The sequence below is a fragment of the Anabas testudineus genome, chromosome 9, assembly GCF_900324465.2.
Source record: "Anabas testudineus chromosome 9, fAnaTes1.2, whole genome shotgun sequence".
Classification (NCBI taxonomy): domain Eukaryota; kingdom Metazoa; phylum Chordata; class Actinopteri; order Anabantiformes; family Anabantidae; genus Anabas; species Anabas testudineus.
The window spans coordinates 9,238,649-9,440,676 of record NC_046618.1 but is presented as its reverse complement, the minus strand read 5'-3'; the positions used below and the strand labels follow the sequence as shown (position 1 = coordinate 9,440,676).

Genomic DNA, 202,028 nt, shown 5'->3' with positions numbered 1-202,028 from the left:
GTATGACATAATGCAGACTGTAGGCAATGCAGTTCACTCTAATTGATACATAATGGAAATATGTCAGAGTTGTAATCTCGCCGCGATGGCAGCAATAACACATGAAAATTAATCGCTTGTGTCTTAACTGCTTTTCTTAGGAGGAGGCAAACAATGAAATGGGCCCCGTTGGAAATGTTAGATGACAATCAAAAGTTCTTACTGCAATATTCCAACCTCATTTGTTGCTGATGAACACAAAGCCAGAAGCCGCTGCTATTAAACAGTGCGGTGTTATCTCGTTAACGGAGTAATGACTTCTTTGCTCATTACAGCGATGTTTTCCCTCAAATCCCCGAGGAAAGGAGGGATGGACCTCCAAGTGAAGTAACCGCTTCACAGGAAACTGAGAAGGCACACACACCGAGAACTGTTGTCTTCTGGGATAAGAGTTTTATTTTCAATGTGAGAAATTTCTCAACTCTGGATAAAGTTTGTTTGTTTGTTTTCTCCTAAAGGTGGAAAAGTGCCACAGAGGAGAAAAATGAAAACACCTGAAAGTTTTACACTCAGATTGTCTTTCTCACTAGTGGAAACTGGGAGTGCAGGATCACTATCCATCCATCTATTATCCATTCAAGTGGGGTTGTTGTGTTTTCTATATACTGTATTTCTTTATACAGTTATATTTGTAAGGTCTCAAACCTTAAACTTTGTAAAGTGCCTTGAAATGACTTCTGTTGTGATTTGGTGCTATACTAATATAATTGAATTGAATGGATAAGAACAGAGCTAGAACAAATTCCAGCTGTGACTCGATGAGAGGCGGGGTACCCCCTGAACAGGTTGCCAGTCTATCACAGGGCTGACGTGTATAGACAGACAACCATTCACAACTATGAGCCATTCAGAGTCACCAATTACCAGCTACCTGTGTTTGGACTGTGGGAGGAAGCTGGAGTACCCATAGGAAAAACCCACGCAGACACAGGGCGAAGATGCAAACTACAAAAACTAACAATGCATAAAACGAATTCAAACATAACTCAAGAGTTAATATGTTAATAAGCATTTTCAACACTAACTAGTTTGTGAAATTCCTGAACAAACAGCACTCGCAAGGGTGTGACCCCTGATCCCACATTGACTCACTTACATAACCACCCGGGAGGCACCCGTCCACTTTACTTTTGAGCAGTAAAAATAAAATCAGCACATCCAAATGTAAATTATTTATTAACACTGTTACACAAACTCCATTCTCAGCAGCAGAGCTTGTGCTAAAGGGGAACATCTGGTTATCTCTTACGCTAGAACTCTACAAAAAAAAAAAAATCTAAATATACATTCAACAACAACTTCATCGAAACCTTTAAAAAAAATTAATTTAGTAAGACATTTATGTAAAGAATCATATATATGTATATATAAATGTATATATAGATGTATATATATACATCTATATATAGATGTAACAGATGTACAGTAAAAAGCATATACAGTATCAAACAGCTATATGAAAATGTTCTATTCAAAAAACTGTGTTTAGTGCAAAAGCATTTTATAATATAAAAATACTGTCTGATGTGAAGAATACAGGGCGTGGGATCTGTACGAGGTGGAGAGGTTAGAGGTGTGTGTCTGCGATGGGGATTCGTCTCAGCTCGACTATCTGAGAGCTGCTTATGCTGCCTCCATCGTGGCTTCCAGGGATGGATTCATTATCACTGACATTAAGGCCGGTCCCTAAAACAGACACAAAAACATGATCACAATTATTTGAGTAACATGCAAATATGTTGTGTATTTTTGTTTGTTCAGTTCTTCATCTTTTACACCATTTTACATAACATACACCTCCAGCTGCTGGACCAATATTCACAGCTTTAGAAGTTCAGTGCAGCAAACCAACACTGTTCTGTTCTTAATATCTGTGGAAAGTTGGGCAATGAACGAAAAGGCAAAAGAAGCTTTTTGTGTTGATCCAGCAGTCGTTAAAAGAATCTCTGTTTTCATGTTCAAGTGTCTTGAGATGAATCCTTTGCTTTATTTTATCTTTAAGCTGTAACCTGTAGAATCATGTGATCTTTTTTACGCCTGCGGTGATATAACCAGAGGACCTTACAGACTTACAGACCTATGATGCTTCATCCTTCTGATGCTCTGTCGTAGAGGCAGACATAACAAAAGTTACTTTTAACTGCAGCACTAAAGATTATAATACCTTTTCAGCAGATTGTTTTGACAAAAATCTAAGTTTAGCCTTTACAATCTATTAACACAGCGAAGATCAAATATTCACTAGATAGTTTTCTTGAGGCCAGGCCAAACAGCTTCGATCAGCCAAGTGCTTTGACTTCATTAAATCTTGTAAATGTGCCTCTGTGCTACACATTCATTAATATAGTTACTTTGACTGCTGAGCTTGCTGTCAAGGGGACAAATAAATTCTTTGGCTTGTTTGCTGCGGCCCCGAGGATATTTAAGGTAGGGTTGATCACCACATCGACTCTGGACAGCAGAGAGAAGTCAGGAGAGTAGCAGCACTCAAACAACCTCTGGGCTTCATTCACCTTGTCAACACACAGTCAGTAAGAGGGCATCTCTGTCCAAGCTTGTTGCCCAGTGTAACACTATCCACTCATCCTAATCCATATTTATTAACACAAAGTCTCCTGAAGCTACACCTGTTAAGCAGGACTTCAGCTATCTCCATGGTTACAAGTTTTATTTTATGTATTGTCTTCCTTGATACCGTGTTGCTCTTAGGTGTCTGAACTCTGTCTGAAGGGTTTCAAGGTGCGAAGCCTGCAACTATGTCCAAAACACAACAACCTTGTTTGCAGAGACAAATCAAACGTCATTACTGTAGCTTTAATGTGCTCAAAGCCATCAGAGGCCTGACGTTGCTCAATAACTGTTAACGATTAATTTATTTTCCTTGAAAGCTATTTCTCTTCTCCAGAAGCCCAAGTGATAAACTCAATGTGACCTAAATCAGTCCGATTAAGTTTAGAGCGGTATCAAATTGGTCGGCCTACCTACAGTGCAAACATCTCTCCCAGAACTCTCTCTGGGCCTGCGAACAGCAAACACTGTTCGGAGGCCAGGACTAAATATATCCAGAGAATAACAATCAGACCCAGGGATGAGCTGTGAACAGCACACCATTCATGAGAACACATTATCTTAAAAATGACACAAGAATAAAAGAATATTTTTGGCATCTTCACCTGAAAAGTCTCCTGTGAAGTTGTGAGAATATCTTTAAAATTTGCTTTAAGGCACTTTCTTTATTTTTAATTGCATTTCTCAATCCCAGATCTGTTATCTTTCAGGTGTTACTCCAGTGGAGTCCTCGTATGGCTGCTGGTAATGTCTCACGTTAACAGCAGAGGAGTGTCCCGGTGTACTCCTGCTGGCTGCTGATATTGTTAGTGATTTGAAAGAGTGAGGAGAGGACTATTTGTGTGCATGCTGATATCTGTGTGTTTGTGCATCAGTGAGCGGCTCATTAAACACTGCTGCTGATAGACGAAGAATGGTTTCTATGGTAGCAGAGAGATTTAAGGTCAGCAGAGGAATGAGTAAGCAGAGTCAGTACGAATAGATGCTAGTTACTCTATGTACAGGATATACACTATGAAATACACACACCCACACACACGCCAATCGATAAGGGTTTTATTGTTTCTTCTTCTGTATTTGTTATTCTTCAGTGTAGCATTCATTAACTAATAACAATGTTGAAGGAGGAGGAGGGTGGTTGGTGAAGTTTTTATACTTCATGAACTGCAGTGGACGGAAGCGCTCACAGGATGTTTTTATGCTTTCAGTCAGAATTTCACTCGAGTTAAGTTTCAAATTAACTCAATGTGTAACAAATTCATCTTGTTCGTATAAAAAAAAATTTAAGCATTGGATGGGAGAGTGTGTTTGATTAATCATTTACTCAAAAGAGAGTATTCAAAACTGAAACTGACGGGAACGTTTTATATTGTGTTGCTGCCATGTCCTTCACTGCTTTGTAATTTCAAGGAAACCGGTCGATTAGTGTTTCTCCTTATTGTTGTCAGGTCTCAACATGACCCTCCTGGTTAAATAATTTTATACATTTTAAAGAAACACCTTTTGGATTCCATCTGAGAAGTTCTTGATGTATCCAGACGAATTACACACATACATAAAGAAGGACTGGTAGAGTCTTAATTCTGTTCAACGTCTTTGTTGAGAGTGACTGTGTAAGACAAACTGTGCTACACAACATAAAGAGCACGGATATGTGTGAGTGCACAGCACATCTTATGTGTTCTGGGGGTGGGTTCCTCACCAGTTTTTAAGGCAAATATGAGGTCATCAAACTCCTGCGACTCCTCGTCTGCTGTGACCAAGTTGGTGTTGATGAAGCCTCCATCAGTGGTGTATGTCCCCATCACAGGACTGGGTTTAAACACACTGCTGGGCTGACTGCTGTGCCGCAGCGACGCTCTCTCCCAGTCTGCTGACACCTGACACAAACAAACACGAGTCATATGAGAACATGCACACATGACAAACGCTACATGAATGTGGTAAACACAGAGTACATTGACGGAGGACATTTTTAATTTTAGTTTTATTTGGGGATTTCATCTTATCCAGTTTGATGATCTAAAACTATGTGTTACTGTTGTACAAATTGTAAAGCTGCAATTTAGTGTCTTGTGAAACTAGGCTAGGTTAAAAGGTTTTAATTCTGCTGAATATCTTAAAAATGTATGATGGTGATGTGAGTCCTTTGCAACCACTTAAACATTCATTTGTTAGGCTTCTTTAACGCCCTAAAAATATTAATTTTATTTGAACGCAGGGCAAAATCGGGTCAACCGTTCTCATCATCAATACGTTCAAGCACATATCTTTCTATCAGGTTTGTAATTGTAATGAACCCTTTTCATGGTTTTCTGTATTAATTTTTCATAAAATGTGATCTAATCTTCATCTAAGTCAAGAGTAACACAAGTCTTAATAACACTGATCGTTCATGTCTTTATTGTCTAAGCATTTCCTGTACCTGTGGATCAGATCTGAAAATTGTTCATGAGGAATTTTATCCCAATTGTCCAGGCAGAACTGCTTTAGCTCTGTAATATTCTTCTTTCATGACGATATGCTGTGCCCTTTTTATGCCAGATGTATTGTTATGTGCTCTTTCCAAATAGTTCAATCTTAGTTTCATCAGTCCACAAAACATTTTGCCAACACTGCAGTAGAGTGTCAGTGTGCTCTTTGGCAAACTTCAGGCATCCAGCAATGTTCTGTCCTTCGTGGTGTTCTGCTATAGACACCCTGCTAGTTCAATGTTTTACCCACTGTAGACTGATGAACACAGATGTTAGCCAGTTCCAATGAGGACTTCAAATCTTTGGCTGTCACTTGGGGTTGTTTCTTTACCTCATTGATGAGTGTTTGTTGTGCTCTTGGAGTTATTTTAACTGGTCGCCCACTTCTTTGTAGAGTAGCCACAGTCCCAAAGTGTCTCATTTGTAGATTGTTTGTCTAACTGTAGACTGGTGAATTTCTAAAGTCTTTGACATCACTATGTAGCCCTTTTTCAGCTTTATGTAAATCAACAATTCTTGATCATAGATTGTCTAAAAGCTCTTTTTGGCGAGGCATGGCTCACATAAGTGTATTCTTCTTGTCTGGAGCAAATTCAAAAAACTAATTTTCTTAACTTATGCTAACACCTGACTCTATGAGGTTTTATGGTTGTTCTCAATAAAGACATGAAAGATCAGAATTGCTTTTGTGTTATTATGTTATGCACATCATATTTGTTAACACTCTTGACTAAGATGAAGCACTATCTCATTTTATGACAAATTAATGCAGAAAACCATAAAATTCCAAAAGGTTCACATATTTTTCTTGCCAATGTACGTCTGTGATAAGTTAGGTTTAGACAGAGTGCATGTTGTCAAACCTTGAAGGGTTAAGGGCAACCCACAGACAGGGTCACAGCGGCTGGTCAGTGATAAATTATGCTGCAAGCGCAGCTAGACATGGTCAGACAGAAGATAGCAGAGAGGGAAATACAAACAGGATCCAGATGAATCTATTACTGAATCTGTTATCTCCTTGTTTCCCACTACATCCATTTTCTGTGGATACCTAATGTGTCCCTGTATATAGATGAATGTGAGTGTCCATGTGTTACACAATCTTCTGAGCCTTGCAGGGCTGTAACCGGTACAGAGCGTCCTGGTTAGTTGAATTAAGCACTACCAGGCACCTTAGATCTGCCACATCTACTTTGAGAAGAGGCAGTGAGTGGATGACTCAAACTTTTCAACAAGCTACCTGAACTTTGAAATGATGTTTTCCTGTCTCTATTTTAATTTCACTTTAATTTCCTTATAACCAACCCACTTTACAAACACTCATGTTGCCACTCTGGACGGACTCTATCTGCACTGGGATTTTTCTCATTGGGCTGTAGCCAAATCGCACAGAGACAGGAGTGTGCTCTCATGAATAAAACAAGATTACTGGATTCTTACGTGTGGAGAGAGATCGACATGGAAAGAGGGAGATGGGAGTTCCCAGGAGTAATGAAGTTAAACCGGCCTTATTTTTTTCTCCCTCTCACCAGCTCAGTCCTTGTAGGGTATTCTCCAAGGATAAAGGTGTCGAGGAGACTGAGATACTACAGAAGTTCTGCATCTGTGTATGTTAATACAATATGTTTTTACTGTGTGCTTGCATACAATGTTCTGGTCTGACAGAATGATAACGACAAGTGGCTGTTGCTGTCAGTAGAAGTTATGAAGACGGACCATTTACATGTGGACAATTTAATACAGATGGTAAAATAACCAACCTGAAGCAGACAGGCTAAAAGAGACTGAGTGAGCATGTGAGTGACTATCAATGTTCTCTATAGAGCCACACGCAGCTGATGTGAGAAATGTGTGAAGAAGGATCAGGAATGGGCAAACAGGGTTGAGGGCATGGGAAAATGTTGATAGGGAAGAAAACCGAAAAGCAGCAGAAAATGAGATTAGACAGTGAGAGCAGAAAAAAGAAATGTAGTATTGAAAGAAGATTTCCATCATAACTTTTCATAGTTATGATTATTTCTTGCAAGATTAATATAAATTATATTACATTTACAAGAAAATCATTACAACAAAGATTAACCGCTGAACCCTTGGGACACAGGGACATCTCGAGAACAGAGGGGCAAAGAGCATGAGTGGTTGTAAGGTTGCAGTCAAACTTCTAGGTTCGCCATGTTATCAAAACCGTTCGCAGTACTTGAAACTCAGCACACTGAAAAGTCCAAAGTAGAGCAGGTATGGTAGATTAAAGCTGAAGCTTGGATGAATGAGCACGTACAAACACATGTAAATGAAAAACTTTCAACTTGTAAATGAAAAACCTTCAACCGGCTCTCTCTCTGATGACCCACTATGTGTGTGTGTGTGTCTACCTCCTCCATGGCGCTGATAAGATTCTGAGTTGACTTGCTGATTTCGCCCCCTACAGTGGTGGGTCCCCCTCCCTGGTAAGTAGAGTCTGGACTGTCATGGCCACTCATCTCCACTGTGTAACTGGCTTTAGTTGGCCAACACAGCTGGTTGTGCATGACAAAGTACACAGCAAACACATATAAACCCTGCAGAGAAAAAGAGGGAAATCAGCACAAAAGAACACATTTATTAACAGCTACATTATGCACAGCTCTTTTCTTTGATCTTTTTGCAGAGCATCATACAAGGCCAATATAACAGCACGTAGACACAATGAATTATTATTAAGTAATGTATAGCTATTTTACCAAAACCTAATGTTCTTTCACATCATTATTAGCAGCAGCGGAGAAGTACTTCATCACTGGGTAATGACATCATTGGCACCCTGATAATTTTGCTTCCACCACTTCCTTGTCATTACCAAATCCTCTTGGTCAACAGCATCGTGCTGTGAATTACTCAAAAAACACCAGTATGTTAAATACCACAGGGCCATCCCATATTTCACAACACTCATCAGCAGGAGATGACGGCAGCTGTAGACAGAAGTAGAACGCACAAGAGTGCAGGGCACAAATGAGTGAAAGTGTGTGCGTACAGGTGCATGCAAACAAACAGCCCATAATGCACATAGAAAATCACAATTAGTGGTGTGAAAACAATGTGGTTAGGTCTGAATTATAATTACAGTATTTCTAAACTGGGTTTGGAGAGTAATTCATGAGGAGACAGGCATGGTTTGTAAAAAAGTGGCAGTGGGTAATTCCCAAATTGTCAAAAAACAAACCACGTCCTTCTGTTTGAGGTCTGATGGGCACAAGATACAGCAGATTAAAAAGTGAATAACAAAGAACACTAAGCTTGCTCAGCATGGTCCTATGGTGTATGTCGTAAAGTTATCATCATTACCCATGTTCCCTAGGGATACTGACAGTGACAACAGAATATAAACAGTGGTGATGGTTACATAATGAGGACAACAACAGGAACTGTAACTGGAAAATGTGTTTATGGTGCACTGTAAAACTGGAACACGCAGCTTGTAAAGAAGTAAGCAAGGCTGCGAGTAGATAAAACACATGGAACACCTCATCATTAGCTGTGCTTTATAGTCTGATGTTTCCGAAAGTTACACAAACTGTCCGTGACTGCTGGCTATATTAATGTTCGCTGGGAAGCAGAACAGAGCTAACTTTTGTGTTGTGTAATGTGATTGTGCTGTCGTGACGTTTTGTTTGCCTTTTTCTGTATGTGTGAGCGCGAAGGAAATTAAATCCTCTTTGTGTGATCACATAAAACACGCGACAAAAGCAGCCAGGTCTGTATTCATGTAAAGGGTGTGTTCACTGCTATGCATGCACACGCTCCATCACCAGTGTGGGTGATTAGCACAGATCATGAACAGGCTGTGCGGCTTGAGGAACTGGCTTTGCTACTACAGGACTGTTGTGTAAGCATTTCTTGATCACTGAAGAGGTCACGCAAGCAGAGGCAGAAAGCACAGACCTGTGGGGAGAAGAAAGGCCAAGGAATGTGGGAGGTTAAGGCATGTATGAAGAGAAGCAAAAAGGGATTGGTGAAGGACCACCTGCCTGCTGGTGAGCTCATCTCACATTTGGGATGAAGAATGAGAATTGTATATATGAAGAAAGGAATAGCTGGATAACTGATGTAAAATTTATTTTCTGAACCCATAAATATAACACACTTCAGGATTTACACAACTGATTGAACGTGGTAGGCCCACATCTTCTTTTCCACAACAAACACCAATACTATTTATAGGCATGTACAAAGGTTGAATGAGAAGGCACAGGAGAAATGAACTGTAACAGAGCATGATGCTACTTCACCGCTACAGATATTTCTGACTGTGATAGTACAGTGAGGTAAGGTTTCCTGGCAGAGGGCACGCTGGATGAGGATATAATGAGGGGTGTTGCTGTGGGGATTTGATTATTGTCTTCTAATTCAGCCTGATGCAACACAGATGTGGCTTCAGATTAACAGTTTGATAAAATGGAGAACAAAGAATGGAAGAGAAAAGAAAAAAATAATTTTCTTCATTATTTGTGTGAGCATGCTTAGTTTCGTGCCAGAGTTGCTTTTCACAAACACAGTGCTGTATAATCTGTGTTCTGCAACACAGCTGTAACATCTGCAGCTGGTTAATGGTGTTCGGAAATCACCTGTTGGGAGGTGGGCCACACAACCACAACAACAAGTTAACATGGAAAATTCTCCTAATGGAAAATCTGTGGCACGAAGGAAACAACAACCACTCTAACAGACCTACAGCATAACGGCTTCTACCCACAGGGCAACGGAACAAACTGAAAAATGATAGCAGTAAAGAACTGAATAAAGAATAAGATAGCATGCACTATGTGGAGACGGTGACCAGAGATGGTCAAGTACAAAACATTTTAACCTTGACTGTGAGAGTTCTGACTCAAATTATAAAGTTTCCAGTTCAGCCTAGTTAAGAAGTGAGCACATAGCAGATGACATGAAATCTCTTCTGAGGAGATCTTAAAAGGGTTTAGCTCTTAATGGATGTGACAGTCATCATAACCTTTGGCTGAAGTCTGAAAAGGATTCTGTCGATACACTTTTAATCTGAGCTTCTTGCATTGGCTTTAGGACGCATTAACACAGAAGTGAACTGCATCTGCTATGAATCAGAACAATCTAACTGCTTTCAAGGTGCGTTGACTGTTTGGCAAGAAGTACATTTCCAGTGTTGTTTATCATGGTGCCATTTGCTTTCATCCAACTTTCTTTCAGTCCCTAATGGAAGTCTCACAATAACCAACAGCCCTCTTACAACAACAGCTTTCCAGCTAGACAGATTACATTTGCTACTTGACGCATATTCAAATCTAATTTCAACTACGCTTGGCATGTGCCAACAGGATCTACATTGACAAAGTGTCTAGCAGAGCTTTGTGGAAACTGGGTCAAATGAGTTTGTTTACTGCTAACCAATGTCCTTGGGAAAGACTTTGGCTTTGAGGCGCTTTACCAGTCTGTTCCACTCTGTGAATCTTTATACCTACTGCAGGCCCAGACCAAACCCCACAGGGTAGTGCTTCAGTCTGAACTATGAGGATACAATATAGAAGCTCCAATTCAAAATCAATTGCAATAGTTCTTTTCCAAACTAATGTTTTTTTCCCTTTTGAAGAACACTGAGTTCAAAAAGTGAGGGTCAATTTGTAGCCACAACGTGCCCCACTTTAGCCAAGAGGGAGCTGGATGTAATAGGAGATCATTTATTAGGCTGGCATGAAGTCCTTTCATCTTGTATTTCTCAGTAGAAATGTAGTTGATTGCTGTAGAGCCAGCAGGGGAAGGCGGGTGTTTTGTGTGCAATAATGTAAGTGTGTGTATGGATTTGTTTGCGCTCTGTGCTTGTGTTAATTGTGTAAAGGTGAAAAATTGATGAGGTTTGGGAGTGTAACACACTATTCAATTCAATCTCAAATCAACACTTAATCTCAGGACAGAAATCCACCAAGTATAAACTAAATTAAAATCTTCTAATTAACAAACCCACTCCTGTGGCCAATGAAAAGTGACCATAAAGTGCATCACCATACTATTGGTCAGCTAAAGAAACTGACCATATGATGTCACAGAACGGGACAGACTGGACTGGAACTCATAAACAAGTGCTAAGTGCGACATCAGTTGTTGATGTTGACATCACTTCTCTTCATTAGTCACTGTATCGAGAGGAGAAGTTTACTTTAGTGCAACATGATGCCACATATCACCACAGATTACCACAGACCTCATATGGCACACTTTACAGGCAGATGGTGTCTCTCAGAGGATGACAGAAGAGAGCACAGACATTTAAAGGCTAGACAAAAAAATATATTTTAATGAAGAAACTAGAGACAGAAGAGGATTGTGGATATCTCTGTAAAGATATTATTGACTTTGTGGACATTTCCACAAAAATGGGAATGAATGTTTGAAGTCTAGTGCTGCGTAAATGTTACAGTAAACTTAGTAAAAGCCACTAACTTATTTAGCAGCATTACACATTTGAGCAAAAACATTATTTACAATCAGACAAGGAAATCAGAAGTGTAAGCTGAATTCAACCTATGATCACTGATAATTGTATGAAACCGAAACTGAAGTTTTACAGCTGTGAGGAGACCTTTGATAGAGCTAATTTGTGCCTCATTAACATCTGCTTTTATCTCCACAGAGTGGTGAGGAGGAGAGGGAGCCAAGACCTGAGACAAAGGGAGACAAACAGAGAAAAAAACAAACAGACAAAAACAGAAATGGAAAGTGCAGTGGGAGACAGAGAGGCTACAGTGAGGTGTGACACAGTGATGACCCTGTCTCTCGCTTGCCACTCCTGAAGGCTCTTGTTGCTCTGCCTCACAAACACATCAAAGCACGGCTACCAAGTGAGATGAAGCACTCCTTCACTAAGTCAACAACACATCAATACAAACACACACACATACTAAACTACATCGTAGTACGTTGAGAAAGCCTTCTAATATTGTAATGTATGACATGGAATGACCACGCCAAAGAATAAATCTATGATAATCCAGGAGTACACACACAAAAATCCATGTGTTTTCACCTGGTTTACTGTGCACAGCTCACAGTAATATTTTTAAAAACAACATTTTGCTGGAAGCCAATTTGGAGATTTGCCACGCCCTGCTTGAGGATACATATAAAAAACACAAACAAACACTAAACTAACTAACTAGCTAGTAGCACAACTCATGCAAGTGAAAATGATGTGTGCTAATGGTGTGTGATTAAAGAATGTAATTAACAGCACACAGGTACATCAAAATTACTCTGTAAGACAAGATTCTGTTGATAGGTCTATTTGAAACATAACTGTATGAATGAACATTTAAATATACTGTTTAAGTAGTATATTTTATATTTAATATATTAACCCTGTCTAAATATATAATTCCACATGTAAACAAAAAGGTATATGTAAACATATAAGTAAGTGAGCTCACCAGCAGGCAGTTAAAGATGACGTAGAGGATGAGTATCCACACGTGCCTGTAGGCCATATGGAGTCCTGCCCACATTGAGACCACAGTGATGAGTAGGAAGAGATAGAGAACCAGCGGCACCTCTGGAGCACAAGATAACAAGAGGAGAGGGTGAACAAACAATACGAGCACAGAAATAATATTAGTTTTATTCATGTTATAAATTTCACTTAATTTGTTTTTTATCTAATTTCTCAGCAAACTAGATGAGTAACAGCTATAGTACCTGCTGTACTTCACAGTATATTGTTATGCACACACACACACACACAACAGTTTAGTGTTTAACACAAGAAATTTAGTATTTAACTTAAACCAGTGTAGACTATGTCATGCTCACATTCTGAATACAGATGCTGATGCATCATCATCTGGATTTATGTTACGTACTTCCTGTGCGATATACAGTGTAATGTAATCCTTATTTGTTTCTAAAGCTAGTCTGATAAACCCCAACACCAGTGCAGTAAGAAGAGAGGGAGCAAGCGAGCCTCAAGAGCTGTTTAATGAACCAGTTCTCATAGTCCCAGTTCAGCACTGTTGTAGAGCAACTTTTAGGCCTTATGAGTCCACGTGGTGAGCATGTGGATACATGTGGACCCTGATTAAAGCCCTGACTTGCTGTACACTGCTGTAGAGCAGATATGTAAGGCTGGCTTAGAAAACCTCAGCCACACAAACTGGTACTCATGAATGGTAGGGAGCAAACACTAATGCAACTGTGCACTCGGGGCACTACTCCCATTTTCCCCATTCAGGGCTTCACTGTAGAGCATTTCTTCATTTCCTTCAGCACGTCTCTAAACAGAGCTGTGCCTCAGATTTTATGAAAGGTCGGACATTTTATATTCCATTTTACCATCATCCGTGTGCAATTTATGATGTCAGAGTTCAAGAGAACAAGCTCAGTCTCCCATTGAAGACTTAATGATGTATCTTTACATCTAATCTATATTAATTCACTGTGTTCCTCTCGGCTTGAAAAAAAAAATCATTTCCTGTCCTATTATTGGAACAGTTAATTAAATGACAAACAAAATGAGCACTGCCAATCAGGAGCAGATTGACTCAACTGTCTGAGTGAATCTTCACAACAGAGAGCGAGAGGTCTGAGAAATAAAACAGCTCATTGCTGTCCAGCTTATTTTCTCTCAGGAGGAAATAATGAAGGAAGACATGATGGTACCAGCTGTTGAAACAATACAAAAAACAGTATATTTAAAAAAATATTTCATCTGATACTTATTAGGAAAAGAGTTTCACAGGAAATTAAAAGGGTAGCTCCACTTCATAAATCAACCTTTAAGCCTACTTGATCTTTTTTTTATTAGCAACACTGTTGCTACACAGAAATGATAAAAGATTTGATATTCACAGGTGAGTAATGCACAAGCCGAATTTGGGGATCTCTGGGTTGGTTATGTGTCTGTAATTAGGCTTTTTTTGTGGCATTTCTATTAGTGATAATCTTATGTTGCTGAGAACACATGTATTTCATGTTCCATGCACTGTGTGCTCATATTTATTATGATCATATAGAACACACTTTATCAAACTGACCAAACAAATCATTGGACGAAAACATGAATCTGATACATTACATAAAACATGAATTTATAACCAACAGTATGCCAAGCAGACGTTAGCTGATCTTTGAAGTGAAATAAACAAATTCAAAATAAAGTGCTGAGTCACTCTTGCTTTTGTCTACTGGTTGTTATGTAGAGCAGACTTTACAGTTCACTTCACAAGTAGGGTGGAGACACAGAAGCCAGAGCCCGCATTTGCACAAAAAGCCCTCACAGAGGTGTCACTTCCAGTACCTGTCAGTTCCTCAATACCAAGTTCTGTTCCTTATCTTACTGCAGCTTTCCCCATGGTTCAAGAGTATTATTCATTCTCCCTGTAGTGATCCCTGTTTGCCAGCGCTTCGGTCTCATTATTAGATCACATTTAGTCTCATTGTGCTTTACATCCTCACGTTTCACTCTTTATTTCCTTCTTAAAGTTTCTGCTCATTCTAGTTAACTTTCTTTGACTATCTCACCCTCTCCATATCTTGCACATCTGTCTCCATCTCCTCCCTCCCTTGTTTGAATTTTCCAACCATGTAAGCACATTCCAGTCTGTGGCCAGAGCAGAGCTCTCACAGTAAGACCAGGTCCTGAGAGCCAAGTGGAAACTGACTGCAAAATGCTGACTGACTGTTTGGCATGATATCACGACATGAAGCAGAAAGACATTTTAGTGGTTACTGTGTGCGTGCTTGTATGTGTGGGATCATGTATGAATACGTGTAAGTCTTTACATAAACACATGAGAGGGTCTCAGCTGTCTAGAAAATAGAAAAAAAATGTGTTGGGTAAATGATGTCATTCTGTCTTGAGGAGAAGTTAAAAAACAGCTTAACTCCCGACAGTGTATTTTCTAATGATTTTTGCTGGACGTCTGGGAGCGACTTTTCTCCACAGGAACACAGTCTCCAGTTTACGTTTGATCAGAGCTGGCTCCTGGTGTGAGAAGATAAACTGAGAGGAGAACAGTGGGTAAAACAAAAACAGCCAGGCAGAAACTCAAGACGGTGCTGACATTACTGTCACAGAGAGGTCAGCAGCTGTAATAACAACAAGCTGTAAAAAGTGTGGTGAGAGCACGCATAAACACCACGCACACAAGTAATGTGTGTGAACTAGGTGTGGACATATGGGTACAGGTAAAGATATTAAAGATATTCTTATGAGGTTTGTTTTTGTAACCATGACAGAAGAGACACTGAAGAAGTAAGAAATTCATCAGTAAATTAAGAAATTCATAAAGGAATTTCTGTCGATGTAAACTGCACCTGCATCATAAAAACTTTATAGCACTGGTTTGTTTGCAGTTTTGAGTCAGTTCAGTTCAGTCTTTCAGAAAACCAGGGAGCAGTGGCCTTTAATTCTGAATTAGTTACCCTCAGTAGAATGCAGACTTTGCTTTTTCAGGATTTAATACATCATGCGCAATACCTACAAAAAAAGGTTGCACGTCAAGTGTACTGATAACAAAACTGTGGGAACAAAACATAAACATAATGCCTGATATCCAAATAAAGCAATTGCACGGTCTCAAACACAGAAAGTACATAATAAAACACTCTGCAATCAAATCTCATCCATCACATTTATTTGTTTATTTCCACATTCCTGACTAAAGTGCAGAGGGGAACACTCATAGCTATAAAAATGATATCTTTTCCTTCAGCTCTGCTCCGTTGAAAATAGAAGGTGTGCTCACTTACAGTGTGTATCAGAATAACATGATGTCTTGCGAACACACCTTGTCGGTTCAGTGGGGGCTGTGATAACAACATCCTCTGAACGTTATGTTTTCTTTTTTTTTTTTTGCTGGTAGGCCTTACATTGGGCACATTGGCAGAGTTTCAATATTTGCTGAGATTCTGCAGGTTTGGCAGAATGTGCAAGCACACGGTGGCTCACTGATGTCAGAGGTCCTGCTATATCTCACGTCTCACAAACGTGCTCACACACACACACACACACACACACAGATCAGCCCTCACTCCCCTTATCTCATGGGATGTTAGTTGCAATGCTGGTGACCTAAATATTCATTGTCCCAATGCCAATATTTAACACAGGTTAAAAAATATATAGTTGTCATTTAGCCTATTTAAATATAACGGATATGCGATGAGCATGTAAAAAATAATATAAAGACTTTTAGTATTGTTAGAAATAAGGCTCAAGCCTGTCACTGGAAAACTGATAAATCTGACTGGATTTATGAAAAACTCTGGGAGAATATGAGATTTATGTATTGTGTGTTGGACTGCCCAGGAGCCCACACATCCTGGACAGAAAAGTTGTTTACAAGAATAAAATATAACTGACTGTCCTTTCACATTTGTTTTATTGACCTTTGGACTTGGGACATGTTGGGACAAAGCCAACAATGATATCCCCCAGAGAGTTGTACACCATCCACTCTAAAAGAGTCCCTGCATATATACTGTTTTTGTAGTGTACATCTGGTTGTACTGAACCCAGATAAAACGTAAAGTGGTACAGTATGTTACCGCATGAGTCTAAAAGACAGACTCTGACCAATTGTGTGCTTTTGAATTCATCTGAATTCATTCATGAGCAGCCTTTTCACAGTGCAGCTGTTCTACACAAAACTCACTCCACATACATATTCACACCTCAGGAGCCATCCTCTGTGTCACACACACACACACACACACACACACACACACACACACACACACACACACACACACACACACACACACACACACACACACACACACACACACACACACACTACTCTGGACTTTAGATTCCTGCTTTGAATGGTGTAAATAGTAGAATAGTAAAATGGGCCTTAGATTAATCATCGTAAGCCAGAGCCTGGTTTGTGTAACAAGGAAAACAAAGTATAGCTCTCTTATTATTAATGTAACCTCAACTGTAAAGCACAGTTTTGGTGGCCTACACTACTTCAGACTTCAGAGCAAGCCACTTGCCAGCTCAAGGACTGGCACTAACAGCCTTAACTTTATCATTGTAGGTCCTTGACTGAACAAAATGAAGCCTACTGTTTCTTATCAATAGCCACTGATTACAGGTATGATTCTGAGGGAGTAAAGTGTTTTGGATACAATTTTCATATGTGGGCTAAGTGGTTGATTGTATTAAATAAATGCTACTGATTCTTATTCTGGCATTACAAATAAATAACTGTTACGTAATGTATAAGGTTTACACAATAAACATTACTACTATTGGAACAATTACTACCAGATTTTTCCAATCTATACTTATGTGTATGGGTGTAAACTGTAAGAGTATTATTCACATATCTGTTGGGTACCTGTGCTGTTGGTGCGTCCACGATAAAGATCGTCGTAGGCCTTCCACTGATGAGTAACCTGGTAGGTATGGATGAATACGACCAGCACTGCTACCAAGCAGATGAGAGGCACCAGCACTGCTGTGGACAGAGCTGCATAGACGTTTGGGATAAAGCACCTAGAAAAGCGATGGACAGAAGCATAAGTGACTGGTTTTGTCTCGGTGCATTTTACAAAAAAGTAGAGAAAGGAAAGTCAGATTTAAAAGCTTTATTTTAAGTAGAGTGTGCCACTGTCAAAATAAAGCTCTGGAAAATGGAAATTTATTATTTGCTCTTTTTGCACTGTGTTTACTCAAGTCAAGCCTTTGTTTCTTGAAGTCTCACAAACAGGATTTGTCCTCTGAGACCCCAGAAAATGCCTCAGATTCAGCACTCTAGCTCAACAGCAGCTTTTGCCTTTAGCAGCATATTAGGTATGATCTTGTCTTGATGTCTTTTGAACCATCAGGTCACCCTATAACTACAGTGGGATAATACCTAAGGACAGATAAGCCTAGAAGCATTATTTTTATTTAAATCGTGAACAAAACTTTTTTAAAGAAACAAAAAAAGGTGAAAAAGGTGGTTACACCTGGGAAAAGGGGAATTCCTCATTAAAGCTACCTGTTTCTTGTTATGATAATGATTTCTATTTTTAATCTGTTTGTGTGAGAGAGCTCTCAGGAGCCCTTTCTCAGCTTGTGACAGACTTGTTTTGGCTTTATCAGAAAAACAAAAAAAGGAAAAACGGGTGAAATATTTTTCTCTGGGAAAATCAACATCCTCAAATACCAAACAAAAATATAAAAATGCTCATGTGACTTTGTCCATTTCACAAAACAAGCACATACCCTTGTTTGGTGGAACTGCAAAATACACACTGTATCTCCCACAGGCTTGAGTAATGGCAAAGAAGTCATGTTCTCTGCTGTAACAGAGCCATGTTAGCCATAACATAAGAGGGGGGTATGCCAAATAAAGCAGTGCATCACTGTGTCCCAGCCGGAGTATGAGAGTGTGAACACACAGGAATATGGATATTTGGTATGCTGTGGCCTTGTGAGGGGATGAGATCCTACTGTACGGAAAGTCTAAAAAGAAAGTGAAATTCCCTGGATTCTTGTAGTGAATGTAGAAAACATTACCCAGGGGTTTGCTTCACTAACTTCACCGTTAGTGAAATGAGCTGGGGAGGAGGAAATAAGGGAGCATTAGCTTTTATGGGAGAGTTTCAAAGAAATGGCACTGGGATTTTCTTTTTTATACATTAAACAGTGTGGGATAATCTCAGATGAAGGAACGCCTGATAAGACAAGGACTGCTACAAAAAATATGAAAAATTGTGGATCTAATAACAAGTACTAGACAGCTGTGAGAATATATCTGACACAAATATACTGTTTACAGTTACAATACAAATACAAGATATAAAATACAAAACCCTATACCAACACAAGATAGGAGCATGACACCTGTTCGTAGCAAGCAGGGTGAAACCTGAGTACTCAGAGAACAAGAGGCCACCTGTTGGATGAAGAGTGTGTGGGAGAGAGACAGCAAGAGAGAGGACTAGATTCAAAGGATGCCTCTCACTCTCACAGAGGAAGTTATGCTTCCTGAGAAACGGAACATTAATTTCCAATGTGTACTCCATCTGTCAGACACAAGCCCACCTACAGGAACCACACATACACACTGGATCCAGAGAATAACAGCTACACCGCTGACCACTGGCTAATTTTAGATGTTCATACATGAAACACACACACACACACACACACACACTGGGCCATATAGTATGTGGACTAATTCAAGTTTCTGACTTCCTCTCCGTACCCTGCTGAGTAAAAGCCACCACTTCTAAGGTAAAGACTGAAGTTTCTGTGTGGGTGCACGTAAACACTGACACTCATTCATTTATGCATTCGCTTGATTGGGCAAGCAATCTCCTCACATGATGTCACTGGCTCAGGTGTTTTCTATTTGCTCTACTCTAGTCAGAAGTGGAATTTACCTAGGCCTTAAAAAGAAACTGAAGTCACCATGACTGAGTCAGAGGGGTTAAAACACACTTATGAGTCCTCTTATGAAAACAGATTGCATTAGTGCTGGGTCTATTTCTAAAGACCACTTGTGTATGTGTTAATGTTTTGCACTGTCCACTCACACATCTCCGTGCACCAGGCCGTAAACAGTGTCTATGGTCCATTCAAAAGCACCAAGCAGTACGACGACCAGGACAATGATGACCACAGCAGGAAGTCCCCAACCCAGCAGGGAGTAGAGCAGGTAGCGACGTTCAGTGTGCTCATCATTCATCACCAGCACTTGCCAGAAGTTCACCGCCTGAGGACAGAGTTGAGGAAAACAAATTGTGTACAGGACTGTGACCAGAAAACATGTAGTAGCATAGTTGTGCAGAATGGGAGAGATTTGGACCTTTCTTTGCTTGAGAGTACATGTACTAACACACACAAACGTACAACACACTTTTATGACACTTACAATACTGTATCTATGTGTGCTTTGTAATCTAGCAGGCTTTGAGCCATCTGATAGACTAAGCCCTGTATTGTTACATAACCGGATTTTCTGAACACCTGTTGGTTGCAACACAGACACAATGTCTTATCCCTGTGTGAACACCTTAGTAGATAATAACATGTCTTTCATAGAGCTAAACTGCTGCATAAGCGAAGAGCAAAGTGTAATTTCAAGTTGTTATATTAAGCTCAAGGGCAACATGAACTAGCTCTCTATTTTCCAATTCCAATTTAAAAGAACAAAAGAAGTAAGGCCTAGAATCATATACATTTATGCATCAGCTAAAAATAACAAATAACAGTTATTGTTGTTTGTGACTGTCCACCAGTCTGTGAACACTCACGCATGACATTTTCACACAGAGGTTGCTGTGATGACAGGATGTTTGCAGATGCTGACATCACCCTCAAAATAACTTCTGTCTCCCACTATAACTATAACCATCCAGTGTAACCACAGGCATAACAAACCTTAACACACTGAGACAGTAACACACAAAGCTACAATCCAGTTGTGTAACAGCACAACTGCACTGCTTCAAGGGAATAGTGCCATGTCAGTCACATTCAATAACGGCCTTTCCTCGTCTATGAGCAGCCTGGCGCCACCAACCTACAGTAAGTGGATTATGGGTAACATCTCTGCAGTGGCAGCATCTCTCTCTCTCTGTTGACACTGCAGTCTAAGAATGAAGCAATGTCATACCAGACGAAATGGCTGGGATAGTAGTGATCAATATGCTCGGTGATTAGCTGGCTTGATGATTGATGGCTTTGTCTTTTAATTGTTTAACTCTAAAAAGATTGGTTCAAGTAACTCACAAAAAAACAAAACACTGAAGGTAAGTGCTTTTTTGATAAGGCTGTTGGAAAAGTCACCATGTCTGATCACATGGCTGATTGGTTTACTAGCCACTGTGATAGCTACTGGGGGCCACTTATCCCTCCACAATCACAAGGAAATATGTTTGTGTACTAGTAAAACACTATCAGATATTGTCTAATACACAAAATGCTGTGAATCTGAGCCGCTGCCTGGTATTCACCTGGCCAATTAGTAGGTCACTCCTGGCTGAAAGAGAGGCACAGTATTGTTATGCAATATTAAAGTACACAGCTTCTTAGTAAGCTGAGGTCACCTCTGCAGTCACGAAAAAGCTGCTCTGGATAGTGATTAATTTATTGGCTGTTTCCTGGCATTATGTCAGCACATATTTCTCTGAAGTATTGGATGTGCACAACCTCAAATACACACTCACCCACACACACTACACTTATTGATTTAAGTCTTCTTCATGGTCTGAGATGTGTTGCTGGCGCCCACTCATATCAGACACTTAGGTGAAAGCAGCTACTTGATATGGGAAAAATAAACAGTGAGCCATCACTAGGATTGATACTGAAACATCAATGAAGACAGGAGGGTTACAGGTACTAGTTCCACACATCAATGAAAGCCAGATTGGTAGCAATAGTTTATTTCTAACAAGGACAGTTTAGGAAAATCTAGTGTAAAGAGTGCAAGAATAAAAAACTTAATTTTTTGAATAAACTTCTTTCTCCAAGTTACATGGGATTAATCCTAATTTATATTTCTTCCACAAGGTCCTATCAGTTCTATAACCATATCTAATTATTGTCTGTACCTTATTTTTACTCTCATTACCTCATAGTACAGTTCATCTCATTGCCAAATCTCATCATTCATATTCTAACACTTCTTAAGCCAGATGAAAGCCTGAGGCCTGAGCCTTTATCCCTTAAGATATCACAGAGGTCATCTGGTAAACAATGTGATATGCACAAAAACATTGTAGCTTGCATACATTCAGCACGTACAACACTGACTGGTCTCAGTCCAACCCTATTGTGGTCAATCTCTATTAGCTTATTCAAAGGGATAATCTTATAATACTCCACCAATTATAAAATATGTGCCAGGAGAGATCATATCCACTACATAAATAGTGATTATATTCACTTACAAATGTCTCACAATGTAAAAGATTGAAAAGTGATGGAAAGAAAACAACAGTCACAGGAGGACAACGTGAGGACAAAAGGGAGGAGATTAGAGAGTTCATGTGGACAGGTCTCCTCGGGATACTGGTCTAGAACATTATATACTGATTGAACATGTGGCCCATGAGTATGTGGTGTAACTTATTTTGACCTCAACTTGAATGACTTGTACATTATTGTCATGTGATTCATTTTGACATATGATGAAAATGGAGCACTTTTAGAGAAATAGAATATCCCTGGAGAACAATTCACCTTTAGAGGGCTGATGAAATACTCCAGCACATGTTCACCACATTCTTGTGCTCTCTCAGCAGGTCACACGTCATCTACAAACTCTCTAAAGGATTAAATTTGGCTTAGAACTGGAAGCTAAAAAAAGTGGTGTGTGTTTAAAACCATATTGACAAAGAACTGAATGACTGAATAAATAAGTTAGTAAGTTAGGACTGTATAAAATGTTGGTGTTTAAAAAGTAACAGAAATTCAGTTTTTCATGTCAGTCGGTCTCGAGGCCGAGAGGGTAACTCTAATCTTCATATCTTCATCTCAGGACTCAGTAGCTTTGTTCTTAGCAGTTGCAGCACAAAGGAGAGAGGAACATGAATAGAGGTGGTCAAGAAGGAGCGTTAGAGCCTGAGGGGTGTTAGTAGGTAGTACCAGTCTAAGGTCAAAGGTCATGTCAAGCAACATTGCGGTACCTTCATATTATCCCATAAATGAAAACTTACCTAAGCCCAAATGGTATGAAGCTAGTTTCGTAAACAAGCTATGCTTCATGTAAGGAACAAAAAGAGAAACCCTATTTTGCCAAGCCAAGTAAGTAAAAGTAGCAGGAGCAGTGACAAAGATTTTTACAGGTGCCTTCCAGAACTGTTCCTGATGCATAGCATATTTTATATTAATATAAAAAGCCATCCCTGTTGAATAAACATCCTTGTTATTAACAACATCAAACTGTATTGAATAATTTACAGATAGGATAAATGTCAAATATGTATCAAGCAGGTTTAATGCTATAAAGAGCTAAGGTTCTTTACCTACAATTTATGTACAAAAGTGTGTCGAGTGTTGGTTGTTCATTTGGTATTACCTGTATTAGCATCCAAAAGAACTGACTGAGGTGGAAATAGTGACCGAGGAGCGCCAGAGCAGCACAACTGTCCACTGAAAACATTCGGCCACGGAAAACCGACACCAGGAAGCAGATCTGTGGAGAAGGAGACAAATTTAGAACCAGGAATCATCTTGTGAAGAGCTTTTCCTCTTTTAGCATCAGAAGAAGCAGCAGCAACAAGTTGTCATGTTTAATTACTGCAAGTACACAATTTGCACCTGTTTTATACTATATATTTTAAATAAGATAGTGGGGTTCAGGCATCCTATACTGCAGGCCTGTTACATCACAATGCAGCACGCTATGCAGGCAGAAGAAAAGCTTAACACATCGATAACATAAAAACACTGACAAACATGTTCTTCGGTACTGTATCTTCCTACACACACAAAGATTTGTACAAATGTGTGGGAGTTGAGCTTCTCCAAATAACAGCATAAAGAGAATTGCAGAATCACTGAAGAAACAGCTTGTGCAGAGAGGGTAGTATGTGTGTTAAAGAGAGGGAGAGATAGCAACAGAGACAGGGAGCAAGAGCTTTGTAGGAAGGAATGTATCAGGGCCAAAATTTAATTTTTAACATTGAAGGTAGGACTTTGTGAAAAACTAAGAGGGCAGTAAATATTGCTGCTCTGCTGTCCATCAGAGAGCTGCATTAACCTCTGGCACTGACAGAGTAAGATACCAATGCAGCTGGCTCATTGTAACATAACCTGTAGCCTTTGGGCTCACTGCCAGTGCCATCGACTGGCAAAAGTGTGAATGAAATGTGCAGGAGCCAAATGATGCGGAGAGGCAGGTAACTTCGTGTCAAATGTAAACATTTTTTTCATTAAGATTTGCAGTCAGGGGACACAATAGAGAGCAAATAAAGATTCAGACTTAGCATCATATTGTCCTAGACAGTAATTATTTCTGTTACCACAAAAGCCAGTCAAACAGGTCAGATCAGATGAGCTCATTATAGAAAGATAAGATATACTGTAAGTAACATCCTTTGGTCTTGGCTAATTTGCTTAGTAAGAGTCTCTATAGTAACCAGGTAAATGATAAGCTGTGACCTGCAAGCTGTGTTTTAGAAGGTAGCTGTGTTAAAAAAAATTTCGGGCCAACATTATAAGCCCCCTGACAACTACTAGTCAGTATTGTGACAGTTCTGTCACTAATGATATTGATTGAGATATTGTTCCATCTTATACAAATTGTGTGATTTTCGAGCATGGACAATAATCTTGAGCTCTCACCACAGATTCTCAATATGATTGAGATCTGGGCTCTGAGAGAGTCACTCTAAGACCTTGATTGTGGTGTCCTTCAAAAATGTTTGCTCAAAGCTGACTTATTGCTCAGGAGTAATTTAAAGGTTAACAGGTCACCTCAATTTTCTACAAATCAATGCTGAAGATTTATTTTTACAACTAGGGGCCTTAACACTGTTAATGTATTACTCATGAATGTTGGAAACATTGGGCTGAATTTTAAGTAAATTTTCCACCGTTCCTTCAGGGATAATCATTTTGTCTTTAACGGTATTTTCCAGGTCTTACTAAACCTGTTGAGTAAGGGGAAAAGCCTTTTAATCCTGAGTCACTTTCCCATCCATGCTCCAAGCACTGCAGGGAGTGAGTGGGATGGCATGGCACAGGAAGGAAGTTTGTTTCTGCCTGGAATTGTGCCTGAGTGGAGAAGCGGGTTAGGTAGCTTATGGGAACAAAGATTATACGACAGGGTTGTGTGTTTTTGGCAGAGTGCTAGGTTCACTGGGCCAAAGACACGGCATGACACACCATCTATCCTCTCAGAGGTATAAGAACAGGGACAGTGAGAAATTCGAAATGATCATGCAGTATATATACATGTGCGTTTGCTTAACATAAAAGGGTCCAATTTTGTTTTTGTTTTCAAGCACAGGACACAGTCAACAGCTGCATGCATAAATACATGTTTTTGTGGTCCTATACACCCAGGGTTAGGGTTAGGGTTACATGGGTTGCATGGTATTGTAGGGGGAAAAATCCTATGTGCGTGTGTTGATTGCTAGTAAAATCTGCTCCCATTTACTTTGGCTTGGCTCATACTTTAATAATTAATTAGAATGTGCTATGTTTTCAACCAGATTTGGTTTTATGCAACAATATTGTCAATATTGACAAGTCTAAGTCTTAACAAACCACAGGTTTGACCCACAGACAAACCCTAGAAACCTATATTGACTATTATAAGTAGTATATGACTATAAAAGTATTGGAAAATGTGACTGACAGGTGTGTTTCGTTGCTCAGGTGTGTCCTAAGACAATAAATAGCACTGAATGTCTAGGCTCGAGTTTCAGGTTTGGGGTTTACCTGTTCAGTGTGCATTTATGGTTAAGAGGTGTAACCAACATGAAAAGTTTGAAGAAAGACAAGATCTGCCCATGACCCCAAACATACAAGCTCATCTGTGAAACACAGTGGAGGTGATATCATGGCTTGGGCTGCATGGCCTTTTTTTTTGGACAGGCTCAATATTCTTCACTAATGATGTAACACATGATGGCAGCCAGGGACGGTTCTAGACCCATTTCAGTCCCCCTAAAATGATCAACTATCTAAACTATTAAAATGTATTGAAAGTATAATTTTTTCCAAAAATTAAATTAAAATAACTAAGAAATGCATTAGCATGCCAATTCCCCATTAACTCTCTAACTGAGATTAACATCAGTTGTGATGTTATACAGTAGTGAGGGCTAAGCCCCCCTTAAGGATGATGGCAACAACAAAATTATTTAGCAGTCTACAGAAATATTTTGTCTGCCAATTTAATGGAAGATGCAAACCAAACTGTTTGGGAGATCGTTCATCATGCAGCAAGATAAACCCTTTAGAGCATACACTGGACTAAAGGGAGTAACCACGAAAAACAAACAACTGAAAGATCTGCAGTGAAACACTGGAAAAAGCATCACAAAAGAAGAACGCAAAAGTTTGGTGATGTCAGTGGGTCACAGGCTTGATGCAGTTGTTGCAAGATTTGCAACTAAATATTAAGTCTTACTCACTTTAATCTGTTTTAAGTCTGTTCCAGTACTTTTGCTCACATGAAAAATGGATGGGTTCAAACAAAAGGTGCTATCTTCTAAGTTATGTATTAAATCATCACGTAAACATCAGTAAATGCTGAAATGTTGATCTTTTGTCTCATATATATCTTTTGATGTTTAACCCAATATGTCTAACCCTAAATATTTTCTGTTTTGGACATATGCACCACCCAGTCCCTGACACACATTTCAGCAGGGGAAATCAGACTAAACTTCCTGTAAACTGAGCCCAGCATAAACTGAAACCTGATGATGAAACTACACCAGTGACTATCTCTACATTGAAATGGAATAGGGTGTGACAGAGATAAGGAATTAGTCACCCTTGGAGCTAATTACAAACAAACAGGGTGCCTCACACTAGGGCTGCTACATGTCTTGGACAAATCAAACCCATGCTACTGGGCCAAAATCTTTAAAGTCAAACTATGTTACATGGTTCCGATTGCTATTGACATGGTCTTTATTGAGACCTATTATCCTAGTTTTTAGTAGGTACGGAGGTCACAGTTAGGGCTGTGGCTATTGTTTGATCCATTGTAACACAGGTACATGTTAGCACTGTAGTAATGATCCCGTTACAGAGGGGGGTTAATAAGGTATGAAGGTAATATATAGGAACGAGGAGCAATATCTACTGCTCTATCCTTTGTCTCCTGGCCTTGTTCTCTTTTGTGTAAGACACTAGGAGTCAACCTGTCTAGACTGGGAGGCTACAGACTTATCAAAGCAGAAAGTGGGAGGTTCTGCAAAACTCATACATGTCAGTGTAGTGCGTGTTATGTGCGTGCTTGCTTTCTGGTAAAACAGGAACCATCAAATCTCTCACACATAATGCTTAGATGTTACTAATATATATCACCATTTAAAAAGGATTACGTATCAAGATGCTGTTTCACTGTGCTTTTGTCCACGACAAAAAGTTGCCAGCCAACGAACAGAGCACAACATACACAGAAAAATGAGGGATTAGAGAAGAGGGATAGGGGAAGCCATGAAAAGGCCTTGGAACACAAGAACAAAAATAAAAAACAGGAAACAAAGCAGCTCTTCTTTTACAATGTTTTGGCGCCTTGTCATCACGTCCACGACCTTAAGCCTAAACTACTGCCCCATCGCATTGACTAAATGTCCAATCAGAGAGCTGCCCTTTGTTTTTCTGGCTGTGAAGCACTCACAAGATTGTCAATTCACTGCTGTCGTTGTTCCAGGTCTACTGCTGCCTTGGGAATGATTGAATTTATCTTTAGACAAGATTTATTCTCATTTTGACACGATAAACAAAATGCTTGTTTACCATTCTTATCTAAGCAGTGGTAAATCACACAGAAGCAGACAGCAAATTGGCATAATGCCAAATAATGTTGTCAAGACGAAAACGAAAGAAACCACGAAAAGTTAGAAAACATATTAGCAGAACCAATAAAGAAAATAAACTAAAAAAAATAAGTTCACACCTGACAAATGCAGCGCAATGCTGCAATGCCAAACTGCACTGAGGAAACATAATATCTTGATGCAGCTACCAGTGGCTGCAGCTCTCATCCTCCCCACAAGTTCTGCTGCTGATCAATAGCCTTGTGTGCCGACACTAAGGGAGCTAAGAGTACCAGTGTACCACAGTGGGGCTAAAAATAGCATCTTCCTGATCATTACATCACTGAGGGAATGGGATCTTAGCTGTCTGCCTGCCACACTATCCATCTATACTTACCCACTTACCCTCCACCTCTCCCCTCCTCCAGCCTACCTCACCCCATCTTTGTCTTCTACCCTTTAACTCCCTCTCTCATCCTCTGCGCCACCCATCATCCCGTCTCCCCCTCCTCCTCCTATTCCCTTCTCCTTCTCCTTCACCTCCCCCTTCTCTTTAACAGCTACCGGTCTGATCTAGCTGGTTCCAGCCTCAGCCTGCACCCAGGGTGTTTCCTCTTATGCCTTTGTTCATAAAGATATAAAGTAAAAGAAAGAGAGATATGAGATTACTGTTCTATTCTCACTCACATCATGTTCTTACTGAAATAACAATTTCCTATCCAGCAACTTCAGTTGCTATCAATCACGTCACCTCTGCTTGTCCACAGCTGAGAAATGTGAACAATTTTAGCAAGAAACAGAGAAAGCTCAATTATTATTACAAACTGTATGCATAAAGTATGATTTTAAATGCATTACAATATTCAGCACATACAAATATACTCAGTCTCCTCTCATACTGCAGCATCTTAGTGCATACTGTGTGTGTGTTGTTTATGTGCTAAAGCACATGTGGGCCACATGGGGATGACTATAGCTAGGTTAGTGGGCCAATATTTGTGGAGAAGGAAGAGAGATAAGTATAATGAATTAACATTTGCCGAGAGACGTGAAGCTGGAAAAATTAAAATAAGTGAAGACAAAAAAATCACAGCTGAGATGCAAACTGATTAAATCTCACTGCTGTTGCATTATGACCGAGAACAATTCTATAAGTGACTCTTATTAACACTTGAAGCCTCATTGGATGCATCACCAACTTACTGTACGTGTCTGATGTGTGTATGTGTATATCAACTAATTTTTGAATAGCATGTCCAGCTGTTCAAGTCAGACCATAGAAGTAAAGTTCAATGGTGTTTTGGGTTGAACCTTGAGCTGAGGCTTTGTTGCTGAGACAGCTGTTGGCAAATAACCCCCCCTCTTCAGCCTGTTTCATACCCAAACAACCACGTCAGTGCATCTACTGTACATTTGCTTATGTGAGCACCCACTTCAATAGAGAAAATGTATGCCTACATGTTTGTGTGAAATGGGAAGGGCCAATATCAAGAGCTTTTGCCACGTATTTTGGGAATAACTGATATACTTCCAGTCTAAATGAGAAGCTGAGAGCCCGCAGGTTTTAATTTGACCCTATGTGATAAAACAATAGGGGACTCTCAGCACTTTGAGGAGCTTGAAGCAGATGAAACAATTCACATGTTCACTTAGTCATTATTTTAAGTCTGTGGAATTGTGTGAAAACCTTTACTTTATGTATTCCTGCTGTATTTCAGTCAACTAGAAGCCAAAACCAAAGCATATGATTAAATGATTAACTAATTGAAATATGGTTCATCACCATTTCTCCTTAGGGAGAGTACAAGTGTGACAGAGCTAATTCCTCAATACAGACGATATCAGCACTAACACCCACATAAAGCACTCTCAGCTGCATTCCAGCAGGCCTCTGCCCTTTCCACCCATTCACACAGTGAAAAGTTGTCTGCTGCATGAAACCTGCAGCTGCTTTTAATCACAACAGAAAACCTGTTGAATATCCTTCTTTGACTTCTTGTGTGAAATAGTCTGGAGACCAGACAAAAAACCCTTTGGGCTGCAAGGCCAGAGACACATGAACTTGGATCATAACGTATGCATCCACACAGCTGTAAAAACATTACAACCAGCTGCTTAAGGTCAGCTCCCTAAACACACATACTCAATGGGTTTACTTTGCTCTACCACAAACCTCTGTGTGGGTGTAGGCTCATTACAGTATCCTGCACATGATTTGGGTGTGCACCTACCCACGACAAAATGTCCTGCTGTCAGCTCACATGGTTTGACCATTAAGCATGACTGCTTTGTGCTCTTCTGGATCATTGGATGAAACATCATATAGTAGAACATCATGAAAACATAAACAGCCGCATTACATTAGATCAGTAGTATTTAATGTTTCAACTAATCATCTCCTGTGCAAGTCTAATGCTATTGATCAAAAAGCCCACAGAAAGATACACTGAGCCACTAAAACAGCCTAATCCGCTGCTGTCCAACAGGCCATCAATCCAGGAAAGATGTCTTCCATACACACTGTTTGTGAGCAGCTCTCAGTGTCTGTCAATGGGTAGGGTTAACGCTGAACCCACCATGCATTGTGCTTCTGTACCTTATGGCACCATAATTTCAATTTGAACTGTAAATTAGTTCAGAGCTTGCTTTGACTTGGTAAACTATTTTGTTGTTTTATATCAATCTACTGCCTAATTTGCTTTATCAAACTTCTCGATTGGCTATTCAGAATCTGATTATGTAAGCGCTTTATAGCTTAAACATTTCTGCAGGTGAATTAATTCAAATATTAACAGATACAACCTTTGATTCAAAGCATTTCCTCTTGTAAAGCTGTGCAATACTTCTTTGTGTTCTCCACAAAGGTCTAGTCATAAGAAGTGAAGGAGTCATTGATGGGCCACTTCATTCACATCTGTTGAACTTGACTGTGGATATGGAGTTACAGTGACCCCTACAGGTCAGAGAGACCAAGAGGAGCAGGCTGTTGGTGTGTGAGATGTTCTTGTATGTGTATTTGTGTGTAGGTAGATTGGAGTGGGTTACACGAGTGGCAATGTTCATGTATGTATATTTGTATATGCATAAGCATTAATCAAGCATATGTATGTGTTTTATAACTACGACACCGAGGAGATAAATCTGTTGTTTGTGCTGCCTGGAGGTCCTTACCATGATGTCCATGAAACTCCAATTATTAAATCATGTGCTCAGGAAAAGACTGAGAGAGACTAACAAAGTAGTCTGATTACAATTTTCTGATAAGCCAAGAACAAAAGACCCTATTATAGATACAGATTTGATTACAGCATCCACCATTTCCTTCCTCCACTCAGCCTTTCCTGAATCTTTGAGGAAGTAAGGTGACTGTACTTTTCTAATTCAGGTCATTATGCTGGCTCTAAAGAGGTATGTCATTAAATGTCACCCTCATCCTCTTCTCTGAAAAAAACTGTGTTTCTGTTTGTCAATTTTGAGGAACAGTAAACTGTTTAAAAATTAATAACCACATACTGTTACCTAAACATTTTAAATGTAGCTCAAACCTCATCACATTATAACACTAATATACTGTGCCTCATATGTTAACAACAAAGAAACAGCCTGCTTAACCTAACTGAGCAAACCAGTGCAAACGTCAAACTAAGTTGACCTCAGACGTTTCAGAGTAAACTAGTTTTCACCTCTTTAAACCTTGCAAGGTTCACTCTACTTTACAAGCAAAGGTTTTCCAATGCAAACTGTCAAACTCCAAAAATAGAGCAGCATACCAGGGACTTTGACAACTGTTGGCTCCCCCACTTTGTTTGTCATTCACAGTGTCCACAATCTGTTTGATAAAGTCCCTCATAATAAACTGAATGACTCCACAGAAGCAGGTAAAAGGTGGATGCTGCTGCATGGAGAGTTTGGAAAGTACAGAACTGAGAACACAACTTCTCAAATAGATTCCTTTACCGTATATTGGTGCATTTACTACACCTCTGTACTAAATTATTCATAATAAAGTTGAGTAATTCCAGCAGTTGATAAATGATATAAGAATCTAATTTAATTTACCACAAGTCAACATGTACTGTAACAACTACATATTGCAGCTGAGTCAATGTTTATCTGAATCTGTATTTATGAACGTAACACTGTGCTGTGTAAAGATGTGTATAATATGCACTGGACACTGACAGCCTGAAGGGTCTGTTCTTGGTGCGCTGTCTCACAGCTACCAGACAAGACAGGAGCTAACTGTGGAGCCCTGATGAAGAAGACTCTGGCCTCCTGTTGCTGTTTACTGTGCTTTTTCTGGAAATAGAGGAAAGTTCATGGAAGTGTTTCTACGGTCACCAGCTGTTAAGACAACACGCATTTGGCAAAAACGAGAGTGTAACTTCCAGAGTCCACAAAGGGCAGAGTCTGCTGTAGCACAGCAGATGGTTAGAAAAGCATTAACCTTAATCCAACTTATACTGCAGATATTAACAAGTCAGCTGCAACAGGTGTAGACAGGTTAGTATGGATAGTGAAAAGGAAAGGCACGCTAAATGCATGTTATGTATACCTTATATGTTACATATACAGCTACATTTCATTATGTCCTTTTCCCAATTTGAATATTGAAGTCAGTTAATGATTCAACATAACCACTTTTGTATTATTGGTCAATAGTTTACCAATGGCTGGCAATAGGGATTGCACATGTTTTTCATCTTGTTGGCTACATCATGAAGTGATCCCTATATGACTAATGTCTAACCACCCTGGTAGATAAATAGTTAGAGTGACTCATAAACAACTGTATTCTAGGTATTTGGGAAACAGTGAGTGGGTATAAGGTTTAGAGGATGGTTAAATTTCTATTACAGCATAGATTAAAAGCGTCCTTTATATTCTTTATTATATGTGAAGAAATAAAGAATATACAGTCTCATCTAAACTAAAAGCTGTTTGTTACAAACAGGTCAATATAGAAAGAATATGACATTTGCTGAGTTTATGATTCAATATACCAGACGTTATGGTTTCATAATGTATAACCACTGTGCATAAGCTGTCGAATACAAACTACAGATTACATGCTACATTAAATCTTTTTATTTCTGAGTGTCTTTTTATTTCTCAGATATAAATCTTTTGAATCTTGTGTAGGTTGCTGACTATGTCTGCAAGAAACCAACAGCTTTCTGGTAAATCTAATGATCAATTTACAATAAACTGTCCACAAAACACCACAAGCACTACACATAGAATACAACTAATCAACAGTTAATTGGAGTGACTGCCAAGAAACAGCAGAAATGATTGTTACAATAGAAAATGCAGGTTCCAAAATCTTAGTTTGAAAATATTTTTCAGGAAATAAATGACATCAACATATGTTATAGGCCTTAAGGATTGACGCAGTGTGTTCATGGGAGAATCACTGAAAGTAAACACAACTGTGTTTACAAGACAACTCCATAGAGCACCATTAAGATCTAGCAGTTATTTTATTGTTGATGATAATTTTAAACATTGCCTATTAGGCATCCAACGTCAAGTGTCTTAACCAGTTTAGGGAAAAGCAACATGTGAAAATACTGTCAATGGTCAAAATCATGAGTCACAAGGACGTGCCCAGACACTTCTGTGGAGAGACAGGGTGAGAAAGGTTCTTGCTAGTAAGGCCACACCCCCTGACTGAGCTCAGCGGCAACTAGAATAATAAAGAGGGCAGAGAACAGAAACAGGAACACAACTCATCCTTCTTAGAAATAAAGACTAGATGAGAGCAATAAGAAAAAGCTAAATGGAAGAAAAAGAGAAAAATTAAGACACAAAAAGAGTAAAAATATTTTAGTACCAGACAAAAGAAACAATGTCACACACTGTCAACAGTGGGGTGCTTTAAAGAACAGAGGTGTGACCCGAGTCTCCCATGAAGCTATCTTCACCTCTCCTCTGCTCTATACACACACACACACACACACACACACACACACACACACACACACACACACACACACACACACACACACACACACACCTTATACCCACTTGAATTGGATTAAAATGTTATCAATGACTTTCTTAATAGTTTATCTTGGTGTTTATTTTTTAATGACTGCAAGCATTTTCATATCCAGGACATGAGAATAAAGAAAAATCACTTCAAAGAACATTTTGTTAAAGCATCACAGGACCATTTCTTTGAATTATCTAAAAAATTAAAAACACAAAAATTTAAGATAAATTAAGTAAGCACTATGCTTTCTTCTCATTCTTTCTCTTATTTGCTGTTCTCATTTCGTTTCCAAACATTTGTAAGGATAAGCATAGACTAGGATAAGATAGGCATATTCTCTGACGTCAACCAGAGAAGCAGACACACACAAAATCTCCCTGTTGTTTATTTATTTAATGATTGATTGGTTGTGATGGAAACCGATAAACTTCCTCTGGAGAAGCAGAGCCACTCACTTCATTTACAAAGACTTGATCTTATGTTATGCCGCAGACAAGGACAGAGTAAAATTACGCAATTCATACACCCCCTTCCTGAAAAGCTGACGAGCTGCATGCACGCTCGTCCAAAATCTAGTCCTATCCCACGTACACATGCATGCTGACGACAAACAGGAACCTTTAGGAACCCTAACAGCATAATTCCTTATTCTTCTCAGAGACAGGAAGTGATGGTGGTGTATGTGGGGGATACAAGCATGGACTGAGAAACAGACTTCTGAATGCTGGATCCAGTCCCAGAGCTAACAGGAAATCCTTTATAACTGGAACTAAATGTCACCTAACCACCTCCCAAACACTGGAATAAAGCACTGGGACCAAGGGTGTAAACACTTCACTGAGTGTGTGGGAATGGCTGCCTGGCATGTGGAGGGCTGTTTAATCACAACGGAAGAGAAATGAAATTGTGTTTTGTTTGCAATAGAGATGGAGATTAGTTTTTCCTTTCCCACATCTGCTGCGCACACACACACACACACACACACACACACACACACACACACACACACACACACACACACACACACACACACACATCCTTAAAATCCCATTCTGTATTTGAGAAGGCCAGAGTATGTTATGGTATATGGAGTTATGTCACTTTCATGTTAATAGTAAACAAGAAGCTCAGCTCTTTTTCTATTATCTTGTTGTCCCTGACCAGGGAACTATTTAAATATTAATTTGGCTCATTTTTACTAGACTAAACTGAACGGTGTGCCTGTGGTTAAGTCAAACTTTTAATGTTGTAAATTTTACAATGTAGTGAGTGAATATAATTAATGAATAAATATTTAGTGAGTGAAAAAGGAGGTGTGTCTAAAATCAATTTTTCACCTTGCTGATTCCATGGTCATTGATCTATGTTTTGGTAAAATGGATGCAGACTTATGGCAGCTATCTGTCACAGAGACACAGCAACACTGATCTAAGGGGGTACAATGTGGTCTGGTGTTAGGCATGTTAAGTTGGAGAAATCTTCTTAGAAACAATCTACATTTCCCAGTGTAAAGCGTGTTTGTTGGGGCTGTGAATGTGGATGATCTCTCAAGTAAAATGGATTTTATTGCTGCTCTTGTGATGCACCTTAATGTAAATACACACTCAGTTACATATGCACAGGGAAAATTTCCACTGTTCACAGACAATCTTTAGTTGTCTTGCTTAGAGGAGGACAAACTGCTGACCAGAGCCAGACACTGTCACTGCACAAACTCTGATGTGACAAAACCACACACAAAAACACACACAACCACAATCATTCTGGGACAAATCATTATTTTCTCTCAGTGGGAGGTCTGACGTCTGTATCATTGTCAGTGACCACTCTCTGTTGCTTTGTGGGTGTACTGAGACACACAGATCAGTTCAAACCTGTTTTATTGCCCAACAGCTTCTACAATATTCTAGGACTAAGCTTTAGACATACAGTATCAAAGCTCTCTTATTGAACACTCTCATTTGTTAGGGAAAAGGTAGCTACAGGGACTGACATGTGTCTGGTGGCTGCAGGATAAACTAAATGCCTTTTATTTAGAACTGGTATCTCTTCTCAAGTTTTCCAAATATTCATAGTCCTGTTACAGACAGCAAATGCACTACCCTTGCTACCCCCAGGTCTGTCACATTTCTGGAAACTAGAGATGGATGTCAGCATGGCTACCAGATAAAATGAGATGGTAAGATTGTTAAAAACTTCATAAACTGAACCACGAGTCTCCACTTTCTCCATCTTCTCCACCTGCTATAGATATTACTTCTTTCTAAGTGACTGTAACTATTGTTGAGAAAAATAAATCAACCAGGCAGCTTTAATTTTCTCTCCAGTGAGGCCAGCATCAGTGACTAATTACAGCTCAGTCACCGCAGATGGAGAGCCCTTTTTGTCAGAGGTGGTTAGCGCCGGACCTTAAAATTATTGGTGAAACATGAGCATGGTTAAGATCTACACGTCTGTGTCACTAATTGCGTCTCTTACATGAAAGATGTGGGCTACTTCTTGACACAGAAATTTAGTGCTAGTCACTTTTTAATCCTAACCTTTGTAAACAAAATGCTGTGGAGTGTTCAGCATTAAAACAGTGAAAGATGCATATATTCAAGAACAGGAAAAAGTTTTAAGACTAATTAAGGATGACACGTCTTTGATAAAAGATCATGTCGTTCTAAAGCAACAGTGATAGCATCTGTTTTAAGAAGATGTGGGTTCAGATAAAGCAGATTAGATAAAGCACTATAAATACCCTTCAACACATCACAGTTTTGGTTTTGCTGATGGAGAAAATGTGCTTGCAAGCCAATCCGATTTAAAAAGTCTCAATAACTTTATATAAACGGTTTACATGAGAAAGAAAGTTATGTATTTTTCTGGTTCTAGCTAGCTATCTCAAATAAGACAACTAGATAAAGCTACTTACCGACTGTCTTACAAAGAGAGCTAGAAACTAGCTATCTAGAACTTCTAAGGACAACAGAAGACCGCTTAGAGGTTAAGGTTTTAAAAACCAGCGTTCACATTTAGGCTTTATCAAGTGGCCTTTACAAGACAGCTACAGAAACACACACATATTTTATAGATTATGGCAGGAGCTCAAACAAGTGTGAATCCAACGAAGAAGGATTTAACATGCAATACAGTATCAACAAGGAAACAAAATAGGATGGAATTTTCCAGCCAAAACCTTTTAAGGTTCAGGGGCTCTGCCTAGGCCATAAACAGCATGAGCCTGAGGTGGTTTGCCCCAACGACAGTCTGCTTTAGTAGGGGCTCATGTTTGTCAACCAAAGAGAGGGGTGAATGGTGGAAAATTACCAGTCCCGCACTCAGTCACGCAAACACGTGCACACATACACACACAATTTGTGAGCGACCAACATTTTTATCTCACTCGCTGCTTGGGTGACAGCTTGCGTTTTTAATGGGTGAGGGCACGGGGAACATGGCTGCGTTGTCAGGACGCATCGGCCCCCAAACTACGCAACCAATGAAATTCAATGATGTGTGTGATCTGTGCACATTTCCAAGAAAATACCTGTCACATGTCTTTTGGCCTGTAAGATGGTTTGGCAGCATATACCCAGATCAGCCATAATAACTTTGATATTGTGGTGGATGGGGGCCAGCATGGGAATTTGATGCTAAAATGTTATGCTAGCTTTGAATGACAGGTTCAGCATGCCATGAATGGGTGTGTGTAACTGCAGACCAGTCTATGCCCACCAGGTGATTTTAATGTTGTGACTGATCAGTATGCATGTGTGTGCTTTTGCAGGTAAACTCTACCAATATTACACCCGTGTTAATGTGTAGGAGCAACTGATCTAAAGAGCACAGACAGAAGGAAGGCTCTATAACTATTTGGAAAGGTTTCCTACCCATCTACATTTGTGGCCATATAGAGTTCCAGCAAATGTGATAGATGTGAATGCCAGTGAAACTAATGCACACGGTGTGGGAGCACAAAGGTCTCAGCTTGAGGAGCATTCATGTGTGAGCCTATATAATACATTACTGTAGTGCTACACAAAAACATTTTTGCAGAAATGAATTACCTGGGTTCCAAGGCAGCTCACCATCATATGAGTGAGCAGTTTGGCAGCAAACATGGGGAAACGGGAGCAAAGCATGTGGGATAAAATGGCCAATGCAAAGCCTGAAGAGGAGTGGGAGAGTGGAAAACATGGAACCAATATTAATACATTGAGCAATGATTTATATAACTAATTTTAATAAAGAAGATTAGAGTCTGAGGGTGGAATGCAAAAAAGAGAAAGGTGATGCGATAAGAACAGTAGACAGACAAAAATAAAACAGTCAAATCAGAAAAACAAGTGAAGACAACTGTGTTTTGTACCTGAAATGCAGATAAATCCAGAGGCATAGAAGGCCTCATTGTAGGATGCAAGAGTGGCAAACTCTGTGTAGGCTGTGTAGATAGACAAGTGGGAGCAGGCACATTCAACATAGTTCCCACTCTCTTTCACAACCCTGCAGTATTGACTATCTGATGACCAGCTAGAGCAAAAACAGAGAAGAAGAGGACAATTTGTAGATGCAGTTTTTCACTGTTTGGTAAACCTCTGCCCATCTTTATTTCTAAGAGATTCTGATTCTCTAAGATGATCTTTTTATACCCAATCGTGTTACTGAGCTACTGCCAAATAACTTAATTAATTTTCAAAATACTTTTCTAGCTCTACCTTGTTAGTACCACTTCCTTTTCAGCCTTTTGTTGCCTCTATCCCAACTTTTCTGAGACGTGTTGCTCATTACTGTTACTGTATTTTTTCTTTCTATGTTCTATTGTAAAAAAAAAAAAAAAAGATATAAGGAAAAAATGTAATCAGCCTGATGTGCTGTTATTATTTTTATGAGCATGGGCAATCAGCTCTGTGGTGCTTTGGCTACTTTGATGCTTGTCTACAGCCACACTTACCCTTCAAAGATCCTGTGTAGAACATTAAAATAATGTTTGTGCTGGATTCAACGGCAACTAACAGGCATTGACTGACCCATTTTAGGAAAAAAAAACAGCTCCAGTATTTTGATTTCTGTCCTTCCAGTCAGAACAGGAAAGTTGTACTGCAACAATGACCTTTCCTTGTCTCTAACTTCACCTTTTTTTCTCACCATATCAGTGTTGTTTTCTGGGACACGTCGTCCAAGTAGCTGTTCCGGCAAAACGTGCCAATTCTTAACTTGCAACAGCATGTCCAGCCAAGTCCCATTCCCCCAGGAATGTCCTCAACAAACCAACTCAGAGTAGGAGGATTCAGACTGAAGTGCAGTTATTAAACAGAAAGATGTGACTTCCCACATAGACAAAAAGGTCCTACTGAAAGGTTAAACTTTTGCGCTTCACTTAACAAACTGGTTTTACTCAACCACAAGTGTAAGGATGACAGACAGGGGAACAATTTGATAAAATGTTCCCAGTAACAAGTTCTGAACACATGCATACCTTGGAATAAATAACCTTTTAAAGCAACACTTTTTCAGCAGTGCAAGTTGCAGCATCAGCAGAACAAAAATGTTTTGAGTGTCAACAAGCTATCTTTGGTTTATTTAGAGGGACTAAACCTAAAACTAAATAAGTGTGTCTCTGGTGATTACCTTGCAGTGGTCTGGTTCCAGAGGAGGCACATAGACCGACTTGGCTTAACTTGCTGACCAGGGGTGTGGATTCGATACACCACCTCATTACCATGTTCTAGGGGTCGTGACCCTCTGCCCTGGAGGCTGGCTGAGAATACCTACATTTAAACAGGCACAACAATATATACATGTATGATGGCTAAATTATGCTGAAGCAATACTGCCACCTACAGGTTTAGATTTAAATATTTTTTCTGCCGTAGAAATGTAATTCAGTGCACTTTCTTTGCTGTTTATAGTAAATTAATGAAAATATGTGAATGTCTTTACCTTCCCATTTAAAGCACTGGCTGTATTATTGGTGAGAAACCAGTGTTCAGTTCTAAACTCGGTCAGCTGAATCTGACTGAGGTTGCCACAGTCAGCAGTTGAGACAGCTGGTACTGGCAGCAGGGTGTCAGGGAGCTGGAAGAAGTCCGCATTACGACCCCTGAATTTGTGTCCATTGATTTGTGTGGGGTACCACTGGAAGGCAGAGATGGTCATATGTGGACATGTTTCCAGGATAGTCCCCATTCTGAGAAAATAAAACAGAAAAACAAGCATTGAGACATTGCTGATAATCATGTTTATTAGTTATATCATATATTCTAAGGTAGTGTTTATCTATAAAAAACACAGCATGTTCATCCCATTAAGATTTTAAAAGGAGATTTCTTTACTCTCACTTACATCTCACATTGGCTATGGGTGAGGAGGGAAAAGGCAAATCGCTCAGCCACCTCAGCAAGGTGATTGAGGCCTCTGGTGTCGACTCTGCTGGGATTGGCCAGTGCACACAGCAGATCATAGGTCAAATTCCGACTGCTTTGCTCTAAAGAAGCCCTCTCTGCCTCTGTAAGCACCTGGTCCAGGAGAGAAACATGGTGAGAAACACTGAAAGAAGCAACAAAGAATTGAGAACCTCTGGTCTTGTTTGCATGCATTTGAATATTCTATTCTGCATTTTGTTTTCAAAGCTTGACTGTCACTTTCTTTAGTTTAGGACTTATAAAGCTTCTGTTTGTTTCATAATGTCTTCTTCACTTTATCTTCTCTTCATCCTTTATGCGCTCACATATTGTCTCTGTTCTCACGCTTCTGTCCCCCGCGCACTCCCTCATATTAAATTATAGTGGTGTCTCCGCTTGTCTGTAGGCTGAGGAAGCGCAAAATGTAGACTCTAACATCAGAGCAGCATAGTGATAGCAGCGCTCATGTAGGATGACAACTCAGACCTTTTCATATGACAAACTGGTTCTCAGATCTGTGAGAGTAGTGCAGTGAAAGTGATGTATGCCCTATAGCATTGTGTAGTCTGACATAAACTACTACTGTTTTAAGTGGTGAAAATAACAGTATATTGCTATTACCGACACATTATGAAATGTTTTTTATGATACAAATTACTAATCAGTTATGTATTTTGTAAAAAATATAAATAAAAAAGACAAACAGAATTAAACAGTATTAATGAGATTTCTTTAACCCTCTTACCTTTCCCAGAACCTCAAACACAGCTGTCATCTGCTCACGAGAAAGGGGTCTAGTGACTTCACTGCTCAGTCCTTGCAGTACCTGGTTCAATATGGCTGGCTGAAGAGGCTGATGTAATTGGTCCAGTAAGACCCACACAGCTTCACTTTCTGCATTTGACACCAGAGTCACATTAGCCAGCCCAAACTGAGAGTGTACTCTGGTGCCCCCTGTAGCATTGTAAAGCTCCACCTGAAAGCGTTTAGGTGTGGGCAAGGACGAGGCGAGGTCAGGTGTCAAGTAAATGTCTAGTGATGTGTTTTGGTGCCCAACATCGAAGGTTAGTTGACCCTCCTGTTTACGAAAGTCTTCCCCTTCTTTAGCAGGCCGGATTACTGATGGACCCACCATCTCCTCCTTTGGAAGCTCCTAGAGGAAAATGCAAGGTTATTTTGTAGCATATTGTATAATGTATATGATGTTGCTTTCTATCAAAGCAACTAGTTGAGCAGAGAAAAGTATAAAAAAAGTCTCAAAAGAAAATTAGCTTATTGCACAAAATCAACTCTTAAAATTTTAGACCTCTTTAAAAGTACATTCCCTTTTGATAAGATTAAAGGCAACTCTGGCCCATAGAACAAACAGTACAAGCTTTTATAATGCAACAAATCTTTTGTCGTGCAACATGGTTCAGTTCTGAGAGATGAAAGCAGATGACTTAGCCATGTGTCTCTGTGAGAGTTTTGCTGAGTGCACTAGTCACTGTCTTACTTTGATCTACAATATCAAAAAGTGTGAGTGCCAGTGGACACTTGATGCCCCTGAGATGTGTGTAGATATTGTTCTTCATGATCCCACAGAGCAAATGGAGGTGACAGTGATATTACGGAGATCAGGAGAAGTGGAAACGTTGTTTTTGAACTTCATCAGCATTATTAAACCATACATTTTTAATTTCCAACAACTGCATGTAATTTAAAGACATTTGCACCATGTATGTTGTGTATTCTTACTTCTTTATATCTGTGCTCAGTTGAACTCGTGTGTGCCTGCATGTTCCAATTGTGCTGTATATTTAATTATTACATATAGTGTCTGTTTGTTACTTACAAGTGTGCGGTATTGTACAGACATGGCTGAAGATGTGCTTGCTTTTCTGTAAACCTGGAGACTGAGCCTTTCGGTCATCAAAGTGGCAATGGGGAGTCTGTGGCCCACAGCAAAGTACACAACACCTTGTGGATCGTCGCTGTCTGCCATGGTAATGTTGGCAAATCGGGTGGTCTCATTAATAGTAGCTCCAGCACCCACCTGATATATCTCCACCAAGAACCAAACCTGGTACTCTGGTTCCTGGAAAACATATGAGCAGTTCACCAAATGATTTCTTGTGATTGCACTAACTAAGAAATGTATTATTCAATCAAATTTGTAATATATTTTATACTGTAGGATTGGGCACATGTCAGAGTCTGCAAGATGCCACCATGCTGTAACTAAGTTTATCCCAGATGCCCCTGCCTGTGTCTCACCTCATCATCAAGCACCTCTAGAGTGAGGGCACAGATTATATCCCCTCTTCTACATAGCACAGCTCCTGAAGTTTGCACAAGCTGTGTGGCTAGGTTGACTCCATTACTGACAAGTGTTGGAATTGCCTTGTTGAAGGTAGCTCTCCAAAAGACCTGCACATCCTCGAAGGCTCTGGACAAAAGAGAAAAGAGAATATCCTAAATAAACAAACATAAAATATATATGTGGCAAATAAATTTAGAAACATTTCAGGAGAATAATTGTTATTAACTTTATTTTATACCCAAAATGTAAAAAAGGTGTTTTGTTCACCTGTTTTCTTGTCTTTGCAGGTAAAGGAGAGCAGTCCTGTTCTTTGAATCCTCATCCAGTACTTTACCCCACAGGGAATTAAGACTAAACCCTAAAATACCATTATGGAAATCACTCCCTTAAGTGGAAAATGGGAAGGATAAAGAAATAAAAAGACAAATTAAGTTCTTAAAATCACATAATCATATATTGTAAGTAAGTAGAATAACCAAATATTTCACCCACTGAAGCGGCAATATAAATAGTACTTCCATTAGGTAAGAAAATAGAAACTAAAGAAAAATATTGTGGTTGACCTGAATGCAAACCAAACAGCATTAGTGAAACTTTAGAACAAGTAATTGCTCATTGACACTTGTTTGTGGGTTAATTTGATAAAAACGTATTATTTTACCAAGTATAGTGATCTTGGCAAAAGCTCCGAAGCCCTGGTATGGACTGTCTATAATTTGTGCCCCTCCTTCTGGATCACTGAGGTAGATGAAGAATACTTCCTGTCCCTCAGGCTCTGAGTCATCCAGGATGAAAAGTATAACCTCTGTCTCATTGTGGCCTGCCTGTAGTGACACTATAGTCGACTCCAATCGGAAGTCCTGTTGCTCCTTTGCGAGGGTCCCACCAGGTTCCAGAGTGAAAGGAAGGTTGGCTATACTTCCATCTGGATATAAAAAAATAATTAAACAAACGCAACTTAAAGCAAGGTTGTAAAAAGTAAATTATATTATAACAGTCTGTAATGGTGAAATAAAACAGTGCAAGCAACACATACCACCATATGCTTGAACTCGAACTCTCACATTTCCCGCCACACTGTCAGACCTGCGCACCCTCAGAACCACTCTCTGCTCCTGGTGGATCTCCTCATCTCTGTCCTCAGACACCTGGACCAGACCAGGACCAATACTCAAAACTCCTCCAGTCACATCACTAGCCAGGATGGTGACATTGGCTACACTGTGCTGAGGGTTGAGGCGAGGAGAGGTATCTCTCCAAACTAAGGCTGGAGTTAGTTCTCGAACTTCTGTTAGGTTGACATGAAAGAACTCATCAGGTTCTGAAAGAGAGTCGTCACGTATTGAAAGCTGGAATGAAGTGTTAATTTGGCGAGGTGAGTCAAAGACCAGTTGGCCATCTGACACTGAAAGAAAGTCCTCTCCTGCCAGTGCACTGCCTGCTATTGTTCTATACGACAGGCGGGTGGTATTACTATAAGACCCATAGAGTCTCTGAACATAAAGTGTTATTGTCTGGATGTCCTCTGCGATGACGAGCTGGCGGGATTCAGGGGCAAACTGGTAGACCCCCAGTGGCTCTACTTCTGCCAAGGTAAAGCCTGACCTGTGAAGGGACACAGACATCAGAGTAAGGCTACACTGATACAGAGATATCAGGGTAGAAGTATTTTGCCTTCACATTCCTTTGAATTACGTTCTGTATCATTAATTAATTAAATGAGAAATAATAAACTCCATGTATTGCATCTATCACAATCTTGATAACTGAGGAATCATTACCTGAGCTTGACAGCAACAGGTAAACTGTTGGTGGAGGTAGCAGCAGTGAGGTGTATAGCATAGGAAGTTGGTTCTAATGTATCAGCAACAGCTGTCAGAGTTATGGCTTTAGTCCTCTCTCCGTGAGCTAGGGTCAGTGAACCTACAGGTAACAGAGGAATACAGGTACAACAGTTAACAGTGTAGGCTGATCTGATGCTGGTCTGTTTGGTATCAGAAAGAGTAAGTAACTTCATTGCCTAAATTTTATTAGATGGACAAGTGTACAAGTATTCATGTCTGATCAAAAGAGATTTGTCAACACCTTCATAGATATCACAAATATAATTTAGTTGACAATTTCATTCAAATCTATCATTTAAAAAGGAAAGACAAGAAAACAAAGAAGCGCAAGTGGGCCACACTGCTATAATTTCACTTTACCATTCAGAAATTATTAATTGTTTCTACCTGAGCTGGGGGTGATAGTGCCAGTTCTAAAGCCAGGCAGAGCCTGTCCTGAAGGATAACCGGCTTTCCACTGCACCCTTATGTCCCCAAACAGTCCTGTTCGTGTCACCTTTGCTTCACATGTCCCTGTTTCTAGATTTGAAACCTGCAGAGCCAGAGAGGCAAAGCCAACCTGTGCACCGTAAGAGAGGGAAGACTGTTAATAATAATGCTAAGGGGTGCCATTGAAATTTCAGTGAGGTAAATGCTTTTCGCCCTAGCATGTTTCTAGCTGAGTGTGCACACAGCAGTTGAATACAGCGCTAATGTCAGAGAAATTTCATGCAATTCATCCATGTTTGTCACCTGGTGGCTGGGGAATAATTGAAGACATTTTATTCTTTTTTCTGACAGCACCATTTTAAAGGACTGTAAGTTCTACATCCTCACTCACAGACACATCATACACAAACCAACAAACAAATAAAAAAGCGCACTCATAACTGACCTCTGAGCTGGCAGCTTTTTCAGGCACAGTCACTGTAGCAGCGCTGGCCCCAGGAAGGAGGCGAGGTAGAGAGCCAAGGACAGGACTCACTAATCTAACATCAGTGAGCTCTGCTGTGAAGCTGTCAGCCACTGACAAAAACATCTACAGAGAAAACAGCAGGAAAAACAAACACTAAATTTAAATAGAAAATAAACATATTCAAAACCATACAAACTATGATATTTTGAAAATCCTCTGTAATTGTTCACAGAGTTTTTAAGTGTGGATTTGCTAATACTAGTGTCGATAATAGTCCTCTTTCTTACCTGGCTGCTGATGGGCACAGTGACAGCACTGAATGGCTGTCCCTCTCTCATGAACAGCCTTCCATTAGCTTGTTCCCCCAATATCTCATTGATGTCTATAACTTCATCTATCCTTCCACTGATCCTATAGCCCACACTAGCATTGCCAAACAGTCCAGCAAGCCGTGTCACATTCAAAACCAGAGCTCTGGTGACCTCAGACCCCGATCCCATTACAACTATAGTCTGTTGTTCAGGGTTCAAAGAAAAGACACCATGTGGCTCATCGTTAGCACGCACCCTAAAGGAGAGAGAGGAAGATTACTTTCATGTTAGTTTATTTTATTTTGTTTATTTGGTAAAAAACAAACAAACAAAAAAAGAAACTGTGGATAATATAGGCGTATGATACATACTCAGGGCTCTGACTGTTAATAGCACTTTGTGTGGAGACAATTTACGCACAGCTTTGACAAACTGTTAGTTAGTTATTGCCTGTTATGCCACTGGCATGTAGAGCAGCAACAAAAGTCTCTTTAAAAATAGGAATCGATGCTAATTTCCCACGAATTGTTAATGGTTCATAATCGCTCCATAAAGGCAATTTCTATTTAATAAAACACTTTCTCAAAATGCAAAACAAATTGATAAGAGGCAGCAAAACAACAAGATTTGGGGTTTTGTGAATTATTTGAAAGCACCAAAATAAGTGCTGAATAAATCATTTTATGTTTATTTGATCTTTCATTTTTTTAATATAGAAGGCAATATAAGTTTCTTACTTCATCAGTACCACAACAACACACCTGATGCGAGTTCTGATGAGGTTTGGGTTACCATCCAAAGTAGCTCCACCCTCCACAGCTATGAGTTGGACGGTGTACAGCTCTTCCAGTTCTGGCACTGTATCAGGCAACAGGCTAAGGACAATGTCCGCCTCCCTGTGACCTTCCAGAATCATCACTGAGCCACTTATGGCCAGGAAGTCACCCGTCATATCTGAATCACTCTGTATCTGCCAGTGCACCTGAGATGAAAGCATTGTTGTGTTTCCACTTTACTGATAGTGACAATTGAATAAATTCAGCTAGTTTGAGTACTGACACTGGAATAATTAATAATATATATATATATATATACACTGTATACTCATGTAATCTTACCGTGATGTTACCCATGACACCCTCCCGGCGTGTAATCAGCAGGGAGATGTTGAATGGACCCTCTGTTTCTGTGGATTCATTGTAGACACGCTCTCGAAGAGCATCCTCTGTAAACTGGACGATGCCATTTGGATCACCAAACTTCTCTATCTGAGAAGTAAACACATTACGAGTTAGTAGGGGTGAGCAGGGAGCTGAGTTGAGGCTTGTATGCTAACATTGTAGTCTTAATACAATCAAACAGTGGTTTACCTTCAGTGTTATGGAACCAGCTTGAGGATCAACGTCCATCTCTCCAGAAATAATGCTGAGCTCTATAATAAATGTCTCCTCAACCTCCACCTCCCCATGGGGGAAAATCAGCAGCTCTATGGTGTGATTACTTTCCTCTCCATCCCTAAACAAGAAGGATCCGTTCACGGGTTCTCTAATGTCAGTATTGAATGAAGAAAGAAGCTCTCTGCTGTTGGGCCCACGGATGACCCAGGCAACCTGTCAAAATGCAACAATCGAAATTATTTTATGACATCCAGAAAATCTGAAATCTGCAAACAATTCTCCTCCTTCAGAGAAATGATTCTGACTAGTTTGTTTGTCTTACCGTAGCATTGCCCACAAGGCCTCCTGCTCTCTTCAAGACAAGGCTGAGTTGGAGAGTGGAGTTAGGATTGACCACAGAGATCACGCTTTGGTTGAGAAAACGGACCACCCCACTTGGAGAATCACTCTTAGCGATGGTTACCCTGGCAGTGGGATGGGCACCTAGAACTCCTCCACCTGTAGCGCCAACCAGCAGGACCTCAAATACCTCTGCATTTTCACTGCAGAGATAATTTCAGTATTAAGTTGGAAACAAAATAATGTCTTTGCTCACTACACTTTTGAATTCCTTTTAAATCTGAGCTATTCAATTGTATGACCTGCTGAATTGCTGCTGGTTTACCTGCTCCAATGTTTTTGTTGTTACAGTTTAATATCTTTCCAAGTTAAAATAAACTGATAGAGCTAATGATACAGGACATTATTTATACTACAGAATTATTATTGTGAATTTCTCCTCTCACCTGATAAGGTCATCTATGATTGTGACATTTATATAGGTGGTATTTTGGCCATCGACAAATGTCACTGAGCCATTATTTAAGATGTAGTCGAGGTTAGGGGTGGCACTCAAGCCTCTAGAAATGAACTGAGCTGAGACTGATCCAAGCAGACCCACTCTCCTCACCACAGGTATCAACAAATTTCCTACTTCTTCTTTGACTGAATGAACGAAAGGTAGAAGAAAACAGGATTAGTAAATATTTCTTTCTAAATCAAATAGTGTGACATTTAAGTGTTTCAAAGGTAAATAGCATCAAACTTTCTATGTTATGATTCTTACCTGTAATGTTGACATAGTCGTCCCTGAACTCCAGGATACCTTCAGCATTATCATTCTTTAGTATGATCACTGCAAGAGAAGAGATGTTGCCTGTAGCTGGAGGCTGATCCAGCTGGAGGCCTGACTCTCTCACTGTGTAGTCCACATCACTTGCCACCAGAGGGAGACACAGAACGAAGAGTTACCAACAACAAATCATTATCCATCACATCAACATTACATTTTCAATTAATTAAGACTCTGCAATGAATGCATTATAAATTACTATTACCCAAAGCTTAGTTTGCATGTTTTTTGAACAGTAACACACTCTTCCCTCTGCTGAAGCTTATGACCATCCCCCCAGCAATGGTACTAACACACTCCATCTTATCAAGTTTTTGTTTTTACCTGACATTGACTAATGACACCTCAGTTATATTGAGGAAGAACATCTCAGGCGCCTCTGGAAGACTGTCATCCAAGACATGTAGTGTGAGTTGCTGTGAGGTCTGTCCTGGAGTAAAGAGTAGTTTTCCTGAAGCTGGAGTGAAGTCCACTCCACTGACTGCTGTGTTGCCTGAGCTCTGATAGGTCACCCACACACTGCCCAGGCTGCCTACGTAGCGATTAACTGTCACATTCACCTGAGGAAAACAAGGGCAATGATACAACCATGGGTTAAATTTGTAAAGTCTGTACACATAATCTAATTTGTTATTAATTAATTAGCTTACTTGATTATACTGGAAAACATATATACTGTATGTATCAACCTCATTTCCATGCCCTCACCGTTCCCTCCTCCTCTGTTGCCCTGAGCTCACGTTGAGTGAATGAGAAAATGCCATAGGGGTTGTCACTGGCTGCCATTATAACCTTGGCATACCTGGCAGTTGGACTTATTTCTAGGCCTGATGTAGCAGAGATCAGCATAAGCTGGTACTCACGGCGCTCTTCAGGAAGTTCATCATCTAGCGCCTGACATCAGAATAAATGTCAGAGATCGTTGTTTTCATAGAAAACACACAGAAATTCGTTACGATTTTGGTCGTTCTATAATAATTCTGTAGTACACAGATACATAAAATAGCATCATTTTAGGTACCTTAAGAATAATGGTCGCAGCTGATTGTCTGTCTCTCAAGGTCACAATGCCAGAGATCGCTTCAAACTCTGAAACAACAGCTGGAGTGATATTCCAATATACCTGTACCTCTCCAAACACACCTGGTCCTCGCACAAGGCTAGAGGGGATACACATAAATAGATAATAAACCATGTTTATATACAATTAATAAATGTGGTTTCGAGTGAAATTTAAAGCTCTGATGCTTCCTGATGTATCTCACCTGACTACAGCACTACCATTGTAATTTCCCAGAGGTTCTCCAATGAGGATGTTCCTGGAGGACTCTGCTATTCCAATAATACCTAGTGCAGCCTTGTTTGCTTTTACAGTGATTGTGGCAATGCCTGGATAGCACATGACAGACCACAGAAGAAAGGACAGATAGGAAAGATGTTTATTGTACATTTTTTCAATCGATGATACACTAGACATTTTAATTTGTAATGACTAACCACTTAAGGGGCTGATGACAGCGTCACTCTCAGCAGCAAACAGCCAGACAGTGAACTGCTCATCTCCTTCCAGCACAGTGTCTACGAGGGCTCTAATTACAAATGTCTTCACAGACTCACTCTGTAAAGCATGAAAGGTATAGCAGACTTCATTAAGACACTGCAATATACTCTCTGTAAGTTGTCTGTAAGTTTAAAATATGTGAGTATTGGTCAATATATGATGGGACAGCAACTCCTGTTTGTGTTATGTACCTCAGTGAAGACAAGAGTTCCATTTAGAGGTGACAGGTCATCTTTGGCCTGATCTTCCAGCTGCCACCTGAGTGTCACTGCCCCCCTGCCTCCTGCGCTACGCAACACTTCTAGCGTTGCCACAGCAGCAGGGTCATTCACAAACTCTGGCTCACTGACAGTAACCTTAGAGGAGAGTAGAGTTGTAATATGATTATCTCTGACAGTTGAACTAAGTGTGGTCTAATGCACTCCTGGTGGACATGTGCATAAAACTTGAAATACATACACTGTGTGCATAATTATTACCTATTAGGTCTGTATTCTGATTAAAAATTCAAAAACATCGTTGCAATCACTGAAACTAAAAGGCAACATCTAGCTAAGGTAAAAGCTAAGTTTAAAATTGTTATGATAATTCACCTCCAATTGCTGAAATCCAAATTGTCCGAGAGGTGAGTCGTTGGGTGGAATACTTATAGCTATAGAGGTAATTTCTCCCAGTCGAGCACCACCAATCACACTTAGCAATTTCACGGTGAAATTCTCAAAGGTCTCCACTTCTTCATCATTCAAGATAGTGATGGCAATTCTTCCTTCTCTCTAAAATTGAGGATGGGGAAACACAAAATAGCAGTGTGCAAACTGGACCAAATGGGTGACATTTAAGGGATCAGGGCTTTTAAGAAAGTTACCTGTCCATCCTGAAAAGTGATGTTTCCAGCTGTCGGGCTGAAATCATCAACATCAGCTGTAGCTGGCCGACTCTCCCAATAGAGGACGAGCCTACCAATCGTACCAGCAAGTCGTACCACAGACAGATGGATGATGTTGTCTTGTGATGGTAACTCATATGCCAGCACACTGCCATGGATATTCTGTGGAAATAAATATCTTAAATAGCAAATATTATATCACAAATAAGACATTTCTAGAATGTTCATGTCCAAACTCATAGTCATTGAGATGATTCCTGTGTTCACCTCAGAAACGTTGAACTGCAGAATCCCTCGAGGGTCATCATTCTCCTGGATGGTCACTTCTGCTACTTCCATACCAGGCCTCTTCACACTTGGCTGTCCTGCCCCAGTTGAGCCGCTAACCAACTCAACACTGGTGATATTTACCATGAATTTCTCTGCCAGTTCTGGCACGTCATCCTTAAAAAAGACATATATACATATACACTAAATAACATAACGACATTCATGCTTTTTAACGAACATGCCCTATATCTTACAAACACATTCATCATTTTAATAAGCTTTGTCACCAGGCTCGTCTTACGCTTACAGCTGTAGTTAAATTTGCAAAAAACATTTACATTTACACAATCACAAATCATTATTGCAGGTCTCATTAATGGAAAATTAAAATGGGCATGAGTATGGGAAGACGACATTTACATTTAGTCATTTGGCACACACTTATCAAAAGCACTTTACAAGTGGTACAAGGTACAAGGCTGGCAAAATATCTGTGCCGAGGAGAAAAATATGAAAGTAAAGGAAGAGATTTTCCATTTCATGAGGTGCAAGTACAAAAGGAATCTTTTTTTTAAGATTTGAGTACAGTGAAAGTTGTGGAAGTGTTCTGTTTTCAGTAGATTAAAGATGAAGCTGATGAAAGACAGGAAATTAAAATATTTATTATTATCTAATATTTTATTTCATTAAATATTTGTGACCTGGTATTTTACTTTCTTGGTTTTGTAGAAGACAAGTTAATTCTTACTATGTTGACAAATGTCAAAAACTGGATCTTTTTTATTATACGTCCTTCAGTAAAAATAGTACATGTAATAAATTTCTCTGTTACCCAACAGTCAGTCCTTACCGGTAGGATTGTGATGGTGACTAGGGTCACAGTAGCACCATTTATCATGATGATAGTATCTTCTTTGGCAGCATAGTCCATTCCTGCTGCAGCTTGGTTGGATGGAGGGTAGGATAGAGCTGGCCTAGTCTGGTAATGGACTGCCACTTCACCTGAAGAGCCCTGCTCCCTGACTATTGACAGAGTCACGTTGACTGGAGTCCCTGTAAAACAGGAGAAATACATGTAAATCAGAGAATATTTAAAGGACAGTTTGTATTTATGCATGTTGTTCTACTACTCAGACTTCTCTGACATTTTGGCCCAAGTCGCCAATACACAGATTAAGACAAAAACAAAATGACATTACATTTTGGAAATTGCAGCATATCTGATTTAGTCATAAATAAAAAGCTGCTTAAGACACCTTATCTAAAAAAGTGAGAACACTTATTTGGTAATAAAATAAATAAATAAATAAAATAAAAAAACATAAACTTGCAGTGGCTTTTTCTGTGGCAACGAGACAGCATGACTGAGTAATGTGTTTGAGGTTAGCTAGAATGTAATGTCTTTGTACTGTGATCCAGTATAAACCCACATTACTGATTAATCATTCATTAAGTTCTTTCCACAGAAATTCTTACTCTGTGGTTCTTGTGTTAGTGTAAACAGGGAGTCCAGATGCCATCCAATCACTCCATAGGGAGAACCATTTGGTAGTATGGAGAGCAGGGCCTGTGCCTGCTGCTTGTCAATGACTGCGGCCTGCTGTAAGTCCTGTAGTCCCACTGTGGTCACATCCATGAGGGTGATTGTGACATTCTCTCTCAGCTCTGGGATATCATCTGCGATCACAGTCAGCGAGATGATTGTAACTGACTGACCCTCTGCGAACGTTACCTATAAAATAAAACTCATTTATAATTTGACCATTGTTTATTTTGGTATGAATCTGACTCTTAATCATGTTATGAATATATTTATTTATGTCTAATGTGATCTGTCATACACTGGTATCATAGAAGGGCAATGTTCACTTACTACTCCAGAAGTGGGGTAAATATCTGCCAGACTGCCACTGGCAGCCCAGTGAACAGTCAGTTTGCCAAAAGTCCCTCTTCTCCTCTCCACACTTAAAGAAATGTGATTATTTTGTTCCAACTCTTCTACCTCCACAAACAGAGAATTCTGTTGAGAGGCAATTGCAAAATATCTTTTTAACACAATAGCTGGTGGTAATGCTTAAAAACACTAATGAAATTATTCAAGAGATGGTTAAAGTATCTTAAGATTTAACACAAGGCATCTGTATTATATCAAAAGGTTTCTCTGCTTACCTGAGCAAAGCGGATGACACCATGGGCGTCATCGTTGGTTGGGACAATTATAGTCACCTGACCACCAAATCCAATCTCAGCCCCGCCCTTCGGATTCTTCAGGCTGACCCTGAAGTACTCCTGCACCTCTGGTGTATCATCATCTATGATATTTACAGCTATTTCAAGTTCTCTGTCACCTGGTGCAAAGTGCAACTCGCCAAAACTGGATTTAAGTAAATAAAGACAAACACAAAATACATTTTAAAATTTCTTTGTGTCTTGTGTCTCCTAAAATAGGGTTTGCTTGGAACAAAATCTAGCCAGCCTGGCTTTTAAATACAATGAGTTTACCTGGGTATGAAATCAGACTGATTGGAAACGGAAGTGAATTCATAAATAGTGGAGCTATTCTCTTCGGCAGAAGCCAAGAGCATCTTAGTGCTGTTGAGGGATGGGGCCATTAGAGACAGGTAGTTAATGGCTGGTGGGGCCCGTAGCACCATGGCAAACAGGTTAACATCAGACCTCCAGGAGTAGAGTGATGAGCCATTTCTTCCAGCTAGCAGAGAATATGCTATGAGGAAGAAAATGTAATTGATTTAATCATACTGTGTGGTCAAATGATTTTAATAGTACAAATGATGAAAGATGACAAAAAGGACAAATTATATTTGTACAAACAAAACAGTGTATATATGCTTACTAATCCCAGAAGGACTAGTGAAGAGGTGAACAGAGGTGAGGCCTGGGTGAGAAATGGACTGAGATAAATATGGTGAGGCCTGCCCAGACCTCCACTGCAACACTTCACAGGATGGAGAGAGACCTGGAGAAAGATCCAGACACACAAAAACACATAAAGACTTGAGTGCTATCATGGTAGAAGAGCATATTTATGTAAAGTAAGGACTGGTCTGACTGACACACCCAAGACTGACAAATTACAACCTCTGTGTGCCTCTGCGGCTCTGCTCTGCTCTACACTGAGGCATTTCCCATAAACCCACAACAGATCTGAACTAAGAAAACTCACCACTTTTGCAGACTCAGAGGGATTATGTCTCATCAAAATATACAGAGCGTAGTATAAATATATTATCTGGCCCACACTGTGAATTTTGTCATCTTAGTTGAGACAACAGAACAAGGCTGTTTTGTCTGCAAAAAGCACATAGTTTCTGTGGGCCTTCTAAAGTATCACTGATTTGTTTGTACTATCCAAACCAACATATAACCACTGTGCAATCCACTAGAATGTACACGGAGAGTACAACCACAGAAAAAAGCATGTCATTATTGCAAAAACACAACCATCCTCTTAGCATACCGCAGACTAAGTGCACTTGACTCCCATTCTATGTATGTACTGTATGTAATCCTCGCACCACAGTCTTCTGAAAGAAAGAGCCTCATACCTTTTACAGTGATTAATTCTACTTTACAAATCAATTTACTTGTGATCAACTCTGACTGGAGTTATTTAAATGTGCAAAATAAACAGTATTCATTGATGTCAATGATGAGATGTCAAGAAAAGACAGATCACCTTCAATAACAACCAACAAGATGGTGTCCTCTGATCTTGTGTTGATTATCTCCACCTGGCTGATTCTGCCAGTCAGTGGTAAAGCCTGAGGATTCTGAAATCTTCCATTGGTCCACTGAAGCAGAAGACAGCTCACAGTCTGTCTGTCCACGCATACCACAAGGTGGGGAATGGATGCACGAGTGAAAGGAGTCAGACTGAGGATGTCCTGTTCGAAATCTAATGTCTGGAGGAGGGTCAGAGCACCTCCAGTCCAAACAAAAATCTAAAAAAAAAAAGAGATATATATATATATATATATATAAAAAGGTGAGTTAATGACAAAAATTATAGATCATCTTAACACTGAAACAGGAAGCCTCACCTGGCTTGATACTATCAGATATTCTCTGCCTTCAGTGGAGAAGTGTTTTACATCCAGAGCTTCAACACCTACTGTTTGTTCCTACAGAAATCAATATTGCCTCAAATCATAAGACTATAATACAAGACAATGCATTGATGATACAGTAATGTACACAAAATGTGCTAGTGATCGTGTACCATGTTTGCATTTGTATTTACCAATGTGACATTGAGGTCCTTCTGCAATTTGAAGATGCTGAGATTGTGAGCAGGGAAGAAGGGAGGGCCATTATGTGTAATGCCTATGTAGGTAGAACCATTCACTGTAAACCCAACACAAGAGCTTGGATCCTGAATCCTAAAAGACTGCAATGACCAATGGACAGACAGATTTTAATGCTAACATTGCTGGGACTCAGTAGCAGTTGGGACATGACTGTGTGTGCTGGGTGAGCCATGATGCTGTTGTTAGCTTACCTCTACTGGCACGAAAACACCCTGCCAACGATATAGTGTGGCCAAGGTGTGGGAGGATCCAATAACAGGCCTCCTATCCAGCCTCACCGCCAAGAAGGGATTCTCTTCAGGAAGGGAGCACCAAGCAGAGGTGGAGCTGTCCTCAAAGCTTTGGTAAACACCCATCACTGAGAGGTAACCCTCTAGTTGAGGAACAAGGAACAACAGAAGAAAAGAATGGGATTTATTTGAGAGAGTTCAGGAGGTTGGAGTGACTTTTAATTAAAATGTCAACTCAATTATTTGAACACTGGTCTCACTAGAGGCAATAGCAGTGTCAGACTGTGTCTCCCATTCCACACTGACAGCTGACTCCAGGCCATTACTGCGAGACACAGTAAGGAAGACTGTTTCTCCACCTTCAGCAGCAACCACTTCTGTGTAAGTTCTGTACAGAAAAATACAAAATGAGTAAGACTACATCATCATATCTTTGCATGAGTGTTAATACAAGTGTTATTACACTGTATACTGGGAGAGTTCATCATAGTCTAAATGTTGAATCCAATTGGTACAATTACATTGATACCTGTTGAGAGTGGGTCTGATGCGGAACAAGCCAGAGGGAGCCAGGTTCTCCAAAACGGTAATGAGAATTTGCAGTTGGTCACCCAAACGCGCGCCTCCTGTTGGGCTGGACAGGGTGACTGTGAAGGTTTCATTCCCCTCAGGTTCAGCATCCAATACTGCCCAGATCTCCACCATCTGAAAGAGCACAGATGAGAAGAAAGAACTTTTAATAAATCAATATATGTATGTATGCTCTTTCAAATACTTGCAATTAACATTTACAGTGGCAAGAAAAACTATGTGAACCTTTTGGAATTTCATGGTTTTCTGCATTAATTTGTCATAAAATGTGATCTGAGCTTCATCTACAGTAACTCACAACAATAGAAAAACACAGTCTGCTGAAAATAATAGTACCCAAACATTATATGTTTTCATGTTTTTATTGAACATAACATGTCAGCATTCACAGTGCAGGGTGGAAAAAGTATGTGAACCTTTGGACTTAATAACTGGTGGACCCTTCTTTGGTAGCAATAACCTCAACCATTTCCTGTAGTTGCAGATCAGACCTGCACAACAATCTGGAGTAATTTTGGACCACTCCTCTTCACAAAACTGTTTCAGTGTAGCAATATTCTTGGGATGTCTGGTGTGAATCGCTCTCTTAAGGTCATGCCACAGCATTTCAATCGGGTTGAGGTCAGGACTCTTACTGGGCCCGTCCAGAAGGTGTATTTTGTTCTGTTGAAGCTATTCTTTTGTTGAATTACTTGTATGCGTTGGATCATTGTCCTGTTGCATCACCCATCCTCTGTGGTGCTTCAGTTAGCGGACAGATGGTTTTATGTTTTCCTGCAAAATGTCCTGATAAACTCTGGAATTCATTTTTCCATCAATGACAACAATCCGTCCAGACCCTGAGGCAGCAAAGCAGCCCCAAACCATGATGCTCCCTCTGCCATGTTTTACAGTGGGGATGAGGTTTTGATGTTGGTGTGCTGTGCCTTTTTTTCTCCACACATAGTGTTGTGTGTTTTTTCCAAACAACTCACTTTTGGTTTCATCTGTCCACAGAATATTTTGCCAGTAGCACTGTGGAACATCCAGGTGCTCTTTTGCAAACTTCAAACATGCTGCAATATTTTTTTTGGACAGCAATGGCTTTCTCCGTGGTGTCCTCCCATGTACTCCATTCTTGTTTGATGTTTTCCTTATTGTAGATGTGTTAGCATGTGCCAGAGATCTCTAGTCTTTAAGTCTTTAAGTCTTTAGCTGACACTCTAGGATTCTTCTTTACCTCATTCAGCATTCTGCGCTGTGCTCTTGTAGTCATCTTTACAGGACGACCACGCCTAGGGAGAGTGGCAACAGTGCTGAACCTTCTCCATTTGCAGACAGTCTGTCTTACCATGGACACATGAACATCAAGGCTTTTAGAGATCAACAATTCTTGATCACAGGTCTTCTGAGAGCTCTTTTCTGCGAGGCATGGTTCACATCAGGCAGTGCTTCTTGAAACCAGTAAACCCAAAACTGGTTTGTGTTTTTAAAGGGCAGGACAGCTTTCAGCAACACATCCAATATCATCACACTGATTGGACTCAAGGTTGGCTCACTCCTGGCTCCAATTAGCTCTTGGGGAAGTCATTAGGCTAGGGGTTCACATACATTTTCCACCCTGCACTGTGAATGTTTACATGTTATGTTCAATAAAAACGATAAAGATCAGAGCACATTTTATGACAAATTAATGCAGAAAACCATGAATTGTTTTCCAAAAGGTTCACAAAGTTTTTCTTGCTACTATATAAAAAGTAAATATTAAAAAGCTAATTTCCCGCACCTTAAACCTGACTCCATCCTCCAGCACCACAAACCCTTTTGCTGGTGTCAAATCGTCTTCTGCCAGGCTCCCATTGGCATCAGCTATGGTAAACTGAACAGTTACCATGCCAAATGTACCTTCCTCAGGGCTTCGAACCACGTACAGCGTGGCCACACTCTCACTCAGCCCCAGCACAGACGTGGGTTCTTTCAATAAGAAATGCTTGCTAGTGTTAAAAGAAATTACACCATGTCCATCGTCACTGGCCAGGATATTGACGGTTGCTACAAAAAATAAGAATATATCATAGTTACATACGTGTGACAATAAATCAGCTTTCAATTGGCTGTGTTAAAAATCATTAGTTTTAAATTTGTGTGTGCTTAGTTTGAGTGTTTGGCTGTATCACCACCCACATCCTCAGCAAAGGCCAGCTGTCACCAAGTGCTTCAACCCCTAACGTGATACATTCTCTGGATGGGGTATTCACAGTGATGATTCATCAATGTGTGTAAATGGTGGGGTACCAGCTTTCGCTCTTGCTCTTTATTCAACTCAACAGATTGCTCACTCTGCTTCTCTTTGGATTGCATTTGCTCATGCCCATCCACTTACTCAGTGCTACACAAGACAGCTTCTGCATTAACCTAACAAGGAAAGTGCAGGTTTGCTAGTGTTGTTATTGACAATCAGCTGTGAAATGTCCATATTTTCATGTATGTTATCACATCTTTCCCCCTTCAGCTTGATGATAATGAATTCTTGGTATCAGATCATCAGATGTTGATGTGAGGTTGGTCTCTATGCAGATGGTAACAGAACCTGAGATTGGGAGTCACCATGCTGTAATCTGCTTCCAAGTCAAGGTTGCCACCATGTCAGTTATGTTCCTGTTTAGTGTTTTTTTGAGTTGTCTTGATCTTGTGCTTTTAAATGTCTCATGTCTGTCTTGATCATTTATTACACATTTTGTATTGCTTAGTATTTGACTAAACAGCGGAAGCCGTATGTGATCTCATGCGTATTGACTCTGAAATTCAGAAACTCTATTAATTTTATTGTAGTTTGCCCTCCTATCTACCTGCAGTATTTGTGCCCAGCATCAGACCAGGGGAAGGCTTGGACAGGATGAGCTGGAACCTTTCAGCTCCCTCAGGAACGGTGTCATCGATGATTTGCACTTCTACAAATTTATGCTGTTCACCGTGAACAAAATGAAGCATCTGGATGGATAGAGGGGTTATTGGTTTTAAACTTTATGCCACCACATGTCAATGAAGACTTAAGACTCTAAGTCATTCAGAGCATTACCCATAATACCCAGAAGGGCTAAGTCAGTGTCAACTTTCAGATGTGTCCTTTCTTCTTTGCTTTGCTATCCATTTCACTACCCATCCTTTTGGATAAGGAGTAAATTATCCAGTTGCACTTGACTTAGCCCTTTAGGATATTCATGCTAGTACAAGTATTTATTGATCTTCTGTGTAATTATGTACATGTTATACTGTGAGTGTAACTCTCTTACTGTTTCATTAGTATTGTAGTCCAGTCCCTGTTGAGCTTCCAGGTTCTGAGCATAGAAGACAAGAGAGACATTTCCATATGTCCCTTTGTTCCTGTATGCCACTAGAGTCATTACCCCTATTGTTTCATTCACTTCATACCTGAAAATGAGAACATATGATAATATTTTAATGCAAGTAAGTGCATATCAGCATAAGATGTGTTATTAATTTATGCTTTCCTTACATGGTGTTTGTCCATTCTATGACTCCTCTAATTCCATCATTAGCAGAAATGCTGACCTCTGCCACCAAACCCTGAGTGTCTGGAAAAAGGACAACATTCAAAGAGGACACTTACTATGAGTATTATTACTATAACTGTAGAAAGTAATATTAGCACCATTGCCAACATCAGTGCACATACTAATAGCCTGCTATGCTAGAGGAAACTGTGGAGGATCTAACTTTCGTCATGGCACATTTGAGCGACGGATTACAGTTAAGAAGCATCTCTTGTAAGTGGCTTTTAGAGGCTGAGCAGCCAAGTTGTTTGGGTGGACTGATTTATGACCCAATGAATAGTCTCCCATTGACTGGGCAGCCAAGACACTGGGAGGCTAGCTATGGGTTTAGTTTGGCTTTCTCTCTCCTCACCACACAGTGCTACTTGGCTCCCACCGAATCCCCAGACTTCCTCAATCATGGAAAGCATCAATCTCACCATCCAAGCCACATAATGACTGCTGCCAAAAGGGTGGCCGTGTGTTTACTGTGTCTCCAGGCAAAAGGCCGATAGTATTCTGGGAGCCTCCAAACTCTGCTCTGCCTGTAGTATTCTGTCTACTCATCATTTTCTAAAGTTACTCATTCATAAATAAGACCGTGGTTTCTATTATGTAAAAGCAGTGGCAGCAACTACAAAACTCTTTCATGGTTAATTTTGACAACTACAATGCTGCAGTTTGATGTAATACACAGGGATATTGTACATCAAACTACACTTTAGGCAAAGCTTGCGAGCACATGAATGCGTATTTTACCTGTCAATGTGCAATATACAACCTCTACTCACAAAACAGAGCAAGTTATGAGAAACAACAGAAAGAAAACAAATTTATAGAATTACACACTGCAAAAAACTTAAAAAAAAACAATATTATAATGAAGTAGAGAAACGACAATGATTAGAGAGAAATAATGTTGGAACTCAAAGACTGAAGTATAGATCTGCTCATCGCTGATAAAACGGGTCCATACCTATTTGTGGGACAGTGGCAAGAGTTGTTATGAGAACTGCTGATGTTACGTTAACCAGGAAAAACTCCTGCAACTCTGGAATGTCGTCCTAATAAAAAAAAGGAAACGAAAAACTTAACATTTCACATTCAAACAAATGTTCTTCAAAGAAGAACTTGTTTTAGTTAGCGAGTAGAAGTTTATATTGGGGTTATCTTGTTGAAACATGAAAGAGGAGAGAGAAAAGAACAGCAGGCAACAAAAACAACAACAACAAGCAGTCATGGTCTTTACCTCCAGTATGGTGACAGGGATGGCAACAGAAGTCTGTCCATCCTGAAGGATCACAGAACCTGTACCAGAGATGAAGTCCTGTCCTGGGTCAGCAAGTGCACCCTCTACCTGAGAGAGGTCTTGTAGGGAACCTCTAATAACCTCATAGGTGATATTCACTGCTCCTATATATAATTATTTACATGTAGTCAGGTACAAGGTAAAGGATTACAATGTATATAATGCATATGTTGACAAATCGAATGACCATATTTATACATGGCCCACTGACCTGAGGAGGCTCCAAACTCTCTATTGATATAGATGTTTATAGTTCGTTCCGATTCCTCTGTGGTCACCCTAAGGGATGATGGGGCAATGGTCAGCAGACCATAAGGCTTATCACTGGTGTCCACAGTAAGCACTGTCTCACTGCCCTTAACATCCAGGGCAGCATAGCCTGTCACCACAACACCTGTGTGGACGTAAGTGGCTTATTAATCTGTTTAAAAATTCTGACTAGAGTTATTTTGAGGTTTTTATTGTTTCTTCAAAAATGTTTCATGCAAAATTATCAGCCACAACAATACTAAGAGCAGATACAATACCATAAGTTCGTATGTTGGACAAGGAAACTTTGTATTCAGCTTTGTTTTCTGGAGTGGCATCATCAAGTAGCTGCAGTACTATGGTGTCATTTAGTTTTCCCTGGAGGAGATACATGCCGCATATTTAATTAGCCGAGATATCATTCAAGCTGTACCATTAAATATAAGACTTTATATCTGATTCCACCTTAAAGAACTACAATAACTATAATAACTGCTCAGTGTTATGCAGCTGGTGTTTACCTCAGTAAAGAAAAGTGTCCCTGAGGTTTGGGTGAACGTACGGTGTACAAGGGGCCCTTGTATAGTCCAGTCCACAGTGACATTCCCCAGACCTGGAGCTGTCCTCACCACTAACAAAGAAACCCTTTCTCCTATGATATGACATATAATAAAGTCAGTCCAAGAACTTCATGTAAAAACAACAATAATGACATATACTGTGTCATTATAAGTTTATATGCAACAAATTTGAGTTTATAGAGAAATGTTATGTTGTGTGAGTTAAAATAATATATATTGTAGGTTTGTAAAGATGGTTACATTTATGGTATGTGAAGTTGACTTAGATATGAAGTGTCTTACTTACACTGTAGACCGCAGTCTAGGTAACGTAAGGTCTCTAATTCTATGGAATCTACTTAGGGAGACTTCAACAACTCATGAATAAATAATTTTTAGATCATGATACATGACCATAAAGTCCATCTGTTGCTGCGTCCTATTACTCACATACAATACATTCCCTTACATTTGTCCTCATACATAATTAGTACACATCTCTACCCAAAGGGAGAGGACACAGGGTGTACATGTAGAATGGCAGAGGTAATCAGGTATAGACTGAATTTCCAAACATTTTTTTTTTGTTCTTAGATTACAACATAACATAAGACAGAAAAGAAAAAACAGGAGAGATGACAACATCCAAACATGATGTTCTCCAGTCAGGATTCCAAATGTGAATATTGCATTTATATTGTAAAATAAAAACAATGACTTACCTTCTCTGACAATAACAGAACGTGACGTTGGATGGAATCCTATTATTCCAGCCACATAATCGTTAGCCAGTATCACTATGGTTACAGTGTCAGAGCTGGGCAGGATTCGACTTCCTCCCTCCGTATTAACGAGACCAATCATGAAGGTTTCGCTGTCCTCTGGCTCAATATCATCTCTGATTACTATCTCTATTGTCTTCTTCAGATCACCTGGAGTCAAAGTGGATAAATGTATATTCAATACTAGCAAACATACTAATGTGCTTTTAGCGATCTTCAATGTTACAGAAATTAAAGTGAGGACCTGTAAACATCAAGAACCACTGGACTATTATTAATTTTGATAAAATCTGGGTTGTTAATAAAATGTTAATCAATACTCAGTGAGTAAATCACGTACCGTCAAAGACTAAAGTCCCTCCAGTCCCAGTGAAGTCCACATTTGGTGTGGCCTTTCCTCCAACAAACCTCCACTCAATGGAGACTTTCCCCAGATTCCCTCCTCTCCTCTCTATAACAAGTGGAACAACAACCATAGGTTCTTCACGAACCTCTAGGTAGAGTCCCTTGTTAGTGGCACTCGGGTTCAGACTGTATATCAGGAATACACCAAATGCGTCTCCATTCATGCCTATGGTTACCACAGCCTTTTCTGGTCGGCCAATTGAAGGCAGGTTCTTTTGTGCCACAGTCAGATTTATCAGCTCTACCTTCAAACAATACATACAAAAACTTATTTTTGTTACAAAGTTTGCCATAAAATTGACATATAATGCAGAACACATTTAAAATAAATTATACCAAATAACGTGTGTGTTTACCTTTAAGATTTGTATGGAGAAGCTCTCGTCCATTTCAGGATATGTATCAGTTAAGATTGAAACTGTGAGGTTGGCGATCCCTGACCCATCTTCCATGAAAGCACTTTGAGTTGACACAGGAGTGTAGTCGGTCCCTGCCTCAGCCTGGGCACTGAACAGAACAGCAGCTGCAGTCACATTTTTCACGTAAGTCATAACCTGAGATTTAGAAGTCAGCTGGTCAGCCCCTGAAGCTACCCATGTGCAGGATGCAGGGGTCACCCCTGATGACAGTGAGAAGGCTTGGCAGGACCGCTCTCTCAAACAAGAGGCGGCACACACAGCCAGAGGATCTGTCTGACCAGTGATGTTAACTGTTATAAGAGAGGCAGTGGATGGGATGCCTGCTTTCGGGAGGTTGAAGTACATCAGCAGTTTCTGGCCATTTGCCTGAGCCATGCCAACAACGTCAATCTCTGCAGTGCTGTACACAATTTCCAACTGACCGAAGTAGCCACCACTTGAATAAAGGCCATGGGAATGACAGAGAAGAGACAGTAGATAGACTGATTAATGTGAGTTGCAGGACACAAAAAATGTAATAAAAGTATCATTGTAGAAGAAAACACTAATCAAAGTACCTCCTGCGGACAGTAATATTGGCTTTATAAACTCCCTCCAATGGCTCCTGAACACGGTAAACTGACTGTTCAAAGTACACCGTCCCATATGGGTTGTCATTAGCAGGCACTGTTATGTTAACCACTGTTTCAGCTCCAAGGTTTCCTTTATTACTGGCACCAGTAAGCTCAATCTTAATTGTCTACAAATGACAAGAAAAATTTAATCAAATGTAATATAAAATTAAGGATGTATAATTTCACATAATCTGCATTTTCACTGTCAACTCCTTACCTCATTGATTTCAGGTACATCATCAGCCAATATCTCTAATCTGAGTGTCTTATTGGTTTCTCCAGGAGCAAATGTCACTTCTCCCGAAGTGGGTCTGATGTCCCCCACTGCTATTCTGCCATTAACAGTGGCCTGCCATTGGACTACGACTGTGCCAAATTTACCAGCCATACGCACAATATGAAATGTGACCTCAGTGGAGTTAAATGCTGGTTCCTCTATAGTAACTGAAACAGCCTGAAAGACTAGATGGAAATAATAATTAGTTAATAATAGAACCTAAATTTAGATCAACAAACTGAATAATCCAAAATCAAGGATAATGCTTACTAACCAAAAGCACCAAAAGGGTCATCGGAAGGCAGTATGGTGATGGTGGCTTTTGTGGGCTCCCCAAGGAGAGCTCCACCAGTGGTCTGGTTGATCAGTTCAATGAGAAATGTCTCCTCCAGCTCAGGGACCATATCATTGATGACATAGATGGGTACAGATTTACTGGACTCTCCTTCTAGAAGAACCACGTCAGTGGAGGCCACACTGTAGTCCTCACCTATAGGATTACACACATGCACTTAGTCATGGGCATGGCCTATCTGCTCACATACAACTCCATACTCCCAGTCCAATACTTACTGACTCTAGCGGTGCCAGGTACAGCTCTGAACTTGACAGATACGTCAGCAAAACTCCCCCCTGTGCGTGTTACATTTATTATAGGCCCTACGTAGTGCTCAGCTACACTGACAGCAGAGGCAGACAGCTGGAGAACTCCAAAGGCACCGTCGCTGGCCTCCACTATCACCTGGGCTACAATGTCAGTCCCGGGGCCCAGAGAAGGGGAGTTGGTAACTAGAAGGAAGATGATTTATCAGTTCAGTGTAGTATAGTTGAAGCATAATTATACTTTTTTTTTTCAGGTGAAATCTCTCACTGAGTGTGTCATCTTACTGAGCCTCTCCTGCTCTCCTTTGATGAGTTGAACATTGATCAATTTTACAAACACTGCCTCATCTCTTTCTGGATCTTCATCATCCAGTACTCGCAGGGTGATGTTTGCTTCACTCTGATTAGCCAAGAACACAACAGAATCCTGGAGTGGGACAAAATCCCGTCCCTCAGTTGTTCGGCCCACCCCAGGGGTCCTGTAAGGATCGGGATCTGCTTCATTTAGTGTCCCATACGTAACTCGCACCTAGACGAATTCAAATAGAAATAGCTCATATAAGTTTATATATATATATATATATATATATATATATATATATATATATATATATATATATATATATATATATATATATATAAATGTAATATATTTATGTATTCTAACAATAAGACACAGACTTCTAATTGGCTTTAATTTCTATAGTGCTTATAAAGGTTGTGGAACATTTCACAGTAGGACACACCTGACCCATTAGGCCTCCCTGTCGCACGATGGTGAGGGAGACAGTTGTGTCAGCTTCAGGAAGTCGGACAGACCTTGTTATATTTGCAAATATGAAAACCCCATAAGGATTGTCGCTGGCAAGCACAGTCAGAGAAGCGTGTGTTTGGACACCCAGTCGACCGTGGGAGACATTAACCAAAGACACGTTAAAACTCTTGTCTAACTCTGGGATCTCGTCCTCGGCCACAATGATGACAATGTTCTCTGATTTCTGACCTATACCAAAGGTGATGTTCCCAAACCGACTGAGGAGTTCCCCCTCAGACCTTGGATCAGTCTCCCAGTACAAAGTTACATTGGAGAGGTCCCCGAAGGACCGCTTCACCTGGGTAAGAACAAAAAGGAAAAGCACAATACTCAAAACACACAATTAGGATAAGAGCAGTATTAACAGATTGACTAACACCTAACTCCTTGAGCCTCACTTATACAAAACTGTGCATTACACTAACCTGCAAGACCACAAAACTGTGTCCATCCTCAGGTTCTGTCCCATTAACATATAGGGATTCAGGACTAAACTGAAACACTCCATGAGCATCATCAGAAGCAGCAATGGTCACCGTGATGAAAGATGCCTCTCCCAAGATGGCTACACACAAAATACCAGAAAATTATTATTATTTTTTACTGATATATTTTTTTCCATTTTTAAGAGTATTAATTTGAATTAAATAAAAAGGCTTAATGGTCACAAAAGAGCACATGGAAATATGATCATAATCCACAAATAATGCATAACTTTTTCCCACTAAATAAAGTGACATTATGGTCAAGACCATCAGAGTGAAATATCACCTTCACATGGTGTCTATAGGTTATTTTAGAAAAGGTGACAGCAGCCCTAACTTTGTGTGAAACATGCATTCGAAAATCTGTTTGCTTTTCCCACATTACTCTCCTTGGGTACCTCTCTCTGACATGGTGCAATGTAAACACAATTAAGCACACATTCACTTGAATACACACACAGTGTATGTGTGTGTGTGTGTGTGTGCATGCAACACACATGACCCAACACACATCTAAGTAATATCAACAGTTCAGTTGCAAAATGTCAAGAATTTCAGATTAAATTAGGCCTCACAGATCTCGTGAGAAATTACGTGAGTGTAACTATGAAGGAAAGGAGGCAAAAGCAGTTTAAGAAGCAAAGGAGGGAGATACTTACCACGGTGGTAATAGGATGGAAGGAGAAAGTCAGAGTCACTCTCGCCACTACCACTTCCTTCACTACGCAGAAACTGATCCACTGATGGATCACACACAAGGATCAAACAAGTATCACACCAGAAGAATTACACCAAAAGAGTAGACATTGAAGGGTAAATGGGAAGTAGGGATGTGGGTATAAGGTATGTAGAGGAGACACACACAGGAGCACAGCAAACAAAACGCACAAAGGGGCAGAATGAAAGGGTCAGTTCAGCTCTAACTAAGACAGGTAAAACGTGCTCTACTAAAAATGTACTCAAATGAAACTGGGAAAATTCTCAGTATGACTTTTTGTGTCTTAATTTTTACAGTCATTATTTGGCGCACAAATGTCTCACCTCCTCCAAAAGGATTGTAAAGCTCCACTTTGAAAATTTTGTCCAGCTCAGGAACCAGGTTGTCTACGATGGTCACATTGATGAACTTTAACCTCTCTTCTTGAAGAAAGTACAGCATGCCCTTTGAGTCCTGACAGGGGATACAAAAGAAAAACCAGGAACCAGGTAAAATGTACTTCTGCCTTTTGATTTATTGTTACATGCATCAGTGATTAAAAAACGCTTCAGTGGAAACCAACCTCATAGTCCTTAGGGCTAGATGCTGTGAAGGGGGTTGTCCTGTATTCTACTGAGATCTCTCCCGAAAGGCCTTGGGCTCTGGCCACCGGCAGCTGGATTTGTCCTGCTTCCTCTAAAACAGTGATGTGGGCAGGTTCTAACGCTGGAAGTATCAACCCCTCTCCTGGAGGGGTTGGCTGAAACTGCAACAGGCCTATACCATTGAAGGTTGTGTGTGTTTGCATGTGGCATAGTGATGGTTAGAATAAAGAAAATGCAGAGAGAAATGAGAATATAATGAGAAGGAAGGGATGTGTGTAATGGATGTAAGAGGACAGGGTGTAGGCATGATGCACAGAAGATGGAGAGAAGGAGAGAAAGCTGCATTTAAATTTGGTCAAGCCACTTATGACAACATAATCTTATACTGTACATAAAGTTTGCCTAATAGTAAAAATAGCTAAATTAAAAGTACAGCACTGTTTTTTTGAGTATGTGAATGAATACCATAGGGGTGGTCATTAGCTGTAACCATGATAGTGTTGACAGAGTTATTCGGATCGATGCTTGCACCACTGGTGGGGGTGGAGCCCAGCTTCCCATCACCAGACTCTGCTGACACCAATGTGACCTGAAAGGACTCTGCCAGTTCTGGGAGGTTATCATTCAACACCAACAAGTTCAGTACCTGAGAGAAACATGTGCATTCATTAGTTTCATTTTCTAATTAAGACTATCTCATTGAAAACATTATCTGTATGTCATTCCCTATTAAGTGACAAAATAAAATAGCTTTATTATAGTTTTTGTGGTATGAGTCTCTTGTATGTGCCAAAGTATAAGTTATTATACTTGGTATATTAAGTCAGTTGACACTTGTTGACTTCTCAGTAAATTCACAAATATCCAATAACCACTAGATGGGGCTGGTTATCAAGAAACACAAAAAGTAGGTGACTAAATTACTGCATTAAATGGGACAAATGTATATAGTGTATACACAGTGCACATCATATTTCTCTTTACCCACTAAGTGACTGTGCTCTGTGTGACTTTGGATAAGCTCAGAGGTGCTTCTCCTCATGTAAGATCACATTAACATATAGGCCCATCTGTTGAGTCACTATCACACACCTCAGAGCGCTGACCAGGCATGAAAAGCACAGCTCCAGTGGCATTCACAAAATCCGACTGGGCTGGCATCACACTGTCCATGCTATCCAGTTGGGTAACAGTATAGTTGACATAAACATAGTCCAGAGATCCCCGCAAACGCTCAATCACACAAGAGACGATGGAGCCCTCCTCAGTGGTCTATAAGACGAAAAGAAAGATAAAAAAATACAATTAATTCAGAAACACTGTAGGAAGTGATTAGTACCTAGTTCATCGAACAGTATTCGCTTCTGAGTAACTTTCAGTGTAATTCCAGCAGAGTACCAATGTGATTTATTTTTTATCCACAGCGAGTGTAGGATATAAAGAAGATCCAGTGGTTCTAATGGAATGCCATCCCCAGCCCTGCCACCTGTTGTACTGTGAGAAACAAGAAACAAGATCTCCCATCGCAGGCTGGTGCTCCTGATCCATGTCTACAGGAATGCCCTGACTGTCAAACCTGCTACAGCCTCGCCAGCTGTCGCTCTACCTGAGAGGAACCAACATGTGAGCCCATGCAGCCAATCAAACTAAAAAGGGAGAGCGTGTTCTCCATGCAGCCATGCATGAAGACTGTTTAAATATGCAGCAGAGCAGGGCCTGACAAACTAATGTATTTACATTACATTTACATTTACATTATGCACTTGTATGCATATGTTTTCTCTGCAGACACAACTGAGAGATGACAATGACAAATACCATGCAGTGGCCATGCTGATTAAAGCTTGTTCAGGAGATTTATGAGCTGGACAATCAGGTTTAAATAAAAAAAGGCACTGTGACGAATGCAGTGTTTATTAAGGTACTTACTGAAATACTTTGCAGCAAATATGGTCCACTAAGTGCCACTAATTAAACTTACATCAGGTATGCAGGAGCCGGTGAATCCAAAAAGCCCATTGGCATTGTCACTCTTCATCACTCGCAAAATAGCAGTGGGCCTGGGGAGAGGGAGGCGGGCTCCACCTTCCACTGCCACCAGCTGTAGATAGAACACTTCCTCTCCCTCCTCCTCATTATCATCCCTGACCTCCACCACAAATGACTTCTCCTTCTCATCCTGCCAGTACCGTAGGTAACCTGATATGTTGCGCAGGTCTGTCTTAGCAGGCTGGGTGTGAAGCTCATGGATGTGGCTGCGGTTCAGCTTAATATGGTACAAGCGAACGTCCTGGAGAAGGCCTGTGTAGCGCTGTTTTCCTTCAGGATCTGACCCAATATACAGCGATGCAAAGCCTGAAATAGAATGATCAAATATACCATTGAGCTTAATAACTTTCATTAAGTTTAAGCTGTACAAACAGAAAATACTCAAATAAAGAAAGTAGAAACAATTATTGTCCGATGAATAATGTGCAGCATGTGATATGACTTTGATATGTCTTTATTACTGTCAAAACAAATAAAACGCTCAAACCACACACACACACACGCACACGCACACGCACACGCACACACACACACACACACACACACACTTTACATAAGGTTCTAACTTTATATTTTTAAGCCTTTAAGACAGGATCATTGTCTTTGACATCTTTGATAAGATCATTGTGTGTTTTCACTACATGGTTAAACACACAGATTCTTATTTTTGCTCTTTCTGTTCTGAATTCCTAAATCTTTCACCTTTTTAAAGTATTTGTTTTGTGATTATTAATACATTGTCTTAATGCTACAAAAAGTCACAGTATGGCAAATATCTTAATTTAATTTAATATTGATTAATTCATTGTACATTGGTCAAGGAGTGTGCAAATGTGTTTCAGCTCATTTTCCTTTTAATTCAGGTCATCTGTACTACTATAAATATGAGTGTAAGTATTAGTGTAACTTGTTTTGTTGCTATGGTTGTACAGTGTACATGGAATACAAACAGAATCTTAAAATAAAGCCACCAAGTATGGGTCTCTTTCTTAGGTTTCTATTCCTGTCAACAGTCACATCTATTGCTTTGTCTTTTAAAAAACGAGATACATGCAGGAAATCTTCTAAAATAATGAAGTAGAAAGGCCTGACACAAAAAAACCCATCTTTGGGTTGAGTTACCAGTAACAGACAATAACATATGACATAACTGATGTAGGGAGATGTGTCTTGTGTGATTGAAGTTAGTGAAAGAGCCATTAGTATACTTCCCTCTGGGAGCGTTTGTTCCAACACAAGCTGCCACTATTGTCTCCATTAATCAGAGAAAAATGAAGAAAAGAAGATGCCGACTGATTCCCTTTAGCAGTAACAATATCCAGCGGTGCCGAGGCTAAGTGGTCACTCAAGCATTACAGGGTCCCACTAGTACTGAACAATAAGGAGTCTACTGAGAGGTAGGTGTGTGTGTGTGTGTAAGTATATGAATCTGCATTAGTGCGTGCGGATGTGCAGACATCTCTGTGTAAGACGTTTAAACTTCTAAACATTGGTATTACATTTGTGAACAATAAAAAAAGCGTAGTACAATGGTCTAAGACAGTCAATCACACGCACACACGCACACACACAAAGCAGATTTACACATACTTTGAAATCTTCATTACAAAGACATCAGCATAGTATTTGTGACTGTTTCACAGTCCCATACACAGCCACACTTTGGCCTGTATATGGTTTGGCCTTTGGCTTTTTGTCAGTTAAAAGTAAACATAAAATAATTTTACAAAGTTGATTTACCACTGCCAAAATTGACTTGCATTTTACAAAACAAATTGATAATATTAGTAATACCGTTCAATATCTATTAACAACATCTTTATCTATAAATGTGTCAATATATGAACGGCAGAATTGGTGGTGCTTATGTCAAACTAAAGTTGCACCGGCCTCCCCTATCACTAGACTATGTTTAAGAAAACTCCAACTGAGCAACTCACCATCAGCAATAGCCTCTCCTTTAATGCTCTTCAGTCCACCAGGAATAGGGATCCCATTCAGGAAGAACTCAATAATCCCATCATCCACAGTAATGATGACATGTAACCATGTATAATCTTCTACAAACTTCTCAGCACTGGCCCAGGCCACCTGAGTATTGTTTGATCCTATTACTGTATAGTACAGCATCACTTTAACATGAGACGCATTAGTATGGACCTTCACTCCATAATACAATGTCTCATTACTGATTCCTTTGGAGACAATAAAGCCATCAGTATTAGAGTCGGGTACTAGCCAAGCAGAAAATGTGAAATTGCCAACAGCAGCAGGCCCATCTTCAGGGGAGATGGTACCATAAGCTCCGGGGTCACCAGAGAAAAGCCACGTGTCTGTGGCTGAGTGTTGTCGCTTGGCATGAGGCTTGAGTTTAACCTCCTCCGGGAAGGAGGCTAGAAGGAGCAGGTCATCCATCGGAGGAAGGCCCTCTGGGAAAAGACCAGAAACAATCTCCCAGGCAACCCGCACATCACCAAAAGTACCCTGCTGTCGGAGGATGGTGAAAGAAGTGACATCAGTCATATCATCCACTGAGAGTACATCTTCGGCTACTTCTTGGTTCAGGTTGCCGTCAGCAATAGCAAAGACACCAAATGGGTCGTCGTTGAAAGGGATGAAAAGCGAGGTATTCAAAGAAGTGTTAGCCAGTCGAGCATCTTGCCCCGGGTATCCACCTTAAAGAAATTGTGAACACTTTATGAAACTAAATATATATACATGAAACTCAGCCTTCTCTATATAGGATGGAAATGCTGAGAGTATAAGCTAAGACAGCAGTAAAATTACTCTCTGTCGTCATTTTAATTTCCAAGTCAACTTAAAATCTGGTTTATCTGTAAATCTGACAAATCACTTTACAGTATCTTGATCTCACCTGAGATATTAACCAGCCTGAGGATGAAGAACTCATTGAACTCTGGGAGCTTATCTGAGATGGCCTTCACCACAATAGGTTTGATCATGTCTCCAGTAGTGAAGATGATGAAGCCAGATGTGTTTGTAAACTCCTGGTTTTCCGTTAGAGGAGTCACTGAGTCATTGGCAAACAGCTGCCAAAAGACTGTAACGTTACCAAAATGGCCCCTTTCACGCAGGACACTAGGACAGAGGAGAGTATAAAGGTATACAGTATAAAGGTGAAACCTTGTATCTCCAAAATTACAACTTTAGAGTTTTGTCAATGCATAGAGGTTTGAAAAAACAAACAAACAATGAAAGAAGCCTTACTTAAAATAATTGGTTTTGCCCTCCTCAACAGGTTTCTCTATTGCTTCCAGGGAGAAAATCCCACTGGCATCATCATTGGCCTTAATCAGCACAATAGCTGTGTGTGGATCATACACAACAGCGTCTCCTATATAAAGAGGCATTGTGTTATGTCATGATGTTTGATAGATAGATAGATAGATAGATAGATAGATAGATAGATAGATAGATAGATAGATAGATAGATAGATAGATAGATAGGGGGTTCTTATTCATTAAGAGTCCAAGCTTCTCTTAGCAAAGAAGGAATATTTAGCTGAAATAGCAACCTCTCACAAGCGCATACTTTAAGTTGCCAGACTACGAGTATACTGTAATAACTATGCAAATCCTCTCTTAATTAAACAAGCAACGTAGAACGTGTCAAGGTCCCAGGATCTAATTGACTTCTAACATGAGGGGCATTGACTTTTAACACAAACACTATATAAAGGACAATCCCCTACTAGATTCTACTCAGAGTCAATCAGTAAATGGAGAGAGGCCAGCAGAGTCTGTCTGTCTTTGTGGCTTTGTGTGAAAGTCTGGAGTCTGGTAATTGAAGTCCTATTGGGACCCACAGGTCTTTCATTCCCATTCATAACACACAATATATAGATTAGGAATGTCGGTACATGTATATCTGGCATCACGACAAGATAAGAAAACACTTTATTGATAGACAGGGGAAAAGGGGATGATGTTAGTGAGGTATTATGATTGCCTGCTTCTTCTACTATGAACTGTGCTGAAAAGTACAGACTTTCAATATTTTTAATACTCATGGGGGAGATAAAGATATGACAGATCCACTACATTGCCTAAAATAAACACTGGTTCACAGAATATAAGATTCAGTACACACTTGTGCTAACCATGTTTGCCAAAGGAAGCTGATACTCACCAGAAGCATTGTAGAGAACAACGTAGAAGGTTTCATCAGCCTCTGGTATGTTGTCATCTGGCACAGCCACAAAGATATGCTTCATCCATTCACCCACATTAAACACAAGCAACGTGTCATTTCTCATGGAGATGTCTCCTGGTGAGGCATCACCATACTCCACTCGGTACATCACCGTGGCAACAGAGTCTGCCTGACCTGCCCTACAAACGGTGAAGTTGGCCACCTCCCCTTCACGAATCAACACTTTGGGTTCTGAGGTAAAAGTGAAATGGCCAGAGGGACCCATGATGAGTGAACAGCTGGAACTATAACTTACAAATTTATAATAACTGTCAATCAGTGGATCCTTCACATATAGTTAAACTATTACCAGAAAAGTAAATGGCGTCATCATTCTTATTAATCCATAAACTGGCACTGAGTATTTTTCCCAGTCTTGCTCCACCTGTAGCATTCAACAAGGTGATGGTGAAATTCTCCATTTCTTCAGGGATCTTAAAAAAAAACAAACAATTTAAAGTGTAAATTAAATGTAATTATATGGATTGAAAAAAAGCAGTTCAAGGACAGGTTCTAGTTTATATCTTTACCTCATCGGGTACAGAGAAGAGAGTGAGGTTTTTCATGTGTTCCCCTTCCTTGAAAGTTATGTTTCCCTGGAGTGGGGTGACGTCGCTGGACAGAAGTGGCTCCAAGACCCATGAAACAGACACCTCTCCAAAGTTACCCCTGTTCCTCACTACAGAGTACAGGGCTAAAAGAAAATCAAAACGAAAAGAGATGGTTGGACTGGAATATTGCAGTAAAGCTCCCTTAAAGCCAAGTGCTGAATGAACTTGTCTCTTTACATTTGAGCACGCAACATAAAATAATTTATTTAAGTTTTTTTTTTTCTTTCAGGTTAACTTCAGAAGTTTTTAGTTTTACATATCACACTAGTGATTTACTACAGCCTGAAATAATCTTTTTGCACGGTACAAACATGACAGAAGCAATTAATTGTGCATAGTTTAATTAATTAGCACATAAAAGTAATTTAAAATACAAACTTTACTCCAACTTATCCCACATATACACAAATGCTACATGATTCACTCCAATTAGATCCATTTAAATGTCAATGTGATGCCACCCGACATTAAAAGTATCATTATTATCTGAAGTACCCTGGTGCATTGTGGTCCCTTTGCTCTCATTGACAGTCACTGTCAGTCCTGATTGGATGAACTCAATGACCCCAAAGGGGTCGTCGTTCCTCCTTACTGTAATGTTGACCTCTCTGTGGTTGCCTAGGCGACTGGGTGGAGTGCCGTGGCTACTAAGTACCACAGAGTAAGTCTCGTCCAACTGTATGTACACACAAAAACACACACACACACACACACACACACACACACACACACACACACACACAGTTTTTACATAGCAAAAAACAGGTTTAAATATATTGTTTATGCTATTTTTGCAGCTGCAGCTATATATTTAATATTTCTTGTTTCAAGAGGCACACTTTAAACATTTCTAATTGAAATTACAACTTGGTAAACGCAAACCTAGAATGCTATCAAAATATTATTACCTTATTTGATAGTGAAAGAAAATATTAATATATAACCAAAAAAGGTCAACATTGTGTTGACCTTGCTCTTACTTCAGGCACCCCATCAGGCACGGCAACCAGTGCCACTACCACTTCTCTCTCCCCTGGTTTAAACTCCAGGACGGCTGTGGCACCATAGAATTCAGGGTTGCCGGAAGGCATGACAGCGTATCGTACCAGCTGTGTCAGAAGTTGTCCCTGGGTTCTGACAACATGCAGCTCCACAGCTTCACCCTCCTAGGATTAAAATGTAAAAACAAGATTTGGGGTTCAGTGTATATATAAGTATATATGCACATATGTACATAATAAACTATCACTTCATTTTGTTTGTAGCTAGTTAAATAGTTAACTATATAAACAAACAAATTTTCATTTTCAAACTTTGACTTACATTGATGACCCAGGGACCTCTGGAAAATGACGAGAACTCAAAGACTCCCCCGGGGTCATCGTTCTCCATGATGACAATCTCTCTGCTGGTAAATCCAGCTTTCAGGATCTGATTCTCAATATTACTCCTGATTCAAACACACATCATACAGTATAAAGATACAGATGAGATCATAATAATAATGACTATGACTAAAACAAATAAAAAAATTATATAAAGATTTTATTTTTACAAACATATGCCATGACACTCTCAATCTTGGATTGGAGCTGCTTTTGGTATTGGTACGGGTATACAAGGCAGGTGAATGTTACCTTGTGGAACTGCAGATGACAAGAAACATCTGATATTGATGCTTCTTGAACTTTAAAATCAACCTGACTAAATGCATTCCTTGTATTGTGTGGTGATCTTTAATTATTGGCTCCATATACGGAATTCCTGCTGTTTAGACCACTTAATCACCATGTCAATCAACAGTTTGCCTGCATATTTATTGCTCCAGGAAGGGTGTGTGTATGTTAAGAAAAGTGGAGCCAAGCAAGCATAGCATAATGGGCAAATTAGAGACAAAGACAAGACAGAATGAAGCACTCCAAACAAACAGTCACAGCCAGGGCACTGCATGCATACAAACACTGACATCTTTAAAAGGGTATACAATCAAGCCTGGTTAAATTAGAGCAAAACACGTAAAGAAGATTCTCTATTTACTCCCAACAAGCACTCTCTTTTGGATTCCCTTTTTTCACACCATTGCAGAATCCCCCACCTCATCCCAGTCCCCATCATCCCCACATCAACCAAAGACCTCAGAAATCCTGAAGTAGGCCCTTCTCTAAAAAACAAAGTCCCGATTCACGCCACATAAAAGGCCCAGGTTCACTCCACTCCCCACTTACCCAAAGTACACTATAAAGCGTGCAGTCTCCACCCTGCAGGGGAGGAGTGGGAGGGAGAGAGAGTCGCTGTTCTCATCAGAACATAGACAACAGATGAACCCACCCCCAACCACTACTACCACAAACACACACATATAGCTCCAGAAACACATATGGGACAGATGGACTGAATAACGACAAAAGGGATAAGATAGACTCACTCAGTCATTCAAATCCCTCTGGACTCAAGTGTTGTATAAGTCGCCTCTAAAACATTACATAATATCAGTTTTATACTCTACTTTTACACTTTATTTCCACAATATTGCTGCTACAGTTTGTTAGGGCTAAAAATAACTTAAGAGCTTTGCATATTAGTAAACTATAACTTTTAATTGTGTTTAATATCCCTACCTATCCAGAGTAAGCAGTAAAGTCTCATTGACCTCCGGGATACTGTCAGCCATGATAGTGAAATTGATGGAGGCATCACTCTGCCCAGAGAGGAAAACAACTGAACCATTTAGAGGCTTGAGGTCATTAGCAGTTACATCTTTCCGATTGGCTCCAATTGGATGAAGACTCCAGAACACTTCAGCCTGGCCGTCTGTCCCATCACGCTGCAGAGGGAGGCTCACCTGCACCAAATGGCATCAAGATTTACTGCTTCTATATACAGTGTGCACATACATAGCTCTTGATTTCTTACCAGATATGTTTGATTAGAGTTAGCAACAAGAGCAGATTTCTGACAACAAATATGGTGTCTTTACAGCCAGGCAACTCAGGGTCTTAACTCAAAAATGATAATGCTGTTTTAAGTACTACTAAATTCTGCAAAGTATACTATTTGTACAGTATGAACTAATATTAAAAACAAGGTTCATATCTTACCGGACTAGTATTGCTGTCCTCTGGTTCATAAACCACCACTGTGGTGTTACTCGTAAAACCTATTTCTCCATTAGCAATGTCAGAGGTGACAGTTAAGGTCAGGTTCTGAGACCCCTCAAACCTGGGGCTGTTTGAAGGAATTGGGGGGTTGATATCAATCAGCTCCAGTGTATTTAACTAGAGGAAATATAAGGAATAACTTTATTAATAGAAGGCTTAAATAGGGAGAGATTTGCATAACAGGAAGGACTGACACATAACACACGCTATCCTCTTTACCATGTAATGATTTCTGTCACTTTTTTGTTAAATGAAAGTCAGAACTTGGTTCACTATATGAGACAAAAAATCAACATTTCAGCTTTCACTTGCAGGTGTGTACTCTGGCTCTGATACACAACTTAGAACACAGCACCTTTTGCTTAATTTTTCATGTGAGCAAAAGTGTAAATGTGACGGACAGGTGTGTCCTATTACACTGATTATTCAAACAATAAATAGCACTACCCTCAGTATCAGATTTGGCTTTTGCCTGTTTAGATTGCATTTACAGTCAGAGGTGTAAGCATAACAAAAACCAGAGACTGTCTACTGACGAAAAAGAAGCAATTGTAAAACAGAGAGAAGATGGAAATCAATCAGAGCCATTGCAGAAACATTGGCCATAGCCACTACATCGAACATGTAAACTAGGAAAGACAACAGCAGTTGATCACAGAAACATTGTGAGAGCTGTAAAGTGACAACACAATGCAAAGGTTTGGTGATGCCAATTGTGAGCAAAAAGTTTGCAACTAAATATTAAGTCTCATGTACTTTAATCTATTTTAAGTCTGTTCCAGTACTTTTGCTCACGTGAAAAAAGGGTGGGTTCAAACTAAAGGTGCTATCGGATCCAGATGTAAACACCTGGAAATAAAAGCTCTTTTGATGTCTAACCCAAATGTTTTCAGTCTACAGCAAAAATAAAAGAAACTGGCCTCACTGTTCCATTACCTTTAGTGGGAAGTGTATGTATAAAAGAGTTAAGTGTGTGGCGTGACTATGGCTCTACACAAAGTGAAGAAGGCCTTTCTTGCACTTTTTTGTATACTTTAAGTGATGTTGTTAGCTTGGACAGTTGAGCAAATGCCATAGCAACATGCCAGATTTAAGCACCATTCACCAATGCAAATGAGGCACTTAAAGTTTGGATGGCACTGATTGGGTCAGAAGTAGTAACACAAACTGAAAGAGTACATTTTTGGACTAAACAAAATGTTGCCTAGATTACTGAACTTGAAAAATCATAATGCAACAAAGTGAAGAAAATGTTTACACATACTATATGTGTCTTATGCGTTGCTCTATGTCTTCTTTTTATTCTTTTTACCTGTATTAAGAAATGAGCTCCATTCTGCAGAAAAGCATCACTCCTGATTGGCAGTCTGACATTGACCATCCGCTCACGGGCAAACACCACATTAACAGACCTACTAACATTCAGAACCTGGTCACGGGCCAGTGCTGGGTCTATTGGACCTGCAGGAATGTAGAGGGCAGTGAGGGTCATAGACACATCACCCAGTGTACCACCATCTCGCAGAAAATAGAGTGACAGGAAACGGCCGTCGGGCTGGCTATGGATGCGTTGCTTTTTTGCTAGGTCAAACCGAAAAAGTCCATAGACATTGTCACTGTCTTGGATGTAGAACACCATCTGAGGAAAGAGTGGAGAAAGACCAAATGAAGAATGGGAGTTAAAATAAAAAATCAGCAAAAGTACTAGTCATAGGTCATATTTTGATTGATGAAGGAATGATAAAAAAAAAAACTGGTTGTGTACGAGTTTAGCTGTGCCTATGAACTACAATTTTTTACTGTTTCCTTTTAGTCTAAACTGACCAACCAAAAGCCCCAACACAGTCACATTAATGGCTTAGTTGAAGTAATATTTAATTTGAGTACAACTAGTTATATAAATATTATATATATATGTATATTACAATTTGTTTTCACAGGTTTGACACATGGGGCTTAGCTGCACTGTCTACTGTTCCTGTGCCTTGGGAGTAGAGCTGACTGATCTTTATGCTTTGAGGAAGTAATTGCAAAGATGCCCACATTTACCATTAATTACTTTGTTGTGTATCCTGTTTTTGTGTTTCTTAGAGTGTATCGTGGGTAAGAAGAATAAAGGAGAGGTGAGGAATAGAGAAAAGGAAGGCTAACAAGTGAGACTGAAAGTAGTAAAACAGAGCCCTGAGCTAACTTTAGAAAGACATCCCCTTTAATTAACTCTGCTAAGACTGCTAGAGCTGTTTTTACAAGGTTCGCTCTTTTTGCTGAAGCTTTCAGATGCAATGCCTGGTGTATCTACAGTAGCTAATTTACAGTCTGAAGTGTGTGCTATATCATTTGCAACATTATTGACAATTAACACTGATCAAAATGTTCTGTTAAATCTATATACCTATTAATTTGAGCTGAGCCAACCCACTCTGCACAGTCTCACAACTTGAGGTGGTGTTCTAGTGTGTTTTGTATATGACCTAAGCAGAGTTCACACTTCATCTAATGCCTTGAACATGAAACAAGATTTAGACTGGTCAACTGCTTTTAGACATAGCCAAGATGCTTATGCAAAGATGGAACCTATAAAAAACCTGTCACCACTTCACCCACGTTTTCTAAAAAAAAAAAAAAAAAAAAAAAACACACACACAGACACCACACACAGAGCGTGCCTGCTGTTTCCGCTTTGTTTTGATTCAGCCACATTAAAGGAACACCCACGGAGCAAAGTGACACAAAGGGGCCAAATTTTAAAAACTGTGCCAAGTTTGCCACTGTACCTCACAGTAGGTCACACACATGCATAACATCTGGAGGATATATCACCTAACAAGTGCAGACTCTCTGATATATATATATATATATATATATATATATATATATATATATATATATATATATATATATATATATATATATATATATATATATATAAGATCTCTTCCAATCTCACCTCCATGGGTTCATCGACTTCTGCCTTTCCAGTAACAGTGTTGGGCAGCAGTTTGAAAACAAAGGGTTCTGCCTCTTCTGGTTGATCATCTGCCACTATATTTATTGGAATTATGGCAGTAGACTCGCCAGCAGGAAATGTCACTCTCCCTGCTGAAGGCCTCAAATCATCTGACACTGGGGCAGGATCACTGGAGTTTCTAATAATGGTCCAGTTGGCAGACACAGCACCATAGCTGCCTCCAATTCGTACAATGATGATGCCATCAAATCTGTAGGTGTAATAATCTTCTATTATTATCTTCTGTTATTTTTCTCTTTTTTATATATATAAATGATATATTTGCACTTAAATTTTAAAGAGCATAAACAGAACATAATATGTGCTGTATTTGTTATCAACCTCTGAGTCAGATCTTCATTGATGGTGATTTGTTGGATGACTGCACTGCTGCTGATTGACAGGACTCCGTAAGGCTTATCATTGGGCTCAATCGTCACTAGCATAGTATTGGGAGATACTAGCACAGCATCTCCTCTGATGGTCTCTTCCAGCAGGACAAGCTGAAAGGATTCTGCAATTTCTGGCTCAATGTCATCAGTGATGTTGAACAGCAGGCTGATATTGTAGACATATGGAGGGAATGTAACACTTCTGACTGGCTGTAGGTCGCGGAAATCAATAAGTAGTGTGGCACTGCCCAGTCCTTGACCGCTCACCACCATGTAATCTACAGAGACCTGACGACAGAAAATTCCAGATTAGATTTACATTTTTGTAATAGAGGTACAAGGTAAAGGCAGGGAAAGCAGATCTTGCCTAAGGACCCCTGCTAGAGGTAGGCCACAGCCAGGAATTGAACCCTGGTCTCCCACACAGAGGCTAGCCATATTAGATGTCTAATATACCTCTGTTTGTTTTTTCTGCAACAATTTATACCATTAAATATACTGCATATAGCAAAATGTATAATTAAAATGGTTGCTCCCTATTTCTAAATCAAAATTCTATAAATTACTAACTGGTTTGATATAAAGTTACCGTGCTGTCAAGAGAACCGATGATTGGCCCATCCTCAGTCAATAGACCACGGGTCACATTAAGGGCAATGACTCCAGCAGATTCTTGTACCACCATGCTAGACTGTGAGAACCGCAGTGGACTGTCATTACGCCGGATTCTCAGCTGGACACTGCTGGCATTGGACCTGAGCTCGGCTCCACCTGCCACACCCATTAGCCTGACTAAAAACACCTCATCATCCTCTGGGATCTGGTCCACAGAAAAAGACAAGTATATTCACATGCAGTGGTTCTTTGTACTCAAAACTCTGAAATGGCTTAAATTGTACAATGAGAAGCCTGTTCAATACCTGATCATCCAGGATGACGACAGTGAACTGCACCACAGCCTGTCCTTCAGGGATGGTGATGTTCCCTCTGTCTGGACTGAGATCCTGAATGACTTGGTTGACAAAAATCCCCTGTTCAAAAATCTGAACAGGAGGAAACAGTGATGTTTAGAATTTGGCGTGCCTATATACTAGAGATGGATTTCCAACATGATGCATATAAAAACTGAATTATCCACAATGAAACTAGATGTAATCAAATATTCACGTTATTATCTGGACACCTGTGTTCACTGTTAGTTTTATTTGTAGCCAGTTGTAAAAAAAGAAAGCTTACACAAATCTATAGTAAATTAGAAACAAGCCCATCTGTCACAAACTTATCTTTAACACAGTTCTTGCTCATTCAGTTTTTGCTCAGTACTATGAATACAGTGTTAGGTATATTGGTTTTATGTACCCTGCCCTCTTACCTCAAAGTTCACAGTCACAGTTCCATACGTTCCCTCTTCTCTAATTAGGGTGAAAGGCACATAAAGGTTCGTTCCTCTGGGTTCATCAACTACACGTTCTTCAGTCTGAGATGACAAAAGTGAGACAGTGAGACAAACAGAATCAGTTCAGTTTAATCAGTTTCAAACATGTTTCTGCTATAACAATAAACAAAACCATGAAACAAAGGAAAATTACCTAATTGCATCATTGGAATAAAAATAACAAATCAATTATATCGAAATGACTGCCAAGATTGTTTTTGTTTTATTTTATATTTAGTGATCTTGGAAAATTTCATCAATCCTTCATTAAATAAAATTGAAACAATAAAAAAAAAAAAAAAAAGAATTCTAGGGTAACACAGAGCAAGACAACAGTTCCCCTTAGTCCAACTACATTGTCAAGTCATTAACCTAAAATTAAACTGAATGAAGTTCCATTTGCCATAATCAAAGAAATTCAGAACACATTAAAAGCAAAGAAATTGACAGATAAACTCGTTAGAAGAATAAAAACATAAGTGACATACTAAGAACATAATTCAACTAAAAATTTGTGTAGACTAAATTAATCATAGTTTGAAACTAGAATTCTTAGTCTGCAATAGATAGATAAAGACAGTATGAGAGTTGCTTCTTACTGAGTTGAAGGCAATTATTCCGAAGGCATTGTCATTGGACAGGATTTTGACTTTGACCTTGTTTTGCGGTCCCAAACTGACTCCATTAGAGGAACTCTGGCGAATGGGGAGAATTGACATAGTTAGATAAAACCCGACCAAGTATACAGTATTTACCCATGTTAACCTCCAACCAAAAGAAATTCCAGAGCGACCGCCTTATCCACTATCTTCACTTCATTCTTGTGCTCCCACTGAGAAGCCCTAATGAGAAGGCACAAAGACAGGAAGTACTGGTCTCAGCCCAGTTGATTTGTCAGGTTAGTTCACAGTGGGATAACTCTTCAGGCCTAATGCTGTGCTCTGTGATTCAGCACTAAGACCTGTCAAATTTAAATCCTAGTGTGTTTAAAATCACACAGGGACTTCACAGGGCTTACAATGAGAGGTTTATCCGAAGAAAAGAATCATTACCTATGAATGTTGTACGGATGGTTTCTTTTTTTCTGAACCCCTTTAAATAGTAAAGACCACAGTCTTGTTATTGGGTCTAACCTTTCAAAGTTTCTATTAGTGATCTCACCAATTTTTTCATTAGGATCTTATGGACCAGATACACTTACAAACACTATTCCACAGTACAGCAGTGGTACTGTAGGTTGCACCTGCTCTGCTCCACAACAATTCTACATTATTTGTACAGTACAGTACTGAAGTTAGTGTAATTCTTTCAATGAAAGAACAGTGTTGCTTTCTAGAGTTTCCAAATGTAGAATGGGAGGCAGGGCCTTCTGCTATCAAGTTCATCTCCTGTGGAACCAGCTCCCAGTTCACGTTCAAGGGGCAGACATCCTCTCTACTTTTAAGATTAGTCTTAAAACTTTCCTTTTTGACAAAGCTTCTAATTAGAGATGGCTGAGGTGACTCTGAACCATCTCTTATTTATTCTACTATAGCTTAGTTTGCTAGGGGACCTCTACTGATACACTGAGCTCCTCTTGTTCCACTGAGCTGTATATCTCCAGAGTGCAGTTACTGGCCCTTCCGGCCTTACCAGTGTTTTTCCTGCTTGTTGTTGTTTTTTTGTTGCCTCCTGTTCTGTCCTCTCTCCTCTTTCCACTAACCCCAACGGGTCGAGGTGATGGTCGCCCACACTGAGCCCAGTTCTGCTGGAAGTTTCTTCCGTTAAAGGGGGCTTTTCCCTTTCGACTATCACCTATTACTGCTGAAGTTGGGTTTTCTATATAATTTTGTATTCTGTTTTATTTTGTAAGGTCTTAAACCTTTAACACTGTAAAATACCTAGACATGACTTTTGTTGTAATTTAGCACCATATAAATAAAATTTAAGTAAATTACATTTTTTTATATATTTAAAAGTCAGAAATGCTAAATGTACCCTGAACCTCCCCTTATTTCTTATGTATGCTTGATCTGTGACACCCTTTGTAGTGCACATTAAGTCAGACCTTCAGTAAGCTGATATGGGTAGAATTTGGCCCAAGCTTTGTCTCAGCTGTAGTGTAAACAACAGGGCTAAGTGGGCCTCATCTGGTCTTTCACTCTAGCAGCAGCTAAATAAGGGCTGGCACTACTGGATGTTAACCAGATGTCACAAAAATGCTGTGTCAAATTTAAAATGTGTGGAAAGTCACTTTTGCTGACAGCTCTCCAAAGTTGTCTCTGCTTGTATATGTAGACAGTTGATGATCTGTCTTGATTCACAATGACTTTTGTCTTAGGTTTAGGCAGACAGCAACACCAGGCCACCCTAGCTCATCAATCAAACCTGACAGCTAAAGGCTATATGAAACCATGGAGATAGTCTCTAGGCGTAAGACATCCCTGGCTGTGATGGCAATTCCTTTGACGAGGATTTACAATGCTTACATAAAAATCATAAATACAGCTATCCTACACAAAACTATGCACAATCAGAGAAAACACAATAGCATTCTAAAAAGAAGCAACAAAGTACTAGAATAAATCAGTATGCTGCCCCTTGTTAATGTACTTATGAATACAGTCATTCATTGTAATAGGCTGACCTTTCATCTACAACAGTGTGTCAACTGCAATGGTGAACACACAACATGTGTAAAAATTAAATCCACAGAACGTACATGCCCAACAAAGTCAAAGGGGAATCACTTTGATCTAATGTGTGGTGAGGCTGTGGCTGTCAAAGTTATTTTCTTTTTGCAAAAGTGTCTTTTAGTGGGGAGCCTTAAAGACGCACACAACATCTGGCCCCATGCAGACCTGCTGTAGTGCACACACATCAAAGACCCTGTAACTCAGAGCCTCCCAGTGCTTACTATGTGACGCCCCCAGTACCTACTCCTTAGTAGCTGGGGTTAGAGATTGTGTTTAAGGCAGGATAAGGGTAAGGGTAGAATTAGAACAGTGGGACTTTGTGGAAAGAAATCTTGGAGCTTCAGAGAGAGTATAAAAGGGTGTCAGAGAGGAAACGGGGTCATCATCAATCCATAAACAGACATTTGGCTGCACACACAACCTGTCACACCCACATAAACTTGCAGGCAAACAGTGGGGCTTTACCTGTAGTATGAGGTTGAAAGTAAAAGTCTCATCAGCTTCAGGCAAGTTGTCATCTTTCACAGCAAAGAAGATGGTCCTGTTGTACTCAGTGGACAGCAGAAAGACTGCAGCATTAACAGCTTCAAAGTCTCCTGTGTCTGCTCCCTCTAGCTAGATGAAACAAGCACATAATGCAACTGTACCACTTTTCATTTTATTCTATTTCACTTGCTGTGATTCATTTCCTGTAAAGAGTTGTTTATTTGAAAATGGGAAATTGAGAGGAATATGACAGACACAAAACAGATGGTGACAATGAGGCACAACAGACCAAATATGAAGCTGTACACAGAATGCTGTGGACACATAATTTGTGCATTCAACAATTGAGTCAACAGTTGGCCTGGTTGCGCTAGGCTTGATGTTTTCTAATCTTTCCACTAGCAGAGAATGGATAATGTCTTCATGTGCCTTTCCTTACTTCTTACTGGAAGGTACTTAATATTACAGCTTGTTGTTGCCCAGGTCTAATAGTTGAAAAAAGAAATATGGTAAAGTTATCAAAAAGCACAGGAAACCCCCCAACCACACTCTGCAGCATGCATGACCAGCTCGCCTTTCCAAACACCAACTGTGAGCAGCTGACACAAGGCCCCATGTGGAGGACATAAAACCAACCACTTATTCTGCAATTTCTGGAACAATTTCTGCAAACACTCTGGGTCTTTGATGCCACCAGCACTGTTTGCTAGATGTCGCTGCACAAGTGATAGACTTTCAACAGAGTTGAGGTTCTTCTTCACATTACACGTTGTATCAGAGCTATTACAATAGCTGTGGTGGGTATCTCTTTTTGCATATAGATAAATTAGAATAGGTGATGTGACAGGTTAATGAGTCATTGATAAGAACCTACCATAATTACACCTGTCACATTGACTGGGTCTCCCTCTCTCCCCACGACCAGACGGACCACAGTTGTGCTGGTCTCATTGACGGTAAAATTAGTCTCCCCCTGGAATTGCAGTGTGGCTGACAAAGATGTGGTGCCAGGGATGGACAGAGCCAGAATCAACCCAGCTAGTAGAAGGACAGAGACCATTCCTGAAGGGACAGAGAGGGACACATATAGAGACAATATTAAAAAAATGTAGCTAGGGAAGCTAGATATAATGCATAATGAAATTTACATACATTTGTGTATTCAGCGCAAACATAAGTAGCTTCCATTTTGTGTTCCAGAGATCTATCTGTTAGAGCAACATTATGTGATGCTGCTCATAAATGCAAATATATATATATGTATTTATTTATGATTACAACAACTGTTGTGAAGTAAAGCAGTACTCTAATTATCTATTCTGCTTTCCTGGATCCTGCAATCTTTCTCTCTTCTGCTCCTCTCTGCCCTCTTTTTTGGCTCCTCAAGTCTTGTCTACCAATCTCTGATTTCCTTCTCTTTCTTCTTCTCTCCTCCTCAGTTCTCTCACCCAGAATAATCCTAAAACTGTATAAAGCCACTCAGACAGTTGTCATGGTTAACACAACAAAACAACACAGCATGACAAGTGGGGTGGGGCAAGCTAAAAGCTGTGACCACTCTGTCCTGTCTTTTCCCTCCCTGATGCCTTTTACCCATCCCATTCATAATCTGAACCACACAGTTTTGCCAACAGTATGAACACGTAAAGCCTTTGCTCTTAATTACAAGGTTTAAAAAAGAACATCAGTAGCTAGGACGAATGAAGTCATGTTTGATTTCTTTTTTTCATACACAGACATCATTTAGGAAAGTTGGACATTGAAAATATTCCATTTTTCATTTGTTCCATTACTGTTAAATCAATCTGAGTTATTCTCAGTATTGGCAAGTGTTTAAATAGCAACCATCGATCAATCTGTTTGTCAGCTTAGAGAGGAGAATCAGACACTGTATCACCATTAGGCATGGTTGTTGATAGATACAGTCGGAATCAACTGATGCAGATGTTAAAGTTTTATGTGACAGAAAGAGGGCATCGTGTTTGAAAGATTGTTTAATGAGGTTCGTGTCAAGGGGCATGTGTGTGTGTGTGTGTGTGTCACACAAATGCCAGCAGTGGAGATATTGCTGGGAAATCCATCAAAAAGGATTTAGAGCTAGTGGGTAGCACGGCTGGACCGTGGGGAACTCTGGGGGAACAGCGGGTGAAACCAAAGGGGGAGAGAGGTGAGTTTGTAGCTGGACAAAGAGGGGCCAGGGTTGAATAAATCCTGTTATTAGCCCTGCTCTCTCCTGGGTTTGGGAACTTCCTGAATCACTCACTGAGGGCTTGAGAGAAAATCTATGAGCCTGCTTTCTTGCACCATCTCACTGTAACTCACTTACACAGTATTAGTTTACCAAAAGACATAACCCATAGAACTAGTTAACATTTGCAGTATTAATGGTGCACCGGAGTGTGTGTGCAATTTAAAAGCATCTGGGCACCTGTTAATAAATATTCACTTGCCCTTCTTACTGAGTTACCTAGGGCACCCAATGTCTGTTATGGTCAATGCACTGCATCATTGATATCTTGCACACTATGATAAAATCAAATTTATATCAAATAGAACAGTATATTTTTTTAAGTCTGTCCAAGGCCTAACCTCTCACACACAAATGTTTCTGTAAATCTTTGTGTCTCAAAACCTCACTGCCAAATTTACAAATCACTGCTTAACACCACTTAAACCACAAACTTTTAAAAGGATGGCAGCAAGCAAGCAACCCTTTGACTTCCTAACACCCATATTCAAAACAGAGGGGTGGTCGCTTTCACATCCACTGACTCAGATACTGCATTTCGTTCAAAGGGTCAAATACAAAGCAGATGCTGTGTGGATGGCACAGGTCTGTTTTACAAGTGGCAGGGAAGTTTTTGTATTTGCTTCTTATGATGTGCCAACCCTGACCCCAGGGGTCATAGGGTGACCAATGATCTGTGACAGCAGAAGGCAGCATGGCGTGCTTGGCACAGACCACTGACATTGATAAGGCTGGGAGTCAGAGTCCATGTAGAGAGATGCACAGAGACACAGTAGCATACGTGTAGACACACACACATGTTTGCATAGATGGATGTTTTTGGCAGATCTGCTTCTATGAGAACATGCATCCAAAATGCAATGGCTCAGATAGACAGCTCGGTGACAGGCCAGGGCACTGGAGAGCTCTGAAATACATGAAAACACACTGTCCATCACAAATATCCTCGGCCAAAACAACATAAAATGAAAGCTTCTGGGACCTGGCACTCCCACAAGCCACAGACATCACCACAACTAAAAACACTTCACATTCTGAACATCCAAAATTGCTTTTATTGACTTATTCTGCGTCTCTGACCTCAGTCAACTGACTTTCTTCAATATTGCATTACTTTCTTTCCTGGAACACACACAGTGTCCAAAAAATTACTTACTACCCACTGTATAGTGTTGGCTAAATAATGTAAATACTGTGTGATGCACATCATTATAGTTCACAACAGAACAACAATAGACTGTGAGGTTCTCTTTGACATGGAACAATCCTGAATCATCTTTCACAAAGAATTAGGAATAAGATCCTACAGTAAAAGTAATTATTGCATTATGTCTTGACCTTCTGTTATCACCATCACTATTTTTGTCCAGAACATAAAACGTCCAGCTAATGTTGTCTGCTTTTCAATATACAGTCGTTGACATTTATGGTCCTCTTGCACAAGCAGGCAAGCTTGCTTGCCAGGAAAGTTTCCTAGTGGAGTGCACTGGGCTACAACCGGAGGAAATTTAAGTCTACTTGTTTCTCAAACTAAGCGCATATCAAAGCAAGAGGGAAAAATTAGAGAACAATGCTACATGCTCATGCAAATTTACAGACATGCAAACACATACTATATGTAGATTTTCTCGTTGTATCCACTTAAAATCACTCACTCCTTTCTATCTTTCCGTCCATATGTGTCCCATCTTAACACTTCTTTCTTCTTTGAGACAAACTCCTTTTATCTTATTGGGGCGACGTGTAGCTCAGTTGGTAGAGCAGTCGTCTATAAACCCCAGTAGTCCGACTCTCGGTTCCTCCTGGCTACATGTCGAGGTGTCTTTGGACAAGACACTGACATCCTACAGTAGTGGCATTTTCTCTGCAGTGAATCCTGCAATGTCACGCTTACTACAATCCTCTGACCTGAGCTACTGCAGCTGTCCAAACAACAATTTCAAATAAAATATGTCATCATTATTTGTATCTCTGTTACAGACAACTCACCACGAGACCAGTCTTTTTAGCAGGCTCAAAAGTGATGAGCATGAAGGTCCAACAGTCATGGCCAGTGATGCCTTGACCCTGTAACCTGTCAGCCCTCCTTAAAGCAGCCTACCAGTGTTAAGATACTGGTTCACAAAAGATGTTACATCCCATCCTTTCCAGAGACATCACATACACGCGCGTACACACACTCACTGATCTATTGGATATCCCTGTCAGAGGTGCTGAGGTGTCTGGTTGCAGGGCTGCTCCTGAGGTCAGTGACATTGATGCCTCTAGGGTTTCTCTTGACAGTGGACTCTGTGTCGTAATTTTTAGCATCAATTATTCACTGCAGGCTCAAGACTTTGCAGGCACAGGATTGTAGTAAGCGTGACACTGCAGGATTCAGTGTAGAGAAAATGCCATGTGCCAGCTGCAGTGTGTTGGGTGACTGGGTTGTTGACATAAGTCTTACAGACTGTCAAGTATCAGACTCTATAATCATAACCAAGGACCTCTGCCTTTCCTCTTATTATTTCACTAGGAATACTCAGTATTGGAAGCTGTAAAAGAGGAAATATAGTTTTACTTCCTTTTTGGTAAAGGGTGTGTGGGATAATAATCCGTAGAGTTTTAATCATGGGCTTTCCCTTGCGGCATCCCTGCCCTGAGGCTTCCCTGCTTCTGAGACGCCCTTGGTGAAGTGCATGTGGTTAAATCTGGCAGTTAGTCGCATGCGTATGTGCATATCCACACAGAAAGTGATCTCCAGTAGTCTGACACTGGGAGGCCTGCAGTGGGATCTCATTCATCAATGTTACAGCTCTGGTTGGTGATCTGGAGACAGTCTGGCCACAAAAAGAAACTGCTCTGTCATTAACATCAACTAATATAACAGAGGTCCTAGAATGTTTGTGTCTCCTCGGTAGAAATTAAACCGAAAAACCTACAGAGCAAACAGACATATGACTGATACAGACAGAGATAAACACATAAGTCAACAGCAAAACACAGAGAGCTACATGGTACAGTAGGCATATATAAAAACAGTAATAGTAAGTGTCCTGGAAGTGGAATAGAAGTGCCCTGAGGTTGGATGACTGGGTGTTTAGTCAGAGGTGAGATTGAATATGAAAAATGTGAGAATAGTTTAATATGGGTTTGATCAAACAATCTTGCAAGGAAAATAACAATTTCAATCAAATTCTGTTAATAATATGTCTCTTTTCACAGAAAGGCTGCTATATTACTTCAGTTTGTATTTATAAGACTCAAGCTATGTGCTTGGCTCCAAATCATGTTGCCTCCTCTGCTCTGTTTATTGGACTGTTTTCTGTTTGAGCTGCACTCCATGCTAAGCGATGCCACCAGTTCAATGTGTGTCGGGCCCTGCCTCAGAAACCACCCACCGTCCATTCTCAGCCCGGCGTGGCCGCGGCTGCCATGCCCGGTCAACTCACAAGCCCATAATTGCACTTCACATGTAGTTTCTGCCTCTGGTATTTTTAGATCAGTGAATGTTCTCGCCATACAGAGACATTGGGGAGAAGAAATTAAGAAACTTAATAAGCAAGTAGAGCTAAAACATACATCATTAAATCTGTCAGAAGCTCTGTGTTGCTAACTGGGCTTGTTTTGCAGAGCTCTACCCAAAAAACAGAACTCTATTTATTTTGAGGAAAAACACAGAAAACCTACCATTAGTCCAACAAGAAGGACATAGAAAGATTTTGGTCAAATTAGGATAACAGTGTTTTGAACTGCGGCCAAATTATACCATTCCACATAAAGGGGATTAGAAAACACTTGAATGAATAACTCTCCAAAGAACAAAAATGCATGAGGTCAGCCTTCCAGCTATTGTCAGACAATACTTTCCAAACCAGGCACTTCTCCTTCAGGGGCAAGAGGCTGCCAATCAAGTGTGCATTTTACTGTGGAAAAGGAATCAGCGAAAGGGAGCGTTTTTCTGAGGTATTGTCCACATGGCCTGGGTCGGCTGCTCTTAAGCTGAGCCAATGGCATCTCGCATCCCTAACTAAAAACAAGAGTTTTTTTTTTCTTCTTCTTAGGAAACAGTGGTAAGAAAGCGATACAGAAAAAGGAAACAGTTTGAACTGAGTAGGAAATAGTGTTAGTAATTTAGACCGTTTTCTAGTTTGGACATTGGCTGACCGATTAGCCTGTATGACACAGCGATGAAGGCAGACAGAAAAGTACTTTCAAGGGATTAAACGAGATTGTGCTCTCCACAGCCTTGAAGACCAAAGGGCTAAATTAGAAAGGGTATTACTTCATTGCATGTAACTAGTTGGGCCTGGATGAAATGCTAATTGCATATCAAAAGAGTTCCCAAAACAGCAAGGCAACCCAGAACGGGGGTGTATTTTCACTGGAGACGAAGCGGGACTTTACGATTCACTGACCAGCACACAATTTTAAAGAGTAGGCTTTTGTTCACTCATGCTCCTTTTTGTGTTTTGTGTGCATTTCTAACATTGCCACAGTTCTCTATTCTTTTGTTTCTCCCACTTTTTGGCATGCCAACCTCCTCTCCAACAGAATCAAAACCATCCTATTCAGACTCCCTCCCTTTTTCTCAGCTCTACTCTATCACTCCTAAAGAAGAACGCTCACAGTGCACACATCCTCAGTACAGTAGGTGTGGGAGAGCCCCTTTTTCATGCTTTTACAAAGCTGGAAGACTAAGGGCCAGATGGCTGGGTTGAGAAGGAAGTAAATGTGGTCAAGAGATCCTGAAAATCACAGAGGAAAATTAGGAAAACTCTTTTTTATTAATCAAATGTGTTTAACTGGGTAAAGACCTCACATGTGGGCGCACATTTTCCGTGTGGCAGACACAGATATATGTCAGCACTGTCAAACATGAACGCACAATTCAAATCAAATTCTTCAAAACATTTCTTGTTTCACACAAAAATACTATGTGAGGTTTTTATTTATTACCAGTCATCCCAATGTTTTACTCACAAAGCTACAGCCTCTAATGACAGGCATCTAGAGAAAGTGAATGAATACATCTCTTTACAAGAGTAAACATGCCCCACCACATCTCAGCCACGCTTGGATTAACCCACCACCCCCACTCAAGGAATTCCTCTCCCATGACCAACTACAGTACAATGAGGAAAGTGAGAGATAAACTGAGAAAGACAAGAAAAGAAAAAGAGAGGGGCTAGTGCAAGGGAGTGAGCAGGGGAGGTGAAGATGAGTATGTGTGAATGAAATACACACTAATATTTCATTGGATCTCCTTTAGCTTTGAACATGGCACACATTCGCAGTGACTTCTGCAATGTCACAGCATTCATTCCCGTCCACACTTGCATTATTTTTCTCCAAGATCTTGTATTGATGATGGGAGAGTCAGACTGCTACGCAAAGTCTTCTCCACCACATCCCAAAGATTCTCAATGGGGTTAAGGTCTGGACTCTGTGATGGCCAATCCATGTGTGAAAATGATGTGTCATGCTTCCTAAACCACGCTTTCAAAATTTGATCCCAATGAATCCTAACATTGTCATCTTGGAATATATCCGTGCCATCAGGGAAGAAAAAAGTCCACAGCAACCGCAACTGCGGCTTGTACCATTCAGAAACACGGTATGATGGGTCCATCATTCATTCACCTCTCTTCTTACACTGATGCGCCTATCACTCTGGACAGGGGAAATCTGGACTCATTAGACCACATGACCTTATTCCATTGCTCCATCTTTATGCTCCCCAGCAAATTAGTAAATTGAAGCCTTTTTTCCAATTAAATTTATTTGGGACAGGAAGTGTACAATTTCACATGAACAATACCAAAGACATTATACACAAACACACACTGAGGGGTGGCACATAAATAAGGTTGAAGGGTAATGGAGATAACTATGGACTACTTGCTAAGGTATATTAACAGGTTTCATTCTCTCTCTCTCAAACACACACACACACACACACAAAGAGGAGGCAGTGAAAGGCAAATGCAGTACCAAAAGAAAGAAAAGAAAACATGCTCTTGAAACATAATTCAATTTGTACAGTCTACCCAAGCTAATGTGAAGCAGAGGAAGCAGCCTTCCCAAATGTTACTTTACTTTTCTCTATGTTTTGACATCTGAGAAATGGATCTTGTTCTGTGTGCTTCCTGCACTGACTTTCCATGCAGTTTGCAAGCTGATATGACACAAAGCAACATTACTTTTAACTGACAATAGTTACTGCAGTTAGATCTAGCAGAGGAACTGGTCATGCATTATACGCAGCGCAGTGGTCAGAAAAAGGCTCTGAGGTTGACCCACTAGTGGCCACCACCTTTTCAAACATCACAAGAGGTCAGAGTTCACGTTTAAAACTCAAATGGAGATGCTGGGGAGATGTAGGAGGTCCTCTCGCTGTCTCTAGGGAGCACTAGTATAACAATATGCACATATGTATGTGTTCATTTGTGTGTGTATGTTATAGGAGTTGACAGAAAAGTCATGGGTGAGGGTTCAATGCTACTATGTAGTTAATGCACCAAACCCCAAGGATCCTCTCACAATAAACACAGCATTTTAGAATTTTATGGTTTTCTACATTAGTTTCTCATAAAATATGATCTGATCTTCATCTAAGTCAAGAGTATTACCAAATATAATGTGCCTAAAATAATAATACACAAAAAATTTAGATATTTTATGTCTTTATTGAGAAAAAACATAAAAACGTCATAGTGCTAATGGAAAAAGTATGTGAAACTTTTTCAGTTTGCTCCACACAAGAAGAATACACGTGAGGCATGCCCCTCCAAAAGGAACTTTAAGAGGATCTGTGATCAGGAATTGTTGATTTACACAAAGCTGGAAAGGGTTACACAGTGATTTCAAAGACTTTAGAAACTCACCGGTCTACAGTTAGACAAACAATCTACAAATGGAGACACTTTGGGACTGTGGCTACTCTACCAAGAAGAAGGTGACCACTCAAAATGACTCCAAGAGCACAACAAACACTGATCAATGAGGTAAATAAGCAACCTCGAGTGACAGCCAAAGATTTGAAGGTATCATAACTGGCTCTGTGTTTATGACTCTACAGTAGGTAAAACATTGAACAAGCTGGGTGTCTATGGTAGGACAACACGAAGGAAGCTGCTGCTTACTAAAAAGAACATTGCTGCAAGGCTGACTTTTGCCAAAGAGCACAATGACACCCCACATTGGCAAAATGTTTTGTGGACTGATGAACCAGTTACTAATTTCAAGGGTTCACATACTTTATCAACTATCACTATGAGGTTTTTAAGGTTGTTCTTGTTCATGAAAGATCTGAATTTTTTTTTTGTGTTATTATTTTAGGAACATACATTTGTTAATACTCTCGACTTACATGAAGATCAGATCACATTTTATGACAAATTAATGCAGAAAACCGGTTACGGTTGGTCAAGTCCACTAAAAAGACCTCAGGATTGTTGGCTATTCCTGACAACCCACCACTTTCCTCTCCCCCTGCTCCAAACGCAACAACTACTAAAATATGATACTGTCTCCTGCTACCGTCAAATTAAGTATAAACCTCCTAGAGAGCATTGTAAGAGATGTATTTATGACTTAAATTTGTCCATTCACTAAATCTAAAACCAACTTCATTAGGGTTTCCAGACAGGGTGGCATCAGTCGTAATATCTCCTGTCTAGGTAAGTAAATAAACTAGCATTTCTCTCTTAGTTTCTCTTGTTTGTCAGTGGTCATCAGAGTGAATGTTCATGCTCAAAGAAATTAGCTATTATATATCCGATTTGAACGTCTGATCTAAAATCTGATTATTTCCAAAGACAGTGGTTTAGATCATATATTTTATTTTCTTTTTTGACCTTATAGCATGCTCCTGGTCTTGTCAATGTCTCCTTGAGGAGTTGAGCACCTTAGTTATACTGTCTGCCTAAAACAGTGCCTTTATTCCTCACACTGGCAAAATACCACATAATAACGAGGCAATACACTGAAATAACACCAAACACTGAATAAGTTGGCTTCAAGCCAAGTTCTGTTTTATGATTATATCTTAGAAAATTAATAGAAACCAGTTACTGTGTATTGCTTTATGAAACCCAATCCAAAACAAATCAAACTCTATGTGCTTGTATAAAGATAGTTCCATGTCCCAGTTTACCTCATTTTACCAAATGTTTAAATTATTATTCTTTATTATATTTATATGTAAAGCATTTTGTGTATTTAAAAGGTTTCCACATCTCAGCTGTGCATTAACAAATGAACAGCTAAGAATGTACCGCTTCAAATAAGTAAACGTCTTAAATATTTGGTTTGAAGTTTATAAAATGTTAACATATATAATTCAAAACTTAAATAAGGATTCAGGGATTCCAGACTGCTCCCAACGTTGTGCCAGAGTGTCAATTAGGATACACCTGGATTGTTTTGCAGCAAAGGATTGTGTTACGAACAGGGACTGACGGGACGAACGAGTAAGAACAAAAAAGATATATTTATTAACAAAAAGGTCAGTGGACACAGGGAACTAACAAACATGAACAAAGTATCAAATGAAAGAGACCCGAACACACGGTGCTACAAAGTACAAACAAAACCTTGACAAACCTACAAAAGAACCAACTAATAAATCACCAGACAAAACTACCAACGACAACTCACTAATAGAAATACAAAGTAACAAACGAAAAGAAGAACAAAACAGACAAAGCTAACAGGACAAAGTACCAACTAAAAAACGTTGCTTAAATACAGACCAAACATTTCAAACATACTAACAGAAATAGACTGGTGCCTCACGGACAAACAAACAAACTCTTCCAACTAACAAACTAAACAGAGGTTCCGGACAGACAAACGAACTGAGCGGAGGATGATATGGAGCGAACAAACAAAACGAACTAACCAGAGAACTGCGATGAACAGCAACAAATGTCAACAAACCAGCACCCAACTGAGGACTGAGGGGTGCTTTTAAAATGGAGGGATGACCAGGTGAACCGAGTCTGTAATTAGTCCAGGGAGTACAGTGAAAAGTGGAGGAAGTCCATATATGGGTGTGTGGCAGGAGGGTGAGACAGAACAAAAACAAAACAGAACAACCCGACAGGGGCAGAGGGGGGAATCGTAACAGATTGTGAATTCCTCTGATTTATGGTCCTTTTAAAGGAATCGTAATACAAGAGATAAGTGCGAAAGGGACAACATTTTATCTTCTCAAGGTTTGGAAATGAAAACCGGATCATAACTAAGGCATCTTATAGTTTGCTTATAATAAATCAGATATACTGTAAAAAACAACAACAACAAGAAAAATGTTTACCTTGGACTTTGTCTTCAAGTGATTATTAAAGAGCATATGGTAAGATGCAGAAAACAACCTAATAACTTGTGTTTCAATCTAACACATTTGTCTAGGAAGTAATATAGAACGACCTTGGATCACAAAAAGCACAGAGTAGATTTCCAGCCTACACATCCTTCATTCATCCTTCACCACTCTTGCTCCCAACTTTGATTCATGATGGACAACGGGGCAAATGGGCACCTTTACAGAGAAGTGATGTGTATGTAGACCTGTGCCCTCATCTGTTTTGCTCTATCCCCACACACTGAGAATGTAGTCCAGAAAACATCAATTTCATCCTGTCTTTAATGTGTAGCACATCAGCACCTCTCATCAATGAACAGCCTCTGTTTATGGCACTGTCCCCTTTTGTACTGTTCAGCCATTAGGGGATTGAGACAGAAGGGGAGAGAGGCAGGCAGTAAAACTGTTTCCGCCCAGTGAATCACATTCAGACCCTCACACAGGCGACTGGGGGCTGACCCCTGCCAGGCGATGACATAAACACTGACAAACAAAGAACCTGAGCTCTGAGCAAGTGAGGATCTTGATGATACAAATTTACAATGATTAGCTTGACTGTGATATGTAGGTTTGATAAAATAGAGGATTGGGGAAATAAAACTGTAAACATTTCATGGCAAGTTTTGCTGCTTCTTTTCAAACAAAGAAGGACGATTGTTATTCGTAGATTTCTTAGAAAGCTGATTCAACAATTTTACAATTTGATAAAATTATACATTTGAAAACAGTAGACTAGGGCTGCTGAAGAGCAGGTGTAAGTGCTGAATGGATGCAGAACAGGCTCCCTCCCTTCCTCCCCAATGAGAAAAGGGATTTAACTCTGCTGAGGAACCACAGAGGAAGCAACAAAAGAGGTTTGCAAAGGACGCACCAAGATGGCATCATGTCTAATCAATTACAGATAAGGTGGACATATTTAATTATTTAAGGAGTAAAATCCCCGCCAGATCAACTGGTGTAAATTATGGAGCCTAAACAACTGCGTAAAATGCGCAAGGAAGCATCAACACAATGAAGCTACAGGCACCGCTCTTGTATTTAACAGTAGCAGCACATGTGCGTAACTCAAAGTGTGCCAAGATTACTTATGGCCAGAGCAAGCCTATAGATTGGTCAACGGAGCCTTTATGAGAGGGTCTCTAGCACACCATGTGTGGCAGTTCCCCTTGAATTGTTGTTTTATTTCAGTGGGAGAGAGAAACCCCACACAAAGCGCAGTAATCACACTGGAGATCCTGCATGTAACCATGGAAGCGTTTGTCTCCGTCTTCAATAGGCTACCCAGCCATTCATTTACTGATCGCGCTGAATCAATATTTAGGCTTTTCAATTTTATTAGCTGCTCCAAGGGGGATTTCTGGCACAGGGCAAAAAGAAATTAGCAGCGGCCAACCACCTATAATCGTTTTCTTATAGTGTTATACAATATGTCTGCTTGAGCTGTCTGGCATAATTGATGAGGAGTATCGCTACTCATTTGTTTCTTTGATGCTCTGCACTATTAATCTACCACTGGCTAAAACGGCTGGAGTCACCAGACTCCATTACTGACTCGCTCACTGAAAAAGATGTTTTGCATTGTCTAAGAGTCGGCACAGCCATGTGTCACAAAGCAACACCGCAGCATCTCCAAGTCTTTCCAGCAAAGTTTTGCTGGATCAACACATATTCACTATTAGCCTCCCCACAATGACAGAAACACATCTGAAAAGAGACACAGGATAGACCATTACAACTTACCTGACAACTTGCTTAGCCTCTGTCCAAAAGAAATAAATATCATCTTGCTGGGGGTATCATCGAAAAGCGCTGTAGGGCTGTTTAGCTTCTGCTTGTCTCAAAGAGTAGCCAATGACTGCATCACCTCCTCAATCTGTTATTCCTCCGGCACTTCTGTCGGATCCTGACGAAAAACGCTGAAACCTGGCAGGATTGATAGAAAGCGGCTGTTTAGGTCTCCTCTCTCTACGCACAGCTCCGGGCTCCTGCAGCCATGTGAGAGCTACAGCTACTGTACACACGACAAAGTGCCCCAACAGAGAGATTAGTTTGCAGCCACTCAGGGAACTCCAGCTCGTCTCCCGGTCGCTGCCTAATGAGACAAGATGTTTTAATCCCATTTGTCTCTGAATGGTGCACAGTGTGGAAGCGGGCAGCTCCACCCCGTGCGGAGGATACACACACACACACACACACACACACACACACACACACACACAGACTCCCGAGCAGGTGCTGATCCCGCTCGGAAACCCCAACAACTAACTGTTGGTGTATAAAATGTGGAGCTTACCTGAGTAAACTCCAGTATGACAACAATTCAACTTTATAACTAACCATAAACCCAACAATTGCAGAATTTCACAAAATGACCAGGTAGGACCACTTTATTCCATTTTGAATGACATTAAGCTTAAGTATATATGTTAATATCTAAAATGAGCGTTGGGACGGACATTGTTTACCTACATATAAGTAATTAATTCAGAATATACGTAAATTATTTCAGCTAGCTTAGCTTTGTCCTACCTGCATGCACCCGGCAACGCCTCCATTACTACACACTAGCTATACTGCGTTTTTAACAAAGCAGTTAGGTTAGGTAAACTTTAAGAAAGAAGTTGATACGTAGCTGTTCTGTTAATACCGAAGGGTGAATTTAGAAAATAATAAGGTATAAATAAATAAGGTAACTTCTTAACGAGCTCTCTGGGCTCAGCAACGTTTAACTTGACCTTTGGCGCCATCTCGCGATGAAAGGAAGGTTTTATACGGAGGCGTCTGTGGCAACGTCATTACGTAAGTATGCTGTGTTGACGTGGCGTGAGCGGTAGCTGTTCAACAGTAGCTCGCAGGTAGCAAGGTAGCAAACCAAAGGCAACGAGAGAAAGAAGATCATCTTCACAAAGAATGGACAATACTCAGGACAGCTGATTGATCCCCATTGACGTTTTCAGGTAAAACCAATTGTTGACGACTTCCACCAAACGCATAATACATCAGTTGTGATCTCTGATCGATAGAAGAGCTAACTAGTTAGCACAAGCCTAGCTAGGGCAGTGGGTTCTGTGTTTTTAACGTTAGCGTTACCTAACTTAGTTAGCTAAAGTGTGGATGTATTAAATAAACGCTCACTCGATATTTCTTCTCTGTTCGTACAAGAACATCTGCAAAGTATGTTCATTTGTTCTCTACAATTACGACGTTAATCTCATTGGACAATGACACCGACTGCACTTCTTCTGTATCTGTTTAATAAACAGTAGCTAATTTAAATTGTAATTTTAGCCACAGTGACTCAAACAAGCTTACTGTGTTAACTTAAGTTAATCACATCCCTCCCCCCGAGTAATATAAAGAAACTAATCATGGTGTGTTTAAGCTTAACATCTTAGTTTGCTAGCGGCTAACGTATTTAACATGACCTCATGTTGTGAAGGAATTTGGTTTAAAGTTGTAATCTACAGTAACATCTAGCATGGAAGAGTAAGAGCTATGTAGGTAACGATAGCTGACGGGATGTCACATTAGCTGGTGATCGTCTGATGTGTAACGAAGCATAAGTGTTTAACAAACAGGGGACCTTGATATCTGCAGGGCTGAAGAACCCCTGGTTATGCTGGCCCAAGCATATTTAGCTTAACTGTGACTTGCCCTGGAGTATCAGAGGACTTTGGATTGTTTTTGCTGTGTGCTGTAATAGTACACCCTCACTTTGGATGCCGGAAGCATGTAATTAGTGTGAGTTAGTTTTAGATGCTGTCTACACCTGCACATTGTAGGGCTGATTTTCTTTGGTGTCATAAAGTTCATATACGGCAGCTTTCAATTACTGTCTACAGGGAAATGTGTAACATTACTCAAGCCAGTGGTCACATTTGGGATGACATTGGCAGCTGCAGTGGTAAAGGGTGATCATTTTTATAAACATGTCCACGTTAACATTTCCCTCATACTAGTTGAGATACTGACTGTATGGATGGCCATATTCGTATGGCCAGTTTTCTGATTCCTATTCTGTCAAGTTGCAGTAGTTCAACTTTGCTTGCGTTCCTTGCGTGAACAAACCATATGTTTTTTACCTCTTTTGTTTTAAGCCACATATCCTGCTAAATCAATATTGTTCTGACTCAAAAGAAGCTTGTAGTTGAAACCAGTTTTCCTTGATATCTTCTTTCAAGGTAAAGCAAACGCTGCTAGACAAGACAATGCTGTATAACCTCAGGGTTTCTTAATCAAGTATATTTCTGCTCTTCCCAATACAGTGAAAAAATGTCCAGTAGAAACCAGCACTATGGGTTCCAGTCAGCCACCATGGTGCAACCTGCCAATGGCGGTCATGCCTATCTGTTTGCCAACAATAGCTCTGAGAATGACCTGTCAGAGGAGGACGGGGAGAGCTATGAGCTTCGGTCACGTGGCAGAGAAAGGCTGCGTAGGAGTACCTCCAGAGAGAGGATGGACGACATTATATATCTGACCAGAGATATCCAGGAGGGTGACACACTAAACAGTATTTCCCTGCAGTACCATTGCTCAGTAAGTCTGTGCTCACACCAGTGTGTGTCGATCTTTATTTCCTTCTCTGTCTCTCGTTTTCCATTGTTTATCTTAGTGTTCAGTACTTCAGAACGCTTTTTAATCCACATCCCTCCATTACCTCCCACATCCTTAGAATGCTGACCTACTCTATGCTATCAACAACATACAGGTGTATCTCAATGAATTAGAATACCATCAAAAAGTCTATTTATTTCGATTTGAAACTTATATATTATATAAATTGATTACATACAGAGATACAGTTCGTTTCTTTCAATGTTGATGATTATGGATTACAGCTAATTAAAATCCAAAATACACTATCTCAGAATATTTGAATATTAAAAAAAAAGTTAAATGTTGTAGACTCAAGGTGTCACACTCTACTCATCTTATTAACTCAAAACCTTCTTGAGCCTTTAAATGGTCTCTGTCTGGTTCAGGAGGCTGTACAATCATGGGGAAGACAGTTGTTCAAAAGGCAGTCACTGACTTTCTCCACAAGGAGGGTAAGCCACAATAGGTCATTACTAAAGAAGCTGGCTGTTCAGAGTGCTGTATGCGAGCATATTAATGGAAAGTAGACTGGAAGGAAAGCAACAGGGACCAAGACAAGATCAAGACCACAGTGCTTCAAGAGCCACCACACACAGACTTATCCAGGCTACAACTGTCGCATTTCTTGTGTCAAGCCACTCCTGAACCAGAGACAACATCAGAGGCAAACTCGCCTCATCACAGGTTGATCGCTTCCATTCCACACTGCATAGGTGCAGTAATTTAAGCAAAAGAAACCCAGACCAAGTATTGAGTTCCTATACTGTACATGGGCATGCTTTTCAGCCAACATTTTCTATTGATCTAATTTTGGGTCTTCATAAGCTGTAGGCCATAATCATCCAAATTAAAAGAATTTGGATGATTAAGATTAAAGATCGATTACACTGATACGTGTTATTTCTAGTGGTTTTTACGTATATTTAACTAGATGTTTATTTAATATGTTGGCTTACGATTTCAAGACATCTGTACAAGATTGACTATAATTACTGGTTAATTATAGTCAACATGTTATAATAAATTAATAATAATAAATTTATTTATAGAGCACTTTTCTAAACATATGTTTCAAAGTGCTTCACAAGAGAGACAAAAAACACATGTAGCCCAACAAGATCAACTTGAGCAAGCACTAGGCAAACGGTGGAGAGGAAAAATTCCCCCAGGGGAAGAAACCTCCAGCAGAACCAGGCTCAGGTTAAACGGCCATCTGCCTCGACCGGTTGGGGTGCAGGAAACAGTAATACAAACCAAACAATAATACAAACACAATTCCCAACAACTACCGCATCAGTCCTTGGGAAGAACAGTTCCAATGTAAAGACTTTGTAATCTAATGGAGAGTCTTCCCAAGGACAGATTTGTTTTAGTTTACAGAAGATTGCAAAAGGCTCGCCGGTAGAGGTATGTTTTAAGTATGTATGTTTTAAAAGATGTTACTGAGTCAGTAACATCTTTTAAATCTCAGTAACATCCCCGAGGGAATCCGCTATTCCAGAGTAAACGGGCTCTAACTGAAAAGGCTCCGTCACCTCTAGTTGTCATTCTGACATCAGGGACATACAGAAGATTTCTACCAGAGGTCATGAGGCTTTAAAAGCTGGGATAAATAGCTGGGGGAAAGGCCATGCAGAGCTTTAAAAGTTATTAATAAAATCTTACAATCAATCCTAAAACATACTGGCAGTCAGTGTAAGGAAGCTAATACAGGAGTGATGTGATTGTATTTTCTTTTTCTAGTTAAGAGTCTTGCAGCTGAGTTCTGAACAATCTGGAGCCGATTAATAGATTTCTGGCTGAAACAGGTGAACAGACTGTTGCAATAGTCAAGGCGTGAGGAAATAAATGCATGTAAGATCACTTCAGTGTCATGAAATGAGAGAATTGAACATATTTTGGAGATATTTCTAAGATGATAAAAAAAAAAAATATGAACGAGCTTTGTGACATTATGCTCAAAGTTAAGTTTACTATCAAACCAAACACCAAGACTTTTTGAAGTGGGTTTAGAATTATTTAAGAGAGAATCTGTGCAGGGCAGAATGTGTTTGGCTATACGTTATGGACTGATAACAAATATTTCTGTTTTGTCAGAATTCAGCTGCAGGAAATTTCGAGCCATCCAGCTTTTTATCTAATTTCTATATTCATGCAAGAAACTCAGTCCCCCGTGGTCTGATATCTTAAAGGGACAGTACAGCTGAGTGTCATCAGCATAGCAATGAAAAGAAACACAGTGTTTGTCAATAATATGTCCCAAAGGAAGCATATACAAAGAGAACATGATTGGCCCCAGCACTGAACCTTGTGGGACTCCGTACTTTACAGGAGAAAAAGACGACTTGTAGTTATTAACGGTAACACAAAACGATCTGTTGGACAGGTATGAAGAGAACCAGCCCAGTGCTTTAAAGTATGTTAAACTCAAGGAAAGTAAATTGAGTTCAGTCAATTCATATTTTTTTGTTTCTCATAGGTGGCGGACATTAAGCGTGCCAACAGCCTCTTGACGGAGCAGGACTTCTTTGCCCTGCGCTCAGTTAAGATACCTGTGAGGCGTTTCAGTGTCCTCACTGAGACTCACAACACTGGACCTATCAAATCTGCCTCACCTTCAGGTGCCAGACACCCGCCTCAGATCTCACCTGTTACCTCCCTCCCTTCTGAATCCTCCACAGACTCTTCTTCTTCTACCGACAGCGTTGAAGGATTTCTCTTGGAGAAGGACAAGGACATCGAGCAACTGGTGAAATCCACAGGCCCTTCACGGAGCAGCCTGAATGAAGTTGTGTCCTCCCTAACACTACAGCAACAGCAGCCATTGCTACGAGAAGTGGAGTATAAATCAACACAGAGAAAGGACCCTTATTATGGAGCGGACTGGGGCATGAGATGGTCGACGGCTGTGGCCATCATGCTGGTTGTTGGTATTGTCACACCAGTTTTTTATCTGCTGTACTACGAGGTTCTTATGAAAACAGAGGTTAGCCATCATGGCGTTTCTACACAAGATAGCAACAAACCTCATCCACAGATCAACGACAATAATTTCCATCACAATGTTGGAAAAGACAACCAAGGGGCTGGACTAGGACGTGGTGCTGAAGATGTGGTTACTGGAAATCCCCAAAGGCCTGATGTGAACAAAGCAGGAGATGGTCAACACAAAGCGCAAGACAAAACATAGCAAGGGAGTTTCAGTGACTTAATAAAAATGGGTAGACGTTCCAATTTTTGAGTCGTTTTTATGGACTTAATATATGAATGCCATCTGCCTGACTGGGACTGTCACTTTATAGTAAACGATAATTTATATACTGTAGGTTTAAGAATAGGAATATGGGTTTGGGCACAATCATTCGCTCCATCTAGATTTCTGTGCTTTTTAACAAGTTGAAGGAAAGAAAGTGGGTCCAACTGTCTCTGCCAGATATGTGCAGGTTTCGACAGACAAATATAAGCTGAACTTCTACAAACTGATACTAAGACATTTCAGAATTGTTATAACCCGCACAGCCAGATGAATTGGTAATTTGTTTTCTTGCCTTTAGTGCTGCTGCATTTATAAAAAAGTGTCAGGAGTTCAGCAACCAAGGAACCTTTATGTGCAAAGAACCATTGGCCTCTGACTGACATCTGTGTTTTGGTTTCTAAGCAGTTTATCATCATGTATTTCCTAAGGCTGTTTGTTGGATGACAAGTATGATTGCTGCCACTATGTTTAATATAGAATTAATTTATTTCAAGACAAGTGAGCATTAGTCTTCACTTACATTATCAGTATTTGATTTTACTAGTTAAATTATGTTTCTGAAAGTTGCTTGAATTTTTCTTTCCTTTAGCTTGCCTGGAGATAACTGCATTTTCCTATTATTCAAAACCTTTTTAATAGCATGGCGAAGAAAATTGGAAATGCACAGTATTTAAATAAAAAATACTGTAAATCATGTGAAATTTTAGACTTTGTTATATAGCCCTTTTATTTTAATCACTGTAGACTTGATATTTTAAGACAGCGCATTATGTGTTGTTAACAGTATGTGCCTTTCAACCTGTGGAAAAGTGCTGCAGGCTGAAAAATAAATACATCTATTTTGAATAAATTATTGCCGCTGTGTACATAATATGGCATTTCTTATTTACATACATCCTTATGCAAAACTATCATTGCTCAACACTGTTCCCATTATATCTACAATATTTAACCAAAAAAACAAACAAAAAACAGTCACACGTTGGAGTATGTTGAGTCACACACACTCAGTATGTTGCTTCACCATCTATATTTTCATCGCTGTCTGCAGCAAAATCTTCGCCATTGTCAAAATAGCTTTCAATGTAGTCGTTCTCCTACACAAAAATAAAAGTGCAGTATTATTTCTAGATCTTAAACACAAACCAGATCAAAGCTACAAAAATTTGGCAATAAAGATAAAATAATTAACCTCTTCAATATCCTCTTCATCGTATTCCTCCCCTTCAATTTCTTCTTCCTCATCACCTGGTTTCTTTTCAGTCTCTTCATCTGATTTTTCAGGGTTACCGTCGCCTTTCTTTGCAAGTTCCTTAAATATTAGCACCAAGATAAATTATGTAAAACTTTTCTGGGCTCAGAGAGACCTGCAAAGTTAGTTCAGTGGCAAGAAATAGTCAATGAATTCTTTGAACATATCTGCATTTATGTGTGAGCATTGTACTTTAAATTATTCAAAGTAGGCTCGGCCAGTTATGCCAGCTTTTTCACCCAGCACTGTGAGTATTGTATTGTGTATTGTGTTCCATAAAGACATACATAATTATAATTGTTTGTTATTAGGCTCAAGTACACTGTCTAAAAGTGTGACCAGATTTGTTAACCAGTGAATGCACAAAACCAACAGGTTCACTTACTTTTTCTCGCCATTATAAGTAAATTTTAAGCTCATTTAACGTAACGCCTTCATACATGAGTTCTTTGGGTTCAATTTGCAGTGCGTGTAATATAACATGAACAAAAGCTTACATCTAATTTATTCAGCACTTCCTGTGCGTCTTTGCGTGACATCTTCACAGTTTTCTTCTTTGTGCCTGTTGGATTGAAGCATTTTGTTTTTATTCTTGAAGTTATTCACTGAAATGTTGTTACATGCATAACGCTATACTATAGTACCTTTAGGGTTAATACGAGGTTTTTTCTTCTGGGGCATCAATTCTTTTGGGAAAAAGTTCCAGTCTAAAATATCAAGAAAAATATTTAAAAAAAAATTGTTTTCATTTGCTTTAATCCCGTCATTATGTGTTATGCAAGTACCTGGAGTCCATTCCTCATCCTCTAGTTGGTTTTGCTTCAGGTATCTCTCTGTGTATTTCTCCACTTCTGTAAAACAAAAAAAAAAAAAAAAGCCAAGGTCTACCTCAATCTACAATAGTCCCAATCCCAATCTCATAGCACATTCTGCAATCAGAAGCACACTTTAAGAAAAGAAAACCACTGGGAGCTGCTCCTGATTCTTAGTCTAAGCAGTAAATCATAGTTTGATATGTTTTGACTGCACCATACGCCAATCCTAAACAAAATGAGCGATTGTTATAGATATCATATGTAACATATGACCTATCAAGTCTATTGTATCTACAGTTAGCACATTACTATGGAATTACAAAACATGCATCTGACAACATTTAGATAAGACATTCCATTCAGGAGATATTTAGCTAATGTCTGTCTAAGGAAGCTCTGAAACACCATGGAAATCATATGAAATGAGATGAGACTGCAGCTGTAATTCAACGTTTTTGCCATTACTCTGTCTCTCTTTCCTTTTCCCAGACATGACCCTAATGAAATGTCTCAGTTCCTAAGTGCTGCATTATCTTCACTCACAGAAGCCAATTGTCTTGCCAAAGCATTTCTGTCAGATGCTTCTTATCATTACTCTCCTCCTCACCCGCTTTATTGGACTGAGGCTTGATGTTGTGCGGCAACCGCTGCATCGTTCCCCTCATCTCCTGTTTCAAGGCCAGCATGTAATCCTCATCCTCACCAGCTTTCAGTGGAACTGGTTTAAAATCAGTGCTCTGAAGCATAGATAGTAGAAGCAAGATTATAGCACTGAAGTTTAACAGTAGTGTTTCCTTTTCATTGGTATATTTGTCAGCACGTGATTATCAGTAAGGAGCAGATGTGGCAGCATACTGAAAATGTATTAAGGAATTTTAATCATTACCATTAATGTTTTTATTTACCAGATCACACTAGTTTTAGCTGATTTAAGGGAAATTACTGTATATGGACTGTTTATAGTAAACTGCTCTTAAAACTAGAGGGTGGTTCAAATGGAGATTCTTCTGGACTCCAGGCTTTGTGATATAAATAATAACTTCTTCAAAATATTATGTACAAAAATTAAATACAAAAACTAAAACAGCTGTGCTAGTTTTAGTAAGACATGCAGCAGGTAGAAACTATAAAAATAAGTGGTATACTGTCTAATAAAAGAAAATATATGTAATTAAAATGCATTGTAAAGCACTTTAGAGTCCTTCCATTTAGGCTAGTGGCCTTACGTGTTATATTTAAAGTAAGTTAAATGCCAGTTGGGGAGACTAATCCAAAGGGGCTTTAAGGCACAGGGTAATGGTCATCTCCTTAAATGTCAAGTTGTTCAGGAATAAATGCCCCTAAATGTAATCAAAATATAATCAAGCTGATATGTAAGTGTGTGCACTCTGCTCAAGGGTTACGTTAATGGAAGAGGATGCATCCCAAATGAGTACAGACATAACCCAACAGGCAAAATCCAAATAAATGATAAGTATTGCAGAGCAACGGATAGTTTGTCTGTTGTTGCAGAGGATGCTCTGGGAAGAAACACTTTTCTTTTAAAAAGGTCCACGCTCTTTACGTGACCACAACAAATTTTGCATTTTAATCACACTTCATAGCTTGTGCTTTTGTTTAAACTGTGTTCTTTGCATCCAGTTTTTTGAAATCAACACAGGTTTTCCTAGCCGATAAATCCTCTCGGGATGACTGCATTTGTGTGGACAGTACTTACTGGAAACAGAGGAGTGGGCCCCACCCTGGCTTCTGGCATGCTGCCTCGGCCGATGCCCAGAGCCTCAATGCTGAAAGTAAAGGCAGCTATTCCACGACCCTTGCCCGCCATGGCTGCAAGCCTCCAGTGTACCTGTAGCACCATATGTGTCCACATGTGTCAGCTTCACTGCCACCAGGCGTCCACACAACAAATGTTTGTAACACAACTTCCATCATCTTTTGCGTGGCTGCCAGCGTGGGTCAATATTAACATATAGCATAACATAAACATAAAGATGTGATACTCACTAAGGAACAGTTAGGACAGTGTTCCTAATGTGGAGACGTAAAATCCTAGAAGGCTTTTGCACTTCAGGGCTACTCAGCTGCATTTAGCCTTTACTGAGACCCCATGTTTTCACTTTTCGAGCTTACTTGTCATTAACTTTTAACTACAGGGTCTTGAATGTTGTTCGGCACGTAAACGAACTACTTGAATTATTAGAGGTAAGATAAACCTCCTGGAGATGTGTAAATCCTTGCTAATGTAGCTAACACCGGTGTGGGAACACTACACTCAGCAGCATGCGTAAATGTGACTTCAACTCGCCCCGCCCCGTGGAACGTTCAAATGACGTGCGCTATCCAGCCAATAGTAGCGCGATTTCAGGTGTCGTCACTCATCAGTTCCACCAATGACAGCGTTGCGATCCAACAAGGGTGTGTCGGCGGCCACCATCACGTCACCCTCAATGAAAACACGTCACCTTTAGCTGCACGGCTAGTAGCACCTTCTCCGCCTCCACCGCACCTCACGCTACAATACCCACAGCAGCGCACCTCGACAACTGCATGAACTGGGATGTCTGCAGCCGACTGGTACGCTCACAAATCGCTCGGAGACGGACTTTTCTGGATCCAGGAGCGATTCTACCAGTCAGGGAACCGGGCCAACATCTGGCTGCTCCGCGGCACACACCAGGACGTGGTGATAGACACTGGTCTCGGGTTGAGGAGCTTACCTGACTACATCGACGCTAAGGGGCTGCTCGGCAAAGATGCGCAGAAAAAGAACCCCCTGCTGGCCATCGCCACCCACGCCCATTTCGACCACTCGGGTGGTCTGCATCAGTTCCAACAGGTGGGCGTCCACAGCGCTGAGGTCGATGCCCTGGCCAACGGAGACAACTTCGAGACGGTCACCTGGCTCAGCGACAGGGAGATAGCCGAGCCTCCCAGTCCGGGATGGAGGGCAAGGCACTACAAAGTGAAGGCTGTGCAGCCCACACACATACTGCAGGAGGGTGGGTAGGAGAGGAGGATTAGTGCTATGGTGCATGGTGGATGTGTGATCAAATGGTCGTAAGGTCTAACGCACTTGTCTATTTGACATAAGCATCATGGTCGATACCATTAGACGCAGTTTTAAAGGTGCAGCCTGGACTCTAGCTATAACCTGCACATTGTGCTCTGAGCGGAATCATTTCTATACACAGGAAGATTTCACGACACAATGAATTTGGCAGAAGACCAAAACCGACTTGCTAAATGAAAGCACACACATTTGACTTCCGTGGTTATAAATATCACAATGCATTCAACCATCACACCTCAATACCCATCCCTTACAGGACGTCCCGGAACACTGAGGGATAGCTCCAACATCTTATGTCTTACGTTTCATGATAGATAGTGCACAGTGCTCCATGTTACAAAGGATGTTGTTTGCACACACAGGGTGACAGTGTAAGATGGGCTGGAGTACAGCTCTTTCAGTCAAATAATGACATTTTATTCTACGTAATACTTTGTAGAAGAGTGCTTTACTTACCAGATAGTGACTTCATTTTGTGAATATGGTCTGTAGGGTGGATCACAAGGAATTCTCCTCACCTGCCTAAGTGTTTATTGCTATTACTGAGGTTATGTCTTATTAACATGAGATGGACAAGGTAAAGAGTGGAGAGAAAGCTAATTTATCAAGCCCACATCAAGCAAACTGAGCTGAACACATAAGGCAATACGAGACAATAAGATATTTTTTATTTTTGACAGCTGCTGTGCTAATTCTTCATCTGTTTTTGTGGAGCAGCTCTATTTTAGGCAACATGGTCACAACTTTGATCTGATACATCCAAGTAAGGAACAAAAAGAAAATGAGACAGAAGGCATTTCATGGAGTATTAATAATCTGACAACACTGATTTAGTCATTACCAACCACACTCTTAACAAGCAACATATAATTTAATAATAGATTAAACTTAAATATTCTGCAATTTCAGGATAGTTGTATAAAAGTTATATCCAGAGGTACGTTGCATTTGGGGTGAGCAGCTTTGACTGTGAGAGGTTGGACCGATACATTACTTATAGCCTCTTTAGTATTCTTATAGTGTGTAATTTCTGCATCGTTGGTCAATACGCTGGCCGTGCTGCTGTGTCAGAGCCATTGCTGCAGTGCAGGTTGAATATCTCATTGCTTGTTGTGTCAGTTTCACCTCCCTGTCACAGTGTGCAACTCATACCTAGTGTGGAGCAAATCAATAACGTACTGAATGTTCCAGAGATTTCACACAGTGGTAATATGATGTGACATAAGGAAAATATAACCCTGGATTGATTCCAGTCAGCAAAATTAGGAGTGCAATTCATATAGGCTGAAGTTGTTTGAATGTAGGGATGATTAAAAAAATATATAATACTTTCTCTGTCTGTCTCTCTATCTTTTCAGGTGATGTCATCAACCTGGGTGACAGACAACTGACGGTGCTCCACATGCCTGGTCACTCCCGGGGCAGCATCTGCCTCCATGACCGTGACAATAAGCTGCTCTTCAGTGGAGATGTAGTATATGACGGTGCCATGATTGACTGGCTGCCCTACAGCTGTGTCAGTGACTACATCAGCAGTTGTGAGCGTCTGATGGGGCTGGTGGACAGCGAACAGGTGACGAACAAACACTTTCAGCTTGTCATTTCAGCTCATAGTTCCACCATGTTGGTTTCAGATTAGGTGAGCTTTGCTCCACAAGCTCTCCACTGTCTAAATCATATTAGATTAATAATTTAATTTGGTCTTTTAATCATACTTTTATAACAGAAGTGTCTATTATGTGTCTTAGGTGCTGAACTGGCTTCATTATCCTCAGTCAAAATACATTTTGTAGTTATCCAACAAAATAGAATTTCTAGAAATCACGTTAAGAGTTGAAGTTGTTTTTCAGCTTTATGTAATAATCTAATAAAATAAATACATACAAATACAGCATGTAACCACAGAGAGTGTGCTTGAGTGTGTCATATCATCATAGGAACTTTTTTATATTTAACAAATTGCAGGTTGACCAAGTTCTTCCAGGACACAATAATGCCTTTGGTGCAAAGCGGCTCCATCGGCTTGCATCCACATACATCAGCAGAGCTGGAACGTGCCCTGCAAAGTTCTCCACGTTTGCCTGGAGTGCTTTGGCCGGGGTAGCGCTGCGGGCATTCAACCCCCGATGTGCCTGTTAATGAGAGGAGATTGTGGAGCTGGAGGCAGCACAAGTGCACAAAGGAAAATATTTAATATTTGAGGACAAGAAAGAGAGTGAGGAAGGAAGAAATTCATTTATCTGTAGCTGGATGTAATGCTGTTCATTTACTTACGTAACCTAACACAAATTATATAATTGCCAAACTTTGTGTAAAACGCCTCCTTTGGGTTACATTCAAGTCATTAATCAGCATCATATGAAGCATACAGTATAACATATTTATTAGTGTGATTCTGTTATATTGATGAATATATAAATATATGTATATGTTGGTCTGAATATTATTAGATGTATGGTTTTTATACTTTGAGCAGATGTGAAGTTTTAATAGCACAACAGTGGTATAGCCCTGCACTACAAACAGAAAGCAAGGAGCTTTGGGATCTCTTCTGAGACATTTGAAACACAGTCAGTATGGCCATAGTATTTCTCTATGCATATTACAATGCTCAGTGAAGACTCAGTGTCAACTACCTCCTATGTTTGTAGAGTGCTTTGTACTATTGAATAAACTACGGCCTTGCAATTCACATATTTAAAATAAAACCTCTGTTTTACCTGCCTGAGATTTCTGCAGCCTGTATGGAATTTCATATTCAGCTATTCATATATTGGGATGGTCTGTGGTAATTGTTGCTGGAGTGAGAAAGAGAAGCTGAACAGAATTGGACAGAATATGGTGCAGAGTGCTCAATACGTAGACCGCCTAATTTGGTCACATATCGAAATGTACTAAGTGTAACTGAACATCTTATATTTCATATAGACAAGACATACACAGATGTGATGTAAATCAGGCAACTGTGAATAGATAAAACATTTATTATAATTAATATTATATTATTTAAACAGGAGATTTCCACATTATTTCTTTATGCTTGCCTTCTAGGGCGGTGTACATGCAGAACACAAAGCCTGCTAACAAGGGAAACTCTTGCAAGGTTATAACATTCAATGTTATCTTTTCATGACAGTTAAACAATCTGCACATCATCTGTTAAACATTATGATAATCAGGTATCAATATAGCTGCATTTATAACAAAATCAATAATATAACAAAAAGAGGTTTATTTGTTAACTTATAAAAATTAATTTACAGTAACAAATGCTGTTTTTCAAGCATTTGACAGTTTTAAATCTTAGTAGAAATGGTTGCCCGAGTTCTGAGGCCCAAGAGGGAAACTGTTACCAAAGTCCACAGTAAACAACAGAGACAGAGGAGATGATACTTGACTGCACTGACAGAGACACTGACTCTCTTACTAAATGTGATTGAGGTTTTTTTGTGATAAAACTTATGTGAGTTTTCTAGATACTATCAACTAATTTGATTTAAATGAATGAATTTAATTTCATTATAATGACCTAACATCTGACGGGAGATGTATTTAAATACTTCATTCATAGGACATTTTCTCCAATATTTCTTTGTGTTGCATAATAGATTAATGGGCGTTTCACATTTTATTGGACTTCCATTAGCACAAATCACTATTCAATCAAATCCTACACCACTGCAGTGAGGCTAAGTAGCATAATTATGAGTATGGCTTGAGGTTTTCAAAATTGCTTTTGCTTTGGTTAATTAGTTGTATGTATGTATGTATGTATGTATGTATGTAGGATCTATTACCCAGTTCTGATGACAGCCTGTCAACAGTGTGCAGATAATTGTGTAAAAGTAAAGAACAGAGCACAACTTCTTACGCTGAAGAGATCACAGTAATTACCAGTACAGTAAGTATCAGCACTTGCATTATGTTAAGCTTTCACCAGGTTCATTGTTGAAATGATATCAAGTAGTTCAACGTTAAAACATGCAAAAAAATAAAATAAAATGGTGCATAGTAATTTTAGGAGAACCACGTAGATCATCGGCTGTGTGAATAATTAGGTAATGACACTGAAGAAGATATCACAGTACAAGCATCTCATCCCCCCACACTTGACAGTCTTCAAACTATTGACGATTATACCTTATGTTCATCTTGCATGTTCATCCTGCCACATGCTCACTGGCTTTCATAGAATATACGCTGCAAACCTTTATGTATAAAATACAATAAGGAAAGATCCAGTCAAAAACCGGTTAGTGCATTAAAAGATATGACCTTGAAACGATATCTGAGTGGCCAGGATGGCTGACGCAGAGGACAAAACAAATCCTTTTCCAGTTTCAGAATTAGATTCCAAATACAGAGAGCAGACCTAGTGTGTTTTATTTGTCTTTTAGCTCTCAGTATCACTTTCTCCCAAGCAGCATGACCATAATTTCTCAGAGCAAACAGAGTACCTCCCAGTTTGTTTTGGACCATCTTATAAATTCCGACAACCCAGTAAAGTGCAGAGTCATCTGCAGTGATTGTCACCTGTCTTTTGTGTTAGAAGTTATTCCAGTTTGCCCCAGGAGGCTCTTTCATGATCCATCCTCCACCAGGAGTCAGGCTAGAGGCAGCTTATCCTCTTCAGGGCTGTGCATGTGGTCTAGCATATAGCCTGAGGTTGGTTCACATGTGTTAAGCCAGTTAAACTATGGTTTAGTGAGCGCTGTTGCTTTTAGGCCAGCATAAAATGTCTGCCAAAAAATAAGCTCACACCTGACTTTGGAGCCAGTTGCGAGGATCAAGTCTGGCCCTGAGGTTCCTGAGGCTGCGTCGAGCCGGGGAGGGCCTTGAGAAGGGGGCTCCCTCAGATGACTCCGGGCTGTGGCTGCCCTCACTGTTGCTGGAACTGTTGCTGGAGGTGGAGCTAGAGCAGGAGAGCGTGGTCTGTGTGCTGCGCTGCGATCGGGGTGAACGCGAGGAGATGGGGAGGGGAGCAAGCAGCGAGGAGGGAGTAGGGTGGCAGGAGCATTGCAAGGTCCCCCCTGCCCTGTAACCTCTCCCACGAAGGGTGGTGAGCTTAGCATCCAGTGACAGAGTGCGCGGCCTCAAACTAGAGGGGGAGGATGACAAGAGAGAGAAGTTTGAAGATGGCTCGGGCCAGCCATAGTGGTGAGAACAGGGACTGGGGCTGCAGTGGCTGTCACTGTCTGATGTCAGACTTGCATCAGAGGACAGCAGACTCAGCTTCGGGCAGCGGTGCGGGCTCACGGGGCTCCGGGGAAGTCGATGAGGGGTGCAGGGACTGTGGCTACACAGGCGAGAAGTACAGGGATGAGTGCAACCAGCACTTTTGGGGTTGTTCTCCTCAAACACAGACATCCAGATTGGAGAGGTGCCCAGGTGGCTGCGGAGCTCCAGCTCCTGCATCCTCCGAGCCAGGATGTCTGACACAGTGCTGCTGAGGTCATCAGATGACTCAATAACTGCAGAAAAGATGCAGCAAAGCTCATCAATATAATGCTGTAAAGTGTGTTTTAGTGAGTTTTTTAAAGGATCTTAATCTTACAGATCACTTTATAAGTCGAAACCATTTTCAGGGGATTTAAGTGGTTAGGTGTTTTGTTACTATGCAAAGAAGCTTTGCCGTTTCTTCTTTAATCTAGGCATGTACTGTGCACTTGTACAGAATAGCATATAAGTAATATACAAACTGTAAGTTTACGTCTAATCTGGATGTGTCTGTTGTAGTCTAGGACTACAACAATTACCATATACAGAGCCCTACTCCTGTTACTTCACCTGTCGTTGTAATAGGACGAGAGCAGAGCACGAATCTCAGCAGACACAGCATTATCCTGCAGCAGAAGACCCTCACAGGAGGGTGTGGCAAGAGGAGCTTGGAAAACCAAGAGGGAGGTTGGCAAGAGAGAGGGGGTGGAGTGGATATAAGGTGTGCAATAGGTGGAATTCAGTTTTTGGATAGTCATGAACAGAAATTGATACAGGTGTGTTAGAGAAATAAATGTTAATGCATGATTAGGGAAAAAAAGATCCGTTCAAAGTTAAAGATAATTGACTCATTAAAAATAAATAATGAAAGTTGATTAAAAAAATAGGAAGGAAGGAAATAATAAAGAAGGACAAAAGAGATAAATCCAAGGTTTGATGGATTCAAGACACACAAGGAAAATTGAACAGGAGAGGAAGAGAGAAACAGAAGAAAGACAGTGAGTCAGCGTGTCAGCGATAAGACTTATTCTATCTACAGTAAAGAGAAGTAAAGCAGAGTGTGAGTCTGAGAGGAAAATTTATTTGTAAAAGCATCTGTCATGCACAAGGACCCAAGGAATAAAAGCTACATGCAGTCCCATGCAATGTGGGCACCATGTTATCTTTCCATGTGTTCCCCTTTACTTTACCTACATTGCCAAAAGTGGCCAAAAGCATTAATTTGGTCAGAGAGAAGTCTTACCCATTTCGTGGTAAAGGGAGCCCTGTTTTGATGTGACAGGAGCTGGTTTCCTTGGCGATGGCAGTTCAATTTTCATTAAGTCATCACAGCACTGCTTCCACTGGCCTGTATATTGCAGAAACAGAGACAACTTTATTGAACTGCGATGCAGATAAAGACCATGCAACAATTGAAGACCATGAGATGTAATGTTTTATGCAGCTGTAGCAACATGGGCGACCGCATGTAGTAGGTGTATTACCCAACACACGTACTGTGTTACAGCACAGCAGGTACTTACTCATGTCATAGAAATGTTGCCAGAAGGCCTCCATCCACCGATGTGTGTCCTCGCGGCTGTCTGTGGTCAGGGTGTGTGTGACCTCTTCACCTCCGTACTGGTTACTGATACAGATATTCTGAACTTTACTGTGAGGGTCTTTCTCTGACGCACGTATTCTGGTCTCCTGCAACACAGGAGCAACAAAGAGTCAATCATCTGCCACAAAATGACTACAATCAAGAATGAATGCCAGCACTCCTGAATGAACGAAATTATGTGCTGCAACAAGTGATCATTACCGCAATAGTAATTGTAAGTCCCCACCGAAAATAAGCCCTCACTAATAATGCCACTAATTAGTCCTCTTCCAAACCATTTCCCTTTAGCAATTATCCAACAAAAGGTGCAGACTCCCAATTCCCACCTCCTCATTCAACTCCAAATATGTCTAGGTTACTGTTTGACCACTAGATGGCAGTATTGTTCCTTCCATCCACTCCCCACACTGGCTGCTTCCTATTTGGGAGAGCCAGACAGCTGAGTAACAAAAGGATCATACAGACATGATGTGAACTGACTGACTTAGCTTTAGGTCAGCTGTGTGCTCAGGGTCAGAGACTACAAAAGACAGAATGAGTCACCATGGAAAGAATGAGAAGCCCCACAAGCATTAATTCTCAGACACAGACACAGGAAATAAGATGATTGAGAACCTGACTGGCTACCGAACTGTTCTCACTCTGCTGCCTGGAAAAACAGTGATGAGAGAAATATGATTCCTGATTGGATAGGTCTGATTTGTTTGTGTGCAAAGGCTCGAAAAGATACTGAACAGATTTGATTCTGAAATCTTTAAAGCCGTTTATCCATAGCTACATGGTCTTGTTGAGTTTTGATAAACAGAAAAATAAGCAACAGAGTTTTTTCACTGTGGCAACTGAGGGCTACGTGCCTGGCTCGGGGGCATCTCTGTAGTAGAGAAGACCTCATTTCTTATGCATTTTTTGGCTCAGATTCTATCATTTTCAAACTGGAAGCTGTCCACAAGCTCAGTTCCTTACTATCCAGGCTGTCTATGCCTTAGGTGTTCCCAGAATATACACATCTGTGTTGTTCCTGCAAGGCTGGATCAACCTCTGGAGACACATTCTTTACTAAATCCCAGATATTTCCAGTTTTAATACGACTCCTTTCCTGACCTTGTTGATAGCAATGGTGAACGCTGGTTCAACGTTAGCCTCCACATCTTCTTGCCTGTGGTAGCAGGAAAGGCTTGTTCCTTTCAGAACTGCATACACTTTTGTCCAACTCTGTGGGTCACCGCCGCACTGCTGTGAGGTACAGAAAAAGATGTGTCACGTAAAGAAACACAAAGAGAGCATCGTGGCATGGTAAGAAGTAGTAGGAGGAGGAAAGACGAGGGGCAAGGAAAGCACAAAAAGGAGTCAGAGCAAATCAGTGCTGTCAGTGCTGCACAAACACCTGCCAGGTTACCTTAACTTTCAGACATCCACTCATCATCTGTTGGGTCATACAGTGAGGCTGAGCTGCGAGGCGGCAGCACATACTGCCATAGAGTGGCAGCCAATATGAACACTCTTCTGCAGGGAGAGAGAGATGAGCATAAATAAACACCATTAATAAATAAATATCCCCACATGACATTTATAATTCACCTACAAACATGTATACTCATATGTCTCTACACACACACACACACACACACAAGCACGTCCCCACATCAACGGCCCCCCTTTAACACACAAAACAAGGCACATGGGTGTAAAAGAGTGGCAGCTGCGGGGAGTGTCATGAAGTGCTGCAATGAAACTTTACAACAGGCTGAAGGGCCAATGAATAAAACACTAGGGGCCTGTCTGTCTGTGGGTCTGGGTCCTTGTTAGCCTCCATCATTCCAGCTTACACAGCAGTCACCTCACTAACACAGCCTTTTATTACTGCAACCTTGACAATGGCTGTCTGTCAGAGAACATGTGAGGACAGAGGAAGGAGAAGGCGCACGGTTTAAAAGGAAATATTTAGAATTCGAGGGGGTGAAGTGAGGCAGTGATGAGTGAGGGAAGGACAAAAAACAAACAAACAGATGGCTGATTTGGCAGAGAAGGGAGAAAGATGGTGGGAAGACAGATTGATGGAGGCTGCCACTCACCGTTGCCTGAGATGGTGAGGTCATGTGTGCGAAAGCTGTCCTGGACGTGGGACAATGACAGGGTGGTATGAGCTAAGAGGTGGTACTTGGGGCCCCTGTCAACACACAGGAGAGTGAAGAGAAATTTATTCCGTGTTTGATTTTGCATGTTTACAGTGAAAAATAGTCTCCTTAATAAAACCTAACCGTATTTTCCCTCTCTACTCAGCCTGTGTGGTATAACATACAAATCAGACTTACGGTACAGAGGGGACGGGAAGCAGGAGAGGAGATGCTCCTCCGTTGCTGACTGGACTACATGGTCCAGGCTCCATGGCTGCCCGGAGCTTCTTCCCAGCAGATCGGCCCAGGGAGGAGCTTAGTTTACTGGCTAGTTTCCTTGGTGTGCTCCCTGCTGAGTAGTCATCCTCTGAGCAGCAACTGTACAATTCAACACGCATCTCAAAGCCTGGGCTGGCTTCATTACTGCGGAAGGATGCACACATGACGAACATGACTGGATCAGTGTCACTCTCTTTTTGTAGTGTAGCATATTAGATTTTTCAATAACAGAGCACATAGATTACTCACAAGATGATGGTGTTATCAAAACAAATATCGGTGAGTGTCCGATCCACTATGACCATCTCTGTGTCAAAGATCTCCCCCCCCAGCTGCAGCAGGCAGAACACTGCACAGCGGTGAAGCTCTACAAAGAACAAGCAGAATCTCTGAAACACCAAATTTATGAAACAGCTTTTGTTCAATTGCTTCACTTGAAAACTAATTTCTAGCTCTAAAACAGCTTCCCATGCTACTGTTTTAACAAGTGTTTGGGCTAGGAGCTAGAAAAGGCATTATGTGAGTACTTAAAGCTCCTCCACCTGGATGACAAGCACTTCTACTTTCAGTGCAAGAAGCTCAATGACCAGCTGTGCTGAGAATTCCTATAAAACACTGTTTATGAGTGAAACTGAAGCACAATGGTCTTTATGTTGCAGCAGCAGTAACAGCAACAGCTCTTGTCTTCTATTGTATCTACACTAAAGAAACTGTAATACAATTTTTGGACAAAATAGTAAAGTGGGAAATGTATGTGAGATCTTTCTCTTACTGGGTGTTTTTCTTCTTCTTCTACTGTACAACTAAATGCTTCTCATTAAAATTCAAGGTTACAAGTGAAAAAGCTGAAAGAGGTGCTCTGCTCCTAGTTATGCGTTTCCTTGTCTGTGCCATATTGACATTTTATATTCAAATCAATTATTTCAAGTATGAACTAAACACTTGATATGATTGGACATTCAAAAAGGGAATATGATTCACTCCACCCGGACTCTTGGGCTTACTTTAAGTCTCAGTGCGCTTAATGACCTTCACTAACAGCCTCATTTAGCTCTGTTAAGAGTCTCCTACCTGACTCCTAAATTCATTTATATGTACAGGTCATGCAGATTAATTCAAGTTGCCAGGAGAGTGACTTATAATGACTGCATGCAGGTTATCCTACACTGACTTTATCAAGAGAAGGTGGGATAGAAAAGAGGAAAAACTCTGTCCTGCTAATAGTGACCCAGTTAAGCACAGTTGCTTGTGTCCTGACTGAACAGAGGGTCAAGTTGTGCAGCTAGAAGTTTCTCATGCAAAAAGAAATAAAGCCAGTGCCTGTGAATATCCCCAAAATATTTGAGAAGCTGCAACACATTGTGATGGTCAGGAACCATGTTATGGTTTTTCAAAACGTCCCCATCCACTCAACCACTCAACTAATGATAAAAGGTGGTTTTTATTCTGTAGTCTAGAGGAATCTGACATTCGTTTAACATCTTAAATTTCCTTTTCATAACTGTGAGAAGCCACGTACTATCTCCCTCAGGAACAAATCCTTAATAAATCCTACTGGCATAAATCATTAATAAGCCATGAATGGCATACAGAGGTGGCTCCTTACCTCCTTTGTTCTTGAAGTACTCTGTGTCTTTCCACATGAGAGGGATACGAAGATCTGTAATGACAACAGACAAGGGATTAGACCACAAAAAATGTTAATCATCCTTAGCGCTGAACTGATGTGTGTGCATGTCAGTGTGTGTCTTTGTGCCCATGCTGCTTTTCAGTTACTGGCAAGTAACCATCGACAGCTAATTACTTACTCTGTGTTTGTGTGTGTGTGTAGCATGCTCTCCAGCTGGGTACCAGGCAGTGCCCTCATGAACCTCCACCCACAATAACACTTACATAAACATACACACGCCCACAGCCCTACAACTTATTCATATTTGGTTCTTTACCTATTCAACAAGTTCTAAAAACAACTACTGCCTCCTAGATGTGAATATTTCTCTGCAGCGTAATATAAACATAGTAACTCCGTAATCACAACGTTCACTGAGGTCACTACAGAGAATAAAAAAAAATAACCTATTAGAGTGGTGGAAGCTGGATCTCATCAGGCCGTGCACGATAACAGCAGCTCTGCATTGAGTTCTAACACTAACAAAAAGGCAAAGATTCTCTCTTTTCCCTGATAATAATGTTTTCTTGTCTAGTTTTCTGTATTTACTTGCCTGAGATGGCCACTTTCCCTTTGCATGGGAGTCTGTCATCCAACGGCCCAGCGTCCGACGACCTCCGCGTGACCTTCTGCATGACCTGAGCTTCCTTCATCCTCTGTAGCTCTGACATGTAGGCCATGATGCGAGTGCTGCAGGTCTGCAGGCTCTTCGCTGCCTCCAGTGCCTGGTCTTTCTGGGAGCAGGCGGCCAGCAATTTGCAGGCCCCGTCACGCATCCTGATCTCATGGTCTATCTTCTTCTGGATGTCGCTGTCCTGCAAGGACAAGGGGTGGTGGAGGGAGGGATAAAAATAACATTTAAGAGAGACTTAAATGACACATTCAAAACAACCTTGTCTTGGCAAACTGAAGAAGACAATAATAATGGTGCAATACAAAGAAGGACCTTTTTGGATGGAATGAAGGAAAGGTAAGATATGTTTAAAGACAAGAGAGTGGATTGTTTTGGATACGCTAGTGGGGTGTGACTGAAAGAAGTCTGGGTTCATTGCTGCACATATGTGAGAGAACTGGCACAGTCAATGTTCAAACACATGGCCTTATACCCTGAGCAGACACATAGGTGCACACACACACAGGGGCTGCAGAGAGAGAGAGGCTGTCAAACTGAACGAGAAGCTCCAGACAGACAAATTAATACATAAACACAATTTCTAGCCACTGTCATGTTCCTCGAGCTGTTTTCTCAAAGCCAAAAGGAGATATTATCAGCCTAAATGTGACCTGGCTTATCTGGGTCAAAAAGGCATCCAGTCTGTCACTGGAGAGACACTTATGCTGGAGTACACACACACACAAACTGTGGACACATGCGCACACACTCACAAATCCAAACACATGCAGACAGTAAGGGGCTCCTAAATCCTGAACTGTCTCTAGTGATGTTGTCCAGAGTTTATACAAATCTCTCAGCCCCTCTTTCCTCTTTCAGCAGAACAGAAATGTTATATGCTTGAATTTAAAAGTATATACAGTGAAGAAGTAGAAGAACTAACATATGAGGTGAGAGTGCTGAGAGAACACAAAAAGATCCAAGAGTATAACAAAGACCAAGCAAAAGCAAAGCAGGGTTGACCTTGAGTGTTAGTGCCGGTGCTCCTTTTGAGCTAAAATACCTTTGAATCCTGCATTTACATATGAATTCCTTCAGTTCACTGGACATCAATCAGTAAGGTCGTCTTCAAAGTACTTATATTAAACACAGAGATTATTTAGCATTTATAATAAATGAATAAAAAAATGGCACCTGGCGTCTGCCCAGCATGCTAAATTAAATGACTGTATGTCCACTGATACATTAACAGGCTCACACTGTCCCCACAAATAATGGTGAAAGCTCCGTTTGCCTTTCTTTTTGTCCCAACACGCTCCCTGCTGGGTACATGCACCTCATCCTCCTCTACTCCAATATTTTTTCTTTCTCTCCATCTAATTCTTATGAATTTTTTGCTCTTTCGATTCAAGCTGTCAACTTTCCCAGCTCATTTTCTTCCACCTCCTCACTTTCCATCGCTCCACTTCACCGTCCTGTCGCTCTTAGCATGAGCCTCTCAGTTTGTTCTACAGAACAAATGCACTTTGAACATGAAAGTCAACCGCTGGCCACAGATTCTTGCTTGGACCCAGTATACCACAAAATGAGCTTTCATGTAATTCTTGATTAACCACTGTATTGGAAAAACTAATTCTTCAATGCTTAGGATGAAACCACACTGGTTTGGCATGGCGGTGAAAGTTATACTAACAGTTGTAAATCACTCATTAAATCCAACTATTCTGTCTCCAAACCAAACCACCACAGCATTTTGAGAAACATTATGACTTGCATTACAGTACTACTTAATACAATAACATGAGATGGCATTTTTTTTTTAAAAAGGTGGTTGATTACTAGCAGACAGAGACACTGTTAGGAGTGAAGAATTATCAGATACAGCATGACTGATTGTGTTTATACAGATGACGATAAGATTTGTAGATTTATGTAGAATCTACACTGTGGCTGTTTAACACAGCGTAGCTACACAAATAGGCCTGTCATTATGTAAACAGTTTCACTAGCTGAAAAGTAATTATAGTGTTCTTGACCACGACAGAATGGAGACCAAATTACAGCAACAGTAGAAACACAGATAGCAGCTACTAACTAATGGGTGTCTGCAAGGTACAAGTAGAGAATTCAATTTTATCGATCAAGTGTTTATGAGTTGTTGCGCTTCTCTGTCATCATAAATGTCCGAATATGAAAAGAGAACGGGAGAAAGGAAGAGGTGATAAGGACACAAGCAAGTCTGTCTTTATATATTTATCTTGTTTTGTTGCAATGAGCAATTTACTGATCATTTTACAGACTTAAAAAAACAATCCCTATGTTGTAACTCTGCAATAAAGCAATAATTAATTCAAGAGTTAAAATCACCACTTCCACCACCTACATATATCTGCTGCGCATATACGAGTACAAGGCTAGACTATTGTAGTGCTCTCCTATCCTTCCCAAAAATCTGTTATAATCTATTATACAAAGCACACTTTACAGCTGTTTTAAAGTCATTTTGCCACTTTTGGTATCAATTAATACATCACCTACCACTCTACTTGTCTGACATTCTTCCAGTGTATAAACCAGTATAGACCTCTTGGTTTGCCTAGGACCTTTGGTGAGGCAGCTTTTAGCCTTTACACACATTTTTGATTAAAAGCTGAATCTATTGTATCAGTGTATACAAAATTTCATATTCTTCTAATTTCTTCAGAGCATTTGTCTCAAATATTTGTGTTCATACAGTATTTGTTCTCATCAGCCTAAAGCACGATGATTTGCCTTAAGGTGCTATACAAATAAAGTTTAATTGAAAATTAAGTGTCATCTAATTTGTGAAAAGACTGCTCAAGTGTCAAGATTAGCTATAATATTTTACTTTGTATTCACAAACAATTTCAACATCCTTACTTTTGGAACCTTGATGGGTGTTTGAATAAACAAAACTGAAAAACATATAGAGTGATCAGAACTAAACCATTAGTATAGGACATAATCACAAATAGAGAAGGGAGAAATTTAAAAAAAATTGAAAATACCGTGAGAAAACACATAAGATTTTCTTGTCAGTGATGGCACCACATCACATCCACGCATCAATGAGCCCGAAGTTGGCTAAGTTGAAAGGCAGTCACACACACAGACACGCACAGAGTGGTACCACAGTAAATGAGCTGTCACAACAGTCCAGTTCCATGAAGCAAGTTTTAGAGTGACCTGCTAAGAAAAGGTCCTGTATTTATAGCAGCTAAATTAACTGGCTTCTCCTTCTGGGGATCTCAGAATAGAAGACAAGCAGCCTAGATCTAACTCTAATCCACATCTCAGCCTAGTACAACAACCCCATAATAAACAGGTGGGAAAGCAAGACATAAACACACCAAACAACACGAGTGCCACAACAAGCAGAGCGAATGTCTTGAGTGGACGATAACTTGTTTTGTTCCATCTTTCACAAACGTGCACAGACACACACAAATACACAAGCTGTCATAGTGAGTCCTCGCACAGGGTTGTCAGGGTGGCAGGTGTTAGACCAGTGGGCACAGCCTGAGAGGCTGACTGCCTGTGACAGTGGCTGTGTGGATAGCAGCCAGAAAAAGAGGGTTAAGGTATGGTGGATGGGCAGCAGAGACGCAGTGCATGCTGGATATCAAGCAGTGACACAGAGGGGAGGTGGTGCTGCCAGAGAAAACAAGAGGGGAGGCTTAAAGAAAAGAATAAAGAGGAGAAAGAGAGAGAAGAAGAGAGGAGATATGGATTGACAGGGTGAAAGGTGTGCGTTGAGGAAAAAAGAGAACAGTGCAGGGTGTTGAGATGAGGAGGGCAGAGGAGGGATGATGAAGAATACAAGTAAGAGGGCAGGAAGATTGAGGTGTTGGGCCAAAACCCAAAAAGCGGTGCCAAAAGGTTCAGAAATGAGGAAGAAAGACTTGGGAATAAAGGAAAGGTGGCTTCTGTATAACATGCTCCCAAGGTAATGAAGCCAGATAATGAGCAGGCGTGTTTGTCCATGTGCGTGTATCAAAAATGCAAGCTGATTAGATACAACAGTGTATTCTGATGGCACTGACCACAGGTTGATGCACAGTGGGTAGTGCCAATGTAACCTTTCAGCAGGTAGAGTGATGCCCCAGTGTATACCAGATGGTCACTTGCTCTGTCACCTCTCTGTCCCTGTCTGGCTGTGAATGTTGATCCTCGCTTGTGTGGGTGTGATCACAGAGATAGTAACACACACACCTACACAAACACACACACACACACCAAACATGCTGGTTGAGGATTTGACGCCTTTGCAGATGGTGTGTAATGGTTTGTTTACGATGTGTTCTTCTGCATGGTTAGGCTTTCCTGTTCAGATCACTGACCCATGACCTCTGACCTCTATCAGCAAGCAGCCCAGGAGGTTACAGTTCCAGCATCGGAGCATGGGGTTAGTCTCTAAGGTTAGGCTGAACACACAGTGAGTATTAAACACCTCGAGGAATAACAAAACCATGTTAATTCAAAGCATGTGGGAATAAAAAAAGACAGAAATGCTGAAAATACTAAACTGAATTAGTCATTTTAATTTCATTTCGTCTGTCTGACTAGTTTGTCTGCTGGTCAATCAGTCATTCCTTCACTTAAATAAAATGTCAAAGAAATGTTTGATTGCCTGAAAGCCTTCTTGTCTCCCACAAGATGAATTGTGATACATTTTCTAATCTTTTCATCCAGTGCAAGGATTTGGTAAATTTTGTCCAACACTTTAAATTTATGACCTGCAAAAATCAATGAGAGTCTCATCAGCACTGGTTAGATTTTGACCTTGTTTCTGACCTTCGTTTTTAGCTCAAAGCAGCGTTGTGCCAATAGAGCCACTAAAATGGTTTAGTCTTGTTAGGCTGTCCCAGTTCAGAGGATTAGTGTTTACTGGATGTGCAAGAGCCCAATAATGTACTGCACATCTGAAACAAATACACAAACACACCAGGCATTAAACACAGAAAGCAACTGTTTTTTGTTTTGTTTTGTTTTTTTCCCCTTATCCTCAGGGGGTCAGAGATCATGTTTGACACTGGATGGAGCCAGCTTCTTCTAGTTAAAGGTTCACTTCTCTAACTGCTATACAACCATCCCACCTTTTTCTACTTTTGTGGCTCTAATGGTATTTTCTTTGTAAACAAGTGTAACAACATGTTACAGGTGACGGGGCCCCGATACAAAAGTGAAAGAGGCTGGTAGAAAATAGAGAAGCAAGAGGACAACAGAGGTGAATAACAACAGCAGGACAGAAACACAGTCAGACGAAAAGTAGAAAGTCTTGCTTCCTCTATCACACAGGGAACAGACAAGCAAACAAAAGCTCACAAGAACATGCACAGTCTGTCAGCGTTCACGGCCACAGACATGAAGACTCACACAAATGTGCTCTCTCTATTTCACATACACACACATAAGAAAGACTTGCACATTCCTGACCACTCCCATATGCCGGGACTTTTACTGACCAAACTGCTGGCTTTCAATTAGCCAGCCACAACTATGTGCCTCGCCTTCCTTTCCACCCTCTTCCGCTACTTTCCCTCTTGCTCACCCTCTCCCCCTCTTCCTCTCCCACACCCACAGGCGGGCTGCAATTAAGGATGGAGGGAGCCGGAGGGAGTGCAAGAAAGAGTAAGAGATAAATGAAGAGAGGGGAAAAAAAAAACAATGGCAATTTCGCTGAGAGGGAGAGAGAGATTGAGGGTTTTAATGTGAGAGAAAATAAATAATGAGAGTAAGGATATGGAGAGATTGGAGACAAATTGAGAGACTATGGGTAAATGGATGGCAGTGATGAGGAAACGGTGTGATGCTGAGAGAGGAAGTCACATTAGCAGACTGTTAGTAACACACAACAAAAGTCAACATATTCATGTGCATAGACACAGACCACTGCACACATAGTAATGATTTATAGCACACATGGATCCAAAACAGATGAGGAGAAAACTGGAAACAGACAACAATCCAAAACCTCACTTAAACTATTAAAAAACAATGATCCTATTCACCACACAATGTGCCTTCAGTGTTTCAGACTCCAGCTGCTGCTGAGAAGTCAGCGCCCAACAACAGTGAAAGAGCTAGTTTGGTTCTGGCCACGCAAGACAGAGAGAAGGGATGGGGAGAACCGGTAATGAGCGGCGTGCCTTTTTACGACAGCAAAGCTAGCTGAAAAGCACAACACAAGGCTGTTCAGTCCCTGAAAACACCTAACATAGACACACACACTCACACACCACCTGAGGCCTCTCATATGGGAAAATGTGCCTGTGTGCCCCGGTCTAGGTGCCAACACGCTGATGTCATCGCTGAGGTGAATGCTGTAGAGTTTCAACAGCAATTGAAGTTGCCCTTACAGCTGGAACACCGTGAACTCTCCTCCCTCCCTACAGCTTATGCATTCAAGTATTTACTGACAATAGACCGTTTCAACTCTGCTTGCATGGAAAACTATGTGTGTATCTGTGTGTTCAGATGACTTCGAAGGCAGCTGTTCTCCCGGCGAACTACATCATGTTTTACTGCAGCTGGATGCCAGCGAGTCAGAACAGAAAGTGCTTAAGAGGAAAAATATTTTGAATGTGTCTGTGCTCTAAACTCAGTTTTATGTTCATGCTAGAGGTGATGGAATAGGTCTATATGTGCATGCAAGTGAATCGCTCCTTATTTGTTCTGTGCGCGCAAGCGAGTTTGATTTTCGCCCGCTGTCCCTAAGGAGAGCAGCAGTGGAGTGAATTTCAAGCTATAAAGCAAATTTGTTTAAAGCTACGACAGCGCGCAGGGAGCTTAGAGTCTGCCAAGCAGTGATCACTTCAACAATTTATAGACACACTAAAGCTTGATGGCGCTCTTAACACAGCTGTGCACACTCAGCCTAATATGCTGGGTCCACATTATCATATAGTAGCACAGTGGGAGGTGGGAGAAGCAGCAGGCAGGCAAACCAAACTGCAAAGTCATTTGAAGGCAATGAATAGGTGATAATAACGGGAAGTGTGTGTGTGTGCCCGAGTGTGTGTGCGTGTTAGTATATCTGCTGTATGACTGCGTGTGGTCTCAAGGCATACAACTAACAGGCCTGCAGAGTATAGATTTATGAAACACTGTGTACAGGCTCCAGAGCTGCACCATAAATAACTGTGGGCTAGGAAAAAGGGAACATTCAATCTGCAAGGTAGTTTTTTATGAACAGCACAAAAATACTAACAGCAGCAGTACCCTACTACTCCTCCTCTTCAATCTCAGCTCTAAGGGGTACCAGGGGTAACAAACTAGGATGGATTCAAAATACAAAACAATACAGTGCTATAATAAACTGGACTGTACAGCCTTTAGGACTGGAGTTACAAAAGATATATATTCTTCAAGGGTCCAGAAAGGAGTGTTGGAATAGCTGTTAATACAGCCTATTTGTAAGGCAGTGACAGTAATGACTGTATTCCTGAGACGTTCTGGCAGTTTTGAATGTTTCACAGCTCCGAAGTGAAGAAAACATGATCCACAGCTTCTGATATGAAAGACGACAGAAGAGTTGTCGCCAAGCAGCTCCGCTCGCAAATTAAACAGCAATGGTGAAAACCAATAATGAGAGTAATTGGCAAACTGGACAGTTTGAGAGCTGCAAGAAGCAATGAATGAGTTATGAGTCACACATACACACACACAGGAGTGCTGTAACAACGTCAAGACCTGTTACTGGACTACGAAGTGCACTGCAGGCTGAAACACAGTCACTGACTATTACACAAGTTGATCCTGTATTAAAAACTTATTAGCAAGCTTTCCCTGTAAGCCGCTAATCAAGGTCTGCTGTGATCTCTCTCAATGAGAGCACTCTGCTAGTGTATCACTAAGTTGGAAGATAAAGTGAAGGGGATTCAATCACATTAATACATACATGAGGCAGAAATGTACATACACACAACACTGTGATCCACCCTGACCTCGAACCTATTCCTTTAATCCAGTAAATTACTGTTGAAGGGAAGTGTTGGGAAGTGTCTTGGTGTCCGACAGCTCTCAGTGTAATATATTACCTCACACCTTGGGCAAAATGTAGTTAGATGTTAGTGATCCAGTTGTGCCAGCCTAAATCTTTGTAGTCTTGTTAACATTTTTTCCTGTGTCTGGCCAACAGCATTATATAACCTGTTATTTTACAACCCTGCATACCTCCAGTCATCTTAGTACTTGAATAAATAAACAACATGCAAATCTGGATCTGCAATGAGTTTAATGTTAAATCAATTTAAGCTACAAACACTGAAAACACAAAAAGTCCAGGAAAGTGATTTAAGACTAAACTAAACCGCATTTTAACAAAACACACTCTTTCTTCATGTTTTTTTTTCCATAATTTATTTTTCTTTTCACGTTAGCACTCACAAAATCAGATGTGAGAAGGACGTAATAGGGTGTGTTGTGTGTTGTCGGAATGGGGAGACAGGAAGAGACAAATGGCACATGAGACACAGCTAAAGGGACAAAAGGAGGGTGCAGAGGGCAAGAGGTTATGGTGCCGCAGCCTCTCGAGGGAGAGTGGCACCCTGCTGGGTTCTGTAATATTAAGCTCCTTTTCATTCTCAGTGGGGTGAGGGGTGGCCAGATACCTCTCACTACCACATACCCATCCTCACACTTGCTGTGCAAAGTGCAGTAATGCATTTGTAAAGCTCTCATTAGTTGACATTTGCAAATAGGCGCTCCCAACCCCCCCCCTGCTGATTAACAGTTTCAACAGCCTGACACATTTTCACTAACACACAGACAGTGCTTGTCTCAGTAATCCCAGGCTTTCCTCCTTGTCTGAATCAGGATGAGGAAATCGGGGCTAATTAGCTCAGCCAGTCTAACTAACATTTAAGCCTGCCAAACTCTCCTCCCTCTCTGCTCTCTTTGCTGTAGTGCATTCAAGTCCAAAGCATGTTCAACTAAGACCATGTTAATGCATTATTCTTCTCCGTTTTAGCCTCCAACACATTATAGCCTGACAGAGATAAAAGTTATCAATCTATTCTATTATTATAATCAATGCTGGGACACCACAGTCCATATAAATGTAGCCATTTTGTCTGACTGGCGCTCTCATATTTTTGGTGTGTGCACTCTTACCCCCCTTGTGTAGCCAAGAGCTCTGTAGCTGAAGGTTTTATCACTCTCTATTATTCATCATTGTTCCTACCGTAGCCTTATTTATAGTATATGGTCACATGTTTATATATAACCACATGTGCTGCCAACGTGAGATCCGTTGGAGGAGAGGTGAGGCGAGGCTTAAGTCCGTCATCAGGGTGTAGGAGATGGAGACTGGGAGACAAAGATGCACAATAATAAGGCGGCAGATACTCTTTGGCGAAGCTGTGTGTGTATGTGTGTCCTTGAATCCCTATCGACCAGCGAGAGCCCTGAAGTGAAAGCTATTCATTATAATATTCATGAAGCTGCAGGACTTCTGAGCAGAGTAAAAGCAAAGCCGGATATCACTAAACGGAGCCTCAGACCTTTGTGCTCAGGGTAAAATGACCAAGAGGGACAGATGAGGCACAGCTGTGTGTGTGTGTGTGTGTGTGTGTGTGTGCACGTGAGTTAAGAAATTACAGTATTCATACCCTCACTTTATCAGCAAGATAATTCAACTGCACACACACTGACTTTTTTTTATGAAGGGTACTTATACAACTTTGTGGCACACCATTAATTAATAGCTGCCGTGAATTAAGACCTGTGGAATATTGCTATCACACGATAGTAAAAGTAGTATTTGTTTCACTGCCTTGATTAATGACTGTTATACTAATGTCAAGGGGAACACATGTAAGGCGAGATCCACTCACAGTCCCTGAATCTGTCACTTTGGTTCCACCCTTCTGCCTCTTTGCAGCACTTACAGCCTGCTCTGGTTACTAATGGTCCACATTAACCCCTGAATCCCCTACCTGTGTGTCATGCATATGTGTGCTTGTGTGTACAAGCATGTGTGTCAATTCAGTAGACAATATAATTAATCATGGCATCTTATCTCTGCACTCCAGAACATCTTTCACAGATTGGGCGATGCACATTTACACACACAAACACACACACACAGTCAAACTAGAGTAAATATAATTCACTATAATATTTATTCAGCTAACAATGCACAGCCTCTCTCTGCTGGCGTTTAACTCCATCTTCACAGGCAGGCAGACATAAGTCCCATTGAAGAGCATTTAGCCTTGCCTTTTTTACCTCGGCTGAGAAACAATTAAGGTGAAGCTGGTTGATTTTTAATGGAAGATAAGTATTCATATCTTGTGCTAAGCTGATCCATGAGCTAATTTGTGTCCTGTGTCACAAACATGGTGCAGTTTGCAACATCAAACTCCAGCCCACACCGCCAGATGTATAGTGTGAGTGAAGTGATGCATGCAGGGAATGGTTTGTATGTGTGAGAAAGGGAAGAAGTGTGAAGCTGTACCTTTGATATTTTTATTATCGATTCTATATGGCAATGTCAGCATTTCATCAGAGGGCCAGGGGAGTAGGATAAAGGCTAGCCTTGACAGAGAATCCATTATGCTGGCTTTCCGCAGAGACTGCACGTGTCTGTGCATGTGGCTCCCTCATATCAGCAACACAGACAATTCAGCTAAACAAACATAACCTAATCGAGGATTGGCAGCACAGATGCAGTGTGAAATGGAAAGGGATACGTGCAAATTCACACAACAATGGGCAGCAGGTTTAAGACAGCCTGTCAAATTGCACTGTATACATGACTGACAGTTCACCACCTGCTTCCTCAGATAGATGTGACAGATAGACGTCTGCTGCCAGCAGCTCTGCATTAGCTGCTTGTCTGATTATCTGTCTTTGGGACTGAGCTCTCCCATCCATGACCATCAATCCCTTAACAATCTCCCTCTGTATCGTCAGGCCATCACTCCCCTGTTTATCTGCCAGTCTTCCCATTTGTCCATCATTCCTGCTTTCATTCACTGAATCAGCATCCTTAAGCCACCTCCCCACTGCTGCACAAATATATACATGCTGTATGTCCTCCTACATAGACTCTAGCTGTCCCTTCTCCTTACCCTCCAATTCTTTTTCCCCCCTATTCTGTAGCACTCGTGCCAGAACAAACCCATCAGGAACTCTGACGCACTGCCTGCCACAACACTTGCTTGCAAAAGAAAAAAAAAAAAAAAGGGACATAGCATTACTGAGGGAGCTCTGCCATTGAAGGTCAGGCCAATTTTCGCTAAATCTTCAGTGTGCATTTGAGTCATGGAGCCAGACACCAAAAACAGAAGAGGATGCCTGAAGTTCCCAAGAAAGGCTGTGAGAATGTAAGAAACCACAGGAGAGAAAAAGAATTTATTCGCATAAGTTTGAGTTAAAAGATCTATAATTGGGAGGGTGAAGAGGCAAAACTGTGGCAGAGCAGAGTGTAAGTGTCTCATTTTTCACATTATTCCTTAGACAACTGGCTCAAGGAGACACACACACAAAACAATGTCCTATTCAGCCCCCTCCCCTCCCCCCGTACTACAGCTGCTGCCATACGGAACGTAGACTAATGGGTTGCAGTTCCCTCTGCGTTTCTCAGGCTGAAGAAGTCTCTCCTATCTCATCCCTGGAAAAGCCAATGTACTATTTGAGTAGAAAAAAACAGAATGACCTCTACTGCAGATATACACACACACACACACACACACACACACACAAAACTGCAGGGGTGAATGAAGGCAGCGGAGGAAAGAGAAGTAGGACAGACAGATAGACACGAAGGAGACACTCAAGATAGGTATCTTGAAAGAGCGAGACAGAACGGTTGGTGGACAGACAGAGACTTGACTGCAGAAAGCTCCTCTGCAGTAAGTGGTTATTGATTGCCAGACAAAGGCCAAAGGATTCTAGTGAACTGACACAGGATGCTGACTATTCTCCTCCTGGTATAATTGCAAACGCAATGAAAAGCACCAGCAGAAATGCATTAAACAGCTGACAGGATAGGTTTGGCAGCATACAGAGACCGGGACTAGACCCAAAGCATATGAAACATATTAGAATTTAAAAAAGCACCAGGAAGACTGTATGATGAGGATGTGTAGTCACACTGTGGAGGTGCCCTGGTACATCAGTGACCTTTTCACTGCTAATGATCAGAGATGGCTGTGGTTGTAACAGTAGTAAGAACAACATGAACACAGGCGTGCACAAATACACACACACCACAATGTGGTGTACTGCACATAGACAAACATACAGAGATACAGGCACACACACACACACACACACACACACACACACACACACAATAGAACAATCTCATGTGCCTTTCTATCTCTGACTGATGCAGGTGACCCTTTAAATCAACATGAGAAGAAAATCTAAACTTTAGCTCTTTCCCTCTCTCTCTTTTTCATCAGAGTGCAGCCTGTGATTAAGTCAAGTGAAGATAAACATGATAAACAACAGATAAACACGACACTGGCTGTTTGGTTAATCTTCCCACTGACAGTTTCAGAAGTGGTCGGAGCTAAGTCTCTGACCACTTTGTGTCTGGCGTTCAAACTAAAATATAGAACCAGTGCCTGTCCCACACACTCAGGCTCTGTTTTTTTGTGGCTTCTCTTTCTTTTTAGCTTTTTCTAAGGTCTGTGGTGTGTTTGCTTAAGTGGAAAACATGATGTACTGCTTCCTGAAATAGAAATGTGAATACATGGTAGACAGGTCTCTGCTATGCGTTATGCTAAATGTTCTCACATCTCGATATATTTTCTACTCCAAAATTCAAAATGATGTTTCTGTGTTGCTAACTCGTGATGCTTTGGAAAGATTTATTCACATGAGACGGCTGGGCAATATAAGTCTGTATTGCAGTAATATTCCACAGTTGTCACAACGTTTCCACTCCTAGAGACTGGCTGACAGTGCCCAGTGTCACCGCACATAAAACTGAGGCTAATGTCGCCATTTATTCCACTGAACCCCACACAAGGCACAGAGGGACAAGTTATTCAAGGTGGCAAAGTAAAGAAAGGATGAGCTGCTATTACTGAATTGATCATCTCTCTGTAAAGTAAAGGGACACGCCTACTGCGTGCCAGTCATAGACCACACTGGAACAAATTTGGATCGACCGTAAACAAACTCCTCTTAAGAGTTTTTAATGTGCAGCTCCTAACATACTATTACCTCACTAACCCTGATTCGGCACACACCAATGAAACAACATGTTCAGGTCAATTCACATTTTATACACAGTTGACATATCATTGCCTCCATCTTCGTCCAGTCAGAAAGAAATGGTGTTGTCCCAGCTGAAAGTTTTGTGAACCAGTTGTAAAAGTTTGGATTTCATGAATGGCTCAATCAGCTGTGAGCACAAATCATCTAAATATCTTATTGATTCAAAGTATGTTCCAATGGAAACGCGCGGTGGAGATGAAGAGGGCAGCTTTTAACCGAGTTAGTGTCAACTTTCCAGAGTTCCCTCATCAGAGTAGACCTGTAGGTGAACTGGAGCTGGACTCTGTCAGTGTCAGTATCCGCCTCTCTGCGGTTCGGCGCTCGTTAAAATACCCAAATTCATTGGCGGTGTGACGCAGACTGTGTTACAACTAAACTAACATTTTCCATTTCATCTCACGCTTCAGTGGCTCTGACTCTCTCGGTATCAAGAAAACAGCGAGCTTACCCTCTGATTCTTCGAGTTGTTCATCCTAGTCCAGGAGGAGCGCTCCGCTGTCCAACTAACCAAACCTGGCAGCAGCGGCGCTTTTACGCAGCACCGGAGTCCGTGAAACGTCCCGCACACCCCACACAGAGGCGACCTTAACTCAGACTGTCCCTATGGGCCACCTCCATTTATAGGAGAAATGAAATGTCCACTGAATAATCCGCAAACAGCAGCCGGTTATTAGGCTCAGAAGTTAAAATCACCAGCCCCGCTGTCGGCAGTTTGGGAACATCTCTCTCTGTCGTCTTCATTGTCAACATCACACAAAGTGTCGTCGTCGTTTTTCTAGTGGGCTCTAGAGATCCAGTCCCTGTTCACTCACAACACTGCCAGCACAAGGCAGGACAAAGACGGACCGACTGATGGACCAACCGAGAGCAGTATCTGAGGAGGCGGGTGTGTGTGTGTGTCTGTGTGTGTGTGTGTGTGTGTGTGTGTGTGACTAATCTGTGTGTAGCTGCACGCAAGCAGCGCAGAGAGAATTGTCATTTAACACAGCGGCAAAGCTGTGTCCAGGGACCTCCAGGGAGGGGGGAGAAGCGTCTGGGGTGGTTGGGAACAATTTTAAGAACAGTGTCATCCCAGGGTCACCCCCCCACCTCCAGACACGCCTTAAATGAGATGGAAGTAAATGAGCTGCAGTTTGTTGTTGTGATTGTTTTTCCTCATGTGTTGACAGGAACACGCCACAATCTTCACATGTCAGTGCACAGTCTACAGCGATTTGGGAAAAACTGGAAGAAGGATTTTGGTGGTAATTTGAAGTGTGTTGCCAGCGAGTGTGTCAGTGCTCGGTGCCGACACTGCCCACTGTGGAAAAATGACCGTTTTTTAATCTCAATTATTTCTTTTTGCAAGGCACAAGTCAATCTAGTGTTTGCACGGCTGCACACTAACTACAAACCCTCCCAGTTTCCCCTGGTTGCTCTCACTTGCTTCCATAATTCATATAAGCAGCTAACATACCTGTAAGTCAGGAAACAGCATGTCAGCATTTTTCAAGCATGGAATAAACTAAACATGTGAAGAGGCTCAAGTGCTGTTGAATAATCGCAGGGCACAGTGGCAGCTATATCTCCCTGCAGGTGACCTATGTTAAGCGAAGCGGCTGTAGATCACTCTCCAGTGATAGCACCAAAACATTCTCTTCAGAGGTTTGGTAATATTATGTGAAGATTATTTAGCAATACAAAAAAATGCCCTAAATAAACTTACAGCACACTTCAAAATCCTCCCACGATATAGAATTTGTTGGCAGCTCATTAACCATAACTGTGCGCCAACATCTAATTTTTCAATATGAAAATGCTGCACTGTACACAAATGAAATTAAGCAGCAAACTACAATCAGTACAGGAGATGTTGGCGATTTTACTGACAGAACCTATTATTCCTGGCGAAACAACAATCTTCATGAGTCTCATTCTGACCTCTCACTTTCTGTGCCTGCCTCTGCTTAGTGCCTAGCTCATGTGCGCACACTGGCGTTCTGCAGCAGAGCGCGTCGCCTTGTCGACGGGTGATGTATGATGGTGATTTGCAGGCAGGTGGAAACAGAAACCACAGAAGAGTCCGGCTAGAATTAAGTGTGGGAATAAAATGTGGGGTCAGGGTGAATCAGCAGACTGAAAGTCAGACTACAGGGAATCTACACTGGAAAACGAATAACTGAGAAGCCAGGATATATTTTGCAAACACAAGGAAGATAAAGATCTCTGCAGGAAATAACCGAAAAGCATCAAACAATGCTGCCATTTTTTTTGTTGTCTTAACTTTTCCTAAATATCAGCAGAGCTAAAATAGATACGATCTCAGCAAAGGAAGACAAAAAGCACAACACTTGCTTCGTTGTGTGGTGTTTGTGCGTAAGCTGAGACGTAGAATGAGACACACAGTCCAGAGATGCAGCAGATGACGTGTAGGAGGATCAGAATGGAGGAGGAGAGAGTCAGCATGTGGGCAGCCTTAACTAATAGCAACAGAGCACCAAAGTGCAACTCAGCGGTGCAATAATACATCTGTGCATCTGGCTGCGAGAGTACATCTCTTTACCTGTAACTAAAGGCAACAGAGGAAGGGGGTGCTTTGCCATGGCATCCACTTCAGTGGGGGAGCAGAGGACACTCCCATAGAAGTCAAAGCATCAAAAGCATCAAACACAGACGACAATGTTAAAAGCTACAACATCGTTTTACAAATATTTGCTTTCGAGCTTCTTATGCAAACCTCTCTCTCCAAATCGAAGCTCGTATGTCTGTGCGATCAGACATGTGCAACAAAAATAAGATGAGTCCTGATAACTCGGGACTTAGAGCTGTAAATATCTTGGCGTTAATCTGATTAAGGTTTCATCAGCTAGGAGCTGCTCCAGGGAGCCGGCCGGAAAAGCGCTGTCAATGACAAATTCAGGCTCACGCCCCACTGTGGGGTTCATATGTAAATAATAATGTCAACACAACGATGTACGAAAGATAAAACAGATCTGGATTCAAGAGGACACACATACCTGCACTCAGCTTTAGTTTTCTCATGCTGAATGACTCAGAGGGACCCGCTGAATGAGTAATAGCATCATTCCCAATGTCATCACACTGTATTTCACAGGATGAGAGGACATTCCTCGAGCTAGACTACCTACTCAGCCCTCCTCCCTCTGAGACTCAAGCATTTCCTATTGACTCACTGACAAGAGTGTTTTTCCACAAGCATTTCTCTTCCTTTGTTCTACTGTACATCTTTAAGATCTCTTCCTTCCTATGTATGCAGATATACAAAAATAAAGTGTCCAGTCACCATGTGTCTCTGTATCTTCCCTTTTTGTCATATTTAGAATCTCTTCGTAAACTCAGTCATAATAAAATAAAACCTTTATTCATATCACAGCCTAGAGTAGTGACTGAAGACATAACATATGTCCTTAATCAATTTCACATAATGCAGACTGACCTAAAGGAAGCACTGAAACGCATCAATAAGCTTCAGTTGCTCTGTTGCCAGGATGTGTAGAATAGTATGTAAAAACAATGTAAAAACCACTGTTATTTTATTGGTGACACAGCATCAACAATAGTACATGTGTGAGTACATGTGAAATACACTTTGGGCTGCATAACCTTAGCGTAGCTCTGTTTATGTCTGTTTTATATAAAATTACAGTTTTGACAATGAGCTTTTACTATTTATATTGTGACATAACTTGTTTTTAATGTCTGACAACGGAGGAAGAAAACTATTTGTTTATTCAAGAGCATCAGGCCATCTGCCCCCTATTGACCATAAGATGAAATGACAATAAGATACTCAAACAGGATCATTCAATTCTTGTCTCATCTCTCTTGCTCAACTATGCCTTATGTCTATGATATCACATTCATATTATTAAAATCCTGTCACGGTCTTGTTTTGCTTCAGGACTAAGCAGCATGTTGAGACCTGCTTTCCTACTACTGTCAGGATCAGTGAGGGGCTGCAGAACATATCGACTCTACTGTCGTCTAACCTCAAGTATGCTGAGATAGGACTGTAGCCGGGCACCAAACATATACAATGATCAACATCACATAGCAGCTGATTGAAGTTCACACTTCACAACATACAAATAGACATTTGTTGAATTAGCAGCAGCTGTATAGTTAATGAACTTGACTAAGGTGTTTATATCTCTGCAGTAAATCTAGATTACAAAAACTGTGCATTCATACCTCATTCACTGACTTTCAGTATGACTACAGAAATATGAACGTCTGCAAAATACGAACAAAAAAACGTCATGAGATCCTTAATCCATCAGTTTGCTAAACTCTTGCAAACTGGTTATTGTACAGTTCACTCAGCAGTAATCATATTCAATTATGTATGTACACACACATAAAAACAGACACACACACAATCTTGATGGAGCTTACAGTGACAGCTGTGTTCACCAACTGTGAAGACATGAGCTGTGTGTGTGTGTGTGTGTTTTTATGTAGGTCTAAAATAGTGCATCAATAAACTTAGTTACATAACAACAGATTGCCAGTGTGTGTCCAGTAACACACTGGACAGTGACAGTGCTTTGAAGCGGCAGAGACCCTGAGCCTTTGACCACAGGTCCCAAACATGACATCATCCAGCTGACAGTTTTGTTCCACTACCAACATGGGAAAGCGAGACGGAGGAGGGATCGCTGTTTTGGGGGTAGTACAGCTCAGCCATGCCTATCAACACCTCGTACCACAACAAGAGGCCCCTTTCAGCAGTCCTGGTCCTGGGATCTGCCTCCAAACCCTGGAATTCCCCTTTGACAGTTTGCCTTTGGCACTTGGGTTTTCCTTAACAGCACAGTCATCTATCTTCTCAAGGCTAAGGCTAGAGGTACAACAACAGAAGTCACGTACAACCCAGTCTCATTTTGCCTTTCTGTGCCGTTGTTGCAGTGATAACAAAGACCTCAGCACATGCTGTGAGGCCATCTGCTTAGTCTGCTTTGTGTCACTTTAAGTTTTATGTGATCAAAAGTGAAGAGAACAACTAAAACAAAACTATTATTTATGTGACACTATTATTATTATTACTATTATTTCTTAAGGATACTGAAAAATATGCATGAAGACATCATTACATCATATTTGAAAGCAACGTCCACCCTTGTCCTTGATGAAAGCAGAATGGACTCTCAGATGGTTAGACGGCAGCGCTCCAAATACTAACAGAGTTTTCACCTTGCCAAACACACCCACCCACCCACCAGTGACACACACACACACACACACACACACAAAATCCTATTCTCTATTCCAAGCCACACGCTGCATGATGAATAGAGAAGAGGTCAGAAGGAGACAGATAAGCATTCAGCAATATAGTGAACATATTAATGCATACTTAAAATGCCATCTCATACTTCAGATGAACCTCATCAAACACAGAAAAGCCATGAATTCGCTACATAAACTGTAAACTTGTGAGAACCAGGGTTTATTTCAAAGCTAACAAATAGCTCACATGTGCACAGGCATAAATTGCAGCCATATGGACAAACAGAAAAGCAATATCTCAGGCTCACAGGCTCAATTAAACACAAAATGCTCCTTTTAGCAAGTGCTTGCACACATTTTCAAAGACAGCCATCTGATTAAATAGTCTGCGCCACCAGCTGCATCTCCAGAACAGGCTCAGATGTTTTTAATCACATGTTCTATAAAGGAATACAGCATTTTTGGTAACTCCACTTAAAAACAGTGAGTCAGTTGTGAGCTGCTGACACAATAAGTCAAACATAGCCTTAAATCCAATCTGTGCTGATTTGAATAATGCCTGCAGTCTCAATTCAGACGGCTTAAGTGGCTCCAATTTTCATTGCAAGAAAAAAAAAAGAAGAGAAGCCATGATGTGCTAAAACCGGAGTATTTCTGTGCATGTGCAGGTTGAACGCAGAGAGTGTGGAGAAGAAAGATTAAAGACAGGTGACACTGAACGGTGAGATAAAGCTGTGAGGAAATAAGGGCCGAAAGCGGAGTGAGAGGCAAAGAGACAGAAGAATAGAGGAGGGAAATTATCAAATAGCTTCAGGCAGAGATAGCAAAGAGGGAGAAGCAGCTGACAAAAAGAAGCAGGCTGAAAAGTTGCAGAAAGTCAGGTCAATGTTTTATTAACAGCACCTCTCCGTTTGGCGTGGTGTTTTCTTCTTCTCACACTCTTGGCTCATGCCTGCTGTTTTTCAAAGGAAACTGGCTCAGGCCGCAGCATCTAACTGGTTCCTGCTCATACAGAGGTGCCTATTCAGACCTGCAGTGCTGCCCCTAACCACTGTATGGGCGATGGTTAAGGGAAGAAACTAAAGAGGAGCACAAACACCACTGAAGGTAAGGGAAGCATTGGGGTACCGAGGTGAGCTGGGGAGCCAGACAGTTTGGACTAAGTATACTTGAGGCTGGCTGGGAGACGGGGAGGATTGGAAAAGCTGGCTGAGGCTTAGGAGCGATGGGTGTGTGTGTGATGAGACACAAAGTCCCCTTTCTCCTCTACTTCACACACACCGTGCTTGCTTTTGGCATACAGCACTGGAAGAACTGGAACCTACTGTAGCTATCCATGGTACAGATGCCAAAGACACACAACATACACACAGCAAACAGACTAAAGGTACATAACATTACAATTGAATGTCTTTCTGTTCATTAGTGCCCCTGAAGAAACTCTTCCACTGTGTTCAAAACTAATTTCCTTTAGAAAATGTTATACTCCTACAAAGTCCTGGGTGATAAACTTAATATCCCCAATTAAATCAAAGTACTGTGTGTGATTGTAAATCTTGGAGTATTAACTTATTAGTCTTTGCAAATATTTACTCACACACACTGAAAAGCACACAGATAAGCTCAGCAGGGAGAGTGTGCAAAGAAGTGGTCCGTTGTGAAGGAATGTGTTTTGGCTCAGACGCGACTGTAAATCCTGCATCACAAGGGAGCGAGTGCTGTTAGCTTAAGCACACCTTCCACTGAAGCAAGCTGGTCTGGTGTAACATAGGCTACCTAAACAACTTACAGCTGAACTAACACACACACTGACTGAGTGACTGATGCTCACATGCACAGATTTCAACTGCTGACTGGTTACTAAAGGAAGGACATATTGATAGTGACTTTAAGGCTGTAGGAACAAAGAAATGTCATTAATGTATGACATTATTGGTGAATAAAAGGTGGAAGACAGTTGAGAAAAACTACATTACAAATGAAATGAATCACAACTACAAGTTCAGGTCAAGTAAACCAGGGGACTGAGAATATAAATAAGATTAACCTTAGCTTTTACTACAAATACAAACACATTACAGTAGAGATGCACAAAAGGATACTGATTTACTGTTCCTACCCAATCAGAGCGGTCAAGCCATCTGAGATCAGGTGAAGAAATGCTGCATAAATACCAGCTAATGGATATTTAAGGCCTGTCTGTGGTGTTGAGAATCTGCAGAAATATCTGAGGCATGGCCACAGCTAAGATTAGGGTTTAGGAGCGTGTGAGAGGTCAAGCATGATCCTGGGTGAGGAGCAAGAAACCAGGGTCAGAGGCTGAGCTCCTGCAAGTTAGCATAAAGGTGTCAGGCTCTTTTAATAATAACGATTAAAATGAATTTTCAGCACCATATTAAGTTTTTATCTGTCTTTACCTTCGATGTTGTATTTTTTAAAGGGTCAACAAATAGCAGCAGGTCCGTTTTATGGTTTACTATCTGAATACGTGCAGCAGAGTCCAAAAGAGAATCTCTGTACTATTTTGTAAGATGATATCATTGGATAATGCCCAAGGCTGCATCCCTTCTGAGTAAGTCTGAGTGGGCTATTCTGACCCAGTGAGGTCAACACACACACACACACACACACACACACACACACACAAACACACAAACACACACACACACAGAAGGAAACGTATTGTACTTTCACAAGCAATGAGTGACTAATAGAATGAAATAAATGTTCAACACAATTCCTGCTTTTATAACTTTGGTAAAACTGACTGACCTCATAAACCCTTTCACAAATGTCGACATTTAACTCCGACAAAGTCATGATCTATGTACAACAAGGCCAGTATGCAGGCTAAAATTAGACCAGAGAAAAAGTGCCCATCTAGGGTCCTCAGCTATCAGAGGGGAAAAAGGAAAAAAGACTTGGGGGCCACAGCCCAAGGAGACTAGAAACCAGGATAAAAGAGAAGCTTAAAGCAGGTGGACATTAAATATAAAGTAAATAAGGAAAGAAAACTGTGTATATCCTGGTCTGTGGCGACAGGAAATGGTGTGTATGTGTCTATTAATGGCCATGGGTTTCATGTCATCATGTTGTCTCTCCCGGTGGGAAACAGTAATTACACAAGGCCATTTCCTGTTTCCTATCAGCTACGTTTCCTTCGAGGGCAATGCTGCATTTTTGGGCAAGGAATCTTCACGCATTGCATGTGAATAAATTAGCCCTGCGGTATGTGTCATATGGGACTCATACAAGACGACAGGAAGACTAAAGAAAACAGTCGAGTGCAGCAATACCAAGAATGCAGTCATTAACCCACTTGAGTTTGAATTAAACGAAAGCAATTAAAAAGCAATAACCCAGCAATTATACATGTCTGAGGAATGCTGGAACCTCAGGACATGCACGAACACTATTTAATTACATTTTTAACGGATAGATACTTACATGTTCTGACTTGACCATCGCTTAAAAATACACATCTTTATTAAACACATTCATTAATGGTGGAAAAAGTAACGGCTAAAGTGTTTAAATTAGTGATTGAACCACCCTTGGCAGCTATAACCTCAAGCAAGCTCTTCCTGTAGTTGTGAATTAGACCTATAAAACATCCAAGATGAATTATTTCGCTCTGACATATTCTTGCAATATATCCAAACGTCTATATGTCTTTAGCTTGTGGACAGCCACCCTTAAATTGTCCTGTTGGCCACCTTGTTAACCTTGCGGATCCTTTTCACCCTCCACAATGGAAAGCTGTCTATGTCCAGAGGCAGCAAAGCAGTCCCATATTATGATGCTCCCTCCACTATATTTCACTGTTGGCACAATGTTTTCATATTGGTTTGTGGTTTTCTTTTCAAACGATATGAAGTGCTGCATGTTCTCTCCCAAAAAAATTGATTCTCCAGATTCATTCAATTAACGCTGAACTGTTTGTCAGCGGTGACCACAAACCAATATGAAAACACTTCCGAGGTCAAGAACGTTGGAAGGAGCAACATGATGTGGTGCACCTTTGCTCTTGCTTTCAGACATGCAGTCAGTTTCAGTTTATGGGGAACACCTGGATAAAATTTAATACACAACAATGATACACAACATCATGTCTTTCTGTGTAGCAAGATATGATAATGCTACTCACAAGTGTTTCTATTATTTTGTCACCACTATTCAGATCACTTAGTCTAACTAAATAAAATGGAAACACATATTTGCACAGCATCCAAAATGATCATACAGTGGATTCAATGCCTCTCTTACACCTAATGCTCTATTGCTCATGAAGGTGGATTAATGGCTGGATTGTCTTATTAGACTGCATTAGGTGTACCTAATCAACTCACAACCTAGTATAGACTGCAGCCAGAAAAAACAAAGGAGCAGAACAGGGTTTACAGTGTAATAACTGCAAGTAATGTTGACCTAACAGAATGTTTATGAAAGACCCTGGAGGAAAAGCCATCCATATCTAGCTGAAGTTACAGTTAGACTGTGGGCTGTGCAACTCAGCGACATACAAAGAATCACTGTCTCATAAACCCACCCAGGCAGAGGAGAGATGGGGGCAGAAGAAGAGAAGGGTGAGCGAGTATGTGAGCAAACAAGTACAGTAAGTGTTTACCAGCTACTGGGTGAATATGAGAACGACTTTGCATCTAATAATCCATAATTCTTACTTCATATTGCAGAGTAAAGCAGCTTTCCAGCTAACCCTGACCTCTGAACTCCCTGAGAAGGGGGAGAAACAACAAGACAGTTTTCCCACAGTGCTCATTATCTTATTATTACACATTCCTATCTGTACAATTGCATTTACAGAAATAAAACTAAACAAACAACAGAAAATCCTTAAATGCGCAAAGGTCTTTAGATAGAAATGCATTCCTACATAATGCAGTACAGCCAATACGAAAACAAAGTGTCACCAGTCTATGACCAAGTTGTAAGCAGGCTTCCCTCTCAAAAGAGGCTCTGTTGATCAACTTGGTAAAAAGATCTCGTGATTCTGGTTTGTGACAGTGCATCTCAGGTTGCGGGTGAATTAAAGGTCTCAGGAAAGTCACTTTAACAAATTATCCTTGAGGAGGAGTGGCTCTGATGTTTAACAGCAGTTGTGGAGACAGCTCAACAATTAGGAAGGTGTAACACTGCAGAATAAGAAGACGCCAGGGTTCCTGCAAAGTCAAGTTGCCAGCAAGTATATGTGCTGTTTCACATACTCACATATCTCCACTTATGTGATAAAGAGCCAGACACCTGGCACACTCTGAGGCACTTGGCACTGATACATAGTGCAAACAAAGCAACACCTCCGTTCATGAAAATGATGCTGAACTGCTAGCGGGTCACCTGCACACCAGTGAGTGATATCAGTTCTCATCTGGCTATTGCATCACACAGTTGAAGGCCTTTGGGACTGGATTTCAGCTGACACAGCGAGGAAGGGTTCTGCTTTTGCAACTCTCAACAGCTGCAGCACAGACAACCAGTATCTTTTCCGACTGTAGAGCGTGACAATTTGGTTTATTAGAAATCTACTGTGACATTCCTGTAAGATGTCTGACAACTGCTTGTCTCCTTTTCCCCTGAATTTTATGAAAAAGATTGTGGAGATGTGCGAACAGGGTGGTAAATGACGTGTGTCGTGTTGAATGCAAGGACTCCTTTCTCAGTGTCAGAACACAATATCAGCCTGCACACATTTGCAGACGTGCACACACTCCCACAGGGACTTATGAGGCCCACATGTGCAGCTGTGGACTGATTGTGAACCCCAGTTGGAAGGGGGAAGAAAGAGAGGCAGAGATGGATAGCGAGCGTGTTGTTTTCTGTTAGCTGTCAGTGGGAGCTGTGCCATCTATACAGGGAGAGACAACACTAGAGTCAGCTTGACTTGTTTGTCACAGAGAAAGGATCAAATCCTCTGCAAACTTTCCAACACACCACAGCAGCTGCAGACTCAGCTGTGCACAGTAATGCACTGTACTTTGGGAGTTTGAGGGTGGGTGGGTGGGTGGGTGGCAGACATGTTTGAAAATAAATGTAATGTGTTTGTGAGCAGCAGTGAGCAATTAAAACAATCTGAGGCCCGATCACTCACACACCTCTCAGCTTAATGATCATGTGACATCAGTGATACATGTGATAAACTTTTACCTGTAAACTCAGAGCAATCTGACGAATATACATCATGTTCAGATCCTCCAGTATCCACAGTTTTTCCTCCATGTTGGCGAATTTATCAACTGGCATCCTTCAGGCAGATATCCACAAAATGACTCCTTGAACTTAATGATGTGGCTCAAACTGCTCTCCCGCAGGTACCCGGGAGAGAAAGTTCATACTGACAGTGACAGTCTGCGTCCTGATCATCCACGACTCGTACAATCACTGCGTAAAACAACACGCAAAAGTTACGCTCCTCATGCAAAACAACATTACCAATCCCGGGCCAGCGTGCAGAGGTGGAGTGGATGACAGCATCGGCTGCACTGTGGTAACCCTGTCCATAAAATTCCCCGGGCCGTTCACGGGGCGTATTCTTCTTCTCTACTTCTCTCCGGCCAACAAAGATCCTTTCAAAACACCCACAGTCAACACCCAGCGGCAGCCGGGAAAGAATGGAGCCTTTTAAAATGCAGTTCTTCTCTTTGTGTCCCTGTGTCCCGATTCTGAATGCCGTCTGTCCTCTGTGTGGCAAGAAACCTCTCCACAAAAGGGCATCGCCTCAGCGGGAGTGATCGGTGCACTGTGCGCGCCCTGACTCTCTCCAACCCGGAGCTAAATTAACCCCGACGCGCCTCTGCTGATGGTGTTGAACTTAAAGAAGAAGAAGGAGGAGGAGGACTGGGAGAGGAGAGGGAGATTACTGTAGCAGCCCCCACGCCCTTTTAAACAAACAAATATCGAATACGGCACCACTTCACAGGCTGGAGAGCTCAGTTCTCTCAACCAGCTGGATAATACACGGAGACATAGAGGACCGCATCAGCTGGCGCATTTCAGGATGACAGGCCGGCAATGAAAACTCAAATGTGACCTCACACTACCGTGGTTTAGAGAAGGTGCAGGGGTGGTACATTTTATATATTACAAACTTAAATTAGTTATTAAAACTTATTTGATACGACCCAGCCCGGTGCGCTGCCACACACTGATAAGGCGACAGCGGAGAGACGTGTCTATGTAGGTCACAGGGTCACAAGCATTTAAACACATATACAGCTCCACAGTGTCCCAGACACTTTCAGTCTCTACTGCACAACCACTCAAAACGATCACATAAGTCTCTCTAGTCCACGTCAAATATCGGTGCGCAAAAGACGCGTCAATCTCTAGCACCTGAAAAGGTCAGGTGTTAGAAATGTGTAATAAAGTTGTTATTAAAGGGGAAAAAACATCTTCACTTGCAAAAAAAAATCCAGGGCAAAGTCCGACTCCTTTCCCACCACTCCAGCTGTTCGAGTCCCAAAGTTGAGTCCGCGTGACGCACAGCCGTAGACCTCCCTGATGATCTCGCCTCCGTCCTCTGGGAAAGGAGATTTAAAGCCAATCTGTCTTTGCTGCTCAGACCATACATGAAAAGTAGTGGTCCCAAACACTCCACAGTGCTGCTCTGCTTTCCACCGCGTCAGACACTGACTTGATACAGCGGATCCTGTGTCCTGTGTATCTTCCTTGTGGCGAGCGAGGGGGGACTTCCCCTACACAGAGTACAAGCCCACCACTCATCAGGAAACCAGAGTCACACTGCGCACTCCTCACTAATTCAAATACACTGTTATCTGCTATTCAACAACACAGTGGCTCTGGTGAGCAGCAGAGACTTTCAGAAGGTCATTGGCTTTTTTCCAAATCTCATACTGAAATCAGTCCTCACAGCAAAGTTACAGAAAACACAACTCAAAGATATTTTATTTATTGACCACATTAATTTCTTTGACAGGACTTTTGGAACCACCACCACTTTCCACACATGCCCATATGGCAAGTGTGGAAAGCTTTGAAGAACGTCCTCTAAGCTCCTTTTTTTACACGGGTAAACTATGAAAACAAAGGAGCTGTTAAAGCCCTTTCACCTCAGGGCAGAGCAGGAGCCAGAGGGGCCGGTAGCAAGCCAGGTCACTTCCCCGAGTAAAAGCCTCCACCTACAGAGTTTAAATCACCCAGCTAATCTGTCACAGATAAAAAACATACAGAGAGCAGGGAGAAGAGATTTATTGTTCTTGAAGTGGAAAGAGAAATAGTAGAGGTGAACACAGGGAGGGAGGGATGTGGGTGCTCACAGAACATTCTGGGACTCTGGTGTGAGTGTGTGTGTCTGTATCTGGGCAATTTGCTGTGTGTAGATTGATATCCAGTCAGCCCCCTTTGAAAGTTGATCTGACCTGCTACTGGACTGGAAAACTATTCACTTAACAAGACCTCTTACACACTGAGCACTAGATTGAATTGTGATAAATTAGGCTTAACGTCTGTAATACAGTATTTGTTACACAGCTGTTTTCACTTTTCTCATTGTTGGACATGTTGGATGTTTTTTTTTTTTTTTTAACGAATGAAAAAAACTGGAACAACAACCCATTGTTCCGACCTAATGAATTTAGTCTTTCTTTTGTCTTTCTATTACACAGACAGCAGTTCGCTGAAGCAGAACACGCTGCAGTGGAATCTACCTGCAGTAAAACACACAGTATTAACACCTTATGATAAAAGCCCAGAGGCTGAACAAAAGCAGACAGAAAACAGCTATTATCCCAATGACAGGACACGCTGGCAGGGAAGGAGGTGACCTGCTCAAATACAGAGCATCGCTGCCTCTTTGCCCAGAGCCACAGAGTACAAGGCTAACTCACGTATTCAGAGAGATTAGTGGTTAGTGGATATGCCCAACAGCATCAGGCCTGATAAAGATTTCGCTGTGTTAAATGGTGATTACAGTACTGATGGAACGGTGTATTTGCAGCTTGTGACTAAGTGTATGGTCCCTCCCCCTCCACACACACACACACACACACACACACACACACACACACACACACACAAGCTGACCCTTGCATAATAGGGTAAGGGAGGGTTTCAAGACAATACCCGGTACCTTTCTTGTTTCTGAACGGATGTGTGGAGGAATATGGAAAACTTCCTGTACATACACCTAATCAGCTGCAGGAAACATGCTGGAGTCGAAGTTTAGGGTCAGCTGGTGGTGCCGTGCATTATAGACTAATGTTAAATCTGTAGTGTTTGCAGTGGAGAAATGCATTAACGTTAAGACAGACTTCTATTTCTATTTTAAAACATTTGTAGTCTGTCAGTCATGTGGACAGAGGTGACGGTCTGGGCACAGAGATAGTGATCTCCATTTGTTGGTTCACCACTTTGTTCTGGACTAGGTTTAAAACCTCCATGATCAGATTTCCTGCAGCAGGAGACTTCTTTCTAGTGACCTTTCAGCATTCCCAAACAGCAGTATTACATTTACGGGATCAAATTATCCTTTAGTGTCCTAGTGCGCTCATTAATCAGGCAAGTCTACAAAAAGGAAAGGTAACCTGAAGTGGATTTACAGAATGTGCTACTCTTAAGAAAGAAAACACACTGATGAGTATCATACAGATGTCATTTTATGTCTCTAATAACCACTGCCTTGTTCCCTAAGTTAGCTGAACTGTGCAGTTCATACTAAAGGTTAAAGCTTTGTCTTTGTCCCGACACAAGGAGTGGCAGCACAACACAAACACAACAGGGATCTAGCCAGGCCCCAAACCACAACAAAGGACCCTGACTATCATCTGGCCCCAATCAGAAAACTAAATCCGACCCACACCCTGACTCCCACTCATCAGAGATACAAACCTACACTTACATACACAACTACACACCCAGGCATAAACAGAAATAAACAAATGCTCTGCAGATCATGGGAACACAGTAGACACACACACACACACACACACAATAAGAAGCTGCGGCAACAAGACAAATGCAGCTGATCAAGGTTTGTCAGTCTGATTATGGCTTCTTCCCTGTTGTTTAACACAGAGAGCAACAAAATAAAATAAGACAATTATTACAGCACTTTCTCCTCTGTATTTTTACACTTTGATACAGTTGATTGTGCAAAGGCAGTGAAAGATAATTATATACATTTTTTCAACTGATTTATAGTCAGACACTGAAAATAAAAAGGTAGTTCACAGCTGTTGCTTAGTTTTTGTTACTAAAACTAGATTTTTGGTGATTGCAGAGAGAAAAATCCAGATAAGCACAGACACACAGAAACCACTTTTAAAGTTTGTCTACTAGAAACATAAAATTTTAATTTGAATATCACTTCAAGACTTCAATTACTCGCCTTGTGTTATGGCGGGCACCGCGTCACATCTGTTCTTCTTGATGACTGCAGCGTGTGACGAGCTGCGAAACCAGATGTATCACTGAGAAATCCCCTCGAAGGTCACTTCTCAGTTAAAGAGCATAAAAAGCTGCGCTGACAGCCGCGCAGCCATAACTCAGACACAGAGATGGAGTAATGACACCGTAAATCTCATCGACGGTCTACCTTGTTATTAAGTGTATCTCGTTCAGTCTGTAATGTCTGAATGATCTAACTTGTAGTTTAGGATTAGATATATGGGGTGCTATGATGGTGCATGTCAGGAGAGCGCTCTACAGTGTACTGGTAATCAAAACATGAGGAATGTTGGAAGTAAAGTGATGACACAGAGTCATAGATCACGAAGACTCGCAAATCATCATCACTGAAGAACAGCATGAATGTGTCACAGTCCATGGGTCACCTGCCTCAGCACAGCCTAAAAATGTTTTTACTACCTAGTTTGAGGACTCTTCTTATTTCCGAACATGGCCCCCTTGTGCTGAATGAAGAGTAGGCTCAGTCATACACACACATATACACACACATACCTCCAGAGACCGTTCAGCAGCGTGTCAGGAGTAAGCAGAGCTTTCTGGCTGCCTCCCAGAATCGTTGCTGACTTTCAAGAGCGTTACCTCAGCCAGTCACACTGCCGCATCATATCACTCTATCACGAGGGACCAGGCAGCTCAACGAAAGGGAAAACGACTCATTAGGCAATTCGTCTTCATTGACCATGACTGTACAAGATCCCACTAGATACTGTGTGTGTGTGTTTGAGAGGATATTTGTTTAGTATTCAAAAACATTCATGCTCTTATGAAGTGACTATGAAGGACTGTAAGATGAATATAATGTGTCAGATTTGCAAAGGAAATGTGAAGAAGTGGAGAGAAAGGTTAATCTTAGCTGTAGGGCTGCTGCAGAATCTGAAATGGAGCAATGGCTCCCTCTGCAGAACAGGAGCAACATTACAGGTGAAGCACAATTCAGCAGTCCGTAAATCTACAATACTTCAAGGATAAATAATTGTGTGACCTCAAGTGAATTAGTAAATGCTGAAAAAAATGTTCAAGGAGGACACATACTACTACATGTTTTCCAACTTAGACTAAACATTTAAGAGATGGGTTCCACAAGCACAACAATAGAATGATGAGAAAGAGAGGAAAAGATTTAGTTCCATACATAAAAACACTTTTATTTGCCATGATGTAATTTCTACCAGAGCACCATACACGTTTTTAGTAGTGCTTACACCAAGTTTTGTTTCTGTTGTTTTTGCAGTAAAAGTGTGGTAAATCTTAAACAGAAGCCACACATCTAAACATCTGCAGTAACCTCACAACAATCTAAACATCTGTAGTGAAGACGTCAGGGGGCCCATATAGAAACAGACAAGACATTCGTTAATGTTAGGACTGGGTTTCTCATCTGTCTGGGGAGTTACAGCTTTGGGGAATTCCCTAGTGAGGACTGTATAACACAGAGAATCCAAATAATCCATTATAATTATGTGATAGCCTACATAACCCATTTACATAAATGAACCAGTGAAAACATCAGAACCACCTGTTAATATGATGCACTATGACCTCAATTAGAAACATATGGTCGAATTATCACCTTTCTGACAAAATATGGAGAAATTATAACGTTGTAAAAGTAGAATTCATGGCAGAGCTTCTGTTTAGGATTGGACAGGTGTACCCAGCTTGTTGACTAAAGCACCAAATTTGGACACCGGTGATGTGGATTCTTGGCAGCTTTACTCGCAGCCTGACAAATGGCGATACTGACATTCAGCCTGATAAATATAGAGTACTGTGAACATTTGTTAATGTGGCTGTTGGTTTAAAGTCATTTCTTTCAGCACTTCATTTTATTCGTGCCTCATATTTTGTGGTGTGTTCACGAGTTCAGGTATCCACACTACCATTCATAACTATAGCTGTAACTATGTGTGAACACTTAGACAAGCCAATCTGTTTCTTTTTCTTGAGGTATGCAATAATGGGAAAACAGCGACAGAGACGATAAAAATAATTGCTGAGACAGCAGGAACAACAAAACGATATAACAAGAGCCGACATCATACCGTCTGCCACTGGGTCCAGTAAACAAACACATTAAAACACAGGCATGCTGGCAGGGGCTAGAACACTATGCAGCATGCAGGGAAGGCAGACATGCATAATAGACCCATCTGCTCGCATAAAATCAAACACCTGCTCAGCATCATCAGCACAGGGAGCAACATCATTGTTGGTTGTGCCCCTTTGCCCTCACCTCTCCAAAATAACATCCGGTGATCCCCTGGCCAGACTGCACTACAAAAAAAAAAAAAAGTCTGTCCATTTTAGATAGAGCTTTGAATTTAGACTGGATGCTGCACTAAATTACATGGAACAAAGAACCCAGAATAGCACTATAATAACTGCATTCATCAAGTGAACACCTGCAATTTGTTGATTGCGTGTAGGTCACCTACAGTGGGCATGTACATGACTCAGCTTGAACTCATCACTCTATCACTCGTGAGATTGCACAAAATAAAAACAACACACGTCTGGATCGTGAATGAACAGGCATGTGCTCGCTCACTCGCTCGTTCGCTCACCTCTAAAGACTCTTCACTATTGACTCCTTTCACAGTGCATTCTTCTGGGTGAAAGAGAGACCCTGACTCCATCTCTTTCACGATAAACTCAGGTGCTTATGGGATGTATAGGAGCATGTAATGAAAGGGCTTTTTGTGAAGAGGAATGAAAGGAGCCCGAACTAGAAGAACAGGAGAGAAGTGGAGTGAGGTGGGAGACATACATGCCCCATCTTCTTCAGTCTTTATGACAGTGTGGAACTCAAGGTTAATGACGTGTCCCTGGTGAAGTTACAGTCTAAACGTAGAGCACACAGTGTTGTAATGGATTTACAGAGAGAGCGTAGTGGCGATTTTTTTCCTGTTGGTATGGGTGTATGTCTACTTTACTATTCACCTGGTTTGCTTACTCATAAAAGGTTTAACAACAACAGAAAGAGAAACAGAAGACGGATTCCACAGAGACAAAGCCTCTTATATTTCTGAGCCCTCTGGAATATGTCAAAGGGGGCTGACAACAACAAGTGGCCCTCACTGAAAATGAAACCACACATTGGAATCTGTGCCTGTGTGTACATGTCTATGCGTGTGGGTGTCTTTTTGTCAATGTTTAACAGAGCAGTGCTCGGGGGGGGGGGGGGGGGGGGGGGGGGGTCTTATGTTCACAGGAAGAAGATATCTTTGGCATGAGGCAGTTAAGGTCTGTTTTACAGTCTGTTAGCACCATGCTCTAAAGGTTATGATTAAGGTCTCTGGTGGGTTGCGAATACAGAGATGAATAGAGATAAAGGGCTGGATAGTGTAGTGGTAACATCACCACCATTATTCAATATTTTATTTGTAAAGCGCCAAATCACAACAGAAGTGCCCAAACCCAACGACCCCACTTGAGCAGCACTGAGGGACAGGAAAATCTCCCTTTAGACAAAGAAACCTCCAGCAGAACGAGGCTCAGGGTGTGGGAGACCGGGATTTACATCCTGGCTGTGGCCTTCAGTAGGGGTCCTTAGGCAAGATCCCCTTACGCTTACCCTGCTTTTGCCTTATACCTAGTACCTCACCTGTAAGTCGGTTTGGATAAAAGCATCTCTTCCAAATGACTAAATGTAAAAGGGACATGAAACAAACAGTAATCTGCTGCTGCTGTCTTGAGGTAAAGACAAAGAAGGTCTTTCTTTACGTAATCTGGATCAGTAAAGTGGGTTAGCGCTATAGTGTGACAAAAAAAGACCCATTTTCCTGCTACATCAGGGGACCTGAGCCTCGAATAAGTGGTGTGCCCCACATAACACGGTTCTCCTGGGGCAGGGAGGTTTAGAGGTTGACAGATTGGGGAGAATAAAACAGTGTTAAGGCTGTAAAAACTCACAGACACAGATGAGCAGACATGGAGCTAATGTTTTACCAGCAGTAAGTCTAATATTAAAACGCTTCAATCTGGAAGAGATTACCTCATTTACTGTAACACTTCATTTAGGCTCTATGCTAGTTCCGTAGCTCTAGCTCAGCGACATTCATATTGTCTTGGAGAGCTTAGTTTACAACAGGGGATAACCCAAATTCCTCCAGTGCACTTTTTCTCCAGTATTAAACAGTAAAATCAGGAAGACATAAAGGGACATGCATGACAACACTTCTGGGTTCCTCTGATTTGAAAGTTTTATCCACTTCACTGCCCAAGGTAGTAACAGAATGAGACAGGTTTGATGATGCATGCAGTAAGTTTCCCATCTCGGGGAGTGGAAAAGTATCCAGTAATTACACCACCTCCATCTATCGCTCCATCTGCCTGTTACCGCTAGTGACGGCCTCCAACACACTGAGTGCACAAAGCCTGTCTGTGACATCACACCGAATATTCAACGAACCTTTCTCAAGGAGACACACTGCTTAGTCATTGTCTGAAGGTGTGTGTACATGTCTCTTGATGGTTGTGTGGACTTCATTTGATTTCATTGTTGTGAGGACCGTCAGGATATTTCTCTCAAAGTCTGTTTGAGGCTTGGAAATGAGTTTTATGGTCAGAATTAGGTCACGGTTGGGATAAGGCTGTAGTGGTAATTTAGCATTTTGTCAATGAAAGTCCTTACAATTACAGTAAGACCAGGGTGTTTGTGTGCCTCTTTATTTCCCTGCGTGAACAAACTTTGTTCAAATACTATTCTTGCAAGGACCATTAGGTCTTGTTAGGGCACTCGTTTCAGGGTTAAGAGTAGGTTTTAGGTTAGTGTTAGGATAAAGGTTAGGGTTATCCATTCAGTTATTAGGCATAATGTACTCCCTAGGATAGGGAATGCATTATGTCAGTGAGTGTAGTGAGATATGACTTTGTGAGAGTTATGAGTCATCATAAATGACTAATGACTAACAAGTTGAAAAGCACAGCTTTGATTCACTAAATGGTAGGGATGTCAATGAGCAGGCATACAAGGAGATGGACACTCATGATCTGGATACGGACAGAATGTGTGACTCACTTCCTGTGTGTGTGTCTGTTATCTGTCTTTTCTCTCACTTTTAACACCATGTCCAGAGTGTAGCCCTGTAATATATAGAGATGAGTATCTGTGGTTGGGTGGGGCTCACTTGAGCCATTAGCAACACACTCTTTAACAGCTGTTAAACTGCACCCTGACACCAGCTGCACCAAAAAAAGACACGGGCCATGAATCACATTCCAAGGCCAAAACACGGGTGCCAAAAAAGCATCTATGTTTCTCACACACAGAGGCTAATCTGTATTCATTATCAGAACAAGGACTGGAATAAGGAAACCGAATGACATCAGAACATTATAACAAAGAAGCAGATAAGGGAGTGAGGACAGTAAAAAAAAAAAAATCCCCAAAAGCAATTTAAATAACCTTCATGATGCCTAATTGCCAATTTCTCTAAAGCAAGCATTAAATGGCTTGTCCAGCATGCCCTGTCATTAGGACTTAGTGCAGATAAGATAAGGCTGTGAGGGAAAGGCTGTCCTTGAGCCAGTGGAGCAAACCACTGAAGGGCCAGCACAAGACATTATGTAACTGTGAAACTAACTTTGTGTACATGTGTGGGTGATATGGCTTATAAGAACCAGACTTTTGAGGCTTTTCAAGCACAACAACAAGTGAACACATGTTTTTCCAGATACTTCACTGTGAAAAGAAACTAGACAATGAAAGACATTACGACTACACAGCAACAAGGACACTACATGAGTTACAGCTGATGTAAAATTCTCTACAATTAGTCCTATTGTTTTAAATAATTCGCTACTACTTAACCATGAAAAAGAAAAATACTGTATTTGAACAATAAAAGCTTTGTTCTCTCCATCACCAACTTATTAGAAGAATAGTCCAGCGATTACCAGGGGAGCAATGACAGGATCGGTCAAATTCTGAGGTTGAACATTTTGTATTCGTGCTTGCACACAGAGGTTCAGTAGTAACATCACTAGTAGGTATACACAAAGCCTGCATAGTACAAAAGGTTAAACATTCACTAGTTAAAATATCCCTCAACATACCAACTCAGCTCACGAGCAGAGAGCTCCAGTGGCTGAGCTTTGTTTGAGAGAAGGGTCTTAAATGGGGTAAACTTTTCCCTGGCACATTCTCTGCTCCCCTGCAGTGTTCAGCATACCAGAAAGGTCTGGGGGTGCACATCACACATTAGAGTTCACACAGATTTAAACACTACTGGTTAGTCCCACACTCATTTGACACATTGGTCATCACTCTGTTACAGAACTCTGCGTAGGACAGAGTTAGCACCGTAAAAATCAAGTAGAGTGATCCCGTTTTAAGAATCGCTGAGCCTTTCTCTGGCATTTCATGCCCCAGAACAAGGCTTGGTTTTAGGTTTCAGTGCAGTGATGGCCCATTGTTCTCTGGGTTCACAGAGCAGCCTTGGGAGCGAGACTTGGGGGAGGTTTTGACATTCATTGAATGAGACCCCTTCTGAGGGAGTTCATGGTCTGAGGTGCTTCCTCTCTCTAAGTTTCTATCTTCATACATACGACCTCTCTCCCTCTGTTTATCTACGCTTACATAAACAGACTTTAGTTTATGAGAGTTTTCTGCCAGGACACATTAAACACTGGCAAAAGCAACACCAAGAGGCTGCTTACTGTGCAAGGACTGACGCTGTAAACTATAAACCATATATCAAAGCATCTGGAGAAAACATCAGTTAGACAGTATCTCTAGCTTGGGAGAAATAAGACCAGGATGCTTCGCTTTCCACTGATAAAAGCAAAAATATTCTTCATATGAGAAAGGTCAAAATCAAAAAACAGCTGTATCAAAGTCTGATAAGAGATTTGTCCTTTGCGAATGTATGAGTTAGCAGAAAAAAATACTGTGCACCATATCACCCAAGATATGAGATAGTTGCTGCACTATTGTTGTGAATAACACAGTTCTTTTAGTGGATATCTGGTATGGTGAGCAAAGGGCACACCCATAGTAGGCCAAATTTCACTAAAGCCACTAGTATGTTCTCACTGGTGAGAGTGTGTGGCTCTATAGGATGGAAAAGGGCAGAGCACGAACTAAACCACAGCCCGAAGTTGTTAAAGCTTTTATTCAGCACCAATGGTAAATTCCCAGACCTCACCATACGCTCCTGCAGGCTGGGACAGAGTGTGGGTGGATGGGTGTGTCATCTCACACACATCTAACCACTTCCTGGCCCTGCATAGCTATCGGTAGCCACAGTAGTGTGTACGAGTGGGGGCCATCCATCAGTTAAACATAATGCACTGAAATAGAAGAGATTCCATTCCCACCTCCATAGTAATAACTGCACCATCACAGGCTCCCACTATGTGCTTGGGTGGCTTCAGCTGGAACAGCAGAGAGCTGGCATGGATGGGGAGAGAGCAGAGCACAGAGACACATTGGTGGCCTTGTGGATCAGGGTGGTGGGATGCAGAAAGCAGATGTCCTCTCAGTTCCCGCTGAGGATGGACAGGATGGCTGCAGAATGAATTTCTGGACAGATCCGGTTTGTGCATGTAATGGTTTGTTTGGTTCCTCATTCTCTGCCACTGTCTAAGTGTTTTCAGTCAGTTTGTCATATGCACACAGCAGAATGATTCAGCACAAACCTCAGAGGATCTACAGTCTTCAAAGCAGGAGAAGAGCGCCAGGCCTTTTCTTTATAATGCTGAATCTTATTCACATAGAAACAATAGCTTGCCATGGAAATATGTTTCAACTTCAAACTAGATGCCTGGCAATATTTCAAACATTTTAATCTTTTATTTACATAACTGGTTGTTGTAATTAGGCACAAACTCCAGAGAAATCCCCAAAGCCTGGTTCCACAGTCTCTAAATGAATAATAGCAGTCACTTAGTCTTGAGAAATCACGCAAAATCTTGCTTGTGGCGTCATTTGCTTCAGCCTCCAGGCAGGACTACACATACACAGAAAATGCACACAAATCCACTGAGTGCATTTTTACTGTTGTTCGAATCAGCAGAAACTATAAATGTATCTTTGCTGTAACAACAAATACATTAAAAGGCTCACTTCTTATCTAATCAGATGGTGAATGTGGTGTAATGGAAGGATTTAGGTTTGGTCACTTAAGGCTGAAGGGACATGTATCTAATCACCATCTCCTTTCCTCAACTATTTCATTACCCACATATATTGAAATCTCTGTGAAAGCTGGCAGCACTGGTCACTTTGGGTTCAGGCCAACAACACATTTGAAACTTTCCTTCCTCCACCAGCTGATGAAGCAGCGCATGTTTCATTTTCTGATAACGTGACAGAAATGTCGAGACAAAACACCTTTAAATACAAACATTTACATAAGAAGCTCAAACTCTGGCACAGAATGCAGCATCCGCTGGCACAGTGCAATAGGGGGGCTTTCGCTCTGAAGCAGCCTGCCTCATTGAAATGCCACAGGCTGGTTCCACAGCGGCATTGAGAAAGCCCTAACACAGAGAGCCGGAGGAACGTCTCGGTCTCTGAAAGAAGATCATTAGCATTGGCAACAAAAGCAGAAACACAAATTAATGTGGTATGAGAACCAACAGAAAACAGATTACAGAGTTAAGGAAGCAATGATTGTTGTTGTGAAAGGAAGAGAAGTCTTCATCCTGATAAAGAACAAACACAGTCACTCAAAAGAGGACTTGTAATCTGAGTGGTTTAAAAAATGAATATGATGGTTCAGTACATATCTTGAGATTTTTTTTATTCATTCACGTCATCTGTTTTGATTAAACTTCTCAACAGAACTATACAAAGGAAGAAAAATTAATGTAAACCCAAACTATGCAGACCAAATACAGAAATACATATCATGTAAGATAAGTGATAATCTGCTGCTCGAAAAGAAAACCCATTGCTCATCTTTCTTGTTTTGTCTTTTGTCTCCGAGTTAAACAGCTTACACTGTTAGTATGGTGTGAAGAGATCATCAGCTCCCACCCTCTGATGCTAAACGTGAAAAAGATCATTCACTCCAGTCACAGTACAGAAACTGTACAGACTCAACCATACGAACACTGCTGGACCTCAGTGTTACTGTACGTGTTACAAGCAAAGGTGGAGCTTGTGTGCAATATGAAATCACACAAGCTGGGAGTAATTCTGACTGATCAATAAGATGGAGAGTGTGTGTGTGTCTGACCTCTCAAGGCGTTACTGGTGTTTTTTTCCTCCGGGTGATATGAATTATAAACAGAACGTGGACATAAATTGACAAAGTGTATGAATGTACACATACAGAACACAGATAGGGTGGAAGACCAAGAGGTTCAACAGCAAAAGATAAAGAATCACAATCAATACGCTATTGTCTCCATTTGCTATTTTGCACCATTAACATTCCTTAAGTATCCTCTTACAATTGAGTCTCCTGTTCTCACACACACACACACACACACACACACACACACACACACACACACACACACACACACACACACACACACACCCTTATTTCTTAATCCTGTCTGGTAAAACAAAAGCACTTGACTAAAGTTCCAAAACTATGTACATCCCAAATGTGGGTTTAGTTTTAATTAGGGAGTCACAAACAACCCCATAACACGAACATGTTTCTGACTGAATAAGTAACCGAATAGCAGCACTTTGAAAAGAAGTAACATGCTCACTGCCCCGGGGCCAACAGGCAAGTGTCTGTGTGTGTGTGTGTGTGTGTGTGTGGGACTGGTGAGAGACAGAGGCCAGAAGAAAAGGGAGATGGACTGAGGGAGAACTTTGCATCAAACAATATTAAAGTGGACTGTGAGTAGAAATAATTAGAGGTTTGATTGTGAATGGCGTGAGCCTGTGTGCTCTACTGACAAACAGTGGCTAATATGAAGCAGATGTTATGAGAGCTTCGCACAGAGGAAAAGAGAAAACGTGCTTGAGGAGAACCAGTTCTAATCCAGTGAAACACAGCTGAGAGGGATACGCTGGCTACAGCTTTGACCTAGTTCTCAACTTTTGGTGGATGCAGTCACTTTTGATCACTGTTCCCTTGACAGTGACCGTCCACATGCTGCTGTAAGTCTGTACCAAAGCTGTCAAATGACATGCGAGTGTTGCAGATGACACCATATGACACACAAGATGTTTTCACACTTTGAAATGTCACCTAAGTGTTGGAGAAGCACAGGATAAGAATCAAAGGGGGGGCCGAGAACTCGCTGTGCAAGTATGGTGGCTGTTAAATTAAAAATTAACCATTATGACAAACAACTGTGCTGATCTTAATGTGAAAGCATCATAATAAACATACAATATAACTCCATGTTAGGATCATTAAAAGTAAAATAATGATGGAACAGAACATAAAGCACACTTCAGTTACTGTGGACTCACTACTGTTGTTTGTGTTACAAATAAACTTTCAAGTCTAGTATTCCTGCTTTTTGTTTGGAGTCGACTGAAATGCAAAGTGGTTCCGAAATGCAGCAATTACTGAGCTTTAATTAGCGGACGTGAACGCAGCAGCGCGTCTCTTTAGTGCAATTTAATGAAAATATCCCACAAAGCGGGAACAAATACCTTCACAGTGAGATTCAAAGTGTGCCAAGTAAGTTAGTTTGTAAAGAGAGAGAGAGAGAGGGACCAGTCAAACTTGTAAACAGAGACTTCGTGTGTGTGTGTGTGTGTGTTTGTTGTGCGTATGTGGCGAGACGGTGTGATGACTGGCGAACAATCCGTCTACCTGTGATGAGTCCAGGAAAACGCTCTTTCTGAACTTCCCTCGCCGTATCTCCATTTCAAGGGCAGAGCCGCGGGCGACGGTGGCTCTGGCTGTTTGATTTCGGCAAAACATCGTCTCTGCTTTTCTGGGAAACTTCACAGAGAGCCCCCGTGTAGCGCGTATCAGCTGGACTTGAAGTGGGCGCGTAAAGGAGGAATCGCGTCGAAGACTGAGCGCAGATCCAGGTGGCACAAAACGGCCCCACGGGCGAAAAGTCCCAAGAGATTTAGGTAAAAACCCCCGCATCAAACACAGTGGTTTTCTTCTGATGTGTGAGCAGAGACGAGCGGGGATCGTCCTCTGGAAATGAAAAGCACAGACTTTACATAGCCTCCTTTTCACGGCTGACTTTCTACTTTTCCCAAACGCGACCCTTTGTGCGTCCTGCAGTGACACCAGTGACACGGTGACACCCCGTGTGATGCAGCTGGGACCTAACTTTGCCCTGTCCTGCATCCAGAGACCTCTGCTGGCGATGGCTGGCGTGCACCCTTTGAAAGTCTACTGTTGCAATCAAATTCCTGTCGCAGGCCTGGTTCCTTCAGCAGGGGTGGATGGAGCATTAAAAAAACCACAATCCTTTCAGCAACATTTGGTCTGGCTGCGTTGACACAGTTATTAGCACATGACTTCTATAGCCTCTCAGATAAAAAAACTTTATGACCTGCAAAAATGACCAGGCTCTGTTTATATGTACAACATGTTTCAGATCTGCGGCCCCTGGGCCTGTGGGTATTACTGTTTCACTATTACCAATAATGCTGCTTTACATGTGTGGCTTCAAAGAGCAGGGTGCAGATGTTGGGTTCATAGCATTTCATTTCCGAGTATCTGGAGCATGAAGATCCAGCAAGAATGTGAATACAGCTCATGGCAGCACGAAGACTTTTCTGGAACCTTATTAAGCGTCATTATCATGGACACAGTGGTCACATTCACATACACAGCAGAGGTCTGCTGGGAAGTCAGAACCTTGGGACACAAAGTGATGCCTGTCCACTATTGTCTCATTGTTGTCGTGTAAATGACTATTAACTCTAAGTTTCAAGTAGCTAAAGCAACAAAACAAATCCCCAAAACAGCTTTTACATCCTGTCTGAATAGATTCACTACAAATTCTCTTTCCTTACTCGTATTTTTAAGTGCATCAGTGTTAAGGTCACTGCTGACTGACTGCAAACCCAACCATGACTATATCACCTGGAAGTATACAAATAAAGTGTGAGTCATTACAATTTAAAACCAGAAAAATAAATAAAAATGCCTTCATTGACGTTAGGTTAGTAATTGTTACATTAAAGTAAAGTTTACAAAGTGTCATTATAAGTCATTCTTTATTTACAGCACACTTGTTTTAATAGATAAGTTTAATAAGTTAAGCTAAAACTGACTTTGTGGTTTCATGTTACAGTGATGAGCCTGTTTTGTTCTTTTTTTTATTTCAGTCACAAACGTCCCTGACTGTCTGCCAATCAGAAAATCCAAATTTAGTGTTCTTTGGAACAAAAACAACAACAACAACAAAAAAAAAGATATGAGTAGTGTTTCATTTCCCACGCTATGTTTCAACAAAATTCCTCAAACGTTTGGTGCAAGTACTCCTGTTTCCTCTCTCAGCAATCACTTAGCGTACTCAGTTAGGGTTAATGTTGTTTGCACCACAATCAACGTGTAATGATAACTGCAGTTTTGCAAATAAATGTTTGGTGGTTGGTCTCTAAGGAGAAAAAAGGGAAAGGCGCTTGTGGGGGCTCTGTTTCTCTAATCTCCCCCCCAAGTCTCTTATTTAAAAGCAGGATGTTTGTTGATGTTGGGAGCTTGAGTAAATAGCTGAAGGCGCTGTAACTCATGCAGCAACGTGATCTAACTTAGATGTCTGTCTGTTTCCTAAAGGGACTATGTGAAATGCAGATTATGTTTACATGCCTCATGCCTCTCTGGTCAGTAGGGGGTAGACAGTCACAGAGGGGAGCAGCGCTTTCCCAAGCTAGACCTGACCCCCTTTTAACTCCTCGCTGGGCTCCATCGAGCCCTTTGGGCAGTTCGGCTCGCTGCAGAGTCAGGCAAGCAATGGGCTTATGCGCAGGCTTCGCTATGGCAGATTTAAAACCCGTCTGTGGGGAAAAGATAGGTCTGATTTATCACCCCTTGTTTACAGTGCATATTCTATTTGTAAATCCCACAGACTACATTCTCTCCTGTTACCATCCTTCTTTTCTCTCTGGTTTTCCCCCTCCTGCCCACACACACGCACACAAAACGGTGAAAACAAAAGTGTTTGTTAACAGTGAGAATCAAACACAGCAGTCAACACTGGCACAGTCAGAGTGGGCCATAAAATGGCAACTACAGTCGGTGCACACACAAACAAAGGCACTGCTCTCCACTCAGAAGGCAATGGCTATGGAGCAGCTGGAGGAAGATCACATGCTACAAAAACATGAGACAATCATGCTGTTACATCCTACCACAAAACCCCATTTAGTTTCTCTCTATCTTATACGCACATGATCAATTGCCCACCAGTTTAGAACCAGAGGAGTGGGTGTAAGTAGGCAGCAAATCACCAGTAGAGGAAATATGGGAAATCTGTTTGGCTTCTTTTTCATACAGTGAAAGTGCTACAGGCTCAGCAGAATGATTGTGGCCATTCCCACTATAATTACATGTGGTCTTCTATTTTCTAAAAATAAATGCGCATACAGTATTTACAACCATTGCCCTACTTCCTCCTCAGTTCTCATGTTATTAAACCTCAGACATTCCAGGATACATTTTCAGAACAACCCAGGAAGAAAAACAAAAAACAAAAAAAAGAGGTGAGCAGACCCAAAATAATCATTGTAAAAGATTCTCGAGCCAAAAAAGTAATATACTTCATGTTTTGCCATATAAAGTTATGAAATATAAGTATGTTCCTGTTCCCTAGTGGTCCCCAACCCTGGTCCTCAAGGCCTGACTGGAAACAGCTTCTGCTTGGCTGAAAACACCTGATCCAGGTAATCAGCAGTGGGTGGGACAGGGGCACTTGGAAAACTTTTTGACCTTCCAAAGGTGTCATTCACATTAAAGACCTGCATAGTTGGTCTGTAAAGATAGTGAGACAAAATATATTTAAATTATCATTGTGCCTCAGTGATTGATTTAGTTTTAAGATATGTCTTTATCTGCATATCCAGCATAATGTGCCATAATATTTATATTTGAATTCTTTCCTACTGTCACCCAGAAATATGTGCACGTGATGCAATCTTATATTGGGTGGTGGATGGGGGCAACACCCAAGGGAAACCTGAATGCAAGGCCCAAACTGAAATGATATTCTGAATTAACTACGAGAAAAGCACCAGAGGGGTTAAAGCAGGAACTAAGTCTGGCTTGCAATCAAATTCCTAGCATGCCCAGAGACACAAGTGTAGAGCAGACCCTCTATTAATAGTGGAGAGTGTAACTCTGTATGGAAGTGACTCTGTATGGGTTTAAACATCAAGCTATTATGTATTCGTGCCACATTGTCCTATAACATGAACACATTATACTAGTCTGACTTCTGCTGGACAATACTTGCCATTACAACCACACATCATTAAGCTTGCCACAAACACATTTGGGTAAATAATCAAACTCATCCCTCTTTTGCTAATTAGTAAATAAGTGAGAAAACGCCTTTATAAATGAGTGAGAAGTGGCTGCACTGTCTCCTTTCATTGATTTTCATTTTACAACAATGTGTCGACAGTACAAATATAAAATCACTTAACAACTGTGCTCCAACAGCCTTTATTTAACCTATTTACACAGAATACAAAACTCTTGTCCTTGAACTCTGAATGTTCTGTACATTTTATAACACTTCATTTAGAAACAAAGACACACATCAATCACGACAGGGATGGTGGCTGCTGCTACCAGGTGAGGCCCTGAGTAACCGAAACCTCTAAATCGTGAGTTCATCATTTTATCATTTGTGGTGCAGTTTTGTCCAGTTGGCAGCTTCTTTGCGTCCTTGTTTCAACCCCTATAAAAAGTAAAAAAATAATAATATGATGTTAATATAGCTCCCCTTTTAGAAATCAAGGACTCCCATCAATTAACAAACGAAAAGCATTTGATGAAATGGCACTTCTACGTAAGGAGCACAACATAAGAATCATAAAAGCCCACTGCTCTTCACTACACAATACAAGACACTGAACCTGTAAATAAGAGCTGTAAATCCCTTTAATGGCGCACAATAAACCAGTTAACTGCTGTGCACATACCAAGTAGTAGCCTGTGTGATATCCGCTCATGTACCAAGAGATGAGCACACTGCCCAAGGCCTCGTCATCCACCATGTCAGGGCTCATTGGTGGAGGTGGGGGGATCATCTGAGATAGACACAGCAACAGAATATTGTGGTTAGAAAGACAGTGCTAAAGACTGATGTTATTTGTTGTTAACTACAAGTACTATATTAAATGCATTTTTTTTTTTACATCTAGACTTAAAAAAAAAATCATATTGTAGCTTTTTTATTTTTAGTGAACTCACTGGTGGACCAAAAGGCATCATGGGAGGCCAGGAAGGAGGTGCAGGTCTGTGACCACCAGCTCGTCTGCTCCCCCCCTGCTAGAGGATACAAATGACAAACAATACATACAGGTTATGTCTTAAACAACTCTCTTAGGTGAACTTTAAATGCAGTCTGGTCATTCAGACCAATAATTGAAACTGTTTCTACATATCATGTGCCAACTGAAAGGAAGACTTACACACAGACAGGAATATTAACAAACTACAGGAAAATTTATTGTAATCTAATGACCCAGTGATATATGTCAACTCTGAAAGGCTGTAGATTACTGTATATTACTGTTCATGGTGTAAATATGTTATCGTTTAGATTCTTAGTTACTTTAGCTGCTGCTAAATAAAATAAACAAATAAATCTCACAAAATGTAAAAAGTTGGTAAATTGGTTCAACAGTTTATTTTAAAACTATTATTTGTGAAAACAACTTCCTCATCATAAGCCTTTATCAGGGCTGTGTCATCCCATATATCCGAATCGTCACTCTGCAAAAGTAACAGATTTAGTCCAGTTTATTGCCTAAATTAAAAAAGTAAAGTGCAGCCTCTCTTTGTACCTGTTTGAAGTCGTGCATGGGAGGTGGACCTGGAGGAAACCCGGGGAAGCCAGGAGCCCACATGGGAGGAGCTTCTCTGTGGGGCTGGGATTTCTGGCCTTTACTGTGTGGCTGCTGTTTGTGTTGGTTTGGTGTGACTGACCTGTCGCTCTCTTCCGTTGATGATTCTGCCTCATTTACCTTAATTGCAGAGACACAATCCTTTAGTCTTAACTGGTCTTCTTCTATTTACATCTTGGTGTGCAGTTTGTGTTTAAATCTTATTTTATGGTGGAATCATTAAAAACGAGATACATGCAAAAACTCAAGAAGAAAAAAAATACTCCCCAAAAATGTAATTAATTAAGAAGAACCTAAAATAGATAAAAGTTGCAAATACTGTAGTATGCATGAATTAAATTTGGTGACCTGTGTAGCTGGCTTAACTATGTTCAAATTCAAGCGCATCTGTGAAATTATTAGTAAATTATTATTGTTTATCACCACTAGAAGTGGAAAATGTTCGATCTGTTACGGGGTGGCTGTGGCTCAATAGGTAGAGCAGTTCAATCATAGGATTGGTGGTTCGATTCCCGGCTGCCACGTCACATGCCAAAGTGTCCTTGGGCAAGATACTGAACCCCTAGTTGCCCCCGGTGAGTCAGGTCAGCTGCATAGCAGCTCTGCCATCGGTGTGTGAATGTGTGTGTGCTTGTGCGTGTGAATGGGTGAATGAGATGCAGTGTAAAGCGCTTTGAGTGCCTGCTAGGTAGAAAAGCGCTATATAAGTGCAGAACATTTACCATTTACCATTTACATTTGACATGACGGAATAATATTAATAACCCACCAAACAAAACAGACTGAGGATCCAATATAAAAACAGGTAAAAGTGTACAAATACATAAAATGTATGAAACACACCTAACATACTGTATTCCATGACTAGAAATCACTTATCTGAGCTACTTTACCTTGGAATTTGTTTCATCATCCCCCTCAGAAATCTCTGAAAGCAGGTCTTCAAGGTTCTGCTCCTCCTCGTTGCCGTATCCTGTATAAACAACAATACAAGTGCCCCTCTTCTCGTCTATGGAGGAGATAGTGGCTGGGTAGAGTTGGCCATCTTCTGACCAGTAAGCACTGCACGAGTCCCCGACCTGCCACTGTGACACACCATAATGTATAAATATTGTCTTTGTCCTGTTGGGTTTGAAGTTAACTTAATCGCAAATATGTGTTGAAATGTACTTTAGACCTGTGATGGTCAATGCAGTGAATGGGATCCCCAGAAGTAGGCAATAAAATTACTGAACTCTAAATCTTCCTCCTATTTATCTGCTGTTTTCGTGTTTGTTTCATTTACACACCTCTTTATGTGGTGGTGCATTAGTTCTTTTTCTGCTCTGGTTCTTCTTGTTGTTCTTGCGTTTTGTTCCTGGTTGGTTTTTCTTGGAGGCTTGTGGTTCATCTTCACCCTTAAGGGCAGTCTACAAATGAGAGAGACAGAGAAATCACTTCAGAAATAAATGTTTTTATTCATACCCTCATTTCAGCACTTGGCTACACTCATTCCTCCCTTGCACTTGCACCTGCCGCTAAGAACCATCCTCTGGCTTTAACATAGAGAAGGTACAAGCTAGATGATGAGCGGTGTGTGTGGTGCTTGCCAAACATAGTTCTTGGAGTTCTGCACAAAGGGGTTAATTTGTTTTTATCAGAGAACATCGTCATGCATGCTCTCACAGACGTAAATGCTATTAAGAAAACTCCAAACTCCTGTGTTTAACTACACTACCGTAAAGGGCAGAACAATGAACTGTTACACAGTGGTCATCCTTCTGTTGTAGTTCAACTTGATTTTAAATAAATCAGCATAATATGCTATTCACTGTCATTATGGGGTATTGTGTGTAGACTGATGGCAAATATTTGTTTTAAATATGTAAATTTATAATGCATTTTATACTTTAAAGCGACTGTGACAAATAGTAATATGCACATACACTATAAACCTGACTCTAAACCTTACCTTGAATGATGCAACTGCCTTGTCATAAGCCTTTATCAGGGCTGTGTCATCCCATATATCCGAATCGTCACTCTGCAAAAGTGAACAGATTTAGTCTTTGAAGACGAAAATATACTTTCGAAATAAGCATTTTCCCTTAAACACTAATCAAGACAACACGGCGCTGATTTATTATAATACAATTAATATAATTATACATTAACATTAATCACAGTTAGTATGACAAACTTCTCTTGCATCTCCTGCACTGTAGAAAGGATGCTAACAGTTGACTGTACAACACCTTTATGCAGCTAAAGCTAATCGACGTTATGTCGCTTCAGGACACTGTAATAGAATAAGTCTATATCTCCATCAATGAAACACATCAAGTACACTATAAACTTATTTTTCCTTTTTTCTGTTCATTTCCTCTTTGTTCTCTAACTTAGCCCAACTCAGCGTTGCCTTGTAGCTCAACCTCCTAGCTCACTAACTCCATGTAATTCACTGCGGTCTGTCCACATGTCTTGTCATCTAATGCTCAGCTTTGGATCGTGACTAACCTGTCCAGTTCCGCGTGTAAACAGCACGTCTTTGCATCCATTCGCCATGTGAAAAAATGTAGATTTCACCGCTAACTGCTAATAGCTAAACAACTAAGTTCTCAGCAACGTGCGTCGGAAATAGTGACGCAATAGCGCTATGTTGACGTATATATCGTGCGACGCAGTGGTTGGCTTGGCAACGACAGAAGCAAGTTGTTGTACAAACAAAAAGATTGTTTTATATGATTAATACCGAGGTTATTTTCCTCATCTGGACATCACCGGAGATCATAAACCTCGTTGTTCGACTCGCTGAAGATGTTTGACTCCTCTCTAAGTTCTTTGGGCGCAAAAGTTGTCGTTGCCACATCCAGCGACGAGAATCACCCACCAGAAAACATCATTGACGGGTGAGTGTGGTTTCTCTCAACCTCAGTGATTTATTTAGTTGTCACAGTGAAAGTTAATGTCAACTGTTCACCTCGTTCAGTCCTCAATATTAGACATTTGTCCCTTCTACCCAGAAACACTAACACGTTTTGGATGTCCACCGGGATGTTTCCGCAGGAGTTCGTCATTCGTTTTGCTGAACCCACCAGTATTTCTGCAGTGACAGTGGACAGCTACAATGGTATGGAGGCGATTTACATTGTGCAATAGTGTAGGCAAACTGCTACTGTAAACAAATACATGAAAAAAATCAAGCAAGCACAAAAACAATGAAGTATCTGCCCGCGATCATCTGGAAACACAGTTTGCGTTATGATCCTCGAAAACGAATAAACATTTGGAGAGTATTAAATGATGTTGTGTATTAAATCCCTCACTGTTAATAATTAGTATGCGTCCCTGTCATCAACGTTACATTTTACACAGTAAACATTGAATTAATATTCCAAACACTCCTCCAGGTAATAAGTCAATTTGACAGTAGCCTAATTTTAATGTCTCCTAAATGAACAGCATCTACGTGTAGTACTTATAATAATAAAAGATCTTTGACGATATGTTACAACATTATAAAATCATATTATCAACAACTTTCTCATTTCCATTTGAATCTGCTGTAATTTAAGGCTTATTGCCAAATTTATGTAGGTTACTAATGTTTGTAATTAAGTAGGAGTAAGAGGCAAATACAGTATTATCAGCAACTGAGATTTCTTCTATTCCAAACTTGAGATATCTAAATAAAACGCTAACGATATTGGACAAGAAATGACTCTGTGATCACTTGATGTGGGAACACATGAGTAAAGTAAATGTACACAAGATATTATTTTTCTATTTTTCTTTCACAGTGAAGCGTCTAAAGATAGAAAAGAACTCTTCACAAAATGCTTCTCAATTTGAGTCTGTCACAGAGAAAGGTGAGAGCGATCTGTTAGCACGTTTATGCTGAATAATTGAAATTGGAATTAACAAACTGATTGTCTTACAGAATTGGAAAATACAGAGGGACATCTTCAGTCAAATACGATTTCAGTAGGTTGAAATGAAAATATTACTACATGAAACATTTAGAGCCATAGAATTACCAGGAAAACAACTTTATTTCCTTATTTTCTCTTTCAGGGAATTGGAAGCAGTGCAACCCATCTTCGTTTTATCATCACCACAGGATATGATCACTTTGTTTCAGTGCACAGAGTCAGTGTACAAAATTGACACTCTTGTTTTCACTGAATTCATGTGATGTGTGTGGCAGTTTTTGTGGGCACATCTTAAACAAGCTTCAACATTAAATGGGAATCTGATAGGCATATTCTATGAATATGTGAGGAACACTGATTTGGAAAAATATATGTATGCCTAACCAAAATAAATGTAAATTCAATTAAATCATCAATTTAATCAATTAATTCATGATCTTATCAGGGCAACTGCACCTGCAGACAAAGCATCTGGTTGAAAGCATTTTAAAATCTGGCTGAATCTAATTCTGAAATTAGCTTCAAACCATTGTCTGTGCTTATTTAATGTTATGGATTCACTTATGGGGCTTTTTATTCCACATTCAACTGTTCCTGCTAATTTCACTTGCTGATAGTTGGCAAAGCTTTAGAATAATAGAGTTGGATTGTGATGAATGGTAGAATTACTTACAAAGGAAGCTTCTCTCTGTGTGAGAGATAGAGTTAATTAACTAATTTTGAGCAGTGGGGGCCTAAATTGGCATCAGTACAGCCCCCCCCCCATGAGCAGAATTTGACATACTCATAGAAATGGGGAACCATAGGCGGTGCACCTGGGGGGTTGGGGAACCAGATGGTTTCCCAGCCAACCAGTGGGTCTCTAAAGACTGCGGGCCTGTTTGCACAATGTACTCAAGCCACCTCCTACACACACACACACACACACACACACACACACACACACACACACAATCACTGATTCCTATCTACCTTCTTTGCCATTTCAACTTGTCGGTAGCAAAGGGTTCAGCAGTGTGTGAGGACCCTTTGGGACTCCCTCCCCAATTACTTTGCCGACTGTGGAGGAGCTTGGGGATTTGCTGAGGCTGTGTTTGCTGTAGCTTGGTCTGCATTCAGGGCTCCAAATAAACCAATAAAAATATGAAATACATGCCTGAATAACTAGCCCCGTGATATTTTCCAGTGCCTAATTGCTTAGGGGTATGCCTGGAATATAGCACAATTGAGTATGTGAGAGTGTAATGAGTAATGAAGGCAAAGTAGAAATTGATACAGTGTTATTGACTCATCTATTATTTAATGATATGGAATATTTATTGTAATTTTAGGTGAATGAAATGAAGCACAAATTCCCATTTCACAGGTGTGTGATTCTTTATTCTTTATTTCCACCATGGTTCAACCAGTGAATTTATTACATGTTTGCTGTGAATATGTAACCAGAGGCCCCTTTTTGTATGATGAGGTTTGCAAATGCGCCTCCCCATTACTAATGAATTCAAGCCCTTTTGTGCCTGACTGTCAGCCGATCAGGAGCATCACAGCAGGAAATGACTGCATTTTTACCATGTCACTGCAGGGCAGGGCTAAATTATCACCCAGTGTCTTCTGACGGCTGCCTAACTGCTGTCCAATCACACTGAGACATCTGCTGGTCCAAAGCCCTGAGTGTATACAAAAAGATGCATATCCTAACCTACCCAGAAACATTCTGCTACTACACTACATGTCAGCATTGACAGCGGTAGATTTAATTAAAACACACTTATAAAAGATGGCTGATTTTAATGCAGAGCAGAAATGGCAGCATCAGAATTGTATAAACTAAAACATTGCTGTACAGCATGTATGTTTTTCTACATTATGTTTAATGTATCCAGTTGCGTGAGAGTAGGTGAAGCTTTTATTGTATAATTTTATTGAGGAAAAAACCCTGCCGCCACACACCCCAGCAACCAGTTTTTTTTTTTTTTTCATATCAAACCGGCGACTTTGAATTTTTTCTTATCTCATCTGTGTGGTCCTCCTTTCATGTCAGTGACGGAGCCACAAGCACTGACAATGGGCCTTAATTTGATTTCAGTTTTGATTTGGTCCAGTCAGCTGAGTTATGACAGAAGCTGGGCTAGAAAGAGCTGCTGAGACAGGAAACACCATCAAAAGGTCGAAATTAGATGATTAGGTGGAGAAGAAACAATCTTCTCATTATTTAAGTCCAACAGGAATGGAGAATGATAATGAGAGCCTGACAAAGAGTACAGTTGAAGACAGCTTTGAATAATAACAGCATTCATATTTATTTTTAGAGTTTAAGTCTAGCATTCGGTTGTGACATTGTGCAATAAAGAAGTAAGAAGTGATGTTTGACAGCATATAGTCACAGTTTATTTTCCATTGTGATGTGCATTGTTTAATCAAAAGTATTCACTGTCCAATAAGAAGTGCATTTTAGTATCTGTAATAGCAAAATGGAGATGAATACACAAAGATACAGTATAATACCATACTGAATAAGTGTGTTTGCTGTAAAACATGTGCTGCTAAGTAAATTGCCCTTATGTTTGCACCTTAGCTTGTTTCTTGATACTTATTTCTAATTCCAGCTTAACACACAGACTTATCCGATGATTTATTTTTGCCAGATGGTGCAGGTTGCTCTGCATTTGATGCTGTATACCGAATTCCTAGAAAGATGTGGCTGCATAACTACAGTATTAACAGTCTTTTTTGCCAATTCCCAATTTGACCACCTTCCTGTGCCTAAGTCCCAGTAAGCACTGTAAAAACACTTATTAGTTATTTAAGTGCCACTGGTTTCTGCACCTCATGTTGGAGTTCCACTTAGCACATCTGCGTCCACATCTCTCCTGACCTGCTGTGGTAATGTAGTGTAATGGTGGCTAGCTGAGCAATCTCAAGCTGCCTCATTACAGATACTGCCACACAATCCTGACCAGAGCAGGGTGTGCATATGCTGTGTTGCTACCTGATCATCTATGTGAGCCCCAGAGTATTGAATGGGTGGAGTAGGGAAAGTTTTGCTTCACAAAGACTTTGCCCTTGTGGGAAGTGGAAAACCTCCAAAATGGTAGAGCCAAATGGATGGGGCTGCTGCTAGGAGGGACTGTTGCCTCAAAGTGGAACAATGCCAGCTATCTCTCACAAAGTTGGATGAACAGTATAGTCAGAGAGCTAGAAATTCCCAGAAGGTTACACTCCTCTCCTGTGTTTTCATCTTAAAATATTTACTTTCATTGTATACTATCCAGCGCCCTTTAATCTCTTTCCCTCTAAATGCACACAGCACAAAGTAAATCACCAAATTTGCATTTGCCCTTGCTTCTGTCAGAGATGTCAGATCTCTGGTACACACTGTACTGCTTTGTGTGTCCATAGTTCAGGTTTAAGGTTTGCTTAATAAATCATATTCATCCAAAGTTGTAATATCTCCCTATGATTGTAGATGGACCTGTAGCAAACAAATTTGAACAATGAGATTATAAAGACGACGGACTGCTTGTACAAAATGTAATTGTTCTGCTTGAATTTCATTAGAGTTATCGTATAAGTGATATACAGACTTTGTAGGACTTTACTTGACTGGACTGAAAGTTGACTTTTTCTAAGATTGAGAATGACAACAACAACAGCAACAACAACAACAACAACAACAACTGATTTAAGGTTGAAAATGCATCACAGCTTAACATCACAGTTTTAAACATTATTACGTTTGTGTGGCAGTTAAAAACTTTCAGCTGTGACCTGTGTGTCCTTTTGAAATTATTTCTAAAATGATTTAAAACTCTCTTTTCCATGCACAAACCGTTTGTGAATGAACAGCATGTGGACACACAAGGGCAAGTCAATTAGGAAGGGGCGAATGTGAATCTAAAGTTATGGTCATCATGTGTTATCAGTCAGCTACTGTCGAGCCTGCATCAATAAGCAACTAATAACTACAAAGTGATCCTGTTAAACAGCATGGTAAAAAAATAAAAACAATATTCTCGTTTGAACATTAAATAACTTAGTATTTACTTATAAACAAGTAACTGTGCCATAACAAAATACTATTTTAGTTGAGCTGTGTGGTTTTTGAGACCAGGAGTCAAAATACACTAGATAAAACACAATCTATTAAACAACTCTTGTAAAACACTCGTTACAGTAGCAGTGAATGAGCTCCCGTTTTTGGGAACTCAGGTGTGACACTGAGACACGAATATTTGTGGTGATTAAACTACCAAGCAGTCAAATTGTACCAAAATACATGTGAGTGCGGGGTTCTATTAAATCTCTGTGGCAATGACATCATCATATGTTTGTAACCCTGAGCTGTAGGCGATATCCATGCCTAGCTCTGTCCTGCTCTCCAGTTCAGCAGTCACCTCCTTTAGGATTCTCTCCAGTTCGTGGTTCTTCTTGTGCATCTGCAGGTAGTTGATCTGAAGCTGCTTCTGGTACTTGATGACCCTGTCTTTCTCCTTGTTCCATGTCTGCCTCTCCTGCTCAAAGCTGCTGGCCAGTCTCTCTTGAGCGTCCTTCTCCTCCCTGAGCTGCTGCTTTAGTCTCTCCACTTCTCTCTGGAGTGATTCAGTGGAGATGTGAACCCTGTTCTCATCCCCTTGGCCCAGAGCGGGGGAGTCTGGGCCTTGGATTCGTTTTTCAAGGGCCTCAGTCTGGGCATGGGCCTCAAGATGCAAAGTGTGTTGCAGCCTCTGCTCTTTGGCCACGGCCAGATCCTGTTTCATCATCTGAATGTCTTTCTCCAGTTTGCCCACTTTCTCTCTCAGCAAATCAGCCTCATTCTTCTTACGTTGGAGTTCATTTTGGCACACCTGAATTAAAAATGCATATAGGCAATAATTAAGAAGATTATTTCGTCTGATAGCACAGGCATAATCATATGAAGTTTTAACTAAGCTCATTCATTAAGTCTATGATTTAATGAGTCTGCTAAAACGCAGACATTGAAAGCAGTCTCAAGGTCATAATTGAGTGTAGCACATAATAGCAGGTATCCAGTTTAAGTATAAGTACTTTCATGAGCACTGTGGGGGCATTCTGTTCACATATCCTTATTTGTACTTTGTTGTACAATGAATTACCACTTAATAATCAACCCACTAACCTCAACCTCTATGGTGCGAGAGTGCAGTTTGTCCTCATGGTCTTTATTCTGTTTTTCGAGCATCTCCATCTTTACTGTGTTTTCCTTCAGTGATGTCCTGAGACTGACTATCTCATTCAGCTTGTGGCTGATGTCTGCTTGGCAGTCTCTTAGTTGCTGCTTTAACAGTGAGATCTCTCCTGTCTTCTGGCACACCTACATTAAGACAGAAAATTACGAAGATGAAACCGGGAAATATTGTCATGCCAACTGTAAGCTAAACATTTAGATTAAACAATTTGGACCCTATTAAGATTTCTGACCACATGGGGGCAGTGCAGCCAGCAATAAATACAACGTTCACATATTATCGCTATAAAAAAGTTGCCATGACAACTGCGCTACATATGCTATAAACATAAAGCAACATCAGGTGATTTTTTTCTGACCAGCTGGCAAATTTAAGTTCAATATTTTCTCTTCAAAACTAAAGGTTTTGGTCTCAACTCCTGAGACTGTAACTATACTGTATGAGGCATAGGCAGATATACTGTAAATAAATAATAAAATAAATAAAACAGGCCTGCTCTAGTTCATACCCTGAACCAGAGCAGTTTAGTTTCCAGCCTTAAAAAACACAAACGTGGAGCTAGAAGGTGCTGAAAAGGGGGAAGCGACAGAGTTGGTGATAATTCTCTGAGGAATCATTTTCACCTTGTGTGCACTGTTAATATGAAAAAAACTCCTCGGACTAATTCATGTGCAGTTGGAAATAGCTATAAAGGTAAATTGAGAAGTTAGTATCTCTGACTTGTGTGAAATAGATTTCTGTTTCTCTAAACATCATCCACAATGGTTGTTTTTCTTTCCTTTTTACTGATCATGCAGCAGCAGAATTCAAGGTTGTTTCAGATTATGGTTTATACTACACGCATTCAAACCTAACTTGTATAACACAGATGACTCATGACTCACCTCCCACTGAGTTTCCTCGAGTGTTGGAGCCAACTGTGTGCTCTTTGTCTCATAAGACCTCAGTCTGAGCTCTACAAGATCCTTTTCTTGGGTTAGCTTGTAGACATCTTCTTGAAGCCTTTCTTTCTCTGCCTGTACAACAGTCCATTTGTCATTTCACCTTATCATGCAAAGCATGGAATTCATGGGCATCTGCTATTTATATCTTATTTTATTTTTAGTTGCTACATTTATCTTTAGGAAGAGAAGAGAGGGGCTGACCTGGAGCTGGCTGACCTGTAGCTGGAGCGCCTGCTGAGTTTTTGTAGCGATTTGGGACACTTGTCGTAGTTTTGTGGAGCATCGTTGCTTCAGTCCTTCTATTTCTTCAGCACAGTACCTCTGTCTTGTCTCAAACAACTGGCAGGTATCTGCTTCCTTCTCCTCAAAACATACCTGTTGTTAGATAAAAAAACAAAGAAGAGTCTCAGATAGCTATTGAAGGACAAATAACTACTGACAGCCACTGTTGATCTTCATTACCAGCCCTTGCTGTTGTTCTCTGGTACCTGTAGCTCCTGCAGTTCAGTCTCTCTCTCCAGCAGCCTTTGTTCCAAACGTTCAATCAGTGACTCATCTGTAGTTATTGGGGACCGAATCCCACCTTCAGTTTCAGAGAGAGGGTTTGGCTCATCTGCGGAAAGTGGGGAGCCAGAATCCCCATTAGCCTTAGATGGCAACCCACCACTGTTGAAGCCAGGCCTGTAGCTACTGTCAAGGTTAGCACTATTCCCACTGACCCATGGAGGCAAATTGGGTAGTACCCCTTTGCTGAGGCGTGTTTCGGGAGCTGAGCTGCCATCACTGTGACTGACAGGGCCTGTGGAAGTGCTTAGACTGCCGCTGGTGCTGTGGGTTGGCAGGCTAGACATAGAGTTACGCCCAGAATCAGAGAGAGTCCCTGAAAGCAAAGAGGTGACATTCCACTTTAGTGTAAATTGTCATTCATCCAGAATAATCTCATTCTAAAGCAAACGTTTGTTAGTACAATAATAGATAAAGACCTGAGAAGGTGTCTTGCTTATATCTAATGTCTGGGCTCTTTGCTTTCTCCGGAGGACTAAGGATGTGGTCCAGGCTGTTGTGGCGTGTCTCTGTGGAGGACATTCTCATGGGATTCCCAGGCTTGAAAGCAGTCGAACGGACCAGTGATTTCTCAGCAGAGGTCTAGAAGAGTGAAATGACAGACAGTCAGACGTGCTCTTCCCTATTTTTATTTTGATTTTCAGTGGCTCCTCTTAGCTGACAGCACGACAAAAAGCAAGGTCTCTTGCACTGTTATGGAAAGAACAAAGGACTAAAGATGATTCACGTTCTGAAGCGTCATAAAATCATAATGACTGGCTTTCACAGAGATAAAAAGTGTCACGTGCTGGACGTCTGTACAAATGAAAGGGATTGATTTGCTTTTCCAGTCATGTCTTTTCATATTAGAAATGAAATGACTGAAGCATACATAACTGCAACACTACAGGCTGGCAGTATTAAAAGTAGCATAGCAGTAATTGCAAGTAAAATTCACTAGACTGTCATATAAAAAGAAAACTCATTTCAGAGATGAACTTATACTCCACATGCCCCATCTGTGCTGTCCAAGAACATCACAAGCAGCACCACACCACCCCTCCTTTCTGTCTTCTTCGCCTTCCCTTTGCATCCCACATCTCTCCACCATGTGCTGTCTGAGGGAAGATGAATAGCCTTTCTCTGTGATATTAATAAAATGAGCTACTGCTGAAATGTAAGAGGTAAAGCTTGTGAGCTCAGCATTCCTTCTCACTGACTTCATGACTGGGATGCCTTTCCTCATTTTTTTCTCTACTACTATCCCTCAAATATTCTTTAGCCCTCGATCTCTCTCTTTTTTATCCTTTATTCTTTGCTTTGCCTCTTTTAAGGCTGCTTCCTATTCCTCTCCTCCTCCCTTCTCTTGCCCCTGAGGAATAAAGACTTATTGAAGGAGACTTCGTTTGCAGCCTATGTATTCTTGGCACAGAAATGACTTCTCTGAGAAGATCAAGGCATTCTTAGGTCATTAATCTGGGAGGTGTTGATTAATAAGCCGTGAAGGTTCAACACAGGTCATGAAGAATGGCTGCTACCTATTAAACTACACACAACATGTTTTATCCTTAATTTTAATTTATGCAGAATGGCTCCTTAATGCTTGCATGAATAACCAGTGGTTCCAGTCAAGTAAAGCACAGTGATGCTGCAATTGGTGAGGTTGTGAAAATTAACATAAAATTGGAGTCGCAAGAAATACAATCATGAGTTAGATGACAAGGCTGTTATCACTATCATGTCTACACACTACACATGAAGCTACTGCCAGCAGCAGATTATCTTAGAATAAAGACTGAAAACACAGCTGAAGAGCTAGCCTGGCTTAATTAACGTAAAAACATTTACCTACATTCACCACAAATTAACACAGCTGTCTATTTGTTTAGCATTAATTTGGCCAATTTTACAAGGAGTCTATGTGCCAAACTGCTCCCTGCCATCAAGCTGTCAGACCCAAACTTGGGTAAATTGGAAAAATGCATTTTTTAAACTTATAAATAAATTAAATATTAACTGTTAAATACTGAGCATCAGGGTTGGGGTCAGCCGTCTTACTTTTGGACAGAGCCAGGCTACCTGTTTTCTCCTGATTCCAGTCTTCAAGCTAAGCTAACCAGCTGCTGGTTCCAACTACCTTACATAGAGTTAATTCAGGAAGTATTCAGTTCCCCTTCACTTTTTTTCGTATTTGGTATGTTGTGGCCTGATACTACAATTTTTAATTATAATTGTTTTGAACATGATTGTATATGTGGTCCCCCATACTGGCAAAAAGAAAACAGGTTTAGAAATGTTTGCAAATGTATAACAAAGGAAACACTTAAATATAACATCGGGAGAAGTAATCAGACCCTTTTCAACAACACTTGAAATATAGCTCAGCATCCTCCTATTTCTCTTAATTGTTGCTAAGATGTTTCTACACCTTTATCCCTCTGTGGTAAATTACTTTGATTGGACATGACTTGGATCGCAAAGAGCTCAGAGACGGGATTATTGCACAGATCTGCGGAAGGCTACAAAAGCACAGCCAGGACTCTTCTAAGAGCTGGTTGTCAAGTCAAACTGAACGATCATGGGAGAAGGGCCTTATTAGAAGGAGACCAAGAACCTACTGATCGCTCTGTGCTCCAGAGATCCTGTGCTGAGATGAAACAAAGTTCTAGGAGGACCACCATCATATAGCCACTCTGCCATAAAGCCCAGATGTGATATGGCTATATGGAAGTCTGTCCCCTATGCAAAACACATAAAAACCTGCTTGGAGTTTGCAAAAAGCACCTCAAGGACACTCAGAATGTGGAAAGATTATGTCTGGAGGAAACCAGGCACCCTCCCTACATGGTGGCATGGTGGTGGCAGCATCATGCTGTGGGGATGTTTTTCTGCATCAGGTACTTCAGCATCAGGTATATAACCCTGAGACAGGTCAGGGTTAGGGGAAAACAAAGTATAGAGATTTCCTTAATGGAACCCTGATCTACAGCGCTCAGGACTTTAGACTGAGCTAAAGTTTCACCTTTCAATAAAACAGAGATTCTAATCACAAAGCCAAAACACGGAGTGGCTTAGAAACAACTCCGTAAGTGTCCTCGAGTGGCCCAGCCAGATGTGATATTTCAGTCTTTACTATTTTAAAAAAATATACAGTCATTTCTGAAATTCTGTTTTCACTTATATTTACTGAGTGAGTGAAAATTATACATATTTTAAAAAAAGGTTCACGTTACACCACTCTTCAGATCTCTGCACTAGCTGCCTGCATCAGGTTCAAAGCCCTACCCCTTTGCCTACAGAGTGGTCAACTCAACAGCACCTGCCTACCTGAACTACCTCAAAATAGTCTACAATCCCTCCCTTCTCATGTGATCATCTTATATTTGATAAGAAAGCAATTTCTTTAAATGTTTTCAGTAAAGCATGTGAAAGGAAAATGGGAATTTTGCATACCTTCTCAGTCATATTCCCTGACATGACCAGTAGTTTTGGTTTCATTCGACCATCTGACTCCCCATCTCTGTTACCTCGGTCCTCCATTGATCCTCCTCTGTGGTACGCTGGCCTTGGTTTATGACTCACCTTGTAAGAAACAGGATAAACATCAAAAAACTGTGCAATAATGTTGTAATTAATGACCTCAAAAACATATAATGCACCGTCTCACCTTGATGTAAAAAAAATCTTCACTTCGTCCTGAGTGGTTAAGACGTTTAGAGGGATGACTGGTGGATGAGGAGCTCTGAGTGAAACCACACTTCAGTAACCCATCAAGGCTGCACCCTCCACTCCTCCTATGATGGTTTGTTCCTTTTTTTAACCTATACTCAGATGCCTTGCAGTGTTTGTTGTTGACACTGTTCCCGTTGATGAGGCTGCTGACACTGCCCATGGTCCCTCAGGCATAGGTGAGTGGATGAGGGGGGCTGAAGTCCAGGTAATTAAGTTACACAGAAAAGAGAAGAAGACACAACTCATGACCACAAAGAAGTACATTCAGAGGCTTCATCTGCAAGACAAGAAAGGGGCACAGAGAAAAACACATATAGCTGCTGATCCCTTAAATAGAAGCTCTTTCTTGGAAGTGCACAGCTATGTCATGCTTTATACTGATGCTTAACCTTTTTTATAGTTGTTCACAGTTCATGCTGCATTGAAGCAGGTGTGTTCATATTTGCGAAGTAAACAAAGTGGAAAAAAAATCGACTTTGTGTGTTTAGATTTATGGCTCAAATTTGTCAAATAACCCTTTAGGTGCTGTTCCTTTTAACAAACTGACAATTAGGCTGCTTACATGGTGCTGCCATCTGTATAACACTATGCAGCCAATTTGTATTTTGTATCTAACTGTTGTAAAAATGAAGTATTATTGATGAGATTGGTTGGACACTGAGAAATACTGCTGTAATAAAAACATGGATAGATTTGTGTTAGCACAAGGACATTTATTCACAGAGTAACTAACCATTTTCTCTAGTCTCTACTCTCCCCACCTCCCTTTCTAAGGACAACCAGACCCCAGATGTTACTCGTGATCTCTAACCCACAGGGGAAAAGTCCCACTGAAAGTGACTTAGTAGCACAAGGCTCCATACGGGCTGATCTGGCTGGTGCGCTTCCCTGACCACCTGGTCCTCAGGCTTTGAGCACTTTATAATGGCTGCAAAGCATGGGGCTAATGGCCTGTTGTAAGTCACATATTAGTGTACACTGCATTTGCCTCGAGGCTAATCCATAATTATTGGTTGTGTGGAGGTGTTTGTACCAATACTCCTAACTGTCAGTGTCACTGTACTGAGGTGTTTGATGAGCAATCTTGAAGAGTAAAATGATGACTGAAGGAGGAAGCGCTGGTCAAGGCTGTCACTTCTCATTGCTCCGAAAACAATGATGAGCGAGATGAAACATGTACGAAATAGATGTTTCATGATGAGGAGAATAATGAGAACATCAGACACAGACAGCGAGTGAGGCAGAGCAGCATGCATAGTGAAGAGACTGAAAAAGTTTGATTGGTGGTTACACCAGAATAAAAAGCTGGAAGTGATTTGAGTCTATTTAAGGTGAATACAGGAAAAGAAAAGATAATCCTAAATTGCATAAAACTTTCTAATTATGAAACAATCGCACAGCCAGATGGATTTGTTGCATCTCAGGCTCAGTGTTTATTTTCTGTTTCATTTGGGAAAGAATTCATAATATAGTCTACAAAACAAATCTGTGGTGAAAATGTTGAGCTATGATATATGATGTTGAATTTGTACCTGCACAAATACAAAGCAAAGCAAAGCATTCCCCTGTGGCACTGATGAACAATCTCTGACATGACTGTGACTGCCTCTCTGCCACTGTGCCTGCATGTCTGCCTCTAAATCTAAACTTCAGCCGTCACTATCACTCTCACGCATTAGCATCCTCCACTGACATGAGACTGAAGTAATGAAACAATAGATTTTACTTACTGCCAGGTCAAACTAGGCATCCATCTCTAGCAAGGCCTCTGCAGAATCATTTATCCACTCCTGGAGAAACCTAAACAGTCAGACATTTGTGCATGTCTGTGTGCGTGTATCCTTGAATAAACCAGCAGCAAATACAAACCTCACACTATCACCACATCCAGCAGGATCTTTGAACTGTTATGTGGAGGGGGTGGGTCTTTTGCTTTTCTGGTCAGCCTGTACCCAGCTTTGCATTATAACTGACATGTAAATTTAGGTCTGTGTGTGTGTGTGTGTGTGTGTGTGTGTGTGTGTTTTGGGATGTCCCGCCCCCCCCCAGGGGAGGCAGTGTAGAACATGTGCTTCCACAGAACTGGCGTGTGCCGCTCAAGTGATTAACTCGCGGCCTTCACAAAAGATCTTTACACCCCACCCGCGTACCCCCCTCCTCTCACTGCTATCACCCGCAGACATCCCCCTGTTTGTGCATCGACTAACTGTGTAATTCATCCATTCATCCTTCCCTCACTCTCACCCTCCCTTCTCCCGTCAGTTCCTCCCTCCATCCATCCATCCCACACAGTGCCCTGCACCCACCATGAACAAACAACACTTCATTAGAAGGAGAAAAAAAAAAAAAGGCGCTCTCTTTTCGCTCTTTGTCTGTTGAAGTGTGCCACTCTTTGTTTGGACTCTTGTGTGCCGGTTGATGTATTCTCCCCAAACAGCCCAGGACCATATTTGAGTGTTAAATAAATGACTAGGCCTCACAATGAGAGGGCTGGAGAGCTTCAGATTTATAGTGATTTACCACCATCCTTCCTTTATGCACTTTGTTCAGACACACACATGGACTCACTCTCTCAGACACACCTTTACACAAAAAACCCCACAAGTCTCTCTGAGGCAGTTCAGCATCCCACAGAGTACGCACTGTTGACAAAACATCATGTGGATGAAATACAATCACGCACAACGACAGGAAAATGTACAAGGCACTATGTTCCAAATGAAGAAACAACAACAACAGAAAAGATACGGCCTCAAAGCTCTGCTGGCAACAAAACAAGTGTAAATCTTACACCCCATTTTTGTCACAAGCAAATGTATACTTTCTCTTAATGTGAAGTAAACAGACAGTTTTACCGCGTATCTACCGACGAAGCACCACTGATTCATTGATATCATCTCCCAAAAATCAATAAAGAAATCAGTTTGTTCTGACTGAACTAATAACAAACCGTGGGAAGCTGCATGACACCCCACTGTGATCTTTGTGCAGACAGAATTGCACCCGGGTTTACATCGTATTACATCATTTTTGTCTGAAACTTCTTACGATAAAGTGTTTTCTCCAAGTCTTTTGACATTCCTAAGAAATACTATATGGTGTCTGTGTAAATCTACCATGATCTTTTTCAGCAGCCCTGTTCACACACAGCTCATCCTTTCAGCTGACTACCATTGTTACTCGATTAGACCTACCCAGGCCCCCAATCCCGTTTGTCTGAACAATGATCCTGCCATTTCACTTTTATGCTCCCACTCAGTTGCTTCTCAGAATTGGTCAATTTCACTGGAATTTGATGCAAGTATTAAAGTGATTTGGAAATCTCTTCATTTCTCCATGATTGCTAATTTTAATAAGCAGTACAAATCGTCTGACCTTGCAGTTTTGGAGTGGACAGAGTGATTTAAGACCTTTGGTGAGGCGGGATGTGGCTGAGTGTGTGTGTGTGTGTGTGTGCATGCAGTCCTATATCTGATTGGTTGTGTGTTTTTTGCGACTGCACAAAAGATTGTGTGTGTGTGTGTTCTTCTGTTGTATGTGTGTGTGTGTGTATGGGTGGGGTGCAGTCCTAGCTTTTGAGCCCCAGCTGACCTGCCTAACACAAAGCCCCCTCTTGCACAAAGCCAGATGACCCCCCCTCACCCTGCAAACACACACTGACAGACACATCACACACACAGACCCACACACACACACACACACACACAGGCACACATGATGCATAGACACACACACTCATAGAGCATAGCTAATCCATTAGCACAGCCAGTGGAAGGCAGCAGTGTGCCACAAAGGTCCAAGATTTATACCTGTCTCACAAAGAACATGAAACTCTGCTGTGTTCTCACTGTATGACTACAATGCCACAGTGCCAGATGGCATCATTTTAATTCTCACTGTCTATATGTTAATTTCGAACAGATGCATGTGTAATCTACTATCTAGTTCAGTGGGTCTGTTTTTTAGGTCAGTCTTGGACAGCTTATTGTTCTTTGTTCAGTCTCAAGTGCTTTTACAGTTTTATGTACTGTATCTTCTTATGTGACCAGTGAACCAGTTCAAATTCTATCCTTGATTTATTAACCTATTTTACATTTAGTGGTTGATATTGTGAAGTTAAACTGCAAAAAATACTTATGCAAGGCCTTCTATATAGAACTTCCACTTAACATTTTGATTAAACTTTCTTTGACCCCATCTATAAATTTGGTGTAATTTAAAATTGTAATAAGACAATTTAAACATAAAGCTGAAAGAAACACTTCCCCTAAAGTTTTTATGCCCAGTAAATGACCATGCATTCAGTTTTCAATGCACAATGTCTGTAAAAAATCGAACGTTGAGTCGCCATACAACAGTTTACACAGACTGTGAAGTATTCCTTTAATGAATAATGAAAAAAACATTTATCTCATACATTTGATCAATCAATGAATGTATCAATTTCATATTTAGCCTTTTTGTTACTTTTCATATTATTTGAATGAATTTATTCATACAATTTATTTATTTATGTTATGATTGTGATCTGACATCCAAGATCTTAGGAACTTATCACAGATGAATAACATTTTACACAGCCTCCTGCTACACTGACATTATAATTAATACATATGAATAATTAATATAAATGTTTGAACTATTTTATCTATAAATATAAAATAAAGCCAGACTTGTGCTGAGAGGGCAGTACTGTGTCCCAGTGCTTCCTGTTACCAGTTCAAAGCACTCTACTAGAGTGGTACCTTTGATTCTGGAGAAGACATCAATCTAAATCAATCCTTATTATACTATTCGATCCTCCGAAGACAAAACACGGAACATATTTCTGCCAGTGTGTATGTAACTTGTTAGATAACTGTAATCAATCTGTGATTCACAGAAAGCAACTGATGATCGTCATGCAATAAAGCATTTCCCATTATCCCAGAAATGACACAGTGGAAATGAAAGTCACAAATTAAAGCAAGGAAGAAATAAAAACAGCTCACATATGACAGTAGAGTATTTTCCATAGAATTGTGAGCTGATACATTGAGTTATTGAGAAGTAATCTTCTATCCCTTTCTCTATTATCCTCTGTGGCCCCACACACGCACACACACACACACATACATTTCCCAATTGTGTCTTACTCACTGTGACTTGTAGGGATGAGTAATGTGGCCTCAAGCATAACATCAACTGGGAATGAGGTATGGGATAGAGGCAGCAATCTATCTTTCACTTTCACTGCTAACACATCTATCTACTGACCAAGCATGCACACGCACTCACTCGTGCTTACACACACACAATGGCATCCAATAGCAGCTAATTGGGTAATCCTTTAGTGCATTGTAAAAGAGATTGAGCATGAATAGGACTTCAGTGCTGAAGAGCAGAATACCAGACACTCATTATTGCCCCAGAGTTGGAGTACCAGACACGGAGAGAGAAGCAAGTGCAGAAAGAGACATTGAAAGAGGGTGTGTGTGTGAGAAAGACTAATGTTCTGTGGAGCTAACATTGCACTGTACATCAATATCTCGGGTATTGTACAACAAACATTTAATATCGCTTCTGTTCAAAGTTTGAGAATAGGGGTTTGAAGGAGAGAAGAGCTTCAAAGCTGCACTTGAATCATATGAGAAACACGTTTTAAAAAATTAAATCAAACTCCCCGTCATTTACCGGTAACCAAGTGGTCTTATCTTTGATCTGAGGCAGGCTTTTAGTGGGGACTGAAGTTTGATTGCATTTGGATGCTCTTATGTGCATCCAAATTAGACAATATGCGCAATCAAACAATCAGACTCCTTGTGTTTTAATACATAAGGAGGTTGCTTGCACAGCCCACTGGGTTTATATGGTTGGCCAACTACTGCTCTTGTAGTACTAGCATTTGCATAACCTTGGTGGCTAGAGTATAGAGGAAAATGTATTTTTAATGGAGTCTAAATGGGAGCCTTTAGCGCTGTGACGAGAATGGGAATTGATGCTCATGAATTTAAGTAGTCCTAAAATTAAATATCTGACATGTCCTTTTATATTTCTTTATTAAACTGCATCCACCCATATAAGATTGATTATTGCCTCGCAATATGTCTCTGCACTTCTCTGTAATGATTCAAACTTTTATGCAGTGGCCTGCAATCTGTCCAAAAATGGTTTTAAAAAGCTGTGTGCGTCTTTACTTCAAGATACAGCAGATCACTGCCCTGCTCTATAGTAATAAAATATTTAGTTTTCAGGCTTTTATCCTAAAAAACAGCAAGTGCAAATGTTTTGTAAAAAGTGGAAGTATTTTTAGATATTTTGAATTATGACCCAACCATTACCTGTGACTATTGAGGTTTTGAACAGGCTTTATCACTAAAACATATGAAAGCTCCCAAATAAGAAATTATTTATGATACAAACCAAAGCTTTGTTGTGGTGTCAGATGACTGATTGTACAATAACCCAACTTTCAACGAGGAAGGCACACTAGAAGTTAGAGTTGTTCTGTTTTTGTGGTTATCTTACAGAATCCGATAAAAAATGTGGCATGAACGTTTGAATTTTTTGAAGTGTGAGTGAGTGATCCTTTATATAAACTCACCTAATATTGGCATTTCTACTCAAAGTCATCACGTAATGTCTGTCCTAATCGTCTCTCTTCTATATTCCTGTTTGATACTGTATATCATGTCTAAGTAGGTGGAAAAGAATGAGGCTTTTCTTGGCGATGGGGCCCACTGACCCTGCAAACTGAAGGTTCAGTGATAAGGTGATTCTGGAGAACAACTACCCTCCCATCCTCCTACTCTGCTGTAACTGTATGTGTGTGGGGCTGGCATAATGTGGGAGTAAGACAAGACACAATGAGCTCACTTTCAGGGGTCGCTATCGTTTTTTGAAAGCAGCTGAAACCATATGCTGCAGGCAGTACATGTGCTCAAAGCTCCAAAATAAAAGTCCTCTGACCTTGTAATCTGAAATTGTTGTACGGAAACTCTGCATGTCTCATTCAACACGTCGAGGTGTCAACATTTTATGTTCACCTGCAGTGCACACGTATTCATCTTATTCCTTTGATGTTTTGAACAGATTTGAAGGAAGAATCACGGAAAAGTTAAAAACTTTGCCACACCATCATGAGCCGAGGCTCACAGAGATGTTGGGATGCTGCACTTCTCCGACACAGAGCTTTCACTCATGAAAGCATGGTGTATTTGGGTATCTGGGACAGTTATTTTAAGAAGCGTTCTCTTTAGCAGGTCATGGCAGCTCAAATGGTTTGTCAAATGCCACAGATATTAGACTAAGCTGCATTAATCCCAATGGCAAAATGCAAAAGTCAAGATGTATTAAAAAAAGGCAATTATACAGGTCACACAGGAAAACAAATAGCTCAATTATTCTCTGCCATGAAAAGACAAGGAAACTGTCTTGGTTTATTTTATCCTTCACTTCCCTTCCTTGTGTCTTTCCCTGTACAAAGAGCAAAGCTAAACATGCCTGAACAGGTGCCTCACACTTACCTTTTCACTGTGCCACTAGCACAATGTACAGTAATGACAATGCCTGTAGGTCTCAACACATGCATTACTGTACGCAGGTGTGACAGCTCTGAAACTGGGAGGTTGCACAAAGGGTAAATTATCCCCCTCACAGATCACCTCCTTGTGTTTCCACCAATTACAACTAAATCACAAGAATAATTAAGAACAGCAGGGCCAATTATATTAGAGAATCATAGGGTAGAACATACAAATAGGCACACTTGATTCATACTTAAAATACCTATAACAACAGGCTGTGTGTCCAATACTATTTATTTCCCCAAATTGTTGTGTATAGTGAAACATTTAAATAGAGTTCCACGCTGCTCCCTACTATTTCACACTTTTCAAAACAATGGTTTGTCCAATAATGGTTGTGCTGAAAGTAAAGAACATGACTGGCGGTTTTTTGAGTTGAAAAAAAGTTCAAAGCACACACTTCATTTAGAGCTGGCATGTTCTCAAACACCGAGACGCTTTTACTTTGAAACTCAGCTTGTACATAAAGAGTCAAAAAAGATTTGGACTGCTTCCATGCCTGGAAACTTTGGTTCAGTCAGAATTTTGAACTATGTAAACAACAGATATAATTTAGTGTGGTACAAATAACTTAATTTGGATTTGTTCCTAGCTTACTTCCTTACAAACACAGTTAAAACAACTTCAAGGCAGCTCCACTTAACGAATCACACACACTCAAACCTGTGCCTGCTCGTGCCATACTCCTGTTAGAAGTTGCAAGGCTGTGAACCCTGACTAAGTCGGCACCATCATTTACCCACTGTCACATCCAGTCAAGCTGCTGTAACCTGCCTTCAAGTCCAGCTGGAGGTAACTTACCTCTATTATAGCCAGCTTGCCCCGACAGTCACAGTCACTGCTCTACTCTCTCCCAAAGCTGTGTGGACCGCTTGAACAAACCACTTCCAGCTGGATACTTGCTGGCACTACTTGTGTTGCAAGAAAGAGAGGTCTGCTTTTGTTCCTGATCTTCTCTCTGGGTTCCCTTCTCACCCCTTGTCAACACCTGGTATGACGCAATCAGTTCGTCCCATCTCCCATACACCGAGCATTGTCACATTCCTCCATAAACATGCTCTTTCTCTCTCTTCCCTCCCTCTCGTTTAAGTGTATCCTTGTTTGCTCCCTCCCACTCTCCTTCACTCTGAACATCCAGCACTCCCGTCCACCCTCCCTCCCTCCCTCCACTGCCTGCCTAGTGCACCTCTCACATGTACATTTCTGTTCGGTTGTGCTGTATTTCTTTAGTATTTTTCTCTCTTCCATCCCTTGTTTGCTGAATCTTTCTCTCTCTACCTGCGTCTTCTCACACTCCCCTTCTCTTTTCCTGGCATTATTCCCAGCAGCTCTGTTATTTGAAGAAGCTCTGAAGTCACTTTACTGACTCTGAATGCCCACACATAACATGTCATCCATGCCCACATTATGAAACATACAGTATCTGTAAGTGGTCTAAATATCTGTATGTTTGTGTGTGCAGCTTAAAAAGTGTGAGAATAAAACCAGTTATAGTCTATGTTTTCCCTTTGAACCTGTGCAACCTACACAACTACACGTGTGTGCACTTACAAGTAAGTAAGTGGCTGCTGGGCCGGTGACTCATCTGCGCTGTTACCCACCATCGTGTACTGCTGCAGATTTAACCTGCTTCACTGCTCTAACTGACTCAACTGGATCCCCTACATACAGGATGCCGAGACAGGTATGTTGTGTTTTGGATTATTCATGAAACAGATAAGCTGAATAAATGATCGGCATGGCATCCTCATCTCTCCCTGCCACAACTTCAATTTTGTCCTTCTGTGTCCATCTTTTTGTTGTGGGTCTGTCTACATGTCCTTTTGTAGTAGTTATCCTCCACTTTCTTTTCTATCACTTCTCAGGCAATTTACCTTCCCTGCTCATTCCTAATCTCTTTGCCCAAAACTCTCGACAACTGCTGCATCACAATGAGAAAAATCAAAACCCACTGTCTCTCCCACAATTATTCCAGTACAATAAAGTTATGAATGAAAGCTCTGAATAAAAGTACAATATTCAGCTTTGCTGTCTGGGCATGTTTGGAGGAGATATAATGACTATTAGTATTCCTGGTGCGCCAGTTTTTCTTGAAACGATGTTCTCCCTTTAGTCTGGATAATGATATGTAATCAGAGGCCAGGAACACTGTCCCCATCGCCTTTACACTCGATGGGTGTCAAAGGGATGTGTGTGTCTGTGTGTGCTTCATACAGGCCTGTAATCTTAGTGACCAAGGTGTATTTGAATGACCTCATTTTTATATTTTGCTGTAGAATTTTTCTTCCTTTTAATAAAGACTGGTGCCACAGATGATCACATTCAGGTTATTTGTGTGAGTGTGATGGTCATTCTTCAAAGGCCCCAAATCTGACCAGTATCTCACATAAACATCTGCCTGCATCAATACATGGGCAGCACTGTTGCATTGTGCACGTGTGTATGTGTACAACTCAGCTGTGTCCAGCCTCTCGCTACTCGGCATTAACTAGGGTCAGTGTCTTGGGCCAGCTGGGTCAACAACATAATGCTGAGTCTTTTTTATTCAACAAGGTATTGATCCGCCTCCATGTGTTTATTTGTGCGTGATTGTGTCTGTGGGGGTGAGTGAAGATAAGCAGGCAGATGGGGCCAGGCCAAAAAAAAAAAGAAAAAAGAAAGGAGGCACGTTCTGGAAGAGCAAATTTGACATAAAATCCAATCAATTTCTGCAGCCCATTCTCGGGCTGACAGCTTGAGCTGCTCCTTCAAGAACAGAAAACACCAAAAACAAAACTCTCATGAGTAATCACACTGGTTCATTCACTTTGGCAGAAAACACAAAAAGCTCTTAATTGTTTTCCTGTAATGCATTCTTTAGAGGCCTGCTACAAGATTTATATGACAGTGAGTTTAAATACACAAACACACAGATGCACACACACACACACAGTCATGGATCTCAACACAAAGGGTGCTCAGACACACAAATAATCAATAACTATTTTTAACAACCCTACAAACCATCAATGAAATGCTTGGAAAGAGTTACAAAATTAGACTTTTAGAGAATCATCAAATCTATGTTTACACAAACTTGTTTGCTTTTATCACCTCATGAGGTTTTTATTTTCACCTGCATTAATTTCCTGGTGAATTACACAAACTTTAACCATAACCACAACTTGCTTAGGGCTAATTCTTAAAATGCCCATATTGTACCCTTTAAAATCAGGTCCTTGAAGTCCCCAAAATTTCCCTGTATATCATCAAACTGAAAAAAACGTGTACATAGACACTATCAGAATCAATTCATCTTTGAGCTTCATACATGTACATAAATTTCACTGCTCTGTTAAAAACAAAAAAAAACTACAGTGTGTTCAGATCCTAGGAGGATGGAGGAAGAAGAGTGACTTCTGTGTTTGTCCATAAATTCAAAAGGGGGGCAGTGTCCATGCTTTGCGCCCTGCTGCTGTTGTTTGGCTCTTTTCAGAGTAAGGCTGCTTTAGACAGGAAAAAACACCACATGACAATACGTCATTTTGAACGCAAACTTTGAATAGACCATTCAGGGACTGGTTTCTACAAAACCAGAAAATGTAAAAAAAAAGGACCGACTAACATACTAGGTGTGTGTCTACATGGCAAGTTATATATTTGATTTATATATATATATATATATATGTTTTGCATGACATAGGCACTTTAACGTGCCTAAAACATGTTACACAATAACACACACACACACACACACACACACACACACACACACATAATCAATCTTAAATTTCAAACTCTTATGTAAGTCCGCTCTGTGTGTGTACTCATGCATTTAGGCAGGCTGGTGAATGTAGGCAGCTGAATGTGTGTGATGCCATTTCACACTACACACTCTAAATCTCAGTAACATCACATACATGAAACAAACATGATCTGTAGCAGACTGGGTTCTAACTATGATTTTAAATACACTGACAAAAAAAAAAGTTACACACTCTAACATTTCCTTGTATCGCCTTTAGCTTTGATTAAAGCCATTCCCTGTGGCATCGTTTCAATAAACTTCTGTAATGTCTCAACATTTATTCCTGTCCAGAGTTGAATTTATTTTTCGTCAATATCAATTATTAAAAATGGGAGAGTTGGACTGCTGCACAAAGTCTTTTTCACAATTTGAGCCCGATGAATCCTGTCATTGTCATCTTTGAAAATACCTGTGCCATTAGGGAAGAAAAAATTGATAGAATAACCTGGTCATTCAGTATATTTAAATAGTCAGCTAACCTCATTCTTTGGGCACAAGACGTTGCTGAACCTAGACCTGACCAACTGCAGCAACCCCAGATCATCGCACTGCCCCCACTGGCTTGTACGGTAGACACTAGGCATGATGGGTACATCACATCACCCTCAGGGTAAATCTGAACTCATCAGACCACATGATCTTCCATTGGACAGTTCATTAATCTCCTTAGATGTTTTCTTTGCTTGATTCATGCCAATAGTTTGACCCTTCTGAAACAGATTAACATCTTTTCCATAACCACAGGATGTGTCTCCCGACATGGTTGCTTAAGAAATGAGCAGCTACTCACTGTATCAGGGTTAAATAACTTGTTGGCAGCTTAAACATAATCATCCATGCAGTAATTATCCAGTGGGAGGCTCTTACCTATTTGTTTAGTTAAATCCAGGTGGTGACTTTTTTTTGCATTGGCAGTGTATAAGTAAAGGTAATCAGCTATGAATATGAAAACATTTTATTCCAAAATATCTGTCAAAGACTGTGTTGAACTGAAATTACTAAAATAGTTTCAAGAAACAGAGCACTGTATTCTCTAAAAGCAAAGTGTGGTCTTTTTTTGTCTCATTCCAAATAAGATAAAATACTTATAAAACATGTCTCTTTTACAAAATGATTGCTGGCACTAGAGCAAAGCAGCACACTATTAAAGTGGGCTTACTATGTTTACAGATATTTTTTAGGTTTAATTTAATGATCAGGAAAAACTTTGTTTAGAGTATTAAGGAACTTTATTTTCATTTCATTCATAACTATCATCTCCTGGGAATAAATAATATTTCTAAGGGAGATCAAAATGGAACTTCCCAAAGTATCAAAGTTCTTTGTGGAGGAGTACATAATGCTAATCGACAGTAATAAATGAAAGTCAAACTTCTTCACTGCAGGAAACAGCTACTCTTTTAAGTCATAAACAGGTAGCAGTGACATTGATGCTCCAGTTTAATTACCGTGAACTACTCCCCAGTGCTCCTTCTATCTCTCTAATAGCATTTCCTCTGCTGTCTGAAATGGTTTGTGGGTACTACACAAGGCCCTCCATCATTTAAACTGTATGTTTGGGAAACATTCACCCCTCAAGAGCTAGAGTCACGCAACCCCTCTGAAAAAATTAAGCATGGATTTGTCTGATGTAGGTGCCTCTGCACTAACAAGCTGAATGGCCTTCGGTAATCCACAGGCCTCGGTCTTTTCCTTCTTTCTGAAGTGCTTTTTTCTTTTTTCATCCTCTGTCAAGGCTGACAGCTCCGCTGTGTATCAACATGTTCACCTGGGGCCGAGCAGAAGGGCAGATAGAGATAATATTGACAGAAGTTGTAGCCAGACACAGATAAATGATGTCGCTCTGGAAAGACAGAAGTGGAGAGAAAATGGACAAGAACTGTAAGGAGGGGAGAAAAGAGAGGTGGAATTTGAGTAAGAAAAGACGGTAAAGAGGCCAAGGCGAGGTCTGAGTGCACAGAAGTAGGGCTTGAGCTAAGGCTTTATTGATTCTGTTGGCTTTGTCTGTCACCACTTCAGAGGACACAGTTGGCCTATGATATATGGCTGCTTCATCGTCTGCTGCTGCAGCAAGGGACACGAGTCACAGAGTCAGGCACTACAGGGACCTCGTGTTACGCTGCTGGCACAGCAGGGGCATGGAGCTCTTTGAGCCCCGTACATCACAACTCCACCGAGGGTTGGTGTGAACCAGAGAGTGCAAGAGACTTTCACCTGCTTGCTGATCTGTATAAACAATACTTCCACCTCTCATCGCCTGACTACTAACATCATAAACTTGGCATTAATAAGTAAAATCCATACACAGATTTTTAGTTTCCCCTGGCATAAATATGTACAACTTGTCCTGCTCATTGCAAGAGATTGAGTGAAGCTACACACTCTCACATGCACATAAACACACACAGAGATGCTCAAACTTCAAAGCAGTGATGGCTGTCTCTCTGTGCAAAGGCAATTTGCTCTCCCCAAGATCTCTCTCACCGGCAGCATATAAATAAGCTTGGCACCAAGTGGTCAGAGCGCACAGTGACAGCCTGTCAGGTTAGTTGAGGACAATGAAGTTGTCTGTCTGTCTCAGACACCTGATGAGCGGCACAAGTTGAGAGTACAGTTCGTATTGCACACCAACATTGTCACTAATACACTCACACAAAGACATACAGGGGTTATTAGTATTGATTTGATGTACCCTGCTCAACTCAACTAAGCCACAGTGTGATGAGGTTTTAATTTATCAACATACTCTCCGTGTTGAAGGTGCTGGATACCTAGCCAGGGCAAGCTTGGTCTTTATAGACCAAGAACGATTAACTGGCATCAGATAAAGGTATAGGGTCAGGCTCATACAGATCTGCTCATCAGGATACAGTTTGGCTCCTTGGAAATGAGCAGATGTGAGATATTAATCGTAGGACAGGGATGCCTTTCATGCTCTCTCCAGCAGTGTTTTACCCTCATTTTACCGTTCAGACTAGATTTTTCATAATCCTATTAAATCATGGGGTTAATAGAAGAACTGTTGCTGATGATTTCAGTATTTGGTGCAGGGGCATAAAGGTGCAGGGTGTCTGTGCCCATGTGCTGTTTAGAGGGATCACTGCCAAAATCACCCTGATCCACCCACTCACCCCAGGTGTTGTGTGTGTGTGTAGTATAAAAATTCACAAATAAAGTCATTCATTTCTCCCAGTGGTTAAAATAATAGCGTCTAACAACAGTGAACCGATTTGAGAAGTCTTAAACATGTGCTAATTGGGATTATATGGTGTGTGACTGGGCTGTAAATTGCAGTGAATGGCATTATCATTCATTGGCATGATCAGAATAGTAGAATACAACAAACACCTCCTTCCCTGCAAAATCTTTGTGTTTGTATTATAGAGTTTGGTGACGTTAGATTGAAATGACAGCCACGCTGGTTTCTGTTTGGTCTATTAATGTATATACATTGTGCATGTAGAACATACATTGTGTGGCATTCTTATGCCTCATGCCATCTCTCAACACGCATCTCAAGTGAATCATTAACATAGTCTTAGTTATTATGTTACAAAGAGGTCAAGCTGGTGAAAAATGCCCTTTGCTAATGTATAATTAAGCCTTTGAACACTAGCATGGAACTAAACAAATGTGCTGATACTTGTTACACTGATTAAAACTCAGGCCTTGCTACACTAAAGCACACAAAATCCTGCTGGAGACATAATACAAGCTTGTCACTGCTCTTTATTCATACAATTGTGAGTCACACACTGGTCGTCAGCTGGTACCTTTAAATATCATTCCAGACATTTTCCTCAGCCATTTTTATGTCTGTGTTGATCTTGCCTGATCACTTTGTCCTTTCAGCACAGCTTTCCACATAGCAAGTAACTAAAGTATGTTGATGGTAGGAAGCTGAACGGCCCAAATCGTGTTCTCATTTGGTGAAAAAAAAAAATCTTCTCCAGCTCTAGATGCCACTAAATTCAGAGAAGTTGCTAATCGACTTCACAAGGGGGCACTGTTGCCATTCACTTCATGAACCCAGGGCTCCCCCTCTATTTTTCATTCTCTTCTTTCAGATGATATCATACATGAAATGAAATCATGTTATTCCTTATAAGCAGAAGGGGAGTATTAACAACACTTTCCCCATTTCTCTCCTTGGTTAAAATTAGCTGAGTGCTGATACAGGGGGCAGTCCCTCCATTGTGCTTGCAGCACACAGGGTCCCTGTTAATTTCCTAGCTCAGTGGCGAGGCAGTCATTATCTGAGGATGGGCATCTACAATGGATAATTATCCTGGGAAAAGGATTTCAAACTGTGGAGAAAATACTGCTTTCAGCAAGGGGGCCTAAATGCACAAAAACACTGGCTAGCAGTTAGTCACTGCCATTACGTCTTTCTCTCTCTCTGCCTTTTACCGAATGCCCAGTTGTGATTTGAACTAACTCCAGACAAAACAATGTTAAAATCACTACCTTTTCCCTCCCCCCCCCAACATAATTCTATATTTATTGCTGTTTTAAATCTCATTTCCAAATGAGCTTGCTGGCTGGAGAGACCAGATAATAGAGTGTGTAATTTTGAGTGGACACAAATACGTGCACACCGGCGAACACAGGTGCATCCGCAAATACGCAGGAAATAAAAGTTGGAGCGTTGCAGGAGTGTGACATGTTTCACTCACTGTTGAGTTGATATCAGTAATTACTTTCTTTTGTTTCAAAGGCAGCTTATTGGTGGTGGGTGGGTTGTTTTAAATAGTTTCTTCTTCAGTGAGAAAGCATAGTTAAGTCCAACATCAAAGACTCTGGGAGAGAGTCAATTTGTCAGCACAGACACTCTTACTTTGACGCAGTGAATTATAATTTTGATGAATAGGAAGGCCACTCGACCCTGATAAGAATCCCATTCTGCTGTCAATCATTTCATCACAAGTCAAAAGATAAATTACTCGACATAATGCCATGTCAATGTTATCTCTACGCCTTTAAAAGCAGATCAATACTGCAATCAATTTCTTTGTGTTTGAGGGGACTCTGTTGTAATGTTAAAGTTAAGGATGACTACCAAAAGTTTAAACAGACACTAGATCAGAAGCAATCTGACCCTACAGTGCTGGGAGAAGTTCGTCTCCCTCATGTGCCCTATGAACTGGAGTAAAAAGTGCTATTTTATTCTACTATGGACCTCATGTCCTATTGGAAAAATCTTCCACAGACTGAATGGATACCCAGCTGCTCTGTGCAGTAAACTCAAATAAATCCAATCATATCAGACCCAAAGAACATTATTAATGACTTGGAGCAGCTCCACACATACACACACAATAACAGACTCTGCACACTACTCCCTTTTCCCTGTTGCACTTGTGATTGACCATCGCAGGCAAGTGAGGATGAAGCCAGATCTTGAAAAATGCATTATGTCCTAATAAGGTTATCCAATGCAAGCTTGAATAGGTTGAATAAAATAACAGGAATTCTCTCTGGATCAGGAATAAGCGGATGACAACACCACGCTCTGATTCGTTTCTGGTGTACTGGTTTAGCTCAATTTAATTGGGCATACAGTCTGCAGAACACAGATGATTTACAGATAAGTGGGTCTGCATAGGGCCTGGTTCAAGCTAATGTTCAGCCACTAACGTCAGCAGCTGGTCTTAGTTTCGTCGCAAATCATTAGACCTGAGTGCTGCAGGGTGAGGGTGCTGTGGAGCTGCGACTCTTAAAACAGCTTTGCAAGTCTGGATTTATAATTCCTAAATTGAAAACACGCTTGAACTTCAGAATGTGCCCAGATGTGCTCACTTGTTGTTGTAACTTGCAGATCTGGGTGCTGGGAGAGTGAAAAATGAGAAGAGACAGTGAGTGAGAATAAATATCATAATAAATTTCAGGCTCTGTCAGGTTGAACCTGCCACTGCCACTTGAAGCTCTACAGTTTGGGATGTTGGGATTTTTCCCTCACTTCACCTCCTCACAGTTTCAATCCATTTCCCAAAGACACGTCCTTATTCCTGTGTGAGTGGACTGAATGTCCCAGTTAGCTTAGAGATTAAAGTAAAGATACCCACAAGAAAGATAATTCCAGGCAACCAACCATTTGCAGTGTGCATAAACACCACATAGTTTATTCTACATTCTCCATGTTAGAGTTCTTGTCTTCAAAATGACTATAACTATAGAACACCTTTACCCTGCTTTTATGTTGTAATACAGTCAGGGGTCTTCACTTGATTCTTTAGTCACCTGAATGAAGCATAAGGCCAATGAGAAGTATAAAAGCCTTTTTTTTTTTTTAAATGCCGTAGCTCTGGAGGATGCAGTTCACTTCTGCTTGACAGGAAGCATTTTAAGGAATGAGAACGAATCATCAGCTCTGTGTTTGTCCATTATTGTCTCATTGTCTTCCCCCATTAGCTACAAGCATCAACAAGCGCACATCTTCACTTTCTGCACTTGACCTCCTCAATTAATCACGCCTCCTCCCTATACTTTTTCCATGAAATGTTTACCCTTTTCCTTTCTGTCCAGCTCTATATCTCTCTAACATATCTTTCCATCTCATGGTGTCTCCAGTGATGTCTCTGTAAAAGAGGCTCAGTCATTACGCTGCTGATAGAGACAGCATTCATTTATGGTAAGGGTGTGTACAGTTCCTGGATACACACCTCAATGATTCACAACACTTTGTATATATCCACCCAGTCTTTGCTGCTGTAGTGTGAGACATGCTTATACACTTTCTTTAGGAGAGTTAGAAAAGACAATGTGCACCAACAGAGAGATATCTGTAAAACAGAGGGGCGTTTAATACCATTCACATACAACCACAGGAAGCAAGCTGAAAGTCACCCTTTGGGTTAAGATTACAAGCAGCTGCCTGGAGCATCATGTTTAACAAAACCAATTTGAAATTGGAATCGATCTGTCAGAAAATAAATAAGTAGAATACATTTCCTAATAGTGCTCAGATAACAAATTGTAATATTGTTATCTGAGATTTCAGCTGTTTTTCATTGAAATCCAGAGGCAGCTGTTTATTCTGAGTATTCTGTGGCTTCTCTCCATCCCTCTTTCCAGAAGTGGGATTAATTATTATTTAACTCCATCTTCAGAACTGTATTGTCAGTTTTAGCTACAAATTGCAGCACTTGGTATACTGTATGTCTGTGTTGTATCAGTATTCACCAAGAAACTGCTGTTGTGGGAGAAAGAGAGCACAGAAACTGTCTTAGTGTAAAAAAATAAAATAAAATAAAAAAATAACTTTGGCCAGGTTTGTGATTTTTCACTTTTTTGTATCTTTCTTTTTTCTTTTGGTCTCTGTTCCCCACTCCATGTTTATCTCCCATTTGCCCCCAACCCTCCAGTACTCCATAACATGCACACATACGTACACCACACACATCAACACAGTCTACATTGACCTCCCCCTTCTCATCACTATCTGTAAGACATCACCCCCCTCCTCTCAGTTTTCCACCATTTCCCCAACTCTCTCGTTATTTCTCTCTGCCCACAACCCTTCCTCCGCCTTTCCAGCCCCCCCCCCCCCCAATTGCTCTTTTCTCTCGCTCCCTTGCTCTATCACAGCTCTGCCTGATGTGTGATTGTAGGAGGAGGTGTTTTGACCTGACATTGGGTTTGTTCAGCACGTCTGTCCACAGCTGCTGGGGGCCCTGTGGGGTCCTCGGGGGTCTGGATCGGGGTTTGTTGTTGAGTGAGGTTCTCAAGCCAGTGTGCTCATTCAGAATACAAACCTGGAGCTCACCTCGAAAGGAGGGGTGCAGACAGGGACAGATATGGGTTCAGTACCACCCCTTCTTCCCTCAATTCATCCATCCTACTTTCAGACCTCTCTCTCTTTTTTTCTCTCATCTCCACTCCTCATTCTCTGTTCCCCTCGCTCCCTATGCCTCAATGCATACATAAAGTACACAGACTCAGGGTAGTACAACGGCCCTGGGCAAAGACCTAAAAATACAAGCTTCAACACATCCTTACGTAAAGCTTGCAATCTCTCACCGAGTTTCCCAGAGCTGCTCTCCAGTATTGCAATGAACTCTGTATGATGCTCACCTTTACTTAGACTTTTCCACTAAATAAATCTCTGTCCACGCTTTCACTCTAGTTTAGGATCTGAACCCAACTCTGTTTTGTTTTTAGCTGCACTACAAATCAGACATTTGAGGTGTTTCAGATATCAAAATCTTTATTTTCTCTCTTTTCCCATTTTTCTCCAAGCAAATTTATTCAACGTTGAAACACTGCCTTATTAGAGTTGCAAATTTATTAGTTGCTGTACTGACTGTAGTGTTCATTATAATAATGCATTTTTATCATACCATTGGACTTGTTGACATGTCATGTCAGTTGTGATGAGTTCATGCTGACCAATACATTCCCCCATTCCTTATTTTTATGCAACACACGTAAATATTTAAAAATGCATTAATATTATTTGCATTTGGTTATGAACTGAATGCTAACACAGGGAAATAAATAAAACTGCCGCCACAGTCAAGGCAGATTTGCTGGAGCAGCAAAATACTCTGTTTTACGGTAATTGATGAAGCACCAGTGTACAGTATTTCATATGCTGAGTAATTTTCTAATTGGTGAAAGGGTAGCAAGCCCTGCAGCGCCCTCAGTGAGAGGAAATACTTGGTCATCAGAGGGAAAGTAGAGGGACAATATGTAATGACTTGTGAATCTTCTTAAGGTATACAGTGAACAGTGAGTTATTTGTAATGGAATAGTCCTATACTATCCTACTGAAGCAATACATACAGACCATGTAACAATAACAAGTCTAGAAGACATTTCCATCACATTATATTCAATAGGTATATGTCCACAGAGAGATTGAATATTCAGTATTCAGAATTCATCAGAGGAACAAATTTATCTTGTCCCAAAATGTTATTTGACATAGTTTTTCTACACATTCTTCCTTTAATCGCATCACCAACAAAGTGAAAAGAGTGAAGACAGTATAATAAGTAGAGTTTTAGGAGGGTTGCTGTCCAACAATTCCTTCATCCCACCTCATTTAGGAAATACTGTAATCATGTAATCAAGCACTCAGACAACAAGACTGTAAAAGCCATAGTAGAACTGACAGAGTGTTTTTGTTTAATCTGCAAAGAGGTGTTTTGGTGGGTCATCTGCTCTAAATGCAAACATTCCAGTGGTGAGAGAAAAAACTTCTTTTTGAGAGCTCCTGTAATCCAAAAATCCACCCATACCATTTTAAATCACCAGAGGCAGCAGGAATAATGAATCTTTCTCTATGTGTACGTCATAAACATGTAAACGCGCTGGGCCGGGAGGTGCAAGAGTAATGAGAGGCAGTTTAAACAGTCTGTCATCATCTATGCCTTTAGAGTGGGTCCTTTACCCGGTCCCTGCAAAGTATATTGGTAGCATTATGGCATAGCGGTCCTCAATTTATCAATAAAAGAACCAATGTGTCACTCCAGCAAACACAGAGTCTGCATTTGCATTCAAGATAACCAGACCTGTCATGTGAATTTTATATGCTGTCTCCTCGCTCTGTTCGCAGCTGTCCCTCTTTTTTGCTGCTTGCCTTTAGTTTTGTCCTCCCCTTGCAATGGGTCCACTGTAATATTTAGATTGCATTCAAGTACATTACTGATAAATTATTCATACATTTTCTTTGCATTTTATCATTTCTTCCATTCTTTTCTCTATCCCATTAAGCTACTTCGCTGCCCATTGAGCCACTTGCCGAACTCTCTCTCTGCAGCACCAACCGTCATTGTTGCACGCTTCTTCCAGTCAGTGCTGATACCAACTCTGGTTGTAGTTTCCACTTCCACATTTTTCTTTGAGAGCCTGTGTGTGCACAGTGTTTGTATTCTCCTTTTGCAAGAATAATCTGTTTTCAGAAAGCACAAATGAGATTTAAATGTTGATTCAATTGCAAACATTCTTCTGAGAATGAAAAAGAATATTAAAAAAAAATACAGTAAAAAATGCACTGTTGACGCACCAATCCAGAGAGAGTAAACAACAACTACAGTAGTGAGCAGCAATATAATCCCTATACACAGGACTCTATACAGTGCAGGGTATTCAGTGTGTGTGCGTGTTTATACATATATATATATATATATATATATATATATATATATATATATATATATATATATATATGCACCCTCCGCAGGATGGCTAAGGCTGTGCAATAAAGGCCAGACTACAGCTGTGAGAGAGACAGAGATCCCATTGCCAAATCCAATAAGAGGAGTAGAATTTCATTACAGA

General features: G+C 40.7%; 8 protein-coding genes across 12 annotated transcripts; 3 read left to right on the top strand and 5 right to left on the bottom strand.

Moving 5' to 3' along the window:
- Positions 1-1,315: 1,315 nt before the first annotated feature.
- Positions 1,316-98,752, bottom strand: adgrv1 (adhesion G protein-coupled receptor V1). The gene is made up of 95 exons (XM_026343554.1): positions 98,416-98,752; positions 85,953-86,140; positions 85,058-85,207; positions 82,517-82,612; positions 81,855-81,959; positions 81,403-81,525; positions 81,072-81,302; positions 80,433-80,770; positions 80,031-80,301; positions 78,396-78,722; positions 77,024-77,200; positions 76,544-76,767; positions 75,249-75,375; positions 74,906-75,091; positions 74,421-74,601; positions 73,845-74,008; positions 73,625-73,748; positions 73,252-73,506; positions 72,330-72,456; positions 71,977-72,200; positions 71,042-71,776; positions 69,034-69,407; positions 68,145-68,324; positions 67,518-67,698; positions 67,031-67,224; positions 66,792-66,921; positions 66,410-66,490; positions 65,691-65,830; positions 65,198-65,563; positions 64,737-64,980; positions 64,422-64,637; positions 64,123-64,338; positions 63,789-64,033; positions 63,515-63,696; positions 62,895-63,393; positions 62,474-62,783; positions 62,074-62,283; positions 61,313-61,443; positions 61,070-61,169; positions 60,754-60,936; positions 60,483-60,646; positions 60,210-60,297; positions 59,197-59,275; positions 58,973-59,111; positions 58,529-58,670; positions 57,466-57,731; positions 55,639-55,814; positions 55,370-55,497; positions 55,071-55,252; positions 54,813-54,959; positions 54,613-54,693; positions 54,249-54,513; positions 53,406-53,528; positions 53,054-53,276; positions 52,721-52,925; positions 52,425-52,571; positions 52,028-52,283; positions 51,402-51,604; positions 50,549-50,725; positions 50,261-50,443; positions 49,989-50,168; positions 49,587-49,751; positions 49,332-49,452; positions 49,100-49,223; positions 48,856-48,994; positions 48,543-48,728; positions 48,159-48,394; positions 47,769-47,917; positions 47,449-47,647; positions 46,986-47,205; positions 46,637-46,876; positions 46,385-46,534; positions 46,028-46,248; positions 45,243-45,522; positions 44,935-45,078; positions 44,448-44,619; positions 43,998-44,139; positions 43,253-43,821; positions 42,878-43,141; positions 42,484-42,601; positions 42,171-42,342; positions 41,749-41,991; positions 40,660-41,067; positions 39,856-40,028; positions 39,454-39,700; positions 39,142-39,281; positions 37,883-38,043; positions 37,581-37,681; positions 23,105-23,221; positions 19,614-19,792; positions 17,426-17,583; positions 12,515-12,636; positions 7,454-7,639; positions 4,310-4,487; positions 1,316-1,725 (listed from the first exon to the last, which is right to left on the bottom strand). The coding sequence occupies exons 1-95, from the start codon at positions 98,456-98,458 to the stop codon at positions 1,607-1,609; spliced, it is 18,675 nt and encodes a 6,224-aa protein (XP_026199339.1). The 5' UTR covers positions 98,459-98,752; the 3' UTR covers positions 1,316-1,606.
- A 741-nt stretch (positions 98,753-99,493) lies between these two features.
- Positions 99,494-105,396, top strand: lysmd3 (LysM, putative peptidoglycan-binding, domain containing 3). Its single transcript, XM_026343594.1, has 3 exons — positions 99,494-99,632; positions 100,941-101,214; positions 103,754-105,396. Exons 2-3 carry the CDS (start codon positions 100,948-100,950, stop codon positions 104,462-104,464), a joined length of 978 nt encoding a protein of 325 aa, XP_026199379.1. The 5' UTR covers positions 99,494-99,632; positions 100,941-100,947; the 3' UTR covers positions 104,465-105,396.
- A 92-nt stretch (positions 105,397-105,488) lies between these two features.
- Positions 105,489-108,913, bottom strand: polr3g (polymerase (RNA) III (DNA directed) polypeptide G). The gene is made up of 8 exons (XM_026343596.1): positions 108,605-108,913; positions 108,315-108,446; positions 107,205-107,334; positions 106,568-106,633; positions 106,427-106,489; positions 106,280-106,344; positions 105,723-105,842; positions 105,489-105,627 (listed from the first exon to the last, which is right to left on the bottom strand). Exons 2-8 carry the CDS (start codon positions 108,423-108,425, stop codon positions 105,538-105,540), a joined length of 645 nt encoding a protein of 214 aa, XP_026199381.1. The 5' UTR covers positions 108,426-108,446; positions 108,605-108,913; the 3' UTR covers positions 105,489-105,537.
- Positions 108,914-109,031: 118 nt separating this feature from the next.
- Positions 109,032-112,389, top strand: mblac2 (metallo-beta-lactamase domain containing 2). Its single transcript, XM_026343595.1, has 3 exons — positions 109,032-109,599; positions 111,029-111,243; positions 111,636-112,389. The coding sequence occupies exons 1-3, from the start codon at positions 109,158-109,160 to the stop codon at positions 111,807-111,809; spliced, it is 831 nt and encodes a 276-aa protein (XP_026199380.1). The 5' UTR covers positions 109,032-109,157; the 3' UTR covers positions 111,810-112,389.
- Positions 112,390-112,634: 245 nt separating this feature from the next.
- On the bottom strand, positions 112,635-162,104 carry rtkn (rhotekin). 4 transcript variants are annotated; one of them, XM_026344049.1, is made up of 11 exons: positions 160,828-162,104; positions 121,106-121,367; positions 120,490-120,543; positions 119,133-119,250; positions 118,803-119,027; positions 118,563-118,657; positions 117,887-117,993; positions 117,592-117,720; positions 116,411-116,576; positions 116,131-116,235; positions 112,635-115,141 (listed from the first exon to the last, which is right to left on the bottom strand). In XM_026344049.1, exons 1-11 carry the CDS (start codon positions 161,320-161,322, stop codon positions 114,426-114,428), a joined length of 2,472 nt encoding a protein of 823 aa, XP_026199834.1. In that variant the 5' UTR covers positions 161,323-162,104; the 3' UTR covers positions 112,635-114,425. The 4 variants fall into 4 exon arrangements, with proteins under 4 accessions (XP_026199834.1, XP_026199833.1, XP_026199835.1 ...); XM_026344048.1 differs by having other exon boundaries at positions 117,592-117,723; positions 160,828-162,102; XM_026344050.1 differs by lacking the exon at positions 160,828-162,104 and adding an exon at positions 145,814-147,306 and having other exon boundaries at positions 117,592-117,723.
- Positions 162,105-164,630: 2,526 nt separating this feature from the next.
- On the bottom strand, positions 164,631-168,679 carry smn1 (survival of motor neuron 1, telomeric). 2 transcript variants are annotated; one of them, XM_026342343.1, is made up of 8 exons: positions 168,552-168,679; positions 168,007-168,078; positions 167,345-167,464; positions 166,949-167,140; positions 165,996-166,175; positions 165,400-165,477; positions 165,129-165,236; positions 164,631-164,884 (listed from the first exon to the last, which is right to left on the bottom strand). In XM_026342343.1, the coding sequence occupies exons 1-8, from the start codon at positions 168,597-168,599 to the stop codon at positions 164,828-164,830; spliced, it is 855 nt and encodes a 284-aa protein (XP_026198128.1). In that variant the 5' UTR covers positions 168,600-168,679; the 3' UTR covers positions 164,631-164,827. The 2 variants fall into 2 exon arrangements, with proteins under 2 accessions (XP_026198128.1, XP_026198129.1); XM_026342344.1 differs by having other exon boundaries at positions 165,400-165,474.
- A 40-nt stretch (positions 168,680-168,719) lies between these two features.
- Positions 168,720-170,318, top strand: hspb11 (heat shock protein family B (small) member 11). The gene is made up of 5 exons (XM_026343915.1): positions 168,720-168,943; positions 169,058-169,164; positions 169,835-169,903; positions 169,975-170,018; positions 170,109-170,318. The coding sequence occupies exons 1-5, from the start codon at positions 168,852-168,854 to the stop codon at positions 170,199-170,201; spliced, it is 405 nt and encodes a 134-aa protein (XP_026199700.1). The 5' UTR covers positions 168,720-168,851; the 3' UTR covers positions 170,202-170,318.
- Positions 170,319-170,457: 139 nt separating this feature from the next.
- Positions 170,458-188,932, bottom strand: lzts1 (leucine zipper, putative tumor suppressor 1). Its single transcript, XM_026343914.1, has 9 exons — positions 188,759-188,932; positions 180,328-180,586; positions 180,114-180,242; positions 177,101-177,263; positions 176,606-176,997; positions 176,319-176,492; positions 176,058-176,189; positions 175,104-175,298; positions 170,458-174,810 (listed from the first exon to the last, which is right to left on the bottom strand). The coding sequence occupies exons 2-9, from the start codon at positions 180,550-180,552 to the stop codon at positions 174,262-174,264; spliced, it is 1,959 nt and encodes a 652-aa protein (XP_026199699.1). The 5' UTR covers positions 180,553-180,586; positions 188,759-188,932; the 3' UTR covers positions 170,458-174,261.
- Between the last annotated feature and the right edge of the window lie 13,096 nt (positions 188,933-202,028).

What these genes read in the sequence shown, in the direction of transcription:
- hspb11 (XM_026343915.1), top strand. Translation starts at nt 168,852, where the DNA reads ATGTTTGACTCCTCTCTAAGTTCTTTGGGCGCAAAAGTTGTCGTTGCC. An exon ending in GACAGTGGACAGCTACAATG is followed by an intron (nt 169,165 to 169,834) that starts GTATGGAGGCGA and finishes TTTCTTTCACAG; the next exon opens with TGAAGCGTCTAAAGATAGAA. An exon ending in TGAGTCTGTCACAGAGAAAG is followed by an intron (nt 169,904 to 169,974) that starts GTGAGAGCGATC and finishes ATTGTCTTACAG; the next exon opens with AATTGGAAAATACAGAGGGA.
- lysmd3 (XM_026343594.1), top strand. Translation starts at nt 100,948, where the DNA reads ATGTCCAGTAGAAACCAGCACTATGGGTTCCAGTCAGCCACCATGGTG. An exon ending in CCCTGCAGTACCATTGCTCA is followed by an intron (nt 101,215 to 103,753) that starts GTAAGTCTGTGC and finishes TGTTTCTCATAG; the next exon opens with GTGGCGGACATTAAGCGTGC.
- mblac2 (XM_026343595.1), top strand. Translation starts at nt 109,158, where the DNA reads ATGTCTGCAGCCGACTGGTACGCTCACAAATCGCTCGGAGACGGACTT. An exon ending in CACACACATACTGCAGGAGG is followed by an intron (nt 109,600 to 111,028) that starts GTGGGTAGGAGA and finishes CTATCTTTTCAG; the next exon opens with GTGATGTCATCAACCTGGGT. An exon ending in GGCTGGTGGACAGCGAACAG is followed by an intron (nt 111,244 to 111,635) that starts GTGACGAACAAA and finishes AACAAATTGCAG; the next exon opens with GTTGACCAAGTTCTTCCAGG.
- rtkn (XM_026344048.1), bottom strand. Translation starts at nt 161,322, where the DNA reads ATGCAGGACAGGGCAAAGTTAGGTCCCAGCTGCATCACACGGGGTGTC. An exon ending in GTGGATGTCTGAAAGTTAAG is followed by an intron (nt 117,724 to 117,886) that starts GTAACCTGGCAG and finishes TGTACCTCACAG; the next exon opens with CAGTGCGGCGGTGACCCACA. An exon ending in CTCCCTTTACCACGAAATGG is followed by an intron (nt 115,142 to 116,130) that starts GTAAGACTTCTC and finishes TCTTTTCTGCAG; the next exon opens with TTATTGAGTCATCTGATGAC.
- smn1 (XM_026342343.1), bottom strand. Translation starts at nt 168,599, where the DNA reads ATGGCGAATGGATGCAAAGACGTGCTGTTTACACGCGGAACTGGACAG. An exon ending in TTACACGCGGAACTGGACAG is followed by an intron (nt 168,079 to 168,551) that starts GTTAGTCACGAT and finishes TCACTTTTGCAG; the next exon opens with AGTGACGATTCGGATATATG. An exon ending in AGGCAGTTGCATCATTCAAG is followed by an intron (nt 167,465 to 168,006) that starts GTAAGGTTTAGA and finishes TCTCATTTGTAG; the next exon opens with ACTGCCCTTAAGGGTGAAGA.
- adgrv1 (XM_026343554.1), bottom strand. Translation starts at nt 98,458, where the DNA reads ATGATATTTATTTCTTTTGGACAGAGGCTAAGCAAGTTGTCAG. An exon ending in AGGGACTTTAGTCTTTGACG is followed by an intron (nt 62,284 to 62,473) that starts GTACGTGATTTA and finishes CTTTGACTCCAG; the next exon opens with GTGATCTGAAGAAGACAATA. An exon ending in CAACAGAGGAGGAGGGAACG is followed by an intron (nt 48,395 to 48,542) that starts GTGAGGGCATGG and finishes TGTTTTCCTCAG; the next exon opens with GTGAATGTGACAGTTAATCG.
- polr3g (XM_026343596.1), bottom strand. Translation starts at nt 108,425, where the DNA reads ATGGCGGGCAAGGGTCGTGGAATAGCTGCCTTTACTTTCAGCATTGAG. An exon ending in GGCCCACTCCTCTGTTTCCA is followed by an intron (nt 107,335 to 108,314) that starts GTAAGTACTGTC and finishes TCTATGCTTCAG; the next exon opens with AGCACTGATTTTAAACCAGT. An exon ending in AAGTGCTGAATAAATTAGAT is followed by an intron (nt 105,843 to 106,279) that starts GTAAGCTTTTGT and finishes CTAATATTTAAG; the next exon opens with GAACTTGCAAAGAAAGGCGA.
- lzts1 (XM_026343914.1), bottom strand. Translation starts at nt 180,552, where the DNA reads ATGGGCAGTGTCAGCAGCCTCATCAACGGGAACAGTGTCAACAACAAA. An exon ending in AAGATTTTTTTTACATCAAG is followed by an intron (nt 180,243 to 180,327) that starts GTGAGACGGTGC and finishes GTTTCTTACAAG; the next exon opens with GTGAGTCATAAACCAAGGCC. An exon ending in CTCGCACCATAGAGGTTGAG is followed by an intron (nt 174,811 to 175,103) that starts GTTAGTGGGTTG and finishes TTTTTAATTCAG; the next exon opens with GTGTGCCAAAATGAACTCCA.